The sequence below is a fragment of the Gambusia affinis genome, linkage group LG17 (assembly GCF_019740435.1).
Source record: "Gambusia affinis linkage group LG17, SWU_Gaff_1.0, whole genome shotgun sequence".
Classification (NCBI taxonomy): domain Eukaryota; kingdom Metazoa; phylum Chordata; class Actinopteri; order Cyprinodontiformes; family Poeciliidae; genus Gambusia; species Gambusia affinis.
The window spans coordinates 9,008,369-9,227,889 of NC_057884.1; the positions used below are offsets into that span (position 1 = coordinate 9,008,369).

The 219,521-nt window shown below is 38.5% G+C and overlaps 10 protein-coding genes across 26 annotated transcripts; 3 read left to right on the forward strand and 7 right to left on the reverse strand.

Annotated features, from left to right (window-relative positions):
* Nucleotides 1-6,314: 6,314 nt before the first annotated feature.
* zgc:73226 (uncharacterized protein LOC402792 homolog) lies at nt 6,315-15,045 on the reverse strand. 2 transcript variants are annotated; one of them, XR_006373286.1, is made up of 7 exons: nt 14,843-15,032; nt 9,754-9,904; nt 9,502-9,586; nt 9,160-9,233; nt 8,307-8,453; nt 6,890-7,056; nt 6,315-6,791 (listed from the first exon to the last, which is right to left on the reverse strand). XR_006373286.1 is itself a non-coding variant. In XM_044144016.1 (6 exons), the coding sequence occupies exons 1-6, from the start codon at nt 14,883-14,885 to the stop codon at nt 7,008-7,010; spliced, it is 549 nt and encodes a 182-aa protein (XP_043999951.1). In that variant the 5' UTR covers nt 14,886-15,045; the 3' UTR covers nt 6,315-7,007. The 2 variants fall into 2 exon arrangements, 1 of the variants encoding a protein (XP_043999951.1); XM_044144016.1 differs by having other exon boundaries at nt 6,315-7,056; nt 14,843-15,045.
* Nucleotides 15,046-24,005: 8,960 nt separating this feature from the next.
* Nucleotides 24,006-71,563, forward strand: LOC122846821 (mucin-2). Of its 2 annotated transcripts, XM_044144014.1 has the most exons (5): nt 24,006-24,211; nt 24,560-24,594; nt 33,505-37,263; nt 39,886-39,957; nt 70,588-71,556. In XM_044144014.1, exons 3-5 carry the CDS (start codon nt 34,304-34,306, stop codon nt 70,775-70,777), a joined length of 3,222 nt encoding a protein of 1,073 aa, XP_043999949.1. In that variant the 5' UTR covers nt 24,006-24,211; nt 24,560-24,594; nt 33,505-34,303; the 3' UTR covers nt 70,778-71,556. The 2 variants fall into 2 exon arrangements, with proteins under 2 accessions (XP_043999949.1, XP_043999950.1); XM_044144015.1 differs by lacking the exons at nt 24,006-24,211; nt 24,560-24,594 and having other exon boundaries at nt 34,304-37,263; nt 39,883-39,957; nt 70,588-71,563.
* Nucleotides 71,564-92,932: 21,369 nt separating this feature from the next.
* Nucleotides 92,933-127,636, forward strand: pcsk5a (proprotein convertase subtilisin/kexin type 5a). Its single transcript, XM_044096185.1, has 36 exons — nt 92,933-92,941; nt 94,900-94,980; nt 95,173-95,313; nt 95,607-95,683; nt 95,928-96,016; nt 96,121-96,293; nt 96,391-96,597; nt 97,975-98,075; nt 98,190-98,293; nt 98,619-98,739; nt 99,019-99,207; nt 103,001-103,137; nt 103,270-103,392; nt 103,565-103,667; nt 105,521-105,711; nt 105,957-106,041; nt 106,439-106,542; nt 106,658-106,796; nt 106,979-107,094; nt 107,413-107,515; nt 107,981-108,117; nt 108,899-109,099; nt 109,257-109,325; nt 109,507-109,549; nt 109,720-109,862; nt 112,293-112,493; nt 113,988-114,071; nt 114,158-114,356; nt 117,093-117,307; nt 117,611-117,853; nt 119,378-119,614; nt 119,897-120,068; nt 120,559-120,776; nt 125,002-125,102; nt 125,528-125,726; nt 126,283-127,636. The coding sequence occupies exons 1-36, from the start codon at nt 92,933-92,935 to the stop codon at nt 126,747-126,749; spliced, it is 5,322 nt and encodes a 1,773-aa protein (XP_043952120.1). The 3' UTR covers nt 126,750-127,636.
* A 198-nt stretch (nt 127,637-127,834) lies between these two features.
* On the reverse strand, nt 127,835-141,830 carry prune2 (prune homolog 2 with BCH domain). 6 transcript variants are annotated; one of them, XM_044144022.1, is made up of 11 exons: nt 141,729-141,830; nt 137,162-137,228; nt 136,874-137,074; nt 136,370-136,546; nt 133,471-133,573; nt 130,845-130,976; nt 130,626-130,712; nt 129,593-129,691; nt 129,448-129,486; nt 128,962-129,012; nt 127,835-128,819 (listed from the first exon to the last, which is right to left on the reverse strand). In XM_044144022.1, exons 2-11 carry the CDS (start codon nt 137,214-137,216, stop codon nt 128,786-128,788), a joined length of 978 nt encoding a protein of 325 aa, XP_043999957.1. In that variant the 5' UTR covers nt 137,217-137,228; nt 141,729-141,830; the 3' UTR covers nt 127,835-128,785. The 6 variants fall into 6 exon arrangements, with proteins under 6 accessions (XP_043999957.1, XP_043999953.1, XP_043999952.1 ...); XM_044144018.1 differs by lacking the exon at nt 141,729-141,830 and adding an exon at nt 141,450-141,566 and having other exon boundaries at nt 127,835-128,816; XM_044144017.1 differs by lacking the exon at nt 141,729-141,830 and adding an exon at nt 141,450-141,565.
* A 1,795-nt stretch (nt 141,831-143,625) lies between these two features.
* LOC122846827 (guanine nucleotide-binding protein subunit alpha-11-like) lies at nt 143,626-148,605 on the reverse strand. The gene is made up of 7 exons (XM_044144030.1): nt 148,095-148,605; nt 147,009-147,193; nt 146,575-146,723; nt 146,332-146,460; nt 146,009-146,138; nt 145,753-145,906; nt 143,626-145,187 (listed from the first exon to the last, which is right to left on the reverse strand). The coding sequence occupies exons 1-7, from the start codon at nt 148,213-148,215 to the stop codon at nt 144,997-144,999; spliced, it is 1,059 nt and encodes a 352-aa protein (XP_043999965.1). The 5' UTR covers nt 148,216-148,605; the 3' UTR covers nt 143,626-144,996.
* Nucleotides 148,606-148,713: 108 nt separating this feature from the next.
* On the reverse strand, nt 148,714-154,366 carry LOC122846826 (guanine nucleotide-binding protein subunit alpha-11-like). Its single transcript, XM_044144029.1, has 7 exons — nt 153,989-154,366; nt 152,560-152,744; nt 151,255-151,409; nt 150,376-150,504; nt 150,060-150,189; nt 149,802-149,955; nt 148,714-149,413 (listed from the first exon to the last, which is right to left on the reverse strand). Exons 1-7 carry the CDS (start codon nt 154,104-154,106, stop codon nt 149,226-149,228), a joined length of 1,059 nt encoding a protein of 352 aa, XP_043999964.1. The 5' UTR covers nt 154,107-154,366; the 3' UTR covers nt 148,714-149,225.
* A 48-nt stretch (nt 154,367-154,414) lies between these two features.
* Nucleotides 154,415-164,872, reverse strand: LOC122846828 (guanine nucleotide-binding protein subunit alpha-11-like). The gene is made up of 7 exons (XM_044144031.1): nt 159,708-164,872; nt 158,414-158,598; nt 157,633-157,787; nt 156,691-156,816; nt 156,418-156,547; nt 156,161-156,314; nt 154,415-155,854 (listed from the first exon to the last, which is right to left on the reverse strand). The coding sequence occupies exons 1-7, from the start codon at nt 159,814-159,816 to the stop codon at nt 155,664-155,666; spliced, it is 1,050 nt and encodes a 349-aa protein (XP_043999966.1). The 5' UTR covers nt 159,817-164,872; the 3' UTR covers nt 154,415-155,663.
* Nucleotides 164,873-165,011: 139 nt separating this feature from the next.
* On the reverse strand, nt 165,012-177,640 carry LOC122846825 (guanine nucleotide-binding protein G(q) subunit alpha-like). Of its 4 annotated transcripts, XM_044144028.1 has the most exons (9): nt 177,425-177,616; nt 177,277-177,333; nt 176,998-177,154; nt 174,761-174,945; nt 170,918-171,072; nt 170,573-170,701; nt 167,909-168,038; nt 167,285-167,438; nt 165,012-166,222 (listed from the first exon to the last, which is right to left on the reverse strand). In XM_044144028.1, the coding sequence occupies exons 3-9, from the start codon at nt 177,131-177,133 to the stop codon at nt 166,032-166,034; spliced, it is 1,080 nt and encodes a 359-aa protein (XP_043999963.1). In that variant the 5' UTR covers nt 177,134-177,154; nt 177,277-177,333; nt 177,425-177,616; the 3' UTR covers nt 165,012-166,031. The 4 variants fall into 4 exon arrangements, with proteins under 4 accessions (XP_043999963.1, XP_043999959.1, XP_043999962.1 ...); XM_044144024.1 differs by having other exon boundaries at nt 177,277-177,640; XM_044144027.1 differs by lacking the exon at nt 177,277-177,333 and having other exon boundaries at nt 177,392-177,617.
* A 173-nt stretch (nt 177,641-177,813) lies between these two features.
* On the reverse strand, nt 177,814-192,827 carry hnrpkl (heterogeneous nuclear ribonucleoprotein K, like). 6 transcript variants are annotated; one of them, XM_044144035.1, is made up of 16 exons: nt 192,717-192,773; nt 191,427-191,530; nt 190,739-190,836; nt 190,556-190,612; nt 187,788-187,831; nt 186,453-186,525; nt 186,091-186,204; nt 185,678-185,806; nt 185,224-185,531; nt 184,872-184,925; nt 183,999-184,032; nt 182,992-183,007; nt 181,072-181,104; nt 180,879-180,946; nt 180,618-180,787; nt 177,814-180,025 (listed from the first exon to the last, which is right to left on the reverse strand). In XM_044144035.1, exons 2-16 carry the CDS (start codon nt 191,491-191,493, stop codon nt 179,995-179,997), a joined length of 1,296 nt encoding a protein of 431 aa, XP_043999970.1. In that variant the 5' UTR covers nt 191,494-191,530; nt 192,717-192,773; the 3' UTR covers nt 177,814-179,994. The 6 variants fall into 6 exon arrangements, with proteins under 6 accessions (XP_043999970.1, XP_043999971.1, XP_043999972.1 ...); XM_044144036.1 differs by lacking the exon at nt 181,072-181,104; XM_044144033.1 differs by lacking the exon at nt 177,814-180,025 and having other exon boundaries at nt 180,055-180,787; nt 191,427-191,533; nt 192,717-192,827.
* A 3,947-nt stretch (nt 192,828-196,774) lies between these two features.
* ntrk2b (neurotrophic tyrosine kinase, receptor, type 2b) lies at nt 196,775-217,614 on the forward strand. Of its 2 annotated transcripts, none has more exons than XM_044144039.1 (18): nt 196,775-197,564; nt 201,807-201,881; nt 201,956-202,027; nt 202,118-202,186; nt 202,284-202,435; nt 202,559-202,695; nt 204,663-204,795; nt 205,236-205,538; nt 205,771-205,785; nt 206,597-206,599; nt 206,716-206,765; nt 207,513-207,612; nt 209,141-209,329; nt 210,148-210,278; nt 210,372-210,544; nt 211,580-211,820; nt 212,667-212,825; nt 213,914-217,614. In XM_044144039.1, the coding sequence occupies exons 1-18, from the start codon at nt 197,365-197,367 to the stop codon at nt 214,097-214,099; spliced, it is 2,388 nt and encodes a 795-aa protein (XP_043999974.1). In that variant the 5' UTR covers nt 196,775-197,364; the 3' UTR covers nt 214,100-217,614. The 2 variants fall into 2 exon arrangements, with proteins under 2 accessions (XP_043999974.1, XP_043999975.1); XM_044144040.1 differs by having other exon boundaries at nt 206,737-206,765.
* Nucleotides 217,615-219,521: the final 1,907 nt, after the last annotated feature.

Consider the following 219,521-nt stretch of genomic DNA (forward strand, 5'->3'; position numbering starts at 1 on the left):
TTAAGTAGCCTGATTTTTAAAATGTGTGTATATATATATATATTTGAGTAGTTCTGAACCTAAGGCAATGGATTCATGAAATGACCCACATTCTGTACCATATTTAGTCTCTGTGCTCTTCAGCCAAATTGGCATTTCATGGTGGATGAAACACTTGAATTTCCTGGAATTGCCTAACACAGAGTAGAGGGAATGAATATAAACCAGCCATCAAATGTTTCTGGCTCAAAGTCAAAATTTATTCTAAGAAGAACTGTGTTTTGGGTTTGTTATTTTTACACCACTGACAGCTTATATTCCGTGTCCTCTTATGTGTTTCTGTGAGCTGGAGTAAATGCTACCTGCTCATTGGGATTTGTTGTACCATTTCTTTGGAAATACCAGGAAATTATTGCTGTAGTTAAAAAAAAAATTCCTTTCACCTTACTGAATCTCTTCACCATAATTCTCTGCAAAATCGCTCAGGAGCATTTGCGTTGTGGACACAGTAACATAAAGCTGCACGTTTTAGAAAACCGTGGCTATTAAGATGAAGGATTAATGGTGGAAGACGTTTTCTGAGAATAAAGTGCAGGGAACGAACACATAATTCCTAAAACAACAGGGTGGTTAAAGCATCTTAAGAAGTCATTCGGTATTATGCAAGGGTACTCGATAAAAGCCCCCGCAAACCCACTGTCTGACTGATAACTTCTCCAAGTCTAAACTATGAGTTCAGTTTCAGATAATTTCAGAAGTTACAGCTGCTCTTTCAGTCAATCACAGCAGCTGCTTCAGATTACTTATTCGTTTCACCTCAGTGATTGTTTCACAGACTCCCAGACACTTCCAAGTATAGAGAGACGCAGCTATGAATCACCTCCATCGATACTTGACACTAAGTCAGTCACAGGGCTCAGCACATACATCTTTGCTTTGCACAATAACAACCCTGTGTAAGCTCTCGGCACTTTTTTCACTGCTGTCTTTCATGTTTTCTTTTAGAGAATCCACTTTGCAACTGCTAATGGATATCGTGCGAGGAACTCTTCAGAAAATAGATCTTATGACTCCATCTGAATCTTCTTCATCTGCTTCCATTAGAACTCATGAGAAGATTCTGGTATCTGACAAATACTGAATGTTTTTTTTTTTCTGAAACTGAGTGAGACACGAAACTGAAATTGGTCATGGAGGTTGTTGGAGAACGGCATTTAGAGGGAATGAGCTGCAGGAATTTCCAACAAATCATGTTATGGTGTTTTATATGTGGCAACAAATTACTGCATTCAACGTAAATCTGCTGTCAGGAGTAGGGTTAGCAGACAGAGGCTCATGGGAGAATTTGCTATAACTAGCTAAACTTTTGTGCCACAAAGTCAAGATCCATGTTTGGCATAATAACAGCAACACTAAGCATCTCCAAAAGAACAGCACACCTATAATTAAACATGTTGATGGCCTCTCTCCCTTCATACTGCAGGGGGCAGTATGAAGTGTGCAAACACTTTTCCTAAAATAAAACTTTTTAAGTTCCATCTAAAGACATTGAGTTGAAAAATCAAGTTTTTTTGGGTTTTTTTTTTCTCCAGTTTTTCCAAATTTGCCTACCTAGAGTCCAGAAATTAGTTTGACAGAAACTTTCTAACCTCAGGAAGACTCAGGACAAGACATTTCTTCAAAATCTGACAGATTGCGAGAACTTTAGAAAAGGTGAAGTGAGCAAATGTCTAAATGACAAGCACAAAAAACCTTTTTCAGACTGAAGTAATTTCACAGGATAAAGCATTACTTTAAACGTACACACAGTTATGCAACCAGGTTATTGCAGCTTTTTCATATTTCCAATAACAGATTTATTTGTTCTCCTGTTAAATCCTACAGAATATTTCTGACATAAAAGGTTCAAAAACGGTGTAGATGGTTTAGTGAGAAAAGTAGTGGGAGTAGGGGCCTTTATCAGTCACAAATTTCATCTCACTCAGTTTCATTTTCACAAAAGTTTTCATAAAGGTCGCTCAAAAGCAAAACACGAGTGGAACCATTTTCAGGAAGCGACGAAAAACACACCTACGCAATCCTGAGCCTCTTGTTTACACAAGCGCAGACAGCAGTGCATTGTGCTTCACTGAGTCTTATTCCATGTGCTCTTATTAGTCCCTCAGACTCCTGGCACACCGAGACCGACCGTGTCTGAGCTACAAAGGTCTGCAGTGCAGAGGGAGACTGAAAAGAGGAACGGGGAACACACTGTGTCATTTCTTCAGACACAGTGCAGTTCACGTTCATGCCAAGGCCACCTTCACCCTGCATGACTGACTGCTGGGAGGAGAAAAGAGCTGTATAGCTACAATCACATGTGGAAGCAATTATTTTCCCTTCCTAGTGTATAATTACGTGCAGCAGATACAAGATGACAAGCACATGTTTAGCAAAAAAAAAAAAAGTTTTTTCAAGCCATCCAATTCAACCTTGTGTGCTAGGTCATATTTAATGATACAAATGGGTTTTGAAAGAGCCAGGGATTTGCAGAAAGCTTTGGTAATTTGGAACATATTTAGGTAAACATCAACTTATTAGTCATTTGTACTATTTTGAAGTAGCTATGTATACAAAAGAGCAACAAAAAGTGAGTAAAAATGAAACTGCTTGGTTGCACAGTTGAAACCAAATGCTTCCATTCATTGTTTAAAGCACATTATCTTTTTTAAATCATTATCTAATGTTAAGTTAGATTCATCTTCATCTGTTTCAGGTCAGTTTGTGTTATCAGAATAATTTTTTTATTTATTTATGTTTTTTCGCTAAATCAAAGTCAGAGGTTCACATAGACGAACAATACACTGCATTGATACTATTTGATAAGCTCCTGAGAGGTTAATTAGAAGCATCCCCTGAACACACCGCTTTTTTGTACGACGTCAAGGTAAAGAAAAGTCAAAGACAACATCCAAAAGAGAGCTGTGTGTAAAACAAGTCTTGTCAGACATACAATGAAAGGCCACTGAGCTGGGCAGAAATCATTACTCAAAATTTATTTTAAAGTCAAATTACAGTTCCAAATGCACAGAGGAACAAACATGTTGATTTTGGAGAGATGTTCAGATGAAACTAAAGCTGAAGTGGTCATAACTAACATCGTTACATTTGGTAGAAAAAGGGGGAACCACCACACCCCCAAGTGTAAAGTACAGGGGAGACATCATCATGGTGAAAAGGTTTTTTCCTGTATGAGGGACAAGTACACTTCAACACAGCTTGCAAATCTGATTCGATTGCTTCAATTCTGCTCAAAGAAATGGGTCAAGATACTAGATTTTATAAGAAGGTTAATCAGGGATACTAATTGTATTAATGAAATGCTACATAAATACATTGGTATCCTATTTCAGGATTATATGGTTGCTCATTACAGGCAAGTAATAAAAAAAAATCACCATCAGCTTCAATGTTTTGTCATTTTTCAAGCAAATTGAAATACCTTTGGTCATTCTAGCTGATCTACAACAGGAAATATTTTGTCTGATTTAATATCAAGACAGTGCCAAAAATGCTGTTTGTCTTTTTGTACAGTGCGTGTAAACATCTGGTTTGAATTATATGTCTGCTGTAGCCTGTATGTCTAATTTTTGAGTGAGAAGGTGTGGGCATATTCTGCAGAACAATAACTCAGTATCCTTCAAAATAAGTCTTTCAGGAAAGGGAAACAGCCCACTGGCACACATGGTAAAGTCGAGTTCCCTGAGACGTCGAATCAAATAAGTGACAATGTTTTAATGTCAAAGCGCAGACGTTGTGCAAGTTTAACTATATTCTTTTGTTACATCCAAATTCTTTGAAACTGAACTCGCGATTTCCTGTCTAGCAGCATGGAAGTGGGAAGATAATGTGTTTCCCAGAGAGACAGATGTGGAGTCCAGGAAATGAACAGACTTCTTTCAAGTCCTGTTGGAGCTTTGGCTACTTTCAAGAACAGGATTACAATTTTCTTTCATAACTGCAAATGCTCAAGCTCTCTTTTATCACCCCTTTCCACACAACTCCCAAAGCCTATTCTGACACATGTATGGAAAAATCACAGATGGTGTTAAAGGCAGCTCTCTGTAGTAACTGTCCCCGTCTTCAGGGAGGATATTAAAGGGGTCGACAGATTTTTACAGGTTCTTCCCTGCAGAGAAGATGTCACAAAAGATCACAGCGAAGGGGGATATAACTTTAAGAACATGATGATTTACACCGTTCTGTTCCACCTGTGGTTGTCTGTTTGTCTTTAGCCGAGGATAAATGGCTCAAGGGGCTGGAAAGCAGAGAGTACTTTTATGGCAAAATATATGGCCATTTTTTTCACCCTTTTACTTGTCTGTTAGCAAAATAATACTTTTTTGTTTAGGGAAATATATCATCAGTTTGATATTGGTTGAGATTTGTATCACTTTGCTTAAATTTGCAAAGTAAGGTATTATTCTTGGCAGGAGCTCGAACTCTCTACGAGCTTTTCTGGTCTTCAGTGTCTTTATTAAAGTTTGAGGACAGAGGATCATAAGATATGGTTATTGAGTTCTGCAATGGGTACAAAAATGAAACCCATTCACCAGGCTGAGTGCTTGAGAGGCAGTTAATATGCTGCTCTTGGTTGAGATGTCTCCATGCCTTAATCACTTTACATTTGATATTTAGGATCATCTGCAAACATGAGAAAGGTGCACAAACACAGATGCAGCAGCACTATTAATAGTTCGGTGTAGAGTATTCGAAATTTATTTGTTTCCATGGACTAGGACTAAGATTTATGTTTCTGTTTGAATCTGGATCTAAACTCAAAAAGCAGGACTGAAAACTGGGACCTTTTTTAACATGTGAGTGCTTTGGTCTTACTGTAAATTTGATGCATTGGTAGTTTAGTTCATTATGGTTGTATTTCTAACAAATTAGAGACCAAAGAACATCCAAAGTGCCAGTCAAATGTGGTAGTGTGATGGTCTGGTTGAAACACCAGTAAGTCCTCCCTGGAACAAAACAAAGATGCAAATAAACAAGCAAAAAAAGACCTTGGAGTGACAAGGTGAAGGTCTGGATTAAAATCCAATTAAGATCTTTTATCATGAGCTTAAACCAGCTGGTCTCATTTAAACAGTTTCCAATATGAGAAAATTAGAACGATTCAGCAAAGAGGAATGTTAGAAATATTTCCACACAGCTATGAAAAAAAACCAACTGTAATTTTAGATGCTTGTTGGCATGATTGAACAACCAGGACCAAGTCGGTGTGGATAAGTTTTCACCTTCAATTAATGAATAATTTAAAAACACCTTTTTAGATCTACACCTATTGTCTTTGCCTGAATTTAAGACGTGTTTGTCTCTCCGAAGCACGTTAGTTTGACGAAAACAAGAAAAACCAAAGAAATCTGCAAGGGGGCAAATTCCTTTACACCACTCTGAATGCTCTGACAACTCGCCACAGAATGTTGTTGCGTTTCTTTGGTGAGTTCCATGCGGATGTCTGAATGGAAACCAGGTGCCCTGTGCTTGTTTTTGTTTGGTCTTATTGCTGTGTTGTCAGCTTGGTGTCTACGAGTGGTTTAACAAGCTCAACAGGAAGCCTGACATCAAACAAGTTGCTAATGGCTGATAAACTCATTGGGCTTGGTCAATCCGGACCACAAACGTGCAGCGCTGCTTACACCCAATATGCAACCAGCAAAAAACCTTGGTGTGCTTCCCAGTCCTAATATTTTAACATGGTCGTCCAGAAGCATTAGATGTCCTGTTTATGGGAATAGGCAATAAAATATCAAATCCAGGATGAGCAAAAAAAATAGAGAGAGAAATTGTCTGTGTGGTAAATAATGACAAATGCAGATGAAGTGAACCGTGCTAGTATGATGTCATGGCATTTTTACTCTGATTTTGTCAGACAAGAGTCCTCAGAGCTGGAGGGCAGACAGAAACAACACCTGGGAAACACACCCACACACATTCACTGAAGGGTTTTATCAGGATATAATTTGTTATTTGCTGTGATTTACCTCACGTGGAAACAGATATAAAGTTGCAACAGATTCTGTGGTTCATTTACAAGTTGTTAACAGCACAGTTGGTTGTGAAAATGATTCATTCCTGCCGTCCAGCACGGCATGCAAATAATCTCCAGACAACCAAACCCAGAAACTAAAAATACTTGTTGTATCGCCGCCAAGGCTTACTTCAGCAAACCTTTGTGCTTTGCCGGCTAAAAATGCGTTCGGTGCATTTGCTGAATGAGATGAACATGTGTGCACCGAAAACGTCTGTGCTTAGGGCTGAAGAAAGACAGAGAAGAGGCCAGAGTTGCATTAAGGTTTAAAGGAGTGAAGTTTAATGGGATCGTGACTGTCTTTGTCAGAGGTCAAACATATTTAATTGCTTTCTGGAACAAAAAGCACAATCAGGACCATTTCTACATTCACTCAGCCAACTAAAAGTCTCTATGTTACATTCAACATTAGGGCGGACAAAGAAAACAAGCAAGGACCCCTTTTAAGCAGCTCAAGCACACAGAGGGTCATTACTTTTGACAAATGACAGACATCTCCAACTGGATTGGGAGAATAGCTAGCACGTATTATCTACCTCATTTCATCAGAACACTGTTCCCATCAAACCATTTTCATCTCCCCTGAACAAAAGGATGAATTGTTCCCCTGCTCTCTCCTCTTGTGTCTTGGCGATCCCTTTCCTCTGATTCTGTTTTACGGGGTTGAGATCAGTGTTACACTGCTGGAGTGCAATAGTGGTCGCAGTCTGACTCATTGGTCAGCATCCTTCCGCTCCTTGGGCCCCACCATATGTACATAGAGACAAAAAAATTGCTGATAAAAAAAGAGAGAGAGAGTGCTGCTGGATAGAGGTGCATAGAGGCAGGTCTTACGTTTGCCCCCGTGACAAAGGAACGAGGCGAATTAGTGCGGGAGAAAGGGCGGACTGTGACCTTACTGACCAGACTGTAACTGAACAGACTGAACGGTAACATGATCTTACAGCCAACGTCACAGTGTGCTGGCTGAGGATGTGGCCAGGCGCTTCCCGATGTAGATACTGAAAAGAGAGAAAAAAAAGAAAGATAGATTTTAATGATTCATCCAAACTAAACACTTCCTCGAAGTTTACCAGTGTTTAACCACAAGTGGAAACTTTTAGTGGAAGTGGAAATGAAAAAAAAAAAAAAAAACTCCACCAAAGTGTGCCCAGTTGAGATGCTTTTATGCTTTTAATATTAAGATGCATTTTTATATCTCTGAATGGCACAGTCAAGTTGAATCATACCTCTCTCCTTCACCCAGAACGTATTTGTTGAAGCAAAAATCTAATTCAAATTTGCTGAAAAAAACAAAACAAAAACAAAAAAGAAACAAGCAGGAATGGGTAAACGATTAGTCAAAATTGTAAGAAATCATCACATGATGCCTTTCTTTGCATGGAAAATATGATTTTACATGAAATGAAGGAAAAATATCCAAAACTTCACCTACTTTCACTTTAACAATCTACATTTTCTAAAGTGTCACAATGTCTGCATTATGAGAATGAAGTATTTCCCCATTCTCTTTTAACTGTAAAAATTTTAAATAAAAAAAAAGCACTTTTGTTGTAAATAATCTTTTCCAGGATGTTGTGCTTTGTTTTACACATAAATAAATGTGTCTATTTCAGCAAACGGATCAATAGAAAGTTTCACAAGTTTTTGATTTGGGTTTCATTGACATTATCAATTATCAGCATCATACTGGCCGCAAAAAAAAGAAGAAAAAAGTCCAAGCAGAGTTTGCCATCACTGACATCCCAGGTCCCACAGTCAGTCATGCTTTAGAGGTGTTTCTGCTCCTGCACACTTCATTTAAAGGACTGCACTACCTCCTTGGCCATAAAGTGCGACAGAAGCCTGTAAATCACCTATTCATTTCAGTCAGATGTGTGGCTGAAGGGGAAACAGCTAGAACATGCAGGACAGTCAGCCCTGAGAATCAAGGCTCATTTTGGCCTCAATGACCTCAGATGGAAGAATGAGACGCTGATTCTCAATGGACACTGACTGTTAGTTAGATTAGTTCCAGTTCCAAAGTAGACTTTGACTCATTCTGATTTTCTTTTGCGACCACTCATTTCTTTTAATTCAGCAGCTAATATGTAACAAACACCGATAGCGGCACAAGTTCTAAATCTGACAGAAAGCGAAGGGATTACAAGATCAGGTAGACATGTATTCATTTGCACGTCTACCTCATGTACGACTTTCACACCTCAAAACATAAAGTGACAGAAGGTGAGGTCTTGTTAATATGTCTCACCCGACTCCGAGTGTGAGCAGATGCGAAGCCAGCAGGGAGGGAACAAGGATGAGGAGAACGTCGGAGGAGAAAATTCCTCTTTTCATCACCTCTGTCTTCCTAACACTGAGGGAGCCTGGCTGTTTTGGGTGCTGGAACACAAACTCTCTGCAGAGAGAAAGAAGAGCGAGAAGTCAGATATAAAAGATGCACCAGGATGAAAGACCCGAAAAAGGAAAAAAGGAAAAAAAAAAAAAAAGCTGAGATAATGAGAGCACAAGAGAGGACTGCGAAGAGGAACGATGCAGGCAATCTGAGAGCTGTCAGAACCGCTACCTGTCAAATAAGCTTATTATAGTGGAGGAGATTTAATGTCTAGTGTGGCAGAGTAAATAAAAATGAGGGGGATTCACGTTCCTCAAAGGTATAATTCATAAATAAAGACAAAAGCATGTTTTTCTGTTGAAGTTAACCCAAACAAACACACGAAGCAAAGTGAATTTTAAATCGAATGTTGGGATTTGTGAGTGAAACAGACCTGAATTTTCAACTAAAAACAAAACATCATAGTATATATATATATATATATATATATATATATATATATATATATATATATATATATATACATATATATATATATATATATATATATATATATATATATATATATATATATATAATTCCTTGAATCATGCTTTTTATGATGTAAAAATTAGTTTTTTTCAGAGAGGTCATAGCTGCTGCCTAACCTCATATCTTTCAAAAAAGAAAATTTTTTTTGTATGTTTGCATAATTTGACTATGCTTCAGTGAAAACCTTTGATGCCTCTGTCGCCTGAGGTTACTGTTACTTTAACAATCATAGTCTTACTTTAGTGGCATATTTTCAGGTCTGCTAGACCAATCCCACACCCAGTCTGTGTCCACCTGCCGCTCAACTTCCTCCTGCATGATTCAAAAATGATCAAATCACAGTCAGATATAATACCAATAAAACACAAATACAGGTTCATGTGTAAAACAGGGTTAAACAAGATTAATTATTACAGAATATCTCAAACAGCATTTAACAAAACATACAAAAAAGGAAAACACTGTCAAATACCATGCACAATTAATATGTCCTTTAAATTATCATGATTTTAAAGATATTTATTTGTTGCACAGTTCTGTCACGGGGACTTCATGTTGTGTGAGGTTGATGGATGAATACCTGTATAGGCACACAGTCACTGTCCTGCTCACTAGTGGGTCTAGTTGGAGAACTAGCGGATCGTGGCGTCACCACCTGTGGAGGACTACAGAGAGCACAATGTTACAGTGAACCAAGTAAGGAACCAACAGCAGTGTGAAAAGTAAATGTTGCCAAAATTATAAAAACGTGAACACTTGAAAAGGCAAATTATTGCTGAAGTCCATCCTTCTGTTGAGCAGATCTATAAAACAAAGCCTAGAAGTCCCTTACCTGTCTCTACTCCTCTCACACTCCAGCTGCGCCTCGAGGAGGATTCTCTCTAGCTCCCCCTGCAGGGCAGAGGAGATGCTGTCCTGAGGCCCTGTCAGACTTTCCCTTCGGCTCACAGCTGCTATCAGCTCCTCCAGCTCAACCCATGAACCTGCAGAGGAACAGCAAACATCACAGTGAAAAAGAGATATGTTATGACAATCTGAATGAGCTATCTTTAGCAGGGACCCATATATTTAGTCTTAAATGTTGCAACTCATGCAACAACCTACAGTGCCCTCTAATGGCAGGTGCAAGAAAGTAAAACAACAAACAATTTCAGCAAAGCTGTGAGCATGTGTAAGTTTTGAAGCACGTGTATTAGACACAAGAACTGCTCAAATGAGTGCGTTTGAAACAGTCAGCAGTGAAACTCGTGGTTAATTCCAGTGACTTTGTAATTATCTGGAATTAAATTCGTTCTATAAAGAGCACACGCTAAAGAAGATAGTGATCTCATCATATTGGCTGAAACTGTTACTAGGCAGAGTTATCACTTTGGTCCATGAGAGAGCAAACAGAAGCTAGTAGTAAAGAGGTCAGAGATCTAAGTGGACAGTTTTTTCACCCACAGAGAAGAAACTTGAGCAGAAGGAGAAGATTGCAAACAGAAATAGAGACAATTTCTTAAATTGGAACACAAAAAATATATAGGAAAGAGTTTTGAAACTAGGAATAAGAATTCCAGCAATTAAACTGAAAATGAATGCTGATAAATTTGTTTTTCCAAACAAAACATGATATTTTACAAGCATAACGCTTTTAAAAAGAAAATAAAAAATTACAACAGGGGAAGCCCTGTAATATTAAGAAAGGGTCCACCTTTTCCAATATAAGTCTTAATATAATTATATGAAAACATTCTAAAAGAAATTTGTCAGTGGTGTTTTTGCCAAAGAATGGGTAGATAAGTAAAAATAAGTATGATTTTAAAAGTGAAACAAAAAAAGTTAAACATACCTTTGAAATTTTTTTGAAAATCATTTCACCTGCAGTAAAGTATTTTGTTACAATATACTTAACTATGTTAGCCTGTTTATTTAATATTTTGCAGAAATAGCGAGACAATCTTAAAAATGCTCAAAGCACACACACTTATATTTTCACTGATTAAGATTCTAATTTCATTTTGGACCAATTATTCCAAAATGATGACTGCTGGTAAAACCAAAAAATAACTACATGTAAGACCACGGCATGTTGGAGTCACATGATCAAATTTCCTTACAGTAAATAACAAATTCGGGAAATGTACATATATCATTTGTCTTCAGAATTGGTTCAAAACATCGGGGAAACCGCAGCATCTTCTGTGAGAAATGAGCCATGGCAGATGGCTCCTGTTTCTACCAGAAAAGGTTGTCTACAACACACCCAAAACTGCAAATATTTCAGAATAAACTCAGTGAAATATCTACGTATTTTAACAAATATTTCGTATATGTATTATGAAATGAAATCACGAAGAACTTTGTCTTTAACGGAGCAGTTCCACCTAGGGGGGAAACTATTTCATTGCAACACCATGTCCTTCAAACTCAATTGAGTGAGAAAAAATGTTGGTAAATAACAGAAATCTAATCTACTCTGTTTTATTTTATGTGGATAAGAAGAATGCATTTATAGAAATATCAACTTCTGTCTATTTTTCAGTCTTCAGTTTTATTTTACTCTGTTGCTTTTTTGCCTTTGTAACATATTTTAAATCATTTACTAATGCCAGCCGAGTTGAGTAAAATTAAACCCTTCAATTTACTGATTACATATATTGGTGACTTAATATTTTTGTAGATTCAAATTTAATGTTGTAATATCCGTGTCAAACATGCTACAAAGAGAAAGGTCAGGTGGAAGAAAGGGTCTCTTTGTTCCCTTTCAAACGCCTCAGTGTTAAGTGGATGCTGATTAAACATGTGCATGTTGTGCACTGACGTACGATGACTCATAGATGTCTCAAGTATCCTGATGTGACCTTATAAGACCTACTAGACTGTGCTAAATAGAAACCTGCTGGGTAAAACAAACGCACTGGACACATTTGTGCGAACAGAACGAGCCGAAGACCAAAACGGCGAAATCTTGCACATGCTTTTTGTCGGTGACTTCAGAAAATGTCCACAGCAGAATGTCTGAATGAATGGATGCGGCGGCTTATCGAAAGCAAGAGCAGGAAGGATTTAGGCACGCACGCTGATGTGTATGGCGTGCACAGGCCCACAGCTAAACAGTAGGGCACGGCTAACTCAGGCTGACAGCGTGCTGGCTTACATAAGATCTTATTTCTGTTTCAGATTAGCCATTCATCCTTTCACGTCCTCTCTCTTGTTTTTCTCCAGCGATGCCGTTACTCTCTTTCTCTTTCTCTCTTTGACATAGACAACATTTTCAAAACATCTCACCGAATCATTCCAAAAATGTACACGTCATTCCTTCACCTTACAATTCTGTGCAACTACACAAACAACAGCTGAGAGGGCAGAAGCACAAGAGGATGTTTTGCTGTGGGATGGGGGTGGGAGGGCAGAGGGAACTGTGCCATTGCCCTAGTTATTTTGCTACAGAGGGGTTGGTATGACATAACTGCGCCACTGCCTGACTTATCTGTAGCCATTCTGGATCAGTTTCTATATGCAGTCCCATCCATGCAGCTGCCAAATCGGCTTTATGTAATGTGGACCAGAGCTGAAAGAGTCAATGAGTTGCAGCACAACAGATTCATGATTGGTTTCCTAGGTTGTAAATGCATGTTTAGAAAAATGTCAAGGTGCAAAGGAAGGGAAGGTTTCTCCTTACTAAAATTCACGGTTTGCAAAATAACAACAGAAAAAACTAAAAACTAAAGGTTTTGCGTGTGTGCCTTTGAAAATAAAGGACAAAATTTAAAGTGTTGATTTCTTTACATCAATTTATGTTTTAAAAAAAACTCTTCTTTTATTTTATTTTATTTAAATCTGTGAAATACTCAGTGACTGGTAACCTGTCCAAGGTATTGCCAAATGACCAATGCCCAAGATAAGCACCAACCTCCAGCGACCCTTCAAGGATAAGAGGGTAAAGACAACGGATGGATGGGTGAATTATTAAAACACTTTTAACTAATAAGAATAAATTCTATCCCATTTGCCACATCTCATCCTTTAATGCACCATTAAGCCTCAGTGCTACCTTTATTTTCAAGTTGGTGGGGAGACGGAGCCTAATGCTCCAGTTAAAATGATGTCATCTCAACCCCATCTTCTATAACGATTTAATGATGTCTCATCAGAGAATCTGAATTTGCAGAAGCAGACTGAGACTTTAGATTTATCTAATCATTATAATTTTTGTAACTGACTCATTAAAATTGCAGTGCAGAGTGAATCTTCCCGTCAGAGCTCAACTCAAATATTTAGATCTCCTGTTTTTATCCGATTTCTGTTTGTTGTGAGCTGTGATTGCTGACACAATCTGTCTGTTGTCTATACAACACCCTGCTGATTCAAATCTAAGCCAATTCAGATTTTTTCTCAAGAACTATCAAATAAAAAAAAAATTCAGTTTAACTTTTTAATATTAAGACCAGAAGTTATGTATGACAGATAAGTCATTGCAAAACAGGTCCTTACCATTCCAAATACAAAAATATTTACAGTAATAACTTTTCAAATTGGCTTTAGCCTCTTAGATTAGCTATTAGCATAATCAGGAGGACCAAAACAGGAATCCTTGTATCTCTTTACAGAATAGAGGTGCTTACCAAAACTCAGAGATCTCCAAAGTTTTACCAGCATTTTCAAATCCTGGATATTCTATAACAGATGGGAATTAAAAGCTCAAAAGGTCAAAACCTTTGAACTTTGGTTGAACTTGAATTGTACACAATCCGCCTTGTTGTTTTCTGCTTAAATCATTCTCTTCTTACATAGTAAACCACAAACATGTCTGCACCGGTCATTAGAAATAAAGATTTTGTGTTTTTCTCACATAAATGAAACATTTTACTGAAATTGAAAATATTTACATTTGAGTTTTCTTCATTCAGTTGTAGCGTCCACAGGAAAGAGCGTTATTATCAAAACCATATAGTTTTTTTTGACTGATTAAACAAGAACATAGAATTTTGAAAAGGCAACGTAGCATAAGCAACATCACTTTATCAGTGATGAAAGTAGAGCAAGAAAAATGGAATAACTTTTCAGACTTCAAATTTGAATTAATTTTTATGTTTATTTGATGCATGGCATGGTTTTAGTCCGTTATATTTTTGTGAGAAATTTGCTACTGGCTAAAATTCAAGATTAGACCCCTTAACACCTTCACACACAAAACACAGTCATGTTTGATGCATATACAATTGTATCAAACAGAGAACTCACACTATTTTCAGTCTGTAAATATCTTTACCCGCAACATTAAATGTGAATATTTTGCATGTAAGATTTTGCATGTAATATATTTGGGGATACGTTTGCAAATGTCTCAATTTTCTGCTTCCAAACTACTACCTTTATCAAAAAAGAAAAAAATGCTTTTAGTATATAGTGCTGAAATAATCAGCTCCGGTCTTGCATTTATAACAAACACTCAAGTTTATTTTCCAAAACATGTCCACAATGCTTGTTTGGCACCTCCTTCCGCTGATCGACATGTTTTACCCAGCATCCTTTGTGACAAGCAATGTGCTACCTGCACAGAGGAGCAACAAGTGTCAGAAAATCTCCACAGTTTAATTGGCTTACAGAGATGCAAAAAGATGAGTCAGGGAATCCGTTTACACAATGACCGAGGCAGTGGCAACAACAATAACAACTAAAAAGGTGGCAGTCCTATATTCTGACACGACACATTTGTTTTGATCAAAACTACACGTATTCTAACTGAATTACTAAATGCATTTATTCAATTTAAACGGATATGCTCTATAACAACAATGACACAAAGCCCTGCGTCCACAGAGTAAGTAGTTTCTTTTCAGGACAGCTAACAGCCTTACCGCTGTGAAAGACAAACGTGTATCTGTTATGATACAGCAGGACGAGCACGGCCTGGTTCACGCCACAGCATCACTTACCGTAAAGTCCGTCCTCCGGTGTCTCTGTGTCGGACTGAGACATTCTTGCCGGGTAGAGGTTGGGAAAAGAGCTCGGAGGGATGCTGGCAGACCGGAGAGGACAAACAGATGAAAAAGAGAGCCTGTCCTGTACCAGTCTCCTTCGGTCACCCCTGTGTTTGGACCAACGCTGTGGACACCGGGGACTATCACCGCTCTAATCCGCTTCCCTCCCCTCCCTGCCCGGACTCTCTCCTCGGCTTCCCCCGCCTCCACCCGTTTCTTCCACGTGTCACAAAGACAGAGGTAAACAAAACAACCCGTAATCTCAGCAGGTTAAAAAAAAACAAAAAACAAAAAAAAACAACTCACCGACATTATCCTGTCTTGTCATTCATCGTTCTGCCCTCATCATTGGAGACAATGTGGTCATATTCAGTACGGAAAGTAGTAGTTTTAATTTTGTAGCTATAAAGCTGCGCAAACCTTTAAAAATCTAATTTCATAATGCACCAAATCTAAATAGTCATTGCAATGCAAGAGCGCTAATGGGAGGAGGAATGATTTTAAATAGGTATAAGAATAAAAGCAATGCTATAATATAAATTATCATTAAAATATTTTTGTCCATTGAAGGCTTCAGATATTGACACTTACTCAAACGTATTTACTCTTGAAGTTGGGTGGGATTTTGTTATAGCTCAACACAAACAACTCTGAGCATCTAACTTTACCTACTGAAGAAAAGTGCTTAATGTTGCCCTCAATATTTTGTGGAAAGAAAGTGTTTGGGATTAAATGCAGTGTCGGTTTCCTCTTTGAAAATTTGGTCTAATCTGACAAGATAACTTTCTAATAAGATGTTTCTCCTACATCGGTTGTGACCAATTTTAGTTTATAGCTAATAGTTGTTTTGTCCAGAGGCTTTCCCAGCTGAGTTGTGGTTCTGCAGCTCCTTCAAAGGGGACCTGTAGCTCTGCTTAACAGCTTAGATGCCTCTTCATTGTTTTTTTTAAATTTTTAAATTTTTTTTAAAGCAAAATAATAAAAATATTTTTAGGGAAAGATTGAAAAATATGCCAGTTTAAACTTGTTTGACTGCAGATCCACATACCATGTGTACATTACTTAAATGTAACGACTTACAGACCAACAGTCTTTGAGATAAATTACATAAATATCAATGTAAAATACTCCCAAATGTAGTAGTGTCAAATTTCTACATTAGACATTTGAAATGATTGGATTATCTTAACAGCATGTCAACAGCTTCATGTGTGCTGCAGCAATTTGAAACTGATGTGTATTTAGAAACTGGTCAATGATATCATTTCAGGGCCAGATGTAAGTGAGTTGGAGCCATCAGGCTGGGGTTATAAGATATTGTCACACACCAGAACAGGATGCAATGAAGTGAAGTAACTTATAGAAGGAAAATATAAAAGTGCAGGAGGCTTTTTAGAGCAGCAGCTGCTTTGACTGGCACAATTGCGGAGAACAGGATGCCAGCAGGTAACACTTGGTGAGATGGAGGGCAGTACAAAGGATGACAAAAGGTAAGAACCACAACAGCATCCGGAAAGGAAACGCAGTGCGACATTTCATTGGCTGATGTACCGTCTTAATCAGACCTTTTCAAATCCAGTAAAAGAAAAAAAAAGACTAGTTTATTATGAAATGTGTCTTAATCCACTGTACATCACAGTATTACAACCTATTAGATTGCGTAACCAGTTGGCTGTCCCATCTGTTGTGCAAGAATAAGTGCTGTTTGGCTATAAATAACCAAATAATTGTTGAGGGGAATTATTAACAAAACTAGTAATTTAGATCAAAATGACCAAGTCTGGTAAGTTTGACATTCTTTGGGTTTTCTAAGATTACATCTTCAAACATGTTACACTGACAAGATGGTGATTTAAAACAAATCTATCAGAAACAAGAGTTCAGCTTTTTAGGACTCTCTGTAAGCCCTACATGTACATTATGCACCATGAATAACAATAATAATAACCGCTTATGAGTGCCTACAATTTGTTACAGCTGACTGTGACAAGAACAGGAAAAACTGGAGTGGTTCAGCGTCATTTCAGTATTTAGTTAGTTAGTTTTTCTTCTAATCTTTAGCTCAATTTTAAGGAGTTAGAGGAGAGAAAATGAAAAATACAAATGAAACAGATAAGTTATAATTGCTCTCATTGTAATGAGAGCAGAGTGGGTGAAAAGTTTGCCAGGGAGAGTTTTGACCATAAGGGATGAATGACACAAATCAGAGGAAAGAATGATGCGATTGTCCTCATGAGAAAAAATGTTTGTTTTAATGACTACAATTGATTGACAACACATAGGGAAACATTTTAAGCGAGGGGTCAGTGGGGCATTGTCAGGGTGACTGTGGCTCAATGAGAAGAGTAATTGTCTTGAATCCAGCATCCTCCATGTCAATGTACCCTTGGGCACTTGACCCCAAATTGAATACCGATTCAGTTTAAAGCACTTTGAATGATCAGTATGACTGAGAAAGCACTATATAAATGTTTTCTTTTTTCCATTTTAATTCATCAACCCCGTAGAGCACATGTGTCAAACTCAAGGCCCGTGGGCCACATGTGGCCCGCCATAACTTTTTATGTGGCCCTCTGCATTCTTGACTAAACATTAACTTAGTCTTAAATATGATGTTAGAAATCAAATCAATGTAGTTTTTATCTGTGGCCTGCCAAATTATATCAATTAGTCCCTTCAGTTTCTTGAGAAATATTGTCGAAATTCACACAAAATCAACAAATCCCCTGCACTTTTTAACGCTAATACATAATTGGGAGTTTAGTGCAGATATTTCTCAAAAATTGTCAAAAACTGTTGAATTAAACAGCTGCCTCAGCCTTAATTGATGTCAGATTATAGTCCATGATCTACACAGCGAGTAATAAACAGTTGCTTTTACCGTAATAAACAAGCGCAGATATCGCAAATATTTCCAAGTTAGCACCACAAGCACTGATTTTTATTGCAAATAGAATCACAAAATTCTGGAGGGACTAAAGAGATGTTCAATAATATTTAATTTTAAGGATTCATTGATATTGTAAATGTTGGTGAACGGGTTTCATCGATACATTCTGGCACAACCGGCCCTTTAAGAGCGTTGGGGATCTTGATTTGGCCCAAAACAAAAAAGAGTTTGACACCCCTGCCGTAGAGGTATCCATGGCTGATAATTCATTTCCTTCTATATGCTTATATTTTTTCATACATTCTGTAGGAATTTCTGAATGTAGTCTGATGAATTTAAAAATCCAGCCACACCATTTCTTGCAATGAGACAGACATAGTTTCCCACTTAAACGTTTCTGGTCATCAGATTTTGTTTAGTGTCAAACAAAGATATCCAGATTGAATATAAATAGCAGTGTGACATGATTATTTCTTGCCCATTTTTTCTTGCTGTTGAATTATCAACACTGACACTAACTGGGGAGACATGGATTACTTTGGTTTTCTTAGTTATTTTGTAACATCTCACTGAGATCCCAAAGCTGTAATGACTTTTTTAGTCTTTTCTTGAATGTCCTAGATTTGGGGCATGATGCTGACATCGTGTTGACAGAGAAGTTCTGTTTAAGGGATTCCTTAATTTAACAAAGCTGTGATAAAGCCTGGGTGTGACTTGATGAATTGAGTCAAATAAACATGTTTTTATTGCAATTAAATTCTATTTCTGAAGAATATGTTTCCAATTTTTATTTATTTTGAAAACTCATTTTGTTTTCTCAGGTTATATGTGTTTGATGCCAGAATTGTTTTATGAACTGAAACATGACTAAGAAGGCAAACATTTTTTTATGACACTGTATTTTCTGAACAAGGTTACAGCAAAACTTTATGAAAAAAAAAAAAATCCCAGGCATGCAGCTGAGGAAACTCTTAGATGTTTTCCTTAAAGACATCAAATGAAACGGACTAAAACAAATTGGTAAATCTATGGTTGCTGCATCGATACTTTATCAGTGTCATGTACCTGAAACTCGTAAGACCTGTTTTCTTTCATGCATTAGATAAACAGCATCTTTCGGATGTTTTATGTTTTTGTCCCCCTACCATGACGCCCCTGGCCAGTGATTAATCTCTTTTTGTGGCATTTCTTTAAGAAGTCCACTATCCATGACATCAGCAGGATACAGTGCTGGATTTCACTCATGCAGCCCGGAGCAAAAAGAGACATAAAACAGAGGCACACACACGCACCACTCTCTGCAGAAGCACGGCTCATTATCATCCGCCTGTTTGCCCCTTTATTCTTGACTCTGTAATAATTAACAGTTCAATAAACAAACATCCTCTTAGATTTTGACAAGTTGCCTGCATCCAAGTTAGAAAAAAAAATAAAAATATGGTCTGTTCTTCTACTGAATCATTTATGAAGTGTTTTGTAATGCAACACTACCCATCACTTTATGAACAACATCACCACCTGGTGGAAACGGCCATTACAAAGCATCACGCTTCGAGGCAATTTTATCCACGAGCTCTACGACCAGATCTGCCACATGCTGCACATATCTAATTTAATTCAAGTGCAGCCGATTTAAACCATCTAAACTTTAAAAAAGACTTATTGTAGGGGCAGACAAGACAAGGAAGCATTAAGATTTGTCCGATGTATTATTGCCCTTCGCTGCAGATAGCGGCAGCCAGATATCTTTCTATTTTCACAGTAAATCCTGTCTCCCATTTATTATGTTGCCAAGCAGCTTTTCTGACCTTCAGCCTCATTTTTTTTTTTTTTTGCAAGAAAAGAGGACAGACACAGAAAGTCATTATTCAGCTTGGAAACAAAGCAGGAAAAAGTTCCCTCATCTATCAAAAGGAGCCCAAGATCTATGACAATGTCCAGGGCATGACTCGGATCAAAGAGGGAGATGCCACCTTTACTCAGGTCCTGCAAATGACTGACTGGCCTCGTTCATCCATCATGCTTGAAACTAAGACATCAAAACAATAAAGCCCTTTTTAGGTAATGGCTACAGAGTGATCTCCGTTGAGACGTGTCCTCCTCCCCGTGGAACATTGTATTAGGTGATGATTGATGACCTGATCTGAAGGTAGTTTTCAGGGTCTGTTTTAATATAAGCTTTTTGTTTGCTGCAAGGAAGATGCAGAGGCTAGATAATGAGAGTCAGGGGAAGGTTCAGTGTTCCCTTTATGACAGTATCTGAAAAAAAAAAAAAAAGGTTTATTTAGAAGGGATGTTTAAGAGTTTTTCATAACTACTGGAAATGTGTTGCAGGTTTTGTGGCGCAGCACTGGAGCACCGCAGAGGACTCTCATCATTCCTCTTCACTCGATACACCTCAGACTTTCAATGAGTCAGGGTCGCAACATGGGTATGTTTACAACAAAGGACAGGACAGGCTTTAAATCCTGTTTCGGGTTCTTCACTGTTTGCAGTAAGATTTTTCAGATCTTTCATAATTCAGCTGTAGGGAGTCATGTGTTGGGGTAGCAGCGTACAAACTACAGACTTATAAAGGCGGAACTAGCAAATAAAGTAACTCTGTTACTAGGACTGCTCTGGATTATAGTAAATGCTATTTAAAGCCCCTGAAATCCCCAACCCTTTAAACAGTGGCCATGTTTGGATTGGTTGTACACGAAGTATTTCTGGTCAAAGTAACAAGATGGTGTCAAATTATACCTTCACTTAACTTAAATTTAGGATATTTACTCTTCTTTAATTTTATACCATATGGTAACGATGACTGGAAACACTTTTCATGTTCCATTCTCAGCCCATATGGAAGTATCATTGATGGTGCGCTGTCTCCTACCTCTAATTCCTGCATGAATAATTGTAAGTCCTTATGTATATAATTTCCAATGCTAATGTGATGACAGACTAAAGGTTCATGGAATAGTATTTGCCTGAAAAACATTGATGTGTTGGAGATTGGAGTTGTTTTAAGAAGTTTGCTTTGGTCTTGGCCCCTTTTAGACCAGTCTTTGGCTTAAGCCTCTGGGACCAGCTAATGGATTTATACTGTTTGAAGGAGCCAGGAGGACTAGCTGCTGCAGATAAGATATCAATTGCTTATAAGCTTCTAACAAAGTCCTGCTTACAAAATCCTGAGTGTTCTTGTTATTGCATGTAACGAGGCTTTGGATTAGATGAGTTTATATTTAAAAGGATTCCAAAAGATTAACTCAAAATCTAAAGCCAGTAAATGTACACAAAATACAAGTACAAGTTTTTAACGTTTTTGTAACCATTCTCCTTTTCACTGAAAATCTTAGCTGGCTTTCAATTGGCTAATTTTAAAATGTAGAACTTTAATTTTATGTTTTCCTTTTTTAACGTCAGTGTCTTTCTAATTCCAGTGTACCATGTTGCGCCGTTTAACAATACAGAGATGGAACAGCTTTAAACAATATCAATACGACATGACAATTTCCGATCCCTTTCACAGATAACTGCTGTGTCTGTAGCAGAAAACAGTTTTTAGGTCACTAAAAATGGCCTGACCCTCACACAACTTCACTAGGAGCCCCAGTGGAGCAGCTGAGACGGCAGAGAGCTTCAAACGTCCAAACATAATGGACAATCTACTGAGAAACCCGCCCAGAACAGCGCCAGCAGACACGCTTTGTTGTCTGTAAACTCAAGGTCCTCTCTGTAGCCAGCAGGCTTCTCTGCCTGTTTAGACGGCTCATGGAGTCTGTCCTCCTCTAATTATCCTCCGCTGTTCCATCTGCCGCTTCGCCGTGCCGACAGTCTCCAGCAGCCACAGTTACTTCCTTACATCAGTGGTCGTTCAGAGCTCTCGCAGACATCAAAGTTGCTGCAGTCGCGCAAAGTGAAACTCCCTATTCAGCTAATGACCCTGAACACCCTCATGTGGACCATGTGTCACTATGCGTCAGTCGAGTTGAAGGTACAAATCATGGGCTCCTCTTAATCTTCAAGTGAAACCCTCATATATACAAATTGGCTTGTTAATTTTACACGTGGAACTCAACCCTCACGACATGTTTGGCATATTATTCTATGTGTACAAAAGGGCCAAGGTGGAAGTAATAATAGTCAATGCTTATTTTACTGAGGAGCTTAAATTGTAATTGGTAAATAATCAAACAGCAACAACCCCCATTTTTGTTACTTTTGCATCTTTTTTTTTTTGTAAGTTGCTGTTTTCTCTCTGTTAATTTTACCATCTCATTAGTTTATGCAAATGACCCACTAATACTTTTAGAATGCAGGATGTAAGCGTATAGCTCTTTATTTGAACTTTTTGTTTTATTCAAAATACACTGTGATAGCAAGTTTCTTTGCTAAATAGTCTAATCAGATTAGCGGGAGAGCATCTGCGGACCTCAATCTCCGAGTCTTGCCACGTAATCTCGACTAGATTTAGGTCTGGACTTTAACTGGGCTAAAATGAAGTTGCTTTGATCTAAATAATTTTATTATCCCGGCTGTCAGGTGATCTATTGCCTACGTGTTTTGCAACCTCTATTAAGTTTTTTTTCTGTGAGAATCTCTTCACCCATCCCCTCATTAGTTCTGACCACTACATTGAAGTTTGCTATGTAAAGTGGAAATATCTGAAAATAAAAAGACTTTACAAGGTATAAATACTTTTGGCATCTGGAAATAAAAAGACTTTTACAAGGTATAAATACTTAATAATTTAATTATTATGTTAATATTGCAGATCATTAAAAATTATAATGACGATGTCCAAGTTTGAACATGTTCTTGTTAGATGTGCACATATTCACAGTTTTGAATTGCGGAGTTGCACTACACAACCCTCATGAAATGCCTGTGCACATTGTGCTAGGTTGTGCTGATAAATATATTCAAATCTGTCATCTTGTATTACAGAACATTACTGCATAACCTATTATGAATCAGTGGTGCACTGGATAGCCTGTCCATTGAGCTCTTAATCTAAATTCAGTTAGGGGGGAGGTGTGCTCCTTCAATGAAATTATATTTGAAATCCTTTCATTTCCTATTATTTGGCTCTGAAAGTGTAGAAAGCTATAACTACACGAAACACTTTAATGCAAATCTGATGGAGAGCAAGGTGATACTGGGAAATGAGTGATCATGGCTGATAAGAATGGGATGAGATGTCTCAGCCCTCCAGGCATGTAGGTGTAGACTATTTTATTCCTCAATCTCAGAGTGGTTTCTGCTACTTACTGTACAGCCGGGGGTGACAACAGTCATTACAGTGACGACGGGGTCAATGCACAAGAGCCAGAACAATGGAGGAAATCAGTTTTCCCTCGTGTTCGGAGCCTTGAACGGGAGCCCAACCAAGCAAAGACCTGTGATTAATTTAATACATACTGGTGATTTGCCCTTTAATTTGCATGCACAACACTCATGCATGTTAATCAAGAGCGGCCTGAAAACAGTAGAGCGGCTTAACCTTCGGTGACTGTACGGCTGTGGCTCTTCTTTAGAGAGCCATTGTCCATGTGTCTCTATTATCCTGCTGGTCACGGTTCTCCAGCTATGCCCTCCACTCATATGGGAGATATCTGTAGAATAATTCTACCTGTCTGTTTCTATCGCCTTCTCCTTCCTTTTCCACCTTCCTCCCCCTCCAAGCCTGACCTTTCTGCATCCCCCACCAGCTGACCTTGGTGTCCTTTTAGTTCTTCCCTTTTCCCTTTCTCACACCACTCTCTGCTCTCCATCACATTCTCCTCCAACTACCCCGTGCCCCCTTCGTTCCCCGTCCCCGCTGATTGCCTCCACTCTCTCTGTGTGTCCCCTCAGTTACGCCCCCTGGATCACTCGCCTCTCCTCTCTCCTCCTCCTCCTGTCTCCTTTTTTGCTCTCTGCAGCTGTACATACTCTGCTTTTTAATTAGACCGACTCGGCATAGCTCCACCTCCCTCTGCCTCCTCTACGCTCCATCCAGCCCCTTGCTTTCCCTCTCACTCCCCCCACCCCCTTTTTTTTTTTTTTGCTTACAAGGATACGCGGGGGGCTCGCATGGCGTTGGGGAGAGGAGGTCATGATGGAGAGATGCGGAGAGAAAGAAGCGGTGGAGAGGAGGAAGGGAGAACGGAGAGGAGCATCTGAGAGTGTAACTGCCTGTTTGCTCACTCTTGTCTTCTTGCTCCCCCTCCTGTCCTTTCACTTCCACTCACAGCACAAACACTCAGACAACTAGGTAGGCACAGCGCAGCGCAGAGCTGTGAGGGATGGAGAGCAGGGTTCCCACGTGAAAGACAGGCTTGAATCCACGGGAGAAGAGGAGGGTGCGATAAAAGACAACCGGATAAAGGGGGTGAAGAGGAGAGTTGAGGAGCAGGTGGACCCAAGAAAAGGATGCAACTTGAAGCTCACCATGCAGCGGTGACAGAGAGGTGAGAATAAAAAGCAAACACGAGGGATGGAAGAATGGGGAGGAAGCAACGTGAAGGAATAACAGAAGAGGAGCAAGCGCGCGTGTGTGTGTGTATGTGGGGAAGAGTCAGCGCAGAGGGCAACAGGAAGAGGGATGTTGTAGATGTGGTATGTGTGACTCAGTTTTGTGTCCTGATGGCAGATAGTACAGCAATCTACCCAGCAGCCTCCTCTCAGCATCACCATAGCGATGGCAAAGTGAGAAGAAGCAAAGATGAGGGCAGATTTCAGAAACAACTCGAGCGCCTCTTATTTAGTAACGTCGTACTTCTTGTTTGTTTCTCTTTGCATTCTGTTGAATTCTACAGAGGAGAGAAGCAGAGTGCAGCGCATCCTCGCATGCGTGAGTACACGTGCATGCTCGAATTTTGTTTATGTGTTTTAGGCAGCTGAGTCTGTGTGCACTTATTTCTACTGACAATGGAGGAGTGTTCCTGGACCTGCTGTGCACCTTAGCTTTTGTGCGTGTGTGTGAGAGAGAGAACAAATTCTTGGGGGAAATGGATTTTGCTTATTTGGATACAGGGATTTGCTTTACTGCAGGTGTGGGAGTTATTTTCCGAGTTTGCACTGCTCCGTGAGAAGATTTAAACAGCCAGGAGCTCAGATTGTTAAAGCACTTGATGTAGCTTTGCGGAATCTAGCTGTGTTCCTTCTCTGCACATTTGTCATGACTCAGGCCGTGTGTGTGTGTGCGTGTGTGAGTGTGTGTGCGCGGTGTTTGGTGTAAGTTTCCAGAGGAGGCGGTATTGACAGAGGGAATTCCTTTTGTACAGACCTGTGTGTGTTTCTAAGAAAAGTCTAGTGCATGTTGGTGTAGCATTAGTCACCTAGTCACAGCAATTTCTACATTTTCATGTACACGCAAATTCCCTTACACTCACCTTTGTAAGGGAAGTCGCACAGGTTTCTCCCTCACATTCCTGCAGGATTCCGATGGAAACTCAAGGATTTTGACATTCCAGAAGAGCGTGGAAAAAAGAAAGCTGATTTATTGATTTCCAAGCATTGTTTTTATAATCCATTTACTGGAATAATTGTTAAAATAAATGCACATGTAATAAAAGAACATTTCAGATTGAATATATTGTCTATTAATAATATGCATAGTTGCAACATTTTGCTTGATGATTAAAGTTTCAGCCATCAGTATAATTTAACAGTTACTTGAAAACCCCCACACATGTTTTGCTCATTAGGGATGGGAAGTAGACTAAAATTTTACCACACTATGTCAGAATATTTATTGCAATAACAATGGAAGGGCTTTAAAAAAAGTCTCTTTGGCTTTAAATCTTCCACTGCATACAGTCAATTCTTCACAAACACAAAGCCTATTCTAAAAATAAAACTTTTTATCAAATGAGCTGCTTCACTTCCCTAGTTACATTAATTAGTGCAGTTATACCACTAAACAGCACGCAAAAGTAAGTCATCTAAGCATACTGTCAGTTTTCAGGGTTCGGAAATGCCATTAGAGTTTCTGTTTTCATAGTTAATTACAGTTCTTCTTTCAGATATTTCCCCCTCCTGATTACAATATTTAATAGCATAATTCCCCACGGCTAATTCGTTTACGGGGGTTGCTCTGTCTTCAACCCCGGTCCTCAGGGGCTGGGAACTGATTACACATCTGCATGTGTTAGATGTGTAATTGGTCCATCACTTCTGGATCTCCAAACCATGAACCTCCATAGAAGCCCAGAGAAATATGTTTAAAATTGAAGCCAAGCTGTTTTATCCAAATTGAACCTGAAGAAACTCAGGCATATTTTACCGTTTTGATCGACCTCAATAGCCTTTCAACCATATTTTCACATTGTTCAGGTGAAAGGCAATGTTTTCTTCTATTTCAATATCTATACTGCCTTCTGGATGTACAGAAACCTGACAGATTGATTTAAATTCGATGTGTGGCAAAAATAATACATCTAAGCCATGTGGGACAGGGGCCCCTGAAGATCAGGGTTAGTGACGACCACCTTTGATACAGAACCAGACCTCCAATGATTCGACAAGAAAATCTAAAGCTACTCCTAATGGTAGTATCCTGCTTCTTATCCTAGTTTGAGTGTGTTTGCTGGTGGTGTCACTGGGCAAGTGGAAGGGATCATGCCCAGGTTTCCAGTCCATCACAGGGCCTACACAGAGATGCACAGGACAGACATCTTCTCTTGCACACAGTCATACCTTTGTAGGTTATTTTGGGTTCCCAATTAACTTAATTTGGTTATTTTGAGACTAGGGGAGGAAACAGAGATTTGGATCCTGTCATAACCATGTATGAATGGGTAAAACATTGTGAACTAATGTGAAAGAAATTTTAAATGACCTCGGTTTACATTGTGGTGTGTGTCTATGTTACCCTGTGATGGACCAGGAGCTTCCAGAGAATAGTCTGCTTCTCACTTAGCCTTGATTTTTTTTTTTTTTTTTTTTTTTTTTTTTGGTTTTTAGAGGTCTCAGTAAGAAGAAGTGTCGTCCTGCAATTGAAAGATCATGAGTTAGATTTTGTCTTCTTTTGGCCACATTCTTGGGGAAGATTCTGAACCTCAAGATGTTTATTTTTTTGTTTTTAACAGGATGAGTCCAGCAGTAAAACCAGGCTTAATCTTAGTGGACATCTGCCATTACTAACTTTTGATTTAGTTCAAAATCTGTTTAAAAATTAGCATCTGGAAAATGGAGTGTGAAATTTTGAAGTAGATAATGAGTAGAAATACTTTTTTTTCTTTCTTATTTAACATATTATCTGTCAGCAGGTCAACATAACAAACATAAGTTACATACATGTACATAGAATCAATTTCAATTGTCTTTCTTTTCCCATCGGCTAAGTATTTACCAATCTCCGTTTTTCTGTCATTCGGTTTCTCCATACTTGGAGAGATTTTTTCTGTCTGCTGGCCAGCTGTTTTTATAAAGCTGACATTGACTTGGCTGTAGAGGCGATGCACTATTATGCACTCATTGATTTGTAAAGAAGTGACGCTGCTTCTCTGCAGCTAGGCAGAGAATCTATGAGCGTGCTAGTCCGTTTTGCTTTGTTCCTGACAAAATTACAAAGATATTAACTTTAAACTTCAGTAAAACTTTTTTGCAATGATGGCTGCAGAACCCAAATCATAAATTACCTAATGAGCAAGCAATGTTTGCTCCATCTTTTTGTGATGGGCGAGCATTCTCAAATTTGCACACAGTTGCTTGAGTATGCTTTCTCCAGTCCACTGGCCTACAAATAGGAATTTCAAATTAGGCAAAGGATTTTGGTCAGAGGAGGACAGATGGAACAAATCATTATTGGCAAACACATTCTGGAAGGAAAACTCAAACAGTTGTGATCCGTCTTCCGTATGAAGAGCTGAACCAATGACTCTGCAAACATTTATGCTAATGTAAATTATAATTAATGGCAGCAGAAGTTAATTTGCGTAAAACATTTTCAATTTATCATCAGAGCTATGTCTAGATATTAAGCAACAACCAGGAGACTTATTTGACAGCTTGATGTTTCTTTAGCAAATACAAAGAAAAAGCTACATAACAAAATGTTTCATCTCAAAACAAGCAGCATGTGCTTTAGTAAACCATTACATGGTAGCTAGGACAAGTTGTAAATATTAAATTGATTTGATTTGTAAATATTATTTGATTTGCTAGATGGCAAGTAGAGCTCACAGAATCATATAAGCTTTTCAAATGTTAATGATTGGGGCACATTATTTGCAACTAGTGTATCTGGATTGCATTTTAGTGTCACACAAAAATGTACAGCTTTAAGGAGCAATCCTCCAATACCTACTTTCTTTCAGTAAAAATCTGCAAGAAAAAACAAATAGGTCAGGGTGACACAAGAAAAGCCACTTCAGGCTGCACTGACACACTAACAGCTTAGGTTTGTATCTAGAACACATTCAGACAACAATGAACCAGATGGTTTAACGCTCCGTTGTTATCTTAAGTGATTTGAGTCACAAGTGTATATTTATTTACAAAAATAATTTTGTGGGCATGTTTTGTACAATGCTTTCACTTCGGCTCATGAATTGTGTCCCTCATTGGTTTTTAAAAGGCCACACCGAGATCGTTTTAGACAAACAGGCTATTACTACAGCGTCTGAACAGAATCATAATGGTTGTACTCACTGAGTTCCCATGCAGTGCATTTAACACAAAAATTTTCTTTGCATGATTTGATTTGCTGCTTGGAATGATTGGATTGATGAGATCAGTCGAATGCATCGACACCATACAGTGTTTCCAGCTAGTGTTTGCAAAAGTACTCATGCTGCATGTTTTTTCACTTTTTGTCATTGTTATAACCACAAATATCAGTGTAGATTATTTTGATTTTTTTTGTGATAGACCCTCAACAAGTAGTGCATAACGGTGAAGTAGAAGAAAAAAATCTGAACAGTTTGAATATTCATGTCAAATAATACTCAGAAACTTGTATTTGTATAAAGTGCATCTCAAATCTTTTGCCACAGATTCTCAATTGGATTCCAGCTGTATGTTTACTGTCATTGTCCTGCTGTGGGTTGAATGTCTACTCTAGTCTCAGGTCTTCGAGAGCCTCTAGTCTCTTCTGGCCCCAGTTTCAAAAATACACGTGTCCACATGGGACTGTTTTCAGAAATGTTTTCATCTACACAAAAACAAGATGTTGTTTTAACTCCTCCAGACCTGTGAGTGGCGTTAAATATCAAGTATTGGACCTGTGCATAACACCGCCACATGAGATTAGAGGTAAACACAACAAGAAAGCAAAAATTTTGAACAACATTCATCAGACTTTTGTGGAACTTTTTTTTACCTTTAATGAGGTGCTGCAGCAGCTGCAGGACCATTATAAACATTTTAATCCAGCGTTGTTGTTGTTATGTATGACACATTTCAGATTATAGGTCAGGTTAATGTTTGTGCTAATATGTCACCCTTTTCACAAAAGATGCATTTTCATTGTCCACACAAAAACACATAGACAAAACTTTTGCTCTGGAACCCATTTTGGGTCCACAAGGTGGAAAGATGGTTTAAAATCTTTGTTTTTTAACAGACACTTTCCAATGTTGACATCGGAAAGTCAATATTCCCTTGGAATTGTTGACTTTCCAATGTATTTTTAATATGCAAAATACATATTGCACTGTATTTACATCTATACATTTTGTAATCAACTCTGACCAGCCCTGACCCTACTGAAAAAAAGCCATCCTAAAATCGAGATGCTGCCATCCACATGTTCTACTTTTTGGCTTGTGACAAACCACAAATGAAATGGCATTAGACTTATGTAGCACTTTATCAGGACACTCAAACATTTTTAACATAAAATATGACTCCTCATGTCCAACAATAGCCTTGCCAATTTCAATCTGCCATTTATGCAGCAGTGGATTTTATTTAGGGGAAGTCAAGTGAAGGATGTTAAATGCAAATGAACTGGTTTAAAGCTCTTCTGTCTCCTTCACAGGACAATCCAAGGATGCTCATCTTACTGAGAATGTGTTATTTTCCTAAATAGCAAAAAAAAAAAAAAAAAAAAAAAAAGCCTATTATAGATGCTTTTGGTCAAAGTTGTTTACTCCCTTATTTCGAAAAGGCATTCGTATAATTTCCGGGAGTGTGTGGTTTGAGATTGCTTACATATGCATGTGCTCTTGTTTACAGAGAAATCTTTGTCACCACAAAGTTGTACATTTGCAATTTTTAATTCACTCGCTGCGTGTATTGTATCAAATAAAATGAAACACCCGCTTGCGTGAGACTTTGCTGCGCTTTGCTGAACACGGTGCTTACCTGACAAAATAGGCATCTAATAGCAACTCCCAGGGAGCTGTTCTTGAATTGGTGAACCCTTTTGACAAGACCGCAGGAGAACTGCAACGGCTGGTGCGGGTTGCATCTACTGTGAGAGCCATGAGAGCATTGTTAATTCCTGTGACAGAGCACAGGTATAAACCAGGAGCCTCTTTGTGTTCACAGGACCAATGACTGATCATATAGCTTTTCTTAGTTCCTCTTCAGTAAACCCTTAAATGCCCTGACGCGCTGATGCTCCCGATTTACCACTTCACTGAACCCTAACCATGACATTTCCTCTGCTGCCAGGGGTTGTTCCCTCCTGCTTTGCGGCCTGCCAACCCAACTCTCCCCACGCCCCCAACACCCCTCCTTCCACCACCCCTGCTTTTTCCCTCTGCCCCATCTCCCTCTTACTTATTCAGAATCCTACTCCTCGCAGTTCACTGTGTCTCATAGCATCTCTAAATATAACTAAGCATGTCTATCTCTTCTCCTTCCTCTTCCTGCCTCCTCCTCCTCTTAGTCCTGTCTAACAAATTTAGGCATGCTTAGACAATCTGATCTGACATGACTTTACATAACAATTCAAAGCACAGAACCCCCCTACCTCCCTGGCACAGGGAGAGCCAAAGGTGTGTTATTGTCATGGATGTAATTCTCACCACTCCTGTAGGACTCCCGACTCAGAAAATTACAGTCACATTTGCACATCCAGGATGTTCTTGATTCTTGAGTCCATGAGATCTGTGCTCCTCTGAGTAACCGTGGTTTAGAAAAGAAGAGTTGGATGCGATGCAGGCGTAATTGTTACCCCACATGAGGGGATAGATTCCTGTACTTGGAGTAAAGCCTTCTTGCAGAAGCTAGAAGGGAGCAAGAGGGCTAGAGTAAATCTTAAATAATAACGATAGAGAGTTATGACCCCTGTTGACATTATGCCGTTGCACACGTTCATCCTCTTGCCTGGTGATTTATTTCTTGTCTGCTTAACATGGAAATGTCACATGTGGGTAAATGGCTGGCCTCAGCCCCTGGAGTAAGCTCATGCAGCATTAAGAGGGTATGGATTCATTAAACTGTCGGCATAAATTTTGACCCAAGGCTAGTTTGCAGGCTGAGAGCGAAGAATTTGGATGGGAGATTTTCAGCAGTGTCGTAAAGGTGGAGGGGAAGATACAAGTGAGGGGTGAAAATGAGAAAAATAGGCCTGGTTTCAAGTAAGATAGAATGAGAGCACACTCAGGATGACAGCCCGTAGAATAAGAGAGGGTAAAGCTCCTCTGGCGGTGCATGGATGAAACTGGAAAGTCTGAAGAATTTTATCCTGGTAGAGTTGTGAAATAATATAAATATCAAATAGAAAGAACAAAATTTGTATATACTACTCAAACGTTTACACAAGTCTAATTACAACCACAAACCTCAGGTCATTTTGGGGTCAAAAAAGACATTAATGAATAATTGTAAAGTGGAAAATGATACATGAAATTCAGATTGTTTTACCGCACATAAAATTCTTTTAAAGCAAACTGATATTTGTGGTTATAAAGTAATAAAAGCTGAAGATGTTTTAAGACTGGATATTATGTGCTTGCCAGGCACAGAGTGCCATTTTATAACCCAATCAAGCATGTTGCCTCCATTTCTTATGAAAATGCTGTATTATGTCAAAAACATTGTGACTGCATCAGACAGAAAAATTGGTCTCTATTTCATGAAGGACCTCCTACCCTTTCCTACACACACCCTTCAGGGATGTCAACACAACAATGCTGTCCTTCTCATGCTGTCCATTGTACAACCGTTATTAGAAGTATTGTAGTTTGTATGATAAGCTCAGCAGATTCTCAGTTCCACCAGATGTTTGCTATCTATGGCTGCTGCTGGTCTAGTGGAGATGTGCTGGGGAAGTGCAGGGAGAGGGTGCTTGGCTGGATACTGCAGCTCTCAGGCAAAACTTTGGGGAATTAGGCGGTGCATTGCAGAAGGAAGTGTTAGGGCACCTCAATTGGCTGCCACAGGAGATTCAGTGATACCTCAAAACATGAATGAATGAATCAAAACATCACTCTGGGTATGTTTTTGATGAGGGCATAACATTGTGACACAAAGCCCAAAGGTTGATTTTGCATAACGCCCCCTTTAAGAGGTATGAATAGTTTTGCAAGGCACCTTATTGAGCTAAAGATAAATCCTTGTTTTTGTATTTTCAGACTCTGTAGCAGAAAAATAGATTATCCACGCTTAAGAATATTTAGCGTTTCAAAGAGAGATTTGGTCTTGGTGATTTAGCTCATCTTTACACATAGAAGTGATAAGAAAGTAAAAAGAATCAAAACTTTGTGGTATGTTTAATAATTCACTATGGTTGCTATTTTCCTTAAGGCTCTGTCTGTGTGAGTGTAATCATAATTAATCCTAATAAGTAATGTTTTTAAAGAGGTTGACGGAAGGGTGCGGCTGTGACAATGATCCCTCTCATCAGAGCAACAAAGAGAGAGAGAGAAAGCAAGAAAAAAAATGGTGGACATAAATAAATGTGGCAGGGCCTCGGGTATCACACTCCCTAAATAACCTGGGAGCTGTGAAGGAGTCACTAATTACCCCTCCCACAGAAGATAAGAGTACGGACAGTCAGACTCGCACCCAAAATTAGCACGTGGGCCTGTCAGTGTCAGGGGCTATCATGAGGAGATAACAAGGAACAAATCCATAGATCCTGTAAGGCAGACAACAGCATCACGCCTGACTGCTAGCAACACGGACAAGCAGTGGAAGTGATATACTATATATATATATATATATATATATATATATATATATATATATATAGTATGTGTGTCACAAACATGCCACAGCATCAGAGGGACAAGAACATACTACTAACCACAGCATGGTAGACAGACTGCCACAGAGTGACCAGATGAATCAGAGAGGATGTCATCGTGGCAGATCATCAAGAACTGATAACAGAGCCGCAGACTGTTAAAACATAGAGGAAAAGAAAAATCTGTAAGACACATGCACATGGAAAATATGATAACAGTCATTCTGTGTTCCCAAGAGCTGGAAAAAACACTTTTTGTTGCTTCTACAGCAACGCTACGTTTAACAATTGCTAATGATACAGAGAAAATCAAATAGACATAAAACATAAGTATCCCCTTCAGCCAATATGAATAGGCCTTAATTACAATCCCTTTTCACTTGTTTGGGGTGTTTATTTCTCCACTGCTTGTAGTCTTCCACCTCCAACTCTTCAGTCGTTTCTCCTAACTAATGTATTCTTCTTCCTCCTACTGTGTGGACTGTACCCTTATTCATTTCAAAATAGCTGCTTACCTTATTTCATTGTATTTATCTCAAAGAACTGCTTAAACAGATATGCATTTGTAAACAACTACAGTCTCTTCTTTTTTCCTCCTTTTTGTGTACTTTTCTGTAGGAGCTAACACCATCTACAGCCATGGGAGAATGACCCTTTGACTCCAGAACTGAAATACAGAAAGTGAAATCAACAAAACAGACAAAGCAGTCTGACGACATAAGTTTCAGAAGGCAGCTCATTATGGGAAAACCCTCCGAAGACCATCCCATACATGGGCTACTGGATCTCCTGAGGGATCAGGGGACAAGACATGAGTACAAGAAGGGACTGCCAAGTTTGCAAACCTAAGGATGAACAGGCTGTATTCCCTGACTCTCTGCCCATTGGCATTGCAAGCCTTTTTGGCCTCATCATGATATTTGCAAGGGGAAATTAGGAGAAATGGGAGTAAAGGAAAATGTGCACAAATTTAAAGGACATATAAAAGCATGGACATGTTCATTTTAACAAAATTTGATGCTGCTTTTCTCTAATTTATCTTAATATGTCATATTTTTGTAGAACTGAAGGTACAATATCACAGTTTCTGTAGAACTTAGCATTGGTCACAGTGATCTGACACACTCGTTTTACTGTCTATGATGTTGGTTTACCTTTTCCTGTGGACATTGCAGTAATTCTTCTTAAGGACAATTATTCTACAAATGGACTAAGCTTTGCAGGAGTTGACCGAACTTTGTTCGGTTTTCTGAGGAAAATGGGACTCGTCAATAAAGTACATAGCTCTTACATGCATTTAATACTATAGCAAAACAGTGATGAAAAACGTACTTTCCTTGTTGACACATGAACAAAAAGGCCTTTAAAACGGCAAACTGCCTGTGAATGTTGGGGAAGAAACAGAGAGGCCGGAGAAATGGTGAGCAAGGAGCCTAATCACTTGCTCACAGGCCAAAGCAACGGCAAGAGCACCTTGGCGGACAAACTGCCCGGAACAATGACTGTACGCTCTGTGCTGCTTAATCGAGACTCACCAGATATTGAAAGTCGCCTCAAGCGCCGTCGCAACCGCACCCATCAGGTTCGCTTCAAAGACCTTGAGGATGGCAGTAGCAGTAGTGGCAACAGTGCAACAGGGGAAAATAACACCCGTCAACGGCCTGCCAAGGACCGTGACAGCCCACATCCTCTCCGGAAACACAACTCCATGTCCCCTCAGCCATGGACAGATAGAACACACACTGAGGGCCTACTTGGTCAAACCTCTGTGGTGGGGGCTGTGCGTGGGGATATGGCAAGTACAATAGAAAAGGTGGCTGCTTTTTTAGCACGGGCCCCACCTCATCCACTAACACCTGGTCCTACACGCAGATGTTGGGTGCCACCACAGTCTAACTCTCTAACTTTACCAATGACACGAAGACCCAGTACAAGCACCAGCACAGCCATTCAGACTTCACCATGCCTCAAAAAACCTCAGTCACTCTCATCCACCCATGCACGTAGCCACAGCATTGGGGACTCAGTTGGTGTGGATGGAGATGATGAGCATGACTCTCAAGATGAGTACCTTAGCCACAACCATGTGCTGCTTGGGTCCAAAGATCAGAGTAGACCTCCGAACTGTGGGGATAAAACTGTGGTAGAACGAAGATCTAAAGTATCAAAGACAGAACTTAAGTCAGGTGTTATGGTAAAACCATCCAGACACAGCTGTCCACCTTCAGTTCTTCACAATAGTGATCTGTGTCACAGTTCTTCAATATCTTGCCGAGATGGTCCCAAGCGCCAAGGAAGTAGCACTCCTTCAGTAGTAAGGAGGAGAAAGCGCCTAAGCCGGACAACAAGTGATCCTGGAAAAGAAGTGCACTTCTGCACCACTCCCACACAAACTGAAAGCCCCCCTCGATCACCTCCTCCTACAAATACCAAACTGTGTACGACTGAAGTTCAAACTGAGGGTCCATCCTCACCTCCGGCTTCAAAGCATTGCACCACCCAAAGTCAAACTGAACGTAAACATCAGTCTCTAAATTTGAGTGACGAACACTGCTCAACACAAATTCAAACCACTAATTCTTGTCCAACCCTACCTCAAAATGTTGAGCAGTGTACCCCTCAAAAACAAGCAAACTCTCCATGTCCATCTTCCCCAAATCATAAACCTTGCACTACACAATTGCCAACTTGTAGCTCTGTTGCCTCTCCACCTTTAATTGCATCACCCAGCTTAGATTCTGACATCCAAGTGTCTGCTTCTGCAGCTGAAAACCCTCCCACCACCAAAATTTCTACTGTGCCTTACTGTACTTCTCCTCCAACACTGGCAAATGCACCACTACAAATTACTGAAAAAGGCTATAAGGCAGCTTCTACATCTCCTACTAAGCCAGCAAGTGTCACTAATCCTCCACCAAACATCCTACCTATTCTTTCCTCCACTCCTGCACCTTCTGCTGCCCAAAGCCCTATTCCTTATTATACTGTTTTGTCTCCACCAACACCACCCAGCAAACCGGCTGTTTGCTCAAGTCCTTCCTTCACTGCCCCTCAGTCCTCATCATATAACTGCACATCCCCAGTATCAATATCATACTCTTCCTTAACTTGTTCCACTCCTACTCCAAATGTAAGCACCATTTTAACATCTTGTGAACCTAACAAACAGCCCAATGCTGTTCCAAATGTAAGACATCAACAGCCACCACCAGGTCCAACAAATAATGTACCCCTCACAAACCTCACACCCTGTACAATTGTGACTCAGACTGCCCTGTCTTGCACATCCATATCATATTACACCAGTACTCATACAGGTGGCCCACACACACCCCAGATTAATCAAACATCACCTTCTTACACCACTGTTATACAAACAGTATCTCATTGTAACATTCCGTATCAAACAGTGCAAAACACCCCCCCTGCCAGCACAGGAATAACCCTTTATCCTTCCCCTGTCCCTAGACTTGAATCTTGCACTTCTCCACCTCCAATTGTGAAAGCATTTGTGTCCACTCTTCAGAATGCTCAAGCTTGTGGGACTCCAACTAAAGCTGTTCCTTTGTACTCTTCAACATTTCGTGCTGCACCACCATATACTCCCCCTTCTCAAGCCCCCTATAATGCTCAGGATAAGAGGGGCATTCGACTTCCACCTCCTCCTCCACCACCTCCTCCATACACACCACGGAAAAAAGGAAGTGAGCCTGCAGTTGCCACAGCCCGAACACCCATGTTCAGCACAGAGAGCAAGGCCAATGAAAAAGGTATGGAGAAGGAAGAGAAAAAGGAGGACACAATGGATATGAAGTGTACAAACTCACCCAAGTTCTGTGGGAGAGCCAGTTCTCTGAAGCACAGAGCTCAAACTCCACCAGTTGCTGTGATGAAGGGAGAGAGGCGCTCCTCTACCTCCTCCCCTGCCAAGGCCTGTTTTAAGCCCAGCTGTCTTAGCTCAGCCCAGGCTCAGCTTGGGGTGCTACACAAAATGCTCTGCTCAGGAGCCAGCGTCAGGCCCAACACACCAAACAGCCAACACTCTCTGCCTCCTAACCAGCAGGGTTGCTCTGGTGCCAGGGGCTGCTCTGCCTCTGGAGGTCAGCCTGCAACTGGGCCGCTGACTCCCACAAAAGCTGACACTTTAAGACAGGTTCAGGAAATTCTTGGAGGGTTGATGTCTGGGGCCAGGTGTAAACTGGACCCATCACGGGTGACCGAAAAGCTCCTGAGTCCCAATGGACCCCTGCATGATATTCGTAGCTTGCAGAACCAGCTTCACAGTCTGGAAGGCGTCCTGGAGACAAGCCAGAATACGATTAAGGTCCTGCTGGATGTCATTCAAGACCTTGAGAAAAAGGAAGCAGAGAGAGATGGGTGAGTAGGACAAAGCAATACTGTGAAGTTACTATAAGGGGCAACTCACATCGGTGGCATAAGAAAACCCACAAAAACATTATGTGTATTATTTTTCTATTAAGCTACCCACATTGGATGCTTCTACATGGCAGATTGGGGCTTCTACATTTTATAAAAAAAAACAGCTGACACCTCTCATTTAAAGAGCTGCACTGTGGCACTCCCGATATGTGTTCCCCTTTGACCGATTTTTACACCCAAAAATTCTAATGTTTGTGATATCAATGTTCATGATTTGGATTAAACAATTCTAAGTCTGGGAGGTTGAAACTTTACTTCCGAGGCCCACATTTTCTTGAGTTTTCAGAAATAGGAGTGGTTATAACAGCATGCTTCAGGTGCTGAATAATCCACAGGTGTTAGTGATAGTTCAACCCTCTCAACCAGGGTTAAATTAAGGCATGAGAAAGGAACTCGTTTGACTTTTAAAGCAACATAAAAGCCCTGGGCCAGAAAGAGAGTGATCCAGAATTTGAAGCCGTAAATACATAATGACTAAAACCCTCAGGCCAACAGAGCTGTAAATGTTGCCCTTGCTGGACATCTTAGCTCAGGGCCAAGAGTGGTGTAAAAAGGCCATCTGCTACTCTATACCATCCAGAATTCCCTTTGACCCAAAGAAAAGATGGAGGATATTGTCCTAAAATAGAAGTGGTATGACAGTAGAAAGTATGACTTTAAAGGTAGATGTCAGATTCTAGGAGTTCATAGTTTCATTTTAAAAAATTATCTCTTTTCAAAGTTCAGACTCCACGAAGGAAAGTAACGTATGCTTAGCTTTACTCTAAGGCATTGGCTTGTTATCTCATGTATTATCTACTGGTACAGAAAAGTGGTTCTTTGAGGAGAAAGAACCACTTTTCTGTATACTTCACCAAAAAGTACATACACAAGTCGGCAGTAATAACCTCCCTGCATCATGTGAGGTAACTCTTGCAGATTGATGGTTTTCTGGGATACATACCCCCTATTTATATTTCATTTCCATGCTGTATTCATTGCCAATACAAGAATAAGTGGATGGAACACAATGTAAATTTGTTTAGAAAGAGAAATACAAGGTAAAACATCTAGGTTTGTGAAGAAAAGTGATGAAGAAATACCACATTGAATACTAATGTGTAGCTATTTTATGATGTCTCATATTAGCCATTCAAGCTTAAATTATCTGCATGTCAAAGAATTTATGCCACGTCAGACTACAGTAAATCTCTAGGGGGCTCAGTTGCATCTATTTGAAGCAGCTTCATGCATGTGTGCAGCATACAAGGTTTGATAGAAATCAACATTTAGCTGCCGTCATGTTGGTGGTTTCAGATGTTCCAAGCCTCTTAGTGTAAACCCTTTACTGTTCCCATCAAGACTTAATTAATCTGCTTCCTGCGTTGTAAGCGGCTTAGTAATTTCTCTCGCTTTATCGCACCAAAATAGTACATATATGATGTAGGAACATTCTTGGACTATGAATCCATAGAAAGTTTTTAGTGGTACAGCTGAAATCAGATGTTTACATGCCCTATTTATATATCTATATTTATATGGATAAATATAAACGACACATTTTATGTCTTACAATCTAACATTAAATCATTGTAAATCTTAAATTTCTTAAGTCAGTTTGGACTTCCTAAATTATCTCTATTTGCTAGATGCCATAGATTTTAGAGAATTGTTCGTAACTTCCATTAAAATCAAGAATTTACATATTCCAAGACTATTTGACCTCTAACGGTTTTGGAAAGCCCAGATGATGATGCAAAGGCTTTGTAGACTTCTAATTGGTTAATTTAGTCATCTCAAACTCCAGTCCTCGAGGGCCAGAATCCTGCAATGTTTAGATGTGTCTCTTTTCCTGAAGACTTGATTAAACTGTTCATCATACTGCTCAGGAATGAGATTTTGTTCACAGAGATTAAAAAGAAGCCATTACCCCAAAAATCAACAAAAGTGACAGATCACAGTGTAGAAAGTGTTATGTCGATTTCAGAATTTTGACTAAGTCAATAAATAATATAAAAATTATTTATTATTCTTCTAGGATTGAGTAAATATAAATAGTATCAGCAATCCCAACTGACTCAAAACAGGGTTGTCAGCGTAATGTCAAGCTATGAGAAATAAAAAGGGTTTTTCAAACACTGTATGTAAATATCTGGCTAAAACTGTATCCAGACAGAATATTCCACAATATTATGTCAACTTTAGTGTAGAGACTGTACTTCCCAGGCATGTCAATGACAGGTCCTTTGTCTCATTTTACCCATTCTAGTATTACAACTCCACTGTAGTCTGTATGCATGCAAACTTGACTTTCACCTTCTAAGCATTATTTTATGCCCTGAGTGACACTGCGATTCATGGTTTACATAACTGAGGGAGCTTGTTGGAGGGGGTGTAGTTCATTAAAAAACAATCAGGGATGATTTCAGGAAGAAGACTGGCATACTCTCAGAGATCCTTGTGCCAGAAATGCTGCTCAGTGAGGTATCTTGATGTATCAGAAGGGTTACACAAATAAACATGCAGCAACACATGCCCCTGGTACCCCTGATATGTCATCTGTGTGCTTTTCAACAGAAGACATTCCTACAGGACGGGGCAGGACATTGAGAACTGTGGGACCTGCAGAGACTGCGCCTGCATCATCTACAGGTATGTTTGACCTAAGCATGTGTGAATTTCCTCAGCTTTATCATTGCCTTTCCTTCTTCCTCTAAATGCTGAGAGCACAGAGTTTCTCTCAGTGCACATTTATGTGTGCATCATGCTGTCATTTTGAATCACATCAGATCTAGAGGTTGTTTTATGGCTTGGTAGGATTGTTGTTCTGCACCGTGTGACAGCACAGCTGGGTGCAGCTCTCAAAAGAATGGCCACTCGACACCAGAACATTACTGCATCTACAGATTATAACATATAACTAACATTCTGATGGCTTAAATTTAATTAGCTGAACAACAGCAAATACATATTTTTCCCCCTCCCGTTTCATTTCTTGTCTTGGTTACACACACACACACACACACCCATGCATGCGCACACATTTTCTATCTTCACAGATGACTTCCATTGAAGTTCCATTGAACTGTTCCTTCCTTTGACTTCCATTCATTTTTCATTTATTTCTATAGTGTAATGGTTATGTTACCTAACCATTTCTACCTAAAATCATTTCACACCTTAGTCATAAACCTAAGCCCTAACCCCAAAACATCACTTCTTCTTATGGGGCCCAGGCTTTGGATCCCATAAACAATGGGTCCTAGTGTTTGTTGTAAAAATGGGCCTTACAACATATCAAATATACGCACATACACATTCTGACACAGTTGTATAAATCATTCTGTTCCCAAGATTTAAACAGCACTTTGCACAAGGCTGTAAAAAGGGCAAATGGAAACTGAAAAGCTTTGAAACTGAAAACTTTTAGATGTGAGTAGTTGAAAGGAAAAAAATAATAATCTGACAGAATAAGTAGATATTTCAACAGGAGAGTGGCTAAACTTATTGGTACAGATATCTCCTAATAAATAGAACATCACAGCAAAGCTAATTCATTTCAGTAACTCAGTTCAAAGATTGAAACCTTTTTCATGCACACGCTATACAAAGAGAGACTTCCTTTGTGAACAGGACTCTCGGCACCTGCACACATTGCCAAAAATACCAAACACCCCTTTAAAGATCTATTGTCTGTAATAAAAATACTTTTTATCTATTTTGCTGTTATTGCGATACAGTTTTATTCTGAGACATAATGTGTAATGCATGTTGTAACTCTGCATGGTCAAATTGTTTCAGTTTTTATAGATGTAATTATATTCCTTCTTAAATATTTTTAACTTATTGAGATGCAACAACAAAGCCCTTCTCTGATTATTAAAACTAGGATGTAAACAGCTTTGAGGTGTTGGTTATCTCATAAATCTGAAAAGCATAACTCAATTATCAAGCCAGCACTCATCATCAGTCTTTGTAACGGTGCACTGCTGTTGAGAAAAATGGCAAGTACACACTTTAGACTATGTGCTCAGATAATCACAAATTTATTATTCATTATTATGCACAGCTAAGAAGGCTTTCCCCATAGCTAAAAAATATCTTCAACCTAAAAAAAATCACAATTGTAGCTGAAGTTTGGTTATAATACACCACATAAATGATTCAAAGTACTATATTCTTCTTTTTATGCTCCATAATTTATTTTCACTGTTTGAAAATCTCCTCAAATAAGACATGACGAAAGGAAGAGTGGCAGAAGACAAGAAAGAAGGTGACTGAGAATAGGAGTGAAAAAGTGGGAAAATATATAAATAGCTCAAAGGATCTTGGGAAAAAGATCAGAAGTTTTGAAAAGGAATGAGACCGAAAGAAAGCCGAGGGAAGGGAGGCTCATAAGGGAGCGATTTATTGAGAATCTAAATACAAATTCATGTTAATATGTCTGAATATTACGTTTTTGAAAGGTAAGCAAGTGCGCTTACTTTACCCACATTGCTTTTCTTCCACAAGAGGCTTTTTTGGTACTCATTCTAAAATTGCACTCTCAACTTTTTAAGTCAGATTCTTTTGTGGTCAAAAGCAGTATTATCTCTCAATCATGTGTCAACACATTTCACTTGTGTTTGAGTGAAGGGTTTTCCTGTTTTGAGAGAGAAAAACAAAATACTCTTCCTCCACACCCTCGACAGATTGGAGTTCAGTTTAGTTAAGAAAAAAAGAATCAGACAGCTGGAGAGAAATATCTGGAGATAAGGTGTAGCCTGGTAAGAATGACTGATGGTAAAGCCTGAGAATCTGACAAGGCAGATTCTATCAATTAAAAGGCTCTTTGAAATCTAACTTCTATGAGAAATAGCAAAGCTTTAGACACTATTTGCCACAAATCAGTGCCTGTTGAAGTACTGATACTGCTTGAACTCTTTCATGCTTTGTTATTTTACAACTTTAAACTGCAAGGTGATTTTATTTCATAGATCAACACATAGTGATGAATAATTACAAAACTATGCATGTTGCAATTCCATAAGATTGGATGGAGAGAGTTTGTGAACTCTTGCCAAAGATTCTGGATTGAATTTAGGTCTGGTCTTAAGAGGACTGTGACACATGAATATGCACAGATCTAAACCACTCCGTTCTAGCGCTGGCTGTGAGTTTAAAATGGTTGTCTTAATTCTTCTGTCTCAACTCGAAAGTCCATTATTTCTTTCAGGGCCTTGTCCATTTTTTTTCCTATTGAAGAACACCATCTCCATACCATGCTACTCCCAACACCATGCTTTATTGTGAGGAAGGTGCCCTGTTAATTTTAAGTTCAGTTACCTGTCTCTCTTAGGAAAAAAAAAAACCTTTCCCGTGTTTTTATCCTGTATGGCTTGTGGCAAATTGAAAACAGGACTTCTTATGGATTTTATTCAACAATCTCATGCTTTCTGTCACTCTTCATGAATACCAGGTTTGCAGATTATAACACTATTAAACGTCCTCAGTGTTTCCTCCTACAGATTATACTACTGGCTCATAGATGATGTGGTATGTTGTGTTTTGTCTTCCAAATGAAGTAACTAAAATGCCATTAACTCCATTTACTGTAAATATTCTCTAACATAGAAAGTACTTGTGGACCAGTGAGTCTGTGTGTCTACTCTGTCTTCTGAAATTCCCATTTGAATTGAAGATTGGTGCTCACATTGAGCTAAGTTCTTCTGGAGGGACAACTTCCCTGTGACAGGGAAGTTGTCCCTCCATACAGTCATGCACGCTAAGAGATTGCTGCAACATTAATGATCTAGTGCAATTGGTTGGGTTTCTTAAAAGATTGTTTTGCAAGTTAATATTTTGCACTGAATTTGATTTTATTGGATTTTATTTTATTGATTTGATTCAACTTTTTTGTATATAAATTTGATCAGTTTGGGTTTTAAAGTGCATTGGGATGACCCTTGAAGTTGGTGCTATTTAATTGAACATAATTAGATATATCTGTCCTTGGGACAGATTTGCGAGCTGTGGATCATGACAGCTCCTCCAGAGTTGTCATGAGCTTCTTGGCTTCTTATCTGAATAAGACTCTCCTATTCCCACTGGTCAGGTTAGGTGGATAACTATGTCTATGGAATTAAAATTAAAAGCATGTGAATATTTTTGCAAAACACTGTTCATTGATTAATTTGTATTTTGTAGGTACTATAAAAATGGTTTTTAGTTTTTGAGTAAATATACAATATTTATGACAGTTAACATAAAGTGAAAATAGTCATAAAATTTTACTAATTGGGCCTCTTGACAGTCTTAATAACTAACACACAGACTTAAGAAAAAATATATTGAACATTTCAGGGGGTTTTTTCAGTGCATTGGTTTAATTTTCCAATGGGGTTGGGAGTTGAATTGGCTGCACTACTGCAAATATCACCCCGAACATCATCACAGAATGCTTAATATTATCCATTGTTTTCCTTTTCCTTGTTTAAGAGGTCCTGTGTTCCTTTGCATTTTTGAAGTGTTTTTTTTTTTTCTCCTCTTAAAATATCCTAGAATAAAAGTTACTTACTGATGGGTTGCATAGCAGCTGATCAGAAAACTGCTTCAGTTTGAACATTTTAGTTTTCAAACGATAAGTAGCAAAGGGTTATGAGTGGTTCTTGAGTTTGGATGTTTTCTGAAATTATATACAGCTCCTTTGTTGCTTTTTTCTCATTTTCATTGCTTTATAAAATCAGTGAAGCCAGAACAACTCATTTGATTTTAATTTGCAGCTCTCTTTTGAGAAGCCTCTGAATTATGCATATGCATACATGTTGGTTCAGGCTCTCTACACACATAGCTTCAGCAGGCATACAATTTAAGAAAAATCTTGAATATCAACTTTTCAACATAGAATATATGATATAAGTAATGGGTGTTTTGTGGTCATATATCATACAGCGCTGGCCCATGTTTGTATGAAGTCAAATTTGATTTGGGGCCCCTCTTCCTGTGAAGAACCACTAACAGCGTTTAAATGCATTTTTGGTGTCCAATTTTAACTGGATTGCTTAAAAGCAATGTTAACACGAGTACAATCTGATTTATTGTGAAATCAAATTGTGCTTATATAAACTCAACAATGAAACAACAAATTGTTTTGACTTTTACACATTCAAATTTCCAATTCCTTAAAATCTTTAATAAAATAATAAAATCTTTTAAACAATTTAAAATCCTGCATCTTTCTTGTGCTGAGGCTGTTGTATCATCTTTAGTAGCATTCACATTGTTAATACACTAGCATAAAAAAATTGTTTTACTTCTATTGTGAACTTATCAGCCTTGGGCAAAAAGAGACTTTAAAAGTTTATACGAATGCATCCTGCAAATCCTTCCTGCTGCTTTAGCAGCTGTTCTTTAACTTGCCCTCTAAAGCCTCCTCCCTATAGATTAGACTTTCTTGTACAGAAGGTAATAAACACATAAACTGAAGGAGTCGTCTTCATATTATTAAATTTTCTTCCACTTTCATATTTGTTATATCCAGTAGGGAGCTGTTTTTTTTTTTTTTGTTGTTTTTTTTTACAAATCACAGTACTGACTTTACCAGAACAGGCGTTACTAGAATTGATGGCATGCATAATAATTTCAGCAAGCCACTCAAATTAATTTTATTTACATTAAAATGTATTCATGCTAAGCATGAGTGCATAGGAGGTAATGACATTGAGTGCAAGCCTCTAGGTTTTATTTATTACTTTGTGAGAAGGACAATGTTTCCAACAATTACATAAGGCAACTGTAGAAAAAAACAAATTATGTCCTTACATATTCTAAAGGATTTGAAGAGGCCAAGAGAAAGGTGCGTACTAACTCAGTGCTGAAGTAGATGATATCCGGAATCACCTTAAAGAAGCAATTATTGCTGCCCATTACGTTAAGGAGGGTTAAAAGATCAATAGTACATAAGATTATTCACAATTGGAAACCGTTCAAAACAGGTCCATTAGCGGTAGAGCGGGCGCCCCGTACATAGAGCCTATTAGTCCTCGACGCAGCCCTCTGCGGTTCGATTCCTGACCTTGAGACCTTTGCTGCATGTCTTCCCTCCTTCTCTCTTTTCCCCATTTCCTGTCTGATTACTGCAAAAGTAAAGGCCACTAGAGTCACAATAAGCTTTAACAAAAGAAACCCAAAGTTTGACTGTGCACTGATCAGAAGAACTGCAAATAAACCCAATAATTCACGCTCAGAACCTATGGGGCGAGTTTAGAATCCAACTTTTAACGTTTATGAAAATGGAAAAAGACTAAAGCTGAAACCCCAAAATGAACTCCAAAATGTATGGAACCGTGGATAGTCATTATTAGGACTGTCAATGTTAATGTGTTAATGCATGTGATAAATCTGAAAAGTTTAACAAGGTAATATTGCACAATGAAGATTAATCACAGTCCTATTATAACTTAAAAGCCTTTCTGTTTAAAAAAACACAGCAATGGACTTTTAAATAAAACCGAGTTAGTATGTGGCCCACTTATTGCAACGGTGAGTTATCTTTCCAACAAAGCACAACCAATTGATAGTTGGCATTTCTAAATTGTTTGAAACAAAATTACTTCTTTTAAGACTTTCTGAATATGGAAATGCTTTTTCATTGACTGACAGCACTAGTCATACACAGCGACATGTTTGACAAAACTTACTTTGCTGTTAAGCAGTGCAGAGTCACATACAAGGCCAACAGTATAACAGCTTTACCGCATCCCAAACCAGGTTATGAACATAACAACAATCCCAAATATGGCAGCAGTTCTAAGGCAGAATAGCTGCAGAAGGCTGAGATGCTGCACAGCAATCTTAAGAGAGTAGTGCTGAAACAAAAGTCTGTTTAGAAGAGTGGCCCAAATCTCCCTCACATCACTGTGAGACATTGATAAATTCAAACATCAAATGTCTGCTTCATTTAGTGAAGAATGCACCTTTTTTTCCTTTTAAATATAAAATCCCTTCGTTGAATATTAAATATGAACTGATCCTGTGCCACTGTGGGTTTGCACACAGAGCTTTGTTCTCTATTACTCAGGACATTGTTCTGGGCAAAGCTTATGTAAAAATGCAAATGACACTTTAGGCATGCAAATGCAGATACCAGCGAGAGTGAAACAGTTTGTGCCTAACCAGGACTTATAAATAAGTGTTTTATTGGTATCAAGTTCTGATGTTAAAGGAGGAATAATACATAATGTATCCAGTGTTATTTAACCAGCACCAGTAGCAAATTAGCTGCATATTAATATGTGAATCACATTTTGAGTCTATGCAGGGGTGTGAAGTAGTGAGGGGAATGATGATTTGTACTCCCTGGTATATTTTTTCACTTACAGCAAACGTAGCATACGGAACAAAGTGGGGAGGTCTAACAAGGAGCTGTTGTGTTTAATCCCCGTGGAGTGTGCAGAGACAGGAGCCTAATCAGATCTGTACTCCGCCGCTTTATCTGTGCAACTGCTCTGTCTATAGCTCGATCACGCATTTTGCCGGTGGAGTTCGATGGGTCGCCACTCTGAGATGGATTAATGGCTCTCTTGACCATACGGTTTCAGCTAAGCTTCAAGTCCACTAAGAGTTCCCCTCCGCACACCCCCTTCAAATGCGATCCATCATCGTCTTCAGTGAGCAGCAGATAATTGAGGAAAAGAAAAAAGAAAGGCTGCTGAGGAAGCATTCTTCCCTCATTCCTGCTTACTGACTGTTATCTGTGGCCTCATTTCCCGCTAATACTGTTTTCTCTTTATTCTTTTCATTTTTATTCCTCGTTGCATCGGTGATTCCTATGAATGTATGCACAGCATGTCAGGTGCATTGATGCAGTGCAGGTGGGTGATTGCAGCTGGAGTCTCTAACATCTTTAGAATGAAAGCTTTAGATAAATCCAGTTGGAGAGATTTAAGATAACACTTTGGGGCAGTACTTACAGTTCTTCACAAACTAATTATGAGTGCTTCCTAGCTCTTATCCTTTCTGACACAGCACCGCATTTCAGACCATGGTGTAAGGTGGTAACGCTGCAAACTGGATGTAAGAACAGACATTGGACTCAGTGCTATAGCTTTGTGTGTCTGTTCCACACATCTCTTATATCATCTGGAGTCTCCCACTCTGTCCTTTTGTAACTCTAGAGCTCTGTGAAATATTCATTCACATTAAAAATGAATTGCTGTGGCTTTAAAAGATTTTAAAAAGTAATAATGGTGTTGAAGATGAACTAGAGACACGTCTTTCTAGGCTCTGTGTGGATGAAGGTTCACTCTTTGACATTTCTTGATAGATTACAACCAGTAAGCAGGAATCTTTGGATAATTACACAGACACTGTAAAAACGTCTTTCAGATGGTACATTGTCAAGCGCTATCACAAAGCATCATGTGCAGGAGAAAAGTAGACTGGTCCACATATTGTGTTCAAACTTTCACACTATCACACTCTTCAGCACAAAATATGCTGCACAGTTATCATCCATCCGTTCATAAAATTTGTGTTTTGACATCTACCTCCTTAAATTGGAATGGAAATCAAAGTCACCTTCATTATATTAAACATGAGCTCCTCTCTATCAGCCTCATTCTGTTGTAAAACAATGCCTTGCAACTATATTCATACTCCTTGAATTTTTCCACGTTTTCTCAGCTATAACCTCAATCCGTTTTATTGAGACTTTATGTAATAGAGCAAGACATAGTGGAATAACAGCAAAACGGAAGGGAAATAATTCATATTTGCAAAACCTTCAAAGTGCAAATATGTCTTTGTGTTATTTTGCATTCAGCCCCACTCAGTCGACTTTTTTGAACTTCTTTTTTCCCACACATCGCTACATGCGTTCTCAGTATGGGGAGATGGCTTCAAAGTCAAAGATGTGATGTACGCCAAAGTCCACTGTCACAACAAGGTCATCCAGGGCGAATGAATGCTGTTGGAAAACTTTTAACCAGCTTAAATCCCACACTCACGATGCCTGCATTGTTTGATAATTTGTAATATGTGTAACTGATTTGATTTCTATCAGTATAATTGGATTGAATTTACTTCTACTGGTAAAGTGTCTTGAGATGACATTTGTTGTAAATTGAACTATGTCAACAAATAGAACTGAATAGAGAAACCTTTTGCTGCAATTAAAGCTGCAAATATTTTAAAGTGTGTCTCTGCCAGCTTCGAAAATCTGTCTGATATTGCTTTCTCAGGCTCTGAGGAGCCTCTGAAAAGCATTTTTCATGTTTTATGTGTTTGCACAACAGTACAGAGAGGATGAATGCATTTTCCAAGGACATATGAAATGTGTTGTAGGACACTGGAATTGAACACTCAACCTTTGTGTGTTTACTTTGACTGTGTGCCGTTCAGAGTGTTGCAAAGTTTTCATTAGAACATCCTCAATTTCTTGACACTATAAAAAAATACAAAGAAGACCAAAGTTTATGCTTAGAGATATTGTCAGACAACTTTCTCTGCAAAATTTAGAAGACATGTTTCTGCACTGTAGGGTACCGAGACCGTGATGTCTTCCTTTGTGACACAGAGGGGAGCTGCAGTGTAGTTTTTAGTGAAAAATCAGCATGTATTCCTCAACTGCTCTTAGAAGTCTGATGGGGATTGAGCTACAAAATGTATTCATAGAGGTGGAAGGACATGTTCTACAAGGTTCTGAGAAAGAAGAGGAATTAGATTTGTGCTGCTCCAAATGAGAAGCTGTCTTAATGTTACTGAGATGAAATTACTGAACAATTATAGTATATATATATATATATATATATATATATATATATATATATATATATATAGATTATTTTATTTTATTATTTTTTTAATTAATGAAGTATATTCCTTTTGCCAGTGGGATGCCAGTTTTTGTCTGATTCAAACTTTTTTGAATCCTCTCCAAGTAGACCTTCCGTGTTCTGCACCTCAGTCTCTGGTGTCTTCGTTTAGCCGTTAGAAAATGTTTGCTTTTTATTCTGAGTGATGAATGATTCTGCTCTGACGAAATGTGCGGACGTGCCGCAGAATAAATTAAGGTAGAAGTGCTAAAATGTCTTTCTTTTTCTCTTAAGTAGTTTTTAATTTATCTTTGCGATTAAAAAGACTTACCTTATAATCGGAAGCATCATTGTTATATGCTGTACGACAGACAATTTTTGATTTTACTTTTTTCTTCACACTTCAATATTTTAGGTCATCAAACACAAACAAAAAAAGATCTTGCTGATTCCATTGATATTTTGAAAACTATCCTCTTGAATCACAAGACAAAAGTAGACATTTTAGGAAAGTTACACCATCAGTTGTAAAACTAATATTTTATATAAAGAACATCACACCCACAGTGTAATATATGGTGGTGAAAGTGTCATGATCTGGGGCTGTTTTGCTGCTGCAGGACTTTAACAACTTCCCCTAATTCCGGGGTGGCCAACTCCAGGCCTCCAGGGCCGGTGTCCTGCAACTTTTAGATGTATCTCTACTTCAACACACCTGAGTCAAATAATGAGGTCATTAGCAGGACTCTGGAGAACCTGACTGCACTTAGGAGGTGATTCAGCTGTTGGATTCAGGTGTGTTGGACCAGAGAGACATCTAAGAGTTGTAGGACACCGGCCCTCGAGGACCAGGAGTGCCCACCCCTGCCCTAATTAATGAAACTTTGAATTATGCTCTCCAGCAAAAAATCCTTAAGAAGACGACCTTACAGACTGTTAGTCTGTAATCGTAAAGTTAGGGATATGTGTGCTGTGGACCAGGACAACAATCCAAAACTTCCCAGCAAATCCACCTCTGAACGTCTCAAAAAATAAGGTTTTGTTGCCTTGTCCAAGAATCCAATTAAGAAGCTATGATCTTAATCAGGATATTCATACTCAAAAAATCCTTTGAGGATGAATTAAAACAATTCAGCAAAGAAGAGAATTAAGTACCCCCAAATCGATATAAAACACCAACCATTGAAAGCTAGATGGCTTTTGTTGTCACCAAACAACCAGGTTTGTTTGTAGTGCTACTTCCCTTAATAATTCATTTGTAATCTTGTTTGTAATTACTTTTATTCTTGTCTTAATTAGTTTGTAACAAAAAGCATCCAAAACAAAAGAAATTAGTGAAGGCAAAATCTTTTCCTTTTTTTTTTTTTTTTTTTACAGTTGATCAATTGAGTCAACACAAAAGTTGGTTAAGTACGAAATTTTCTCAGTGTGGATTTGGGGGATTTTTTTCTCACTCTGATGTTGTTGCAGCACAAACATGTTCTGTTTTTTTTATTATTTTTTTAGAAAAACTGGTGTGACTTTGGAGGATGATATAGGTGTAAAATGTGACTTTATGTAAAAATTTTAACATTTCTATTTGGATATATTCTATAACAGGTATTGATGTTGACAGCTGATTGACATAAGCATTATTACACAGTGCTCTTTATTGGATATTATTTTAGTATAATTTAACTTTTTGCCCAAAGCATGCCTTAAATATTCTCTAAATTTTCAGATTATTTAGTTTGACCAATAACATCAGCTTATTCTGGTTTCATTTAAACACAACCATGCATTTATCACCTCCATTAAATAAGATTTTGTTATTTATGGTTGTTATTTAAGGCAAGTAATGACACAGCCTTCAACTTAGGGTTCATCAAATATATTAAATCTGTCAATAGATCAGTCAACACATCAATATGGTTTCAGCAAAGCAGTCATTTTCGAAACAGCATGCAATCCGTTGTGGAGTTGAACGAATGCATATGTAGCAGAAGAGCATAATTTTCTATCGTGGAGACTCTTGGGGAAATAATGCATAAAGTTTTTACTGCCACTGAAACCAAAGATCTACTGCTGCCCTGCTATAGTACGCCTCTGTCTCCACCCAAAGAGTACCACTTATCAGCTTGGGTTTAAGTTTGCTTTCACCGGCTCTGATTTCTCTTTTCTCACATGGCCCATAAGTGCACAGAAGTCTAATTCAAGTATTCTCCACATGGTTCTAAGTCTGTCCCGTAGCCACAGACAGCTTCTTGTTGTCCTGGTTTTTATCCAGAGGAATATGCAATTTTACAGACATCAGACAGAGGCGGTTTTTCCATTAGATTGCTTGTGTCACTTCCTTTGCTCTCCCTCCTCTTCTCCCTTTTTTACTGCTGTGAATAGAAATACATTTCACGCCTAAATGGGGATGAGGAGAAATGGTGCAAACTAGCAGCTTTAGGCTGCGTGTGGAAGCAGCAGGAAAAGAGGGGTGAATGTGGAGGTGAGAGGGAAAAGTTTGCTTTGGCACTCGCACACGGTTCTGGTTGCTTTTCTTCAACCAGTATTTTCTCTGCTGTTTACTCTTGACAACTAGCATTCAAATGAGCAGAAATCGCTCAAAAAAAAAAAAAATTATTAGGCCTCAGTGTGAGCACATTTATCTGAGCTCTCTGAAATTTTTCATCTATAATTTGTAAGAAAATTATAGATTGAACCTCTCGTGTTCCACAGTGAGGATATTTCTTCAGCCGGTATCTAGCCTCCAGTCTTTCATTAAACATTGACAATTCTCATGCATTATCATAACAGAAGAAAGAGAACCCAGCTGAAGAGAATATCAAATGAACTCTTATGCACAGTTCTTAAAAATGAAAGGGAAAGAGTGCATCAGTATGTGAGAAGCAAAGGCGTAAAATGGGCATGTCATTGTGAAAATAATGTAGTATTTTTACAGTGACAGCGCTTATGTGTTTGTGTAAAAGAGCGGAAGTGATTTACAAAAAGACCTCTTAGAATATGGCAGCTCTATTTCTTCATTCAGTGTCTGAAATCACAAGTACAGTGCTTTCTATTTGTTCCTTAAAAAAACAGAAAGTTTTCCTTTCTTTGCCCACTTTTATAGTGGGCAAGAAAGTGTAAAAAGTATTTGTAAGTTTCATCTAACAAGGAAATCCATTCTTTCTCACTTATTTGGAGATTGATGTTCTCCATACATAAAAAAGAAAGAACATAAAATAAAGAAACACATTATTATTATGCTTATTGCCAACAGACATGACTACTCTGTTAAATACCTAGCTTTAACACAAAGACACACCCCCAAATTGTGCATACACTGGGTGCTGGGAGATTAAGAAGTGTGTGCTCACCAAGCTCTAGTCCAATTTAAATGCAAAATGCACTGGATCCGTTGTCAAGGCGAAGTCCAAGCTTAGTACTTTTATATGAAGAAGGACTGAGGAGGAAACACAAACCCTCACAGATTTTCGATTTTGTGTTTATGATTCCCTCTGACTGCGCTCCTCACAGATGGCTGAGCCATGTTAAAACCATTGTGCAACATTGCATGCTCAGCTATGCATTGAAAAAAATCCTCTCGCCTGCATCCTCTCAAGTTCATGAACATTTACAATCCAAGACCAAAAACCAGCCGTGACTTTGTGCACCTTTCAAAACCATCCTTTCATAATTTCTGAAATAGTGTTATGGTTTTAACATTTCATGAATTTAATATGCATGATTTGCAATGATATAAGCAGTGATTAAGTTAGACAAGATTTTAAGCAATTGTTCTAACATCTGATTATGGATGTGTTGATTTGTGGTTAGTTTTGAGTTGGGTTAATCTGTTGTATTTGATGTTGTAGTTTTAATTGGACAAAACCACAAAACTCTGAACGTGATTCTAAGTATCATGAAGCTTAGTTAAAAACTGTCAAATGTACATGTTTCTCTTCTCCGTTAATCTCAGGATTTCAGCCATTGCTGCTTAGTAACCTGATGATATATTGGCAGAATGATAAAACCTTGTATCTAAGGGTTTAAAAAAGACCTTAATATACACACAATGTCTGACAAATGTAGGAAGTGTGTGTGTCTCTTTTGTTTTCATGTTGGCAAGTCATTGCTTCAACTGAGCAGTAATGTAAAGGCCATGCTGGGTTATGCACATTGTGTCCATCTGGACTGAAACAATTGTACACTTCAAGTTTTTATGAGTTCACATAAAACTGTTGTAAAAAGCTGTAAAGTGGACATTTAGAAAACTTAGTTTTGTGTGCGGCAGTGGCAGTTTTGCAGAAAAAAAAAAATTGAGATATGGTGAAGTGACATCAGCTGTGCAGCTCCTCTCTGCTTTTAGCAATGGAAACCACCAGAACAACGTAACTATTAGATATTTTTAATGTCTGTCTTAATGTTTTATTCACTTCCACCTCATTTTGCCTTGACTCTGTTGCATACAAATTGCAAGCATGCTGAATCAGTTTATGATTATCAATTGTGTTGATAATATAGTTGAGTCTATAGCCATGTTCAAATTTTTTTGTGCAGGTTTTTTTGCTACCTGTGAAACAAAATACTTTAATGCAATAAAACCATTCTGATATTATGAAAAAGGGAAATTAGTATATGGTGGAGGTATTAGTGTTTCAAGGTTTTGGCAGTATGCTACTTTTAGACAACAATATGGAACAACTATTAATTGGAGTCAATTGGAGACAAAATTGTTGCTCCTCTTTTATATTACAATTTCTGATTGCACAAGAATCGGCAGAATGACAATATGAGTCAGTCCTTTCATTCAAAGCAAGATAGGCTCATGAAATTCAAAAGTGAAAAGAAAATCCGGTTATTGTGAAGTGGTGACATCCGGGAGCTCATCACAATATTTGTCACAGAGGAATATTCAGAAGTGTTGTCCAACAGCCAAAGAGCGCTCACAGCGATCTGCAAAAAACTACTAGCATCACCTACTATAGCATCTATAGCTTTTCACTACACAACACTCCACTGCAGAAAAAAAGGCATGTTAAACGATGCTTAAAGTTTGCTTCAGAATTCTTGGACAAACCAACGAAATGCTAGGAAGATACAACCTAGCATATATCTGAGTTGGGACCAGAAGTAATCTCTTCAGTGTGTGTTATTGCACATACCAAATTTCAAAGAGGACCGGCACTGGTCAAGTACTGTCTTTCAAGACACAGTACTGACAGGCCTCATGGCTGAAGGAAACATGAATGGAGAAATCTCAAAAAGCCTTGTCCTCATCTAATGCAGAGGAAACAAGGCAGGACTTTTCATAACTTAAATGATAGCAAGCACAGAGTCCCAGAAAATGTCTCAGAAAATCAAATTGCTACCACGACCCAGTCAATCACCCAACTTAAATGCAATTGAAAATTTATGGAATTAGCTGGATATTACAGTGCAATGAAGTGACTCTCAGCACCTTGAAAAATGGCCCAGTGGACCTGAGCATTATATGAGGCAAATTTCTTCACACAAGAAATGTCTTGAAGCCAGCATTAGCAACAAAGGCTTTTCTTAAGAATATAGATTTTACCAGGCTTGACCAGTCCTATTTCTCTGTCAGCTTATTCATTACCCATATACATTTAGTTGCTTGTTTATGTGGAATACTTTGCTTGGTTCCAATATTTGGTGTGAAATTCATGTGGAAAACCCCACGAGAGACCCATTTGCAAAAAATAATATGTATATTTTTTCCCAACTGGATTACTGGATTCCAAAAATGCTGCACTAAATAGGTCATTTTATAATTGCCAGGCAGGTTACTTGTTCCAAAATGTTACGCAACCATTGCAATAGTACAAGAGAACAGATTTTCTTCCTCCTTTCATTTTTCTTATTTTGTCTTTGAGTTTTCCTCTTTAATTATCTTTTGGCAGGCATTTCAATATGTCCACCACACCTAGATTTCTAAATTAATTACATTGTATTATTTAATTGTTAAATAGCTGTCCAGAAACAGCTATCCCACTGCTTTCTGCTCACAACTAAGTTTTAAATTGCTACCAAATTGTGCTAAATGTTTAATGTATTCCGGTGTGCATCTCTGATGCTGGCAGCAGCGAAAAACAACTCGGTTACGATTTAATAAATCTACTGAAATCTGAGGTCAAGCCCCTTGAGTTTTTTCTGTCAGACATATTTTCTTTCTTTACTGCCTAGATTTCAAAATGTTTTTCATAAATGCTTTCTAACCAAGGTTGTCCTTAGCTGACAAATCGATATGCAGTTTTTAAAAATAATTTTATCCACATATTAACAGAGAAGGATGGAGTTAAATACAGACTAAAGACAAGACAGACAAAGAAAAATAATTGCCATTGTGTTTTCACTTTAGCTGGATTCAAGAGGTCTTTGCCTCCCCGAAAAAAGGAAAAAAAAAAAGATTTGTCAGATTCGTGACTCCGACCCTCTGTTAACAACCCTGTCAAAGCTTTCAGACCTGTGTGGATTCGAGTGTTGCAGCTCCCATGTGTATACCCATGTGTCTGTGCACGCACGTTTTCCCCCTCCCCTGCGGATGAAGCTGATAATGGAGAACTGGTGTGTGAGAAAATACGTAAAGGGCAGGGCACACAATTCTTGTGGAGTAATCCATCTTTACTACAGGGCTGAGCTGTGGAGCAACAGGCATCTCACAGGGGGAGAGGAGAAAGTACATTGTAGGCATCACTCCTATTCATACGAAACTACAGAGAGGAAAGGATCAGCCCGCAGGAGCAATAGATTTCCATGGCAAGAAAATAAGAAAGAAGAACTGAAGAGGATTATTCGGGTCGTACTTTTCCTGACTCAGTAACAGCAAGGAAGAAAACAGCCTAGGCTGTTCATACATTAAAAACAAGATGCTTTAGCGGAGATGGGTAACCACAAAATTACCGTACGTCCCCACAAATTTGTGTTCATCGACACGTGAGTTTGTTTTTGCTTAGGTGACGAGAGATATAGTGCTGGGTGTGAAACAGAAGAAGAGGGAGACACACCAAGGAGCGGGGGAGAGTGAAAACCCTTGTTCATGCTGTTTGGCAATAATCACTGAGCCGAACTCGTGCCAGCAGCGGAGAGCCAGATGGTTCCTATCACCGTTGTGCCTTGTCTTCTGAACAGGGAGGGGAGAGGAAGATCAAGAGTGGCATGTGGAACAGGAAAGCAGTGCCTAATGTGGATGATGTGTCATATAAATACTAATCACACTCGAATCACATTCACGGCTAAATTAGATCCCTGAAGCTCATTCACCATGCAGCCACTCTCAATCTCCTCCTGCTTGGCGCTGAGCCTCTGTCATTATCAGAGGCGATCAATAAATGAGATATTAAATGCTGAATCCAAACCTGAGATTTCTTTTCAACTTACTAATAGCGTCCGCTGCCTTACTCTGCAATAGAGGCCCAAAAACTGAGGGCTCCTGAATTTATTAAGGGATAATGCATCAGTAAGTAATATGTCCCAGGCCATTTATTAACACTTTTGAATTTCTGGGAAGTAAAACAAAATCAATACAGAGGAGGTTTCTAGAAAGAATCTGCTTTTGAAATCTTTTTTATGGCCTTGCATATCTTCAGTTACGGAAAAGTGTTTCACTGTAAAAATGGTTTGTAGTGTGTTTTGTTGCAACCTGAAGTGTGAAATAAACTTCAGTGGAGTTTGAAAACAAAATATATGTATAGGTTTATGTCTGGTGGAATGATGTGTGTGCCCAGTTGATTTTTTTTTTTTGATTTTTTTGGGGAGGGGGGATTTTATTGTAATCCATAGGGGGGAAATCTTTGGGAACCACTCTTCTAGTATAACCCAACATAGCTTGTGTTGCATTGTTTCTTATTTTGTCCTGTATTGGAGCACATATTGTGGTGCTTTGACGTACCACTCTTTAATAGTGTGTGTGCAATAGAATAAAGGGGTGTAAAATTCTGGACTGTTCTGCATCAGGGCAGAATATGCCATATTGATTTTGATGTACTTAATTATGGGGAGATAAATGTTCAATTTGATATGCACACTCCAGGAGTGGCTGAATAAGCTTGAGCCAAATTGATCAGAAAGTAGCTCATAGTACATCGTTTGCAACCAACCTGAAGAATCCTCATCAATAAGTGTATCAGTATTAAATAATTCTTCATTAGAGATTGATTTTCTGCATAGCCTGGAATAAAATTAAGTAATGTTATTGATGAAACATTTGAATAGTGCTTATGTCGATTAAGTAGCAGTAAAAGTGCATACTTCTTTGTCCCATTTTATTAAGTGAAATGAAATTGTTTTTAAAAGAGTGCACCAGCATTTCATGAATGCAGCTGCAGTTGTTGTTTGGCAAATTTATTTCTTGCTTCGTGTTGAAGTGTCTTTGGGTAAAACACTGAACTCTACATTTCTTACAGATTGCCTGTCCTGGAGAAAGGGTGAATGTTACTTAAACTATAATAGCCCTTTCATTGGTCTGGGTAAACATCATCAAAGTTTGGGTGTTGAGAGTTGCAACGCCATATTTGAGTTGGGATTTTGTTTAGTATTTTTATCCAAATCTGAAACCAGCTTGTTTTTTCTGTGACTTTGGAATCATTAATCAGTACAAAGTCAAAATACAGTTTTTTATTTCATTAATTGTAAATATCTTGGAGTAGAATAGATATTTTGGTATTGCTTTTAGTTTAGTCTACAGTAAGTTTATTATGCCACTAAGCCTGTATGGTGATGTGGTGAATATATAAGCTAGAACTCAAAGCAGAAATTTGAATTGTTGTGGACTATCACTGCAAATTGTCCAGTTCAGCAGCTGGACATTACTGAGTTCCCAAGCCTTAAGAAAGGCAGGTGCTGGTTGTTTAAAGAAATTATTTCATGGTATTATGAAATCTTTACCATCTTCAGAGCTTTGCTAGTTGCTTATATAAAGCATCATCACACGGATCTCTCATTTTTCTCCATAATATATATTCACTCTTGACTCTCATATATTATCAGCGCGTCTGAAAATTCCCTCTCTTGTGGGTTTATAAAGGTCAGCTTTGTTGTTGCAGCTCGCTTATAGTTTTGCGGGATTTTTATAAGATGCATCATAATATCTAGACATAAATATTGGATGTAACAGACTTACAATCAGGTTCCTAAAACCCTCATTTCTCCCATACCTACGCAGTGGCTCCTTGGAAACCTAACTCACAGTAGCCCTTTACCTTTGTGGCATCTGAAAAAGCTGGAAGAGGTGAAACAAAACCACACATACTCATTCACAGAAAACAGTGAGGAAAGCCCCAGTGTGTTAGTCTGTGCTCATCAGTGGTCCTAGAAGGAAATGGGATTGATTGATGCTATCTTGTAGTTGTTGTTTTTTTTTTTTTTTCAGGTGGCAAACTGCCATCATGCCGTCACACCTCTTTCTGTCACATCTCCTCAACAGCCACTCATCCATCAGAGGCTTCCGCTCCAGCAGCCGTCACTCAATACCTCGCTGTGTGCAGCCAGCCAGCACCTTTTTCTTTTTTTTCTTTTTTCTAATTCACTTCAGCTGACTTGCTGCTCCTTTGCTTCAACATTGCAATATTCTGAAAAAAACAAGCAAACAAAAAAACCAAAATAAAACAAAACAACAAAAAAAAAAACGGTGGATCAACTTTTGCAATAAACACCAAAGGTGTGCAGTTCTTTTGTTTTGCTCGCTTGCCGAGCTCTGGGTGAATATCGATCGTGGGCGGTTGCCGAGGGAAAATCCTGGCTAGAATGTTGGGACAGACTGGGGAAGCACACCTCGACACATATGCTGCGCTAAATTTGGGCTGCAGCAGCCCCAGGGGAGCTCAAAAGTAAATGTTTTTCTCATTAAAAGTCAACAAAAATCCACACGTTTTTTTCTTTTTTGTTTTTCTCCTGCACAAAAAAAGTACCGTGTGGTAGTTTTGAGATTTACACTGAACACAACTGTAACGAAATTACTTGTGCTGGGGTTCTTCTCACACAAAAGAAGGGTTGATTAACCATCCTGGTTCAAAGTATCCTGCTCAGCAGTCCAGAAACGGTGCTGTGTCTGCAAACTGCGGACATGGAAAAGATTTACTGTTAAAGCGCCCCTTCTCAAAGTATTCGCTAATAAATCACAGATGGAAGTCAGCACTTTATGTTTCAAGTGGCATTTAAAAACCAATAAATCAATATTTTATGTTATATTAAAAAGTCACTTTCTATTTAAATAACTTATTTTTTTCCCCCTCATCATTACTAATTAAAGACTGAAGTGGTAAAAAAAAATTTTTGTCAAGTCACACCGACCATTCAGTGCGTTTTTCACTAGAATAGTTTTCAGTCTTCCATATTCAGTTTTCTTTTGTTTGTTTGTTGCACATTTATGGCAAACAAGACTTTAGGTTGAACTTGGATTTGTTCTCTAAATCTCAAGTGTCACTGGCTGCCTTTATCTGAGCCAATCGGGATCGAAAGTAAGCCAGAATGTGAGCAGACCATGACTCTGACAGGCACAGCCAAAGAAAATGAGAAAAATATTTGAACAAGTTCATGGTAACTCTTACAAGAGCATGACATTGTCCTTGCATATCTGTCTCAGCTACTGTTTCTACTAAAACGCCACATTAGATAATCAGATACACACAGCAGCCCCCAACAAAGGCATTTAGACAATAGCAGCATGTGTGCTCAGCCACCTCCTAAAGTAAACAAGTCATGGAAGGGAATTCATAGCAAACAGGCTTTTTTTTTTTATCCCTTTCAACAGACCCTGGATGCTCATGACTGCAAGGCTCCCCCCTGGCTTCTTGTTCAGAGTATGCAATCTTGTCTCATTTATGCACTTTGTACACCCCTCCTCCACCCGTTTCCTTTTTTCGTCGTGTGAGCTCTCCAGATGACACAAGACATTGAGCGCTGAAATGCAGGAGCAGGTCGGACCTCCAGCCAGTGCAGGTGCTCTGAATGGGCTGTAGGCTGCTGGCCTACATCTGCTTCTTCTTCCTCAGTCCTTATGCTCGGCTTCTTTAGCATTCCTTTCTTGGCCTGTTTATTTACAAGGCGGGGGATTTTCTTTGATCTCAAACCTTCCAGGTCCTTCGTCTCATCTTTTTAAGCAAACATCGGTTTGCGTCATTTACTCGTACGGATGAGAAGTGTAATAAAATTAACCTCAGCTCCACTGTGTCTTCCAGCCAAGCTGTTCTCAGTCTATCATGGAAATCTATCTCTGGTGCTACTTGCCGGAGTCCACTATCATGTTTGTGAAGTCCTCTATCTTCAGATGTTTAATTAGATTTCTTTCTGGGCCCTTTGAGCTTGATAAATTACGGCTCTTTGAGCTTGATGAAAACTCATCTGATAACTCAGTGGGTACACAGGGATAGATGGTGTTTCAGCAAAACTTTGTTATGCTGACTGGGTGTCATGTTTGAGATGCTGCTTTAATTATCTCATGATCTTTAGATGTGATGTAATTCTTCAGGATAACAACTTAATTAACGAAAGTTGATATTAGCTTTGTGAGGCTGTCATCACGAGATGCCGATTTCATTACATCCGTCCGTCCGTCCATCCGTCCGTCCATCTTCAGTCAGAATCCAGTGGATAATCGGATGAAGTCATTCCTCAGCAGGCTATTCCTGTGATTTAAATTCAGTGTTAAAATGCTAAAGCCTGCCTGAAATTGTTTTATTCAATAACTACCAATTCATTGGTTGGCCCAAATGTTTCAGAGGAAACTTTAAACATGTTTCACCTGGCTGCTTCTTCTTCTGCATTAGAGTCCTTTGTGGTGACCATGTCTGAACACATTTATTTACTTTGAAACAATAGCACTTGCTAATCCCACCTCTTTCTCTTCCTGTGAGTAGTGCATGAATTTTAGAGTATCCCTTACGATTATTTCCCTCTTCTCTTTATTGTTCCACTGTATTAAGCATGTCCAGATTTATCTATTAGTTCTGTTATCTTTGCACATGCAGAAGCCTGGGTTAGTTACAGACACCTGGTGAAAATGTCATTCCAGTTGCTTTTGTAGGCTATTGACATTTTTTAACATGTTAAAAACTTTATATTCTTGTCATATTGGAAGTTGCCATGAACATTTGAATTCTGCATGTTGAAGGTCATCGATGATTTTTCCTGCCTTCTATGCTTTTTTTTCTACATAGATAAAGCTCTCCTTTAAATACGCAGCAGCGTCTTTCAGTCTTGCTGCGTTGCTGTTCCAAACGAGACGGTAATGGATGTGCGAATGATTTAATCACTGCATTTTACAATGTCTAAATTAAAATCACTTGTGGTGGGCCACACTTTCTCTGTTGCAATCAGTAGCAAATCCTTTGTTTGAGTTTAGAGTTGATGTTAGACTCTCACTTCACATTTAAAGACTTTACCCTGGACCCTAAAGTTTGGTGGCTTGGCTACTGCTGGACATGAGGGAGTTCGTAGTAAATGCATTCCTATAGAGATTTACTACTGTCCCAAAAGTCTCCAGCAAATATACCTGCAGTAAATTTACCTTCAGGTTGAGCTTGGAGCCCCATGTAGACTTGTTGTCACTTGGATAAATGCCAGTAAATTTCAGAAGCGCGACAGCTGGGTCAGTAGACATATGGTGGCTGATATAGAGGTAAACAGAAGTTGCCTCCGTTTGGAGAACTGGGGATTACTGACCTCGTGTCAGAAATGATTTTTATCAGTCTTACTCGCTGCCTGTCAGGAAGCAGCTCATCCACAGAAACAAGAAAGAGAGTTGGGAGAGTATGAAGAAAATAAGTATTGCACCACGGCCTCACCATTCACACTCCCAACTTTCTCTATCAGTCAGAAACATGCATGTCAGGTTAATTATTTTCTCTCAATTAGCATTTCTGAAATTCTTTTTTGTGTTTATCTGTGTTAGCCTTTAATAGAGCAAAGCAGAAACACACATGACCTTTTAGAAAAAAATAAGGTATTCTGCGAGAAACCGAGTGCCTCAAACAAAACAAAAAAACAACAACAAAAAAAAACCTGGTAGATTCAGAGTTGCTTTGGATTGAAAGAAGCAAGTTGTTGTGGATTGGGGATGTGGTAAGGATGCCTTCCAAAGTTTTAGAGAGATGATTTTGGAATATGTTAGGATTATGTGGGAATCTTTCTACAAGATTTACCAGAAGAAAAACTATATATATATATATATATATATATATAAAAGTGGACATGCAACACCAAAGACAATTCCACCTTGATACTTTGTGCTGCATTTTAAAACTGCAGAAGATCAGCAAAGAGATTAAATGTGAAAAATAACGGCAGGGAAAGGACATCAGTTAGAGAAGAATCTCAACCTTTTAGGTGACGATTTGCTCCAGTAGAATACATTTCCTCATTTTATCCAATTCATTCTTTAAGTCAGTACAATCTGATAAGCGAATTAGAAGCAGGCTAATTCTTGCATCTTGCTCAAGGAGACTCCATCATTGGCAAATAACTCATTATTAAACCCTAAAGCTCCAACTTTGTTTTCTGTAGTTAGTTTTCTAATGCAAAAGTATGAGGAGGGAACAAATAGTTTGAGTGTTAGGGTGTAAGTGGGATCTGGAATTTCAGAGTAAAAACATGTTGTGATCTACAGTCATGGATCCTAACAGAGACTGAAAGCTCTTCTGACAAAATGCAAAGATCTTTTTTTTTCCCCCAAGGATGTTCAGCCTATATGGTGGGAGAGAAAATTGGAAAGATATTTCATGTTGATTGCCTCTGCCCTACTATGTTTCAGCTGAAACTCTCTCTTCATAGAATGAGAGACGGAGGAGAAATGATGATCTCCTGCTGGTGTGGCTGAATGAATGTTTTATGGATGGAAGTATAAAAAAGAGATGAGGCTCTGCCCGGTTACTGTGTCTGAAATACAGTTTTAAAATATCATTTTCATCTAGTCAAATAGTAGCCCAAATCCATTCTGACTTTATTTAACATCCTAATTTACACAAAGTGCAGTGTGGTGCAGGTATCGTATATTTTCTGCCGGCTGCACAGCGACAACACAACACAAGCAGTAGCTTCGCCGCTACAAATTCAACCGCTAACGTAAAGTTGTTCATCTCAAACGGTGAAGCTAATTCTGTCGCTTGTTTGTTTACCTTTAATTAACTGAATGACAATAAACAAACAACCTTGAATTTCATAGTGTGGCATGGCCACAAATCTGCTGATTCAAAACCCCTTGTTGAGATGTGCCGCTGTAAAGCTCCTGGGCAAGGTCTCTGTCTCCCAAACTGAACGACTGCAGCCAGAGGGAGGCTTGTGTTTTAAATCTCCAAGGATGGAATAAAATGAACAAGGTAAGGACATTCGGTAGGAAAAAGGTAGCATGCCATTGACTTGAATAGCAACAAACTTCAGCTAATGAGGGTTGACTTTGGACTCACTTTAATTTTTATACTCAAATTGCAGATTTGTGTGAGAGGACAGAAAGTATAGAGCAAGTCCTTGCCACATCGTGGTACCTGACCAATATTCATGTATGGATGCTTACATGCTTTCAGCCAAACAACCTCTTAATTCATTTGATGAACTGGCAGCATTTGCTTGAGTTTAGGAAAGTGACTTAGGGATAATGCAAAGATTGAACTTTTTCTATCCCAAACCATTTAGTTCAATTTCTAATTACAACTTATCATTTTATGAACCATAAAAAACAATGTATTGACAAAACTGTTGTTGTAACCACGATCATTACCATCACATTTCATGTATTTAGCTGAGACAGTCTCTGTGCACAACTTCTCTAAGAGCTGGTTTTAATTCATTGAGGCCTGTAGAAAACAAAAAATATTGAAAAATAGTTTGCCAAATTGACAGCTTGGTTGGAGGTGTGCACATCCCCAGGAATTGCAGAATAGCAGAGGAGTTGGTAGACGAAGGAGCAAGGGCATGAGAATAAATGAGATTACTATTAGGTTTGTGAAGAGAAATATACCAGCACACAGGAAGTCACAAATGATCCAGGATGTGGGTGAATATGCTTCCATGTTAATCATTGAGTAAAGATATAATGACCAGAGAAGTGAAAAAGGAGGAAAAATAAAAACTAACTCTGAAACTTAGTTTTATGGCTAAATCTCCCACACAGTTCTTTTAAGGACTGAAAAACAGCCAGAATAATGAGATAATATTATAACTCAAGTGGCATATTTATGCTCAAGTCCAATGAAGCACATTAAAGTATAAAGTTTGGTATTGATTATGTTTGATCAGATTTACTCCAAATACTTATCTTCATCTGTTCCAGCTGTTGCGTTTAAATGCCAAAATCCAAATATAAGGTTTGAAAAGTTAAAAACATTTAACTCCTGATAACATATCCATAAAATGATTTATTTTTTAATTTATTCAGGGTTATGCAACCTCTAGAGCATTTAAAAGGAAGTTTCTTCCAACTAAAAAAAAGATGGATTCTGAGATTCACAGGTAATGTTTCACTTTTTTTTTCTTTGTTCTTTACCTTGAACCTTGCGTAATCCTCCCATTTGAGCTGGCTTTACAAACAAAAAATAAGAGGCTAGTTTACATAACAGTGTTGAGTATTACCAAACACTGATGAAAGGTCGGTCTAAGCAATCGGGAGCTAAAAGCTGGTGACATATTCTGTTTGCCAAAGATCTTGAATGTGCAGCAACACTAAGCTGTTAAAGAGAGAGATTAAGACTCATAAACCATTCATTCTCATGATCTATCGAAGTTAATCTCAAATATAAATTATTTACATTTTGGCTGAGCAATTTCTAGTCATGTGAAAGTATTAGGACGTCCCATTATATGTTTAATTCTTAAAAAAGAAAAAAGAAAAATAATAATTTTTCACCTCTGGAAAAGAAATTTCTAAAATCAAAAATTCCTTTGTTTTGTTCATTAATGTTAAACATTCCTGTTATATGCCCTTTGGATGCCTGTTGTTCATGTTTTGGATCATGGTACGTCTGCATCTAAAATACCAGGTTGCATGATTTGCACATCTAACTTGCCCGCAGGCAGGACTTGAGTTTGTGGAAAGCCGGGAGCAAAAAAATCACAGAGATGTGAGCAGCGCTCTAAAGAGGAGCAGTGGGGAGACCTATGTAAGGTTCACAGCTTCCTGCCTGCCACAGCTTGTGAACTCAGTGAGTAGATAGTTCTGGCTGAGGGTAGGAAGCCCCCTCTCCCTCCGGCCCCCCGCGGAGCCACTGTGCCTTGATCACACATTACCATGGTCCGAGGCTATTCATTTTCACAAAGAGAGAACACAGTAGAGGCAGGGGACGAGTCACAGAGGAGATCTTCAGGGAGCCGGGGTGTGTAGTGGCACAAATAGAGTGGCAGTGAAGATGAGAGAATGGTATATTTTATTTATTTGGGTTATTTCATTGCAGCACAACCCCACGGATAACTTCCATGACTTGTTTTTCCACACATTGTTCCCTCATTTGACACAGCTTTGGAGGATTTTTTATTTTATATTTTTTTCCACTGTGACGGAGTCCTGACTGCCAGACTGGAGTTTAGCTGAACGTTTCCCCTCCCCGCCCCCTCTCCCCTCACCTGCTGTAAATATTGCAAAGGGAAGAAATCCTCTCCACTGCTCTTTGAACCCACACACTCTTCCACTGTTTACTTTGTCCACATCCACTCTGCTCGTATCGTGCTCCTCTCTGAAGTTCGAGGTTTCATTAGGTTTGCTGCGCATTAGAATAGCAGTGGGCATCCGTAGTAAAGTGGTTGAGTGACTGCGGGTGTGGGAGTTGTGGAGCGAGATGGATGCGAATGTGAGAGTCCTCATTGTTCTTGCTTTAAAAACTTCAGTTCCTACTGCTGAGCGCCGTCCTCGTTGCTTCCTCTGCAACATTTCTTTCCTTGTATCGTTGCCGAGGGAGTCCTCTTTATTTCCAGCATCTGCGCTGTGATGAGAAACACCGGCTAACTAGGCCACTGCATAATAAGCAAAAATAGCAAGGAAGGAAAGTGAATAAAAAAGGGAAAAAGGAAAGAAGAATCCGTTAATAGGGGGAATGCTTACTAAACATGTAAGTGCTGGCAAAACTAAGTCAGCAAGCTGATCTTTTCCTCTTCCTGTATTGCAGATGCATTTCTTTATTATTGCTTACCTTTTACTGATGGCTTCCAAGGCAGCGCAGCAGAGCTCACATCTCATTTTGTCAGTGAAGCCCCAAAGCTAAGGTGCCACGTGACTATCGGTGCACCTTGCTGACTTGTTCTTTTGGTGTCTGCGTCGACTGCAACCCCAGAATCTCTGCTGTTGGAACTAATTGACGACATTCAGCCTTTCTGCACTTGATTTACTTTTTCAAAGTCTTCATTATGGACTGTAGAAGGTACCAGATGTGGATTCATCATTGTCTTTCACTGTTTTTCCCCACTTGAGGATCCATCTTACCCTATGAAAAGTGATGTAACTCAGTATTGAATGGCTTACAAAATTTGTCTTTGTCAAGCAAACATGTAATTATCAATAATGAGTTAACTACTCACTAATTGCCTGATGTAGTACAAAAAAAATAAAGAGGTGACGTAGTGTAGTAATCATTAGCCAAAAGGACAACAAAACAAGATTAGACAACTTTAAAATCCTAAAACAATCCAATCAAAAGATCAATATTTAGCCTCAGATCAAGACTGAAAAAAGCTTGTTTTCCTAAAACAGTAGATCTCAAAATTATCAGACTAGACAAAGAATGATTGTTTCCCTTTAGGTTCGGCAAAAATCAATTTCCTACAAAAATAAAATAAAGTTGACTGCTTCTGTGACCTCAATTATTTAATTTAAAAAAGAGAAGTAAAGAAAGTGTGTTTTTGTTTCAAAGACCAAATAGTAAATTAAGCAAATAAACTGGGATAATGCCAAATGCCACTGTAGCTATTGAAAAGATGCAAACTTTCTAACAAACAACATTTGGTGCACTTCAATACAAACTCATATATTTCCTTCATCGGTAAAAATGAGAAAAACTCTGAATTATATTCCAACACACACACACACACACACGCACACATGTTATAAGGAACATATGGAAAAAGCAACACATGCATCTAAGCTATGACATGACTCCATGCTCTTTCTAACATCTTCTTCAGAATCGGCTTCCTGATTAAGGTGAACTTTTCCAATATGAGAACTATCCATTGTCCAGCATGACTCATCTCCACTCACAATTATTTGTGTTGTTTTTAAAGCAGGCATAAGTTTCAAAAAGTGTTACAAAATGGGAATGCAGTTGGGGAAAAAAAAAAACCTAAGCAAAGTTTTAAAACTCTCTAAATTATTCAGAAATCAATGTCTTCCTTTTTTCTTTTTTTTTCTCCAAAGATTTGACCAATATAAACGTGTTTTACGCCAAAATGACCAGCCCTAAACTGTAAATGAAGACTGCCGGGAGTGTAATACACTTCATTTTCATTCATGTATCGAAAACCAGAGTCCAGATTTCAACCCTTCTGAAAACTTGATGTCGAAAAAGACTTTAAAGCAGTAACCTCACTCATCTATTTGCAATTCCAGATTCTTAGAATAAACAAATGTGATTCTGGAATAAACTGAGTCCAATCTTCTTTTGACCCAACAGTGGAAATCGTTTTGGTTCCTTTTTGAACCAATGTGGTTTTAAAACATATCAGTTTATCTTACAATTAAGATATACGGCTGAACAGTCAGCTTCACATCAGTTAGGAACTGATTCGTGTGGACACATTTTTGTGCTTTATTTCTAAAAAAAAAAAAAACAACTCACTGAACTGAGGAAATATAAGGAAAATATGAGATGCACTTTAACAAAATAGGATGGGGCAGAGTGCATTAAATGTAAGACGTTTACCCAATGGTTATTGGTTGACCCCAAAGGTTTTTCTAAGCACTTCAGGGTTTTGTTTTTTTTATAAGCTTTTGTTACTCCTCTTTGAGAAGATGTTTGGTTATGGGCTATGTTCTTTTTACTTTTGTTTTCAGCCCAGCATGACTTGGAAAACATTAAGATAACCCAATTTCTGCTCCCTTTCTCTAAACGAGTATCTGCTCTTTACATCAAAGCAATTTGGAGTTGTGTTCTAACCATAGCTACGGGCGAGACGCATCACCCAATTTTAAAGAGCGAACAGGTTTCCTCAGGATACCCAGCATGACTTCTGAATTTTGCAAGCAGGGTTAGAGGTGGGGTGAATCCAAATTAAGTTAGATTTTCAAAAAAGGCTTTTGTTTCAAGTAGACATCCAAGGTGTCCCACTCCTTACACCTTGAAAGTAGGTGAAGTTGTGCCAGACACTTCTGAATGTCGCAGCGGTCTCTCTTTATGTGCTGTTTTTTTTTTTTTTTTTTTGTGCCTGTCAAGAAAAAGGGAAATTTGCATGCATTGTCATTAATACATTTTATAGATTTTATTATTATTTCATGATATTTTGTTTGTTTTGACTAGATATATGAAAAGACTCTCATTTCATTTTTAACATTGTAAAATCACACATGGAGAAAAGCTTGTTTCTGAGTTACAAGATGATTTAACATGCCAGGCATGAGCAGCACGGTAGATTTTGTTGATTTTGATAAATCAGAAAATACCTACGTGGATGAGGCCACCTTCTAAAACCTGTTCATATTTAAAATTTGAAAAAGTATTAAAATGTTGAGAGAAATGCATACGTGTGGCATCTTGACATCACAGTGTCCATAAAAAAATATTTTTCTGGTTAAAATAATTACAGAAAAATAAAACAAAGATTAGTGTTGGTGAGCTATTCCAAAAGATTGGTACTTTGGGCCCACAAAGTCTGGAAGGCATGCAGGTGGAAAGTTATTTCTGCTTTACCATTACAAATCTAAAGTTATGATGGTAGGTACGGATATTCTAACTTAGTAAAATGAGACTGAAACGTTTTAACTTTTCAGTATCTAAAACCACCTCACCTGGACAGACGGACAAAGACCCCCTGGAGTTTGAGATTGATGTTTATCGCTGTTGCTTCATCGTCAACAGCAAGTCAACATACCAATAATATTTGTTTAAATATCAGTAAGTTATTCATAGGGCGCTACATTAGCTCGTTGTCCCCCATCGAGATGTGTCACCAACTTCATTCATTATTCCAAAAGATCACTAAATTCTTGTTTTCAATATAAAAAGGTTTATATTGCTAGGAGGGATGCTGTTTGACTATTTCTCTTCCACAGATCTTTAGAAACTTGTTAGATCATGGCATAACATGTTTGTAACTACATGAGATTTTAAATATCAATCCAGAGAAACCAAGAATGTTTTCATTTTAAAAGTTTAAAAGAAATGGAAATGAGGAGTTATTACATTGTTAGAATTTGAATCTGAAATATGCGGCCAAATCTACACAGAAATGGCTTAAACATGAAACCTGTCATGGCCATGTGAGTCTCAACCACTAATTTAAAAGAGGTGGTAAGGATCAAGAGAGGTTCAACAAGGAGAAATGGTCAAAGATCCTTCTGTTCTCTACAGCCTTGTGAAATGTTGCATGAGATGACTAAGAACTATCCAAAAAGGGGGTTGGTGACAGCAGGGGTCCCACTAATTGTGGCAATGGTGGGTTTTTACAAATATATATATATATATATATATATATATATATATATATATATATATATATATATATATATATATATATATATATATATATATATATATATATATATATATAAACCTAATTTCGTTTTACGCACTCAATAAATGTACTTAAAGTCAAGGTTATATTTTCACTTTTTTTTCCAATGACAGATTGTTATGTCAACAAAAGGATTTTTTTTTTTAAATTTGTACACATCTTTACCACTGGTGCCAATGGGTGTGTATTGTATGTACACCGAAAGGCAACCTGAAAGATTTTGCTCTTCCCAACTCTTCTTCAGAAATAGTTTCCTGATCAAGGTGAACCTCACTAATAAAAAAACTTTCCATTTTGCATCATGACTCAGCACCACTCAGAATTACTTATGTGTTGTTTTTCAAGCAGAGGTTCATTCAAAGAGCTACACAAAACAGAAACAAGACTTGAAGAAATGTTCACAAGGACAAAAAAGGGATATATTAAAAAATCTGCACCGAGCTATGAATCCTTTGGAGAGATTGAACACAAAAACCCATGAGAAATATAGTGTATAATAAAGTATTGCTGTAAACACATGCTTCTACAGTACTGTAAGTTGTTTCTGAAGAGAGATATTTTCACACAAATTGGAAGCATAGAAAGGTGCATCAACGCCAAAGAGAGAAACTCAAAGGGATTTTAATTTTCTTGGATAAGTGTTTTCTAAATATGTGATGTTGAGTAACAATGTAATTTCTTTCATTGTCTGTATCCATTATTTGAAACACATTTCCATATAAAATTGTAATTCTAAGGTATAATTGATCCTGGGGAAGTTTACAGCAGTGGTTTTTAATTATTTTTTTTTTCTGTCGGCTTCATGTGACCAATAGAAAGAAATTCTGATATTTATCGCTTTTTTTGTAAATCCTCTTTTCAGTGTGGAGCACGATTTCCGTCTGCAAGAAGGGCAGGTGGTACGAACTTGGAAGGTGGGTGACCCTCCAGAGGGCTCACCACAGACTCCCACCTCCCAGGCCACAACACCTCAACAACAGGACTCTCCACAACTAATGCGGCCCCCTGCCTCCACCAAGAAGAACCGGAAGAAGTGCTTTTGGTTCCTCTGAGCGTCAGGGGTAGGGGGGGGAGACATTTTGTTACTGTAATGCACCGCACATGCTTCTTTACAAAAAAATAAATAAAAAATTTTTGCTCTGTGGGGGAGTAGAAAAAAAAAACTGTGAAATTACCAGGATGATTAAGATGCAAACAAATCACTATGAGGGAGAAACAGTTTTTAATCTGCTTCTGTTAGACATGATGGAAATGATTTCACTAGACTGCACATGTTGTTTCTGTTGTCTTTTTATTTAAAATGCATCTTCAGCACTTACAAATTTGATCCAGGTGCAGGATGGAAAAAAAATGCTGAACTCAAGGAAATGCAAAAGTTTAGTCTGCCATATAACTCATTGTCAGGAAGCTATTAGGAGACATAAAGAGAATATATACTATCCAGGTATGGGGAGAAAGGGGCAATACAGCAGATAAGAGAGCATATTTATTAAAGGTTAAATTAGTAGAATTTATGGGGAAGGGGAGAAAGAGACTGAATTTTTTCTTTTATGGACTAATGAGGGTCAGCACACCAGCTTTTATATCAGGTGACATTTAAAAGAAAAAATTATTATGACCCGATTTAAAACTTTCATTATACTGTAACTGATGAAATATTACATGTGTCTACATGTACATACAGTGCTCACACACACACAAAAAAAAGTCCCACATACTTGCATAGAAAGTATATGTGAATTGATAAAAATGGTGAATTGAGTTCTGTATGTATCAGAGCTGCTTGGATGCTTTATTTCAGATATGGATTAATGCTCTATAAAAGTATTTTACCACAGCTGCTTGGTGGATGTGTGGTCATTCATCCATCCATCCATTGTCTATACACCCTTAATCCCTAATGGGGTCGGGAGGGTTGCTGGTGCCTATCTCCAGCTAACGTTCCGGGCGAGAGGCGGGGTTCACCCTGGACAGGTCGCCAGTCTGTCGCAAGGCAACACAGAGACATACAAGACAAACAACCATTCACACACACACTCACACCTAGGGATAATTTAGAGAGACCAATTAACCTGACAGTCATGTTTTTGGACTGTGGGAAGAAGCCGGAGAACCCGGAGAGAACCCACGCATGCACAGGGAGAACATGCAAACTCCATGCAGAAAGACCCCTGGCCGGGAATCGAACCCAGGACCTTCTTGCTGCAAGGCAACAGCTCTACCAACTGCGCCACTGTGCAGCCCTGTGGTCATTCATTCAGAAAAAAAACAAACAAAAAAACAAGAAAAACATGAAAGTTAATGACAAAAGTGGAAATAACCAAAATGTTTACTGCTTTAAAACAAATTATGTTTTTTATTTTAACCATTGAAAAACTGCTACTTTAATAAAAAAATTTTTTTAGCAATTTGTGTAACGGCTTCCGACCTAAGTTAAATACTATTAACTCATTTAAGCAAATATGTATAGAGGGTTCTTAGAATTGGAAGGCCACAAAGATCAGCAGCCTCCACTCATAAATATTGCAGATGAACAGAATGAATATGAATATACTTAATTTTAATCCAAAATCAAGGTTTAAACAGAACTGTTTAAAAATGCAGAGGAGTTCAAGTGAAACTAAGAAACTTCACTAAAAACAGATGTTCAAAAGATGTTTGAAAATTAAAGATACAAGGAGGAATCTTGGAATAACAGGAAGATCTTACCAAGAGCTGACTAAAAAGGTATTTAGGTTGAAGAGTTGATTAAACAAGGAGCAGGTCGCTGATTGGAAAATGAGTGCGGCTATGAGCGAACACAAGTAAGTGAATTTGAACTGAGGAGAAAGAAGAAATGTCTAACAGAAGACAAAAGGGAACAAAGAGCAGAATACAAGTACATTTAAGATACTAAAATGCAGCAAAATACAAAACCAAAGTCCCAAATATCATGAAAGGAACAGCAGCACGTTTCAAATTAACACACACATCACTTTCTAATAATCAATAGCTGAAAAACTGGATGAACTCTGAAAAGATACAGCACATCATCTTGTCATAAGCTCATCTAAGCTGATTCAAATAATTGCAATGTGAACTTGATTACATGCTGTCATGTGTGTTAACTTTTAAGCTGCCATATATGCCGGTGCTTTACACAAACATTTGTTTTTGTTTAAAGCAATGCAGGAGACGTTTTTGAGGACATCAAGTCTTGTTTTTTTTTTTTATTCATTTTTTCTTTTATCCTGAACAGTGCACATGTTTTACAACATGGAACATAAAGTTTTCTTGTCATAAATAAAAACTACTTTAATAAAATCATCTATCAGATTAGAAATGAGGTAGAGCTGACTTTGCTATCTTCAACTTTTATCTCCCTTGCACTTTTGGTAAATCAAGTTATTGCAATGGTCTATTACACATTTGACACTGTCATTATCAGCTGCATGTTTTTTAAACATGTCAACAGCTTTATGTCATAAGATGTCATATAAATCACAGATGTGCACCAGAGCTACAGAACTGATTCACGTTTTCCTCAAACGACAATTACCCAATAACAGCACACCTTATAGTAAGGCATGGAAATGCACTGACAAAGATTCCCCCATACTCAAATTTTGAATATTTCAATTAATGGCAGCCTGACCTACTTTTTGATTAATTTTGCTCCACTTGGAGGCACTGATGGAGCAATACTTTTCTGTCCCCATATGGTCTGTCGATTCTTAAATTTAGGGAAGAAAAACAGACAGTTATGTCTATGACAAATTCTACACCAGACATTGATTGTAAATATCAGATCAGACTCGGAAAGCATTGAATGAACCGATGAAAAGAGTCTTGAGGGGTTCCCATGGTTTCACCTGTTCACTTTCTTGCACCTTCATCTTTAGTTGGTAGCAAAGTCATTTAATGAAAGATTCTGATAACAACACCAAGTGTTTTATAAGAACATGAGAACAAGTGACGTGTTATTTAAATCCAAATGTGACCTCTTGTTCCATTGTATTTATCTGCTTACACTAGCAAAGGCTCAGATTACTGTTTCCTAAAACACTAGAATGGTTTGGGAGACATTAGACATCCATCATCCCTCCATTGAAATATAAATGTATGTTTGATCATAATTCATAATTTTAAGCCTAATTATGATTTCCAGGAAGATTTCTTGACATAATTTAAGTAAAAGAGGCTTTTCATTCCTCAGATAGCAGCTCAGACAACCCACTTTCATGGACACTCCAGGGCAAATCTCAGGAAATTAAGCCTCAGCTGTTTGATGGCAGTGAGAAGCCCCAAATATTGCTACTTAGTAATTCATGACACACATAAGCTGCTTCTCAAAGGCTCTGAGGTGGTATGAAATCCTAATTTAATTCAAAACTTTGTGAAGCGCTCGCTTTTGGTTTGTTTGCCTGCTTGCACTGCTGTCACTTTTTCTCCCTGACTTAAACAAACAGATGAAAAGCATACTGTTCTGTCTTGGCAAAAAATAAAAAATAAAATAAAATAAAGGTTATTGGACAGAAAAGAGGTTTCAGGCATGCATTTAAGGCATTGGTTTGTGATCCCGGGACTTATAAGTTTCTTGTTTGTCATTTTTCAGGGCTCACAAGGTTGGAGTACACATCCCTGTTTGACTACACGTGTGAACGCACATGTGTAGTCACACACACGCACGCGCACACACATGCATCAAGCTAAGCTTGTCTCAATAGAGTCCTGGTTCACCGACTTTACTCTAACCTGCTGTGCTGCACCAAGGTGTGAAGGTTGGAAAGCTCTAGCTGCACGTACCGTTCAAAATAAACACAATAAGGCACACGTGCACAAACCCGCGCACGCCCACACAAAATTGCGTAGAATTTCACTGCTAACATATTGTTCCCAGACCAACACAATGCATTATCTCCCCCGCAGTTGTTCCTTTCTCCATCGCAACCAGGCACAGGCTGCCGTCCTGGTAACTCCGTGTGTGCCTTGCAATGCTGAGAGGAGTGTAGAGATGTCAGTCATTAATCTGCTACAGCACAGCCTGTAATCCTGATGACAGAGCGGAGCAGGCTTACAGAGAGCAGAGAGGATGTGAGCCCAGCCTAGAGTAGGGAACAAAGGAGCCAGAGAAGACTGGCTTGGAATCCACAAAAAGAAAGGAAACGTGTGTGTGTGTGTGTGTGTAGGTGTGCGTGCAGGCGTGTGCGTGTGTGTGTGTGTGTGTGTGTGTGTCGAGGTGTTCTGGGGTGAGACAGGTAACTATTTTGTCAGCAATGCTGCAATGCTGCTCCAGAATGCTTGCACACACACAAAAGGTACAGAAAAGCTTTACGCAGAAAGGAAGTTTGACTGCCGGGGCACGACTCTGGTGGATCAGATCAAGCCGATCTGGTCCAGACTGGTCATTACAACGTACCTGGAAAAAAATACGCACACAGAAATAAAGTACAGAAGACTGGAGGAAAAAGCCTTTTATTCTTTTTTTTTTTCTTTTTGTGGGCTCTTTTTTAAAAAAAAATATCAAGGGTCAAAGTTGGCTCACGCAATTCCGTGCAACATGATGAGTCAAAGAGCGGCCAAAAAAATATGTCCCGCAGCATCAACAAGCATGCATAATGGAAGTGTAAAAACAGCTACAGCTGGCCATGCATGCTGAGAAGACGCTGCGCAGCAAATACTGCGTGAGTCATTGATCTTAGGCTGCTACAAAGGTATTATGTTTCACTTTACCACATTACGGCCAAATAGGTTGTTACACAGTCAATCAGAAGGAAAAGGCAGAGGCTCCTCAGCCAGGTGACAAAACAGTGTTATTTGAATGCTAATTCAAAAACTGATGAAACATAAACCCTTTTCTGAGTGACTTAATAATGTTGCTGTTGTACACACAATAACATAACAATAACTGCAAAGGAGCAGTGGTTCCTAAGCTGTGCTAAAGGTACCAATGTTGACACTTGGGTTTCATTTAGTGGGATTTCAAACAGATTCAAACAGATTTTGTTGATAAACACTCTCAAAACTTTTATAAAGTAATATAATAGCCAAAACGATTAGGTGAAGTTATTCTTTGTTTCAAACAGAAACCCCTAAAAGTGAATTCTTTGTACTACAAACAAGAGCTAGTTTCTTCTTATTTACTTAGAAATTAAAAAGGAAAATAAGAAAAACTTCGAACCCAAAGTGCCATATAGTATGGTCAAACTCTGTCACGTTAATATTTACTGGGCTGGAACTTTTCCAGTGTGACACCCACACAGTGCTTTTTATTGAATGTCACTGTCATTGGTTTGTTTAATTTTGATCAAGAATACAAAGTATACTTAAACAAATCCTAGATTTGCCCCTTACTTAAAACATAGCAATTTCAAAATGACCTGCCAATTTCTTTTGAGCCAACTGCAAGTGCCACTTTAATAAACACTTAACTAGATCGTCCCTGTGTTTTCCTTTGTCACTGATGCAGGAAAGAGCAATCAACTGTCAATACCCTATGTACCACTCACACAGTGTTTCAGCACAAACAGTGCAAAGACATATGAGATATGAAGAGATAAAATGTAACCATGAACACTCAGGTATAGGGGATGGATGGATGTTAAGTGATCAGTTCCCTTTGTGCAAAAAAACAAGCATGTGTGTTTTCTCTGTATTGATTTGGATAACAGGCTTAGTCCACATGGCAAACTGAGTAATAATTCAATAAACAACTTGCTAATCAACTCCTCAAAGATTTTACTCACCAAAACATTGCTCTAATTGTTAAGAAAATTTCAGAAGGACCTCCATTCAACAGTTAGCTTTAGTTAAGAGCAATGTAGAAGCAAAAGTCAACCTGCTATGGTTCTGAAACACGTTACTCCTGTAACCAATTTGTGTAACTTACTAACGGGTAAGTTGAGAAATTTAGATTTCACAATTAGTCTTCTTGCTAAGTTCAAAAAAAGAGGATAATAAGCACAAACAACCTTAATGTCAAAGAAATTTAACAGACTATTTAATACAAAATTAAACAGTACATTGTTGTAACATTTGTCTTTAAACATAAAGTGTCCACCCTTATCAGGTAGTGTGTTTTCTTTTAGTCCAGATTCCTTATTGTTCAGTTCCTTTCTTTAGTTCAGTATTTGAAATTTAAGTCAGTCAGTCAAGTCTTTGTCAATTCAATGGCCATGTATTTCTTTGGATCCAAAATCTTATCTTAATCCAGTGTGAAAGCAGGCAGCGACTCCAGCAGTTCCAGGTCTTTGGTTGAAACCTGGAGCTCAGCACATCCCAATCCAGGCCTGTGGTGGTATGCAGCTGGAGTATTCCAAGTTGAATGTGGTTCGGAGGGGGAAAAAAAACCAACCTGCATATATATAGAACTTAATTTACTATTAAAGTCTCAAAAGTATACAGGAGTAATAGATCCCATTTATAACAAAAATAACATTTAACTAATAGCAAGTATACAAAAAAAATATATCATTGTATGCAAACCCCTTTTTTTTAAGTTTATACATAACAAAAATATAATACAGTGAAAATCATTCTAATGTTACATGTTTCCCCGATTGGTTTTATGTTTCTTTTATTTTCTTGTCGGAACATAACGAGCAGTAATGCCTGTGGCGCCATTTAGCATTAGCTTCATTTCAAGTTGCAAAAATACAACACTCACCGGAGAAAATCACAGCAAAAAGAAATTTAACTGCAAGGATCGGGTCACTTATCTTCTCTTCTGTCAATCATTACTAGAATTAATCAGAATTGATTATATATCTCGCTTTCTTTTCTTTTAGCGTGCAATAGCTCAGCACAACGTGCTACAGCCAGCTACGGTTCCTTTTTCTGCTCCAATTTTTCTCTGCTGTCTTAACTAGAGTGTAAACTCACAAGCCACCTACAGGCGGTTTCTGGTAGAAAAAAGAAAACCCAAAATTAAAATAGAAACCGATTTGCTGGTGCATTAAATTACAAGACAAAATCCAATAAGAACAAAATAAAAAATACTACCCACAATAATATTACAAACATATATGGGGGTTACATCCTCCCCCCCATTAATTGCATGCGTCCCTGCATGTCAACATCTACTAAACGTCAAACACAGGGGCATACAAGTCACTTTCAAGGGCTACTTGTAGTGCTTTGTCTAAGCCACCCAGTAAAGACTGCATAACTACCACAAGGGGGTTCCCTAAGGATGGATAGGTCAGTCTCTTGGGATGGGTTCTTTCTCTTGTAGATCTCCTCACTTCAACATTCTCTTCATGGTGGTCTGTTCCAACAGGGATAATAGTGGATGTTTCAGGACTGTCAATATTTATTACTACATGGTCTGGCGATTGTTTGGACATCTGAGGTATGGGCGACTGCGTCAACTCACTCCTGAGCTGCTTCTCTTCTGAGATGGTCTCTTTTGGCTCTTGTGGCTCAAATGGTGAAGCTTCAGGATTAAGTGGTGGCAATGAAACATGTTCGTTTGTCACATCCAATCCTGCGTTGCCAGGTTCTGTTCTCTCACCGGCAAGTTCATTTGTGTCCAACATATGGTGTTCAGGTTCAGTTTGCATGTCCTCGTCCGGTTCTTCATTTGTTCTGGTTCCAACATCAGTCACCATTTTTATGGGAGGATAGTAGTAATATTCGGCGTCTTCATCCTTGCTGTCCGACAGCAAATCCTCTGAAATTTCATTTCCAGCGCCTCTGTTTGTTGCACTTGACCGTAGTCTTTTTGATTTCCTCAGTTGGTTTTGGATTCTGGGCTCAGGTTGGTCTTTTGTAACTGACAGAAAACCACAGGGCAGTAACAAGTCTCTATGCAAGACTCTTTCTGGACCCTCGGCATCAAATGGAGTTACTACATAAACAGGGAGGTTTTCTATCTGTTTGATCACTTTGTAAACAGTGTTAGTCCACTTGTTGGAGATTTTGTGTTTACCACGGAGACCAACATTTTTCACTAACACACGATCTCCCACTTCAAGCTTAGACTCCTGACCGTAGTGTCAAACCTCTGTTTGTTGTAAGAGGCAGTCTTTTCGCTATGTTCAATAGCAATTTTGTAGCTCTCTGTCAAACTTGCTCTGAGGCCTTTCACATACTGACAATGTGTGTCGCCCCTCCCACTTTGCTTGTTGAGTCCGAATGCAATGTCAATGGGTAAGTTTGGTTGTCTCCCAAACATGAGCTGATAAGGTGAGTATCCTGTAGTGTCATTTTTCGTGCAATTATAGGCATGCACCAATGGCTGCACAAAATCTTTCCACCTTAACTTCTCCTCCTCTTGCAAGGTGCCCAACATGGCAAGGAGTGTCCTGTTAAACCTTTCCACAGGGTTGCCACGTGGATGGTAAGGCGTCGTTCTTGTTTTTTTTATTCCAAGAAGATTGCATAGCTCTCTGATCAGGGTGGACTCAAAATCTCGGCCCTGATCACTATGCAATCGCTCTGGCAGGCCATAGTGAACAAAAAAATTATTCCACAAAGCTTTGGCCACGGTTTTTGCTTTTTGGTCAACTGTGGGCACTGCCACTGCGTACTTGGTGAAGTGGTCAGTGATTACAAGTATATTTTTTGACCCTTTGTCATCAGATTCCAAGGACAGATAGTCCATGCAGACCAGCTCCAGTGGTCTGCTGGTACAAATGTTCACCAAAGGGGCACTACGTTCAGCTCTGGCTTTTTGTCTGACGCACCTCTCACGTGTGTATTCTGTGATTTATGTCAGTGAGCATGCGTGGCCAATAAAAGCGTGCACGAACTAGATCTGTGGTGCGATCTACACCCATGTGCCCAATACAGTCATGTAGAGCCTCTAAAGCTTTATTTCGAAAAGTGCTCGGCAGAACTAGTTGAAAGGATGGTACACCATTCAGAAGTTTTTTCCGGTAAAGCACCTCATCTCTCATAACTAATCGGTCCCATAGCCGTAACATGAGCTGGACCTCCCTGTCTTCATGTTGCTGTGCCCTGTGAGGTGGTCTCCTTCCTCCCATTAACAAGGAGATGACTCTGTTTATGGATGGGTCTTTCCTCTGCTCTAAAGCCCAGTCGTGTTGAGACATTTGCGGTAAAGTGCATGAGCCAGGTAAAATGTCTGTGTGGCTGTACTCTGGTGGAATAGCATTGGCATCCATAGCAACACACTCAATAAAGCCAAGGAAGGGTGACTCAGACTGTGGTTGAGAATCTGAGTGGACAATGTGTCGTTGGCATATTGCACGTACCACTTCTGGAGGGACAGCTATGTCCTTAGTAATGTCAGACATGAACCGATCAATACGGTCATCCTCATCTTTAGCAGAGTTGTCCATTTCATCTTGTACATGAGGCCTGCGGGAGACCGTCCGCATCTTGGTTTGTCTTTCCAGCCCTGTATTGAATACGAAAATCAAAGGTGGCAAGTGCAGCCAACCATCTGTGACCAGCTGCATCTAATTTGGCGGATGTCAGGACATATGTTAAAGGGTTATTGTCCGTCACAACAGTAAACTTGGCACCGTAGAGATAGTCGAAAAACTTGTCCGTTACTGCCCACTTTAGGGCAAGGAACTCAAGTTTGTGTGTTGGATATCTTTTTTCACAGTTTGACAGACCCCGGCTTGCAAAAGCTATTACTCTTAGATGTCCATCTTGCTCTTGGTAAAGAGCTGCACCAAGTCCATGAATGCTTGCATCCGTATGAAGGATGTAGGGCTGTTTAGCATCTGCGAAGCCTAAGACTGGAGCTGTCGTCAGTTTGTGTATAAGAGTGTTGAAGGATTCATCACAGTTTGCAGTCCACTTATCAGCAAAGGGTCTCTTTGGGTCTATGGTGGAGTTGTGCTTTGCTCCTGCTCTGTTAGTCTTTCTGGGGGGGTAGCAGCCTGCAGTGAGATCATTTAAGGGCCTTGCGATTTTAGAGTAGTCCTTGATGAACCTCCTGTAATAGCCTCGAACCCTAAAAATGACTTGAGCTCTTTTATGTTTCTGGGTTTTGGCCAGGTGGTGAGGGCAGCTATTTTTTCAGGGTCAGTCTCCACGCCTTTCTCTGAGACAATGTGACCAAGATATTTAACAGACTTCCTGAAGAAATGGCACTTATCAGGGGAAAGTTTGAGTCCAAATTCTCTGAGTTTTGACAGGACACGCATGAGACGCTCCTCATGCTCCTCCAATGTACTTGAGAACACAATGAGGTCATCTAGAAAGACTAGGACCTCTTTGAGGTTAAGACCCATGCACCTTTCCATAACACGTTGAAATGTGCTAGGCGCATTAGTGACTCCCTGGGGCATTCTATTAAACTCCCAAAATCCCATGGGAGTAACAAATGCTGTCTTATGTTTGTCACTTTCCTCAACTTCCACTTGATAATATCCAGACTTTAAGTCCATAACAGAGAACCATTTTGAGCCTGTTAAGGCTGAAAAAGCTTCTTCAATGTTTGGTAGGGCGTATGCATCTTTGATGGTTTGGTTGTTTAGTTTTCTGTAATCGATGCATAACCTAATAGCCCCATTTTTTTTTTTAACCACCACAATCGGGATGCGAATGGACTCTCAGATTCACGAATTACGTTGGCCTCACAAAGTTCTTTCAAATGCTGTCTGACAGCTTCATAGTCCGAGGGGTGTATAGGTCTGGGTCGTTGCTTGAATGGAGTTTCATCCGAAAGTCGTATGCGATGCTTCACAGCAGTTGTGTGTCCATAATCTAAATCATGCATGGCAAAAACATCTGACATTGAGTTTAGTTTATCTATAATCCTCTGCCTCCATTCTTCAGAGAGAGGAGTGTCAGTTAAGTCAAACTTAAGTGGGCTAGCTGCAGTGGTTTTGATGTTATCAAACTCAGCAGCAGACTTTGGAGTCTGAGAGGTAGTCTTTGTGTTAGTACTCAAGCCCGAAGCTAAAGAGCACACTGTCAGGGGGGCATACAGTTCAGCCAATGTTTTACCAGCAGGGATCCTGATTGTATGAGCACTTTCATTCTTGATCAAAATAGGAAGCTTAAAAGAACCCTTTGAGGGAGCTGTCATAATATAGTTACAAAATAGGAAACCCCCAGGTAAGCTTGATGCTATGGATTCTACTAACAGAGGGCTACCTGGGGTTATGTCAACACGTCTGGCATAGCCTGTCAAGACAGCTTTCTCGCCAGCTGGTACTGGGACACACTTTTTGCTCAACAGCTTAACTTTTCCTGTTTTGCCACTCCCTTATCCACTTTGACTCTATTGTACATGGTTTGGATCAATGGAATGCTGTCATGGCCCATCTGTCTGACACTTGTGTCTGAATCTCTGTAGGATGTGAATGTTTCATAAAGTACATCCAAAACATTTGTCCCAATGAGAACTGGAACTTCTTGGTTTGATCTACAGTCTGGTACAATGAGTGCTAGGGTGTTCACTTCCTCAGGTCTCCCAGTAACTTCTTTTGAAAAGCACAAGCTGAGTTCTATATAACCCAAGTAGGGTACTTGCTGACCCCTGCACCCTCTATGTCAAGCAAATTGGCCACAGACTGAATCGGGCGTGCAGGTAGGTGTAATTTGTGAAATGTCTCTGATACTGTGGTTACCTGGGAGCCAGAATCTAAAAGGCACACACTGTGAACTCCATCAATAGTCAAGTTGACAGTACGTTTTGATCCAACCAGAGCATTCAAAAGAGCCTCCTCTGATAATGCTGAACAGAAATGGGTACTGTCACTTATTTGTTTAGGTCTTTTGTTTTTTTGGTTATCTTGTGCTGGCTTTGGACTTTGCTTTGAATTGGGACTAAACCCTGGTAAGGTCTCAGTGCGCCCCCCTACTGAAACCCTGTCCAGTTTAAAGCCTGTGCATATTTGGCTTGCCATTCTTGCTGTTTTGCCTTTAATTCTTTGTACTTTTTGTCAACAAGGTCTTTGTTTGGAGCATTGATGCACTCTCGGGCGATGTGGTTATTTTCACCACATTTAAAACAAAACCACGCTTTTGGAGCTGACCTGGGTACAGGTTGATGTACTTGCAGTTCTGCAAAATGTGCTGGTTGGGGTTCTGGAGCAGTGGCACGTTTCTGTTCATGTTTCTTTCGTCTTTGGGCTCTTTTTTCAGTTAACTGTAGTTTAAGTTCAGCCACTTGTTTCCTTAAGTCCTCGGTCTCTGTTATATATTTCTGCATTAGATCTATGTCCTGATTAGTTGTGGGGGTGGGATCTAGAATGCCATGAAACTGAGCAAGGGGTTTTGTTTTAAATCCTCCAAGGTGACGTTGCATTCTGTCTACTTTAAGGGATCTTCTTTCTTCTTCCGTCCTTAATTCAAGAAGAAGCTCTGAAAAATCTGGAGCAAGATCACCTCTCAGTTTCTGTTGCAGGGTCAACAATAAAGTCTGGTCCCAGCAACCCCGCAGAAACTGTTTGTAAAGTTGTCTATTAGCATTGGCCCCACTTACACCACCCCGTCTGACCGCAGTGCTAAGGAGGGTTTGCAGTCTCTGGATGTATTCAGATGCTTTCTCACCTGCGTCCTGATGAGTACTGAGAAACTTGGCAAAGATCTCCTCCCCATCCTCAACAAGACCATAGGCTGACTGGAGAAGTTTTACATAGTCTTGAGGAGGTGAATGAGAGCCCAGTTGTTTTACAATGTCTGCTGCGGGTGACAGTAAACTCTCCAGTATCAGTCGCTGCATGTCCATTGTATAGCCATCCTGAAACATAAGTTCAACATGTAAACACCATGTTTCAAAATCCACTTCACCAGGAGGTTTAGGCACTCTCCCTGAGAAGGAACGTAGTCTCTTGGAGCCTAGACCTGTCGAGGCTTCACTCTTAATAACATGCTCCACTATTATTCGTTGGACATCTGGTGGGTTCAAAATGTCAGAGTCTAGGCTTGTGGTGGTGCCCTTGGCTTGTTCTTTTGGTCGTACTGCCTTTCCCTTACTTGTCCTCTTAAGCTTTTCTGTTTCACCTTGCGGTTTGGGGACAGATTTTAATGGCTTACTGGGTGGAGGTTGTGATTTTGAGGACTGAATATAATAGATGATCCACTGCTGTCTGATTCACTACCAGTACTATCTGAGCTACCCTGTTCATTCTGCACAGTTTTAAAGGAACATGTGGCTTCGGGTTTTCTCAATGGCTGGGGACAGCGTGCGGGTCGTTAAAACCTCAACTCTATCCAAACACCATTTTGAGACCGGGTTCTTAGGACACTGTATTACAGAAGGAAAGTTGATAAGCTTTAGCGACTCTTCTGAGTCAAACTCAACAATCACTTGAAAGTCTTCAAGTCTCACTATTTTACTGACGCTGCCATATAATGATACAACCTCTGAAATATCTTCATCTGTGTCATTATCAAGTATGCCCTTCAGAAGAATGGATTTTCTGGCATTTACACCAAACTCTCTCCCAACGTCAACAACAGAAGCCATATTTTTCCTGGTTATCATCAAAATCACAATGTTTACTTAGCAACTCTTTATAATGGTTGTTTATAGCATAAAATCCTCCTGGCTGGCTCGCCACTTATGTAACCAATTTGTGTAACTTACTAACGGGTAAGTTGAGAAATTTAGATTTCACAATTAGTCTTCTTGCTAAGTTCAAAAAAAGAGGATAATAAGCACAAACAACCTTAATGTCAAAGAAATTTAACAGACTATTTAATACAAAATTAAACAGTACATTGTTGTAACATTTGTCTTTAAACATAAAGTGTCCACCCTTATCAGGTAGTGTGTTTTCTTTTAGTCCAGATTCCTTATTGTTCAGTTCCTTTCTTTAGTTCAGTATTTGAAATTTAAGTCAGTCAGTCAAGTCTTTGTCAATTCAATGGCCATGTATTTCTTTGGATCCAAAATCTTATCTTAATCCAGTGTGAAAGCAGGCAGCGACTCCAGCAGTTCCAGGTCTTTGGTTGAAACCTGGAGCTCAGCACATCCCAATCCAGGCCTGTGGTGGTATGCAGCTGGAGTATTCCAAGTTGAATGTGGTTCGGAGGGGGAAAAAAAACCAACCTGCATATATATAGAACTTAATTTACTATTAAAGTCTCAAAAGTATACAGGAGTAATAGATCCCATTTATAACAAAAATAACATTTAACTAATAGCAAGTATACAAAAAAAATATATCATTGTATGCAAACCCCTTTTTTTTAAGTTTATACATAACAAAAATATAATACAGTGAAAATCATTCTAATGTTACATGTTTCCCCGATTGGTTTTATGTTTCTTTTATTTTCTTGTCGGAACATAACGAGCAGTAATGCCTGTGGCGCCATTTAGCATTAGCTTCATTTCAAGTTGCAAAAATACAACACTCACCGGAGAAAATCACAGCAAAAAGAAATTTAACTGCAAGGATCGGGTCACTTATCTTCTCTTCTGTCAATCATTACTAGAATTAATCAGAATTGATTATATATCTCGCTTTCTTTTCTTTTAGCGTGCAATAGCTCAGCACAACGTGCTACAGCCAGCTACGGTTCCTTTTTCTGCTCCAATTTTTTTCTCTGCTGTCTTAACCAGAGTGTAAACTCACAAGCCACCTACAGGCGGTTTCTGGTAGAAAAAAGAAAACCCAAAATTAAAATAGAAACCGATTTGCTGGTGCATTAAATTACAAGACAAAATCCAATAAGAACAAAATAAAAAATACTACCCACAATAATATTACAAACATATATGGGGGTTACACTCCCATAACAACATAGGAACTAAATTTGTTTCAGTAAAATGAAACAAAGAAAAATCTTACCATTGAGTAGTATTGTAGCCTTTGGTACTTTTGAAGTATTGATCACACTTGGGATAGTTTGAAATTATTTCATAGGGGGCGCCACATTGCTCAGTGCTAGAACAGGCACACCATATGTAGAGTCTGCAGTTTTCCCATCCCTGTGTCTTTTATTGCCTCCTGTCCAGAGACTAATGAATAAAGGCTTCTAGTGCCACAAAAAACAAGCAAAAAATACAAAATACCAAATACATCAATTATGATGCTATTATCACAGCATGAGGTGTCAGTGCACGGCAATAAAATGGCATACCAAAACATGTTTGTCATATATATATATATATATATATATATATATATATATATATATATATATATATATATATATATATATATATATATATATATATATATATACTTGACCAAGTGTTTTATAATTCTCGTGCACGTTTCTGTCAACATGCGTGATCCACATCATTTTGGTCCACCAAAAGATCGTTCCTGATTTATTCACTTGAGCAAAATAAAACTACAAAGATGTTTGTTTCCTATCACAGATATGAATTTCTCATCTCAACAAGCCTAAAAAAAACCCCCTTATAATTCCAAACAAGAGCTTAAAGGGGGGCAGAACATTTTGAACAAAGAATAACAACAGTTCAAATCTATACTGCCTTCAGGGCAGTCAGGGTGCTCGCGAACATTTTTGACAATTATTTCCAGGGGAATATGTCACTGTTCAAGAGGAGTTTTCTGAACATCAAAGTCGGTCTCTCTGAAGAAATGTTAGATAACTTCAAAGTCTTGTGACTGCTTCGCCAAGAGGTGCTTTGCCTTTGTTTTGTTCTGCTGGCTTGTTTTGCTCTCCACTGTGGAGAAAATGACAGTGACTGCGACTGCATGTTGCATCATGAAACACTCCAACGTAATTTCCTATTCAAGGACACAATGGATGTTTGGCACATCTTTTAACAGCAGATATTGTGACAGGTTGCCCCGTGCACCCAGAGGCAGGATTATTGCTTTCTTTTCTTTCTAATCAGTCATTGAAATGCGCTGGTGATGAAGGTATATAATCGTAGAATTTTCATTTGTATGTCTTCCGATTGTCTGCTGATGAAAAGCTACATTACTTCCAACTCATTTTCTTTAAAGTCATTTTATGTAAAAAAAAAAAAAAAAGAACAAAAAATAGAATTTCTCAGAGTGTATGTGTACTTTAAAAACTTTGAGAAAACTCTTAAAAATAATGTGCATATATTCTATTTCATCCTGGACCCATCTCTAATCCGTATTTTTGCCTTATTCTGGAATTATCTGATAAATATTCAAATTTGATCTTGAATTTGCTTAAGTTGGGGTCAGAATAGATGTCACACTGTTCTGATGTTTAGTTAGAACCCCCCTGCCCCAAAGATTTCAACTTTGCAGAACCTTTAGCTGGTCTGTCACATAAAATGCCAGTGAAATATATTGAAGTTTATGCTGGTAATGTGACAACACATGAAGAATAAGAAACTCTGTGTATCCAGTCATCAGCTAATGCTCACTGACTGCTGGTATATTTGAATATTTAATATTAATACCAATCTGGATATCTGGGAGGAAAATAAAGTTTGACAGAAAAGATCATCTGCAACTTTTCCAAAAATAATTAGCCATAGTGCTGCCTTCATTTAGCAAAGCAAGCTGGAAAATTAAATGCTTCTGTATTGGTAAAGGAAGCTGCAGTCTTGCTTTCATACACAATTTTGTACAGCTGTTGTATTCTCACGGGTTCTCTGGTGACAATTATTTTTGAGATGCTGCAGCATTAGTTGGATTTTCTTTTACTGAGGATCAGCGTTTGTGCAGAGAGCACTCTGTGACACCAACTTCCAAGTCAGTTCAGACAAGAGTCACAGCAAAGAGGAAGACCATCATTTGCAATAATCAAATGTTGCCTTTCAACAGATTCTTTCCAGTTTTTTTTTTTTTTTTTTTTTTTACATTTTAATAATTTAGCATTGTTGTTGTTGGGTCTATTTTGGTTCCCTACCTGCAAGGAATCAACCAGAGACACAAGTTACTCTTCTGCAGAAAAGGGGAGAAAAGCCAGACATGGAGAACCGCAGTCAAACAACTGTCTGGGATCAACTCCACTGGCTCTCACCTCTCAGCTGCTTTTATTGTCACGTCAAGGAAAAGAGGGTTGGGTTTGTTCACATAGTCGCACAGATAGTTTCGTCGGAGAACTCTGCCACAGGATGTTCTAGGACGCTCTTACGAGGCACAGAGCTGACTCCTCTATGACAGGCAGTTTGATAAAACCAGAAGAGTGAGTAAGCATTTCTAATCTTCAAGCAAACATCCAAAGAACAGTTAATAATGTACCATAAAAGAAAAGGGGCCAAAGAGAAAAACACAAAAGAATAATAATATGAAAACATATTAACTAATAATTTAAATGAACTTGGATAATAATTTTTCCAGCAGCTGTGGTATCAAAAATAATAATATAAGATGTAATAAAAATATAAGAATATGTTGGGAAAACCTACTTTTTGTTAAGACAAAACAGAGGAAAAACAAGCCCAGCAATCTACCATCTTCTAAGAATAATATTTCATGCTAGCAGATGAAGCCAAATTTATCTGGGATGTTGGGGTCTGTTGCATCACAGATTTTGGTATCCCTCCTCCAATTCCTATCAACAGTCACCATTTGCAGTTTTTCACATGTTACTGTGGAGTAAAATAAAACGAGCGATCACATGCTCCTTGGCTTGGGATGAGAAGATTTGTTTTCTGCATTCTATTAGCTGCAATATAACAAGACAAAAGGAAGATATTCTATGGTGACACATTCCTGCCAAAAATTCCAGGAGCATAGTAACACATCACAACAATGCATAAAAACTGACATCACCTCGAAATGCGGCCGCATTTCCATTTATTTGCAGGCTCTTGAATGCAGCATGTTGAGAAGTAAACACATTTGTACGCTCTCACCAGAAAATTGTGCTTGTTCTCTGGATTTAGAGGGCGTATTGGTTAGTTGGGGACAGTGACTCTTCTCATTAGTTTGATTGGCCAGATAATCAGGTAACAGCCACCACGAGACTTGGCACCAAAGCAGAAGAAGAACAATGAAGGATAACAAGGCAGAACAAAAATATCAACAAACGTTCCTTTTCCTTACAGTCTTATTCTGGTAATCTTCCTCCTCCTCCACTTCCTCTTTATCTTTTTCTTCTATGCTTTGATTCCACATTACATTCTACTCCTGAAGTCCTGATTAAAAGCGACAAGTCAATATACGCTCTACTGGTTTTGATGGATGGCAAAAAAAGTTCATTTTTTTTGTTTCAAGATACATAGACGAAGAGAAAGTTGGAGTCAGAATGGTTCATTGGAGATGTGTCGCAGAACAACACCGACTCAGCTGGCAGCTGCTTCATTTGTGGATTGAAGTCGCCAGAGAGAGTTGAAATGCACTGCAATTACAAACGAGTCTACATGGACCACTGAGCAAAGTTTCAGTATTTTCATATAAAAGCAATCAATTTTGTAAATGAGAGGAGTTGTTGTGTGAATTCAACCATTATGGAAAACAAGACACCAGGAAGGAATAAAAAAGATGCCAGACAATGGGACAATGCAAATTATGCTCAACAGCAAATAATGTACATTGTTAAACTACTTTTCAGACCGATTATGATAAATGAACTGGATCTTGTTAATGAGAAACTAATATAAAACTGCTTAAACATAGTGGCAGGTTGTTTTTTTGTTTTTTTTGCTTTTGTAATTATCATTTGGTTTTACCAAAAGTGTACCACTTTTAGAAAAACTATAAATAGTCATAATGAACACAACAACTCCATATAGTTAGTGGCACCAGCCACTTTCATAGCTGGTGCTAAATTGGAAATGTATTTGCCACTTTTTAAAGTAACATAACATCCATCTGAAGAGTATTTCATCTGATTTTGGATCCACGATTACTTCTGTAAACACTTTGTGTGACATCTCTCCTTCTTCAATGTAGGCTGGTTACTTTAGGGCTAAATACTATTAACACCAGAGTCTGATGATAGTTGCATTTAATTATAATGTAAACAACCCAGCAAAAAAATAAACACAACTCAGCGAAAAAGAAGAAGAAAAAAAACTTTCTGGGTTACATTACATTATTTGATGCTATATACAGCCAGAGAAAAGGGAATTTACTTTGGCACTTTTTCATATATCTCATTAAAAACACTTTAAACCATGGTGTGTGTGTTAGAAATTAAAGCCTTGATAAACCTTGATACTATTAATTAGTCCAAGACCTAATTGTTTTATATAACTAATAGTTACAAAAATAATTAAGGGCTGCATAAGACATTGTGTTGAACAGGTGTGGGATAATCTTTTAATCTCATTTAAAATAACCAATATTCCAATGTAAGATCTTTATTTAATGAGGTGTTTTCTTCATCTGTGCATATTTTTACACAAATATTTTTAGACATTTAGAAACACAGAAAGCCTAAATACTGTTATAAGGAGAAGTTTAAATAATGTTATAAGAAAATACTAACAAAACATAAAACATGACTGGCTTTCTACACCTGAATAATGTTCTAATGGTGAATATGGGAATTTGTAAATTTTAGTTGATTAGTTCCTCTACTTGCAGGCCAGCTGATGGCGTTGCCCAGGCCAAGGAAATCAATCACTCGCCATGACCACCAAGAGCTAAACACTCAAAGCTTTCTTTATATAAGCTCACAAATTTAAACAATGATCCATGGTTTCATGGAGTATGGCATTTTATCAGCACATCATATAGAGGAAAGGTCTTGAATATTAGCCATATTTATCCCCTTCTACTGACAAATAAAAACAACATAACAGGGACAATATATGCCATGATGAAAATATCATCCCAGCAGGGAAAGTAACCTCATGTTTGCTGCTTTGAGGCTGTAGGCCAGGACAGCTTGTTGTCAGTGATGGGGAAAATTAATTCCCACTTTAAACTCATCTAATGGCTGAGGAGTAATATTTATAACAGAAGATTTAAAAAAAAAAAAAAAAGCTTTTATCTCGACCAAAAACAATAAACATTTGTTTTAGGTTGCAAGCAGAAAAGTGTAAATGGTAAAAGTTACGGTGAGCAGCCAGTTAATAGAGTGCAAAGTGCACATAAATAAAATCAAACAACTTTAAAATGAATGCTTTAAATCACATTTCTTGAATACATAAAAGATTTATTTAAAAAAAAAAACACACATTTTTGGTTTAATTAAAGAATGAATCTTGCATAAGTTTATGGGTTAATATGCAAACAATAACTTTTCATCCACTTAATATATGTTCTTTATAATCTTTATCCTGTTAGCTGTTAAATATTCTGTTTCAAAAGTTAGAAAATAAGAGGCAAATGCAACCTAGACAAGTCGAAGTGCATCTGCAGATTCATTACACAAACTCTACACATACATCTTCCAGTTTGGGCTATTTCAGTCTAAAGCTAACTAGACGCCGAACACTGTCTAGTTTCTGGTAATAACATGTACCCCGTTATAAAGAACTAACTGTTTTGAGGCAGAAAACATGTTCAACTCTACTTGTTGCTGTGCTCTGTCAGGTGGCTTAAGGCAGTGTTTCCCAACCCTGGTCCTCAAGGCACACTGTCCTACATGTTTTAGAGGTTTCCCTGCTTTAATGTGCCTGATTCAACTGATTGCAGTTCAACAAACACCTGTTAATCAGTCATCAATTGAAATCAGCTGCACTGAAGCAAGGAAATACCTAAAACATGCAGGGCAGTTTGCCTTGAGGACCAGGGTTGGGAAACACTGGCTTAAGGTAAAGACTTTCTCAACACTTCGACTCTCGGTCACGGGACAGAAAGTTAGCTGCTTAGCATTTACCATGTCTAAAAGTAAAGATAATCATGACGTGGCTTATCGGGCATCATTCAGATACAAACAGACAGCTTTAAGTATAGTAAAATACAGCTTTCAAATTAAATAGATGTTATCTGCCTTTAGGTGCAAATAAATTTGAACCTCCATGCTGCTTCTTAAAGTGCAGAAGCCTTGTTTCCCAAATGTGTTGTTCATTCCCATATGCTACATTCAGGAATGGTTTCTGGAACCTTGAACCAATGAGGCTTCATATGTGAACTTGTGGATAAACAATGAAATGTTTTGCAATGTCACCAAGCTGCTTGTAAGTGCAAAAATGCACTTGATTACATTATTTAAAAAATAAATAAATAAATAAATAAATAAATAAATAAATAAATAAATAAATAAATAAATAAATAAATAAAACACTTTTCTGTGAACAAAAGTGGTACATATAAGTTGTTGCACACTGGATTTGAAGGAGGGAAACATAAACAAAAAATAATCATAAACTTAGCTCTGGTAGCACAGAAACCTTTTATTAATGAGGCTCACTAAAGTCTATATCTAAAATAAATTCCTATCTTCAGTGTAGTTTCACAGATGTCTGTCTAAACGTTTCAAGTTATCTGGGTGCCGTGTCTGATTGTAACAATACTTTTTTCCCCCTCTTTAAAAATATACATATCTTTAAACAATGTATTAACTCTACAGCTTCTTCTTTTGTAGCACGGAGGGCTTTCCTGTGATTGCTTCAGACTGACCTAGTTTAAATGACAAATTTCCAAAAGCAGGGATATAAATTCACAGCCTACCATGCTGCCAAGACTAAATGTGTTGAGCCAAAAAAAAAAGAAAACAATAATGATAATAAACATAGAAATGTGATGAAAATAAAAGGAAGTTTGAAAACCCTATGCACAGGGTTCAGTCTTTCTACAGTGAATATTGCAGATTATGAATTTGTTTCTTTAACTATATGAACCAGAATCAGTCCAATTTAAAAATGTATCAACTAGTGTTGGAATAATTTTAACAGTAGAGCAAGTGAAATAAAGAGATGAAACAGATTATGTGAAGGTTTTATTTTTAAATTAGCTGTCATTACAACAGACCTTTAAGCCTCTGTGGTTCATCAGAAAGTAGGTTGAAAATGCAGAAAGTCTGATAAAACTGAACCAGAACAGGGCAGCGAAATTGCACACTGTGTAGAGCAACATACAGGAAGGGTCATTCAATGGAGCTGACATGATTAGGTAATCCGTAGGTCCCATGTTCAAGTAATCTGATAGGTGATCTCTGCCAGTGAACCAGAGTCGAGACTTGACAGCTTCAGTCGGCCACTATCCCTTTATTCCTTCAGGGCTTTGAGAGGAGGCTTCTATTTGTGTTTTGTTCTTTTTTCTCAGCAATGAGAAGCAGATTTAGCCAAACCGGTTGCAGGAACAACGCATGAATCTTCGACAGGAAGGAGGCTGCAATTGATCAGAGCAGTAATGGGACATTTGTTCACCCTGTGGATGGGAACTCTCCTCCAGCTTTGTCACGCTACTATTTATACCAATGACTGGGCGATAAAAGTTAGAGGGGACCCTGAGTCTGTGAAGAGGATAGCAGAGAAATATGGCTTCACAAACATGGGTCAGGTGAGTGTGCTGAAATGCAAAGCATATTTTCTTGCTTAACTCAGTTACCATGAAAGAAGCAGCTGTTACATCACTGACACATTTTTATTAAGACAAAACCTTCCAATAACTCTCCAGTATTATGTAAAAGAATAGCATAAAATCCAAATGTTTTATCACATTTTTCTAAAGAGGCAAAACATTTCTCTTTTTGTGAATGTCTGGATAGGAACTGAATGCGTTATTTTAGATCTATGAAGAACTGAAATAATGAAGATTTTCAATAATAATAATATCTTTGTTCAAACAATACAGACGTTTGTGGAGCTGAGGGAAAAAGTAGCGCCACTATTAATAATCAAAATTTGTTCCCCACCTCGTGTTCACACCATCAAAGATTAATTGTTGCTTAGCATAAAATCCTCATGGGAATAAAATCCTGAACTTTATCACTGTTTTATGTAAGGTTCTGAGACCCACAGCAAGACTATGTAAATAATGTATTAAAGCAAATAAATAAACTATGTCTATGTCTATTACAGAAGCCAACTACTCCCTCGAGTTGGCTTCTGTAATGAAAGTTTCAGGTTTTGGATCTGCTGAAGGTAAAATGCACCTTAACACTCAATTAAAGCTAAATACAGCTAGGCAGAGGAGAAGAAATTTCAGTAAATTTACCAACAGAGCCACAAGGGAATAAATTAAGGCAATTATGTCGTCTCTCTTGTGAAAAATGGCAAGCCAATGATTATTTATTTATTTATTTTTAATAAAGCATAAAAGAGTTTGAAAAAAAAAAATCTGCTGACATCATCTTGTCCGAGTGTGCACGTTTCAGGTAAACTCAGACAGCAGTGCGGCTCGAGTCCCATGGCTCATGTTGCAGTTACCTGAAAAACTATCACAGGTGTCAGGTAGCCACCGAATGAAAGACACCAACAACTGCTTTAATTATTCAGCGCCTGTTTAGAACACAGCCTGGAGAAGAGCAGGACATTTATCTGGAAAAAGAGAGGTTTTATTAAGCGGATTTTATTTGTTTCACCAGATTGGAGACTTGAAGGGTTACTACAGCGTCCGTCACCAGCAGACAGCAAATCGTTCGGCTGAATTCAACAAAGAAGTGACAAATCACCTTGCAAAGGAGCCAAATGTAAAGTAACGTGATACAATGCAGATGGAAGACTCTTTTGAAATATTAATGTCAGCATTTTATTTAATTTATTTTGGGGGGCGGGGGTGTACTAAGGTGTACCAGAATAAGTTCACCTGATTATGGGGCTTAAGCATATTCATCTTCATTGTAAGCCTTTGTAATGTTGTTGACCTTTAGTGCTGCATTAAGCTGTGCAACACTTTCAGTACAAAAAAAAAAAAAACATTAAAATTGGACTGGACTGGAATAATGCCAAAAAAGGAAAACAGGAGTCACCCTAACAAATATTTTTATTTTTTTGCACAAAAAGTGGAACAGAATGAAAGCTCTCTTGCCTCAAGCCTTCAGCTTCGGCCTTAATCCCTTGAAAAGCATCTATTGAGGTTGTTGTCTGTCTGGAGCAGTGTGTGTTCCTCCTCAAAAACATTTTTTTTTCTTTTTCTGTAGCTGCTGAGAAATGTGTTGAAAAGGTACAGCGTGGTCATGATGTCACAAAAAATTATTATAGTCATGCTGACTCAACTCTCCCACCCAACATTTTGCTGGCTGAGCCCCTTGTTGTTTACATCATTTATTTCTGTCTGCCTTGTTTGCAAGTTTAAAATTATGAAAACAAGGCAAGTAGACAAGGCAAGAGATGATGTCATTTAATATTTTTTTGAGAGAAACGTTCACACGTCTGCACTGGTCCTTTTTTTTTTTTTTTACCCCGTGACTTAATGAGGGAGGACAGAGGGAAGACACACAGAAAGGAGAGATATTCTCTGTAAAATAGATAGAACAATTGTCTGCATCTGTCCTAATTACCCGTGTTGCTTTTCAGGTGGAATGGCTCCAGCAGCAGGCGGTCTTAAAGAGAGTAAAGAGGACCTCCAGAAGAAGTCGCCTCTGTGGTCATGACCTGGTGAGAAGGAATCTTCAACCACCAATTCATCAGTCTGCCTTCAAACACAACATGCATTTTAGTTGGCCTTCGGGGAACGACCTGTGGTACACCGTATGTCACTTTTTTTCCCCTCTTTGTTTGTTTCTGAAACAAAACCAACTAAAGCCAGAAAAATAATCCAAGTCGAATATGCTAATGTGTGCCTGACAGAGCTGTAGTGAGGCCAGTGGCTGCCAGACTGGTATGAACATTGCAGCGGCCTGGAGGAGAGGCTACACCGGGAAGGGCGTGGTGGTGTCTGTCCTAGATGATGGCATTGAGAAAGAGCATCCAGATCTGAAGCCAAATTATGTAAGTGCCCTGGGATGGGAGGCTCTTCTCAGGATGGGGACATTAATCATAAGCAATTTGACAGAGCTTTAAGTGAAAGAGCAAGGAGCCGAGACAGATATTGCAGTCAGGAGCTCGCGGGCCAAAGGTTTAGAAAGGCCGGTTAAGAGTATTGGAATTGACATTAAATGTCTGATCCACTTAGCTGTGTGGTGGGCTGGTGAATAATGCTCTTTGTGATTTGTCTGATGAAACAGAGACAGATAGCTGCTGGCAGCTGCTATGTGCTGCTTTTTACTATTCACTTGATTTAGGACCCACTTGCCAGCTGTGATGTAAACGAACAAGATCAAGACCCGACTCCAAAATATTCCAAGAATTCAGCCGACTTGTGAGTACACCTTACCTCTAACTTTGACGTTTCCTTGTGCTTTGCAGCGTGCCCATCATAACACCAGCTCTAATTAAAGCAAGTTTTTTTGGGTTTTTTCTCTCTCTGTAATTACATGCATGTATAGATATGGAAATTGAAAATTTAGCTTTGTCCCGGCACTGATGTGACAGAAATACTCTGTCTTCTTTTCATGCATATGCATCCAACCTCATGTTCTGATGTGCTCCTCCTTTCTCTGAAGCCATGGGACTCAGTGTGCAGGGACGGTGGCCGCATCCGCAAATGACTCTCTGTGCACAGTCGGAGTCTCATTCCGCGCACGCATAGGAGGTAAGTCCAGGACAAGGCTTCAAAGAAGCATTTCGAAGGTCTTCTTGAGGAATTGCAGTAGATTCAAGCATTTTCTTTTTTCTTTGCCTCAAAATTACCTGTAGGCATTCGTATGCTGGGAGGCGACGTGACAGATATTGTGGAAGCTGTATCACTGAATTTCAGGCCACAGTACATTGACATATACTTAGCCAGCTGGGGGCCAGATGATGACGGAGCCACTTTAGAGGGACCTGGACCCCTTGCTCGTCTCGCTTTACAGACTGCTGTTGAAACTGTAAGAGAAAGAGCGTGAGCGTTTATTCCTCTTTAAATCATTTTATTCTACTATAGATAGTTTACAAGCGTTGGCTTCTTTCTTGAATTCGCCACAGGGCCGGCATGGAAGGGGCTCAATCTTCGTTTGGGCCTCAGGAAATGGAGGGAAAGCAGGCGATCACTGCTCCTGTGATGGCTACAGCAACAGCATACACACCATTTCTGTGAGCAGCGTCAGTCGCCGTGGAGTCCGGCCAGAACACCTGGAACAATGCTCCTCCACACTGGCAGCGGCGTATAGTGGTGGAGAGACAAAGAGGATGGTGAGCTCAGAAATCATCAGGAATGAAATCTCAGGGACCAGCCTTTAGATAGTCACTGAATTTGATTCGCTGTATACTGACTGTTATATGAGGGGAAAAAATAAAGGAACCTGAGGTTATGGATGAGAGGTAATAGGACTAACAACTGCTCCATCAACAACAAGGAAACCAAGTGAAGAATCTTAAAAGGATTAAAAGTATTGCATAGCCTGAAAATTCACTAAGAGGTAGTACAACACTCAAACTTACTGAGATCAATCACATTCCACTGGAGCCACATTGATTATTGTTTAACTAAACAAAAAAATATGTCAATTAGCAACGCACATGAATGTTATTCATAATTTAAAATTTGTCTGCTTATTTAAAAATCCCCTGTTTTCTTCAGTCATACATAAAATGTATTTTATTCTTCATTTAGATCTTTTGTTATCAAAATTTCTGACAGTATCTGTGACTGGAAAGGAGTCCATTACCTTTCATTGTGATAGTTTTAAAGAACTTCAAAGTCAGCCTTTCTGTATGCTACAATCGCAAATCTATCCAATAACACCAGCTTTCGAAGTCTCCATTTAAATAAATAACTGCTACATCTACAATGAGAAACATCAAAAGTGAGAGAAAGTTTTTTATTCTTTTTTCTTTTCAAAAGTTTGAGCTCAGCTTTGCTGTCCCTGTAAGCAAAACACCTGGACTCACGTCCTGCCTGGAGCGCGATCCTATGGGGTGCCAAAAAAGCCAAGTGTGCAGACACCATTCTGCATAATCTTTAAGTTATGCTTAAAGCAAACTCACAGCAGACAGAGGTGGAAATCCATATCCTCCAAATCTATATCCTTGGTGGAAATAGATTTGAATGATGTATCTAAAGTTTATTCTGGAAGACTCCCACTTTGCAGCAGCCGTTTACTCACTGTGAATTCACAGTGCTGTTTAACGTCATCAGAATTAGCAGTTCTCATTTAAAGACTTTCACATGCATACAGCCTCAGTAAGATTGTTAACACATGTTCCCTTGACAACAGAAACCCTAAATGTCAGCAAATGAAAGTCACAAATTTTGACCACAAGAGCTAATGCTATTTGATGGTGTAGCCAAATTAACACATTTTAAACCATGATCTTGAGAAAATGATCATGTGAATTTAGGTATTAGAGAAGCTGACGGACCGAGAACAACTACACAGAATTGTGAGTATTTTCAAACAGAAACACTAAATTGTGTCATAACCAAAAAGTGGACAACAAAAGCAGCCGTACAATCTCATGTGGTTTCATTTGCGGCACTTAAGGTTCATTATCCAGAATGATGATGGTACAAAAGAAACAATCTTTTCAGTTTATTATCATTTCACTTAGTGCTTTTGTTGTTGACAGATAACCCTCGGACCACAGCAGGGATGCAGCAGGACTCTGTCTGGAACGTCCCTCTCCTCCTCATTGGCTGCTGGGGTGATTGCTCTTACATTGGAGGCCAAGTGAGCAGCTCCATGCCACACAACACATCCACATATCCAGGACCAAAGGGTCTAAATCAGTAGCTATAATAGCTACTGAGACAATTCTGTTTTCATCTATCTGACCTTTCATAGCCCTCTCCTGACCTGGAGGGATGTGCAGCACATTATCGTCCGTACATCAAAAGCTCATCATCTTGTTGCTCCTGACTGGCACTATAATGGAGCTGGGTACAAAGGTAACATCACATCTCTGTTATATTTTTTTTTCCCAGAGTTTTTGCCGATATTGGTATAAAAACACATGATGTCTTCCGCATGAAATCCTTACAACGCTCAGAGAAAAGATTAGCCGAGACTGATGTTTCAGTGAATGTTCTTTTAGCTTTTTTTAGGAGAGCCATAAAGCAGCAAGCGTTTTGAAAACTAACGAGGTACAGAGAGCAGAACAGCGATAAACGCCCACAGAGTCTCGGGGGGACGGGAAATCTTTTAGAAGCCTCTGTGCCCTCCCTACCCATCGCTAATGTGTTGTGTATTTGTGTGTGCATGTCTGTCTGTTAGTGAGCCACCTGTACGGCTTTGGCCTGCTGGATGCTGAGAGCATGGTGAAGGAGGCTGAGCGCTGGAAACAAGTCCCAGCACAGCATGAGTGTGTGGAGGAGGAGGCCATCCAGCTGAGCAGGTAACGCACCAACAACTCTGCGAGAGCTCTTTGTTCTGAGTCAGGGCTTCCCCTGATTTCTTCTCATCCATCACACTTCATCTATTTCTGTCTCAGTTCACATGCTGATTCTCACGCACTTTTATAAGCTTCATTTTCTCTTGTGCTGTTTCATTTTCAACTCGCTTCTTGTTTTCCGCCTCCTTTCTCATCTCTGGTGCTTACTGTGTTGCTTTATGTTTTGTTTTTTTCTTGTTTGCTTTTTTTTTTCTTTCTTTCCCTCCTGTCTGTCTCGTACAGAATTATTCATCCTGGCTCAGTGTTGACGTCTGCGTATGAGACCACCGGCTGCTCCAGCGCGGCCTCGCGGCAAGTTGTTTATGTAGAGCACGTCGTCATCCGCGTAACCATCACTCACAGCCGTCGTGGCGACCTTTCCATCACGCTCACGTCACCTGCAGGCACTGTGTCACAGCTGCTGGCTCACAGGTAACAAGGGGGCTGCTCCATCCAAACTACTGTGCTACCACCACAACCTTATCCACTTTGGATGGGGTAAGAGTAGGGAGGGAATTTCTGAGGGTGGAAACGTATTTGTTTGCAGCTCAGCATTCACTGCTTATATACCATTAGTCTTCAGATGGCAGCCATGGGAGAAGTCAATTTTGGCAAACACCCCTGGAAAAGCAAAGTAGGGAGGCTCAAATGTTATTCCAGAGGAGCCGGTTTTTGGGAAGGTTCCGCGAAAAATTAATTCCTGGCAAGCTTCCTATTTTCAGCTTGTCCTTTTCTAAACTGAACTGAATGCATCATGAATAAGAAACATGAACACTTAAAAGGGCAGTATTATGTAAACTAGAAAATTCCTGAAGAAATTTAACTGGGGCCTGCCAAAGTGTGCCCGTCGGTTTGGACCCAGCGTTGTGATGCTAAGAATTAGCATCAATGCTAAAGAAAGCTGCAATGTAATCAATAGCATGTGGAGAATCACAAGAATGTTAAGTAAGCTGGACATGCAACATTCAGTATGATAAAGTAAGTGTATTAGCTAAAATTAGCAAATATGCTAATGTAAGCATAAATACTTTCAGTAGCATGTGGGGTATCATTAGAATGTTTACTGTCATTTACTTACTCCATTAAGTATACTAAACATGGCTAATAAGTCTGAAAAATAGAAAATAGCTTATTTAAGCTAAAAGGCTAATGCTAATAAACTGCCTTGCTGCGCAAGGCAGTTCCCTAACCTCGGATAAACAGATAATGCAGAATGATATCACTGCACCGCCTCGCGTGCACTGTCCAGAGGGGCATTTTGAGGCTTTTATTTTGAAATTTGCAGTAAGCTTCATATTAAATGCCCACACTAATCCAATGTGTAAGAGTGCTTTGGATAAACCAGTCACATAAAGCCAAAAAAATTACATGATGTAAAAATTCCCAAGGCTTTTATTTTGAAATTTTGTTAAGCTTCATTTGAAAGGGTCAAAGTCATCCCATGTGTTACAGTCATTGGATTAAATCAGTCATATAAAGCTCTAAAAAGCAATGACCTGATGTAAAAAATTTTCAAGGGCTTTTATTTTGAAATTTTCAGTAAGCTTCATTTCAAAGGGCCAAACTCATCCCATGTGTAACAGTGACAGGGTTAAATGAGTTATATACAGCCCATAGCAGCAAGTTTTTCTAAAGGCCAGCTCAGTCCTCCTCTGTTTTAACTGAACTAGTAGTTCGAACTACAGTGATGCGTGTTGTAGTCCTCAGCAGCTCTCCCTGCTCTGGGTTCCGTTGCCATGGTAAATAATCCTCTCTGCCAGCTGTGAGTGAGACATCCAGGGGGAGACAATTCTCTGTTTGAGCCAGCCAGTTTGACTAAAAAAAGCATTGCAAAGAACAGTTTCCCGTTCGGGAACCGTAATACATATTCGAAAACCGTTTGAAGCATATGAGAGGGCTATTTGTTCGCCATAGTCCCCATTCATATCTCTACCTCACTCACAGTATTAACAGCGATGAGATAAAAAAAGTGTGTGCCAAGGTCTGTAATTTTTCAGAAATACATGGAAGTGAATCAGTGAGATCTGTCTGCTACCCTGGCGCATGACTTTGCTCTGAAGCACCTGGAGAGAAAACTGTAAGCGCTAGATAATTTTTTAAAACATTTGACCGGAGCAGGCACGCGTATCAATGTCATGACCAAGTTTGATACCAATCATGCAATATTTGTGAGCGTGAGGGCGAGTTAAAAAATGATTTGGGGTCAAAATGTCGCTCTGACTCTCACTCTAGCGGAGTGGCCTTCACACTCTGATTTTTCCAAAAATCAAAAACTTTGGGTCGCTTAGAAAGAAGTTGTGGACAAACCATAATACATATTGACGTGCTGTCTTCACTTTAAAAGAGATCACGGACGTATCTACAAAATGAAGTTTGAATGGCGTTTCTACATGAAGTTATGACGACACAGAAAATCCTCAAAAATAGGGTATTTTCAGGATTTACTGGTTGCCTCGTCCCCTTGACGCATTTAGAGATGCACCTGGTGAGCTCGTTAGTGATTTTGGGGTCGTTTTTTGCTTTTTACGTCGCCATGGTAACTCCAAATCCCACCAAAAGTAATAGCTCCAATGCCGGGTTCGAGCCGCACGTTTTGATACCACTTTTGTGGATGGGCTCGCAGCGGTACGAGCCGCATTAACGGTCACGGAAGAAAAATAAATAATTATAATACTTAAAGAGACGTTCTATTGGGTGTAGAACAATAGGTGCCTGCCATGCAATGCATGGAGGCAGTGACTGACTTGCTTCGCAAGTCAGTCACTGCTCTCCTTATGCATTGCTATGGGCAGGCCCCAAAAAAAAAAAAAAAAAAAAAAAAGACTTTTCTGCGCTTTGCATCATATTTTAATATTATTCCTTCGTCACTAAAATACCTGGAGCGTTGCGCTGATTCTTTCATGAGTGATTGAGAAATCCTTTAATGACCCCTGGCAACCATTGAGCTGTATAAAACACCTAGGCAGACCGAGCTTCACCTTTTTCCACCACACAGAGCAGTCCTCTCCCAGCTCCTCCAGACTAGCCAGCAGAAATTAGCAAACACCTGGTGGGACTGTGCGCCTGCTGAGCTCATAATACAAGCTACTGCTTATAGATTTTATTTCTTTTTCATCTAAAACTTTATATTTATCTTCTAAATTATTCTTTATCCTCGTGCATGTAGTCAGAAATGAGCAATCTCATACTGCCTCAGATTATTAATGAACAGTACGATTTCAGGATGAAATTGTTGGATTTACACTCGAATAGATTCGTCCAGACTCTCTCCAAACGTTTCATAACATGCATCACCTGAGTAAAAACTTTGATTTGCAAGTGCCACAATACCAGCAGTCATTTTAAAACAGCAACATGAATCTTTTCAAGTTGTTGTTAAGACTTAAAAACTAAGAAAAAAGATCATATCACATATCAAATCGCGAAAGACACACAGAAAGCTAAATAGCAAATCACAAGAGTAACTCAACCAGAACCTAGAACTCAAAGTAAATGTTGAAATAGTTGGGAGGTGTGACTGTGAAAATAGCCTGAAACTCTTGATTTTGTTGATTTTGAGAGAGAAAAAAAAAACAACCTATGCTTACTCCACAAATATAAAACTGCTTTTCAATTGACCTGTAAAAAGTGTCCAGTCAACACAGGCTCTCAAATGTCCTGAAGCCTTCACATTTGTTTGACATTTTAAAGCTTTTAAAGCTCGTCTTAAAACCCATCTATTTAACTTGGCTTTCAACACCAGTGAGATCTAGTTTAAAGTGTATGTCTTTGTTTTTAAACTACTTTTAATTATAATTATTCTTATTTTGTTGTGTTTTTGTTTTTGGATTGTACAGCACTTTGTATCAACTGTGGTTGTTTTAAAGTGCTTTATAAATAAAGCTGGTATGGTATGGTATTTGTCAAAAATAAAGAAGCAAAACTTTTCAGATCATAAGAAAAGCATTTATATATATATATATATATATATATATATATATATATATATATATATATATATATATATATATATATATATATATATATATATATATATATATATATATATATATATATATATATTGGATTATTGCAGAATATATATATATTTTTTTGCAATAATCCAACCAGGGGAACAAATTACACATTAAATACCCTATTAATTAAACAATGTTGCTTTAAAGACATGTCTTAATTAGTGATGGTAGTAGTTGTATGCTCATGATTGTGCAATGTTTTGCTCCAGGCCTCTCGACAACTCCACTGAGGGATTTCAGAACTGGGAATTCATGACAGCTCATTCCTGGGGGGAGCAGGCGGCGGGGGAATGGACTTTGAAAATCAACGATACTCGCTCTCGGAAGCGAGACAGCGCTGAATTAGGTTTGTTCTTTCTCTTTGTAGCATCTCTTCATTGCGAGACCTATTTACACAGAACATCAAGGGGAGGCAGCTGAAACACGGCGCCCGCCTCGGGGGACAAACTTGTTTTTCTTTCTCTCTGCTGTTTCACAGGGATACTGAAGAAGTGGTCTCTGGTGATTTATGGCACTGCAGAGCAGCCGTATCACATGCGCCATCGGCGAGTCCGATCAGCAGAGCCCTCCATGGATAGTGAGCTCACAGAAGGATACGACGGTGAGTCACGTCCTAACTCAGGGTTTTCAGACGGCAACGTTATGAGCTTTGTCATGTCAGAATGTGATTACAGGTTATCAGGTTTTGTTTTTTCCATTTTTTACCAGAACACATAATAAAACAATGCAAAAGGGGTTTTGTGCTTGCATTTTGAGAGTATTTACTACTTTAGGACCCTGTGACCCAGAATGCAGTGACGACGGCTGTGACGGGCCTGGCCCACAGCAGTGTGTCACATGTCTGCACTTTTTTCTCAAGTTCAAGAACAACTCAAGGTTAGCATGATTGCATAATGCTGGTACAGTGAGTGGATGCAGATGGTAAGTATCTAAACATTATAATTTTTTTATTAATTTTAAAACCACTTAGCTTTGACCTGTGAATCGTTCACACACAAAAACACACACAAGCTCATGTGTGCATCCAGGGCATAATGACATATCAGCTTCCTGCCGTTTCAGTCCTTCATGGCTGGAGATCCACCAATGGCAAAGTGTTAAATTATGCTTAAGGACATTGATGTAAATAAACAACATTTAAAACAAAATTGTTTTAGGCAGAAGATTTGTTTGAAAAGCAAGTTTCAGTCACATGCGCTTGAGGCAAAAGTTTTTAAGACTTAGCTTGGTCTCAGCACTGAAAACATTTGAAATTTGACTTGAACTTGTGGTTAATGACTTGAGACAGGATTTGTACTAAGACTTCGGTCTTGAATTTGACTTTTAACCTATTTGAAGATCTTTTTTTTTGCAAAAGACTTGATACCTAACTTGTGCTTCATCGTCAAAGCGTTTGACTTGAGCAGGCTGATTAGAGGACGTCTGTCATGATGTGTGTAGGAGTGGACCCAATCGCAGCAGGCAGTAGACGTAGTTTATGTGGATGTTATTTTAATGAAGAAAATAAACTACCAAAAATACAGGGAAAAGAAGGAAATCCAAATCACAATGAAACAGGAGACACGAGGGATAACATAGGCAATGACTGGCAACGTGGGGAACAGGGTAACAAGACGGACTGGCGAGTTGTGACTGAAAATGAGGAGCTTAAGTACTGGGAGGTAGTAATTGGAACAGTGGCTAGATGAGAAGAGCGATTGCAGTAGTTGGCACAGGAGCTGGCTGAGGGGCGGGGAGAAGGTGGCACAGGGAAACTAAGGAGATCGGCTGGGAACACAAAAGGGAGGAAACGGGCAGCTGAAAACTACTACTAACACAAAAGACACTAAGAGTAAAGAAAACCTGATGAACTAGGAGAGAAAGATATGAGGGAAACCATAATCGGACCTAAATAGAAACAAGGCTGATCTAACAACAATAAGAACTCAGGAACATAGAGCTAGAGAAACTAGAAGATATAAACAAAGAAATAACTTAACTAGAATTACTAAAGAAAGACTAACTGAACCTAAAGTGACAAAATAAGAACTAGTAACGCTACGGGGAGAGCTAGAAGGACTTAAGAAATAACCTAACTAGAATTACTAAAGGAAGATATACATAGACTCGGACATGGAAGAATAACTGAACCTAAGGTGATGAAATTAAGAAATAAACATTACTAGAAACACTGCAGGGAGGCTAAAATAAGAAATAACTAGACGGATAAAATAGATTTAAACTTTAGTCATTAAAGAAGGCTTGACATGGACTCAGGCAAACAAGGACAGAATCTAAGGTAACTAAAGGATAAACCTAACCAGAAACAATATAAATGACTGAAAATAAGGAAAGTAATAAGACCATTTTAATTACACCAAATACCTCAAATAACGATATCAAAAGGACCATGAAGGGCTAAACTAATGTGAACTAAAACATAAAGCTAAATAAAATGAAAAGAAAAACCAACCAAAACCCAGAGTCTTAACATCTCTGACTGCACGTAACAAACAAGAATAATGTCTATCAAAAACAATCTTCAATTCTATGTAAATTAAACTTTTTAGCTCTGATGTATTACAAAAAGAAATAAAAATGTGCTAGTGTTATAGTTAAGACATTACTGATTGTCAACAAACCAACTTGGCTGATATTGAATGCCGTCGAGTGTTGCTTTTTTGAAAGTACTCGCCACAGAGCCAATAGACTCAGGTGTATTTCTTCTCATCTTCATGATTGTCCATCAGGTTGTGTGTCTCAGAGTGTCCCCAAGGGTTCTGGGGTGACCGTAGGCGATGCAAGAGGTGCTACTCCTCATGCACGAGCTGCAGCGGGAGTCGCAGCAACCAGTGCACCTCTTGTGTTCCTGGTCATCACCTGACAGAGGGAACCGATACCTGCACAGCCTCCTGTGGAGATAACTATTACCTGGACCACGGTTGGACTTTTGACTTGTCTTTCAAAAGTTTATTTTTGTTTTCCTTGCCTTTCGGAATATTTACAAAGGACGCCATTGGCAGAACTTTTCAGACTTCGTTGTTCATTCAGCAGAAATGAAACATACTAATAAACAGTCAGCTGCTGTAACTGTGGTTGAGAGGTGTGTGTGTGAGTATGGGTTGATTTCTGGTTCTAATAGCCATTGTTTTTTTTGTTTGTTGTCTTTTTTTTGTCCCCCCACAGACACAGATCTGTGCAAGAAATGCAGTGAAAAGTGCTTGAAGTGCACCTCATACAGCATCTGCACAGAATGCAAACCAGGCACAAGGTGAAACAAATTCTCTGATGATGCTTGAATTAACTCCTCGGTAAACACGGCTCCCTCCGATGAGAAAACTGATGCTCCCTGTGTAAATGCTCCAGGCTACAGTACTTTATAACTCTGTCGCTCGCCTGTTACCCAAATGAGAGAAAATAATTTTTGGATTTTGCATAATCAATACTGGAAAGCATAAAGCTGTCTGAAAAACAAAAAACAACATATCGCGTAGTTAGAAGTTTCCGGAATGCGGCGTTCACTGACTCAGTTTGGTGAGGACTTGTGGTGGCGTGCTGTGGGTTGGAGGAGCGAACCTGCGAATATGAAGGCGATGAATCACGTTTTGTGGTGTCACATGACTGGCTGAGTGTGTCACGGTGCCACATGCTCTCTACACCCTCTCCAGTCTGCAGGGGAACCGGTGCCAACGGAGCTGCGATGACGGCTTCTACCACGACGCGCAGGAAGACGAATGCAAGCCCTGTCACAAGGCCTGCGCTACCTGCGCAGGTGAGAACGGGGTCAAGGCTTACAGACGCAATCTGAGTCAAATATAACAGCATTTTAAAAAACATTTGACATATTAGTCAATTTAAGAGCATTTTTTCCCCTCTTGCGGCATCAGCGGCAGGTGTTGAGGCGTGCAACCGTTGTGCAAAAGGTTTCTTGATGGAGGAGTGGAGGTGTGTGTCCTCCTGCAGCGCTGGCTTCTACGCCACAGAGCCAAGCCCAGAGATAGCGGATGGCCACGGGATATGTAGGAGGTGAGCTTACTGGTGTGTGTTCAGGTGTGGGTGGTTTGTTTATTGGCTGACGGCAGGCCTTAATCTGGTGGTTGGCTCGCCTGCTTTGGTGCTCCGAGTGTGTTGTTGTTGCGCGCCTGTATGGAGAGTGGGAAGCTTATTTCCCTGCATTTTGTGTTGAATTTCTGTGCTGTTCTCCTCAGGTGCGACTCCAGCTGCCTCACCTGTGCCGGGCCGAGTTGGCAGAACTGCAGCAGCTGTTCCAGCGGTCACCGCCTCCAGGAGGGAGTGTGTGTTGTCAACACTGAGTGCACAGATGGTCAGTCAACCATCTCCCTCCTCTATTACATGTTGGCCTCAGAGCTCCTGGAAAATAAAGCTTGTTGTATTCCCCCCCCCTCGCTTTTCTGATGTTTTTAAGGCAAAAATAATAATAATAAAGTCCAGTTAATTTAACACATTTGCAAACACCACTGAGATTATGCAAAGTGTGGCGCCTTTTAAATATTTGTTTAAATGTGGAACCATTTGGTCCTACATGCCTCCCTCTCTGTTCTGCATCTGACATTAAGCCTTCCTCTATGCCTCAGACGTCTATTCATTTCTGAGTCAGCATGCTTCTGTTGCTGTCTGTCAGGAGAGTATCAGGGCAGTGATGGGGCATGTCGCGCATGTGATGCAACGTGTCTGAGGTGCACAGGGCCGCGAAGAGAGGACTGCATCAGCTGTGGCTCTTCACGGTGAGTTACACTTGGCTGTTTTAGATTCAGGGTAAAAGGGGAAGTGAATCCCTCCACCTACTTTATCTTAGAAGTAGATACAAATCTCAAATAAACCACAAGTATACTGCCAAGTACTTAAAACTACATCAGCTTTAAACACTGTAATCTGAAATTACAGCAGATTATTATGAAACCATGTATTAGTGGTCATCATATTATTCATATAATCAGAATCAGTGAACATTATTGGATATCAACAGGTTACTTAAACATCAAATAATTACCTCATGTTACCTTTCATTTGAGCTACTATGTTAATGTCTTTTTCTTCCTCATCTTTCTTAACGGACTCAGTTACATCTGTGTAAATGTTCCATATGGTGCATGCTGGGATGTAAATGAGCTCAGCTCATTAACAAAGGCATAATTTATATGTGTTGATTTGTCTTTGTTTTTTGTTTTTTTGCCCTTCGCTGGCTACAGAGCTTTGGAAGAGGGGCTCTGCGTGGTGGAATGTGCAAAGGGCAAGTACCGCTCAGGTGGACAGTGTCACCTGTGTGACCACACGTGTGCCACATGTATGGATGCAGGGCCTGCCAACTGTACCAGCTGTGACACAGGTAGGAGACAATGCAAGAAAACCATTCTGTGTCAGCATGTGTGCTGAACAGATGGCTGACAAATTGAAAATAAAAATAAGAATCTCTGCCCTCTGTGTAGCATTTGTTTTAGCCTTTGCTGGCACAGTTCGATCCAGTTGTCTCCTTAGAGCAGGGGTCTCAAACTCATTTTCATTTTGGTCCATATCAAAAATCGGAATGTTCTTAAAGGGCCGGTTGTGCCAGAATATATTGATAAAACCAATTAAACTGAAAATATTAATAGATAGCTGTTCCTCTGGAATTTTATGATTGTTTTTGTTTTCCTTTTTGCAATCAAAACTGCAGATTATGTGGTGAATTTTTAGAAATGTTTGTTAGGAATTTTGACAATATTTGCAGTAATGTATGATGATAAATGTGACTCTTTATCACTCGCCGTATCAGTTAGGGATTCAACATTTTTTACCAATTTTGAGAAAACTTGCAAGTAAAATCTGAAAAAAACTGGAAATTTGTTGATTGTGTCTGAATTTTGCAGAATTGTGGAAAACTGGAAGGACTTATTGATGTAATCTGGAGTCTAGAGAGCCACATAAAAAGCTACGGAGGGGCCATATTTGGCCAGCAGGCCTTGAGTTTGACACGTGTGCATTAGAGGAAAGGTTCACTCCAAATTCATATGCAGCTGTTCTGATTGATCAAACACATAAGACACCAAAATATGACTGAGGGGGCATTTAATTAAATCAACATTTCATTCACCAGTGTATTTTTAATGTTTATTTTTAATTTTTTTTAGATAAATTTGGAGTGGAACGTTATCTGCATCAAGGTCAGTGTCTGGACGCCTGTCCTGAGACCTTTTACCACACAAGTAAGAGAACCTGCCAGCCCTGTTTGGAAAACTGTCAGCTCTGCTCCGGCCCAAACCACTGCTTGCAGTGCAACTCCTCGTTCTACGTGTCTGATGGGCGGTGTGTGAAGCTGGAGTGTGGAGAAGGTAGAGAAGGTCACTTCATTATTTATGAGGCAGATCTCTAGACGTCTAATTTGTGACCTTGGATCACGTAGTGTCCTCCCCTCAGTTCTTTCTAAGCCTTCTGCTCTGATTGTTTTTTTCCCCTTCCTGTCACTTTGTCTGCTGCCTGTACTCTCAGGGGAGGTGGAGGATCCAGATTACGAAGAATGCATGCCCTGCGAGGAAGGCTGCAGGAAGTGTGTCCTGTGTAAGTCACAGTTCAGTAGCAGTGGTCATGTATTTTTCTGTTTTTTTTTTTTTCTAGAAATGAAAACGTTCAGAAGATGAAGTTGCCATGTCAATATACGCAGACCCAAGTGCACAGGGTGTCATTTCATACGATTCCTATATAATAAAGAGAGCTGAGTTTTTTTCTGTGCTTTCAACAGATAACCCCAGACACTGTCTGTCCTGCGTTGAGGGCTTTTACAAGTAAGGCAGTGTGCCTCGCTGTTGCCGCGTGTGATCTCACCTCTCTTCTTTAGTCTACCTTTCATTTCGCCTCCTTACCTGACTGAAAAAGGCTTATTTTCGGCTGTGAGAGCTGAGTGGGTTTCTATGTTCTCATGACTGCATGTATTGACTGTTGCTTTTAATATCAGCTTTCAGGATGGCTGCTATAAAAACTGCCCGGCAAAGACATACAGCGTGGAGGAGGAGATGACCTGCGCTCCATGTGAAGACAACTGCATGAGCTGCGATGAACATGAGTGCTACTGGTGTGAGACTGACCTTTTTTTATCAGGTAAGGCTTCTAATAGAAAGTCATAAAAATAGGTGTAGAAAATCTAGGCCTTGCCATGAGAAAAAGTATATGGAAGAAAACATTTCATCCCCACTCCTAAGTGTGAGAATGAATCTTTGCGGCTATAGGCTTGTTTCTCTTGCGTCACCTCTTAGTTGTGAGCATAGGATTGTAATCTTTGTGAAGTATGAGATTTAAAAAACAAATTAAAAAAAAATCTGGTGGCTTCAACAAGAAGACTGAAACCAGTGGCCATCATTGGGTTTTTTCATCAAATATTGACTTGCGACTTTCACCCAAATCAACAAAAAACAGGTGCACCAAACAAACATCCAATATTTGGTCATGGCGCCCCAGCATGATTGTTTACACCATATGCAAAGGTGCACAGAGGATGTATGTGTAGTTACAAACATTTAGATAAAGCACAGCAGACTATAAGGAAGGGAGTAACAATGTTAACTAAAATAGATACACTCTTTCCCTACCTAGATTTTCATCTTGGTGGAGACGCACACAGTGTTATAGTTACTATCATGGTGGCAAAATGAATGTCAAAGAAAGACATATAATATAATATATACTCCTTCTACAAATACATAGTTATGCCCACAGTATGACCCTATATTTATGTCAAATAAAGAGTTCCTTTTCAAAGTGGCATCTTGAATTTTACTAATTTTACTTTGCTGGTTCCCTACCAATGATAAATCATCCATTTCATTAAATCACACTGGACTATAGGCTAATACTATTACGCATATTTTAACTCTGAACAAAATAAATTCTGTAATAAATTACTATGTTGAGCATCTATACATTTTTGGCTACAGTTTTCCCAGATACTATTTAGCAACCACTCTGGGTTGTCTATGGCTGAAAAGTGCTACATAAATAAAGTTGCCTTTCATGAAGATGTGTCTCTGATCATTTCCTTATCATTTTCAAATTGGGTCAATCCTGTTTCCTATCTATTTGAACTTTCTCCTTATGTTTTCTGTTTTAATTCATTTCTATAATTGTGATACACATCCCAAAACATTTTGATTGCTAATACCACACGCTGCCATCATTCCAGTGTTGTTTCTGTGTCTTTCTGACTGTGTGATTCCAAAATTGGTTCATTGTTGCAATTTTTTCATGACCTTAAACTGAGGTTCTCATGGCTCACATTTATTTCACTGACTCGGAACTCTTTATTGTTTGTACTTAATATATTATTAATACAAATTTGTTGACGTGTCATGTCACAAATAACAGCAGTAATCAGCAATAAGGATTCTTCCAGGCAATTTTTCATTTTGCCTGGAAGCTTTGTGCTTTCCTGGGGAAGGCAACTAAATGAGATGTTTCTTAAGTAGCATTTTACATTGAGGAAGAGCGCTTCGTCCTCTGTGGTATCTTTGTTATGTGATGAGGACGGAGTGGGACATTTCTGGAACGCGGATTAAAAAAAAGTTTGGAGACGTAATTAACATTTCAAATGCCCTCGGAGCTGCTGGAAGACTTTCACAAGGACTGCAGAGTGAAAATAGAATTAATATATATATATATTTTAACTACTGGGTGGCTTACAATTTCCAGTTTATAAAAGAAAAAATAAATCATGCTGTTGAACCTTAGGTCCTAGACAGAATATGATACATTTTTAAGCACAGAAGGTCATCACCCTTCTAAATGAGATGCTTGAATTCCATTGCAGAGAAAAGATCCTTGGTTTTATTTATTTATTGATATACAAGTCTTTCCTCACGTATATATTTTCTTATGTAAACTTGATGTTGTGCTTTGGGAGATTAGCAGACACTTTCATTACACATAACACACATATAAATCTATTTGACAATAATTAACTAAACAAGAAAAAATAATACTCTTATTCAAACAAATACAGCTCTGCACTGCAGTGTTGAAAATTTAATTAGACTGTTAAATGTAATTTCAGTGTCCTTTAAATTGGATATTAACATCATAGCTGTTCAAGTCTACCAATCATTGTGTTTAGTTTCCGGGTTGTTGCTGTTTTGTTTGTTTTTTTTAAGAATGTTCCATCTTTGCAATATTTTTTTGCATTTCATTGAATACAAATCCCCAAATTTTTCTGATTTGTTTTTCTTTTTTAAATTTTGTAGTGTTTTTTTTTTCTTCCAGTCCACAATTACTTTCTATTTTGCATTGCCAAATCCCTACAAAACACATTAAAATTTATGATTACAAAATGGCGATTATGTAAAAATTTAGTACTTTGGCAGGGCACTCTCAATTCTGAAAAATTCTAAATTCAGTTTTTTTGTTTTATTTTGTTTTGTTCTGTTTTTTGACTGGGAGCATCCAAAAAAATCCATCATTTTTATTTATTTATTTTTTTTGGATTGGGTTACATCCAGCTCTTGTCTCACAAAGTACAATCTTCTCACCCTCTCTTGCCAGAGGGGAGGTGTGTCTCGGTGTGTCCCGATGGTTTCTACGGCAATGAAGACCTTAATGAGTGTGAAGAGTGTCACCCAGACTGCGCCACGTGTAGCGGCCCGGAGAACGAAGACTGCCTCTCGTGTGAAGAGGGGAGGACGCTTGCAAATGGGGAGTGCGTGCCGAAACGCGAGGTCTGTCCCATTAAGACCTTTCTGAACGGTGAGACTAATAACTTATATTCCGCTAATCCGACTGTCTGCTCTTAATGAAGCAGGGATTTGGCCACTTTCAGAGGGGCAGCAATGAAATAGTGGAGGGTAATTGGTCTGTGTGCCACCGTCCCTGAACCCTGTACCACCATACGGACTCGGAACAGAACAAATGTCGAACAGAGAGACTTTATAAAAATTGACTGTATATGCTGCACATTTCGTTCCCTCCATGGAGAAATTGGAAACAACAAGAAAATTAGTGTGAGGCGGGTACTCTTAATTATAAGAGCTTTGATAACTCTGACAAAACTGAACAGATAACTTAAAGGTTAAAAATACAATTCTGATTCATCGCCAAAGAGATACGATGAGTGGAACAAGAAACAGATGGGATAAATGAGCTGTGGAAGCAGCTGAGAGTGCAAACAGAGAACAAAGACAGAGAAAATAAAATAACACAAATTGGAGAAGAAAACAGGAAGTAAAGAAAACACAGAAAAGAAAAGGTCAGCCTATCCAACACAAAACAGGAAGCTATGGATAGGAAACTAACGACAACTCTAAATGCAACATATTTATCTCCTAAATCACAATAGAGTCCAAAGCATGAGAGTTGAGTGTTCCTGAATGGATAAAATACACTAGAATGGGCCTATTCTCAACCCCAACATTTAGGGATTATCTTTAAGTGCAAGTTAGGAACCAGGAACGCACATAATTTTACTGAACTCCACCAAATATGCCAAGAATAGCGGTCAGGTCCAATCATATTTATGCCAAGAGACTTCAAAGAGTGTGGTCAAGCTGAAACTAGTGAGGGAAATTTAACCTCATTCACACAAGACATGTTTTGTGTGACCATGCTTGGATTTCCAAAAATCTGCGATAAATTCAAACGTCTGCATCTAAGACTTCCTTTTGAAATTGATGAAAGTGCATTGTGTTGGATTCTACTCCATAAAAATGAATGCATTTCATAGCCCAAGGTTTTCTGTGAATAATGAACTTTTCACTACCATAGTAAGCTCAAAAAATGAAGTTTCTCTGATGCTTTGCATTTATGTACTTTACCAATGTGGAAGGCGTCATCTTGTGCCTGATATGAACTCAGTGCTTAAGTGAGGTACTTTCAACATGTTACTGAAAGTAAGGTTGGAAAGTTGGCTTGGAAAAAATGATTTTCAACAGAGTAATAGACCTTTTACCTATTAAAAACTGTATCTTAAACATAAAGCTAAAGAAGGTCTTGCCTTAACACATAGTAGTTGAGTTTGTCCTTGTTTAAAGTTAATCTAAGATGTTATAATATAAAAATGATAATCTGCTGTTTCATGCCTAAATTGTGTCTTTTCTTTAGAGTTTCCTTTCTGTTGATTATCATTTTGCTAAAGCCATATTAAGTTACTACGCCGGTCCTGGATCAGGACTCGGCTTCCTCTTCTTTTCCAACAAAAGTTATCACGAGTGTACCGTCATAATCCCTGCTTTGTTTTCCCTTCAGATTATGGGGTATGTGAAGACTGTCACCCATCCTGTGAATTCTGTTCCGGACCGGAGAAAAACCAGTGCACGAAATGTGGGAAAGGTCTGTCAATCACCTCTCAGAGCCACGTCTGCAGGTTTATATTTTTACCTGTTGCAACAGGTTACATCCAGCTCTTTTTGCTGCAGGGAAATTTCTGACCATGCAGCAGACATGTGTGTCGAAGTGTTCTGCGGGTTTCTTCGCCAGCCAACTAAGCGGCGTGTGTGAGGCTTGCCCTCAGGGCTGCTCGCTGTGCGTCGATGCTCGGCGCTGCAGCCGATGTCAGAGCTCGCGCAGGGCTCCGTTGTTCCTGCAGAACGGACAGTGTGTTACAGAGTGTGTCAGGTCAGGAATATGGCCTCTTGCTGTTTAATTTCTGACTCATTTAACTGTGCTCACAATTATGGCTTTAGCTCTGCTTGACAGCTGGTGTGTATCAGTTTGTAAAAATGTAAGTTTGCAGGAAATAGTATGGTGTATTTACAATAGGATCAATATTTAATTCAGGTATGTGAAGACATATTTGATGTCATTTTTTTTCCTATGTTATCTCCATTGGTCATTAAACTGTGATGTTCTCAGACATAGACATAGTTCCCAGCGCTCCATTAGCACTGACAGGTCTTGTTTAGACATGTAGCTCTTATCATATTCAAATTCTTCCAAATTTCCACACACAGTCAGGCCCCGCATTTGTCTGGACAAATTATTAGTTGTCTTCTTTATTGAAGAGCTGTGGGAGTAAATGGTGCACGTCCATTTGCTTGTGTAGCCCAGGAGCACTTAAGACACATTCTTTGATCTTTTCATATGCAATAGAAGTCAAATTGTATAATAAATGAAACCAAAACATAACAATTTATGGGTGTAGCTTCATTCTCCTCAACTCATGTTATTTTCCAGACGTTTTCATTGAGTTAAGGATGATGCTGAAAAGATATAATTTTGCTGATGCAGGAGAATAAACACAGACAGAATATAAATTGTCTTGTAGAAGTACTCAAACGCATTTTTGACTCGTTATAATTACAGACTTCATTGACTTTCATCAAGATTTCGCACCAATGCATAAACGAGGAAAACTGTGAAGTGGAAGCAGAATGATAAACAGTTTGCAACATATTTTTAATCACTGTCTTTATATTGAGTTTTTTTGCATTTAATACATACAGTTTGTGAATACAAAGAAGTGTATCTAGTTAAAGTGTATCTAACACATACATAAAATAATACACACAGAGAAAATAATCCAACATATTTGAACACATTTGTTTTCAATCCCCTTTATTCCCATACAGCTAAAAAAAAAATCCAGCACATTAAATTACTTTCAGCAGTCACCGAATTTACCTATAGATCCAGCTGTTCTGTGAAGTAAACAGAGGATTTTTTTTTTTAGAGAGCATTAGTAAGCAAATAGCATTATGAAGACAAAAGAACTCAGAAGCAAATTTGCAGAGATGTTAAAAGCAGAATTGTGTCATAAAGTAACATCCAATTCTTTAAACATCTCAAGATATCATGTGGTAGAATTTCAAGCCAATCAAGACACAAAACGGGAGATCAGATCTAGAAATAGCCAAGAGTTTCAAGATTACTCTGGAAAACATGTAAAGATCCAGACTGCAGGTTTGTTTGGTCAGATTTGTTTCTGACATACCAAATCTTTAGGTGTGGTGCCCAGAAGAAAGTTGTGGTTGTGGTTGACCATGTTCATCAAGACAGAAACCCTAAATGTACAGCAAAGACCACAGCAGAATGTTTTGAATCAACATATATATATATATAATTTTCCCTTCTCACCCACCGTGGGTGGTGATTCTTCTTCCTCTTTAGCTCGGGTCCTCTACCAGAGGCCTGGGAGCTTGAGGGTTCTGCGCAGTATCTTGGCTGTGCCTAGGACTGCACATTTCTGGACTGAGATGTCTGATGTTGTTCCTGGGATCTGTTGTAGCCACTGTTCCAGTTTGGGGGTGACTGCCCCGAGGGTCCCGATGACCACAGGCACCACTGTGGTCTTCACCTTCCAGGCCCTCTCCAGTTCCTCCCTTAGGCCCTGGTATTTCTCTAGTTTCTCATGCTCCTTTTTCCTGATGTTGCAGTCACTTGGTATTGCCACATCCACCACAACGGCTTTCCTCTGTTGTTTATCCACCACGACTATGTCTGGTTGGTTCGCCCTCACCATTTTGTCTGTCTGGATCTGGAAGTCCCACAGGATCTTAGCTCGGTCATTCTCCACTACCTTCGGGGGTGTTTCCCACTTTGATCTTGGGGGTTCCAGTCCATATTCTGCACAGATGTTTCTGTACACTATGCCTGCCACTTGGTTGTGTCGTTCCATGTATTCTTTCCCTGCCAGTATCTTGCACCCTGCTGTTATGTGTTGGACTGTCTCAGGGGCCTCCTTGCACATATATATATATATATATATATATATATATATATATATATATATATATATATATATATATATATATATATATATATATATATATATAGACCTGACTGGAATAGTCCAGTCAGGTCTGGACTATTCTAACAGAAATATATATATACATATATATATATATATATATATATATATATATATATATATATATATATATATATATATATATATATGTATATATATATATATATATATATATATATATAGTTGAGAATCTGTGGCAGCTTAAATATTACTGTTCACAGACACTCTCTCAATTTGATCTGACTAAGCTTTAAGTATTTTACAAAAATAAATAAATAAAAAAACATGAGCCAAAATGTACATTTCCAGATCTGCAAAACTGGTAGACAAAAAGCAATAGGCTGCAACTGTGCCTGCAGAAAAAGGTGGTTCTACAAAGTACTGACTCTGGGAGGCTGCATTTTTAGAACATTTTGAAAAACAATGTAACATCCTTTTTATTTCACAGAGATGCACTCTTTTGTGAATGTTGCAAAAAATTTCAATATGCTGAGTGTACTTCTCTAAAGTACATAATAAAAATCAGTGTGATTTTTTTTATTTTTTATTTTATTTTATTTATTTTTTATTACACCATCAGCCCACTGATATCTAAATCTCTGCAGGGGTTATTCTACAGGCCAGCTGTGTCTCAGCTGTGCGGCTGGTTGTGCGTCCTGTGAGAAAAATGCCACTCACTGCCTGACCTGCGACGAGCCTCTCCTCCTGCATGATCACCAGTGTGTGGAGGAGTGTCCTCCATCACACATTGTCCAGGCCAAGGAGTGCCATCGCTGCCCACCCGCCTGTCAGGACTGTGATTCTCTTGGACTATGCACAGGTATGGAAACATGACATTACTTTGTAGGAACTAATTTTTAACGTTAGCTTTTTGTGGGGCTAGAAAGTAAAGTTTCAGATTTTGTTCATCATAAGTTTCTTTTTTTTTTTTTTTTTTTTTGGACCATTTTATATCTCATAAAATCAAAATACACACATGTCCTTTTTTCATCTTAATGCCCAAATATGAGAAATGTGACAGATGATGATGTTTCTGCTACTAAACTAAGACACTGTTCCTCATTTCACAGACAATGTAATTTTTGCTCCCAGATTTATTTGAAAAGGCGTTCTCTTTTTGCAGGCTGCGAGGAGTTCCACTTTCTCCACGAAGGCCAATGTGTGCCGGAGTGCCCAGAGAGGTTCTTTGACGACGACGAAACAGGGGAGTGTCTGCGTTGTCACGACAACTGTGCTCTCTGTGACGGCCCTGACAGCAACGACTGCGATGCCTGCGTCGACCCGGAGGCCGTCCTGCACAACGGGGGCTGTCTTGCACCTTGCCCCTCAGACACGTACAGGAATGCAGTTACAGGAGAGTGCATAGGTAAGTCAGTGCAAAACATTGTGACATGCATTTGTGCAAAAGGCTTTTTAGGAGAGAGGACTTCAAAGGGGAAAATCTCCTCGTCTAATTAACAGTTTGCTGCAACTCAAAGTATGCCAAAGTCATTTGTCACCTCTGAAACTGAGTTTTCTGTCCCGAAGAGCACCCTTCATGCACTTCCTCAATTATATTCTCTACTTTGCCCGAGTGTGTTTCTCGACGATGGCTCAGACTAAAATAGCAACCCTTTTCCGACGGTTAACAGGCAGCTGTCAAACGTTGGAACTGCATAGTGATACCACTGACAGTTCCCTGGAGGAAGACACACCACTCTAGCTTTGTTTTTGGTTGTTTTTTTTTTGTTTTTTTTTTTCAGAAAACACAGAGGATGGTGTATACCTGAAAGGGAAAAAATGCCGGCAATGCCTACCTTAGTTGCTACTGAAAGGAGCTGCCAGTAGGAAGATATTTAAAGGGAAAAGCACTGCTGTGCTGTGAAACTGTTATGATACTGAATATATTGCACACAAAGGGTATTTTTAAACCATGGCCAGTAAAAATTGTCAGGTGAATTGTGTAGTAAATAAGTATGCAGTGCCTTGAAAAAGTATTCTTTAAACCTTTTTGAATTCTGTCTCTTTCGAAATCACCAACTCCATTTTAATTTACAGATATTTTATGTGAATGAACTTGTTTTCTTTCAGGATTGATCTGTGTTTACCCCTAGCCATCTGTCCTTTACTTTCCTTGTCACTGGTAAAAACAAAAAACAAAAAAACTACCTACATGATGCTGTAATCACCATGGTTTACTGTGGGATGTTGTGCTTAGGGTGACAGTTTGTTGCTAGTTTTTTCTTGCCCCTACTATCTTTAGGTTGTCAGCTAGTGTATTGGAAAGGTGCCATGCTCTTTCTAATTTTGAACAAAGGATTGGAGATATTGTTTTAAAACCTGCACCTGTTTAAAATGTCTCCACAACTTTATCCCTTAACTACTTAGTCTTCATAATACTGTTTGTTCATTAATATTCATCAACACACCATTGAGGACTTAACGCTGTTGCATTTATATTAAGATTAAATCACTCATTGACATCAGAAGACTATTTGTTTCACAGGATTTTACTTAGACATATCATAGTAAAGCAGGTGTGAATAGAAGTGTTCAGATTATATTTTTTATATAGTATATTTCGGAACAGCATGTGATGTCTGCACTGCTTTGTTGTGGTTTGCGTGTGCAGCAGAGGTGGAGGTCGGCCCAAATGTTATTGGTGCTCAACGCAATCCATCTGGGTTTTGATTCCACACCTGTTTTTTAAAGAAAAGATAGTTTCACAAAATCCCAGTGAAGAATATTGAAGTTTGTATTTGTAAGATGACAGAATGCTGAAAACTTTTGAATATTTAATTCTGACTGTAAATTCCTTTTATATGGAAAGCTTTATATACCCTGTCGTAGTCACCATATGGAGCAATAACATCCTTTGATTGAGTAATTATTATTATTTTGACGTTCCCAGACTGTGACGCATCATGCCTCACATGTTTTGGGCCCCACATGGGTTCCTGCGCCAGCTGCAGGATGGGTCAAAGGCTGGACAGCCACAACCGCTGTCTCCCATTGGCCAACAAGTGTTCGCCTCACCAGTACGCAGACGAGGACGGGGAATGCCATCTCTGCCACAAATACTGCTACAGGTGTTCGGGTCCAGGCAAAACCCACTGCTTGAGCTGTAATCAGGGACACCTCCTGCTCGGTGAGTCCAGTTTGGTTTGAGTTCATTCTCAGAGGTCTAGTGCAGTGTTTCCCAACCCTGGTCCTCAAGGCACACTGCCCTGCATGTTTTAGGTATTTCCTTGCTTCAGTCCAGCTGATTTCAATTGATGACTGATTAACAGGTGTTTGTTGAACTGCAATCCGTTGAATCAAGCACATTAAAGCAGGGAAACCTCTAAAACATGTAGGACAGTGGGCCTTGACCAAGGTTGGGAAACACTGGCCTAGTGCTTCTGCAATCTGTGTATGTGTGTCGGTGCAGATGGCGCCTGTGTGGACGAATGCCCAACGGGCTACTATGAGGAGGAGTCGAAATGCGATCCGTGCCATGCTTCCTGTCAGTCCTGTGTCGGAAAGCAGAGCCACCAGTGCCTCACCTGCAAAGCCCACCTGTTCCGAGAGGCCAAAGAGTGTGTGGAGACGTGCCAGCACGGGTAGGTGAACCTGCTCACTATCATGCTGCACCCCTCATTCATTAGCGTCGTTCTTAATAAATGATCGGCCCGGACGCAAAATGTCATTGTGGACTCTGAAAGATCACCAGACAGGTTTCTAAAATGCATTCTAATTTAGTTTGGGATTTAAATGCTCCTTTATGAGGCTCAGTGCAGTAACTGAGAGGGACAAATTAATGTGGCGGAAAATTGATGTGCAGTTAAATACCCAAGTGAAAGCAAACAGGATACAGAGGCTACATACCATCAGAGATGCTCGTGGACGACGCTACACCCCTCATCAATGACTTGAGGATTTTCATTATGACTGCATTCCCTCTGTTATTTGTTTTTCTTGTCATATCTTGGTTGTGCTGGATGAGTCTAACTATATGTGAGGCTGTGAAAGGGAATTTCCCGTGGGGAAGCTCTAACCTCATCTCATTTAATTGAATCTAATCTATCATAACTTTCGCCATCTGTCCTCCAGTCACTATGGAAACCCTGTCTCAAGGATTTGTGAGAAGTGCGACCCGAGTTGCAGCGAGTGCATTGAGGGCGGAGAGGACGGCTGCCAGAGCTGTGCTCCGGGCCTCGTCTACCTGCGAAAAGAAGGCCGCTGCCTGCCGTCGTGTCCTCTGGGTTACCATCACGACCCTGCACACAAGACCTGTGAACCCTGCCACACTGGCTGCAGAACATGCTCAGGTACATGCATCTATTTTAAAGTCTATTTGTTAAGTAATAATACAAGCACATTTCTAATACTTTATGTTATATAATATCATTCTCAGTGGCCTCCAAATGGGAAATTGGTAATTTAGTGAAGTCCCACATGTTAAGGGCGTCTTATTAGGACACACTGATGTAAACCAAAACCTAATCCAACTGTTTGATTGGTATGCAGCTCTTTTTTAATTTCCCTACAGTGTGTTATAGTAAATAATAGATATATTGGAACTATGCGTTCATTAATGACAACACATCTGGCCATTTCTATTATCTTTTCCACTTATGCTACCGACTTAACAGAAGTGTAAATGAATTAGATCAGAAGTTATCTAATTTAATTTAGATAACATCTGAACTCAGGAAGCTCTTGTTAATTAGAACAACCATTTCATTACTTTTATAGTAAAGGATGGATATAAATATGTCATATACAGATGAACCTCAAATGTTCCGAGTTGTGCATGCTAATTTGTTGAAGTACTGCTGTGAATATTTTCATTTTCACAGGGCTCCCATTGTCAAGAATTCATGTACATAAATAGGTCATGTCTAAACAATCCATCCATTCATTCCTCCATCCACCCACCCACCTATAATTTGAATTTGGGAAAAGTGTGTTATCCTTAGGCGAAAGTTGAAAAGAAAAAAAAAAGCTCTCCTGAAAAACACCATCTAAACATTTCTGTGACCAATTTTGAGGAGAGGCTTTTCTGTAATAATTAAAATACCTGTTTTGGGCCCAGGTGTTAATGGAGATTGGTATTCAGAAGTCCCTACAGAATCAAACGGATAAAAAACTGAGCAAAAAAGAGAAAACAGAACATGTTTTTTTCCTAACCATTAAAACTGAACTTTGTACATAAGCTGACAGACGAATTGATGTCAGACTAAAGCCAATTATAACCACTAGTAGCATAAATTAACCTCACCCTCTTTTTTAAGGAGACCAGGCCAATTTTAACTTCTTCGAACCTCAAAACTATTCAGTTTTTATAAAACAGACTGGTCTGCACCTCGTTTTATCCATAGAGCTAATATAATTCAACCATGGGCAAAATGGCTCTTAAAAGTTTCCAGATTAAGCAAAAAGAGCAACTGAAAGCACAAAAGAACGAAAATTGGAATTAGAGCATAAAGATATGGTGAAAAAAATTAGGTCAAAGTCTCTCCACTTGTGTTTCTCACTCTAGCTCCTCTGCTTTGCGTTTGGATGGTTGTTCTGTCTGCACTCACACTTCATCTGACTTCCTCTGTTGTAAATGGCCGTCCCTCCTGGTGATCAAAAAGGAGACGGAATCATACTCAGTCTATTCTTTGACAATTTGTGGACAGTTCATCTCTACCGACTTTCAGAGATGCACATGTGCTTCACAGCTGGAGGTTTTGAGCTGAAGATGCTCCACAGCAGGAAGCAGGAAGGATGCAACAAAAAGAAAGACTTGCTGTGGAAATATTCTTTCAACTCCATATGTAAAAAAAAAAACAACTAAAAGAATTGGCCATACAATTCTTTTATTATCATCTGATGATCTAGCTTTGCCAAGTCAGGAGGAAGCAAAAAAGAGCAGGTTTTAATTTAACTTAGAGTCACTGTAAATTGTGTGCAGATTGGTTTTTACATTCACATATTGATAGACTCGCCAGTCTTCTAAAGACATTTACTTAAGTCCTGAAAGATAAGCTGGAAAAAGTATTTCTGCAAAAGTTTCTAAGTAAGGATCTACACTTGACCAAATTCTTCCTTTTGTGGTTACCTCAAAGGTAATCTGCTAGTAGAAGCACAAAAAACCCTAAATCTACAACAAGATCTAAGATCCTTTGTTACAATCTGAGCAGTTGTACCTTTTAACTTGTATTTAGGTTTTCTGACTTTTAATATCATTGTATCTATCTGAGAAAAATACCAGCCCTAAAAGCCTGCTGTAAAAACATATATTTCATTCTTTCTCTATCTTATGTGTGGTCACATTTACAGCGTTTCCCCGTTTTCAGCCCCTATCTGTCATATCACACTGCCACTTGTCCAGCTGCACTGGTTCCCCATCAACTCCTGAGTACAATTTAAGATCGTAGTTGTCATTTAAAAGGGCTTCCAGTTGCTCATGTCCCTAGGCAATGTGACCAAGGCCTGCTGGTTGTGCCGAGACTGAAAATTAAAGGCGACACAACCTTCTCAGCAGTCGCCCCAGGACTCTGGAAATTTCTCCCCCTTTAGCTTGAGGCAACTGGATTCTGTCGAGCATTTAAAAAGCTACTAAAACTGATCTTTTTACAATTGCTTTACATTAAATATTCTGTGTACTTAGTTTGGGTTTTTTTAGAGGGTTTTTAGTGTTTAGTTCTTTGTGATCTACATCTTCAAAGACCCAATAAAAATAAAGTTTTACTTACTCTTTGCTTACTTTTTCCCTCAGCTCCTCCTCCAGTCACAGTTCACATTTAATTACTTAGTTCCACTAATTACTCCCACTGGCATTTAGGCCTCCTGTTTCTGTCCGTTCCTGATTTAAAATGGAACGCACAAGATTTATTATATCTTGTACCAAATTTTTTTAAATCTTTCCTTCTTGTTAAAAATTGCATACGCATATTTCCATAAATCCCTTGAAAGCCTTCTAAGGCGCAGGTTAACAGTGATAGAGAGATGGCTGGAAAATCCCCATAAAAAAATGTGTAGCTCTTCCCTCACCAAATTTTCCAGGAGGATGACATCTACTTCAACATTGGTCTGGGTGTACTGAGAAGAGATGCACATCAAACTACTCCAGAGCTTAAAGAAAACTACATTTGAGATAATGTGAGCTTACAGCAAGAAAATGTATAAGATAAACTGAAAAACCTTTTACTATAAATGGGTCATAGATTGCACACGCACACAGAAAAATCAACGATTTACTTAAATGAAAGAACTCGGTTTTTGCATATTTTCCTGTGAAACTGAGCTTGCACCACTTTGGAAAATTACAAATGATCCAGAAAATAGGCAGCGAATTACTTAAACAATTATACCACTGACAGTTGAAGTGAATCATAGTGATTGCACAAAGGCATCTGTCAAAAAGTGAGCAACATTAGGAGCAGTTCAGTTCCTAATCATAATGCGATAACATCAGCAAAATAGTCTGCATAACTGGCATGCAAATTGCTAACTGTCAGCGAATCCTCGGAGCGCTAAGGCTTGTGGTGTGACCTAAACATTCATTGCTTAGCACAGACTAAAAGGGATTCAAGGAGAAACAAACTCAGTGTACAATAGTAAATTTCTTCCTGGCTTTTCTAGTCTGATCAGATTTGCTCTTATGCAAACTGTGCATCTAAGCTGCACCATAAAGAAATGAACAAGGGGTTCATTTTCAGATAATCACAAATTAATTTGCTCTATGAGAAAGACAGGACTGACTATCCGCCTGGCCTAAAGGATACTGTGCAGTAAATATTTACTGTTTGACTAATGATCTCACCCTTTGAAAAGTGCTCAAACACAAACTGAAGAGTGCTGGGATTTCATGAAACCATCTTAAGGTAGCACATTTGTGAAACATGAGAAATTACATTTATTCTTTTCCCAAATAAATTTAGCTTCTACTACTTTTAAAAGTCTTTGTAGAGACCGAATTTCCAGCCATTCTTATTTCCAATGTAACGTGACCTCTGTGGTTCCCCTGTGTGTAGCTCCAGCCAACTTCCCATGTGTTTTTACTTTCCCTATAATAAAAAAACATTTAGTTAGTGTGATATTTTCACTTCCATACTCAAATACTTTGCACTGAACAAAACGTTAAGTAAACAGATGTACGAAGCTGATTGGGAATTAACCAGAAAGACTTGTCGCTATAGTAGCAAAAAGTATTTCTAGGAAGTTTGGTCTCCCTACATGCTGAAAATGTATATATACATTCCACACTTTTCAGATATGAGCTTCTAAAAAAAATGCTGGAAACAAGGCAATAATTTTCTGCTAGAAGTTTGTGTTTGCAGTGTACCACGATGTGGAAAACATTCAGGGTCTGTAAATATTTTTGCAGTGCATTGCACTCGTTTTAACTTGTATTTGACCATTCTGATATAAAATTGTTATTACTGAACTAAAAAGGCTATCAACAAAATCACTCAATGAAAGGCTGGAATTCTGCGATTTTGCTTAAGATCTAGAATATAGAGGATCACCTTATTTACACTTTAAATGAATGTGTATGTGCAGGAAAAGCTTCCCAGTCCTGTGACTCATGCTACCCTGGATACCTGCTGTCAGACGGAAGGTGTGAGTCCATGTGCGATAATGGCCAGTACCCTGTTGTGAAGGTAACCTCACTTTTCCAAGTTTTAATTTCACTAAAATTAACTTTTTAAAATTAAAAATAGATTCCCCTCGTACTTGACCAAAATAATCACTAATGTTTGGGCCTCAGGTACCATATAATGTGATTCAAACAGACTTCTCGCTCTACCCGAAGCAGACTCAAACAGCAGAGTGAAATTTATTGCGGTGACTCATTTTCTAAATAAATCACCCTGTTCCTGCTGTGAGGTTGCTGATTGAGACTGTTTGATAGGTACCGGTGCATGTTAATTGACTCATGGAGAGAAGCTGTTACTCAGATCTTTAAAGAACGTTTTGGAAGCTTGACAATACGAGCTAAAAGTAAAATAAAATAAAATATTTTTTTTTTTAAATGAAGGAAAAGAAACAGCTATGCCTTGCCTCAGCCGCCTCTGTCTCTCAGCAGGAATCGGACGCCTCGTGTGAAGACTGCGACGACTCCTGCCAGGAGTGTCGGGGGCCAGGTCCGTTCAACTGCACTTCCTGTTCTGCTCAGGCGATCTTGGAAGCAGGCGGGCGTTGTCTGCCGTGTTGCCCCCATGATGAGGAATGGAAGGACACGGAAACGCCAAAGCAGGACTGTTGTAACTGCACCGAGACTCGAGGTTAGCTACAGGAAACCTATGCTTGTCGAAAAAGTGCAAAATAGGGAGTCGTGACTACATACCAGATGTGAATGATTGACACATGAAGCTTAGCTGTAGGTCTCACCTATCTATGTATCTGTGACTAATTATTCTTTTGCTTAATTTAGAGAATGCAGCTTTAATTTACATGCAGAGCACTTTGCTTCAATCAGTAGGAAAATTAATTATAGTCCTTAACCCTTTTTGTCACATTGCAATGACAAACCTTCTCTATTGTGTGGGTTGTGTGTGGTTGGGGATGAGGGGTATTATGTGATTTTTTCTGTATGCATTGTACTATTCAGAATGGGTATTACAATTGCAACACTGCATTTTGTGTTGACTTGTATTATTTCTTGACTAATTGCACAATTGGTTTGATGTTCTAAGACGCTTAAAGGCGACACACATTCAAAAAACATTGGAAATCAGGAAGGTGGCGAACACTTTTTCACACCACAGTAAACACATCGTCATAGCTCTATTTACCAGACAGGAGTACATCTATAGATGATTTGTTGCTCTTTTTTTCCAGGCGAGTGCATCCTCAGCACAAACTTGGCATTCAGGAATGAAGAGGAAGAGGAGTCTAGAGGGAACATGACTATCTTCATCATCGCCTCCATCCTGCTGGTCCTGGGACTCATCGGTGTCGTTTTCCTCGTCAGGCACTCCCGTTCCAAAAGCGGCCCCCCTGACCTCCCGCCCCGCGGGTACCAAAAGCTCGGTTCCGGCGGAGGGTTCGGAGGCGGCAACATATACACCGGCGGCTACTCCTCCGCCTCTTCCACGTCCGGAGGCCGCTTCCAGGAGGCTGAGCTCGTCGACATCGGTAAGCGTCGCTCTGGGAAAAGGGATGATGACGACGACGAGGACGACGACGAGGACATTGTTTACATGGGCCAGGATGGCACGGTGTACAGAAAGTTTCGGTACGGACAGCTGGGGGATGACAACGAGGACGACCTAGAGTACGATGACGAGAGCTACACGTTCAGATAAGGCACGGGAAGCGATAAGAGAACACTCTTCTGTTGTTTTCTTCTAGATGTTTCTGCCTCTCCTATTTTTCCTCCTCTGTACTGTTAATCTCGCTCTGCCCTGAGGGACAGATCTATTTATCCTTCACTCAATGAGCTCAGACAAATGAGACGTGAGATGCTATTTATAATGAGTAGCATTTTATGACTGCTATCCATTCACACAATGAAATGTGCTTGAGAAATAAATCCATATTTACCATGCTTAAAGCGGACATGTTATGCTGGTTTCCTCTTTTCTGTGATGCCGCATGTGGCTGTCATCAGTCTACATTTATGTCCTACAGTGCACAAAGCAGTCATTTGGTGACAGCTTTTAGCTTTCTTTTAGGATTGAGCATCTTTTGAGATAATAAAGGCTGTTATCAAATGTGCCGATTCTGCTGCAAATAACTTTTCCACTTTTCTTTGTGTCTTGACCTCCCGATTCTTATTTTAACGAATCTAGTTTTTATTTATTGTTCTGATTTTTGTGGCACTAGTGGCCTTTAGTTGCAGTAACCAAATAGGAAATCGGAAAATAATAGGAAAATAGGAAAATAAGCATCATGTTCTGTGTAGGGATTTAGAATCAACGTAAAAACAAAGCACACACTTTATTTTGTACAAATGTTTTTCCTTTTTGTTTTGAAAATGGTGGCTTCATAAAATCTGTAGTGTGTCTGGTGTTGGATGTTTGAGATCTACATGAGTTTAGAAACTATCTATAAGCATATCCTTTATACATTAAAACAATAACACTCATGAAATTAAAGAGTGTTTAATTTCATGTCTTATATCCAGTCAGTATGGAAATAATTTTCTGAAAGAGTAAGACCTTTCATAAATCACGGATGCTTGCCAGATTTTTTTCTGTCATCTCTACCTGTCATTCGTTTGTGGTGTTTGCTTGTTTTCTTTCTTGTACTGTAATTTGTTTACCATTAAAATTTGAATTTGGAAATACATCCCTCCATTAAATAAAAAAAGGGTTTTTGAAATGATCTAACGAGGCGGTAATGTAGCCCTTAAGAGTTAACTCACAAACGAGACCAGGCTCAAAACGGCCTGCAGGCTATAAATCACTTTTATTGAATCAATAGACAGCATTTCTTCATTTTTTGCACAATCATTAAGACACATGAGTTCAGATCATCAGCTTTGTGATGTGGGGACCATGCACTGATGTACAAATACACACATGCATATATGGACACACTCTGATGAGACGCTGTGCTTCACTGACATCCCATTGTTAAGGTCGTTTGAGGTTTTGTCTGAGGATCCAGCAAGTGCTGAATGGAGAATTTGTTTCACCCAAAACACACACATTTACACGCACACACACATTTGTGTCCACAGTACAATATGATTGATTGATTTTATATTGAACTTACCCCTGCTTGGCTCTTAGATTGACACTATAAAGTTTATATATATATATGTTTATTCCGCACTTTCAGGACAAGATACAAGATTAAGTGACTCAACTGCAAGTCGGTCATAAACTATGGCACAAGGTTTTTCTTTTTTCTGGCATCTTCTGGCCCCCTTTTCGTGTAAAACAGCTGACACAAAATTTCCATTTCCAAAGTACAGGGTAACCACAAAAGGCGTGGTATTATTGCTTTGCTGCTTTTCATGCACATAAATAAAACGGAGTCTCTGAAATTGAATTCTTGAGGCGTGCCGTCTGTTGTGTCAGATCGCATTTCCATTTTGACCACAAAGTTAACATCGATGCTACTCTGCTGACGCTTGCAAGCATCGCACACTTGACTACGGGTTTATCTAACCTGCAAGGTGTGCAGTGCAGCGGATGCTACAGTTAAAATTGATCAGAGTTTTACCAGGAACTACAGCAGGTTGTGTTTAAGTTGAACTCCAGTGTCTGAAAGAAAAACACAGACACACACGCACACACGCCCACACACACACGCACGCAAGCAGCACTTTTCAAGCTTGACCCGTTCATTGCAGTTACTTTTGAGGCATCCCATCAATTCAGGATGCTCTGGTTTACGAGCTGCTGGCACCGGCCTGGTCTTGTCTGCTGTGAAGATGGGGAGAAAAAAAAACAACAACAAACAAAGTAGACCACTTAGGACGGGTGTGTTTATGTGTGTGTGTGTTTGTGACAGACAGCAGACGTGTGGCCATTTGTCTTCTATATGTGAACATCTTTGAGGACTTACTCTGGTCTGCTGGCTGCTGTCAGCTCAGTTCCCTGCAGAAAACTGTTTATTCTTGACAGAAGAAACAAATGGAGACGTCGTTAGAGGACGATTTACTGTTGTAATATGCTACCATGCAGGGAATTTGAAGGCCTGTGCAATTTATGATTCGTTACACAATTAGGCAGCAAGTGATTAGTGTGCGATGTCTGCATCTTTTGGTTATACAGTTATTATCAGAGTTATAGATCTACGCGCAATAAGGACTGGCTCGTTTATTTTACTGTAGTGATAAATTAGATAAAAGCAAAGCGTTTGGCGTCTTTAGCAACCATCTTTTTTTTCTGTCTTTCCGGTGTAATTGGAAACGCAGCCAAATAAAAACTGGTCCTCGTCCAGGAGAAGCCTCCAATCTGATAAATGAACACTCCAGCCAAGGGTGAAAACCGAGACTGGGGGCCACCGGCTCCACAAAGGATGGTTATGAGATGCAAAACGCTTACTTACTTGGAGTTTTCCGCCGCTTCCTTCAGGTCCTTGTCGAGTCTAGAGGTGGAAGTTCAAATAACAAGATGAATACGAAGCCATTAGCACAAATCAGGTTTGCAGTGGATAAGACTGGTGTTACACTCAGGGGCTAAGAGGGACTCACTTAATGATGCACTCTGGGATCTGGATGCTGTCCATTGGGATTAGTTCCCGCAGTTCATCCAAACTGCTCACATACTTGATCTTGCTGCTGAACTTGGTGCTGAAGCAGGAGAAATTATGTGCACATTTACTGAAGTGCATAAGGAATGACGCATTAAAAATGTATGTTTCAGATTATGAATAATTTCATGCAGTATGTGCCGTACACAGCACAGGGCCTTTACATCATTAGACCCGTGATGCCATTAAAAGTTACATAATTCACACCAACAATATAATTAAAAAGTAATGTCTATATTAAACATTAACCTGTTTAAACTATCTTTTGCGTTGTTGTCATAATAACATCTGATTGTTTATTGTTCGAAGTGAGAACACTTCTTTTGCCATAATCTCATAATGCCAACGAATTTGGACATTATTTCGATCTCGCCTTAAGGCACAATTAAGATTTTCGAGGCGAGGATCTGCCGCGCTGTTCTGACCAGATATCGACTGGCTTGAAGTAAAGACGTTCATCACTGCTTTCGGTTTGATGAATCAGAATTTGTTTTAGAGCAAACTAAAGTTGTAACAGCTCATGCAACTGGTATTTCATAAAACCTTTAATATTAATATCAGTGTTAAAGGATAAAAAAAAAATCACATAAAGTATTTTTGATTTTGTTTTCCACTCTGAGGAAAACAAAATCATGAAAAGTATAAAATATAAATAAACCACATCTACCCTTTCCATTGTTTTTCAGAGTGAGAAGTAAACAAACATTTCAGAAATAAAATACCTTTTTAAACAAGAGAGCACTATCATATATGAGCTGTGACGTAGCACTGGAGTATTTTGTTTATTTAAAATAAAAATAAAAACATGCAACTCTTCAAAGATATAAATCTTCTGACTTTTATGAGCACATTCAAATAATATCAAAAAAAGCCGACGTTTATTTTAGCAAATAATTCTACAGACAAAAAGTTGTCCTCCAAAAATAGTTGCTAAAATGTTTTACGCTGAGATAAAACACACAATGAACATTTACCTGATGAAGGGTTTGGTGATGGCCAGAACAGTCCTGATGAACCATGACGGATGAACGATAATGAAGGATTTCAAATTCTTCCTGAGCCTGAAGCACAAATCAGTATGTCCGATGTTAGGCATGCCCGTCCAACCGAGCACATAACCGCCTCAATTTCTTCAAAATATGTAGAACAAACATTACAGTTTAAACAGTGAAGCAATGCTAATACTGACGCACCTCCTGTCAATCATCTGATAACACTTTTTCAGCCAACCCAGACCAGGCATTCTTCTGTGGGGCGTGGCTCCGTTCAGATAAACAATCATATAGTCCTCTGCCACCATCAGCTCCAGTGTGCTGATCACATAGCTGAAACACACATATTTTGTTGCTGTAAATTCAAACAATTACATGGTGATCGTGAGACAAGTTCTCGTAACATTCATTTACTTATTTTTGGGCCACAACAAATTTGAGGACGGAAAGTGAGGCGTGCGATCATAACTCGACATCAAACTCAAGGACTGTAGCACTAAATTAGAAATGCTAAATACCCAGTGGCTTCATAGAGAAACAGAAGACTACGTGTTGAAGACGTGTTGTCATTTATGTGCATTATTACGTTTGGGCAGATTTTAAAGCCAGAAAAACACTGTTGTCTTGAACCTGAATAGAGATATATGAGGAAATAGTAGACAAGTGTTACAGTAAATCTGAAAACCCCAACCAGCAGGATGCTGAAATCTCTCTCCTCTGATGTGAGAAGAGACGAAAAATTGGTACAAGTGTTGCTTCATGAGCTGTTTCCCATTTCTTCATCTTTCCTTTTCAACATCAATCTCAGAAGCTCAATCGTAAAAGTTCCTTCTCTGAAATCAAATCCCACACTCAAATTATAATGAAGCGCTATCACGTTCTGTCCTCGTTTCTGCGTCCACCTCCTCTGTTCTCTCAGTCAGGAGGGAATTTTACGGCTCCCTTTGAAAATAAAGTTGAAAATGTCGTCAGCGAGTTTTCTCTGTAACTCCTCAAACTTCTCGGACTTTGGTCTCAGTCGTGCTCGACACCCTCACGCTCCAACCCTGCCGATCGACTTGGTTGTGCGACTCTACTGAGATCATCTCCCACCGACACACAGTTCTCCACCGCAACTCCTCCTCGCAAGGAATCAGACTTTACGCCATCTGGCGTGGAAAACTGCAGACACCACTTTTTACCTTCTCTCATTTCTGTCCAAAACGCTTGAAACATGCCAGCTCTCTGAATATCTGTCACAGAACAGCCTGTGGGATCTAAACTTCACTGTGGAAGCATGAAACGCAATTCAGCCAGAACAACAGCGGAGCCACAAGCCCAGCAAGTCTCAGCAAGCAAACTTTATTCCTGTCACTTCAGTCAGAGCGATTTTTTTCTGCTCTCTGTTACTTTGCAAACAATAAAGCTGTTGACACAGCCTTGTGTGGTGTGGAAACAACAGCGTTTAGCGTTTGCTTTGCACTGTTCATCATCCAAGACAGTCAACTCTCCATATTCTCATTTATGTGTGCATGATTGTACGTTTAATCTTGGTTGGAAATAAAAAATTCATAGAAATAAAGAATGTTTTAATTCATGATCCAACAGTTTTTTTGTTGTTTTTTTTTCTTCTCACCTACGCTGCAATTTTGCCAGGATTAGCTTGGGATACGCCGCACAGTTATGATAATAGGGGATTTGAAAATGTCCCACCGTGACTTAAAATCCCTTCTAGTAACTCTGGTCACACTGGAAGATGGAAGCTGCAGTTTGAGGACTTACACAGCAAGGAGGCTCATCCGGCTGAGACAAAACCAGATAACCCTGTAAGATTCAGTTGTGATGAATGTTTTTTATTAGCATTAACACGATTTGCTGTGTTTATTTGATTTTAGAGTGACGTTTCTGCAAAAACTCAAGTTTCCCTCCAGCTCAGACGTGTCTTCGGTTTTTGCGGTCGAAAGTGAGAAACCACAGAGATATTGAACAAGCTGAACCAGAGCCAACAGCCAGTTTTCCAGTCTGCTTGGATGGAAAACAGCTCCTGATGTTGTAGTAGAGTCTGCATCTTTGTTTTATCTTGTGGGCTTATGCGTTTCCATTCACTTACCTGAGGATCACAAATTTAATTTTTTGTGAACAATGAAATTTGATCTACTTTTAAAGATCTAAATTATACTAGATCACAAAATTAGATTTTGGGGTAACACTTTATTCGAAGGGCTGTGCATAAGACTGACATGACACCGTCATAAACATGACATAACACCTGTCATAAAGGAGTCTGCATGAATGGTTATGACTGTTGTCATGAAGTGTCATTCAGTAAATGACTCTTTCAATGAAATATTGAACTAAAAGTTGCATTAAAAGTCACTTAAAAGTGTCAATTGTGCACAATGCCATAATTTTAGAACTTGTTAAAACAAAATTCCATTAAAAGTTGCATTACAAGCCCATTAAAAAGAGTCAACTTTGCATTAAAAGTGTCATTGTTTACCAAATGACACTGTATGGCAACCGTCATAAACATTCAGAAAGACTCCTTCATGCTCCTGACAGGTGTCATGTCCCTCTTATGCACACCCAGTCAAATAAAGTGTTACCAATTGGGAGTAAAAATGAAATTTGATCTGGCATTTTAGCAATGGTGAATCAATCTTAATCTGAGAACAAAGCAAGCTTAGAAAGTTACTGTGTCGCTGAGATCATTTCTCTATCATCTGTAAACTGTTTGCACTTTTAAGGGATGAGTCAGTGTTTTGTTAATAGTACAGAAAACAATAATTATTGTAGGAGGTCAGTGTGAAATGAGAGACATGTCTGTTAGTCATCACTGCATACTTACAGGAAGAGGTTCTCCATTATGTCATGGTAGTCTTCTCGGACACTGTCTGGCAGAAAGCACGCAGCAAAGACTATGATGGCATTCACCCCGCTGCCATAGTAACCTGATAAAAAAAAAAAAACAATTGCAAAAACACAAAAAAGGAAAGCAATAAGAGTCAACTTGAGAGTTCGCTTTTGTTGGTGAAAACTTGATTGCTCTCTTATTTTCCGCTTTTCTGTTCTATTTATCTGCCAGTCTTTGATTCCTTTGTCTGGCTCTTTGTCCCATTTCCTCTCACTATGCTTCCCCAATTATTGTAATTTCCTTTTTTCATCACCAGCCCATTTATCAGCAGATTTGGTGACACGCAGACAGAAGGGCTTTTCTTCAGATGACAGAGCTTCTGATATTGACATTCCAGTGACAGACATCTCTGTTTACATGGAACAGCTGGGTTTCACTTAAGCTTCCAGCAACGAGCGGAGCGGGAGAAAGCTCGATTTGCTTTGGGTAAAGGTCACATTTGCATTTATAATGGTGGGCCGCTCTCAAAAACTCATGAGTCACAAGACAAGTTTTCTTTATATAGCTCTCAAGCTTAAGTCTTATCAATGGATTATGCTGCATAAACATATGCAGACGTATAAAGTAGGTTGATCTATGTCTACTTGTCGAAAGATAACCAAAGTGGAAAATGAGTCGTTTCGAAAAATTTACGGATGAAAATCTGAAAAAACTTTGTGTTCATGTGCATTCTGGCTATTATCAGTCTAACAAACCGAAATAAAATCAACTAGAAGGAAACGACTTCATAATTAATCTAATTAGTCACCTACAGAGTAAAATGGAGAGAAACATTGTTCCACAAAGAATTGACCCAGGAGAGAATTGAATTAAAAATTTAAAAAATTCTGAAAAAATAATATATATATAAATATATGGTATATATATTGTATTGTTTTCCTTCTACTTCACTTTTTTGTTTTGGTGTGAGTAGTTCTGCAAAGAGGTTGAGTACTTTGCAAAAATCTTGATCAGCCCTGTAGTTTCTATTTTGTCACCTTTGGAAGGGCCTTTGAATGTGGTACTTTCTTTTCTTTGCTCTTTTAAAACCTTCAATCCATTCTTGTATCTGACGCTTTTTAAAGGAATAGGGATTTTGTTTGTGCAGCCACTTAAAAATTATCTATAATTCACTTTGTTGCCAACAAAACAAGTTCTCATAGATGGATAAGCCAACGGATAATGCCTCTCTCAGATCCTGTTTGATGTTTTTGATGTATTTTTTCTCCGATCTCTTCAGGACGTGACTCTCAGATGCACTATATCTGCTGCAAATCATTTCTTGCGCCTAATATTCAGTTTTTCTCTGCAGGTATCAAGATTTTTCAAAACTTTCAAAGTTACATTTCACACCAGACCAAGGTCTGTTATGTTTGTCTCTTTAACTTCTGAATCACCTTGAATCTCATAAATCAAATATTTAATCTTTTTCTAGATGTTTCTTATATGTCTATGCTACATTGGTTCATCCATTTGAAAAGCAGCTTTCATGATTAAATGACGTATCTTAAAAAGATAAGAAAGTCTGGCTCCTTTGAATTAAATGTTATGTGGAATATGCTTAGAAAAGACAACATTTATACCACAGGTGATAATTAAAAGATAATATTGGCTCTGGTCACCAAGATGATCAATTATAATTCTTTAATAATCTCTTTAATGTATTTCATAATTAATTATGAAAGTAACTGGAATTCAAGATCATTAAAAAGAAGAGCTCTTACTTGCCTGTACTACAGGTCCTTGAAGGCAAAACGAATTAAACTGACAGGACCTTAGCCATAAGACGACAAACAACTACAATAAACTTTCAGTGAATTAACAAAACAATCAAAATTTAACCAAGTTACTCCAGGTTTGATGAATTCAACAAAGCTCTCAGTTGCTGCTGGATGGGTGTCTCAGCACTATTCAGTACAGAGAGGAGTACTTTCATTTGTGACGCGTCATCATTAAAAGGCATTACTTGCTTTTTTAGACCACTGTGGTTTAAGGCAGAGGCACAGGCTGGAGGCAGAAGTTCAACACAAGGTCGCTAACATACACCAAGAGACAAACAGATTATTCACTAGCAGCATGCCTTTGAATGTATTCATATCTGCCTCAATAAACAGATCATCATAACAGCTTTATGGATGTAGATATTGCTTTTTTTTTCCTTTTCATGGTTTAAATGCAGGATCACCATCTGCAGGACAAAAGATTATTTCAGCTCAATTTGGTCATAGTGCGATTGTCGGATCACATTTAGGAGAATTTCCAAATGCTGCATAAAACAATAAGCAAAGCGTGTTTCCTAGCAACGTTTCCACAAAACAACATGACCAAAGATAATACCTTTAGGAAACTTTAGATTTTGTAATCCAAAATACCGGCCATCTGGAAAATGTCTGCAATTAGCTGCAAATGTACGTAATAGATACAAGTGCAAATCATATAGAAAATGAACTTGCTTTTATTCTGTTTTACTAATCAGTCCAGGCTGATTCTTTTAATATGTGTACCCTAAAGTCATAGTAAAAAGAAAGTGGATCAAATTGACATGGGATAATTTTGCATATTTAGAACACTTCTAGGTTTTTTTTTGGAGGGTCCTTAATTTTTTCAACACTTCTTCCATTTGGATTCATCTTTGTTTATTGACTCAATGAAATGGCAGAATCACCGATGTGTGAATCTCTACACCCAAGGCAACGTTAAAAATAATTTTACCAACCAGTAAAGACTGGGTCATTTATAAAATACAACCCCCGAACTACCAGAGGGTGCACTTTGTGTAATACAAGACTTTTTTTTTTTCTCCATTCTTGATAGTTTGGTGATGCTAGAAATTTATTCAGTAAATTCTTCTCACCTCCATGAGAGATGACTTTCATGTAAGGCTCAATAACCTTCATGTTGATGCGTTGCTCCTGCTCCCCGATGACGACGGTCCTCCACAGCTTGACGTCACGTCGCTCTTCCTCAGCACTGTACGTTGGGATGGTGTTGTAGGAATCACCTGTCCCACTTTTAGTGGCTGCACCGGGATCTGGTTTGAGAAAAGAGCAAATAGTACGATTGGTCACTGAATCAAGTTTGTAACAATAGCAGATCGATCAGCAGCACCCTGAGAAATAAAGCAGGCAATTAGAACACAACACAAAAAACACGTGGGAATCATAATTTGTTTTCCATAGTAATAAATCAACTTCAAAAGAACATTTCAAGTGAAAGAAATGCAGATAAAGTACAAAATAAACTGCGTGGCTAAAACATAGAGAAGTTTGATATTGCCTTATATTGTAGCAATAGTTCAGCATGTCGTTTTTAGGTAATGAAATGAATCAACTGTTTTGGGGTTTTTTTTCTAACCCACCTTCCCAGTCCATTTCATGGTCCGTGTAGTCGAAGTAATCTCCCTCATCTGGAGTGTCGAGTTCATCCACGTCAATGTCCAGGTCATCTGGAGTCTCCCCCAAGTCATCTTCGCTGTGGTCCAGAGAAAAGCTGATCTGAGGGGCAGAAAGTTTTTTCCTCTGGCTGGGACCTCCTTGAAGGGGTAGAGATGTAGGGGGGACTAGGATGAAAAAAGCAGAGTGTTATTTATTTTTGAACAACCAAGTCCTTTTTTTTTTTATGTGTGAAATGTTTGGTTCACTCTCACCTGGTCTGCCGTCATCACCCTCTGAAGTCATTTTACTGTCTGAGGTCAGGTCCATCCCCAGAGGGACCTGAAAGAAAAAAAAGTTACACTGTAAACAGAAATTTGTGACGGAAAAAAATCAAACTGTGTAATCTGCTGACCACAATTCCTCTACCTGCAAAGACTTGCCAAGGGGTGAGTGACATTATATGTACTTGAATTATAACAGTTTGTAATTTATGTAATGGATGTAGATTTGATCTGGATCAGTTCAGTCCTCTAAAGTGTCCAGAGTTTTTGTTTTGTTTTGTTTTTGTTTACTGATAATTGCATCCATAAACTTATTTGCATGCTTTGCAAATAAGCAAAGCATGCTTTGCCTAACCCTAACCCTAACCCTTTGACTTCTTTCAATTTTTTTTTATTTTTTTTTAGACCAAGCTCATTGTAACTGATTTTACTAATAGTTACTATGTTTTAAAGCTTTGGCTCCAGTCTCTTCAACCAGAGCCAAACAGGATGCAACAACATACAGTCATCAAACCCACTGACTCATATTTTTCAGAAAATTATGACAAGAGCTAGAAAAGAAGCATTGTCAGGTAAGGCCTCAAAAAACCCAGAATTTGGCATCATCTGTTAAAACACTTGATCGGTGCATCTTCAAAACTATTCCTTAAATCCAAAGTATGACACTGCATTACCAGCGGAGTTGCATTCACAGTTGGTAACCTAATTATTTGAATTAATTAACCTTAAACATGTTAGTTATTGTCAGAGATTTGGTCAACACTGGTTTGTGTTTGACCTACCAGTTGTCTTCCTGGCACTGTATTAGATATAAACCCAAGTAATACAATTTTGGTTTCAATTCCCCAATTAAATAGAACAAACTGGAAAAATAAATATACTGCAGGATTCTTGACAGTAGTAACAACATTGAATCCAAAATTTGAATCAAGCCAGTCTCTATCTGGCTTGATTAGGTTAGACCTAATAGAAAGTGTGTTAATCTGCTGAAAAAAAGAAATATTAGTTTTCAATTTTCATGCATTTAGCAAACGGGATAAAAAAATCTAATTATTTAGATACTGGACCTGATGATCACTAGTTAGAGCAACCCGAGGGGTAAATTGCCTAATTTCATCACTGGCAAATTGATTGCCGTACCACTAACTATTATAGTCTACTTAAATACTCAAATGAGATTCACTTTAGTTTCTAGGAGCAGCTTAAATGCATCTGTAATTACCAATTTGGCTTAGAGAAAGCACTTTGTAAAAGGACAAGACCTTTTAAAAGGATAAGGAAAGTGATTCACATCTGTACCATTTAACAAGTCGCCAACAAAAACATGATACAAGTAGCATCGTGTAATTTTACATAACGTAGGTGACATTAGTCATTATATCGTCCCTAAACAAAGACTAAGTATTGTAAATTAGTTTGACATTTTTGATAGTTTCATATTATCTATTATGGAACTTTATCAGATTTTAGGCCTGCAATAATTTATTTTTTTGTTGTTTGGATGCAAACAAGATACATGGGCCTTAATAATATTATAATGTTGAAATTACAGATGACACTAGCTTTTTTTTATGACTTTTTAGGCTTCTGATACATAAATGTATTTTAGTCAAACACCTCAAACATGCTGTTGCCTCGTGAAATGTTACAGGAAAAAAAAACAGCTAACAGAAAAAAAAAGTGTGGTTCATCCTTGGGTCAAATTTCTAGATGTTTAAATGTAACACCTTCATTTCAATCACTCAATCAGATTTTATTTGTATAGCACCTTTCAGCAACAAGCGCTCTTCATCATAAAAACACAAAAATACAAAGTCATAGCAACACAGTCATTAAGTGAAACATGATATTTTCTCTGGTGGCATGATTACACCTCAGAATGTTTACCAATGCTTCATTTATAATGTTTCAAAAGCAACTCTAAACAGGTGTGTTTTAAGTCTGGATTTCAAGGAAATCAGTGTTTCAGCTGTTTTGCCGTTTTCAAGAAGTTTGTTCCAGATTTGTGGTGCATAGAAGCTGAATTCCACTTCTTCTTGTTCGGTTTTGATTCTGGGGATGCAAAGCAGGACCAGAACCAGAAGACCTGAGAGGTCTGAAAGGTTGGTACAATAGCAGCAGGTCTTTAATGTGTTGTGGTGCTGAGCTGTTCAGTGATTTAAATCAACAACAGTATTTTAAAGTCTATTCTCTGAGCTACAGGGAGCCAGTGTAGGGACTTTAGAACTGGTGTGATGTGCTCTATCTTCCTGGTTTTAGTGAGAACGCGTGCAGCAGCATTCTGGATCAGCTGCAGCTATCTGATATTTTCTGTAAAGATACTGTTGCAGTACCCAATGTAGCTGCAGATAAACACATGTCTACCTATACCTCCGAATGTCTAGCCATCATACTGTTTCCCAAAGACAAATGTGTTTTAATAGACAGGACTTAAACTCAGTTCTGTACAGACATGGACTGAAAGGTCACTCAGAGATGAAGAAGGCATTATTCTGAAAAGCAACAGAAAAAGCCAGGTCACAGTTTGCAGGTGCACTTAGGGAGCAAAACATATTTGAAGACGTCTCCTGTTTATTTAAACTAATACAGGAGTGTTGGCCGTTGCAGAAATGTCAAAGACATTAAGTTTCAGCATGATTTCCAATACTGTTGACCTCATTTTTAGGTGAAATTAAAACCGTCATAATAGCTGCAGATATTTGAACATGATACACTGAGTCTTTGTTTGGTGGCGTGCGAGTACAATTGCTATAATGAATGTTCTAGCAGTCAAAATGCTAGGAGATATGTGCAGAAATACTAAAGATTCCTGAATGTTTCTGTTCAAGATTAGCAGCTGGCTGCTTTATTTTAGTCAGCTTCCCACTGAGATCAAGCATCATTGAAGGGATCGAAAGAAATATTCTTCCACACTGAACAGAAAATAGGTGGAACAAGTTTAGAAGTAGCAACGGGCGAACATGACAGAAACACATGAAACTGAGGTGAAAAGGTCATCTTTGAACTATGAATAATCCTTGTATTAAGAGTGGAGGAGGTGGGGATGGTGCTTTGAGTAAGGGGCGGGAGTCGGGGGTTGGGGACAGGTTCACTGCCCTCTGTGTTGCCTATAGTGCTGATTCAAATCGAAAGACCACACGCTTGCCTGAGTACGGATTGGGCAGGGATGCAAATTCGCAGCGAGTCACGTGACGCATGTTCATTCGCATAAAAAAGAGCCATCCTTGTTCCTCTTCAACAGGCTTTCAGGGCAACGGTGGAAATGTGATTACATCAGCAGCTGAAACAGGAAAAAAACGCTGAACGCTCTTGTGAAAGCTGTACTGTCGACATAACTGCCTTAATGAAGAATGCTTGTGTGTCTGCTTCCCCAGGATGTCTACACACACATAAATATACACACTTTAACACAGATCTACATTGGTACCCAGGTCTATTTTGCTGAATCATACAAAATGACATCCTCCTTGGAAGATGCTGCTTCAGATCTACTTCCACATCACAGCATAGGATCACGGTGCTGATGACAGCAGCCCCTCCCTCACTCTTGCTTCCTGTCTCTGCTGGCTGAGGAGAGGGGGAGGAAAAAGAAAAAAAAAAAAAAAAAAAACAAAGCATACACCTCTTTTCATCTCCTCTGAATAAAAGATGTCTACTCACCGCTGCTGGGGCTTGGGAATCTCTGTCCCACTGTTTCTCAGAGGATGGACGCACTGCCTTTTTCCTGCTCCAAGCCTCTCGATGGAGATGCTCAGCTTATAAACAGCTCACAGCTTCCACCATTTTGTGATCACGTGATCTGGGTCACTTCCAAATAAGGGCATCACCTGCTATGGAGAGCTGCTTCCTCGGGCGGTGCTACAGAACGGGTATATCAAGACGTGTGCGTCTGCTTGTAATTATCTTTAAATATTATCTCTGTGTTTGTTTGCTCGGTGGCGTTATTGCCGTGTGTAACACAGTCTCCAGTCTGGACTTTTTGTGCTAAGATGTGCAGCAGCATTAGCCCTCGGCAAGAGAGAAAGTAGACAACAAACAGATACTGGCACAATGTCTTGTGCAGACATATATTTGCAAGAAAAAGATGATAACTATAAAGCATCTGGAGTCTTTCACTCCTCTGCATATGCTGATTGTTCTAATGTGGTCTCTCTTGACCAAGTAGAACTATTCAGCCATAAAAAAAACAAAGCACAATCATAAAACTGATAGATTAAATATAATTTGATTGTCAGCTTTTATAAATGCTCAGCAAACAGAAAATATTTTAGTTACTTACACTGCTCAGCAACAAGTAGACATGTGGAGGCAAGCCTGGCAGCTCGCCTGCTGACTTGTTTAGTTCAAAGTTCATGAGAACACCATGCCAGGAAGTGTGAATCCTTTTGTTAATCAGTACCTTTACAGCTCTGGTGGACATTCAGGCATTAAGACAGACACTTTTCTTTTAAAAAAAAAGTGCACACAGATTACTTAAAAAATATCACATGCACATTTCTTTGTAAAGTGGCAAAAAGCAAAGTAACGCTTTGAGAAAAAATAATCAAAAAGTACAAACTTAAGCAATGTTGTAAGCTGCAGGATATTCTTGTTCCTTCCTAGTGAGGCAGGATGAATTGCACATGTTGCGTGGCTGAAGTTCAGCAGATTGACTGATGTTGCATTAACGAAGGAAGCAGTTTCGTACAGTTCACACCGTCTAAAATCTGAACATTAAAGAAACAGGATTCAGAGTCATTGGTGTTTGTGGTTATTCCTGTGGCATTAAGAAGATTTGTGGGAAAAATGCCTTCAACTGGAAGTTGCTTGAGTCTGTGGCATGGCAGGAGTGTGTAGAGGGGATTGTGACAATCTTTGTTGAGCTAAGAAGACATTTTTCCTAATAAACGTTTTTGCAGATTCAGCGTAAAAGCTAGCCTGGCTTTAGCCTTATAGTCCTAAAAAGGTTCAAACTGATGGCCGCTGTACAAAAATCATGCATGGCATTTGAGAGATTTTTAGGTGCCTGATTATGGAGATTTCCATGACTCCACTTCATTTAAAGCCCCCCCTGCTTTAAATTTAGTGGAGTTATGGAAATCTCATCCTGCATGTTTTAGTTCTCTCCCTGGTTTAACGCACCTGGATCAAATGATGGTTCGTTAGAAGGCCTAAGAAGAACATTGATATGCTGAAAAGGTTGTTGTTGTTACTACCACCAGGGAGAGAACTAAAACATGCAGGATGTCGGCCCTTGAGGACCGACTTTGGGCACCCTTGATTTAAAGTAAAAAATACGACAATTTCTTCATCCAGCAGAAAGTGCGTGATTCCTGGCTTCATGGTCAGAATGTGATGGAAGATTCAGCAGTCGAGAGAGGATTTGACAGAAAACCGTGAATCCTACTGCAACCTAACAAATGGGAAAAAATGGTTACTGTGTAGAGGGAAGTGTGTGGCTGTGATCAGGGAACCTGTTAAGAAAACAAGTTCCCTGGGAAACAATGACTGCATATATGTATATAAAGCCATTAAATTGTAATTCTGCTCACTTTTAACTGTTTTACCTTCAAGCCAGGGCAGAGGAGATTCTGCTTAAGTTTGTTGTTATTGTACAGTCAAAAAACACAGTAATGACAAATATCTGCTGGATACTTGGAGCTACGTTGTCCCAGAAAAAGGAGGCAAAGCATTCACTCATTGGAAATTTTGAAATAATTGTGAAACCACAAAGTCAAAATAACTTCCACTGGCCTGGACATTAGTGTTGTGTCTGATTTGAGGTCACATTTTGTAATGTAAATAAATCATCATCAAATTTGTAGTAGCATTTCATTTTTTTAAGATCTCTTTATCTACTCAAACTCCAACTCCAACTTCATGTGGGCTCTAGTTTTAAATCACAGTTTCTTAAAATAGATATTTGGAAGCATTTCTTTTAATTAAGTCCTAAAAATATCAGGGCTGTCAGTAAAATAGCGCACCTAAAAGCAGTAGCTTTACCTCCTGTTTACTTTCTTTCTTTTGATTCTTCAACTGTTTTTTCTGCTTCTCTGGAAATCCTCACAGGTTCTTTTTCTTCAGGAGAAAATTAGAAATGCTTTATGGTTGTTGAAGTTTTTGCACCTGTCAGGAATTTGTAATATTGCTGTCTATTGATTTTTTTTTTCTTTCTTTCTTTTGTCAGACCCTCATTCCAGAAGTAGCTAACCGGTGAGCTGGTGACTGGTTCAGGCACATTTTTACATTCCTGTTGCAGCATGCTCCGACTCAAATGCTTGGTTGTGACAATCTGCTTTCATATTCATTTTAGTCTAATTTTTAGCTTTATTTCCCCCTTTGATTGACCGTGAAAGTAAAATAAATCACAGTCTGAAAAATAAAATATGTGTTTCAAAGCATGTGTGCAAGGAAAGCAGCACAAGCTTAGACCTAAAACTTAGATTTAAAAATAACTGAAACCAGACCAGAATTGATTCTGTCTTACACATGCTGTATTTCATCACAAATCCTTTAAAAAATGTAAATTAAAATAAATTGCATTTTTATGTACACACAATGGAAAACAACCCAGCCACAGATGCACTTTAATTCAGGTCTTACGACACGGGCATACACAACATGAAGCTTTATTATTTGGATTTTAAAAATATAGTGGTGACTAACACATATAAAAGGATTTTTAAAATAAAACTCTCATCATCACTGTTGATTAAAGGAAAAAAAAAATAAAGACAAGGTGCTTTAGCTGTCTGCTGGGGATACTTTTACGTCCTCCTTTGAAAGCTGGTAAGCAGGAAGTGCTGTCATACTTAGTTGAACTTAGTCAAACTTGTCTAATAACATCGTTGTTGAAGAAGTTGTATAAAACGTACTCTGAGAAGAATGATCAGTTCTTATTGATTTGCATTTTGTAAACATAGGCGACTTAAATGTGTTGTGTTCAGCTCTGCAGCACAAATAAGTTTTATAATCTCTTGGGAAGAAAAACATTATACCAAATGTACCCTTTTGCCAAAGTAATCTATTTTAATGTATTTTTCATGGATTATTTTCTGTAATGTCTTATCCAATACACTAGAATAAATTTACTCGGTCTTTCCAAAATAAGAGACCTCAATAAGCATACTAATCTTATGATAAGGTTTGGTATAAATGCTCCATGGCAACTGCAAGTCATAACAAGAATACAAGAGGATGTCGTGGCCCGACTCCAACAGACACTCCATTCATCAAAGGTCACCCAGAACATGTCAGATGAATTTGGATGAGACAAAAGTTTTGTAAATGGATAAAAACCAAACTGGAATTTGTCACACTGCAAACATTTGGACATTTGGATTCATGGTTTGAGAAGGGCCAGGATCAAGACTATAAGAATAATAACCGCACAGTCAAGCATGGAGGTGGGTTGTTGTTGATGTTTTGTTCAAAATATGCATGGGAGGTGGGAGGAAACATGAATGTTAAACTTTTCAATTGAACTTAAGTCATCTTCTGAGGTATTATCAGTAATTTATTTATTTTATTTTTTTTGGTGCTATTTAAGGTAATAATCTTTTAACCACATCAGGATAATGTATTGAGATGACAAGGTTAAATATTTCTAATTTTCACTGTATAATTTTAATGGAATTTGTTTCATATTTTACTACTTTGACACACTGGTATTTTAATAAAATTATGTTATTCAATATTTAGAAAATAAAAACCTTCACCTTTGATGCTCGTTTCTTTATGGTTAAAAAACCTGAGTCTGACAGTATTCCAATATCGAAACATTGCAACATGTATTTGTAATTGTTCTTTTGGGCTTCAGAAAATAAAAGTCATCGCTTGGTTTTCTCTCATACAATGCCAAATTTTTCAAGGTTATCTTGAAAGAGTGTGTCTTTGACAGCTTTGAAGACGACCCGGATGTTCTCCGTGTCTGTGGCGCAGGTAAAGTGTGTATAGAGGGGTTTGGAATCCTTGCTGTGTAATTGGACGTACAACTTCTCGATAAACTTTTGTGCTGAATTGGCATCGCCCTTCGGTCCTGTTGGAGGGAGAGTGGACAAGATTAGAGTAAATCAAGGAGCTCCATTAATAATTTACCTGTTTCTATAAATACATAGTTTATTATGCATCAAACTTTTTTGCGCATGGTGCCATAAACTATTTGATATTAAAAATTTTGGGTGAAGGCTTTTTCATGACCCTTTTGATGTGCTTCATCAAAAGCCATCAGAAAGGAGTCTCCTTGAGGCTCAACGCAAGATAATGATCCAACAGATAAACCCAAACCACCAGAAATAGATAATCAGTGGTTTTGTTTTATTTTTCAGGGAAGCTGAGTTTTACAATTTAGTTCATGTTTCTCTTTATAGAGAAGTTATATAGTTCCTGTTGGACATTTTACCTTCATTAGAGGTATCACTAATTGTTGCTACCACTATGTAAAACATGCCTTTTGAGGCTTTCTTTAGGCTCTGAAATTATTCATTTATTTTGTGGTGTTTGAAGAGTGATTGTGAAAAGGGATCAATTGTAGAAGTGTAAATAATAATTGGGACACATTTTCTCATTAAAATAACCAGTTGTAGCAGCACGACAAAATTTACCAGCATATTCTGGAAAGTAGGTCGCCAAATCTGACTTGGTGATTTTCTCTTCCAGAAGATCTTTTTTGTTCAGGAAAAGGATGGTGGAAGAGTTTTGAAACCAATCAGACATGCAGATTGTCTGAAACAGGGCGATGCTCTCACGTAGTCGATTCTAAAATAGCAAATTGAAATAAACTTAACAAACACCAAGCCTGTCTTGGAGAACCCTTCTGAAGCTGGAGAACAGAGTATCAGTGGTGCCATCAGAACATACCTCGCTCTGGCTTTCATAAAGGACTTGATCGTATTCACTCAGAGCCGCCAGGAATATGACAGAAGTGACGTCTTCAAAACTATGGATCCATTTCTTCCTCTCTGAACGCTGGCCCCCTACATCCACCATCCTAGAGGCAGATGACATGCTGATCTGAACCTTTTCTTGCAATAGGTCTGACCAAAAAACTGACTTTTGCTTCTCTCTTTAACCCCCCCAAGAAAATTCATGCAAAAATGAAGTCCTTGAAGTTAGGGTTGAAGTGATAAAATCAACCTTTTTCAATTAATTTGTGATAGATATGTAACAAAGCAGCCACGTACCTGAAGATGACCTTTGACATATCAAACATGTACTCTATGATGCCTGTTGTTGCTACACGGACCCTCAAAATGTCCTGAACAGTGGGGACATATCCTGGGACTGCAATTCTGTCCACGTCACTCAGATAGCTACAAGATTAGCAATAAAACATGGAGTTTTAAAACTGTGACATGCATTTAGCTGTAGTGTACAGAAACTATTGCCATTTATACCCAAGTTAGAATTTTCAAAATAGATCTTACTATTTGGCAGAGTCTGATAGCTGGTACTCCCTCCTGCGCTCATAGCACTCTTGTATGCCACGGTCATTCCACACTCGCTTAATGGCATCCACCTGCCAGCCCGTGAAAACATCCATATCCTCCACTTGCCTCAGTTTCTCCGCATCTCCCTGACGTGAAAAACATTCGGACAGCGTTTGCAACACATTTCGATCACCAATGTGTATTGGGTTTCATTTGTAGAGAGTTGGCGGACGGATTAAATGGTGGGATTGCAAGTGGATCAACTTGTAACAGTCAGTTTCCAGAGCATTTGACTGGCAGAAAACTTAGCAAAAGTCACACAAGATATCCCATTCATTCAAAATACAGATTTGCTATGACTAGAAGTTTGAGAGGGGTTACATTTGGAGGTGAATCAATAAAGAGACAGTACTAGCGTTTGAGCTTCTTACAGCATTTTTGGCATCAGCATAGCCAATCTTTAGAGTCTTCATGGCATCAATCAGCGCCTGGATGGCTATGAAGATATTCTGGAAGATAAGACGAGTGAATTGTTTTCTGTCATTTTCACTGTACCCATTGCCATGAATGATCCTCATTTGTTTGATAAAGGTGCTCTTCCCACTTTCACCAGTTCCTGCAAAAAAAATTAGACAATTAAATCATGAACATGTTCGAAAGGTTTGTCGACAGATCTTACAAGGCATTCATTGACTATTTAAATATAAAACAAGGCTTCCTTGTGGTCTTGTGTTTGACTCAGGTTTTTTTGCAGAAAAGGAGGAATGTGGAAAAAGAAAAGCTTTTAATGTGTTTTAATATAAAAATGTCCTTTAGTTTTCTTTATAGTGTATTATTTAGTTGGGTAATATTGTTCTGATTTGTGTAGCTTGTCTTGAGATTTTTGGTTTCAGTGAAACTTCCTGGTAAAAAAAAGAAAAACCTGACTCAAACAAAATTGCAAGGAAGCCCTATGTTGCAAAAGTAAAATGTGTTGTATAAAACATTGTTAAATATTGTTGTTTAATGTATTATTTTCCAATTCATGATCAGACACTGCGATTTATTGACAACCTGAACATTTATTAAATGATTCAAGGCATTTAATATGCATTCTGAAAGCATACAATAAATTACACAAGTAAGTAAGCACAGGTGATTTTTGTACACCTACTACAAAACAACTGACCAGAGATACTATAGACCAGGGAACAAATATACAACTAGCATAAAACTTATTTGTGGTGCAGTAATAAAACTTTTATCGTGAAACAAACCACAAACCGAACACAAAAGCATTCTTACTTTCCTCAAGGTTTAAACAACTGAATCTTTTTTCTCATTCAAAATATTTTCTTTATTAAAACACATTCTTTAGTTTGAGACTAAAGTTTAAACTCTGCTTAAAATCTATGTGATATATATATATATATATATATATATATATATATATATATAATGTGAGATTAGCAGTCAAGAAGACAAAAGACTTCTTGAGCATAATCAGTTGGACAATCCATAATTTTCTCAGCTCTCACCTAAAAGCAGCAACTTCAGTTCCCGTTTAAGGTTTAGTTTATCCCGTTTAAGTTGTTTCTCTATTTCTCTGGATATCCTCCGGCCCTCTTCTTCTTCAGGAGACAAGCAGCACTCGTCCATTGTTTTCCAAGCTTAGCAGCTTCAGTTTGTTCGGAGTGTGCCGCAGCTGACTTGAGATAAATGTGTTCTGATGTTGTCAGACGTGTCAGGGAAATCTTTTTCCTGAAACCAGCACATTGTTGGTGAGTTTCTGCTGCCATTCTTCCTCATACAGGATCCAGTTCAGGTACATTTCACATTCCTGCTTTGCGAGAGGCGTGCTCCAGCTGAAAGGGTTTGTCATGTGGATCTGCTTTCACATTGATACTTTAATCAACAGCTTTGTTTTTTGTTTTGTTTTTTTCAATACAAAAGAACAAGGTGGAGAAAGGAGTAAAGTGCAGTTGATTATTCTAAATGAAGTAGGTTTACACTTTAACAAAGAAAATGAAACTAAAGTCAAATAAAAATCAAGGCTTTTAATTATGTACAATTTAAAGTGATAACACACATTTTAATTCAAATTGTGCAACGAAGGGCATGCTACTTTTTACCACAAACACGATTTGGAGACAGTGGGAACAAAAATACATTTATTTATTTTTTTACTGTAAAGCATTTTGTCATTATCATTGTGAAATTAAAACAAAAATAAATTCATGTCTTTTGCTTTATGGTATCTGTGGTTCGTCTTACAAAGCTGCAGGGCAGGATTTGTGGCATTCTTCATTCCAAGAAGTTTGCAAGACAGACATCAGCTGATTCAAGTGAACTAAAGAGTGTGTCATACTATAAAATGATCATAATTTCCAAGTGGGCATAATAAAAAAATGGCAATGTTGTACATATATTACCTCTTGCCATAGTACATTTGACACTGGACAACCTTAAATATGCAACTGTTACAATAAAACATCATTTAAAGCCAGAGTAGATTGCCTCACTGGCTCAGCTGTTTCTGAATTTCTGTCATTTTTCATGTTTTACACAAACTAAAATGAAAACCATTAAACCAACCAAATATTCAGTACTGTTGTTGAAAACTGTGGTTACCACCACATAAAAAAAAACAAACAAACTCTGCTTCATTATTAAAGGTTTAAAAATTCCATGTTATCCATAAAGATTGTGTCTTTGACTGATCTGAAGACAACCTTGATGTTTTCTGTGTCTGTGGCACAGGTGAAGTGTGTGTAGAGGGGTTTATGACGATCTTTGTGGAGGTTTTTGTACATCTTCTCAATAAACGTTTTGGCAGATTCCGCATCGTGGGAAGGCCCTATGACAGAGAAAGAGCATGACTTAAACAGCGCTGTTTGTTGAATCGATTTCCATCAAATCTACACTAAATGTTCTGAAGAAAATTCTGAAAATGTAAACACAGGCGCATTCACTGCTGGGATGGTATAAATCCTATCTCTGTGTATTACACATTTTTTAGACAGAGAGCAAAATTTGCCAGTGAAATTCTGTTGAATGTCACTAAATAAAAATGCACAGCATGCAAAAAATGTAAATACAGTACCACAAATGAGGCTCAAAATGACACAAACTCGAAGTCAACAAGTCATGATGGGCGGGTGGAATTGAGGGAACGTTTGTCCTTTGGTATAAAATACACTGAAGAGTCATGTTTTACAGACAGAATAGAAATAGGTATAATTTACCTTTGTATTCTGGGAAGTATGTTGCCAAATCAGATGTTCTGATTTTGTCTTCCAGCAAGTCTGTTTTGTTCAAAAAGAGGATGGTGGACGACTCCTGAAACCACGTGGCTGAGACGATTGTCTGGAACAGGGCGAGGCTCTCCTTCAGCCGGTTCTAGAGAGCAAACAGGAAGAGTCGCGCCAAATCTTAATATTTAACTGTTTTGAAGCTGCAGAACAAATAATTTGTTCTCAGGTCTCTGCAGGATTAAAACATACATCTGTCTGACTCTCGTAAAGGACTTGGTCGTATTCGTTGAGGGCTGCCAGGAATATGACGGAGGTGACATTTTCAAAGCAGTGGATCCATTTCTTCCTTTGGGAGCGCTGGCCACCCACATCCACCATCCTATATGAACAGCAACAATTTTTTTAGTCGCTCATTTTATTGATTTCCTTCCAAAAGTTAAATAAAAGTAAATGATTGTAATCACAAGAGAAGACATTTGTTCCCATATTAAAGAAAGTGTGTTTACAGATAAATTCTCTGTTAACCGTTTGGCTTCCAGATAATCAAAACAATGCAAAATCATACCTGAAGATGGCATATTTCATGTCAAATAGGTACTCTATGATCCCCGAGGTGGGAACCCTGACCCTTAAGATGTCCTGTAGAGTGGGAACGTAATCTGGGGCCGTGATTCTGTCCATATCACTCAGATAACTAAAAAGAAAAATATATATACACATTCTATTGATACTAGCCAAATCATTGTTTGTGACAGGCATAGTTTTATTTACAAATGTTGATCATTATTGAGTCTGTAGGTAATATATTTCATGAAATTGAAATATCTGATTGAATAAATGTTCACAGTTACACTTTATTTGATGGGGTGTGCATAAGACTGACATAACACTGTCATAAACATGAAGGAGTCTTTATGAATGTCTATGATTGTTGTCATGCAGAAAAGTAGTGATAAGCAAATAATTGTGTTCTTGTTTATGGAAGCTCATGTCATTTCTCTGTCCCAATGATTGCTTGTTCTTTTGTTTTTTAAAACCTGTTTGACATAAATAAATAAAATAAATAATGCAATCTTAATTATGATAAACCATAGCCAGAAAATTCACACTGATATAGCCTTTAATTTCACAGTAGCCACAGACCCAACCATTCATCCTGTCATTAGCTTTTTTTTAATTTCATCACTTGTGAAGTTCTTCCCAATCTGTGTAATTATATTTTATTTGTGTTTCTGTATGGTTATTTGTACCAGCCTGTGGTGAAAAAATATCATTTTTGATGTACAGTTGTGCACAAGAGATGACAAAAAAGCTATCTTGAATCTCAAATCAACCAAACAATAGGAAACAGAAGGTCAGATTATTTTATGATATTGAAAAACAGGATAGCAACTTTGTAACACTGAAATCTGACATAAAAAGTGGAAGAAAAAAAAAGGTTTACTATTTGGCAGAGTCTGACAGCTGGAACTCTCGCCTCCTGTCGTAACACTGCTGTACTCCGTGGTCACTCCACACTCGCTTAATGGCGTCCACCTGCCAGGGCTCCAGTGTTTTCACCTGAATTTCCTCCACCCCTTTCAGTTTTTCAGCATAGCGCTAAGACAACAAAAGCAAAAGACAACAAAAACAAAACATCCACAAGAGAGTCAACTAAAAAAGAAATCTTAAATAATGTTAAATGTAAAGTTTATGGTGGCTAGTAGGTGGATGGTGTATCATTAGAGGAATCCTGTCAGTTCTAGAAATAAGCAGACCCATTTCCTCAGGTTACGTAGAGGGTTAGTTCAGAATCCTCTAAGTAAGATTCTGTGAAGTTATACTTGGTAAAAAAAATTCAATGCAGACCACAGAAAAATTTCATACAACCGTAAGCTTGTCATAAAAGGAAATGGTGGACGCGAATGAACCAATCAGATTTTCATCAGATACTTTACCTGACTTTAAAAGAACGGTAGCTAAAAATAATCATGTTAGTGGGATGCATTGACAGTGGGAATGAACTGTCTACATTTCATGTAACATTGATGAGCATGGGGGTATTTTGTTCTGCCACACAATGATTTTGAATTATGATGTTTGAACCTGTTTGTTGTATCAATCAACCAGATCAACGCCGAACCATCAGTCCTGTCCAGCTATGCTAAGAACAAAGTAAACTTTTGGATTGTGTGTCAGTTGGGCAAAAGTGTTTGTGTACCTTTAGCATCTCAAAGACATTTGTTCGACTAAAGTAACTTAGTATTACAGACGGTTTTTGACTGTACAATAGTTTTAAGAAGAAGACAAAAAAAGAAAAGGGACCTCCCAGATGCACTGGCAGGATGGAAATAAGAGGATCAAAACTGACCACAAATTGACCTCAGTTTCGGTTCCCACTGATAGCATTGATTGACATGTTTATTTATAAATGTATATATTATTTTCTTTCTCATATATATATATATATATATATATATATATATATATATATATATATATATATATATATATATATATATATATATATATATATATATATATATATATATATATATATATATATATGCATTTTTGAACAGTCTAAACTATGGACGACCTGGCCATACGAAGGCAAATGCTACCAAGAGACCACAGCTCTTGGTAGCTTATATGTCTGTGATGAAAATGCACATATTTTGATCCAATTATATACTTTTCAACAAGAATTTCAGGATGTTGTACTTGTTTGTTTTACTAACGACACACAAAAAACTACACATTTTCTTACGGCATTTTGTTCATCAAGATAGTCGATCTTCAGAGTCCCCATGGCCTCAATCAGTGCCTGGATGGCAGTGATGACATTCTGACACACCAGCTTGGTAAAACCTTTTCTGTCTGATTCACTGTATCCGCTGCCATGGATGATCCTCATCTGCTTGATGAAGGTGCTCTTCCCACTTTCACCAGTTCCTAATTAATTAGAATAAATGAGATAAAGCATGAAAAGCAGGGTAAAGACAATAAAAAATTGGACTGAAAAATATAAACATGCAACAATATAAAAAGGGATTGACTTCTTTTTGCAGTAGTACATGGAAAAAATCTTTTCTACTATTATAGTAATCAGCCTCTTGTCAAAGTTGCTGACCAGTTTTCTGCATGTTTGGTATTTTGAGCTTTTATACTTGGCGATGAGCTTCAAATGTTTAAGGTTGGAAGGCCTCCTTCCCATCACACTAATCTCTGACTTCCTGCACACATTTCCTTTCAGATTTAGGTCAGGATTCTGGTTGGGCCACTCAAAAATGTAAATAATATTGCAAACACCGAGGTTTTGATTTTAAATTTACAAAATCCAGCAAGTGTTGAAATACAAGTAGAAGTTTTGGAAAACTGTTTGACCTGTTTTGTAAATTATACACAATTTTCTGTTTCCTGTCCGTACATTAATATGTCGCCAACTTTATTATCTATTGTCTACATTTCAGATCTAGGAATGAGACAGTTAAGTCTTTTGCTCACGTCATTTAGACAGCATGGTAGCAAGATGCTGGCACCGACATGTTTTGGTGGGGGAGGAAGCGTTCTGCGTCCTGTTAGTTTCTCACGACATTTATGGCTCTGCATGTAGGTCCAAGTGATAAGCTTTGGTTTTTCCTACCCCAGATCTCCTACATGGCTTTTGACAAAGTGCAAATTAATTGCCATGCCAACAGATCCTGCCATCTGCGTTGCAGATCTCTAAATCTCCTCCAAAATTATCGTTGATCTCTTGGCATTTTGTCTCTCTTTTCCAGGCCTGTCAGTTTGGGCAAGCAGCAATGTCAAGTTTACACAACAGCTTCATGTTACTCTTTTCTGTTTGTGAATGATGGAATTAAATGTGATCTGAGAAACATTGGGATATTGTTTTAAAAGCTAACCCTGTCTTAATTTTTTCTAAAATGTAGAAAAGTGTGAGGGTTTTGAATAATTTTTTAAGGCGGTGTCCATCAGCTACTCTTTGCTTAAAAGAGTCAATTTCTACAACTCTACTTAACTGATTACAATTATGCAGAAGACACTAGGAAGGAAGGACCCTGAGGAAAGAGGAAAAGAAACTAAAACAGCTGAATATCAGTTCTGCCAGTAAAAACCCAGAGACCGAGAGACTCACCTTCAACACATGGCGTTACCAAAGAGGAAGCACACAAAAGGGATTTCAGAAATCTTACCTAAAAGCAGCAGCTTCAACTCCTTATTATTTTCTTTCTCTCTTCTTAGTTGTCTATCTATTTCTCTGGATATTCTCTGGTTTTCCTTTTCCTCCGGAGACACATGGCAACAGTCCATTGTTGTCCAAATTCACTGGCTGCTTTTCAGAGACACTGCCACTGCTGACTGCAATGGGTGAAATCTGTTTACTATGTTTTTCATGTCTGCCAGGTAAACCTGTATGTCTCAGGACAGGCGGATTGTCGACGTGTTAGTCATTATTGCTCTGCCGGTGAACCTTACATACCTGCTGTGCAGGTGGCAGGCTATGAATGAGGAGCTTTGACGTCATATAAAACCGCCAAGTGCTCTTAGGTGGAGTTGTTCTCTAAACAATATCTTGACATAAAATGTGTATTTGTTTATTTATTTATTTAAATCAACAGTAGTTTTCAGATGGTCTTCTTTGCGTGAGACAGCTTTATAACTTGCCTTTGGCCAAAAGTGAACACGGCTGAAAAGATATTTTTTTAAAGATTTGGGCACACCCTGGAGTGATTCAGACTGTGCTTAAGGCCAATGAAGACATGCTGTTCAAGTTCTTTTCTTTTGTCAAAGTGGCTTTGTTGTACTTTCCTGGGAAGCTGCAAAGTCACAAGTTATCCAGATTAAAGAAGAGAGGTATCATGAAAACCTTTACCACAAAAAAGTTAATTCCTTCCTTCTGAAACAACAACATCAAATCCATTTTAGACTAAAAGAAAAAGCCCTGATTTGAATCAGTAAAGGGAGTTAACATTAATAAGTGTGATGGCATCGAGGCCTTCCATCTTCAAAGACTTGGAGGTTGTCATAACAAATAAATACATTAGCCACCAGTGGGAATGTTCAAAAGCTGGTCAGAAATTATTTAAATAATTAGATTTCTGCATTGCCAGTAAAGATTTTTCTGTTGATGGCTGAGAAGGGAATATACTTTTTAATGTACTAATAGACATGAACTTTTTTGATTAGATTGTACATAAAAACATTTTATATGTTTTATTGAACAATCTCATTTCATATCAGACACAAACTTATAATTTAAATCTAAATCTGGCAAAGATATAAAGAAAAACAAAAACAAAGCTATGATAAACTGCATGCAGCCTTGTCATTGTGAGTATCTGCTTTCATATTTACACTGTAATGTACAGAAATAAAATAACACAGGCAAATAAAGACAAAATCTATATTTCTTCCAAATGTAGCAGCTAGAACAGCTTCTAAACAGTCTTTTACTATAATTATGTAAAAACAAAAAAAAAGAGTATTTTTTGAAATGTACAATCTAAAGTGTCAACACACAGATACACTTTAACACAATTTAAAACATGTAATAAAGATAATGGGAGCAAAACTATTTATTTCACTCAACACATTAACATTAGCATTAGTATAATCTAAGGATTGCAGAGCTATTTTTAATTTCCGCCTCTCAAAGCTGTAAGGCAGGACATGTGGCATTCTTCCTCAATAAAATATTCATTGAAATTTCTGGAATATGTAATCATCCCCAGGATGTTATGATCCAAATAACCAACAACCTCATTCATTCTGGGGCTTAAAAACGGCAGCAGTTCGAGGAAAATTGGTTTTGATTGGTTTGAAGACAGCATGGATGTTCTTTGTGAAGCATTATAACTTGGTTCTGGTTTATAAAACTCCCCACTGTTTATAATGTTCTTTTAATATTGCGTCTTCCACTGATTCGAAGACAAACTGGATGTTCTCAGTGTCTGTGGCACAGGTAAAGTGTGTGTAGAGGGGTTTATCCTGCCCTTTGTGAAGCCTGGTGTACATCTGAAGGATGAAGTGTTTTGCCGATTCAGCATCATATTGAGGCCCTGTGAGAATGAGAGTGGTGAGAATAACATATCACTTACAAATCATGAAGCCAACACAGAATGCCAAATGATACTATGTATTCAACATCTGACTGGCAACCAGATCAACCAGAACAGTTATTAGTGACTTATTAATTTATGATTCACCCCTTGATATTTTTGTAAAAAATAATAACATATTACTTGTACATTTATTTGTGTTGTATTATTTCTTGGACTTGTAGTTTTAAATTTGCCTGAAATTCAAAGGAACAGATAAAAACACGGATTTGCATTGTAGAAATGTAGAGCGATTCCATAATTTACCTTTGTACTTTGGGAAGTAAGTTGCCAAATGTGATGTTTTGATTTTCTCCTGCAGCAGGTCCGTTTTGTTCAAAAAGAGGATAGTGGAGGACTTTTTAAACCAATCAGATGAAATGAGAGTCTTGAACAGGGCGAGGCTCTCTCTCAGTCGGTTCTAAAAGGCAGACAGGTAAAATTACAACTATATTTAAAAACAAACCCATTTTAAGCTGCAAACCATGGAAAAAGGACAGAGACAACATTGGATCAGAACGTACTTCTGTCTGACTTTCGTACAGGACTTGATCGTATTCGTTGAGGGCTGCCAGGAATATGACGGAGGTGACATTTTCAAAGCAGTGGATCCATTTCTTCCTTTGTGAACGCTGGCCACCCACATCCACCATCCTGACAACAAAGAAATGTTGCTTTTGAATACATTCACCTTATATCCTGCATAGTTTTATTTCAGAAGATAAAACGGTTCTTTCAGTTTATATATACAGTACATGTATATAAACTTTTACAGGTAGTTAAAGAGTGGATCATACCTGAATACTGTTTTCATGGGAAACAGGTATTCTATGATGCCCGTGGTGTGAACCTTGACCCTCAAGATGTCCTGCAGAGTGGGAACATAATCTAGGGCCGTGATTCTGTCCATATCACTCAGATAACTAAAAAGTAAGAGAAAAAAAGTACATCTGGTAAAATTAGCTGATATGACAATCTAAAACAGAATGTTGTACAAGCTCATTTATAAAGGACACTTAATGAAACAATTTATGTACACTTGATATAAAACAGTCTTTATTCTAACTTTCTTCAATATGTGTTATCATTAGCTTTCTACCATTTCAGATGTTGCATCAATTCAGTTCAAATCCATTTATTCACACAGTGCCAATTCACAACAAATATGATCTCAAGGCACTTTACAAAAAGAAAAAAGTCAATCATACAGGCAGAATCAAAGTCTGACAAAATTACATCCATTTCAGTGTGATAATAGTCAATCAACACAGTCAAGATGAGTGTTTTATTCACTCTGGGAGGAGCATATGTCAACAGGGAACTGCTTCCTAAACTGAGTCACTCATATTGAGAATGCATGTGGCGATGGTGGAAATGAAAAACTCCCTTTAAAGAGGAAGAAATTTCCAGCGGAGCATGACTCAGTGTGGTCAGCCGTCTGACATTTCTGCCAATGGCGATTTGAGAAGGCAAAGAAAACACACACAGAAGCGCGCACGCCGACTCACCCCTACACACGTACTTTCTATTTCTATTCATGTCATCAACTAATCAATCTTCATAGATTTATTGTGTCATAAAAAGAATTAGGGTATTTGAGCTGTCACTTTAAAATACACTTATAGGTGTATTTTAAACAACCCTACTGTAAAATTAAATATATATGTACACAACAAAAATTACACAGAATCTATCCTATCTCATAAATGCTAGAGTACTGTAAAAATGAAAAAGCTCACTATTTAGCAGAGTCTGACAGCTGGAACTCCCTCCTCCGGTCATAACACTTTTGCACCCCGAGGTCACTCCATACTCGCTTAATTGCATCCACCTGCCAGAAATCTAACCTGTACACCTCGGTTGAATCCACTGGTCTCAGTTTGTCTGCATAGCTCTGAAACAAACAAACAAACAAACAAACAAAAAGACATCCAGAATGGAGTCAATTGAAACCAATTTTTTTAGATTAAACCTTCAAAATCCACTGAAAAAAATGTTGTCAACATGTTGAACTAATTCACTTTTCCCTCTGGGCACATTTAACAATAATTTTGAATTTACCTAGGTATCAGCAATGCATGGTTTGTATTAATGTAATTTACTTAACAGAGCTTTTACAATCACAAGTAATGACATTTTTCTCATAAAGATTCTACAAGGTTTGGAATGGGGATGAACAAATGGAAAAAAAAAATAAGATTAAAGGTAATTTTTGTTTCAGTCAAATTGTCTCACTTCTGCCAATTATTTGGAAATAATATAAAAGGAAGATGTGAAAAGGATTTTCTCAGGAAAGATAAATATGGAAGTAATGATAGCCTGCATCATCACTGAAGAACAGTAACACAGCCATTCGCAAGTAATCTCTGTAAGGAGACGGCATCTTGTCAGTGATGGAAAATACTCAGACAATTTGTAACCAATTGTTAAATTTATTTTTTTCTGAGTCACTTTTTCTGTCATTTTCTCTTGTTCTTTGATCTTAAAACATCAGAAGGCACATTATGAAAAGTCTCTTACGATATTTTCGTCATCAACAAAGTCGATCTTCAGAGTCCTCATGGCCTCAATTAGAGCCTGGATGGCTGTGATGATATTCTGACACACCAGCTTGGTAAAACCTTTCCTTTCAGATTCACTGTATCCTCTGCCATGGATGATCCTCATCTGTTTGACAAAGGTGCTCTTCCCGCTTTCACCAGTGCCTAGGAAAATGTCCAAAGTATCAAAAGCAAAGCAAAGATTGAAATGTATGACTAAATAAATGACATTAATGGACTTAATTTAGGGAAAAAATCAATATTTTATTATATTTTTGATTTATCTAAAGTGAAGATGGATGGTTTTGTCTCAAGCAAAAACTGCAGGTGTAGAATGTACAAAACAACTGAAATCCTGCCTGTTTTTGTCTTTGCAAAATAGCTCAACTCAGTCAGATTAAATGGAAACTATTTTCATCCCTCGCCAAAGATTCTCGATTTGATTTAGAAGTTGGTTTTTGTTGAGTCATTTTAACGTGTGTCAAAGGTTGTTACCTCAGAGACTTTTGCAGTCTCTAACATTTTTTTCTTCCCAGATTCTATTTGGCAAAATCCATCTTCCCATCAAAAAGGAAGTGAAGTGAAGTGAAGTTGCAGCCTAAGTGGAGCAGAGTTGTTTTGGAAGGGGAAGGGAGGTCACTATCAGACAGGTGGTCATATTGTTTTGCCTAGTCTGTATATGATTTGATGTCACAATCCAAATGCAAACAGCAAATTTCTATGAATTTGAGGCAACCCACTTCCTTATCTTTAGAAAATATGCAAACAATATCTGTTCAGTATTATCAATATTAGCAGATGTTGACAATAAATCTAGAATAATAAAAAAAAGAGTCCAGATTCAGGCATCAGGAGGCAGGGTCATTTTTCAAAGACAAAAACTTTTGACAAAATGCACCACAGGAAAGTCCTAAACCAGAAACCATTGATGAGTCTAAACTTGATGCTCTGACAGCTGACTAAAACACACACAAATGTGTGTGTGTTTTAGTTAATGTGTGGAGGCATGTGTGTGTGCGTGTGTGTGTGTGTGTGTGTGTGGGGGGGGGGGGGGTGAAGAGGTTTTTAACAGATAAACAAGAGTCTAGGTAGATATAGCAATTGAGAGTTGAAAAGTTGGCAAGTTATGTTATGATCAAGTAAAAGAAAATGCATAAACATTAACAGAATGTATCCGATTAACAATAAAAACAGTGTCTGATTCGTTAATGTGAGCTTAAAGCCAGGCTATGGCAAAATGTCTGAAAACTGAGAGATCATTTCTAAAATCTTACCTAAAAGCAGCAGCTTCACCTCCTTTTTCAGTTCTTTTTTGTCCCTTCGAAGCTCTTTTTCTATTTCTCTGCTCCTGCGTTCCTCTGGAGAGTTACAGCACTTCAACATTGTTGACCAAGTTAATCAACTGCGGTTTGAAAACTGTGAAGGAGGTGATCAGTGAACTGAATGCATATTGATGTTTTTCATACTTTCCAAGCAAGGAACATCTCAGAACAGGCTGATTGTCACGAGTCACTTTCCAGTTTTGCTACATTTAGCATTCCTGCCATGCAGGAAGCGGACTGTGACTGAAAGGAAAGGCTGTGATTGCTGGCTGTCTTTTTTTTTTTTTTTTTTTTCAACCAGCGTTTAGAAAAATCTGTAGGCAAGCGGAATTACTGGGATGGAGAATGCTTCTTCAACTATGAGGTTTTGAAGAAGATAGAGAAAACACAGCCAAGCATAGTAATTATGAATAATTATTCACTTTCATTAGCTCTCAGAAGGGAGTATGACAGGAAAGACAATCAGATTACAGGCACACCTACAATGACTTGTTCTGTGTATGCTGTCAACCCATTGTCATGAGATTTGCTGTAAATGTAGGTCTTTGTCATTTCTGATATTCAGCCTAGTTAAATGTAACCTGATAACTTTTAAAAAAGTAAAAAATGGTCCAGAGTTCAAAGAAGTATAATGACATTGACATTTTGCCAATAAAAATAGTCAAAATGAACCAAATACTAAACTCTAATTTAGTTGGTACAGTTTTCAGAATTCTCCAGATGTCATTCTTCTGAAAGATGAGTGATTTAATTTGTAGCATGACATCAAGGAAGCTAATTTCAAATTCCTACTTTCCAAAAAAAAAAAGTTTTTTTGAGTGAACAGTTTTTTGCTGTTTTACATCAGAGTCAGAAAACCTCACTGGCCCAAGAAAATATACACTGATATTCACTAATAGACGTGAACTCTTAAATTCTTGATTGTTTAATACTATTTATTTGCAAAATTAAATAATAGAAACTTGTTTAAATGAAATAATGTAAAGCAGATATTATATTATCACCATGGAGTCACTAAAATGTTAGTAGAGTTTGTTTAGGTATGGATAATGTTCAAAAGTATAACATTCATCTTTTTCTTTTCTTGGTACAATTTAATGAATTATGACAGCAAACATAGTCATTTTTATTTATTCCATTTTTTCCTCATGAACAAAATAAATAAATGCGTCCTCATCCTATAACTTATTATGAAGGAAAATGGTAGAATTCACACTTACAGTTCAACATAGTGAAGATAAATAAGTGTTGATGACAATTTGCAGCAGTACTAGAAAGGAAAGAGTGCCGCTGATGAGAATGAGAGAACAAGGACAAGAGCTGATAAGCATTAAACAGACACAAGTATTTCTAGTACAACATAATATTGATTAAAACAGATGTAATTCATTCTGTAGAACGTATAAGCAAATAAAACAGCCACATTTCATCATAATGGCTTACTATTAAGGATGGATGAGTCTTTGACATTCATTTTAATTGCTTTATGTTGTTGCAATATTTCTTACATTTCAAACATGCATTACATGCATTATTAGCAGACTTACCGTCTGCAAAAAGATTCATTTAGTCAGTCAAAGAACACGATGCCCGTAGCAACCCAAGTTTATCTATCACCAAGCATTGGTTGTCAACGATAGTGGTTGTACTTATTTAATAAACAAACATTTTCCAAACCCTGCTGACTTTGACAGAGTGTCGTAGAAACAGCAAAAAAATAAAAATAAACATAAATAAACTTAATTGCTAGCCTATTAAATTTTGGTTCGGGATTTGAGCCGAAGGCCTTTTTAAACTTTTTTTTTTTTTTCTTTTACTTTTTTAACAGGAATTAAATTGCTTTCACACTTGTACTTTGTTTTGGCTACACTTGCATCAAACTAATTTTGTTTGGACAAAAATAACATTAGTAAGTAAACTAGTAACAGTTTTTAAATGATTATTTTTATTTATTGGGATTATTTAGCGAGATGCCACAATACGTGTTGATGTATAATAAACATCAGTTACGACCTGCGTCCCTGAAGAATAATTAGACATGCTACAGATTCACTTGCATATGCTGGAGCTTTATTGAATTAAAGCAGCATTTTAATATGCAAACGAAAGGCAACACAGATATACAATGATGTACTGTGGCTGTCAGTCAAGGTTTTTGACAAGCTTATCAGTTTGACAAAAACCTTACAATGAACACAACAAACATTTGGAAAAGGATGCTCTGATTAGACTAAATAAATACAAATAAAAAAATTCTACATGGAAAATGTTTTATGTGGAGGAAAACTAACATTGCACATCTCCCTGAAATCACCATCCCTGCAGGGATAGTTTAGCGCCAGCATCCTACTGTGAAGCTGCGTTTCTTCAGCAAGTACAGGAAAGCTGTTGGCTTAAACCCAAGGAGATAAAAGCTGCTTTCACAATATGTTTACAATAGCTTCATCATTATAGTCACAGTAAATATTTCTAGCTATTTGATTTCTATTATTTAAAAATCCTCTAATTCTCTACATGGTTTACGACTCCCACTTTGGGGAGTCTTTCAAATGTCCTCACAAGAGGAGCATAACTACTACAGAACTTTAAGTGTTTGTCCCCTGAAAATAATGGTTCTTTGGCACAGGATAGGTCTCTGTTTACAGGCCTAAAAATACAGTCGTCCTCCTGAGAGCTCCAGCCAGATGGATGCATCACAGCGGAGGATTTCAGGAAGAGCACGACTCCAGATGAGCAGAGGACGCAGCCAGGAAGACAAACCAGCAATGTACACGAGTAAATAATCTTTATCTGCTAAGTACAGAAAGATTTTGTACTTGACAAAATGACCCAAAACCTTTTATTAAATTTTTTTGTCACATTTAAAAAAAACTTAAATAAAAATATGAAGAAAAAAGAAATACATTTGAAATCAGACATTTACGTATATTCTGCATAAAGACAAAAGACAATTTCTTCTTTTAGATTAAGACGACGTAACTTTTTCTGTTTTAGGTCAGTTACAATTACTGAAATTATTTGCTATCCTTTTAAGCAACTCGGGAAAGCCCCGTGGTTAGAGGCTGTACTTTAAAAAAAATTCACGACCCCCGAGTTAACAAGAGCCAAATCTGTGGACATATTTCGAAATATAAGGAAAAGAATTGGTGCATTCACGGGTACAATTTCCAGACATGTTCAAAAAATTGTACTTGTGAATAAAATGTTTGAAGAGGTGAAGGAACTTGTTTTGTAAGAAAAATGTGTCTAGGCCAAAACGTGCAAATCAACCACAGAACAAAAGCAAAAGTCTTTGTGAAAATCCTGACAGAACAAGTCATGGTTGAAAGGCCACTTAGACAGGAAGAAGTTAGCCACGTGGAAAGCCAGATCAGTTTGTAAATGCCCTGAATAAAAGTTACCAATGTTTTTGAAGACGTGTTCTGTCTCCTTATTAAATTAATATTGAAGTATTAGAGCAGGAGTGAGCAACTCCAGGCCTCGAGGGCCAGTCTCCTGCAACATTTAGATGTGTATCTACTTCAACACACCTGAATCAAATAATGAGGCCATTAGCAGGACCCTGGTGAACTTGACTGCAGTTAGGAGGTGATTCAGCTGTTGGATTTAAGTGTGTTTGATCAGGGAGACATCTAAGAGTCGCATGACACTGGCCCTCGATGACCAGGAGTGCCCACCCCTGTATTAGAGCATACAGTAATTGAAAAATGCCTGAGAACACAATTTTAACTTTTAAGGACATGGGTGGCAGCGTCATGTTTTAGGGGTTTCGCCACAGGCTGCCATTTTGCACTGCACAAAATAGAAGACATCAGGACGAAAGAACATTATGTGCAAATCCTGAAGCAACATTTCCAGGCATCAGCCAGGAAGTCAAAGCTTGAGCCCAGAAGATATTTTCAAATGGTTAATAACCCCAATCAGGACCAACTCTTGGCATTAGCAGCGTGTGCCGTTGCCTAGTGAGCATCCCGTTGCTGCAACAACTCAAAGGAAGCCCTAGAATAAAATAAACAACAACGACAACAACGCGCAGGCCTGTCAGGTGCCTTTTTCTCTTGCTGTTCAAATTAAAAATTCAGAAAATATAAACAGCAATCGGTCGTTCCTCAACTTGATAGATCCTCTGTCAGTCAAATCCGCTGAGAAGGAAAACTGAATCTATCTACTGATGCTCCACAACCAGCTGTTCTGGCAATTTGTACAAACATTTTTGTAAATTAATTTGCAGAACCTGATCATAATTGCTGAAACTGTTCTTTGAGTTATATTCAAGCTGTACAGAGTCTCTCACACTTATCAATTGGCTGTCGATCACAACTATTGGTGAGAAATCAGAGGAGTTGTGTCATGTGGGCAGAGACAGAGCAGCAGCCACATCTCAGCTTTTAAAGGGAAATCAGGTTGATCAGATAGAGAGGTTTGTGTGTCAGGGAATCAGGAAAGAAGTATACAAAAAAAAAAAATCATTCATTCCAACTGCAATTACAGCCCTCAACAGGAGAGGGATCTCTCTTAGGTATGAACATCTGTGTTTCTGTCAGTTATTTTCTTCATTTGGGCCCACATTTAAATATAATTCAGAAAATAGTTGCAGATTAAAGTACTGGAGGATGTTTTTATAGCAGTATTGTGGTTTGTTAGGAAGGTCTGCTGAATGAAGTACATGATGCCGTCTTGTTTATGCTTTATGCTGAGTGTCTGATGTTGTTCGGCTAGCTTAATCAATATAAATAAATTCTACTGCAGCTGTCGTGCAGTGTATTGCAACCTCTTTTAGATCCATAGTCTCACGCAAATTATTTGTTGTGTTGAACTCATCGAGTTGTCTCTCCAATGCATGTTCTGTTTAGCAGGTAAACCTAATTGACATCTGTCTTGGACAGACACACTGAGGAAACACCTGCCACATCTGGTGCTCTAAAACTCAATGTCTGTACAGTCAATAAAATGGCTAATGTTTCAAACTCTTCTGAGCTTCTATAGAAAAAAAGAAAAGTAATTGAACTGTATTTTTCAAATGGATTGGAGTTTTCTTTTTATGCATGATTTTGTCAAAAGGATTCCATTTTATAACAGTAGTCACACTTTTTAAAACTACTTTACCACCTTCTATACTAAAAAAGTATAATATTTTACACAGGGAGCACAACCATGAATATTGATTTAGGTTATCTGTACAATATTTAAAGTTTTTATCTGAACAGGTCTAGTTTGGTCTTATTTAATATCAGACGACAAAAAGAAAAGTGCAGATCTGATTCCAACTCACACTTTTATTGTTAAGAAGAACACGGTTGTGTAAACATCAGTACTTTCTCTTTGATATATTCGATCAAAATAATTTTCACTTTAGGATTTCATCTTTTAACACTGACCAAAATATAACAAAGTCAAAGCAAAGCCTCACCATATCATACAGTATGTGCAAAATCTAATCAAATTAAAGAAATGATACAACTTTAAAGACTTCAGAGTAAATAATTTTAAGAAAACTTCTTTAAAAAAAAAACACAACAGTCCCTGAAGGAATGTGATTTTTACTACCCAGTAAATTGACTCCAAAATGCTGGGTGTCCCTTTTAATCCCCCCACCAAACATAAAACATAGATGCCCCCCAAAAAAGTCACCACAGGCAGATCCAAAATGCTGATCAAGACCTCACTAACTGAAGCTCATGCAGCAATGCAGCAACATGCACTGTGCTCTTTTACATGAATGGTGTTATTAGTGTTCTCCCTGACCTGTTCCCTATGAGTCAAGCCCTAGTCTAAGCTTCAAACTCAAATCTAAAGACAAACACCGCTTTAGTGATGCTGGTCTTTACAGAGCATCCAGTCCCGCAGCTTCCCAGAAGGAAGATCCACTACATCACAATTCCTCCGAGGCATTCGAAGCCAGTAAAATATGTTTCCCCCTATTAATCTGCCAGTGTGCATTTCCACCGCTCCAAAATGTCCACGTAGCGCTCGATAAATTTCAGAGCGCACGCTATATTAGACTCCGCTGAAAGCCAGCACTTTAATTGCCAGGTCACACTTTGTAATAGCCGAAGACATCCACTTACAGAGTCTAACAAGAAAATTTGAAATGCATCGGCTGTACAGTCATTCGGTGACAAGCTCTGAAGCGCTTCAATTTCCTGTTTTGGATTAAAGTGTGGAACAGCAGCAGCGGCGGCAGCAACTGCAGCAGCGGACGGAGATGCTGCAGAGCCCTCCCAGTCCGGGGGGGCTGCGCTGTGACCATTAAATTACAGCAGGAGCGCCAGGCGCTCACATCAGGTTGTGTTCTCTCAGGTTTAATTGCATGATGTAGTGCTTCACGTCCCTGAAAACAATTTGGATGTTCTCTGTGTCCGTGGCGCACGTGAAGTGGGGGTAGATCGTTTTCTCATCATTCACATTGAGACTGAGGAACATGTCCAGGATGAACTTTTGTCCAGCCTCAGCATCCTGCTGGGGACCTGAGAGAGGGGTCCAGCACGACATTTGTTTAGTATACATTTGTAGAGCAAAACTGTTCATTTCACTTGAGTTAACTTATTATGAAATAGATGTAAGGCGACAATTGCAGGTGCATTAGAATAATTTCAGGGTGCTCCCTGGTAAAGATGTGTCTAAAAAGCCTTAAACTAATCTTACTGAATAGTAGAGAAATCTAATCTTTAACTTTTTTTAAAAATCATTTGTATTTTTGTCCATCCCTCCTTGCACAGCCTCTCTTGCTCGTACCTGGGATGAGTGTTTACTGAAAAGTCTGTCTGCACTCTTTTTCTGTTTTTGTTGTTTTTTTTTTATTGGTAAAAGGCAACATATTTTTTTTATATAAAAACTCCCACCATTTCAAAGAGTTCATGATGCCACATGCACCACATGGGCATGAGGTGGTTTTTTTCAGAATCTTATGTTTTCAAGCCACCCACCTGGAGCGATGCTGCCAGTGTTATATGACTATTTTTATTACTTATAGTACACCCAATTATAATTATGTTAGAAAGTCATTAGAATTGCAATTATGATTAAAATAATCATATAATTAGGATAACATATTACAATTATATTTGATTTTAGCTCAATATATAAAGCTCAAAATTAGCCTCATTGTTCCAAGTTAAAATCCAACCCACGGATTCCCAACTCCACAGTTTACGTTTGTTACAGTAGGATAGACTTTCAACATATTCCCAAATGATCATTTATTTTTTGGTGTCACTAAGGTGGCTGTTTTCTAACTATGTGTGTTAGGCTTTCTTCTTGTGTGCACTGTACCAATCTTCTCATATTAAGCATGATATCAACTTTGTTTAGTACATGTGTATAAAACAGATCAGAATACACCTTAAAATTAGATTTATTTTATAGCTATTTCCAGCACCAGTGATTGTAATAAAAAAATAATCTTCCTTCATTTGAAATATCCCCCCGCCCACACATAAATGTACTTAAATGAAAGCAATAAAGTGAAACATTGTGGTATTATGAGGCCTTTTACACATGTGAAGGGGGCGAGTAGGTGTTACCCTTACCCTTAAACTCTGGGAAGTAGTCCACCAAATGTGAATACATGATTTTTTCCTTCAACAGATCCATCTTGTTCAGAAACAGAATGATCGAGGAGTCGCTGAACCATTCATATTTTATGATTGTCTCGAACAAAGCCATGCTCTCCTCCATCCGATTCTGTGGGAAGCACATGAGCAAGAGTGACAATATTAGGTGTGAGCAAATTCAGCTGGCTGCCAGATTCATCACAGAAAACAGTTTTCCACAGAGCAGAGTGACTAAAGGGCTCCCCCTGCAGGTCAACCTTATGCACAGCCACAGAGGAACATTGAGAGGAGGTTTTTGAGCGTGACCAAAGAGAAATAGAAAGAGAGAGAGAGAGAGAGAGAGAGAGGGTGGAGAAGGGAGAGAGGCATCAAGCTGGTGTTGGACTTGAGAAATCTGGGTCATCATTTCCACCTAACACGTTTGGCTTTAAACAAAGGGAACAATCTCCCTTTGTGTCCCTTAAAAGGATTTTTTTTTATCATCCCAAAGTGAGCCTCTTTCACATCCCCCATGCACACAAATAATAAGACACTGTGTGAAAGAAAAAAGTTTTATCTTGTAGGCAGCGGCAGCAGCAGCAGCAGAAGCCTGCCTCTCACCTCATGGCTGGACTCGGCGAGGACCTGATCGTATTCACTGAGCGCCACCAGGAACATGATGGACGTGACTTTCTCAAAGCAGTGGATCCACTTTCTCCTTTCAGAACGCTGGCCACCCACATCCACCATCCTGAGGGGAAAGGTTAAAATCCATAAAGAAAAACACAGATTAACAGTTCAAAAGAAGACATCATGATGCTATCACACAGATTGCATGTTAGGGAGATGATAAAATAAATGCTTGGGAGGAGAACTAGGGGTGTGGTCAAAAAAGCGCTGAGCAGGAATGAGCGTCTTGCTGCAAAGTCAACTCCCTCGAGTGCCAATTAGATCTGCAGCAGAGCTTAAGGACAAGAACAATGAAGCTATTTGGCCCCATTGGCAAAAACTACGTATGAAGAAGTCGAGGTGAAGTTTTAAAACAATGAACCAGCTGCCAAGCATGGTGGTAGCAGCGTCAGGTTTTGACACTCACACCGCTAGTGGCGTTGTTGTGTCGCAAAAATAAATGAGGTGTGTAATGACCACAAATTAGCCGAACTACATGTACATTCTTCAACTTCGCCTATTCTCAGCAATAAGATTGGTGAAATAGGAAAACAGGGATTTCCGAACACGCGACTTTTCCTTTATTCTCTTTATTTGGGCACCATAATGTAACATAATATAATGTTGTTCGTTTCTTTATTGTGCTGTGTTTTTATCATGTAAAGCGCAATCATTAAAACTGGCCCCAGAATGAATAAAACACACCAGCATTATTCATCTAATGAATTCTTCCCGACTTCACATTTAGACTTCAACTCTATTAAAAATGTTTAGACTATGCTGAAAAGCCAGGAGCATGCCAGGAAACCAATTTATGTAAGCTCTACTATTTCTGATGAGTGGTACAAATATCCGCACAAAAAGTGGATGGTTTTTCTGCAGCTCGCTATAAGACGTTTATCCAAATGTTACCAGGAGTGCATCTGCACATTTAGCGTGTTTGCTGATTTCAAACATGAACACGAATAACAAATCAAATGTAAACTGAGCTTCTATGTTTCCTAAAATATTTCCTACTATTCGTAATAACCCACAACTATCCACATCCACTAACTGATGGAGTGCGTGTGAACAGCAGTATTTTCCATGCAAATACAGAGACGTCAAAGTTTCATTTATCATGTAACCATTACATGAGGGCTTTAAAACATCTTCACTGCTACTGTGCAATGAGACCCATGTTCTGTTTGGTCGTCGTATTCAAAGCAGTAATCAGGTATTTCCTGCAGTCTGACTAATTGGAAATCATGCAAATATGACAACAGGAAAAGCGTAAGCAATCACTTCTAATGCATCAACAATGTGCCTCGCATTTTCAGTGTTTTTTTTTTTTATATAATGCATTCCCAGACAAAGACTAGTACTTCGCCAAGCACCCACTGTATTAACTTTTGTCACTGTGTGGTAGCAACCTCTATTCCTCCCTGGCATAATAAGACAAGACTAAGCTACCTGTTTTACGTCAGTTAAGACTACCAAAATTGTTTCAATGCTGGAATAATGAAAGATAGAACATTGTATTACTTTCTTTAAAGGTAGACGTTTTCCCAAACAAAGATGAGAATGCCTCTAAAGAATTTCGGAAAAGTCTGGATAATGAACTCGTGCCTGAAACAATGCAGAGAAAATGTACCCAGTCAAAGACAGAGCTGCAATGATTAGTGGATCACAGCCATGAAAAAAATTTGTCAACCCGCTGTGTAGAAGGAGGATTATATAGAATGCTAGTTTACAGGGAATGGTGGAGCCAGTGCTGTCTCCTTTGTCTGCCAGTTGGCTGTTATGTGAAGCCAAAGTGAATGCAGGCTGCACAAACAGAGCTGCTTTTCAATATTAGAGCTGCTGCAGGGAATGAGTTTAAAAAATTCAAGCACCAGAGCCGTGTGTCAACTCTGGACAGGTAAGTGTCACTGAGTAAAAAGATGTGGTCCTTCGCTGTTTTGTGTGTAAGTTTGGATGTCAAATCCCCCTATTAACCCACACCACAGTACACCAATACAGAACAGATCAATCATCTGCAGCCAAGAATACTGTTTTAGAGTAGAGTTTTTTTTGTGGGAATGCTTGGATGAAGAAAAAAGAGAGAAAAATAAAATAACTGAGCAAAGAGTCAGGGAGCACTGATCTGTAGAACGACACTTCCAGTGTGGTCTGTGTAAAATATGAATTCATTCAACAGACCTGCATTTTTGAGTAAGAGTGAAATGGCTGTTGCCCATACAACTTTCCCCGAATTTCTAGCACGTTAAGTTTAGTTGCCATGTTGCCGAGCAACAAAGAAACAAAATACACAACATTGTTCATCAGTCCCGATTGTTGATCTCTGTTGGTCTGTTCCCCAAATGTGATTTTTCTTCTTTACGTCAACAAACTTCATCCACCATTTGAACCAACTGTTTATATTTATTTGAAATTATATAACTAGTGACACCTAAAATATGTGACAAAAATAACAAAAATAAATGAACTATTTACTTTTTTGGATTCCCAACAAATATTCCAATAAAACTTTTTTTTTTTTTTATCAATAATTGCTTCAGCAAATCAGATGTTCTATCTGTGATATTGCAGCAGCAAGAGAACCAGAGAAGCATGAACAAAAATAATAAAACTCACCTGAACACCACATTCTCCAGGTCAAAGGGATACTCTATTATTCCTGTTGTAGGCACTCTGACCCTTAGGATATCTTGCTGGGTTGGCAGATAAGCAGAATCAGCAATTCGAGCCAAGTCACTGAGATAGCTGAAGGCAATGGGAGATATTGCAGTTTAAAAAAATTTGAATTGAATTATTTATTGAAAACTGAATTTTCAGTATCTACTTCTAAGATATTTGGTAAAAACTAAAAAAGGAATTATTATCAGACTATGTTTTTTTTTTTTTCTGAGAACACTGAAGAATTAAGCACAGTAAACTATTTGACAACGTTTAAGGAGTTATTAGTCTGTTTACACTCACTATTTAGCCGAGTCTGAGAGCTGGTATTCCCTCCGCCGAGTGTAGCATTCCTGAATTCCCGGATCATTCCACAGGCTCTCCAAGGCCTCCACGTATGGGTTTGTTAACGTTTTCACACTTTCCACATCAACACCATTGACCAAGTCGGCATTATCCTGAACCACAGAATGTAAAATCAGTTTGATTTACAAAGCTCATATTGTAAAATACAACTTTGCAACAAGAACGCCATCATTACAGACTGAGAACAAATAATTTTTTTTTCCATTTCACAAATTCTTCTTCCTGAGCTGCAGATCTCTGCTTTAGATTCCTCCACAACTTTATCCCTGACTTGTCTGCTCTGTCCCTTGATCTCATAATGCTGTTTGGTCAGATATGTTCTACAACAAACCTCTGAGACCTCTGTAAAAAATTTGATTAATAATGAGATTAAATTTCACACAATCGTACTCTACTTAATTATATTAATTTACTGACTCAGTAAATTCTGAGGGGAATTGATTGGACCAAATTTTATTTGTGGATGTCTCAGAGTTAACAGGATGAAAATAAAAAGTCTCATTTCTCAGATTTCATCTGTAAATAAAATAATTTATCAATTTTGCTTCTGCTTCAAAATGATCTAGACCACTATACTCTCCTACCACATTAAATCTTATTAAAATACACTGCAGCTTGTGGCTTAATCTATAACTTTGTTTACTTGTACTTTCAAAATGACAATATTTACTAAGCTGCTTTACAAGCCAGAAACATATTGAAACATATTGAAATATACTTATTTAGAAATAAATATTTGTCACCTATATATACTTAAGACCGAGTGCTAAATAACAACCAGAACAATAAAAAAGGAAATGTTATTTTTAAACAATGTGATTTTTGAGTCTAAAATGGAAGACAAGCAGCGACACAGTGGAACAACTTTTAGCTTGTCAGAACCTTTCTGAACATTTAACAATAATGTGAAGTCAGTGCAGCACCTTTAGCTTTCACATTAAGCCTGAAAGTTGGTTCTTCCACTTCCTGTTTGAAGTTCTTCAGCTGCAGACCTTCAGAGTAAGCTTTCACCAATAATCTACTTAGGGTTAGAGCGGCACGGTGATCTATTATGGCGAACTATTACAGTCTGTTTACATTCAGGCATGCCTGTTTACGACTACATCTCCATCAGGAAACATTTCCAGCTGCCTCGACGTGTAATGTGTCATGACAAACATTTTATCCATGATTCATAGAGCGGTGGATTTGAACCGGTCCTTCTAGTAGTGTTCCTGCCACAAGCCGCTAATCTGAGCAAAATGCCATTGTTAGGTAATGCATCTTAGTCCACTGTAAATAAACTGAACAAGCTGATTAAACCATCATTAACTTTCATTAAACAAAAACCATTACAGAGCTGTTGATTGGGTCCTTTCTCTGCCTACACTGCAGTTAATTAAGTTATTTGTAAGAATTTGCGGGAGAATATCGCTGCTTTGCCGTTTATTTAAATATTGATGTGTTATGCTTGATATATCGTGCACAGTTTACGTTATTAACACTGGCATTTGGTGTTTTACATCCTCCGATACTCCAAAACGTTCAGCCTCAAATTTAAACAAAAGCAAGCTGGCAAGTATGAAGAATTTCCAGCCAAAGTGACAGCTGCTGCGTGCAGATTTTATCAGCACTCATTAAATGTAGCTCCAGGAGCCGTTTTAAAAACATTGTCTCAATGATTTTTATCATGTTTCCTGCTGGTTTGTAATGAACCAGCCTAAATGAAGGGCTTCCTTCCTACTACAAGCTTGATGAGAAAACAAGTTAAAAAAGGCTGAAGGTGGAAGCTCCCAGCTGAGAGCCGGGTAGTCCCGCCATAATGATTCGGATGCTGTGCAACGTTTTCCTGCTGGTATCATATTTCCCAAAACGGTGCAACTGGAAAACTTTTTTAGTTTTGGTCCAAACTACCTCTTTTACAACATATTATAATTACCGTGTGTCATATTTCTGCCATTTCTCGCTGGAGAACTACTTTTCCTTTACTGCTGACAGATTCAAAACAATTCTGAAAGCCAGTCACGTTTTTTTGTGCCTTGCAATGCGCATTTTTCCATGCTACAACCATCAACCACAGTGTTATTCAAATGGGTTTTAAGAGAGACAAAGACAAAGTAGTGCATATGTGTGAAGTGGAAACAAAGATCTATCTTTAACCTTTTAAGCAATACAAATCTGACAAAACTTTAACCAGATCTCAGCCAATGCCTTGTAAAACACCTGCTGGTACAATTACAGATGTGAATATGTTTGATGTATGTTTATAACAACATTGCACATCCAGAAACTAAACATTTTGTGTGGGTTTTCTTTGCAAAAGACCTCAAGCTCTGTCAGATTGAAAGACAAGTGTCTCTGAACACTAAGTTTTGCCACAGATTTTCAACTGGAGCTACGTCTGGACTTTGACTGCACCACTGTAAGACACAAATATGCTTCCATTAATAGTCCCAGAAATCACTGCTATTTTAAATATCCAAAATACATAAACATGCCATAAATAAACAAAAAGTAAACATAAGTGAGTGCAATCTACGCCACATTTTAAGTATTTCTTTTTTGAAAATGTATTTACTTCACAATTTGTGTTGCTCTATCACATGGAATCACAATCAAATACCTAAAAGATTGTGGTTGTGCTGTAGCAAAATGCAAAACCACAGTGTGTGGATACCTCTGCAAGACGCTGTACATCAGATGATAAATGGATCATGTAATCAATACTACAGCCCTACTAGTCTCCCTTTGACAGCTTCCTGTATGAAGATTCCTCAGTTGCAGAGTGTATCCATTGCAAAGTACAGTTAAACATTCAACCCCTTACCTAATCTTCAGCTTTATCGGAAAAAAGAATAAATTAAGGCAACGACATCAGAACCAGAGACTCAAATAAACAAACGTAGATCATAAAACATGTCGCTCTCTCTCCTTCTCTACTAGATAGAGTGCTTGAGTCTCTATAGCTAATAGAAGCAAAATAAATGTTGAGCAGGCTGCTAAAGTGGAGTGGAAACTGCTGCACATCTTCTGCACCAAACAGATAAAAAAGAAGTTGGACAGCAGCATGCGTTCAGTCAGACATTTGTTCGACAGCACAAAAAACAAAGAGCAGTACAGGAGGTTGTCCCTCCTGCAATAGTTTGAATGCCCAATTAATGTCTCTCCTAGCAATTCTGTTTTTAAGTTGAATTCACTCCAATTTGACTGTGGTTGCGATTAAGCTTACTTATTTTCCACCATCATCACATTTAAACTGATATGTTATTCCTGGGTTACAAATTCATCCTCGGTCCTCTGAGCTGACACAGATCTCCATCCCCTTACAAGTCAAAAGCTGACTCAGACTCAACGCCTTGCGTCTGCCTCTCGTCCCGACCTGAAACTCGCGCTGTTTTTAACTGTTGTATACTTCTGTGAGCCAGCAAATTTAGGAGACTAATGTACTCCTGTCATCGGCGTGACAGGTGCAAATGCCTGTGGGATTAATAGGGAACTGTCTGCCCTTAGCAGGCCTGCCGTGTTCCACCATGCGTTCATCTGAGAGACAGCCTGCTCTGCAAGCAGACAAAATTCGCTGGCAGCAACATTGCAAGTCTAAACATTGTTGAAAATTACCAGAAGTGCTTTTCCGGGGTGTGCTGCAGACTGTAATACGCCTTTTGCATGCTCTGTAAGCAAACCTTGCGAATAACTCTCTGAAGCGGTGTGGAGTACACCCTCTTTTCTCACTTTGTCTGACTGAAGCGACAATGAAACGGAGAAGGAAAAAAGAAAGGAAGAAAAAGCTGTCAGGCCTACCTGGTTGTGCATATACTTGTAAGAGATCTGTAATGTGCTCATGGCTTGGATCATGGTCTGCATTGCTGTGAATATGTTCTCATAAATCAGTCCGGTGAAGCCTCTCCTGTCCTCCTCAGAGTATCCACGGCCGTGGATGATCCTCATCTGTTTGATGAAAGTGCTCTTCCCACTTTCACCAGTTCCTGGCCACCAACAGAAGCAACGGAAACGAGATCATCTCATTTTAAAACTTGGGAGATTTTCGCACACTTGTAAGAAGGAAGCAGAAGACATCTTAAAACCATAATGCCGCCTGTGGTCTTTACTTTACGAAAACAAGAAGTTTTGCCTCTAAACAGCAATGAAACTGTTTCTCTACACAGATACATTTTGGTTGTATTTGTTTCTCCAGCATTACTTCCTTTGTTTGTTAATACTATGGGGGTATTGCCGACATCATTGTGAAATCTTGAAGAAGCAGCACTTTGTATTTGTAGCTGACGAGTCCAAATTTACAGATCACACTTATGACCAGCACATAAATTGTCAAAGTCAAACTGTAATGTAGATGACATCTAATCAAGGCGAGACTTCCTCAAAATCATGCAATTGAATTTGAAGTAACAGGAACAGATCCTGCATGAGTCAGTCTTTGCAAAATGACTTTCAGCATGTTCCCAGCATTGCTGATTTCATTTCTTGGAAAGATTATAGCTGCCAAAGACTGAATAAGATGTCTGAAACATTCCTCAGGGAGTATTATGTTGACATGATAGCGTCTCACAGCTGGTCCAGATTTGTCAGCTGCACAACCATAACGCGAATGTCCTGTTCCAACACTATCACAGCGATGTTTTTATTGGATTTAGATTTAGTGACTGCGATGGCCTTTTTGTAACAGTATGAGATGCTCTGAGCTTTGTAACACGGTGTGTTATACTGCTGCAAGTAGCCCCCAACAAACAGGTAAACTCTAAGTAAGCAAGTAAATGTTATTTATATGGCAGTTTCTAAATATAAAAACCACTAAGTGCTTCACAAAGAGCGCATAAATACTGTTGTGATGTTTAAACGATACTCCGATGGTACAGAGGTGCCTAAAATGTTCAGAGAAAACATCCCCCACACCACTACACCAGTCTAAACCCTGGTTACAGGCCGGATGGATCCACTGCTCTCATGCTTGCCCCATATTCTGACACTAAACCCGAAATTGAGATGAAATCAAACGCTCTACCAGTCTGATATTGTCCAGTTTTAGTCAGCCTGTGTGAATTGTTGCTTCAGTTTCCTGTTCTTAACTGACAATGATGGCGTACCGGTACAGCCTCCTCAGCCCAGCTGTTACAAGGTTTAGAGATGGTATGTGTTCCCTGGATCTAATGAGTCGCTATTTGAACCACTTCTGTGCCTATAGAACTGCTCTGACGTGTGAAATCAGCAAGATATCTTAGTCCACATAACTGTTGTTTGATAGATATTTTCTCTTTTATGAATCATAAGAACACGAGAGATATTTTGTACGTGAAGCCCGCAAAGTAGCAGTTTCTGAAACACGTTCAAAGTCAACTAAATCCCTTTTCTTCAGGACTCTTAAGTGCAGTTTGAACTTTGTCAAGTCTTCTTCACCTCATCTAGATTTATCAGAGCACTGAGCTGTTTACTCCTTAATTTTCCATTAACAAGCAATCATAAAAGTGGTTGGTATATGATTGGGTATTTTTTGTTTTCCACCTTGGAACAGCCTCAGACTTTACATTGCGTTTGATGTAACAGAACCTAAAAACTGCACAGTAAAATTTTAAACCAGTTTTCCTTCAGCAGTCAATGTTTACCATCAGTATTTGATTGAATATTGTGAAACATGGAACAGTTTATTTGCTCATTTTAAAGTGAATATGTAAGAATCAAGTGATAATTTCTTGCTTCTGTACTTTTGCTGCACTCCCTTTTATACAAATTAATAGCGAATGAGCACTTTGAGGTTTGGTGCAATTTACATGATTCAACCGTGAGATAGATGAACACTGCGTGCAAATCGCACGGTTGTCGTTGCATGAGGATTACCTATGAAATACAAATGTCAAAACCCTGAGTTATCTCGTATAAATTTTGAATAAAAAGGTATGTTTTTACCATAAGTCAGTAAGCCTAGTTAAGCTTTGAGCTGGGGAAAAAACTGGCGAATATCTCTCCCAACTCCTAATCATATGTTAATAGCCAGAGGTTATTAGACCGCGGTTTTCGTCCCTCACCCAGCAGTAGGAGCTTAAACTCGCGTTGGGAATCCTTCTTGTCCTTGCGGAGCTGCTTCTCAATCTCAGCGTTGATCCTCCGAGCTTCTTTGGCCTCTGGACTGAGGCAGCAGGTCCCCATGGAGCTCAGCGTCATTGCTCCAGGACAACGCTTCACCTTACATGGCAGACATGCACAGCAAAAGTGAGGAACGGAGAGCCCCGCGCACCTTTAAATCTGCATTATTTTAGACTGCCGAATGTCTCATTTGAGCAACTTCAAAACATTCTTATTCTGACCTGGAAGCAAGAGCAAGGCAATTTGAGGAAGTGCGAGTACAACTGTTAAGTTCCTCTCTAGTGAAGAGGAAACATAGTTTGTGTAACAACTTTTGCGTAGCGAGTCTTTACAAACCCTATAGCAGAGCTCCGGGCGTGGCGGGCTTACTATGCTGGTTTCTCCCTCTCCTCTTCAAAACGTTTTGAAAGATTAAGAAAAATAGATTGTGGAATTTAGAAAATAGTAATAATATCCGCCTGTCTCGGTTTCTCAATTTTCTGTAGCTGCTGTTATTCTGTGCGTTCAGTTCCCGACCTGCTGGTATCTTGGATGAAACCCAACTAACTAAACCATGTGACAGAGGGCTGTGCTGTGATGGGAAACCGTGTGGGCTTTCAATATTACATTATAGGAGAACACATTTCCGGTGCTAGCCAGATAGCAACGGATGCACTTAACAGAGCAACAGGCAGACACTTCACCTTTTATCATAATTTATCTCCTTACATATACCGTAGTCCCCTAAAGAAACAAACAAAAACACACGAACTCAGAGCTGTGACACAGACTTTATTTACTAAACACTTGGAGTTACTACAAATATCTGAGAGCAAATACAGAATTTATCACTTGTGGACTTGCAAAACTGCATCCGCCTCACACAGAACTGCATCTTCGGGGATGCTTTCAAAAAGAAAAGAGGAAAAAAAAGCTCAAAAATGAAAATCAAAAGTACACGAGAAAACAAATCTGAGACTGAGGCTACACAACAGCAAATCCATCCTTTCTAGTGACAGAAAACCCAATATTGATGAAAAAGTTGATTGTGTGTTGTTGTTTTTAAGAGTAAAAGATTCACAATATAATTCCGTAATCAGAAAACATGTAGGAAAGATTTCGTTAGAAATATATTTACAAATAACTAGATTTACTTGTCTCTTCACCAATTGTGCACCTTCACAACCCTTTTAACTTATTTCATACACACGAACATAAGCAACATTTAGTTTTGTTTGTAGCTTTTTGTATATTGCAGAAAGTCATGAAACAATACGACCAAAAGTGCAGGAACAAAATGGCCACACAGGCACACTTTGTATTTATAATTCTTTTCTGCAGTTTTGTTCTGACATTTTTATTATATCATCTTATATTTTTAAAATGCTGTGTTTTCAATAGCTTTAATGTGATTTTAGAGAATGTTTATTTTTTGGCACAAAAGGGCCAAGTGACAAAGAAGAAAATCTGTAAGTCTGTTTTTGGCACGTTTTTCTTGCAAGAAAACATCACACAGTTTGGGCCGAACCAAAAGTCCTTAAAAATTACAGGTTTTAAGCAAATATATATAGATATATATAGATATATACAAACCGTACAATCATCTTTCAAATAAAAGTAGATTTTCTTACAATTTTGCTTTTGCCTTAACAGTCTTTCACATTTATTACACCTTCAGACAGAAGACATGTTTGGAAAAAGGTGTCATTACCAAAAAGCATCAGACCAGGCTGCTCTGCTTAAAAAAAAAAAAAAAAAAAATAAATAAATAAAAAAAAAAATTAAGGCATCAACAGTGTAAACTCTCCCAGCAACAGACCAATCAAATAGTCTTCTTTACATTTGTTTATTTGTTTGGTCAGTTTTTGTGGTAGACCTACATAGGTAATTTCACTGTTCCTCTGGTTGAATGTCTGAATTTCTTCCTGCCTCTTCTCTACTACTTGTTGCACACTGCCGGTGAGCTGGCGGAAAAAAAGGCTCATTTTGTAAGGCATGTTGCCCTTACAAAATATAGAAGAATTTTAAAAAAATATTTAGCCAATGTTTATAAAAATGTGATAATATCCTGCATACTATTTTAGCAAAAGCTGAGGGGAAAAAAAGCTTTTTTTTGTTTTAATAAAGGCAGATCAAATCACATAGTTTATTTTAAATTTTTTTGTGTAAATATATTTATTGTGACATTTTCACACCAGGTCATCTTACAGGCCCATGCCTAGTGTGTGTGGTGGGGTGTACGGGTGAGCTGTCTGGGGTTTAAAATTTTTAAGCCCACATTGCTCATCAACCCAAAGACTGACTCTGAACAACACATCCATGCTTATACAGAACAAAGGCCTCACACACTCCTAACCAGTTTCTCCTCGGTACCCATTGAAAGCATAAAATGTAAAACCGAAGTTTTGCTCTCTGTGAAATTGAGGATACCATTGATTTCCGCTGCTCCAAAATAAATACTCTCCCCAAACACCATCTAAAAAAAAAAAAAAAACACCACTTTTTACATATGGAGACAAATGATGGAAAATGTAAGTTAAACAGTTATTTAACTTTACTCCAATAGTTTCTCAACCACTCAAAAACTAGTCATCTTTGTTAGGAAAGTGGTCTTAAAATTCAAAGGAAATCATAAAAATATCTTTCAAACAAGAACAGGAAAAAAAAAAAAGTACATTCTGCTTGCTGTACTGAAATGCGGAAGAGAAGATCTAACACCAAACCTAATCACACAGATGGGTTACACACCAGTATATAAAAAGAAAAAAACAAAACAAGATACCAGCACTGAATTATGGATTTTTCAGGCCTCCAAATAAAACCTGGTGTACACAAAGGTGGTGTAGTTGGAGACAGTTAAAGGGAAGGGACACATCTACCCAAAGCAGAGGAATGTTGGCTCTGAATAGAATGAGCAAACAGTATTGGCAGCATGGCTTCACGCTCTCTTCCACTTCCCTCTAGAAGAACCGACCAGAGTACTGCCTCACACTGAAACGAAGAAAATAAATATATATATATATTAAAAACACGGGAATATATTTATAAGAGCAGCAGCACGACCCAAGTCGGGTTGGGCAGCTGTAAATACTGGATGGTGAAAACAGCAAGACATCCTTCACGTGGAGCTCAAGTTGTAATAAGAATACCAAGGTCAAGGCTGGAAATAAATCCTGTCTGCTGGAACTGACACACCAACTCAGACCTGCTCAATCATGGAGCGATGAGGAGGAAAGGAAGTAAACACACACACACACACACACACACGTACTACCAAGTAATCTAATTACTGACTCAAATGATAGATTTAGTATATTTCATGCCTCAAATTAGCCCAGAGTCCAGAATACTGTATGTTTAGTAAATATCTTCCTTAAGGTTAACTAGTTTGAACCAATAAGTAATTTTATGAATTTAAAAAAATATACCAATTATCCAAACAAAGAATGCAATCTTCATTTTACTATAACTCGCAACCTACTACATTAAACCAATAACTTTTTATTGTACTGGTTCTACATGAACAGCATAAGAAGTGTCTCAGCTGCAGTGAGAGGATGTTGCTTTGCTTGAAGTCACTTGCCTGTTCTGCAGTAAGTACTGGGCGTTCTGGATCTGGTCCTGTGTCCCTGTGATGGTGATGATGCGGTCCTCAGAGCCCTCTAGTGGTTCATCAATCTTGATGGATGCCCCAGACTCGTGGCGGATCTGCTTGATTCTCTGGCCGCCCTTCCCGATGATGGAGCCCGCCAGCTGCACGCCGGCAAAAAGGAAAACAGATTTAGGAGCGCCAAAGGCATTTAATTTGTCTCGTAGGTTACTGCACTAATCATGTTCTACTTACATCTTTTGGGATGGTGACTTGTGTCGTGATGACCGGGCCTCCGATGTCACTGTACGATCCTCTGCCGCCTACGGAGAGAGGAAAGGACCTTTGTAGGAAATCTTTCTTTAACTGGGGCTTGCGATCCAGAACAAGCAATCCCTTTAGGTTAGGAAACAAGACTCTGGGACAGTAATGATCTATCCCAACTCACCAGATGGAAAGCGCTCCCAGGAAGAATTGTTGTCTTTGAAAAAGAACATTAAAAAAAGGAAAAACAGAAAGTGGAAAATGAAAATACACCACAGGAAGAGGAAAGAAAATGCATCATGCGACAGCAACTGAGCAGTACTGCCCGAATGGCCTAAACGCCAGCGATGGTGATGTATCTCTAAAGAAATACTAAGCTTTGTTGGTCCAAGTTTGTCCTCTCATAGTAAATAGAAAAATAACAGTTGAAATTGTGCTGTGTACATTAATACCAATTGCCATTTTTTTTAATCTACTGGGTTTAACAAATTCACACTTTCACTATATCAATGGTAAATGAACATTTAAAGAAATTGCTCAACTGAAAAAAAAAAAAAATAAATTGGTGCAACTAAAATTTCTACTACTACAAGAATAAGTGACTAATGAGGCAGCCAGAAGGATTTTCAGCAATACAGAATTAACACCTGTTTTTTTAATTCAGCTGTTCTTTTCCTCTTCATTTAAACTACTTCCCAAACCAGTACTTGGGAATTAATTAGCTGTGCTATGTTTAAAAATCTAAATGCCACTCAAGAGGAAATAGTGAAAATGTAAAAACAACATCAACAGGTAAAACTTGTTTCTTACTCCGTTCCACAGAAACTTAATTTATAAAAAAAAAATAGATATGGGCAACAGAAACAAATTTCAGTCATCAGCACAAAGCACTGGGCGCTGTTTCTAAAGTAGAGATTTTTCAGGAGCAGAACTTAAACCCAAAAAATGTAACATAGAGGAAGAAAAAAAAAAAACGAGGATTCCCGCACTCTGCTGCATAATCCTTGAAAAAATTTCAGTTTTTCAAAATGGCATTTAAACAAAAATATTTGAAACGGACATGTACAACATGCATCAGGAAAAAAAAAAAGAGGAAAAATGTTCGACCCTTCAGTCTAGTAACTCCCACTTTCTTCTGTTATCCCTTCTTTAGGTTGACTTTGGGGCCTTTGCATTATGTTTGAAGATGGTAATAATCTGCAAGTTGATAAAGTTGAAGGACTTTGGAAGTTGCTTTCCCCACCCCCAAGTTCTTAGTCAGAAATAACACAAGAATGACCCCAGAAATCAGAATTACAAATTGGAAAGTTGGAAGGCCTTTGAGCAACTCAGAATTAAATTACCAAGATGGCTGCCAGGCATTTAAAACTTATGTCATGTACAACCTCTATTTATTAACATGAGATGGGTAAATAAACAATGATAAACAAATCCTACTGGTTTCCCCAACAGGAACATGTTGAATTCAGGTGGAAGAGTGAAATAACATTTTATTTATTTAATCTTTATTTATGTATTATCTTCAATCAGCCAGTCTTATGTCAGATTGAGCTTCGTATGAACCATAATTTAGCCATCGGTGGTAATTTTAGCTTTAGTAAACTAATTTTACTTTTTTAGTACACTAAACCACTGACTCTAAAGTAATTTTTAGAAAATATTTGAAAACTTAAGTAAAAAATTTATACTGGAATGAAACGCGGTTATAATTTCTACCCAAAGCCATTTAGCTTTTACATTTATAACTTTTTCAAACACTGTCTCATTTCCTGCTAGAAACAAACTTCTTTGTTTAATGACAAATATTTTAAATCTTCCAGGGGTATGAACGTTTGAGCTTAAAATGTGTGATAAAATAAAATAAAAATTTAAAAAAGAGTCAAACTGAAAATTAAAATTAAAATCTTAAGGTTGTTAACATGCTCTGTTGAACAAGAAACATCTAAGTACTTCAAAGTGTGTAAACTTGCAGAGCAAAACACTCTGTAGCCATTTCAAGGCCAAAGTGTGTAAAAAGGTAATAATTACCACTGTTCAGATAAATAAAACTGCAGGATAAGTTTTGAATATCAAAGTACGGTAAGTTATGAATATCAAAACTTACCGTAACCACCTCCACTCTGCATTTCAGGATCACATGAGGAGAGAAAGATATGAAATTTACAAACATTAATAAGGAATCAGAATACATTTTAAGCTTTCAGTAATAACATAAATTATAAACTAAATACACATATGCATTATATTACCAATTAATATGGCTGCAGCCAAATTCTTTGATGTCTCACTAGGGTTATGCCATTTTTTTTTTACCTCTCTTTATTGTACAAAGTCAATGTTGCATATCTGAAGACACTAGACAATACTTTGCAAACACAGAGCTGGAATCAAGCATGTTTAATAAAAGCTACTCCGAGTTCAAGACAGTCAAGAAACAAATAAAATAGATATAACAGATAAGTGAACTTAAAAAGAACTTTTAAAAGTTGGCTTATTCGACCAGTGTGCGTCTGGGAGGCTAATTAATGCATAGACAGTAATACACAAATTTGTTTACTCACATTAGGACATAAACTTGACAAATTTAACACTGATTTATGTTTCAAAGACAACGACAGATTAACAAGCAGCCAGCACTAACCTAACTTGTATTGTAGTCCAAATCCTACAATTTGTATTAATGCTGAGACAACTAGAACCAAGTCTGCCATTTTTAAATAATATTTAAATCTCAAGAGTTATCCCTTTTTATGGTCAAAGTATTCGTCTGCCCTCTTTTGCTTGCAGCTAAAACCTGCGGGGAACCACTTCAAGAACTGCTCTGGTTCAATTGAGCAGTTTGAACCAGTCCAGAGATCCTGGTGGATCTCTGGACTGCGTGCTCAGTTACTCAGTGGTAACCACGGAGACAACTGTTGCCAGGCAACAACAGGTCTACATGAGTGTGCATCCAATGTGGAGCGGGGGAAAAAAAGCAGCCATATCAGAGCCAGTGTGCTGTACTACACTCAGAAAAGGAAATGCAATCATCATCTGAAAGCACAACTCACAAAGTCTTTGGAGGAAACAAAAAAGCAAGTGAGCCCTGAAGCTGCAGCTGATTACACTCACCATGCTGTCATAGCGGTCTCTGCCTCTTCTTTCACTACAAAACAGGAAAAAAAAAAAAAAAAAGTTGTTAATACAGTTTGACCCAACAGGGGTTTTCCACCAAAGTGCTCCAGTGCCAGACCAAGACTGTGTGCTTTATCTCCTCCTAACTGGTCTATAACAAAGATAACTTACTGTTAACTGGTTGGTTTTTGCACATTAAATGTCTGATCCTCGCTCTGTTGTATTCTGAATATCTGTAGAGCATTGCAGTGCACAGGGACATTGCACTACAAATGGCCAGGTTTACAATTTTGGGGGAAATTATTAAATCTCAAAGTTCACATTGAATTTTTGATATCTACACAGCAGTCAGACCTCTCTACAGAATGGATGTATGGACTGATGGTGCATGGGTGGATGGATGAACTCGCAATGAATGAATGAACACAAACCTCTAAGGGGATTTTTATTTGAAATACCATAAAAAGTGTAACAAAAATGCTCGCTAAACCGAGTCAGCGTTTCCAAACATTTGAAATTTTAGCAAAAATATCCGATTTCCGACTGACATTTCTAATTATGCACAACGTTTCAAGAATGATTTGCATATACCAGCAGCGAATACTCACACATCTGATACCGTCATCAATAAAGCCACAAAACGGCATTCATAAATTCAGTCGAAAACAGCAATTAGAACTGAATTTCAGTAAGTAGCAGCAGATGTTGAAACAATCACTGGAAATAAAAAAGATCTAGTTCCATGCAAGCAGTGACACTGGTTGATTTATTGGTGAAAAAAACTGGTATTTTTAAATCACAGATGTGCTCTTTTCTAAATTCTGTTAAGAGTTAAAAAGAAATTTGAAGCTTAACCTTGGTCTTTCTCACCTTGATCTGTCATCCATGCTGCCATGATAGCTGCCATGTGAAAACCTGTCTCCTCTGCAAACAATTTAAGAAAAAAAACAGATGGATGTGAGGTAGAGATGTAAAATAATTTATAAATACTAAACAACTCAACTGTTGGATGTGCTTTTAAAGCCTCAGTGTTATTTTATGTTGCTGATTACTAAATACTAGAAACTAGTCTTTCAATTTTCAAAACAAACCATTGATGTACCAATTAATTATCTACAGTAAAAACTGCCAAAACCAGTCAAGTAAAGTTAGCAAATTCACCCCCAAAAAATTAAAACCTAACAAATTAGGATTGAAAGCATAAAATCTGCCCAATTCTCACCCTCCTCTTGGCGGCGGGGGTGGCGGGAGAGGCAGGTTACGCGCTCGGCTGCCCCCTCGTATGCCCCTGGTAAGCGGCGGTGGAGGACCCCGGCGAGGGCTCATGTCGTCATAGTCCCTTCTGGAGGGAGGCAGAGGTCTGCTGCCACGTAAAGGAGGCAAGCGCTCAAAACCGCCGCGCACGCGGATGGGAAATCCACCCATGGGTCGTCGGCCCCTATCCTCAAACAACATGGTGAAGCCACCGTAGTCATACGTCTCATCGTAGAAGTTAGGGTCATAAGGCTGAGTACGGCCTTTAATCGGTGCCTGCAAATTGAAGAAAAGTTACGGGGAAATTAATAATCAACGTTGGAGTACACCGCATTCAAAATAAATGCAATGTTCTATAAGTCAAGATGTGTCGGTATTAATTATTTTTAGCGTATTAATATCAATTAAGAGCGTAGATTCACCTCTGATACTAGCTCCAGGATCACTTTTATGCATTCAACCACACGTTCTGGTTTTCCTCCCACCAAGACGACCCTGTCGGTAGAGTGTGGACAGCACTCTTGGAACAACTTGATGGTGGTCTGGGTGTTCTAGTACACACAAAGGATTTTTTTTTTTTTTCCTTAGTTTCTCACATTCATATTCTGACTCCACACAGTTAAAAAAAAAACTTTCCTAATGAAATGCAAAAATGCACTAGAACTTGTCTGAGCAGTAGCAAACAAAACATTTTTTAAGATGAGTTTGTAGGAGGACCAATGTGCGAAACAAAGGGCAAACACATTTTCAAAGTTAAAGAGTTGTCTTTTTTTTTGTTTTTACTGCTCAGTTGTTAGTGCAGAGGATTAAATGGTTAATCTGGGCTGTGTCCTACCTCTCTCAGCTCCTTTATTTTGGCACCTTTCACTCCAATTATCCCACCAGCCAAGCTCTGATGGATCAGCAGGCGAAGCTCACAGTCAAAATCAATCCCACTGTAATGTTGGTACTAGAAAAACATAAGAACAAATAGAAAGTTCTGGGTGCTTAGATATTAGTGTGGCAGTTGTGGAAAAATAGATATTTTTGAAATACATAGAAAAGTTAACATTTGATGGAAATTATTGCTTTACTACATTACAATTTTTCAAAATTTATATTCATTTATTTGAATATACATTTAGCATAAAAATCATTAATGTCAGACTATTACGATACCACGGTTTATGTACACACAACACTGACATAACATCTTACCTCCTCTAGTGTTGGTATGATTTTCAGGAGAATCTCTCCAATGGTGTCGATACTGGCACTTACACTCAGGATCCTGTCAGAAACCAATTCGGCAAACAGGAATAAATGAATTACAAGAACAAACACCGAAAAACGGAGGAATAAACCTGACATAAAATACAGCCCAGCAGACAGTCCTGAATAAACTAATAAGACGCTTTAAACGAGTGCTTAATTTTCCCCAACTCTACACTGACAGCACTAGACATGCACTGACTCCCTTACTAATTTCAAAAGTAAGAGAAGCTTTACGAGGACAGGGGGTTCCAGAGCGTCTCCAAAAAAAAAAAACAAAAAAAAAAAAACGTGAAAGTGGCCACACAGATTTTTGGGTAAGTGGTGTAAGAGCAAGAAACTTCTTCTATAACCATCCCACCACCAGGAAGTTGGGGAAAGAGAAAGTCATTTGAAAACAGCTTGCCATTACAGCTGCACCACCAGCTCACCGTCTCATTGTGACCACGAGGTTGGGAAAGGGGGAGGGAGGAAAAGAGAGGGGAAGAGAGCTAAGGCGCCGAGGTGAGAGCAGACGAGGTGGGCAGTAGAAAACATTAAAACAGCAGAGGGGTTGGGGAGGGGTTACCAAGTGCTTTGTGGCACAGAGCAAGAGCAGGTTGGAGAGGGGAAGGGTGATGTGACAGGTTTGATAGGCAGATCTGATCTGATGTAACCTAAGAAATTCAACAGGGGGGGGGGGGGAATGCAGCACAATGGAATCAAGAGACATCAATGAAGTGACAAAGTGAAAGGGCGGCGCCTCCACAGGAAAGCAAGCTCTCTTTCTCTTCTCTCTCTCAGAGATCATGGGACGGTAATGGTGGAAACAGTGTGGGAGAGTGAGGGCAGAGGAGAGTGGGAGTTTGGAGGCAAGGGGAAGGGACCAGGGGTGGGTCACAGAAGACAGAGCGAGGGGGTTAAAAAAAAATTAAAAAGATGCCTGCTTTTCACAAATTTTCTCAGAGCAACAAATAAACCATCCAACTTTAGTGTCGCCGAGTATAAAACACCAACTACTTTGTAGTGAGCTGTCAGACAATTTCTGCATGATTGATTAACTGTAATGACAGAGAGTCCAACTTAATAGGAAACGCTTAAAAATGGACCAAAAAAAAATATATCAAGGAACAATACATGTCATAAAGAAAGGAGGGGGTGCTTGGTGAAGGGGAGGGGAAAGGGGGGGTTGTAAAGTGTCATGTATATAAAAATGTTCAAATGGAAACAGAAGGCAGGCTATCAAAGACAAGTGTTTCACTGTTCTAATCAGGCAGTGAGGCAATAACTGGTGGGACATACCGCTCTGGGCCACTGCTGTCTGGGACTGATACACTGGCATTGAACTGCATGGACCGAGGAGGAGGAGGTGGTGGTGATGGTGGTTGTGGTGGAGGAGGTTGGCATTGGGCGGGGGCATTCAATCACAGCATGTCAAGTTAGGTGCCCAAATAAGGAGGGGCACAGTTTATGGGCAGGGCCGACCGGGAGTGTCAGATGGCCGAGCGGTCGGGTTTCGTTCGGGGGCGGGCGGAGGTTGGGCCAACGTCAAGGTGGGCAACGCAGGAGGGGCATGTCGATCCGGTACATGGGCAACGGAGGAAGGTGGCCAAAAGTAAGAACAAAAACAAGTAAAAGGAGAAGGGAAGAGGGGGAGAAGGAATACAGTTTTAATTGAATACACGCCACACTTTGTCCCAAAACGTGATATGAGAGAAACTGTGAGAGTAAAGGAGAACAGGAAGTGTGACCAGGACAGAGATACGTTTTAACAGGCAGTATGAAGGAGCACATTGGTCAAGTTAACAACGCAGAGAGAGAGAGAGAGAGAGAGAGAGAAAAAAAAAAAAAAAGATGTTCCAATAGAACAATGTTAGAAATTCCCAGTTTCAAAAACATATTAATGTAACCAATATCTAGAATTAGCTTTAATTATTTTGGGAAAAAAAACTCAAGCAGAGCAGTTTAACAGTGACTCTCTGGTAGAGGTTGACCGATATTATCGGCCTACCGATCAATTGGCCGAAACTTTCCAGTTTTTAAAAGTATCTTCGTCAGCCTTGATGGCACAGACTTTGTCGTTTTGTTTTTGTTTGTTTTTTTTAAAAACAGGCATTTCTTCAAAAAAGGCACAACTCTGTGCCTTGTTGCCACAGAGTTGATAAGGACCCATCAGTCAAAGAGCTGCAGTTACACAGGACAATGATTATCAATCTGTGTGCTGAGTATATTTATATCTATATTTATTTAGTTAAATAAGTTATGTTTTTAAAGGAAACTGTATGTATAACCTTTGGATTCATGGCAAAGCATTCAGATTGTAAATTGTAGTTTTAGCCAGCAGTAGCTCCTCACCAGCATTTGGTCTCATAGTTAAATCACTATAAACCTTCATACTATTTTTTAAGCTAAAGAAACAAGTGTCAGAAGTTTTGACTGAGTTAACTTCAGACAGTGAGGGAAAAACAAAGTGTCTTTATTAGGTGGATGTAAACTTCCTCTTTTAACTGTAAACTGATGCGTCTGTTCTGTATGTGTAATTATTACCTGCATGTGAGCATCACTGGTGGAATGACAGCAGAACTTGTTCTCAGCTTTGGATATGGAAAAATTAAACAAACTAGAACGTGTCTTCCTGTGTTGCAACACTGTTAGCTTGGTACCAAACCTGCTGCTGTTATGTATAATTTGTTTGTACAAACTCTTGTGCTCTGCCCACTGGACCACTGTTATTTATGAAGGTGGAAAATCTATTGTTAAAAAGCTTATTAGTATGGACTGAAGATGTTGCTGACAACAGATGTCATAAACGCAGATTGTAGTTTGGATGCGAGTAGTGGAGACTACATTTCAGTTACTAACAAATTTGACTAAATACAGGAATTGTGCTTTGCGCATTGAGTTTCATTCAATCACATTATGCAAGTCCTAAACAATGCTATTTCCTCTGATGTTCTCCTTACGGTTTATGTAGAGGAAATTTGAGCTAAAAATGCCTTAAGAGTTGTTTTAAAGGAGAAAAAAAGTAACACAGAGGAAGATGTATAGTTTTCGTTTCCTTTTTTTAACTAAACTTGAAAAATTCAGCACATTTAGTTTGGGTCCTCAACTTGACTCATACAAGTTATGTTTTAAGGAAATTAATAAAACAGTAATCAATGGGCAACTTTAAACATCTCCTTTCCTATATGAATTGTATTACAGTTGGTAAAAGTGAAGCTACCATCTTAAGGCGCTAACATCATCCCACTACTAAACCGATTACATGTGAAAGAAAATGGCAAATTTTTTATCAAATGTTTAAAAAAAAAAAAAAAGGGGGAAGAATCACAAATAATCAACGTCACAAAACAAAATAAAATGTCTCAAAAAATCTGCAATCGACACTATAAAATTGGTATCAGTAATAGAAAATCCCTTATCGGTCGACCTCTACCCTCTGGTCTCAGTAATGCTTTTTTGTAGCACTGTGCAGTGATTCTTGAAGACAGATGATTAAAAGCAACAAAATAATTTTTAGCTGCTTTTGTAATAGCCCAGATGCTAGAATGTGCTAACTACTAACTTTCAACCGTTCTTCAACATATAAAACACAAGAATAAATAAAATACCACAGTCACACCTGGAAATTGTTTATATTTTGCCCCATCCACAAGTTCTTATGCCTTTATCAGGAACTAGAATTTCTATGTAGGTTAAAATTTAATTTGTGGTTCTATCTGACCAGAGCATTTCTCTCTTTTCAACTAAACTGGATTTTCTTTATGACAAAGTGAAGGAGGCTAAACACAAATGCATTCCTGATTTTTCTGATTAATATTTATCCTTCCACTTATGATTTTATCTTTTTTATTCAGGATTTCTTTCCACTCCATATTTGTTCAGGTCAGTCACATAAAATCCAAGTAAAATACATCAAATTTTGGGACAAAAAAAAATACTACTAAATGTGAAATATCTTTCTACGGGCTGACGAAAACTTGTGCAAAATCAGCACTAAAGGAAGATTAAGAAAGCTAAAGTTTTCTGAGTGCAAATATATATGAAGACATTTTGATCTATTTACTCACGTCTGTGCGAAGAGCTTTTATGTTCTTGCCACCCTTTCCAATGACGGCTCCCGCATTCTGTGAAGCAAAGCAAAACACTTTGATCACCGAGGGAGAGAAATAAATAAATAAATAAATATTTATTTTTTTTATCGCTATGTGGCCCAGCAAATAGCAGGAGCTCATGATATGATTTCTGATTACTTTGCTCTGAAGCAGAACGCGCAGCTCCACCATCTCATCAATGTTGCGTGAACGTTTGAAGGCCTGCTCCTCGTCCATGTCCTCAGCAGGACGTTTACCTGAGACAGAAGGCAAGGTCAAACCCAAAGCATGCAGCAACCTCCTCAATTACAAACGTACAGAAATAAAAGATGGGCATTTTTTTAGTTTACTTTTTAATATTTCCTTTAGAAGAATCATAAGTTAGAATGTTCTCCTGATTCACTGTGGAAGTGCTATAATAAACCGAATTAATATTAGCAACAAAAAAAAAAATCCTCGAATGAGCAAAGTCTACAACATATTCCAACAACACCAAGTACACTTCAGTAGCCAAATGCAACTTGGTCTACATCCAGAACCAACATGTACCCTTTCTGAATTAAAACATGGACAGATCTGCTCTGGGCCCACAGAACAGCAGTTTCCTGGACAAGAGGATCTCTCAACCATCTGACATGACCACATGGTAAGTTATTCTGGCCAGAAATGTTCTTTTCTCATGATTATAATTTTAGTCTTCAGCAAATCAACTGGCCAACGGAAATCTAAAAATTCGATGCTGGCTTCAAGACCAGGTGGGGTCTGGATACTTCTCAATGACGATGTTATTTTGGGCAGTTCTAATGCACAATAATAACGTGTAAAAAGAAGATATGCAAGACCTCACCATTAGTGTCAGTGTTGCTGAATGAAATATCTTCGTCCTGCTGTTCGCCCTTCATTTCCATAGTCATGAGTCTGCAGTGAAAAGCAAACTGGTTCTTCTTGAATCTGCTAAACAGTAAGAATAAGCTTAGGGCAGTGGAATAATATAAGCTTGTTAATCAAACTGTGCACATGATTGAAGCAAAAAAGAAAAAAAAGAAAATCTAGTGGTTAGATTGTTGCTGAAAGCTACATCATGTTTTGTTATTTTCCAGCTTAGAATGCTGTAGTTTCATGTTTCTTTTTCAGATTATAAAAACAGTCAAAGAAATTTCCCTTCACTTTTGGTGATCAGCAAGTCAAATCCTGAAAAATATGCTTCCCTTTTTATAGTATTCAAAAGATATAATTTTTTGTCAACCAACAGAACATTTATTGATGCACTTTTTTTGAATTTCATAAAAATAGTTTTTATATTTGATTCAAATAGAAAAAAAAAATTCTACCGGAAAAACATGTGTCACGTTTGTCCTCAGAAAAAAGTTAGAATAAGTCAAAATTGAATTCGCATCTGAAACTTTAAAGAAAATCGGAAGAAATCTGTCCAGTAAGGACATCAGTACAGCTTTACCTGCGAACTTAATTAAACCTTACCAGTTTTTCCTATCACATGTTAAACATGCCTGCTTGTTTATAATAAAACACAATAATCCAGGAGGAAGAGCATGGACTTTAGCGTAAAGGGACTGAATGTATCCAGCTTACACATACTACCCTCCTAGGTGCTCTTCTCACAAATGAGGACTATACATTTTGCAGAAGCATCACTCCTAAACAGAGGCCTGGACAAACACAGCTAGGACGTTATGCTACCCTTGGCTTTACAGAGCAGCCCCGGTCATGTTCGCATAGGTCCTGTCCAGAGAAAGGAAAGCGCCTGCAACAATTTGGCAGTTTATGTGCATAACTCTCTACGAATAGGATTTTAATGTTGATATAAACTATGACTGCAGATTGGGAGGGTGTAATTTGAACGAGAAACGTATTTTCCCCCGGATTTTACAAAGCCTGTAGCAGTGTTGACATTACTTTCCATGCTAGCAGCTAGTTAGCCAGCTTTTGGGTCTGTGCGTTTTGCGAGGCGCCAGCTAGTGTCCACGTTAAGACTGGCCAACATGCACGACAAGAAAATAAAGACAGCAGAGCAAGCACGTTAAATTACCGTCCTCCAAAAATGTCCAATATTCAGACCAAAAGCAAAGGAGGTAAAGTCACGAACTACTATCAAACTGTAACCTTTATAAAAACAGACCTGCAGACAAACCACGTTCACCGCGCTCCTCTACCGTCGCCTCGCCCTGAAAAATCCGTGGATAGGCTCGATTTGTCGACCTTCTCCCGCTCGTCTCTTTGCACACCCTTGTCAAGACAGCAGGAAAGGGCGGGGTTAAGACAAAATTTATCTAAAGGTACTGATGAGTCTGTTATCTCTGTGCAGGAGCGATTTGGTCAATTTTATCTATTATGAGAATCTTAATTTGATATGCAACATTTAATGCGTCTTTGGTGCAAAAAAAGATTTAAAAAATGTAAACAACAATTTTGGAGAAAAGAAATGGTAAAACTGGGGGGGGGGGGGGGGGGATTATGTTTGGCAGTATTGCTAAAATATACAGATCAATTTGTATGTAGAACACAACTTGATGATGTGAAACAGGCTTGGGGAATATTAGAATCAAGGTTTACCCAGGTAAACAGTTTCCACTTGAACAATAACATTGAAGCCGAGGAGGGTATTGAACTGGCAGGAGATGACAGCAGCTGTAAGAAGTTAAGAATTTGAAGTAAGGCAGAGTCAAGTAATTGTTGCTTTTCTGTTTAAAGTCACAATATACATCATTGCTTTACATTTTATGTATTTACCATGGCAATGGGATATTTTGACTTAAGGTGAACAGACAGTGAGAATTTGATTCCAATCTGCCTAATGCACATACAAAGGTGTTACTGCTAGTACATGAATCAACATCAGCTTTGTGGCATAAAACAAATAAAATGATTTGCTCTAAAAGATGACAAATGTAACATACTTGATAGTTTAGATTGGGTATTAGTGAAATCGCAGCTCCATGTGAGATTTAGGACAAGTGTGCCACCAGCTGGCTTAGAGATGAGCTCAGAGATGGTCACAGGAGGCGTTGCAGGAGTGGCAATAAGCAAAGGTTTCTTTAGCTTAGAAAGGGCAAGGCATGGAAGGAATCAATACTATGGTCTGATGTATTTGGTACAAAGTATGCTTTTATGTATTCTTAAATTTACTAAACTATTATGGAATGCTTGGTAGATTTAAAAGAAATAAGCCAATCCATTGCTTTTATATTAAATATTTTTATCTATTTAATTACATGCTAAGTACTATGATAGGATTTAATTTGTTTATTTTTTGCTTTCTAGCAATATAAGTTTGATAATATGATGAGATCTGAGGTCATAACTTCAACCCAGTGCTCCTCTTACTGGAAATCCTGAGTTCCAATGAGGTCAGATTTGGACCTCATTCTTGCAGTGTTGTATTCTCCACATTCCTCTCAGATATTGCAATATACATCTCTCTTTCTTTCTCTTTCTCTCTGCCTCTCTTTCTGTCCATCCTATATGCTGGGGTTGCCATGGAGACAGATATAAATCAGTTCTTGATGTTTTTCATAAAAAAAAGGGAGAGAAAAGCCAGTGTACATATTTTCATCTGCAACCATAGCGACACTTGATATTGTCAGTGCTATTTGTTAAAAAGCAAGTCACCATAGCGACACTAACCATCCAGACTGTGTCATGGATCATCTCTCCCAGCTGCCTCCTGATCGTGTACGGGAAATTTATGAATCTGCAAAACAGTTTAATTTGGTCACTTTGAAATATATGATCACCTAGATAGTTTGCTGCTCAGTGATAAGCGTAATTAATTTTATTATGGTGAATGTGACAGATACTGTAAATGTCGTAGGATGGATTCTGTTGTGTAGGTTGATCTCAGTATATTAGAATATCATCAAAAAGTTCATTTCTTTATGATTCAAATCAAAAAAGTGCCTCTTGTGCATCATATAAGTCCATTTCTTAAAGATTGATATATTTCACACTTTTATTATTATTATTTTTGATGATAGTGGCTTAGAGATAATAAACACTAGTTTAGTTCACAAGGAAAATAAAATTTTGGACATGACAGTTGTGTAGCAGAAACCCTCAAGGAGAATAGATCCCAAAAGGTCATTGTTGAAGACATACCTGTACATCCACCAAGGATTGGCTGAGAATTATAATGAAAAGCCCTAAGCTGAGAGATAAGTCCAGATCTGGATTTCAATTAGATGTTTAGGAGAGAGTAAAAGCAGCCTATACATGCAAGAAGACCTCTCCAACATTTCACAGCTGATAATCAGGGATGGGGCAAAATTTTGTTAGACTAAAGTGCCAAGCTGGTAGTCTAGCAAATGCACTGTTTTATACAACTGATTTAAGTGTGAAGCAGGATTAAGGTTTGTGTTTACCTATGGTTAAGTTTCTTTCTTTTCCTGAAATGGTCTCTTGCTAAAAACAACTTCATAATGAGGTGTCCTATTGCACTTTTCAGTATTGAGCAACATTAATGTGTATATTTTTTACACAATATTCAAATTTTTGGACAAACTGTAGAAGAGTTTGTTACTAGCGGTATAGCATAACTTGGCCAAAACAAGTCCTTGAAGTACACTCCAATATATACACGTTTCTACCATCCCTTAAGAGTGTGACATTGCCTTTGTTCTTTGTAACATAGATTCAACAATGTGCCTGGAAAACATACTCAAAAGATTTTGGTTCATTTTGATATGATAGCATTATGCAGATGAAACATGTTTGTCAGCTAAACATTCATGAAGTAATTCTCCCATTAAACCACATCCCCAATGTTCCCTACAAGACTGAGATCTATATAAAATATAGATAAATAAAGTGAACTCAGCACCATACTTACTATTTATGCTGTGTAGCAAAGTGTGTTATGATTCTGGAGGTATAGTCAGCAGATGACTGGTCATAAAGCTATTGACATAACAATATTTAGTAAGACTGTGGTGTTTAAGCGATCTTCAGATTGGAGAAAGGCACCAAAGTGTTCCAAGAAAATCCCTCACACCATTGAACCTCTACTGCCTTATACGAGAGATCCATACCTTATGTCTTAATCGATGTTGTATATACCAAATTCTGAATACTGCAGCTGGAATCAAGACTCACCAGAAAATGTTTATGCAAATTCTTCTTATTTTTTGTCCAAATTTGGTAATTCTGTCCATATAGGAGTGGCACTTGGTGTGGCCTTCTGCAGATTTAGCTAAAGTGCTGCAGGGTTTGACGTGCTGTGCATGAAATGGTGTTCCACATATCTTGGTAACGAGTGTCAAACATTTCCTGTTAACCTAAGAAATGGCTGATCAACAAGTTCTAAAATACTCAGACCAGCACGTCAAACACCAACAAACATAACACCTTCAAAGTTGCTTAAATCTTCTTTTCTCCTCATTTTGATGCTCAATTTGAACTGAATTAACACCTCTTGGTGCCTAAATGCGTTGTTCCTCCTATGTATCTAAAAAAGCAAGTGTTTCACGCTTTAAATTAGATTATTGGAATAACGGAACATTTCAATTTAATTCTGATTCACTGAGATGCAGCTATGCTCCTCTTAATGTACTTAGCAGGTCAAGTTTCTGAGATCTTAAACCACTTTTTTTTGTTTGTTTTTTTTTGGCTTCTTTATTTCTAACAAGAAGTGCAAAAAGTGAGAAGCTGCACTAAAGCTGGTGCTTAGACAGTGAGGAACAAAGTAGCAGACGTTCATCTGTGCTCTGTTCAGTGATTGGTGTGAGGCCTATTTGAAGTTTGGAGACATAGTATAGGTAATTATTTTTCATAGATGCACCCCGACTTGTGCGTCACCCGCACGTCACACCAGGCCTAATGGGCAGCCGTACAACAGCGTTGTTATGGAAAAGGCTCAGCTTTCATTAATCGCATTGCTTCAGAGTAACCACAACACTAGAGTTTGTATATGTGTCGTTGTTGACGGGTGGGCCCTTTGACCCACAGCTGGCCACTGAGTGTTCCTAGCAGCCTGTATAATAAAGCTGCTACAGTTCGTGTTGAATTTCTGAACGCAATTTTAAAAAATGTATTATTATTATTATCATTATTATTATTATTATTATTATTATTGTTATCATTATTCAAATTACGCTTCTCTAATAAGATTCTTTCGCCGGCATCTAACTCAGACATAAAATCACCATCGCAACCACCTCCCCACACCCTCCCCGCCCCCCATATGAGATGGCTCGGAGCTGCGCCCGTCCTCGGTGATGATCGATAGACGGATACAGGTAGCCTTCCTCCCTTACACACGCAGCATCACCACGCATCCCTTTACTCCGCTGTGCAGCTTTCCTCCCCATCAGCGCATATACGCACACGGGGCTCCTGCCTATTGATCTCTGAACATCTGGAGCAGCTCATATTTGTTTTACAAGGCAGTCAGTGGCCGCAAAAGGAGGAGTGAGACAGCAACAGCGGCGGCGGCAGCAGCAGCAATAGCAGCAGCAGGACGGAGCACTTGCCACCTTTCTTCACGGCATCGATATGCAGTAGCGTGATACCAGCTCTGCGGAGACGGAGAAGGCCAGTCCATGGCATCTTGATATTAAAACCGTGGGCTCTGCGCATTCCCAACCGACAGCACAGTCTTGTTTTTTTTTTTTTCTTTTCTCTTTTTTTTTCCTCCCCTACCTCTCACTCTGCAGAATCGGAAGGATTAACTTGGCCAAGATAAAAGGCGGCAAGTGAAGAAACGCTAATAATTCAGCTTGACCAGATTCCGTTCTGTCGTAGGGGATTCGTGGGATATATTCACTGGCCCCGCGATGGACTCCAGCGCGGGGAAATATGGCATGGCTCGATTTGGATTGTTTGTGCTTTTGATGGGGCTGTGGAGATCCGGCGATGCTTATTGCCCCGAATCTTGCACTTGCAGCATCTCACGGATTGTTTGTAACGACCCCGAACCGGGGATCGAGGATTTCCCTGTCCTTACGTTAGATGACATGGAAAACATCACCGAGATGTAAGTGTGTGCATATAAACGATCTTATTAACTTACGAAGCAGGTAGCTCAAACCCACAGTATAGGTGGCAGTGACACCAAACATCAAGTGTGCATAGTATTAATAATGACAAGTGCATATACCATTAATACCATTAAAACCCTGGCGGCTATCATAAGAAAGATGTATGAAAAATGAGTTATATATATATAGATATATACCTATTTGTATGCGCGTTCATATTAGTATGTAGAGTGCAGGAGATAGTGGTCGCGCGTGCGTGTACGTGTGCGTAAAGGCGGTGCGAGTGCGCGTCATGCTTATTTTGGATTAGTGTGTTTTCCTCCAGAGGTAAAGAGCGCTGGATTGAACGCTCAGGCCCAGCAGCGGAGCCTCCAGGGTCTTCACTCTGCCTCTTTTTTAGAAAAAATATATATATATATTATTTTTTTATTTTTTTTTTTTTGGGGGGGGGGGGGGAGTGGGCGTGGGGGAGATATCCTCAATATTTCAAAATGCCCACACTGTTGACAGATTACACATGAGATCATATCAGTTGTGTACAGCTGGCAATAGGCTGCCGAGAGTTGTGCGCCCTTATCTGCGTCAGTGTGTAGGCCTGTGAGTGTGCCTGTTACAACGCTGCAGAAGTCCACACAGCCTACAGCTGTACAGCTGCACAGAGTAGTGGAGACTGGGTTTAGTTTTTCTGAGGCAGACGCGCTGGAGCCATCATGGATGTTATTGAACTGGCGCCTTTTGTGGGGAAATGATTTCTTCATTTATGTATAGCCTACATCCGGGGGCGAAAAAACGGTGGAAGCAGCCAACAATTTGCAAAATTTCTACACTTGCGAAAGCAGGCAAATCAATTTTTAAACTTAACATATATTGCGTTAGTTAATCGTTTAAGCTACTTTATTATTTAGGCTGCATTGTAATGGATACCGTTTATTAACTTACAAACGAAATCTCATCCCTATACTGTGGCTGAGATGTTCAAGGCCGGCCAAAACTTATACAGGGCCATAGGCAGAATTTGACTTGGAGGCCCTCTTCCTCTGACTCTCACTGTAGACAACCAATATCTAATCTCAAATGTGGACCAATCCAGACCTCGGTTTACTTAACAAAATTGAGTTGTGGATTCAACCAAAATACTGGGTGAGGTTTCCTGTCAAATCAGTTCTGGTAAACAGTATCCAATGGTAAGGCTAAGAACAAATTGAAAAGAAAAACTTTCTCTACTCAAATGATATTTGGGGTCAAACTAATTTGTATCGTTTTAGAAAACATCTGGGCTGACAATTGTCAGATTAAAATAAAATAAAGTCATGAATCCCATAATGTGCAATAAGACTTTCTGACAAACAGTTTGTGCATAAAATTCATACTCAACATGCTTCTAAAACTGCTGAGTTGAATAACGGATTTGTACTTTAAGTTTATCTTTGCAATAAAGGTTAAATGTTAGCAACATTTCCAAAAATAGTGTTCTCTCAAATGAACTTATGAGGAATGGTACTTTGAAATGATACCAACACCATGTCTAGTTTAGAAATGAACATGGGGTGCTGTGGTACCGCAGGGGCAAAGCACAATCCACGTGTCGAGGCATTGGTCCTCGTGCCGGTGGTTGTGGGTTCGAGTACCGGCCTGGCAACGTTTGCTGCATGTCTTCCCCTTCTCTCATGGCCCTCTTTCCTTTTGGGTAAAGGCCACTAGAGCCAACAAAAAAACCTTAAAAAGAAATGAACATGGGTATCATTTTTACAGGTTGACATCCTGGTGTAATTCTGTTGTTCTATTAACACTGAATGCAGTGAAATGTGAAACTAAAATCATAAAGGTTTTTAGTTAAAAGAAAATATTTTAGATACTTGTGTTAAGCTTTCTTCAAATGATCTTTAATACATTATGTCAGATTTTTATAGTCAGAATAAATATCAGTGACTTGATTAATAGTCATTTTATGTATCCCAAACAATAAATGTTATTCAAAGAATCAAGTAGTATTCTTCTTACTTTATTTTTGAAATTAAACATCATTAAATTATGAACTGAGGTAAAAATGGCATCCAATTATTCACAGAAATATGACCTCAACTCATTCCAATTAAGAATGGGTTTATAGGTCAAATTAATTGATTGTTGGATTATTACTTGGTACTTATTTGGTCATTTTTGAACAATTCTAGGCATCTTCAGGTATATCAAACACAGTTTTGTTGAGCCAAAATTTCTCCCCCAAAATCCTTGTCTTTGACCATCATAGTAATAACAGAAATAATATTAAGAAAGCAAATGATATGTTTCCAATATGAGTGTGTTTCCTGACTGGTTTCAATAGAAATGATTGAAATTTCAACTTGCAATAGTAAATGAAAAGTCACTCTTACGGGAATGGCAATGCAAGAAGTGAAAACACCAACAAAGTCACAGGAGAAAAAAAATGCAGTCGCAGAATTACTACTACTACCATGTCTATTGAAAGTTGGTTGAAGACTACAGCCTTACACTGCATGTGACTAAGAATTTTGTAGACATGTAGATAAACTTGATTGTCAAAATTAATACCTATTATATAACATAAAATAATTGCCCATCTGTATTGACTTTACAGTAATTTCTTTGATCAAAGTGTTATTGTTGAAGAAAACTAGGACTAGCTCGTGCTAACTACTCAGTAGGTGGAAGGGTAATGTCACCTAAAGTGAAGAATCTCGCTCTCTAGAGTGAATTAAACTGAAATTGACATAAACATTATTATGCTGCATCGTTTTACCATCCCAACATTTCTCATTTTTGTATACTATGAAAGAAGTTAATCTAAGTCAAATCAGGTCAACATTTTCACTTCTTTCTTCTTCCCTTTGGTGACTTTTCTACACTTACAAATTAGGTCACAATATTTGGTAAAAACTATTCAACATCCCTTCCAAGTTTCCAACAGCATAATCATTTGTATTAAAAAGATTAAAAAAACAACATTTTATAGGGTATGCTATTTAGACATAGTTCAAAACAAACCACTGTCATTCAAATACAAATATTTAAGCAACAAATACCCCTTTGGGAAATTAGTTAGATTTCAAAATAGCAAAGCCTACGCTACTTTTTTCTGTTTTATTTTTTCCCCCCTCAAATTGCATCCCTCTGCTTTATTTATTTAAGGATAATTTAATTTTTAAACAACTTCCTGACCTGCATGGTGGTGCAGTTGGGAGCACTGTTGCCTTGCAGGAAAAAGGTGGGCTGTAATCCTGACCTGTGGTCTTTCTGGATGGAGTTTGCATGTTCTCCCGTACATGAGCAGATTTTCTTTTGTGGGTAGGTTAATTTGTCTCTCCAAATTTCACTTAGGCCTGAGAGTGTTTGCATGCAGGGATATTTCTCCTGTGTCGCCATGTCTCTGTTCCTATGTGATGTACTGAAAATCTGTACCTCTCACCCAATGAACGCTGAACACATAGGCACCAGTCCCAACAAAGACCCCACAAGTTAAACAGGTATAGAAAACTGGATGGATGTCAGCTGCAAATCCAGAAGAAGATCATTTATAGTAATTTCTTTCTTCAAAACTTAAATAAAGGATGTCAGGAGTGATGTTAAGAAAATACCATGGATTTTTGAATTTGTATACTGCAAAAGCCAAGTTCTATCCATCTATAGCTGCTCATCCTTACAGGGTTTTGGGTGAGTTGGTGCTTATCTCCAGTAGTTGTAGATGGTACTCCCTGGACAGGTTGGCAGTTTATCATAGGACAACAGACACACAGGATAAACAGCCATTCACACAAGGACTCATATACCTCAGGACAATTTTAGAGAAATCAATTAACATCCATGTTTCTTGGACAGTAGGAGAAAGCTAGAGTATCCAGAGTGAACAGATGCATGCGTGGTGGGGAGAGAAAGGGGGCATGCAAACTATATTTAGAAAAACCCTAGACCTGAATTTGAACCCACAACCTCCTTGTAGCAAGGAAAGTGTTACCAGCTGCTCCACTGTGCAGCCCTGAGATCAGAGTTCTTGAATTACATGTAAAAAAACCCTAATCATACATGTTATAAGAAAAAGAAAACAGTATGCTTGAGACAAAATATCCACATTTTGAGAGCAAAATTTTGCCATTCTCTAAAATGAAACATAAATCAACTTTATCTGCCTCAATACTTGACGTAGCAAGTATAATATGATCATTTTACATAAAAACGTGCATTGTAACAAGTCTAACATCTGGTTTCATTTCTTTCCACAGACACATTGCCAATCAAAACAGATTGATTAACATAAGTGACAGCAGTTTGAGGCACTACATAAACCTCAGAAATCTGTAAGTATCCTACTGGTTTGTGCTTGGTTAAATATTAAGCTAATTTAAACTAAATAAACTGTAACTTCCAACAGAACGGTGACAAGGACAAGATTAACATATATATCCAAGGATGCATTTTATAACAACACAAGACTTCAATATGTGTAAGCAGCGCCTTACAGTAAAGTTATTTTATCACACCTGTTCCCCCTGCTGACTTTTTACAGTTTTTGTTGCTATTTTTTCTCTCTCAGAAATCTCAGAGATAACAACCTCTCCATGCTGTCATGGAGAACATTTCAGAACTTCAACAGTACATTTCCGTAAGTTGACACGTGTGCGTCAAACTGTCAGTAGTCCAACATCCCTTTTTTTCTCCCTAAAATCTTTCTTGCGTTTGTTTGTTTGCGTCATGTTAAGGCTTCTTCTATCTGGAAACCCTCTGGATTGTGTTTGTGAAAACTTGTGGATCAAGCTAAGACTCCAAGAAGACATAGACGGTCCAGAGCTGACATGTACTGATGAAAGGGGAGAGACAAGGGACTTTGCCACACTCACTCCTCCAGACTGTGGTAATGTAAAGCATTGCTGGTTTCCGTAGGTTGATTATGTTTGCTCTGTGAAGACATAAAGGAGGAGTTTAAAACTAGAGACAATATTCACGTATATTGCCACATTTTGTATGTTACTTGCAGTGGTTCCCAAAGTAGAGTTGAGCCCCAAAAATGTGACTGTAAGGGAGGGGCGTGATGTCAAAGTTGTGTGCAGTGCCTCAGGCTCCCCTGTTCCTGACATCCTGTGGACCCTTGATATGCTCTCCACCCACTATGAGGTGAGATGGTTTCCCTTCAAGTCTCTTTTAAATGTTGGAATAAGCTAAGTCCAAATGACTGTAGTCTATCAAACAGCACAACAGTCCACACACTCAAATATAAGATCAAATGGTCTGGGGGAAGCAGCCAGAGTTCTTGAAGAAAATTTGTTCTTGCAAGTTTTTGAGAGAAAGCAAAAAGTTATCTATTGAAAAAACAGCAAATAATACAAATTGGAGAGTGGTAGAAGAAGAAAGTGAGGAAAAGTCATCAGTTTGTCCTCTAGTAGCCTAAGCCTGCAGTAGCATAACTACAAACATCCTAATCTACACTCTAAAAAAAGAATATTTAATTTACAATAAAATATTGGCAGCTGTGGTTCCCAGAACTTCACAATATAAATACGGTAAGATCCATACTTATACGGTAAAATTCTATGGTGGCCAGAATTTTATGGCAAAATACTGGCAACCACAGCTGCCAGTATCTTACCGTAATTTAGAGTAACATTTTTTCTTCTTTTTTTGCACAGTGTAGTCTAACTGTCAGTTTTATGAAAAAGGAAAATTTTCAACCTCGTTTTAAAAGTAGACAGGATGTCCGCCTCATGGACTAAAACTGGGAGCTGGTTCCACAGGAGTGGCGCCGGAAAACTAAAAGATCTACCTCCTATTCTACTTCTTGAATTTCTCGTAATCAGCAGTAAAATTGGAATCTGACAGCAAAGTGCTCTTTTGGGAATACATGGAACGATCAAATCTCTGATGCATGACAGAGTTTGATTATTTAAGGTTTTATAAGCGAGAAGGAGAATCTTAAATTATATCCTGAATTTAACAGGCAGCCAATGAAGAGAATCTAAAATAGGAGAATTGTGATATCTCTTTTTAATTTTAATCAGAACTCTTGCTGTAGGGACATGATCTGTGTAGTGACGAATCATTGCTCTTGGTCTGGCAATCCAGTGGACGAGTTTGTGTTTAGCAGTTGTGAGGACAACTACCGTATTTTCCGGACAATAGAGTGCACCTCACTATAAGCCGCACCCACAAAGTTTTTTTTTTTTAAAAACTAGAAACGTACAAATATAAGCTGCACTGGGCTATAAGCCGCTGGTATGTCCGCCGCTCTCAAATTTCCACAAGGACGCAGCAGAGGGCTGAATACATCTGCTATTAAGGACGCAGCCCCCCCGTCTCCAATGCCAAACCATGAGAGGCCAAGCTTACATGCAGTGGTTATTGATCTGTACTGTCAGATCGATAGCCCTCAACTGGGCGCACTGGGCTTTAAGCCGTATGGTTCAAAACGTGGGGAAAAAGTAGTGAAAAATACGGTAAATAACTGGTCTCCACAAATCCTGGCCTCTGCCCAAATCAACGCCTTTGAGAAGAATTGGAGTGGAGACTGTAAACCTGGAACACCAGTCCAACATCAGCGTCTATCCTCACAGATGCTCTTGTTGAATTATGATTCCCATACTCCTACAACTAGAAGAACACATTCTCAGTTGAGTTGTAGCTGTTAGCTGAAAAGAGTGGTTTAACATGACATTAACTATGATTTGGGATTGGGATGTACATGAAAGCAGACAGATGAATACTTTATCATTGTAGAGCAGAAGCGTAGCGATACACTTCTGACAAATATTACTTCCCCGCAGAAAACGGTGTTACAGCACAGAAATAAAACCAGGCTACATGAAAACTGAATCCAGTTGAACCGCAAATAAGCATAAGAAGACACTAACTTGTTAATTTTTTTCAGAATAAAATTAGATGTAAATTGTAAGTAACTGTAATTTATTTATATTATTTAGGAGCTGGAATGAGTCGCTGTTACTTTTATATTGTAATTAAATTACATACTACCGTTACACATTCTATGAGCGATATAAGTTGTTGTTTTTTGTTTATATAAATATCACACCAGTCTCTTAGGTCCATACACAGAATCTGTAATTGATCTGATAATCTTGTCTTTTCAGATTGACCCTTTGGAAACAAAAAGCACCCTCATCTTGTCAGGCCTGTCTCCTGACGATAACGGCAGGGTGATCGTATGCAGCGCCGAGAACATAGTGGGTCAGATTGAAGCCACGCTTCAGCTCAATATTCTCTGTAAGGACTTTAAATATGGCCTACATCTCTAGAAATCCTATTTTATTTACATTTAATTTGATCTAATTTCCTCCGTGTGATGAGCATTTAAACACTTTCCCCTAAATCGTGTTTTTTTGTGTGGAAGCCAAAGGCTTCTCGGTTTGTTGTCTTTAGTGTCTCCTGGAAAATCTTAGTGACTTTCCATGTTTCCTGTCCATAACTCTTCTTCCTGTAAAGCTGTTAAGCCTCACCGCGTGCCTTCACTTCCTCTTCCATGTTTTTCTGTCTTCAGAGGTGGAATGCATACTTTTTCATTAGGTTTATGCTCCTCTCCTAGTTATTTTTCCATCCTGCACCTCTCCTCTCCACAATTAAGGTTTTCACTTCACCTTTGCTCTTACTGTTTATCTCCTGTTGCCCCAGTAACAGCTTTTCTTCTCCTGTTGCCTCCATCTTAGTTCCCCCTAGAATCGAGCAGCTGTTGGCTCCAGAACAGGCCCACCAGTGGTGCATCCCATTCACTGTGACGGGGAACCCCAAACCCAAGTTGTTGTGGTATCATAAGAAAGTGCTTCTCCAGGAGCAAGACTTCATCCGCACCATGATCCACGAGTCCACTGAGAACGAGGACCACGGCTGCCTGCAGCTCGCCAATCCCACTCACATCCACAACGGCGAATACAAGCTTGTGGCAAGGAACGAGTACGGTCGGGATGAAAAGACAGTCACCGCCCAGTTCCTTGATCCGCCAAACATTACAGGTCAGTTTGCCTCCTGTTTCCAAATAAAGTTATTTTAAGAGCATGGTTTTAGGCGTGATAGATTCAACTACATTCAAATTGCAGAAGCGCAACTGTTTCAGTTGTACATCTTTTATTGTATGGCTATGTTAATTGTGATTAAGTTCTGTTACTGAGTGGGGTTGTATATGTAACAAACCCAACATGTTATTATTGTAACACATTTCTTTGTTTTTCATTGTTTTATGTACAGGAAACCTGGATTATGGTAAGAAATACTTACATTTTATGACTCGAGTGCCCTGAAAAAGTATTTGCCCCCTCACGAATTTCTTGATTTGGTGACCTTCCTAAAATAATAGCCTAAGTCATTTTTGGCAAAAAAAAAAAAAAAAAAGAAAGAAAATTTCCTCCTCTTTTTCGCTAAAAGGTGAATTAGGCAAAAAATATTACTTTTGGCGAAAAGTGTTTTTTCAGGAAGGTGATTAATTACAATTAAATTTAAATAATGAGATAGAACAGAAAGATGAGATATTATCATCTGTATTTTCTATTAGATACCGTATTGTTAGATATCTTACAATAGAATTTCAGTTTTAGATCAGCATTTTTGATTCAACAGTAAAAAAAATTTAATAAAATAAAAACAAACTTTTGAAAAGTTTTATTTATGGGAGACCTCTGATGACCAACACAAAGGCCCACCTCATATGAGTCCACCAATAATCCTAAGACTTTTGGAAAACTATTCTGGGGATAAAAATGTAATGTTTTTTGAAAGACATAAGACCCATTGTATCAGGCCAACATTATAACATTTAAGGTGATTGACATTTTTGACCCAGAACATGATAGTGTCATAGTCTGGGACTTCTTTGCCACTTTAGTGTATGTATATCTTTCCATATCTTTGTATAATATAAGAGGATTACTTTGAGGATCTTAAACATTTAAGTCTGCCGAAAAAACTAACAAACAAGAAAGCTGCTTTTTTTCTCTGTACTCTTATACAGGTAAAAATGTTTACTGATTTTCATCTTTTTTTCTCCTTTTCCCCTGCATCTGCAACTTCTGCTCAGAGGGTAAGTTCTTTAATTTTTTCCGGACTCTATATGTAGTTTCACACAATATAATATTGCACGGATTATTGCACGGAATGGCAAAATATTTCCAAATATGAATACCTCTTATTTGACAGGTCACATATATACTTTTCCAGATACACCGCCTCTGGACGACAGTGTTGCAGTAAGTGATCCTAAATATTGCTAGCCAAGTAAAGCTTTTTGCAAACCTTTTGACTTAAATAAATATTTGCAGTTTATTTGATTGTGGTTTCAATAACATACATACAGTGCATAGCTTCAAAAACATCAAAAAGGACATTTTAAACCAATATATTGTCCAGTAAACTGAATTAGGTGTCTTACATCGGCCTTCAGCTAAACAATGATCCAGTACATATTGCTTCATTAGCACAGAAATTGCACGGAAAGGAGATGGCTTTAGAAATCTGCCACCTATTATCAATGCCAAGACCTAAATTGCATGTTAAGGTAAAAAGAAAAATATATAAACTCTTACTCAGGTCTATGGACTACCATAGACGTTGTGGAACTGGTGGTTTGTAATCCATGTCTCTGCAGTCTCCTAACTCTAGTCAAGACCTATAAACTATTATTTTGCCAAAAAAGGGGAGTTATACAAACCTTAAAACTTAGCTGTACTAATAATTGTGCCACAAGTGACTTTGCTAAAGTCAATTGTTTCTATTTTGTTAGACATTTAGTACATATGCTCAAATCAGATGTTCTATTATTTTTCTTCTTTTTTTTCAGTGTAAAATTAGACTGCTGCAATAGATAAAAAAAACCCCAACAAAAACAAAAAAAATAAAAATATGATTACCAGAGATCTCACTAACCTTATTTTGATTTCTGCAGTTTAGTTTTGATTTCTTACTGGGATCACATTCTCTCCTTTATTTATTTCTAGGTATATGTCGTTGTGGGAATTGCCGGTGTTGCCCTGACTGGCTGCGTCCTCATGGTCATCATTTTGAAATATGGAAGAAACTCAAACTTTGGTATTAAAGGTAAAATAAATATATTTTTTTTTTTTTTTTTTTTTTTTTGCATAAATAAGGAGACTTAAGCTTATACCCATATTTCTCCAGAGAAGATAAAAGAAACAAAACCTTCTTAAACTATTGTCAGATCAGAATATTCATATAATTTTTTTTATTGGGGCTTTTATGTGAAATTCCAACACAATATAGATCAGAGCTGTGAGCTGGAAGAAAAAAATAAAAATTTAAATGTACAGATAAAAATCTGAACTTGATGGAATCGTTTCTAGAACAAACATTTGCAGAAGTTAAAGCTGCAAATCTTTTGGGGTATGTCTCTCCCTGTTTTGCATATTTTGAAACTTGTCGATTCTTTGCAAAACAGCTCCAGCTAAAAGGAGCCATATTTAGAAAGTTGTGACCCCCTGGGCTGGAGCCTGTTTTAGACTCCCAACCACAAAATATTTCTTTTACTCTTGCAAATTACAGTACATTGATATGTAGGGCAACGCGTCAGCTGGTAAGAATTGATGCATGGTTGGTTTAAAATCTTGCATTAGATGGCTTCATGTTGTTCCAAAATATATGAATGAGAACTTAAAATACTTAAGTATTTATATTAACAAAAACAAAACAATGTTGATTTCAATGAGTTTTGCACAGAGTATAATGTTTGTAAAGCATGCATTGATCTAAAAAAAAGCTGCAAAATCTTTAGGACCGTCCTCTGACTTGGGGCTGTGGCCACTGTAAGCCCTTCTTAAAGTTTGGCCCAGCAGCTAATTGAGTTTACACAGAATTGTACAGAGAATCATATCACAAAAGTGATATAATTAATAATGTGTGATACCTTTACAAATTAGGCAATGTAAGAAAATATGTGGTTGGATTGGATTTTATTTTAATTAGGACCAACAAAGTAAAGGTGGTTCATGCAAATGCAAACTACCCTTTCCAGACCTCCATATGCAAAGCAAAATTAATTGAAAAACCATGCATAATATTTTGCTTACTTCACAATTATGAGCTGCTTCCTTTTGCTTTCACATGAAATGCTACAAAAATTAAGGAGGTGTAAAATTAGTACACCACAATTCATGCTTGTAATGTGACCAAATGTTCTGTCACCTTTAGACCAAACAGAGTAAACAGGGCTATTTTACGTTTTAGGGTAAGCGTTGTCTACAAATGTTATTTTCAAAATGCCTACTACCATTGCTAGTAATTGAAAAAGTCTGTAACGTATACAAATACTGATATCGCTATTTCCGGTATAAAATCATATATTATTAACGTCCTCTGTTAGTCCAGCATTTCTCCCACAATATTCAGAAACCTGATACTAGGGTATGATACATACCATCACACCAATGCACCCTTCAAAATCCGTCCACCCTGTTAACCACTCTTCTCCTCTTTCAATTTTCTCTTACTCCTTCTTCCTAATGACCAACCTCCTACACTTCACCTTCTTGTCTGCCCATCTCTCCTTCTCCTGTTTCCTGACCGCCACCACCTCCACCTCCTTTTTCTTCTCCTCTCCGTGGGTCCCTAGGCTCCTCCTCGGTAATCAGCAATGACGATGACTCTGCCAGCCCTCTTCATCACGTCTCCAATGGCAACAACACCCCGTCGTCCTCAGAGATGGGTCCAGATGCAGTGATCATTGGGATGACAAAGATTCCTGTCATTGAGAACCCGCAGTACTTCCGCAACTCCGGCAGCATGCTGAAAGCTGACACGTGTGAGTTACCGCCGCTCTTGATGAACGCCGGGTAACCTGGGTTTTTTTTCCTGATAAATCCATGCAGGGATCATTGCTATAGGCGCCATATTTATCAGCAGACTCCTACTGCGCCTCAGCAGTGATTTCCTTCTTCAGGAGCTAACTGGAAAGCTCATACAAGATATTCAGAAACACAAACTTTTTTTTTTGTTTTATTGGAAATCTACAGATGTGAAGTGTCTTAGTTCTTTGCTGGTACAAAATATTAAACTTTTTCTAAATACCAACCTTCTTTTTTAACTTAGCTTGTTAGGAATCAGTCGACAATGAAAAAAGTGCTCAATAGTATAAAATAGAACTGACAATAGTAATATTAGTACTAATTTCTACATTCATAATAACAATGTCAAAAAATAAGAACAGAGGGAAAACACACACACATATACCAATGTCATATCAAATTACTAATAATTAACACTTGGCACAGAGCAGACTGAGTGGTCCATATATAGTCCATATATATATAGTATAATTGTATGATAATCCTGAGAAAAAATACCAGAGAAAATACCAAAGTTTCTCAATACTTACACAAATAATTTTTAATACAAAATATCAAACATTATATGCTTATTTTAATTGAAAAACAATCATTACAGTTAAATATTTTACATTTGGAATTTTTTATTTTTTTTTTAATGGTGCATATGTATGAAAAGCAACAAAAGCATATCTACAATTGATCAAATTTCAGTATACTGTAAAGTTGAAACCTTTTTCTCAACATTCCTACTACAAACGATCTTGTGAGTGATTTGACTTGTTCTGTATTAAAGTTGTGCAGCACATCAAGAGGCACAATATTGTGCTGAAGCGGGAGCTGGGAGAAGGAGCCTTCGGGAAAGTCTTTCTTGCCGAGTGCTATAACCTGGTGCCAGACCATGAGAAGATCCATGTGGCCGTCAAGGTACTGATCAGGAAGCTCCTTCTTCAAAAACACCGGGGAACAGTTTCCATTGGATGTTCGCTCCTGTTGATCCCTCCTCTTTCTGTCTCTCAGACTCTGAAGGAGGCCACTGAAAGCGGTCGCGCAGACTTCTACAGAGAGGCGGAGCTTCTCACCAACCTGCAACACGAGCACATCGTCACCTTCTACGGAGTGTGTGTGGAGAGCGACCCGCTCATCATGGTTTTTGAGTACATGAAGCACGGAGACCTGAACAAGTTCCTTAGGTGAGATCATCTTCAAATGAAATGACAGACTCATTTTGGAAAAGTAGTTTAATTTTGCCTATTGGGCATTAACACCTCCTTCAACTATAGCAAGGATAAAGGCTCTATATAACTATATGTTAGTTCCAAAGCACATCTGTGTTGATAAAATATCTTGACTGGAGAAGAAGACCATTTAAGTTTTACATATTCTTTTGGCAAAAGAAAGAAACTAGTGTGTATTTACAGTAAACCACAATAAATCACTGTTCAAAGGTGAACTTAATAATGAATTAAGCACGCATCAGTTCGAAAGCTTAAAACTAGCACAATAAGATCAAGTTAATGTGCTGACATCTAAATAGTTTCCTTCCATTTGAGACTCATAAAAACATTAAAAGATCTCAGTAACATAACAGGCGTCATGAATTGATTTTGAACTCAACTAAAGTCATAAAGAAAGCCGTCTGCTAAGGACGTTTTCAAAAGAATGAACTGTGGCCAAACGGTCAGACTCTGAGTGGTGTGGTCACTGCACAGTTATGGTAAGACTATCTGTATCGACCACACATTTCCATTTCATACATTGTCAGTGGTGGGTTATGTGGGCATCTTAATGGATGCATTCAGCAGCCTGCCTGGTTTCATATCATCACTATAAAGTTGCTTAACCATAAACTTCCTCTCTTCTAGGAAGAGAAGAAGAAGCCACAACCCGCCACAGTCTGTCATCAGTATATATTTTTAATTGTTGAACTTAAATTTACTACTTACACTAACCAAAGGATTTTGAATGTGCTGAAACCTCAGACATGTAGCTTAAATTTTCTAGTGCTGTTCTATCTGTTGTCAGGAGTTGCAGTAGGAACGCTCCTGTTTGGTTTGCTTTGGCTTTGCTGGTGTTACAAGTTTCTTTTCAAATTGTCAAAAATTAGAATCAAAACTGAGACTTTGGAGACAATAAGTAATCATGAAAAAAAAAAGAAATCAGAAATGACAAAAAGCTACGTTTTTTTTTCTCTCGTTTGTGAAATATGCAATGGTTTTTGGGTGCAGGTCCCACGGTCCTGATGCAGTTCTCATGGCAGACGGTCAGCACAGTATCTTGGTGGAGCTCACCCAGTCTCAGATGCTGCACATTGCCCAACAGATTGCTGCTGGCATGGTCTACCTGGCCTCCCAACATTTTGTCCACAGAGACTTGGCAACACGAAACTGCCTGGTAGGGGAAAACCTGCTGGTCAAGATAGGAGACTTTGGCATGTCGAGAGATGTTTACAGCACAGACTACTATAGGGTGAGTAACCGAGAGCTGTTTGCTCTTCTTCTTCCTATGTGACCCTTCATTGCTCATTATTGCACATCCTTGCAATCTTCAAATGGTTCTTATAAACATAGCTAAATACAGAAACATGAGCTACAAATAGTGATTGCTTTCTCCAGCTTTAGTGAGACAGGTGTGTATTTGTAGAAATAGCAATTTCAACATATTTTATCTGTATGCAACTTTCATAATCTACAAAAATTTTAAGTTTCTCTTGTAATAAGAATCAACAACGCAAAAGAACCCTGGAAGGGTTTTCATTTTCTTTCAGCAATGAATTAAATTATTCTCTCACTCAAGATTGACAACATCATATTAAACCACAAAGGAGCAAACCGTGTAATTATCCAGGTATGAACATGAGAGAACTGCATCCAGTTATGGACATAATCATAAGACTGATAAGAGTCAAATAAAAGACATTTAGAAGGAGCAAATAGATTCATTTAATTCCATCTCCGTTTTGTCTCGCATCTTAAGTTGAATCCCACAGCGCCCTCTGCTGGAGTCAGAAATGCAAGGAAAAAATATGTAATCCTAATTAGGGCCTTTCACCTGCCACTGATATCCAATGATGTTATTCAAAATGAGTTGAGTAAGGGATCGACCAGCACAAAGTCAAGCGCTGTTACTCTCAGTTCTCTTTACAAATGTGAATATTATAGCATACATTTTCAAAGTCCTTTTGCTCGTGTGTTGCTTATTGGTTACAGTAAAGTTCCAGTCCCCGCCTGTCAGATAAGTAAGCAAGTAGAGACGGTGAAAGCAGCAACTGAAACCCTTTTATTCTCGCTAATGGAGGCTGCTGCATCTCCCCAGGTGGGCGGTCACACGATGCTGCCGATCCGCTGGATGCCCCCAGAGAGCATCATGTATCGGAGGTTCACCACAGAGAGTGACGTGTGGAGTCTAGGTGTGGTGCTGTGGGAGATCTTCACCTACGGCAAGCAGCCCTGGTACCAACTCTCCAACAATGAGGTCAGTCACACGAGGTTTAAAGCTGCTAAAACTTCTCAAGCTGTAATTAATTGTAAGACTTTAGTGAAGGCATCATGGGAACTGTAGTATTTACTGTTGTTGAAGGTTGACTAATGTTAGAAACTGAAGATGTTAATGTTTATGTTTTCTATTCTAATAAGGCGATTTGCGGTTTAATATAGTATTAGATGGAGCTTTAGGTGGAATTGCTCAGCATGATTGTTGTCAAACTCCTTGACTTAGATGCATTTTAGGCGAGGGAAGCTCTAAAAGAAACTCGGCGCCTGCAAATGTAAGCCGACAGACCTCAGGCCTTTACTTCTTTTTTGTGTAGATTTTTCTTTCTGATCTATCAGAATGTGTCTCTAAATGTTACCTTGCAAAAACAGGAGGATGTTTTTGTACACATCAGCAGGAACATAAGTTGCATAGTTATGGGTTGTGAAGACCTTTGGAATAAATAGAAAGTCACTAAAAGAGAACACTGGCATTAGGTTTTGAATGTATTAACATTCTGAACTAAGCCTCAGCTCACTCTACACTGCTTGTAAGGACACTGCTGTCTTTCCTGGTGACTTTGCAATGCACAGTCCTAGCCCCCTAAATCCTCATTCTAACCCTCAAAAAAGTACCTTTTCCCCTTTTCAACTTTTTAAATTTATTGAGTTACGTAGGAGGGAGAATTTATTGCCAAGCACAATAAATTCCAATAAATTTAAAGCCTCTCAAAATAAACTTTTAGTTTTATTATTTTCTCCACTCAATATAAACATACATACAAATAAACTCGAAATAGGACAAATGTGTGAAGCTTTGTGATACAAACAGCAGTTCTTCATGTGGCTGGTGTCCTAAAGAACAAGTAGTATTTGTATTTGTATGGCTATGATTGCTGTGCTATGCTGTCAGCAAAAAAAAGCAAAAAAAGCAATAAATACCACAAAATATCATGATACAACTTTAAGTCCACATTGCTCAGCCCTACACCTGGTTGTTTGGATTCTTACGTCAATTATTTTTCTTTTAATTTACTCCATTTTATGAATGTGTTTATCTGTCACTGCATAAAGTCCCACTGTCTCCCGCAGGTGATTGAGTGCATCACGCAAGGCCGAGTCTTGCAGCGGCCCCGTACGTGTCCTAAGGAGGTATACGACCTGATGCTGGGCTGCTGGCAGAGGGAGCCCTACATGAGGCTCAACATCAAGGAAATCCACAGCATGCTCCAGAGCTTGGCCAAGGCCTCCCCCGTCTACCTGGATATACTGGGCTGATCCACCAGCGCTTTTGTATGCAGTTTGTGTGCATGTGTGCTTCGTACGCGGACGGGTTTTTGGGTGCTGGGGAGGCAGAGAGGACGTTGGAAGTGAAGGTAGCGTGACTACGTCTGTGTACAGAATCTGGTTGTAAATGTGACTGTAAAATGCAAACTGTCCGCGTCCTCATCCCACAAAGAGAAGCCTTAACGTTTAGGTTTTGCCTTTGTTTTCGTATTAGTTTGCGGAGTCTCCTTGGCTTGTTTCATAGAATGAAGTGAAAATACATACAGGATTATGTGATTTTACTTAAAATAATGGTCTTAAAAGAACGGAACAAAACCAAACCAAAATGAGCAGAGAGGTCATTCTGCGTCATGCGAATCCATCGCCACAATGTTTTTCATACTTACTAAAGGGGGTGGGGGGACCAAAAAGCAAGAAACACTCATTGACTGAGAATATATGGATCTATGTAGATAAAGCTTTTTAAGTCCAGTTGATTTAAATCTGGTATTTAAGTCATGCACATGTAAAAACATTTTACAGACAAGTAAAAAAGAACAACAAGAAAAGATCATTTCAAAATTGTGAAATAAAAGGGAATATATTTTACATCCTGAATTAAAAATGACATATTTTGTGAATATCTGTTCATATTTTACTCAAATTAAAAAAACAATCTATATGTATATAATACATTGGTGGGAAACAGTTGTTCGGGGTTGGTATTGATGAGCAGAGCTATCTGAAGCACAGTGTGTTAACTCGGGAGCACTGGTTGTTTTTGTTTTCCATTTGTCCGTCATTCACCTGCAGTGCCATTGAGTGAAATTGCAAAACCTTCATTTTGTGGCTCATCTCTGAATGATGTTTCAGAGCCAGATTTCGAACCTTCTGGGCTCTTACAGAACGGATTGAGGTGAGGCAATGGGCCCAGAGGGTTTTCTTGGATGCTGCTTAAAGACATTTGAGGTTTTCGGCATTTTCAGCAATTTTAAAGTCTTCTCTTTGCGTCGGCTTGTTTTGATTTTCTTATCTTTAGTTTTATATCCAGTGGAACCAAATATGTTTCTTACCCCTCGATTTTTCTTTTCACATTTTGAACTGCTGCAACCAACTTTAATGCATGCTGTCAATATTTTTATTTGATAAACCGCCGTAAGGTACTGCATAGTGATGAAGTGGAAGGGAAACAAATGTATGTTTTTAAAGTTTTATTTCAAATTAAAGTAAAAAAAAAAAAAAAACAACAAAAACACATCTTCACATGTGTATCTACCCCATTCACTCTAACTTCTGCATCACTATTGAAACCTTACATGTGAAACAATTTATTTCCGGGAAACTGCACACCATCTTCACGGTGAGACGTGGTGGTGGCAGTGTCATGCTGTGGGATTGCTTTTTTTTTTTTTCAAACCTACAAAAGTGAGCTGATGGTTCATCCTAAACAAAGACCCGTATAAAAAAAAACAAGTGTAAATATAAAGCCGGAGCTACTATGACTTAGATCAAAGCCTCTACATAGTTAAAAAAATTATAATAGATATTGACGAATGACAGTTGTCCTGTAAAAACTTTCTTCCACCTGTGTTGTGGATGCTGATGCTCCTCCAGAGCATCCTTTCTGATTTATAGCTGGGTCATATGTTAAAAGCTTAGGAATATGATTTTTTAAACATTTTTTAATCCATATGCTGCTTTTAACCAGCTCGCAGCTTTAACTCTGACCTGTCCAATGTGTTGGTTGGCCTTCACGATTCTGTCTAACAACAGCTGGATTTGTGCTGAAGGTAAATTACGCAACAATCGGGTCTTTTTACGAATTAGTTGAGCGCTGAAGAGAATTGGTTGCATGAGACTTTATATAGAGGCTTCAAGCAAATCTGTGCCACACAGATTTGTAAAAATTTAGATTTGTAAAAATATAAAAATATCACATCTCTTCCACCTTTACAGTTATGCACTACTTTGTGTTGGTCTGTCACATAGAATACTATTATTATTATTATTATTATTATTATTATTATTATTATTATTATTATTTGAAGTCTGTTGTAGGCCCTATGGGTGTGAAATAAAATGCTGCCGAATCACAGCGGAAAGAGTAAATTAGCAGCTGATGGCGCTTAACGTAACGCTAGGGTTCTGTCATCTACACTCAAACTAACCATTACGTGTTTAAAAAAAAAATAATAATTTTAATATGTATATAAGTCAGACAATAAGTTTTGTTTGTCAGGTGCAGTCTGTAGCATTTTTGTAACCCTCCCACGCCGCCACCGCCCCAATATGCACAACCTAATCAGCCACCCTCTAGTCTACCACTGAACGCCCTTTGTCTCGACCCCAGCTGTGACCTTCAGCCTGGCTGAGCTGAAGCAAAGTGTAAACCTGGGGAAAAAAATAAGCATTTATTTTTTTTTCTGTCCATCTCATTTATGTTTTTGGGGTTTTTCTATACACTGTCCTGTATAATAGTCCTGTGTGGGCTGTATCTAGACTGCTGTCCATCCTGTACAGTTCTGATAACTGTCTATATGAATAGTAGGCTACGTTTAATAGTATAATCTGTCCCAAGCAGGTACGTCAGAAACTGTGTGACGCCTATTGAAGACAATGTGTTATGGGCCACTGGCAATACATACTAAATGTAAATAACGATTTTATTTGTGCGCCGTCGTACGATTTCCTCGTGCTCGTTCATAATACCAGTGAGAATACAATCCTCCTCCCTTTTGGTGACGCTTGATCTGCAGAGGACGTTGTTTGAACAATGTGTTTTATTTTTCTCTCTGAAAAAGAAGAAGAAGAATTAAAAAAAAAAAAAAAAAAAAAAAGCGATTTCCTCTTTTCTTCTCCACTGTGATGGGGAGCTCATACAGAGGCTATCTGGGAGGCCGCCTGTCTGCAGGAGGAGCACAGACTCTACACACACCCAGATTTCTCCTCGCCAGCAGGCGTCCCAGTTGATACGTGGCCGACGGAGGCGGGTGGGGGTCTGAAGAGCTCCTTCGGCCCGACCGCCGCCACTCGGACCACCTCTGACTGACTGTAGCCTATTTTGATCCTCTTTCAGATGAATAACTGTGACTTTGCATCATGAATAGTATATTATTTTGAATGTAATCTAGAAGGGTGGGGATCTTTTTTGAATGTAATCTATCTTAGGGGTGGTGTCAATGATTTTTTTTTTGTAAATATATGGTAAAAGAAGAAAAAAAAACAATGAAGATAACAAATTTTACTTATGAATACAGTGAGCGTGTGTTCATGTTTGTTGGTGTGATTGTGTGTGTATTTACACATAAAACTGAATGCATGTGTGAATGCGTGCGTGCGGGTGTGTGTGTGTGTGTGTGTGTGTGTGTGTGTGTGGTGCGCTCCTGGCAGATTTGATCCTGCTTTAATCAGCCAGTTCTATCAATCAATTCAATGCTTTGTGCATCATGTGAGTAGCTTATCCACAATTACTGGAAATGTTTCTTGTGATACTGTGCATTTAATAAAGGTGGTATGTCTTACAATAAGCTCTGTGTCCTTCATCAAGGATTGTTTGAGGAGTGCTACTTAAGTAAAGTTACTTTTAAGACTTTTTAAAAAAATTCTCACATCACTGCCAGCATGTGCGTAGATTCTAAACAAAGTAATGCTCGTAGTGGGCTTCTTATTAAGGAACTCTACCCAGTGACGAGACACATTGGAGCTTTTGCATGCTTTCAAATAAATTTCAAATCACGCACACCCATTTTCTAGTCATTTTCCTACCCACCTAAGCCCCATGTTAATGTTGGTTTGAATGTAATTTCAAATAAGAATATTTTATGGCGGTGTTTTTAGTGTTTTTGTCAAACATTTCCATGAACAGCTCATTTAAATTGGCTGGTTTTCTTGGACTGACCTGGCTTTTGAGTACGGTCCAAAATTTTCCAATGGGAATCAGGGTGAGGCCGTTCCAGATGGTGAGTGTTAGCTTGCTTTGTCATCGGTTTTGAGTTGTGTTCAGTGTCAGACCTTTAGCTTCCTGGCTGTTGATTGGTGGATTTGTCATTATTCCATCCACTTTGTGCAAACTGCCACTTGCAGTGAGGCAAAAAGAAATATGGAGCAAACCTCCAAGCAGGTGCAAAGGCACATTTTGGCTTACTGGTGAGGCTCAGTCATGCACAGGCTTTTAATGGGTGTAGAAAAACTGTTGGTGAAGCATAGCTTAAAGTAAGTCAAGAGAAACTTCTACAGAATTGTTCAAATCACAAAGTTAGCATTAAAATCCAGAAAATTCCTTTTACAAGTCACCTGGTCACAACATGGTTCCCATGAGTCTCTTCTCCTCATTCAGTGCTTTCAAGAGTGAAAAAAATAAAAATAAAAAAATCTAATATTTTTGGGTCAAATCCATTATTCATATATTTATCAAAATATTTTTCACCATTTCTGGTGGTGTTTCACATTACTGACCCTGCAGCTCCACCTAAATCCCGCACACTGATGGACTACAGTCTCCTCTCAAGCTGAAACTCAATCCGTGTTGTTTTTTGGTGCTGGGCTCCTAGGAAGTGCCAGCTGCCCCAAGTTATCATGAAAGTTATCCAGCAGACACCATTTGTTTCTAACAATAACTATAAAGGAGTGACACAGACAGTTGGTTCATAGGCCCTCACGCACAAGGACAAAACAGCCAGTGGATCCTTTAGTTTTATGCAGGCGTCCCTTTGGTTTAAGATTGTTTAGTTTGGGCCAACTCAATTCAGAGGTCCAATTATTTTTTCGTCAATATTTTAAAACTTTTCCGGCTTCAGTTTCTAGATGTATTTTCAGTACTTTTTGAACATCCTTCAGTAAAATTTTAAGATCAGATCATAGGAAGAGAATGTAAACGAAACCAAATTGGGGAAATACAGTACGAGTCATTAGAGATTGATGTACTTGTCATATTTAAGGAGTTCTGGAATGAATACTAACTTCTTCCCAAAACACGGATGACTTGGAAGGGTACATTTCTGGAGGTAACAAAAACAGTCCTAAGCAGTTAAAAACTGCTTAGTTCTGAAATAAACTAAGATTAATATAGCTATAATATATCCATTGCATCTAATTTACCAAGAATTATATATGCATTTAGGGGAATTTTAAAAAGCTCCCTTGTTGCTGGGTTGATGTGTGACAAGATCATTTAAGACAAACCAAAATCACGGTGACAATTTGTGAAAGAGAAGGGAAAATGTCAAAATGCTTTGATCGTATTTGAAAAAGTTGGTATTTGGACGAGCTAGGACATTTTTGCACTCGACGTTTGCTAACATTTCACATAGAGAAGTAGCCCCAGCATCACCGCTGTCGAAAAGAAGTGCAATGAGTTTTTGCCAGAATCATGCAGGTGCATCTCGGTGCAATATTAGGGAAACGCTTTTTGTAACTCTGCTCATGAATTGACACT

Bases quoted from the DNA above. Each gene is read 5' to 3' on its own strand.
- ntrk2b (XM_044144039.1), top strand. From the start codon at position 197,365: ATGGACTCCAGCGCGGGGAAATATGGCATGGCTCGATTTGGATTGTTT. The intron at 206,766-207,512 runs GTAAGTGATCCT...ATTTATTTCTAG, and splicing joins CTCTGGACGACAGTGTTGCA to GTATATGTCGTTGTGGGAAT. The intron at 209,330-210,147 runs GTGAGTTACCGC...TCTGTATTAAAG, and splicing joins CATGCTGAAAGCTGACACGT to TTGTGCAGCACATCAAGAGG.
- LOC122846821 (XM_044144015.1), top strand. From the start codon at position 34,304: ATGGTGAGCAAGGAGCCTAATCACTTGCTCACAGGCCAAAGCAACGGC. The intron at 37,264-39,882 runs GTGAGTAGGACA...GCTTTTCAACAG, and splicing joins AAGGAAGCAGAGAGAGATGG to AAGACATTCCTACAGGACGG. The intron at 39,958-70,587 runs GTATGTTTGACC...TCCTCTTTTCAG, and splicing joins TGCGCCTGCATCATCTACAG to TGTGGAGCACGATTTCCGTC.
- pcsk5a (XM_044096185.1), top strand. The intron at 107,095-107,412 runs GTCAGTCAACCA...GCTGTCTGTCAG, and splicing joins CAACACTGAGTGCACAGATG to GAGAGTATCAGGGCAGTGAT. The intron at 125,727-126,282 runs GTTAGCTACAGG...CTTTTTTTCCAG, and splicing joins TAACTGCACCGAGACTCGAG to GCGAGTGCATCCTCAGCACA.
- LOC122846828 (XM_044144031.1), bottom strand. From the start codon at position 159,816: ATGTTGAAGTGCTGTAACTCTCCAGAGGAACGCAGGAGCAGAGAAATA. The intron at 158,599-159,707 runs GTAAGATTTTAG...ACATTTTCCTAG, and splicing joins GGTGAAGCTGCTGCTTTTAG to GCACTGGTGAAAGCGGGAAG. The intron at 156,315-156,417 runs GTACGTTCTGAT...TCTGCCTTTTAG, and splicing joins TGTACGAAAGTCAGACAGAA to AACCGACTGAGAGAGAGCCT.
- zgc:73226 (XM_044144016.1), bottom strand. From the start codon at position 14,885: ATGTCTCAGTCCGACACAGAGACACCGGAGGACGGACTTTACG. The intron at 9,905-14,842 runs GTAAGTGATGCT...GTTCCTCTGCAG, and splicing joins ACCGGAGGACGGACTTTACG to GTTCATGGGTTGAGCTGGAG. The intron at 9,234-9,501 runs GTATTCATCCAT...TGAATCATGCAG, and splicing joins GTGACTGTGTGCCTATACAG to GAGGAAGTTGAGCGGCAGGT.
- prune2 (XM_044144017.1), bottom strand. From the start codon at position 141,524: ATGAACTTTGAACTAAACAAGTCAGCAGGCGAGCTGCCAGGCTTGCCT. The intron at 137,075-137,161 runs GTGAGAGTGAAC...TTTTCATCCTAG, and splicing joins GGGTGATGACGGCAGACCAG to TCCCCCCTACATCTCTACCC. The intron at 129,013-129,447 runs GTAAGTAAGCGT...TCTTCTGTCAAG, and splicing joins GAAGCGGCGGAAAACTCCAA to AATAAACAGTTTTCTGCAGG.
- hnrpkl (XM_044144033.1), bottom strand. From the start codon at position 191,493: ATGACTATGGAAATGAAGGGCGAACAGCAGGACGAAGATATTTCATTC. The intron at 190,613-190,738 runs GTAATCAGAAAT...TTTGCTTCACAG, and splicing joins GCGTTCTGCTTCAGAGCAAA to AATGCGGGAGCCGTCATTGG. The intron at 184,926-185,223 runs GTGAGAATTGGG...AATTGTTTGCAG, and splicing joins CCCCCGCCGCCAAGAGGAGG to AGGAGACAGGTTTTCACATG.
- LOC122846825 (XM_044144024.1), bottom strand. From the start codon at position 177,133: ATGACGCTGAGCTCCATGGGGACCTGCTGCCTCAGTCCAGAGGCCAAA. The intron at 174,946-176,997 runs GTGAGGGACGAA...GTTGGTGGCCAG, and splicing joins GTTTAAGCTCCTACTGCTGG to GAACTGGTGAAAGTGGGAAG. The intron at 167,439-167,908 runs GTGAGAGGCAGG...TGCTTCCCACAG, and splicing joins TCGCCGAGTCCAGCCATGAG to AATCGGATGGAGGAGAGCAT.
- LOC122846826 (XM_044144029.1), bottom strand. From the start codon at position 154,106: ATGGACTGTTGCCATGTGTCTCCGGAGGAAAAGGAAAACCAGAGAATA. The intron at 151,410-152,559 runs GTAAGAAAATGT...TTGTTGTCTTAG, and splicing joins ATCTTGATGAACAAAATGCC to CGCTATGCTGAAAAACTGAA. The intron at 150,190-150,375 runs GTATGATTTTGC...CTGTTCATATAG, and splicing joins ATGAAATATGCCATCTTCAG to GATGGTGGATGTGGGTGGCC.
- LOC122846827 (XM_044144030.1), bottom strand. From the start codon at position 148,215: ATGGACGAGTGCTGCTTGTCTCCTGAAGAAGAAGAGGGCCGGAGGATA. The intron at 145,907-146,008 runs GTATGTTCTGAT...TTGCTATTTTAG, and splicing joins TTTATGAAAGCCAGAGCGAG to AATCGACTACGTGAGAGCAT. The intron at 145,188-145,752 runs GTAAATTTTGTC...TCCCTCCAACAG, and splicing joins CTACTTTCCAGAATATGCTG to GACCGAAGGGCGATGCCAAT.